The sequence below is a fragment of the Sus scrofa genome, chromosome 18 (genome assembly GCF_000003025.6).
Source record: "Sus scrofa isolate TJ Tabasco breed Duroc chromosome 18, Sscrofa11.1, whole genome shotgun sequence".
NCBI lineage: Eukaryota > Metazoa > Chordata > Mammalia > Artiodactyla > Suidae > Sus > Sus scrofa.
In genome coordinates this window covers 25,044,186-25,279,866 of record NC_010460.4, presented here as the reverse complement: position 1 = coordinate 25,279,866, position 235,681 = coordinate 25,044,186, and the positions used below count along the sequence as shown (strand labels likewise).

Sequence of the window (235,681 nt, the reverse complement as noted above, 5' to 3'; positions counted from 1 at the left end):
TTTCCTGTTTATTTCTCTTGGGGAAGTGCCTGTATGGGAGTATGTGATCCACACCCTAACTCCGACTCACAGACACATATGCAAGACTATTTCTGCTTCAGCTCTGGAATCCCACACCATCTAACTTCATCCTGCCTCCTCAGCCCCTCTCCACTTCTCTTTCCTCTGTGGATCTGGATGGTGAGAAATTGGTGCACGCTTTTTTTTGTTTTTGTTTTTTTGTTTTTGGTCCTTTTAGGGCCATACCCACGGCATATGGAGGTTCCAAGGCTAGGGGTCAAATCCGAGCTGTAGCCGCTGGCCTACGCCACAGCCACAGGGATGAGAGGAAGAAAGGATGAGGTGGGTGCAAGACAATATATCCCATGTAAAAGAGTAAGAAACTCAGTGGCTTTATCTCCTGACTGAGCGCCAGTCCTAGTGACAGCCTTCAACTATGAACAGATCCTTAAACACTCTCCAGAGAAAGGACTTGAGGAGTGTTAGTGCCAAAGAGGCAAATAGTCTCCGGAGATGGAGGCTACTTGCCATCCCACACCCCTCTTCTTTCCTTCCTTCCATCATTATGGAGTGTGTTCTCTTTGACAAGTACTGTGCTAGGTTCAAGGACAAGTGTAGCATACTTTGGAGAATTTAAACTCTAAACAGAGGCAAAAACATATACTGGCATGAAAGGCGGTAAACATTTAATGATACAATAATTGAATATATTATATAAAATAATTACACTAAAAAGAAAGAGGCCAGACCCCCCCAAAAAAGAGTTCATATTGAACAGATTCTCTCTCTCTCTCTTTCTCTCTCTCTCTCTCTCTCTCTCTCTCTCTATATATATATATATATATACACACAATTTTTTTAATGTAAATTAAATTTTAATAGAAAGTAGATCAGGAGTTCCCGCTGTGGCTCAGCAGTAACAACTCAAATAGAATCCATGAGGACACAGGTTCAATCCCTGGCCTCACTCAGTGGGTTAAGGATCTGGCATTGCCATGAGCTGTGGTGTAGGTCGCAGACACGTCTGGGATCTGGCATTGCTGTGGCTGTGATGTAGACTGGCAGCTGCAGGTCCGATTCGACCCCTAGCCTAGGAACACCCATATGCCATACCTGTGGCCCTAAAAAGATAAAAAATAAAAGTTAAAAAAAAATCTTTCTTTAAAAAACAGAAGAAGAAAGTATACCTGTCATTGCTTGGGGATGGGGCCCAAGGGAGCGGGGAGGGCACTAGGGGGATATTACAAAAGGGCTCAAGGAAACTTTTAGGTGTGATGAGGATACTCATTACCTTGATTCTTGTGATGATTTCATGAGTACATACATAAATGAAAACATGTGCAGTTTATTGTATCTCAATTAAACTGCAATAAAGCTATTAAAATCTATTTCAGAGTACAGTGTGGACACGATGGAAGTAACAGGCTTTCTTTTTTTTTTCCTGCAGAGGTTGAGGCACTCTGCAGACGCCTCTTAAATAGTTACTGCTACACCCAAGCATGTTCTCAGTATCAGACAGGGTCCTCACAGGAAACAGAGTGGGAAGAGATGGATAAAAGGAGTGTATACAAAGGTGTCTGGAAGATGTGGAAGATCGGAGCACCCCGGGGCCAGGAGTACAGGGCACAAGAACTCCCCCTAGACTGGCAGTGGAGAGGAGGAGAGTGGTTCCTGGAACTTGGAGACAAGGTGTCCTGCAGAGAAAGACACTTGAAAAGGACCTTAGAGGCAACATCCAACCTGCACAGACCATTCAGGGAGGGAGCAGAGGAAGGAAGACCCTAACCAAACTCTCCTCTCCCACCTTTACCCTACAGGTGCTGCACGTGGCCAGCCACAACCAAAAGCCAAGGCGGCATCCAATCAGATCGGCTTCCTAGGACTCAGAGCAGCATGGATTACAAATCCAGAAAAACAGAGGAAAGGCAACACAGTCCCCACTATAGTCTGCTTTCTCCTTTTCTGGTCCAGGAGCAAAAGATGCAAAATGAGACAGAACTAACACGGAGTCATGTTTTTCCTTTGAAAAACAATGATGATTTCAGATGTTTACCTCACACTGTAAGCCTCAGTCTTTACTCTGATAGGATAATCTCCGATCCTACGTTTGGAAGGATGCTGCAGAGAGCGTGAATTTGACAGCCAGTGCCCTATGCCAGGAGCTGACAAGAAAAACTATGGCTCGTGGGCCAAATCTGGCCCACCATCTGCTTTTGTACAGCCCGCAAAGCTAGAATGGTTTCTACATTTTAAATGGCTGAAAAAATAGCAAAAGAAGAGAAATATTTTGTTACACATAGAAATTACAAGAAATTCAAATTTCAATGTCCACAAATAAAGCTTTTCTGCAACTGGGTATGCCCACTATTTACATATTATGTGTGGTTGCTTGTGCACTCAGTGGCGGAGTTGAGTAGTGGCCTGTAAAACTTAAAATCTTTACTCTCAGTCTTTCACAGAAAAACTTTGGTGACCCTAACTTTGTGCTAAAGAAGCTGGAGATTTGGAGTCAGATTCACCTGAGACCAGACCCTGGTTCTACTGGTACTTGGATGTGTCATCCTGACATGTTACTCAATTTCTACGAGCCTTAGGTTTTTCAAGGAAAAACAAGAAGGATAATAATGTCCACTATATGGAGGGACAGTTGACGATTACAGAACAGAAGTAAGTATCCAGCACAGAGACTGATACACAGAGAAAACTGTTTCTCTCATCAAATGAAAAACGGAAGTGAAAAAAAACCATGCAGCATTAAGTCAGACAGGTCTTCTTGCTTTTCTTTCTATATATCTTTTTTACCTCACCATATACTAAACATATTTCTCTCTTCTCATTATTCCAACATGTGTAAGTGGAGATTTACCTCTTATCTAAAACTAATCTCTTGCCAGTAAACATCATATTCCCTCCCTTTCCAATGTGCTTAGATAATAGCTTTTAATCTGTAGTATGCTTAGAAGTCACCAGGCGTTAAGATACAGATCTCTCTGCATTTTAAAAGTACTTTAAGAAACATTGATATAAGATTTCTCTCTCTCTCTCCTTCCCTCTCTCTCTTTCTCTCTCTCTCTATTACACACACACACACACACACACACACGCTCGCGTGCACGCTTCCTTTGTAACATTTCAATCTCTTTTATGAACTCTTTCCTCCTATCAATATCCTTTATCTTAAAAAAAAAAAAGACTAGAGCTTCTATTATCCTAATAGCCTTTCTAGCTGCCTTTTGATCTCTTTTTCTTTTTACCATAAAAACCCCCACATATACAGTCTACATATAAAACATCTGAAGGTATTTGGGGAACTTGTTTTCTATATCTCTACATTCCCATAACATCTCTCACTGTCCATCTACTTCTTCCTTTTCTGTTTCCTTTATTAGTTCCTTTTCCTCTTCTCTCCATTAAACAGAACCTTCCCCCATTTTACTGCTACATAGTTCCTCACTTTCAAGTGAGCTCTTCCGGCCCTAGTCAGAACCCTTGTTAAGGAACTTTGCAGTGGGAGGCTAACCTGCTTTTACCCCAGGCATGGGAGTTGTAATCAGTGTTGCCAGGCATGGTTCCCAGGTGTTGGGTCAGATGAAGCTCAAGAGGTAACATCTGTCTTCTCCTGCCTGAGCTAACAGAGAGAAGAGCTAGATAGAGAACACAAATAGGAAAGGAAAAAAATATATAGATATGCCATCTTGAGTACCAATAAAGCTGATTGTGGAAAATGTGGGTTATGTCAGCAGCCAAGTGGGCTTTGCAATACTAAACTGCTGACTTACACAGATTTATACCCCCTGCCAGAGACATTGAAATGGAAAAGAATCCTGCAGACAACTGTAGTCTGCTCAGAGGAAGAAATACTCTACTTAATCTTAATTACCACTCAAGAACAAATTGATGATGATAAGCAGAGGCTACAATGCACCACAAGACTTGGTAACAAGAATTAATTTTTTTTTTTTTTGAAAACTAAATATGCTCTATTTAGATTGTTTGAGCATTCAGTATAACTCTCATGACAACACAACGGTTCATTCATCATACCTTTGCTTCAAAATATCAGATACTGGAGTTACAAAGGTAAGACATGGTGCTTCCCCACCAAAGGCATAAAGCCTGGCAGGAGAGGGGCATGCCAATTCCATAACAGCAAAGAGGGGGCAGCAGTGGCAAGAAGCAGCCATGGGGGCAAGTGGAGATCCCCCAAGTGCATCCCAGTCCCCTAAGGAAAGGTTTCCCTGGCTGACACCGTGTCTTGACAAGAGGTGGGATTATTATAGCTTGTTCCTACTTCCCTGCTGCCAGAGGTGAGTAATCAAGTGTTTACTCCTGTTGCAGAGATAACAGTTCTCGGAGGGGCTAGCCCTGCCCTTGTCACTTCCCCATCTTGATTCAAGTCTCTTCGTTTTCTTGCTTCAGTATATTTGCCATTTTTTTTCTTCTCTGCAGGAAGTAACAGGAAAGTATGGCAGTGGAACGTTTTATGTGAGTTTCAGAAAAGATATTTTAAAGGTTTAGGGCAAAAACATGATCTTATAAAGGGATGGGTTTTGTGGGGAAAAAAAGGGGGGATAATCTGGAATAGGCTGAAGGAAAAGAATCTTAACTAAGAAATTATTTATTTTATTTTTTTAAACATATTTATTTATTTATTTATTTTTTGGTGGTGCCCACAGCATGTGGAAGCTCCCTGGCCAGGGATCAAACCCATGCCAGAGCAGCAGCCCAAGCCACTGCAGTGAAAACACCTGATCCTTAATCTGCTGTGTCGAAAGACAACTCCCAAAGTAATCATTTTTAAATGCTCTAAAATTGTAAGGAGGGAGGCCACTAAAGACATCTTCTAAAAGGGACTAGAGCAAGCCATGGAGTGTGGGCACATGACCAAGGCTAAGCTAAAAGATTAGTGTAAACTTGTATGAATAGCATCAGGAAGACGAAAGTCCTCAAGGAAAAAGATGAGGCTCAAAAATTCTAAACACCACATAAAGAACTTTAAATATGTGTTCCAAATAAAAAGAAACAGAAATAGTCTCAGGGCATATGATGACACAGATGACAAAGACAAGGCAACTGAGTCAACGTTACTCTTGGGAAAGTCACTTGATTTCTCCACAACAAGTTTCCCGATTCCTCCGCAAATGAAAAGGTGTTGGACTCCAAGGTCCCATTCAACCAACTTTGTTTCCAATGTTCCTAAAGGAGAACCATCTTCGAGCTAGGAAAGGAAGTATATAGACTCTCCTTCGCACAGTGAGAAATGTAGGTTAAAGTAATAAACAGGACAGCTACCAAAAGAACAGTAAAAAAATAAAGCATATCACATTGACTTCATTCCTGCTGATGCATTGAGAGGAAAATGTCATTGACATAAAGTTTCTTGATTTCAATCATGTGTGTAATGAATCCTCCAATGATGCAATTTTGGATAAAACAAACCAGAAGGTTATTTGGGTTTCAACTGGCATTAGTTAGAAATGACAAATGGAGTCATGCATTAGGCACTGAGGTTTCCTGTGTAAAGGCAACGAGTACAGCTAGTTTCCTTCGAGAACTTCTTCTCGGGGTTTGAGCATCACCATGTGACCCTGAAAGCCATGTGGGTAGCATGTGATGTAGAGAAGAAATCCACTGAAAGCTCTGGAGAAGAGTGACATAGTGCCAAACTCTGATGAAGACAGAGCGACTGCCATGGGGCCTTAGGAAAAAGGTGGCAGGCAGTTTCTTCAGTCTAGGGAAATGGCCCCAGTCCATGAGCCAACAGCTCGGGTGAGCTCTGAGCAGCAGGTCAGAGGCCACAGAGGCCGCAGCTTAGATCAAAGAGGATGGTCAGATTAGGACCTGGGGCAAGGTGAAAAAGAAAGGCATGAGGAGCAGCCAATAGACTAAGCCAGGCAGTAGAAGGAGCCACCCAGGAATCTCAGAAAGGAGTGGGAACCTCAGTCCTGTAGCTGGGGAGCTGCTGGATGTAGACACTAACAAATACCTGAGTTGCATGGTGAAGTGACTATCCTGGGTGGAAAAACTGGAGTTTGAGGGGTATGGAATTCTGTTTTATCCCTTCTTTCTTTTTTCCCCACTTATCTTTAATTCCTAATTTTTTATAACAAATATAAACTGCTTGTATAATAAAAAAAAGTTATATTATTTTCACAAAATGGCAAAAAAAAAAAAAAAAGTAATCTTTGCTTTGGCATCAATAGAAAGATAATACCCTGATCCTGGGAGTTCTACCGCTGGAAATAATGGCCACACTTTGCAGATCAGCTCACCTCTGCACACGGTTCTTCCGACAGCACACTCTCAGGGCAATGAAGATAAATTAAAGAGAGAACAGGAGGAGGGAAAAGAGTTGGCTAGCATGTTTATAAAGGAAGTAGTAGAAAGCACTGAAATATCTAGCCTGGACCAGAGACTTCTGAGTGGAGAGAAGAGCAGCCATACCTAGCACAACGTAGGGGCTCACTTCACACTTATGAATAATCAGTAATTAAATAAATGACATCTCCTTGGCTAGATTATAACTTCTTATAAGAGTAAGTTGTGATTTATGCTTCCTTCTATCCCTCAAGAGCCTACTACCATGCTTTGCACATAGTGAAGGCTCAGTAAACATTTCACGGTATTTTATTGCATTCTTCAACCCCATAACAGTTCTAGATAAATAGCTAGAAGCAGATCCTGGCAGCTGGGAAATAAGTAAAGAATTCTCTAGTATCTGTCTTCTCTTCTGGCTCACCCTTAGCCCCCAGACTACTCGGCACTAAAGAACTTCACCTTCTTATCTCCAAGGACCCAACGCCCTCCAATCCTCTTGATCCATCCACTGCTCCTCATGTTGGATTCCTCATTATCCTTCGGGCTCTACCCCTAAGATTTTAAACTCTGAAATTCCAATTGCATTGTCAAACTTACTACACATGGCCTCTCAGTGCCTCTAACCTAACATAATTAGGACTAAATTCATCATTTTGTCATTCAAACTTGTTTTTCATCTGTTTCTTCATATTTCTGGTTAACAGCACCATGGCTGGCTTGTTAACTGATGTTTAAGACCTGCAGGCCGTCACTGCCCCAAGTTTAAATGCTCCCCCCTCACCATACTTCAAACCCTTCTTCTCTCCTTTCTGGACAATAACAATAGTGCTCCAGGGCAACTCACTTCCTTCTTCACACTGCGACAAACCGTTCCCATTGCCCTCGGATTAACCTCCCGTGCCTCCCTCTGATCATGGTATTTACTTGCTGAAAAGTCTTGCTGATCCCTTTTCTGACTAACTAGAAATGAAATTCTCTGGTTTGTCACACAGTTTGTGACAAACTGATCCTAACCTGTCTTTTCCAGCATGAGTTCCAACAAGTCCCAGAAGACAGCCCTCTACTTCAAACCAGCCGTTCTGCCCAAATATTCTTGATGCTTCTCAGCCCCTCAACCTTTCTGCTGCCCATCCATTTTCAAGTCCTACTTCACACACTGTCCCTGCCTGGCAGCCTGCTCTCAACTCCTCCGCTGGGTCAAAAGAGTCAGTGCCTCCTCCTCCAGGCTTCTGTATCACTTCCTGCCTTGTAACTCTTACTCTCTTCTTCATAGTTTCATGGGAATGTACACATTTGGCTGATTTTTCATAACAAAGTACATAATATAGTGAGACCTTACATTATACATCCTTGTATTAGTCATTCATCCAGCGATTTAAAATGGTTTTTGAGCACTCCACGTGTGCTAGGTGATAAAGATAAGCAATGACCTGGATGGATTTGTCCCTACTCTCTTGGAGCTTAATTTAACATGTACAAGTGCCAATAAACAAATGACTAGTAAGTAGCTGATCAATTAGAATTATGATAAATACTAAAAATAAAAAAGTACACAATGCAGTACTGATATACAGAAAGTGAACATATAGGATGATACTGGTTTTCTGATTCAAAACACCTTTCAAAATGGACCATATTTAACCCAGCTTAAAAGTATTTGCTAGTTTAGTATTTGCTAGTTAAGAAATACATTCCTTAATTTCCAGCATAATCTGGTTATTATGAGTAAAGATAATAACATCTGAGGGACAGAAAAAGGAAATTAAATTCCCATTCTTGGGCAGTCGTAGCTGACTAGTTTAGCTGCAAACCTAGGGCAGAAGTATCGTGTGGCCTTTTCCTTCCTGTTGTTTTACTCTAGAGTAGCTATTTTCTGCTTTTACCAGTTGCATGGAGCCATCAATCATGGCCAGTAATCTCCAACAAAATAAGAAGAGCAAAAATATAAAGAGGCAAGTGATTCATCATGAAGCCTGATGCCAGCTGTAAGGGAAAAAGCCCTTTCTGGCTTGGAGCTAGCAGGCACAATAGCACATTATTCCCAAAGAAACTGTGACTTGAAATTTCTGAATGGGCTCACCACCAGTCTCAGCTGGCAGCCTACTATGCATGCACAGGCATGGAAACTCCTCAAATATACTTTTTTTTTTTTTTTTTTTTTTAGCATTGAGACTGTGCCTGGTATTTCTATAATCATCCCAAAACAATGTTAGAGTTTCATTTTTTGTTTTCTCCTACTGAATTCATGCTGTGAATATGAACTGTGAGACTATAAAATTCTCTCCGATCCTCTTAAGCAAGGGCTTTCAAACACAAGGTACCATATATATTCTGGCATCTCTGATGGTCAGTACATGAGTACTGAGAATAACAAATTACAGGCAATTGACAGTCATATAAATGGAAGCCAGAAGGCCACCCTCACAGCCATTTTTATAATGTGGCATGAGGGTGAAAGAAGGGACACTGGGACAGGAGGCAACATTCTAGGTAGAGACTGCACCATTGGGAATGAGACAGATTAAAAGAATTACCCTTACAAAAGGTTACTAGGGAGAACTAGCTATTCTAGGGGCCTGAATTGAAAGGAAAATGCAATGAACGAATAAAAACCATTGTTGTTGTGTCCTCTAATTAACTGTCCTTTATGTGTTCTTAAGGACTGTGGAAAACACACAGGGCATACGGGAAATTTTCTACAATGAACCATGAATGTTGCCTCTGCAACAAAGGGTAAACGGGAATGGAAAAATGAAGTACGCTTTTCCATGCATTTCCCCCTTTTACTTAGAGGAAAAAAAATTTTTTCGTGGCAAGCATCTTGGAGACATTGCCGAAGAACAGTTCATCTTCACATAAAGGTTACCTCTGTAAAGCTGCCAAGGTCAGGGCCCTGCGGTTCATCCGCCAAGTAAGTGCCAGTTGTGGAATCTATACCGTGGCAGGCATGGAGGCAGGCCTGGCTCTCCCACCCTCCTGATGAATCACCGTTCTTTGCTCCTTTGTACCAGAGTTGCCACTTTTTCCCACTCTCTGCCCTCCCTTCTCATTGGAAAGATCTTTTTCCTCACACAGGAGCTGAATGTTCCGTTGTTTGCCAGGAAGCCAGGCTTACTGAATGCTGATTTCATGGAAGTCACACAAGAGAGGCAAACAGTAATCTTTGAAGTAATCTGCTTGCAAAGTGACCTTACAAGACATGACGTGCTCAACTTGTTTGGTGATGCATCCTTTGTGCTACTTTAAAGGAAAAGAGGTATATAGATATACATTATGTAGAATGTACATTATATATGTGTGAATGATATATACACAGATGTTTCCTTTAATATATGCACATATACATATATGATTTTAGTTTCATTTTTGGTTGAGTATTTTAAATGGCTTTGTCTTTTTTACTCAAAAACATTTATTTCTCTTTTTTAAAGAACCACAAGGAAAGTGTAACTTCAGTTCCATTTTTTAAATCTCTAGTATATTCTAGAGTGTGCATATATATATATATTATATATATATGTATGTGTATATACATATATATATGCCATTTAATATCCCATTTCTGGAGTCTGACAGGGTGGAAAGGTATATTTCATTTCTTATATTTTGACACATAAAATGAAAGGAGTTATTCAAAAGAAGCATATAAGTGCTTTATAACAGATATTCTCCTAATAGAAAAGATATCTCATAGTCATCACTTTCTGCAGTCCTCAAAAGTAAAAATTTTTAGCATAAGTCATCTCAAACTATGCCCTTTTCGCATTTATTCAAGCTACTTTCATGCTACAACTTTACTGGAATTGAGGGGAGACTACATAATCGCTTATAAAAAACTGCATCTCTTTACTCTTAACAGCTTTCTAGGGTGAACTGTCACTCACCTTTAGGTCACCTCTCAGTAAATTGTTGTACGTGGCTTGACAAACTCACAAGGCATACACTACTTGATAGTAATGATTTGTTTTTAAAGAGCAGAGGGGAGGTTTCAGGGTTAGTTAAATTATATATGGTCATAGATACAATTCTTCAAAATCCTGGAAAACACAGAGATTGCTTATAATTAAAAAAATCCCCCAGTATATCTTAAAAGGAATTAATTTTCTATATTGTGCTGACACACAAACTGTTCAATTTTTTCTCTCCCTGATGTTACACATCTTCTTAATGATGAAGAAATAAAATGACCATATGTTAAATATTTTCATATTTTTGACAATTACAAAAAAAAAAGAAGCAGCAGCGGAGTAAGCTAATTGCACAAAAGAGGGAAATGTATTTATTGAAAAATTCAATACCCAACTGTCAATGAGTTGCAAATTGTGAACAGGACAACTATTAAAAATGAGATATCCATGTTAGCACTGTGATTCCACTATAGATATTGTTCATATGTTATTCATATTTTCCCACTGTTTTCACTAGTAAAGCCAATGGAAGTCATCAAAATTAAATCTGATAGGAAGTCAGATCAGGCAGAAAAAGTAATGGGAAATAAAGATGTAGTATAAGGCGATGGGCTCAGCTCAGCCCAGATCTGCAAGCAACTAAGAGCTGTTTGATGCTCTGTTAGCATTCTTGGCAGAGATTTAAAGATTGAGTGGAGATGAATTCTTAATAGCTTCCTAACATTCAGGTGGGAGGCTCCTTCCAGAAGGAGACTGAGACATAAGACTTATAATTGCAGGATGAGGGAACTGGATATATCGAGGCTTCTCCTCAGGATGGAAAGATAGCCCACCTCAGGAAACAAGAAAAAGCCCAAATAAACAAGCTAACTTTACATCTAAAGCAGCTTGAGAGAGAAGAACAGACAAGACCTAAAGTTAGTAGAAGGAAAGAAATCATAAAGAACAGAGCAGAAATCAGTGAAATAGAAACAAAGAAAACCATAGAAAAGATCAATGAAACAAAAAGCTGGTTCTTTGAAAAGATCAACAAAATTGATAAACCCCTAGCCAGACTTATCAAGAAAAAAAGAGAGAGGACTCAAATCAATAAAGTTAGAAATGAAAAAGGAGAAGTAACAACGGACATCACAGAAATACAAAGGATCCTAAGAGACTACTATATGCAACTATACACCAATAAAATGGAAAACCTAGAAGAAATGGACAAATTCTTAGAAAAGTACAATCTTCCAAGACTAAACCAAGATGAAATAGAAAAGATGAATGGACCCATCACAAGAACTGAAATTGAAACTGTGATTAAAAAACTTCCAACAAACAAAAGTCCAGGACCAGATGGCTTCACAGGTGAATTCTATCAAACATTTAGAGAAGAGCTAACACCTCTCCTTCTGAAACTATTTCAAAAAATTGAGAGGAAGGGATACTCCCAAACTCATTCTATGAGGCCACCATCACCCTGGTACCAAAACCAGACAAAGACTCCACAAAAAAAGAAAATAATACGCCAATTTCACTGATGAATATCGATGCAAAAATCCTCAACAAAATACTAGCAAAGCACATCCAACAATACATTAAAAGGATTGTACATCATGATCAAGGGGGATTTATCCCAGGGATGCAACGGTTCTTCAATATCCTCAAATCCATCAGTGTGATATACCACATTAACAAACTGAAGAATCAAAACCATATAATCCTCTCAATAGATGCGGAAAAAGCCTCTGATAAAATCCAACACCCATTTCTGATAAAAACCCTTCAGAAAGTGGGCATACGGGAACCTACCTCAACATGATAAAGGCCATATAAGACAAACCCACAGTGAATATCATTCCCAAAGGTGAAAAGCTGAAAGAATTCCCGCTGAGATCAGGAACAAGACAAGGATGTCTGCTCTTGCCACTACTCTTCAACATAGTTCTGGAAGTCCTAGCCACAGCAATCAGAGAAGTAAAAGAAATAAAAGGAATCCAAATTGGAAAGGAAGAAGTAAAACTATCCCTATTTGCAGATGACATGATACTATACCTAGAGAATCCTAAAGACTCTACCAGAAAACTGTTAGAGCTCAGCCATGAATTTGGCAAAGTCACAGGATACAAAATTAATACACAGAAATCGACAGCATTTCTACATACTAACAATGAAAAAGAAGAAAAGGAAATTAAGGAAGCAATCCCATTTACCATCACATCCAAAAGAATAAAATACCTAGGAGTAAACCTACCTAAAGAAACAAGAGACCTGTACTCTGAAAACTACAAGCCACTGATGAAAGAAATCAAAGATGACACAAATAGATGGAAAGACATACCATGCTCTTGGATTGGAAGAGTTAATATTATCAAAATCACTATACTGCCTAAGGCAATCTACAGATTCAATGCAATCCCTATCAAATTACCAAGGACATTTTTCACAGAACTTGAACAAAATATTTTAAAGTTTGTTGGGAAGCACCAAAGACCCAGAATAGCCAAAGACATCCTGACAAAGAAAAATGGGGCTGGAGGAATCAGGCTCCTGGACTTCAGACTATACTACAAAGCAACAAGCATCAAAACCGCATGGTACTGGCACAAAGACAGAAATATAGATCAGTGGAACAGGACAGAAAGCCCAGAATTCAACCCATGCACTTACAGCCAACTCATCTATGACAAAGGAGGCAAGAATATACATGGAGAAAGGACAGCTTGTTCAATAAGTGGTGCTGGGAAAACGGGACAGCCACATGGAAAAGAATGAAATTAGAACACTCCCTAACACCATACACAAAAGTAAACTCCAAATGGATTAAAGACCGAGACAGAAGACCAGACACTATCAAACTCCTAGAGGAAAACATAGGCCAAACACTCTCTGACATAAACCACAGCAACATCTTCTCAGATCCACCTCTCAGAGTATTGATAATAAAAACAAAAATAAACAAATGGGACCTAATCAAACTTCAAAGTTTCTGCACAGCAAAGGAAACCCTAAACAACACAAAAAGACAACCCACAGAATGGGAGAACATCTTTGCAAGTGAATCAACTGACAAGGGATTCATCCCCAAAATGTATAAACACCTTCTGCAGCTCCATACCAAAAAAACAAACAACCCCATCCAAAAATGGGCAGAAGATCTAAACAGACAGTTCTCCAAAGAAGACAGACAGATGGCCAAGAAACACATGAAAAGATGTTCCACATCACTCATTATTAGAGAGATGCAAATCAAAACTACTCTGAGGTACTGCCTTATACCAGCCAGAATGTCCATCATCCATAAGTCTACAAACAATAAGTGCTGGAGAGGGTGTGGAGAAAAAGGAACCCTAGGACACTGTTGGTGGGATTGTAAATTGGTACAACCACTGTGGAAAGCAGTATGGAGATTCCTCAGAAAACTAAACATAGAACTACCATTTGATCCAGCAAGCCCACTCCTGGGCATCTATCCAGAGAAAACCATGACTCGCAAAGACACATGTACTCTGATGTTCATTGCAGCACTATTTGCAATAGCCAAGACATGGAAACAACCTAAATGTCCATCAACAGAGGGGTGGATCCAGAAGATGTAGTACATATACACAATGGAATATTACTCAGCCATCAAAAAGAACAAAATACCGGCATTTTTTGCAACATGGATGGACCTAGAAACTATCATGCGAAGTGAAGTGAAGTTGATGAGACACCAACATCAAATGCTTTCACTGACATGTGGAATCTGAGAAAAGGACAGACTGAACTTCTTTGCAGAGCAGATGCTGACTCACAGACATTGAAAAACTTATGGTCTCCGGAGGAGACAGTTTGGGGGGGTGGGGGATGTGCTTGGTCTGTGGGATGGAAATCCTGTGAAATCAGATTGTTATGATCATTATACAACTACAGATGTGATAAATTCATTTGAGTAATAAAAAAATGGAAAAGAAATAAAATCAGCATCTGGATTTCGTTTAAAAAAAAAAAAAGAAGTTCTCAGAAGAAATGAGATTCCGCCATCAGATTTCCTTTGAACAAAGAGCATTTGTGTCAGTTATCTTCCAAGATTCCTTCAGATGTTGAAAGAAAACTATGCTGCTTTCTTGAGTCTTCTCTAGTCTAGGATATGAATTTCCCTTTTTGATCAGTTTCAATTGGCAATTACACCACTGATATTCAACATTTGGTCCTAATGTTTTGGATCTCCAGGTGCTCATATTTTGAACCTTAAAGAGGTGAAATATTATGTATTAAATGAGTCATTCCTTGCCCAGCTTCTCTATCGTAGAAAGTTGTTTTAAATAACTGAAGCACTTTGCTGTACACCTGAAACACTATGAATCAACTTTACTTCAATAAAAGTTGAAAAAAAACTAGGTCATCATCAATTAATTATGAATTCTAGAATATCTTTTCTTGTGTAACCACATTTTTCCCTAAGTCAGATTAATTATATGCCCCTCTACTGTCCAAAATGGAAGGCACAAGCCATCAGTGACCATTTAGCACTTGAATTGAGGCTGTTCTGAGTCAACTGCAATATGAATACAAAACATACATCAGATTTTGACGATGTCATATGAAAAAAGAATGAAAATATCTCAGTAAGATTTCTATATTGGTTACAAGTTGAAATGTTATTTTAGATAATGTTGCATTAAATAAAATATATTATTAAAATGAATTTTGCTTGTTAATTTTTACTTTTAAAATACTTGGCTACTAGAAAATTTGCAACTATGTATGTGGCTCACATTTGTATCTGTTCGTGCTGATCTATATAGCTACAGCTAATAGCTGCAATCACTTTAGTTTATTTTGCCCAACCCATTTTGCATGTTTTATGCAGCCTATAGAGACATTTCTTCTGGGAGAACACATGAGAATCATATCAGGCAGAGTCGCTGGACATCCAAAAGATGACGCTCAACATCAGCAGTACTGTTACAATTATCAGGAAAGAAGGGTCCTTAATAACTCTGATGAACATAATCACTGACTTTCCCAGAACCCCAAACTGGGGGCCTGGAATCACAAGCACATCTCAAAACAGAAACAGAATTCATTGTATGGAAACATTGAATACACAAACCTACAAAATTATCCAAACATTGAACTCATGCTTTCTTACTCTCATTAAGAGAACTTTGTCTCTTTCTGACTTCTACAGTGTAAAATGGAGCAAGAGCAGTAATGGTGGTGGATGGGGACTGGTAGGATTTCTATGAGTTCCCGAAGCTGACCTGGAGCCTCTGTGGCCAGACTGTAACATGAGCTTTGAGGCTGGGGCAGGGCCAAAATTTTTGGATAGACAGTTAGATAGATGAAATGGAGGAGTACAAGGCCTTTGTACTGATTTAGGTTTATATCATCAAATACTTGGTATATTAAGTAAATTTTTTTCAAATTATTTTTCCTTCTTCTTCTTCTTTTTTTTTTTTTTTTTTTGGCTGTGCCCAAAGCATGGGATTCCAGGCCAGGGATCAAACCTGTGCCGCAGCAACCCAAGTCACAGCAGTGATAATGCCAGATTTTTTGACCTGCTGAGCCACCAGGGAACTCCTATTTTTCTTTCTTAGTTAAAACATCTCTATATTTCCTCATGCCTTTTATTGTCTCCAGAATCAAAGGGACATGCCCCTCCTTGTATTCCACAACACTTGTTCCTCCAATCATCATTGTATGAACTGCCATCAATTCATAAAAGATATTAGACTAGGGGAAAAGGTCTTCTCTTTTATAAGGGTGGGTTTTGTTTGACTACATTTTCTTTAGACATAGATTAAAATGTAACCAATTACTAGTTAATGTTCAATTCTAAAAGATGTATGTAGTGTTTCTAAGCCAATAGCTTTCTATTCTTAGATCATTTCATCTATATCACAACTCTGTAGGTAAGTGTGATTATCTTCACTTTACAGATGAGGAAACTGAAGACCAGAGAGAATAAGGATTAAGTCAATATTCACATAGCATACAACAAAGGAAAGTCTATGTGGACCAAACTGGTTCCTTTTAGTCATGTAACGACACTTCCTTTTACTGTGTGAATTATGTACACCAAAGCCAGATGGTGCATATGTTCTAAATTTGCAAAACATTTCAACTGACTAGTGAAAAGTGTGAACAAGAGGAGAAGGGCATAATTAGTCATCCTTTAATACAAAAGTGTTGGGTTGCACCAGTGGGGGAGTTGGGGGGGTGCTTTTCGTCAAACATAGAACAAGAACCTTGAGAAAAATATGTAGCTAAAACATTTTTTAAACAGGATAACAAGCCTAAGAACAAAGAAAATACAATGCAGTTAAGAAGCACAGAACTGTAGGTAAGTTATATTTAAATTTTAAAAGTTGTCTTTTCTTACTAATATCAAATGGTTTGGAAAGTATTTATAGGTATACCCCACTTTTCAAAAATGCATTTTACACCACTTTGCTTTTATGAAAGATCTACATTAGTGCTTGTTTTTGCTAACAAAAAGAAATCCAAACAGGATTTTCATTTTTATGAGAAAAGGAGAAAAATGAAAATAGCATTCAGCATTTATGTCACAGCAAGCTGTTATAGAGGCAGCACAGCCCAAGCAGGGAGAATGGCCTCGCCAAGCTCCTAGAGGAACTACACCCAGCAGCATTTTAACATTAAGGTGCCATAAGCTTTGAATTGTGTCTATGAGAGTCTGTGCTTTTACCTCAATTTATTTTGTCCATCCATTAGCAAGGTGTGTCCTGAGGTAACTGCTTCTTCCCTTTACACCTGTTCAGCTTATGAAAGGTTTCTTAGCAACCCTCAATTTCCAGATAGTGAGGAAAACCTATATTTCTATCTGTACACCTTCAAAATAAATGTCTGGCCCACAAAAAATAATGTATAAATTTCATATCATTTTGCCTTCAAATACTCTTTTTTATGCCTTTTTTTTTTCCCTTTGAGAATTCCTACTAAAATTGCCTTTACAATGCATGAATTTTTCCCTTCAGCCATTGACTCCATCTGCTGTCAGGTACAAAGCCAGGGGCAACTAACAGAAAGCACTAGGATAGAATTCTGTTGAAAGGAGTAGGGAATATTTCTGATCATCTAAAAAATAATTTGCTCTTTTGAGCCATTTTTGACAAATCCATAGTCAATATAACACTCGACATAGAAAAGCTGAAAGCTTTCTTGCTGAAATCCGTAACAAGACAAGGATACCCACTCTTACCACTTTTATTCAGCATAGTATTGGAAGGCCTAGACAGCAATCAGACAAACAAAAGAAATAAAAGATAGCCAAATTGGAAGAGAAGAGGCAAAATTGTCACTCTATACAGATGACATGATACTATATATAGAAAACCCTAAGGACTTCACACAAAAACTACTCAAACTGATCAATGAATTCAGCAAAGTAGCAGATACAAGATTAACACTCAAAATAGGCTGCATTTCTGTATACCAAAAATGAAATATTAGAAAAGGAATATAGCCAGTTAGAATAATAGCCAGTCAGAATGACTATTATTAATACCTCTATAAATAACAAATAAAAAATGCTGGAGAGGGTATGGAGAAAAGGGAACCTTCCTACAATGTAAACTGATACAACCACAATGGAGAACAGCATGGAGGTGCCTCAGAAAACTGAATATAACACCACCACATGATCCACCAATCCCACTTCTGGGCATATATCCAGATAAAACTACAATTCGAAAAGATACATGCACCCCTACGTTCATAGCAGTGCTATTTATAACAGCCAAGACATGAAAACAACCTAAACGTCCATCAACAGATGAATGGATTAAGAAGATGAGGTACATATATCCAATGGAATACTACTCGATCATAAGAATGAACAAAATAATGCCATTTCCAGCAACATGGATGGACCTAGAGATTCTCCTACTAAGAAAAGTAAATCAGAAAGACAAATACCATATGATATCACTTATATGTGGAATCTAAAATATGGCACAAATGAACCTAGCTACAAAACAGAAACAGATTCACAGACATGGAGAACAGATGGCGAGGTAGGGGAAGGGGTTGGAATGGGCTGGGAATTTGGGGTTAGTAGATGCAAACTATTACATTTAGAATGGATAAGCAACGAGATCCTGCTATATAGCACAGAGTACTATAACCAGTCTCTCGGGATAGACCATCATGGAAGATAATATAAGAAAAGGAAAGTATATGTATGTATGACTGGGTCACTTTGCTGTACAGAAGAAACTGGCACAACAGTGTAAATCAAATATACCTTAATAAAGAAAATTCAGCTAAAAATAATTTGTTCTTTTTATACAATATACCTGGCTTAATATAAATTAACAGTTGGTCAGTACATGACACAATAAAATAATCAGTTCCACGCACAGATTACCAGATTGCACTTTAGGTACTAGAAAAAAAGGCAGTGGAATTCACCATTAATTTTTTTTTTTTTTGTCTTTTTGCTCTCTTTGGGCCGCTCCCGCGGCATATGGAGGTTCCCAGGCTAGGGGTTGAATTAGAGCTGTAGCCACTGGCCCACGCCACAGCCACAGCAACGTGGGATCCGAGCCTCGTCTGCAACCTACACCACAGCTCATGGCAACACGGGATCGTTAACCTACTGAGCAAGGGCAGGGACTGAACTCCTTAATTTTTTAATGTAAGAAAAAAATGTTAGCATCTTTTGAAAAGATTGTATTAAATGTTCTTTTAAAGTAAATATATTAAATATGACAAATTATAATGCGTGTGTATATTAAGCTATGTAGAAGAGTAAATTCCTTCTGGATTCTAAACTGTTTTCAATAGTTTCTTATTAGCTGTCTCCATACCCCTTCTAGCCCATTCTCTTCCATTAATTTATATGCTCCTTTAAAATACAAGATATACCCATTGGAAAATAGCATATTTCAATAAAAGCATTTTATCAATGTTAAAAAATAAATGGAGTTCCCGTCGTGGCACAGTGGTTAACGAATCCAACTAGGAACCATGAGGTGGTGGGTTAAATCCCTGGCCTTGCTCAGTGGGTTAACAATCTGGCGTTGCTGTAGCTGTGGTGTGGGTCGAAGACGGCTCGGATCCCACGTTGCTGTGGCTCTGGCATAGGCCAGTGGCTACAGCTCTGATTAGACCCCTAGCCTGGGAACCTCCATATGCCGCGGGAAGCAGCCCTAGAAAAGGCAAAAAGAGAAAAAAAAAATAAAATAAAATAAAATAAACAAGATATACCTTCCTTTATTTATTTTCCTAACTATCTATACACTAATAAGAAATATCTATTTGACCTCTGCCCCCTCCCTATTTCTGTCACAGAGCTCCTAAAACCCTTGAAATGTTCTGAGTGATAAAGGAGAAAGAAGCATCTTTTGTTATTTATATTAAGCCTCTCCTGATCTATGATAATGAGGTGACTTCTGAAGAAAGAAACTGGATGCCAGAGGAATCAACCACAGATTAGAGATTTGGAATTTTCAGTCCCAACTCCTTACCTCTAGGGAAAGGAAGGGGGCTGAAGACTGATTTAATCACCAGTAGCTAATGTTTAGATCAAATCATTCCTTTGCAGTGGAACTTCCATGAAAGTCCTACAGGAAAAGGTTCAAAAAGCTTCTGGGTTAGTGAACACAGAGGAAGGTGGCTCACCGAGAGGAGACAGAAGCCCCCACTCCTTCCCCATACCTTGCTCTGTGCACCCCTTCCATGTGGCTGCTCCTAAGTTGTATCCTTTTTTAAGTATTTTCTAGAGTTTGGTGAACTGTTCTGGCAAGTTATCGAACCCAAAGAGGGGTTGTGGGAACCCCTGATTTATGGCCTGAATAAAGTCAGAAATACTGGAGGCCTGAGCTTTCAACTGTCATCTGAAGTGGGGCCAATCGTGTGGGACTGAGCCCTTAACCTGCAGCATCTGTATTAACTCAAAGCAGTTAGTGTTGTTAAGTATTGTGAGGGGAGAAATAGTTGTTTTTTACTTTTACTATCCATATTCTATAAGAATTAAAATACTCCCTGCAAATGTTTGAGTAAATGTATACACAAATGATTAAGACAAATGACATAAACAATAAGAAAAACCAGTGTAAACCCAGTATATGAAAAACTATGCCAAAAATTTTCAAACTATTAAACTCAAAGAATACAATATATAAAATTAAACATTATAATCATTTCCTTTAATTTTTTCCTTTAAATCCTCTAACAGAGAAGTCTGTTGACTCCTAAGATCTCATACAAATATAATTTTTATAACCAGCATATAAAATGATATGTTAAGCTATTAATGTACTAAATATTTACCTACTTTTTAAAATCCTAATTATCTTTCTATTTTTACTTCTTTTTAGAAACCTAACCCAATCTTATTAAAAGAGTGGCACAGCCTGCCCTAGACTTCCTACTTTATGAGATGGAGGTAAATAATCAAACTTGTTATCCAATATTGCTCATTATTTAGTCTTCTATGCTTTACTTTTTTTTCAGGTAATATTGGCTTCATTAAATGACTGAATTTTAAAATATTGGATCTTCAACTATATTTTATCCTTGGGGTTTAAGGGTGGGGATAATTAGAATGTATATGTGACCAGTAGCTATGATGGGCAAAGCTGGAGGCTCCATTCATGAGGGAGCAAAGAACACTTGACATTTTTTATTGATATTTTATTATTTAAGTTATTTATTAAATAAGGGAGAATTAGCATCTTTATGAATTTCATATTTGTAGTCTAGAACATGGCAGTGCAGTTTCATTTGCTCAAATATTCTAGACTTTTTTGGATATGTGTCTCTGAAGAGTTTTTTAAATAATTCTTCAGATAAATCGTGTACATTTTACATTAAATATATTATTACATCCATTATCTTTTTGCTGTTATTGAAAATCCCTATTTTCATTTTGTAGCTGCCTAGATTTTTCTTACCCATTCTTTTAACTTTTATTTCTCAAATAACTTTATATATTTATATATACATATATATATAATAGAATCGAAGCTTGCTATGTAATTAAAAGAGCAATTATTTTCGTTTTAGTAGGTGACTTAAAACAATTTATATTAATCAATATGACAGATATGGATGGTCTTAGTCCAATTAAATTATTTGATATCTTCTGTTTAGATATCTTCAAAAATTATTCACTCTGCCGTTTTTCTTTGTTTTTGATATGTGCTTTTTCTGAAAATTGAGAAGTGTTACATTCTTTACTACTGGTTACCTTTATAACTATAACATACTAAACTTACCTTTTTTATTTTTGATCAATATATTCATAAATTTCCCTCTAAAATATTAATAAATTTTATCTGTCCCCCTCATTTCTTTACCTGATTTTACCTGATTTTAGTTAACCTGATTTTAGTTAACTCTAATATCCTAGTATCTTTCTTAGTTTTTCCATTAGTGCTGAAAAAATACAACTGCACCTATGTTAATTGATTTTATAGGCTTTTATTTTTTTATCATCAGCTAGTAAGAAATAAGGAAATTGGAGCAATCATAGCACCTCCCATTTTTCTCTCCTTTGCCTTCTAATGCTTTTGTTTTATCATCTCCCTCCCTGCCTTGTAATTTTCCCTTTGTATTGTGGTTATCTACACTGGCTGCCCATTAAAGTCATCGGTGGAAATTTTGAAATATAACTTTGAGAAGGCTTCTGCCCAAAACTATTAAAGAAAAATCTATGGGCACAGATTTGGGACATGGGTATGACTCCAGAATTCTACAGGCAGTTCTAAAATGCAGCCAGGCTTGAGAACCTCTGATTCACATGATGACTTTATTTTACTGTTTTCATGCATTCTGCCAATCCAGCTATCATGATTCTCTTCATTTCTTTCCATACTCTTCCACCAAGAGGCAAATATTTAGTAAGTTCTCTCTTTTTTATGGTTTTCTATTTTTCATGATGAAGGTCTGACAATTTCCCAGTGTTTCACAGCAACATTTTCTGGACGGTTTTGCTTTTGTGACTTGTTTTCTTCTTGCCTTCTTTCCATTTTCTTGTAGTATCTCAGATTAAACCCTCTTCTGGTCCTTCCTTATTTCATATTTGAAGAGGGCAAGTCTTTTTCTGGGAAAAAGAATTCCACCGAAACAAGGCTTCAAGACATACAACCTGTGCAACTGCACAAGGTCCTTTACACAGAGGGCTCTGTGCTTGGTTTCATGCCATGCTGTCACCATCTTAACATTTTTAATAACTTCTAAACAAAAGACTACATTTTCATTTAGCAGTGGACACTGCAAATTACATGGTTAGTCTTGCATTGACGGTAGGGAAGGGAAATGTTTCAGGCTAGCAGGAATTTTCTTTAAGACCCTAATGGAGAGGTGCAATAAAGGATTTTTGCATTACCCGCTTCCACACTGTAGCTGGAGAGGCCACCCTACTTCCTAGAGTAGAGGCTTCTTTGTTGTGTGGTTCATGGTTTAGCTTTGACTTCTCCAACTTAGAAGAAAATCAAATCAAAGAAAGATCATAAAATTATTCGTGTAGCACATCTCAGTTGCTGCAGACAAGGGATTTAGGACAGGATGCATTCTTTACCATTTTCTGAAGTTGGCAGATGTGAGGTCCTGCTTCCTACCCTTGTTCTGGCTTCCGATCTGCAAGCCCTCTCATCACTTTGGGGGTTTAAGGTTTTTGTTGCTGCCTAATTTTACCAAAAAACCTGACATTTGCATGTCTAGCTTTTATTCTCATTATTGCTTTTGAATGGTTTGTGGGAGAAAAAGATGGAACATATCTGAATTTACATGATCATCTTGAAAAGTATTTTTGACTTTCTTTGTCTTTATGCTTTGTATGTATCTTCTGTAGGCAACCTATAAGCCAAAAATCTCTATTTTTTAGCTCTGTGTGTATGAGTTAAGGGCAGTTTAATCAACTTACATGTATTTTTACTGATATATTTAACTTTCCTCTCTTCCCTAGATTCTTGTCTTCTAGTGGCATTTTTAAATTGCATTTTCTCCTACACTACTAATTTGGATGCTATTTAACTCTATTTTTATTATGAATTGGTATTAAAAAATAACATGCATATTTAATTTTATAAGGTCAGAGTAATTAGCACCTAACTTATTAACGTATGCTTAACATATAGGGCTTTAACACCTATGCACAATTCCTATCTAACGTAACATCTTTTCCAGAAATAAATTTTATCTAGTTGTTTACTAACCCACAAATTAGACATTATTGTGGTTGATAATTTGTGGCTAACCCATGTGTTTTTAAATTTCTAATCTTTTTAAAATTCCTATTTGTATCTCTGACTTAGAGTTAGATTTATTTTTTGTCTTCTTTCTATAGTATTTCCTCTTAAGTGTGTGTATTTGTTTCTGTTTGAAGATGTCTTTCTTAATCTTGAGAGAGAATTTGCCAAGTATATAATTCTCAGTGGACAGTTCTTTTCTTCAAGCCGTATTAAAACATTACTTTATCATCTTCTGGGTTTTCTTAACGCTTCTGAGAGACTATACCGAATCTGGCATTGCATTATAGGTATCTTTCCTCTCCAGTTTTTTTTTTTCTCTTTAGATATTTTCTCTTTTTCTTTGGAGTTTCAAAGTTCACTAAATATTTGTCTTGAACTGGAGTTTTTGTTGGGATTTATTTTTATTTACTGTTCTGGGATCTGGAATGCTTTCTCAACTCCAGAATTCATGTATCTCTTCAATTATGGGAATTTCTAGCCTCTATCTCTTCAAATATTACTTCTCCCCATTCTTGTATTTTTTACCCTTCAGGACTCTGATTAGATGTGTGCTACCCTTTCTCATTTTAGCCGTCATATTTCCTAACTTGTCTTTTCTTTTTTCATTCTATTTGTGTCTCTTTGCTGAATTCTTAATAATCTCTTTAGATCTATCTTGCAGGTTTAATGGGGTTTTTTTGAGTTTCTGGTTTGTTCTTCAGATTTCATTTATTATTTTACTTTATTTTTGTCTTTTTAGGGCCGCACCCAAGGCATATGGAAGTTCCCAGGCTAGGGGTCTAATCTGAGCTTCAACTGCTGGCCTACACTCCAGCTCACGGCAACATCGGATCCTTAGCCCAGTGAGCAGAGCCAGGGATCAAATTCATGTCCTCATGGATACGATGGTCCATTACTGTGGAGCCACAGTGGGAACTCCTACTTTGTTATTTTAAATCTTATATTTTTACTTTCTCAAAATTTCATTCATAAATTATTTTATAATCTACTTCTGATCATTACTATATCTGGGTTTTAGAGGGTCTAATTTTGCTATTTGTTTTTTCTACTGACTCTTGTTCATAGTAGCTTATTGCCTCTTCTGTTTTTTTTCCCCAGGTTTATCTAGATGTAATTGGCGTATGTCACCACATGAGGTTCAGTGTATAGCTTAAAGGTTTTACTCATATGTATTATAAAATAACTGCCTCAGGTTTAGTTAACTCTTTTTGTTTTAAAATGTTGATTTATTAGATCATTTTTTTCTCCTGGTCTACATCTAATAAATTGTGTTGGACTCTGGATGAGGCTGCATTATTTCCAAGAAAATATATAAGCTATCTTTCTCTTAACTTATCTTTCATATTTTTCCATCCTTTTATTTCTCTGTGTTAATCTCTCAAAAACTTCCTCAGATAATATTTTCCAATAAAAATTAATTGCTATATTTCAAATATTCCCGTTCTATTTTCATACCACCTAGGTCTTTCATTTTTTTTTCTATTATTGTTTTTACTTCTATTTCACTTTTAAAAAAATATTAGTATATATTTATTTTATATATAAATCCACACCCTAGAAGTTACTTTTGAAGTGCTGCTGTTTATGTCAGTGTTATGAAGTCTACCCTGTAACTATTTAAGAAATCATGATAAAGAAGTACATAATAACTGAGGAAATGTCTCTTCTGGGACCATACTGCTTCTATCATTTACAGTTTTGACAAGAGTTATAGAAGAAAACTGAATCATTTTATAATAATGCCTCTTTCTTTAATCAGCCGGATAATGCCCCAATTTTTTCACCTGAATTTCTTGGCCAATTTCTAATTGTAGTACAGTGGACTATTTAGTCTATTTTTGAACAGGCTGGCTATTGTGAAGTACAGCAATCATGCGTGAATACAGCTTTATTACTGCTCTAGTATCTTCAATGTCAGTTACTGTGGTAGTGTAAACTCCTGAAGATAACTGAGGCCACTTATAACCTTTGAAGATAGTCAGAAGGATGTCTTACTTCATGAAAATATAGAAAATGTTTCTTCATTAGACTGAGGAAGAGTTACTCCATTTTTTAACCTAAGGTTTTAAAAATTACATTTTTTTTCTCAGTCCAAGGAAGCGAAATTAATTTTTATAATGGAATCTAGGCAGTTTCTACAACAGGTCTATATTTTCTAGATGCTCAAGGCTTTGAGTTGCTTGTTCACTGCCTGTTGTATCTTCTCTACTATTGAGACTTGTTGAATGGCTTCCAATAAAATTTTATTGGTGTCCCTGGAAATTTAACATCAGGCTATTACAGATATTCCCTTATTGATATCAGCTACTTTAAAATTCCTATCACAATTTGTATCTTAAGTTCCCATTAATTCTATCAACAAATGATAACCTCCTATTTTGCCCTCCTCAGGATTGTTTCTTTCTTTTTTTTTTTTTTTTTTTTTTTGTCTTTTTGCCATTTCTAGGGCTGCTCCCGTGGCATATGGAGGTTCCCAGGCTAGGGGTTGAATCGGAGCTGTAGCCTCCAGCCTACGCCAGAGCCACAGCAACGCGGGATCCAAGCCGTGTCTGCAACCTACACCACAGCTCACGGCAACGCCAGATCCCTAACCCACTGAGCAAGGGCAGGGACCGAACCCGCAACCTCATGGTTCCTAGTCGGATTTGTTAACCACTGCGCCACGACGGGAACTCCAGGATTGTTTCTGGTAATTGATCATATTGCCACACCTGCAAGAGCAGGTGAAATTGGAACCTCTGCATTCACTAATTCTTTCTTTTTTACATTTTTAAAATATTATTTTGTGTGTTTTTCCATTGTTTTAGGTTTTATTGAAGTATAGTTGATTTACAATGTTATGCCATTTTCACTAATTCTTAACATCCAGTATAATCAATGCTATAGACTTGCACTGTCCACTGATGTAATTATTAGTCACGTGTGACCATTTAAGTTCAGATTCAATCAAAATTAAATTAAAATTCAGTTTCTCAGATATACCAGCCCCATTTCAAGAGCTCAGGAGCTACATATGGCTGGTAGCTGCCATAGTGGACAATGCAGAGGTAGAACATTTTAATCATCACAGAGAGTTCTACTGGAGAGGATGTCTACAGATAATAAACCCATTTGACTCAAGAAACTCAGCTGTGATTCTTGATTAAAAAACAAAATCCTTGTGAATAATTGTATACAAAGCTTTACCTGCCAGAGTACCATGTCCAAGTTCTCCTCTATTTATATGCATAACTTAGTCAATATCATTAGTTGTGTTAAGTAGGAACCTCATAGTGCAACATAAAACTTGTAGCTTTTATCACCATTTATAGCTATCACAATAAAATCAGACTTCACAGAGAGTTCTAATAAATCAAATGTGACTACACAAAAAGTGTCAGCAACTGCCTCTTTACAATAGTACTGATCCACGAAGAGTGTTGAACATATCAACCTGACAATTTATATACCTAAGTGCAGCCATTTCTCAACTATCATACCTTTAGCAGTCACTCAAAATACCACTCTGAAAACCTCCTATAAAATGGTATTAAAGGATTCCTTCATATGGAATGACCTCTACAAACTTTTCCTTTAGTTGTCCTCAGTCATATTCCCTTCCTGATAACCTTTATTTCTGGAAAATTTTAAATGCTCAAAATTAAAATGCAATCATCTTTCCAAGGTGACTGGATAACTGTATCTCACAATCAAAAAGCAATAAATAATGTCTGACATCAGACATTATTCCCTTTACTCATTGTCATATGGCCTGAATTATCTGTTGGGTGGACTCACTTGCCACTTGAATGTTATGGAAGGAATCATGATGTACTGCCTTGTTTGCAGATATATGTATACACTTCCAACTTAACAATCTGGCTTTCTGGTCCTTCAGCATCCCGCAAATTTAAAATATGAAAAGGCATTTTTGAGTGTATATATTAACACATTCTTCATCAGTTGTTCTTAATCCTATCACTCCAACAATACTCATTCCGAGCAATATCACATAACAAAAGGATGCCAAAAGCCCCACTGTTTGCTACAGCACCACGTTGCTGCAACATCACCTACTGCAAAACATTACAAAGGAACTGGGTTTCATAAAGCCAGTCAGCTAGAAAGAGGTGTTTAATTGACCCATCTATAATTCATTTGTAACCATTTCTTTTTTCCTATAGTACAATATTATTGTCCATATCATTACACTGATTTGTTAACTGTTACAAGTCTATGCCCTTAAACACTGTCACTCTTGTCCCCCTACTTTCTTCCTCTAGTAACCACCATTTTACTCTGATTTTTACATTCACTTTTTAAAATCCTACATATAAGTGGGATCATACAGTACATATCTTTCTCTACCTGACTTAGCATAATGTTTCAGGTCCATCCACATTGTTGCAAATGGAAGGATATCTTTTTCTCATGGCTGAATAATATTCCATTGTGTATATGTACATTTTTAATCGATTTATCCATTGATTTGGGTTGTTTCCTTATCTTGGCTATTGTGAGTAATGCTTCCGTAAACATGGGTGTGCATGTATCTATTCAAAATCCTGTTTTCGTATCCTTCACATATACAGCCAGATATGAAAATTCTAGACCTATGGTAGGTCTATTTTTATTGTTTTGAGGAACCTCCACATTGTCTTCTGTAGTGGTTGGGCTAATTTATATCCTCCCAACAGCATATAAATATTCCCATTTCACTACATCACACCAGCACCTGTTGTCCCTTGTCTTCTTGATGACAGCCATTCTAACAGATGGGAAGTGATAGCTCCTGGTTCGGATTTGAATTTCCTGATGATTATTGTGTAACCATTTCTTTATCAGAGAAACCAACATCTCTTCAAAAAGAGTATGTGAGAATTCCACCTGCTGCAGTAGCTTTTTGTCTATTGTCAACCACCAAAGGCATGAACAGACAGTGTGAAGATTCTGTTTCACTGATCACTGTGACCATCTGTGCCACCTGACTATACCACAATGGAACCATCCACAAATCTAGCCAGTTTCCGGAGAATACTCTTGGTTTTCCTCTGGCCTGTGTTCACAGCTACATACCTAGACCTTGCCTGCCTCCACTCTCCCCACCCCCCTACATCCTTTCTGCAGCACTTAAGCCTCCAAAAACCTACTCTGTGGGCAAGCAGAAGGCTGGTCTTTACTGAGTGGAGTCATGGAAACCTCCCTATAATCTGCAGCACTATAATCTATAGCACTTTGTTTTCTTCTGTTGCAGGTATTTTTTTTATTGTGAACATAATAATGTGTGTGTGTGTGTGTGTAAGAGGGAGGGAGAGAAGGAGAGAAGGAGACTGAGTCTCATAGAACTTGAGCTATGGAAATATCCACATACCAGGGTTTTCTTAAGTCCTATTCTCAGTATTAACTTCCTTCTGATTTCTAATTTTCTACTGGAGCCACTGCTGCTGTACCTTAAGTTGCTAAATATAAACCATCACTATCTCCACCTTAGATTTTAATCATTAATTATGTTCAAGCTTGTGCCACACAGGAATTAAGCTTGGATTAATATCCTCAACCAGAGATATGTACTACTCTGAAAAAGAACTAAAAGAATGAAAAAAATGGAAGGAAGGAGGGAAAGAAGGAAGGGAGGGAGGGAAGGAAGGAAGAAAGGACTTCATTTTTTCATGGGATACATATGGCCTTACACTGACATCTATTGTTGCTATGAAGACCATATAATTGAACTAGTTTCCTCTCTTCTGGAAAGAAAAGATTTATTTAATAATAATCACTGCTTATCTTATGTAATAATGAATAATCACTTGAATAGGTACTAGGTTCCTCCTGGACACAGGGTAGAGATACTAGGGGCTGTGTTTAGAGATTGTGGCCTTTAGATAATAATTTGTTCTCACTCTGCTGCTCACCTTGTTCCCAGTCTCATCTCCCCACCCCTCCACCCCCGCCCGGCATGTGAAAACAAAAATTCTAGCCACTTGCATTCCAAATCACATAAGCCAGGTTGCTATGAATACCAGTTTACTTTGCTTTGCTTTCATTTCTCTCCCCTTTTTTGGAGGGGGGGGATGGGAAGACACTTGAAATTTACCTGTCTTTTCCTGAGTTCAACTCTGTAGTTCTGCAGTTTTTAAAATTTTACACATACTGTTTCTAAAATGGTTCATTACTTACCATGTGATGATTTGTGTGTGTGTGAAAATCTTCTAGCATTGATTATGGATTTATTGACAGGTAAGGAAGTGTTTTTGAGTTTTGAAAGATTGATAGTAGGGATAAAGGTAAAATCAGTTAAAAGGTAAAATCAAGTAGGCAAAGCATTATTACTATTTATAATTCAATTAAATATTGTTTGTTTACAATAGGTCAGTTTTCTTTAATAGGTAATAAAAGCATGCAACATCTCAACCATTTTAGAACTTGCTCCCTCCAAGGTTTCATTAGAGAGGTTCTGGATTGCAGTTATTTTCAAATAATCCTCACCAATTATGCTGCCATTCTGTCTTATTTCAAGTGCATTTCTAGGCTTTTCACTTTTTTCCATTATTTCTCATGTCTCATGTTCCAACTATGGATCGTGTCAGCCTTTTATGACTATAATTCACTTTTAAGTGGACCTAATAGGTCTTACTGCTGTGTCTTTTTTCACTCTACATTTTAACATTGGTCAACTTTCCTATATCAGAAATTCAGAAAGTAAAAGGGTGGTGTGAGAAGTGTGGTCGAAAGCGGTAATCAGACCTGGCCCCTTGGTGCACACACACCCACACGTGCACACGTGTGTGCCTACTCACAAACTGCAGGACATGAAAGAGGCCTGCTCAGCTCAGCTGAGCTCCGATTCCCTGTACACTTCACTCCAAGACAATAAAAAATAATAATAAAAGCAATAAAAGCATTAAAACACATTTACCACCAGAGATAACCACAAGTCATCAAATATCCACCTGTCATGTGCCTCCTATGTCTACTTCCCCATCAGAAAAGTCAAATATACAACTGAAGAATAAAGGGGACCCCTAAGATTTCTTTAAACTGACTTCTGTGTTTAAACGACACACATGTGGAGGGTGACAGCAATTATCTTTATAAGGCTTCCACTGAAGAAGGAGAAGAACCCTCTTGCTGGGTTGGAGGGTGATGGTTTTAATAATTTGGAAAATATTTCCTGAGGAACCAAACATTTGAATACACTAACTTTCTGCAATTGAAGTCTTTACCTTTAGCAATTGTTAGTATACTGTTCAATTTGTTTCCTGGTTTCCTCACTTACTCTGTCTTATTTTATTGTTGGTTATGGAGAGGAGGAGTAATAGGGCTGTCCCAGAATTTTTCTTTAATCTTGCATAGCTTCTGTTTTCCCAAATGGCATCTTGTTTTGTTGACTCCTCACAGAGCCTTTAAAATTTTATATTATTTAGAAAACTGTTCTCCTAAGCCAGGCAAACGCCAAGGGCTTTAGCCATGTTGAAGATTCTCATCCATTTCTCAAACATTCAGGCACTCCTCTGTAGAGGGGATGCAGGGGGCTGGGGAGACAGGCTTGTAAACAGTCTCAGTGATAAAAGGGAAAGAAGAGAATGGATGGAGAGGGCGTGCTGTGGGCACACAGCAGGAGCCCTTATTTTGTTGTATCTCCTTAGGTTAAAGCATGTTTGCTCATCTCTAACTTAAAATGGGAGCTTTAAAGTTACACCATCTTAATCTTTATCTAAGATAAACTCAAACGTCTTCCTATTCCTCTCCTCCAGATTCTTGCTTCATTAATTATCCATTCTTTTTAGAAATTTCTCCAGTGACTCCTTCTATTCAATCTGCAAAAATGCTTAATTATTCTTGTCCTTAAAAAAAAAAAGCCCCAAATCTTCTAGTAACCATGCCTCCCTCTTTTCTCCTGCTCTCTCTTTCCTGATGTTTCTCAAATTCATGATAGTCATCAGCTTCCTGCCTCCATTTCTGTAACTGCTATACTCATCAGCACACTCAAATCCGGTCTCTATTCCCCAATACTCCATCTAAACTTTTTGGTCAAAGGGCAACAATAACATCCTAAATGAATGACGGTGGCCTCACCTCAACCCCCTCTATGCTTGCTTGACCTCAGGCAGAAATGTGATTCTTTTGCAATGACTTTTCCCTTGGCTTCTGGCTGGCAACTCCAGTCTACTGGGCCACCTGGGCTTTAGAGCTTGGACTAAACCTGTTTAAATCCTTTACTGAATACTATTTTGAGTCCTTAGGGTTTTTTTCTTATTGATTTGAATAAAGTCTGTATATATTTGTAAAATAACGCTTCGAGTCTTACAGGAGTGGCGACTATTTCTCCCATTTTGTTTTTCCTGATGCTTATAACAATTAACTACCAATATTAATATTAAACGTACTTAGCTTCGTTGGGTAGATTCTAGGATTTTGGATCTTGATTTACAAAATCAAAAACAATTACATTATCATTTCATCTATCACTTTAATGATTTAATTTTTTTTTTTTTTTTTTTTTTGCCTGTAAACCAAGAATGAAACGTCATTTGTATTTATCGGTTTGTTTTAAAGAAACTATTTTCTATTAATCTTACTTCCATTTTCTTTTCTTTTCTTAATTATTTTGGTCTTTTTGCCTTTTCTAAAGCCCCTCCCGCGGCATACGGAGATTCCCAGGCTAGGGGTCTAATCGGAGCTACCTACGGCTGCTGGACTACACCAGAGCCACAGCAACAGGGGATCCGAGCCACGTCTGCGACCTGCACCACAGCTCACGGCAACGCCGGATCCTTAACCCACTAAGCAAGGCCAGGGATCGAACCTGCAACCTCATGGTTCCCAGTCGGATTCGTTAACCACTGCCACGACGGGAACACCTCCATTTTCTGTTTTGAGTCTACCAGAGAACAGCTTAATACCCCTCAGTGGTTGTTCCTACCCATTTGACGGCCAGAGCGATGAGGGCTGCAGATCAGTCCTGGGGGCTGAGGCTCCGTCTCCACGAAGAAACTGCTGGGTAGACACCGAGGGCACCTGCACTTTCAGAAAGGACCTCAGCTTGGTGAGCTGGAGCAGTTCATTCCCCCGACATTTCTCCTTGGTCACAGCCTTTTCAGCAGCGGCGGCTCCTTCTTTTCTGTCTTCTAGGCATCCCTGCGGAAGTGGAGATGGGACTGACCTCTGAGGGCCCGTAGCCCGGGGAGACTGCAATGCGCACGCGCAAAACTTCCCCGGTCCCGCGTTCCCGGCAGACCCCAGTTCAGCTCCCTTGCTTTCCTCCCGCTTTGATGGCAAGGTCCACGTGGCACAGAAAGTGTGTGTCACACTGAGGGATGGTGTGTGGTTTCACATGACACACTTCTGTGAGAGACTAGTGGTCAGCCTCTCAGGGATCAGTAGATACTCTAGATCCGTAGATCAGCTTCCTGTGACTCCAGGAAGGCACCTGAATCTGGTCCAGGAAGTTTCCAGGAGTAAAGCGGCCAGCAAGAGGAGTGGCCCCAAGGACAGAGGCGCACTTCAGCACGGATCGATGGCCGTATTCCCCGAAGATTTGAGGCTGGCAGGATCCAGGGGACAGGCACAGCCAGAAGCTTCCACTCTCTCTTCAGATTTACATGGTAATCACTTTTCCTTTTGTGGTTGATTGTTTCATTTGGAAATTAAGATTGGTGCCACCTAACTGGGTGCCTGCTGCTAGAAATTAGAGGACCTCTTGCTCCTTTATTTGCAGGACATCGAGGGCTCAGACATTGGTAAGTTTCCCTTTAAGTTATTACAGGAATCCAGAACAATGCCTTCTGGACTAGTTTCTGGGTAGCATGGAAAGGCTTGGTGGCATTTGTCATGAGAGGCTTGGTTGTAGCAATTATTAATTTTGTTCATCAATATTCACTTCTCCGCTACTTCTGGAGCAGAAGAGGATTGCATTTATACAGCTTCTAATGTTCCATGTGACCTGTTGGTTTTGGATTGTCTCCCATAGGAGTAAGGGATGGCCACAGCTCACATTGGGGACCCAGACACTGGCAGCAGCCACCTCTGGGAGCTGCCACCACTGCTAAGACACTGCTGCTGGCAGGGGCCACTGTCAAGAATTAAGTTTCTTGTTTTGGGTAACTAATCGCTGCTTAGAAATGCCATCTTCATTTTGTGTTAAATTTCCATATGTATTTAGTCTTTCTGAATTTCTAATTCCATTCCATTGATTTATCTAATCTTATGTCAATACCAAAATTATGAAATTACTGTAGCTTTATAATAGATTTTGTAACAGGTCAGGGCAATTCCTTTTCATTATTCTTTTTTCTCAGACTTTTTTTAGTGATTCCAAAAAAACTTTTCTTCTATGTGAATGTTAGAATTTGGTTTGTCTAGTTTAAAAATAGGGTTTTTTGTTTGTTTGTGGCCTTATAACAATTTATGATAATCTGGGGACATAAAAGACATCTTTATAATATTGTTTTCAATCTATGCCAAAACAGTGTTTACCTTTTCACTTATTCACGTTCCCTTCAGGGGAGTTCCCGTTGTGATGCAGCGGAAACAAATCCAACTAGGAACCATGAGGTTGCAGGTTCGATTCCTGACCTCGCTTGGTGGGTTAAGGATCCAGCATTGCTTCTGTGGTGTAGGTCGCAGATGCGGCTTGGATCTGGCGTTGCTGTGGCTCTGGCGTAGGCCAGCAGCTACGGCTCCAATTCAACCCCCAGCCTGGGAACCTCCATATGCCACGGGTGTGGCCCTAAGAAGACAACAAGGACAACAACAAAAAGCAAGTCCCTTTCAGACATCTCCAACTCAGATCTCCAAAATGGATACAATATTTCTTTACCACCATCACCTACCATGTTCACACAATTCTACAGCCAGGGAAAATAAAATGTTAAGGAACATACCAGAAGGGTTGAACATAAAACTGGCTGTGTACATTGTAAAGTGTAAGTCCCAATTCAGTTTGTTCTGGGACAGTGACAAACCGTAGTATTTTCTGTTAAACATTTTAAAGAGACAAAACCTTCAGTCTCCTTGATTTTCACTTATGATGACCAACATGCAATTTCTACTTAAGGACTTTCTGTTAGTTTCATCTGAAATATTTAGTTCATGTGGACAAATCAGTAAAGATCACTCTTTGTGTGGAAATGTATTGTCCTTCATTTATTTGATATGCCAGTCATAATTAATTTTCCTTTAATTTTTGCTATTTTAAAAACATGGAACTTATTTTTTTTTTTTCCTTTTAACATTCCCTTCATGTCTAAGCTGCTCCTAAAGGCTTTGGGCCTTCTTCCCTCTTTCTTCCATATCGCCTTTGTCCTGTCTGTTTCTCTGTTTTTGTCTCATTCATGATTCCCCGGGTGAAATTGTCTGGAGTCACCAGCACCCAAAGAGTAAGGGAAGCCACCAGGACACAGAGTGAAATGGTAAACTCCTTAATACTGTTTTTGGGACCTTAAATTCTATAGCCATTGCCAGTCTCCCTACCATTGATACGGCTCACCTTCCCATCACTCCCCATGCCCTAGGCACAATGTCCTTTCAGTTCTTAAATTCACCTGAGACCTCTTTGCCCCCAAGTCTTTGCACATGCAGCAATACCCAGTTCTCCCACCTCCTCAATTTGCTAACTCTAACTCAGCATTTAAATCTCAGCCTAAATCATGTCCCCAGGAAAGACTTTTTGGTCCCCTCAGATGAGGTTAGGCAGCCTTGTGATACAGTAACCTTACATATGGCACTTTCCAGGCAGGTTTGTTTTATACCCTGCTAGAGTGGGTCTAGAGCAGCCTTTATTGGGGGGGATAGATTAACCTTACTTGTGAAATATGACTTTGGAGTCTCTACTGAATACAAGCATTCAAGTTATCTCAGCCCTGTATTGTTGAACTTAAATATCTTTCAGCCATGGAGAAGCTCTGGAAATTTTTCAGCGTATAGCTCTCTTGTTCTTCTTTGCCCTGGCTCATTGGTTTTTACCCACAGATTTAAGTAAACTCTTGTTCAGATTTCGAGAGTTTTTCCTCTTAAGAGCTCCCCTCTCCCCTCTAATTTTTCTCTAAGGTTTTAGCCATTCAGACTCCTAAAACTCTGCTGGATCTCCAGCTCACCAAGATCCGCGTGCTCTGCTTGGGCACGCCTCTCCTACACTCTGGTCCAGAATATATTTCTAGACAGAAAGCCAGGATTATTGTAGGACTTACCTAGTTTGTTGCCCTTACATCAGGGCTCATGGTCTTGTGCTATATATTGCTCAATATCTAAAAACAATTTTCCCTATATTTTGAAGATTGTATATTTATAGCAAGAGATCAAGTCTGTTTCCAGTTCCTCTGTCATAATTGAAAGCAGGAGGCTTTCAGAATCTTACTTAAATCTTAGTTTTCAGAGAATTACTTAGGGAGGAAAATAATGAATGTGTAAAGCAAGTAAAAAGACATAGCAACCAGTAAGAAATGACCCAGGGTGGTCATTCATAGAGACAGTAAGAATGTATCTGATATGTCCGGGGTAGATTAGGAGGAGTTAGTTCATGTGAGAAAACGTGTAAACAGATCTTCCAACTCCATTCAGGTCCTCAGAGAGCCAACAGCTTGGCTGCAGGCTTATGAGAGACCCTGTGCCAGAACCACCCAGTAAAGCTGCACCTGGATTCTTAATCCTCAGAAACTATGTGAAATAATTATGTTACACACCTTAAGCTATTAAGCTTCGGGGTTTTTTTTGTTTTGTTTTGTTTTTTTAGTGAAGACTTTTATATTTAGAATTAGCCAGCTGGACTCAGTTTAAATGATCCCAATGTCGTCAGCAACATCCAAAGCATCATAGTCAGGAGTTCCCGTTGTGGCGCAGTGGTTAAAGAATCCGACTAGGAACCATGAGGTTGCGGGTTCAGTCCCTGCCCTTGCTCAGTGGGTTAAGGATCCAGCGTTGCCGTGAGCTGTGGTGTAGGTTGCAGACGCGGCTCGGATCCCGCGTTGCTGTGGCTCTGGCATAGGCCGGTGGCTATGGCTCCGATTCGACCCCTAGCCTGGGAACCTCCATATGCCGCAGGGGCGGCCCAAGAAATAACAAAAAAAAAGACAAAAAAACAAAAAAAACAAAAACAAAAACAAAGCATCATAGTCAGGAGCCAGTAGAACATATGCCTTTTTCTCTCCATCAGGCCTAATCAGAGTGTCGACCTTAGCTGCAGCAATGTCATAGCGTTTCGTCACAGCCTGCTTAATCCGGTGCTTGTTGGTTTTGACATCCGCAATGAACGCAAGTGTTTTGTTGTCTTCTGTCTTCTTCAAGGCTGACTCGGTGATAAGGGAGACCTTGATGATAGCATAGTGGTCAAACTTGTTTCTCCTGGGGGGCTCTTCTGAGGATATTTGGGCTGCCGCCTGAGCGACAGTGTTTTTGGCCATTGGAAGGTGGGTGATGCCCAGATCTTTTGCATGTGTGCGTGTGTATGTGTGGCTGGTTGTGGACACCTTTCAGTTCTGCCTTTTTGGCCTTCAAAGCCTTTCTTTGGCTTTGGGAGGAGCAGGGGCTTCCTTCTTCACTTCGGGCACCATCTTCCTGAAAAGCACCTTGTGGTATTTGTTATGCAACAATAGAATGCTAATAGTGATGGTAAGCTATTTTTACAGAACATTTCAGAACTTTCCTCTCTCTCTCTAACAAAACATTTCAGAACTTTTTCTCTACTTTGACTCCATTTAGAAGGAGGATTCCCCAAACTTCAACCATCCTTCCCGCCTCTAATTTCAATTGGTATCATTCTACGAAGAGGAATTTCCAGCTTGCGGCTCTATGAGGAGATCAGGACAAAACAATTGCTCCCAAATCTCGGGGGATAATTTACATTTCCTTTGATCTGTGCATAAAGTCACAAATGATCTCTCCTCTCTTTATATTATAATAATTTTAAGGGTCTGGTATTTTTACTTTACTAATAAAAATATCACCTAAGTACAAATTTTGTGTTTAAAGGCATAAAAACCACTCAGTAAGCTATGGCATAATAATGACTTATTTTCTCACTTTGTGAGATATTGTGTAGGCTGATACAGAAGGTGTAAAGAGTTTTGAAATTGCAATGATTGCCCGATCCAAACTGATTTATTGCCATATTTGGCTTGTTCTTCAGTTTTTCTCAAATGCAAAAGCATGCCAGTATAATAAATCATAATTGACATAAGCCACAAGATGAACGTTAAGCATAGGATTATTCCACTAAAGCTTACTTTTGTTCATTTTGTTTCTAATTCTAAGTAATTAAAGCCTCAATAATAACATATATAAAAATAAATTAGAAACTTTACTTTAGGGATAATTAATTTTGGATGCAATACAATTTCTGTTTGTCAAGTATTGTTTTTAATTCATCTCATTGCTTAAAAAATGAATCATTACATGATAAACCTGTTATATTAAGGATGGTTTAAAACCTCTTTATATTTGTCAGAAAAAGCCATTCAGGGTTTCAGTGAATTAAAAAGAATACCGACTGACCATTAGCAGATGGGCATATCTCTCTTCAGTGGATATTTTAAATAACTCCAAAATTGAAAATTTTAACAAATAGCAAATTGACACAGATAATTGATAATCTACCATATAAATTTTGTTAAACAAAATAACAGTTATTTTATAAAAACACAATCTTACCACTTGAGGCTTCTCAACCACACCTCTATGAAATACACTGACATGCCGAACAACCAAATTTTAAACAATATGAGTTTCCTCTACATGTATAATGAAAGTGCTTATATCTTATTGAAAGATAAACTATATTAAGAACATGGATCTATCTTCACTTATGAGATTGAGTGAACACTATAAAATTATTACATATTTTGTCAAATTTCTCATATTTATGAAAGATGTGATAAAGATAATCATTTATGCTTTATAGAACATAGTTTAACATATCTTTTATATGTAACATAGTCTAACTTACCAAAAAATGTGTATACTAATTTTATGTTGTATTTTCCTGTCATAGTACTTTATTGTGATCTAATTTATAATTGTTTTATATGTAATAACTGGATGACATTCAATTTTTTAGTTAGATTTGACTCATAAGAGAGACTGCTTTGAAGTACAATAGCATTGTGAAATTTGCCCTACAATCATTTCAACACACATTTAAGCTTTGTCTTTTTTTCACCTACAATGAGTTGCCTCATTGTACTTTGCAACTCACCCATCCTGAATGACAGCCTGATAAATCAACACATCAGTCAGGATAGTAGAGAGCCCATAATTCCTCATCAAAAATCCATTTCCATAATAAAAAGAGTACATTCTTGGGCGTACCCAACAAGCTTTTCTAAAAAGTACATTGAACAAGAGCATTATGAGAATTATAGCTGAAAATGAGCCTCAGTTTTTTGTACGCATGTTTGTGCTAAAGACTTCATTTTTATGCTACATATACAGAGAACAAAATGTAATGTGTGCATACCATATATATGTCTCACTTAATGTCCAACTGTCTAGTATCAACGAGCATTCATTAAATTAAAGCTTCATAGTTCCTTAAGGACAGGGACAGACATTTCTCATGTTTCTTGGTACCCACCTACTCCCCCTATCCCCATGGTGTCTAGTATAATGTACAAAGCAGGTGGTTAATAAATAGTTTTAACTGGGTTGAGGATGCCTATGGAAACATTTCTTTTCAATCTGATAGGTTGTGTGTCTGTGGGTTTTTTTTGTTGTTTTGTTTTTTTTCTTTTCTTTTTTTTCTTTTTTTTTCTTTTTAGGCCTGCACCTGTGGCACATGGAAGTTCCCAGGCTAGGGGTCTAGTTGGAGCTACAGCTGCCAGCCTATAGCACAGCCACTGCAATGCAGGATCGGAGCCACATCTGCAACCTACACCACAGCTCACGGCAACATCAGATCCTTAACCTACTGAGCGAGGCCAGGGATCAAACCCACATCCTCATGGATACTAGTCAAGTTCATTACCACTGAGCCACAGTGGGAACTCCTGATAGGTTTTTATCCACTGCTAGGCCTTATGTGTTAATTAAGTTAAAGATATACATTATAATTTGTTTACTTATGTTCTCAATGCTAAATATTAGACATTTTTGTTCTGCCAAGAACAAAATGAAGATGGACATAAAATAACCATTAAGTTAAGACCACGAGTGTGATCAAAGAAAGAAAATACTGTTAATGGATTTGGGTATACCACTTGAACACCATTGTGGCCTTTGGCTGTTCATAAAAGAGAGCTTGCCGTCTCTAGACACATCTTGACTGAGGCATTAGGACCCACATTCACACAGGAGAAGGGACCAGCCAGCTCCTCTCACCAAGCAGCCCACAGTAAGTTGTGCTCCTGCAGGGGATTCTGAAGAGTGGCACAGGCCTCTGTTTCCTCCCTTTCTTGGTGCGCCTCATCATAAATGCATCCTTATTCATTTTAATTATTGTGCTGACAATTACTAAGGAAAACTGATAACTTTTAACAATTTAAAACGAAGGGAATTTCGGACTCTTCCTAGTTCTATACAGATTGTCCCTTCTATGAATAGTTGTAAAGTAACTGTCTCTAATCATATAAATGTGATCCAATAACTCTGTTGATTCTAACTTCCCTTCTTAGGGGCTGCATAGAAGCCAAACTGAAGTTCTATTCTTCACTTTTACTCCAGCCAAAGAGAGGTTTCCCCAAACTTCTGCCATCCTTCCTGCCCCTACTTTTGATTGGCATCATTCCATAGAGAGGAATCTTCTCAGTCTGTAGGTCTACTCAGGAAATCAGGAGAAATTAACTGCTCCCTAGGCTCAGCGGATAATTTAACAATCTCCCAGTTTGTACAGACATCCATTTCCTCTGCCCTCCATCCAGAGAATCCCCCTTTTCAGGCATATCTTCATAATAAAATCCTATAAAAGTACACATGCCTTTCGGCTCATAATCTCATTTCTATTAATTTATCCTCAGAGAAAATAACTTAAAAGCATAACTTTAGGCGTTCAGACATCCGCTGAAATATTATTTACAGTAGTAAAAATTGGAAGCCAAAAATCAGTTTAAAAATCCACCATAGGGAAACAATAAAGTTATGATTTGAGTCCAGATGTCCAGATGAATCCAGGGCCCAGACGAGTCCATGTGCCTCAAAACCCACACCTTGGCTTCTGCATGTGAAGAAAAACATTCTTTGATTGACACCACTCTGCTGGAGTTGATTCTTCCCTTTTGCTCTGGGCACCATGGCTCAATTCCAGGCAAAACCAGAACTCACTCCCATTTTGTTACTTTCCTGATTACCTTCCCGCTTGGCTGCCTACCAATTGTGGTCCTCGTCACTTCAAACCAAGACCAAAGCTTCACTTTGCTAGGTAAGCACCCGAATATGGACTGTCAGTTTATGACCATACAGCACACTTTCCCTGCGTTTTCTTCTACTATGATTGAGTTAGCTAGAGCTGTAATCTATTTAAGTTTTTGCAGAAAGTCGTATCATAAAATACTATTACCAGGCATTTGCAAGAGATATAGAATGAGGAAAATTCTCTTCTCCCAATGTCATGCCTACATTAAGCCCCTTAAGATCGAACCTGATGATGAAAATGAGCTCTAAACTCTAGGCACAGAATTCTATGTAATTGTCTTTTGGATAAGCGTGTCTTTGAGGAAAATCTAGCAGTGCCATACTGTCAAGAAAAAAAGTGAGAGAATTAAACAAATAAGAGAACTTTTTTCTTTTCTTTTTTTTTTTTTTTTTTTTTTTTTTTTTTTGTCTTTTTAGGGCTGCACCTGAGGCATATGGAGATTCCCAGGCTAAGAGTCAAATCAGAGCTGTGACTGCCAGCCTACACCACAGCCACAGGAATGCCAGATCCGAGCCACATCTACAACCTACACCAGAGCTCAGAGCAATGCCTGATCCTTAACCCATTGAGCAAGGCCAGGGATAGAACCTGCCTCCTCATGGATGCTAGTCAGATTCGTTTCTGTTGAGCCATGACGGGAACTCCAAAATAAGAGACTTTGGTGTGTGAAAATGTATAGAGCTACAATTCTGTTTTTTACCATATAGAAAAATAAACTCATATCTGAATTTATAGAAGGAGCTAGAATCCTAGATCTTCTCACTTCACACACTCAGAATATTATACGTCCTCATCCTGGTGGAGTCTGGAGGTTTTAATCTTCCGAGAGGGTAAAATAGATGGTAAAATGCAGCATGCACAGAACAAGAACAAATACTACTCTAAAAGCACATTTAGAGATCAAAAAGATCTCTTAAAATTAAAAGTATGGGAGTTCCCGTCGTGGCTCAGTGGTTAACGAATACGACTAGGAACCATGAGGTTGCAGGTTCGGTCCCTGCCCTTGCTCAGTGGGTTAAGGATCCAGCGTTGCCGTGAGCTGTGGTGTAGGTTGCAGACGCGGCTCGGATCCCGCGTTGCTGTGGCTCTGGTGTAGGCCGGTGGCTACAGCTCTGATTCGACCCCTAGCCTGGGAACCTCCATATGCCATGGGAGCGGCCCAAGAAATAGCAAAAAGACAAAAAAAAAAAAAAAAATTAAAAGTATGGTTATAGAAACAGTAAACGCAATCGTTGTGTTGGAAGAGAGTTGAGAAAACTCCTCCAGGAAGCAAAGAAATAAACAGGTAGGAGAGAAAATAAAAATGAAAAGGTGCGTTAAGTCTGTTCAAACTGCTATCACAGAAATACCTTAGACTGAGTGGTTTATAAACAACAGCAAATTATTTCCCACAATTCTGCAGGCTGAGTAGCAACTGTTAAGGCCCGTTAGTGAAAAAAAGAACTCAAACCCGGATTTTTATGAGTGCACGAGTCTGTATTCTTCAGTAACCTGTTCCAGGTATGTGAAGATCTGGAAAGCCCATTCAATTTGCATGTTACTTGGAGTACATTAGTGCTGGCAGTAGAGCAGAGAGGTGACCACCATGTCCTTCAGTGGAGCTGAAGGACCATGCTCTCTCCTCAGGCTCTTTACTTGCATCCATTGTGTCCAGCAATAGTTCTGTTTAAAACTATGTCCTCCCTGTAAAATGGAGGAAGTATAGCTCAAGTTAAAAATGGTAAAACCATTTATCATTTTCTAAGTGGGGATAGAATGACTTGTGCTACTATAAACACACGCAGCATTCATGCCCTCATGGTCTTAAAATATATAAATGTAATCAGCATTTTTCTTTTCAAAGGTTAAAAAAAATGGAAAGATTCAGAGATGCTATTTGCTTTCATGATAAAAGCTGTTTGCCTTGCTGTCATAGTCAACCCCTTCACTCTTATCCATCCACCCTCTTCTTCCTCCTGCAGAAGCTTTCAGGGATGGAGGCGCACCCCCAGATGGAAGGAGGGTATGGGTTAACATTTTGTTAGCTGTTTCAACTCTGGCAATGGAGATTTACATAGGTATTTTTCTCTGAAAGACTTTAGAACAGTTTTTAACATTCAGAACCTTAAAAAAAGATAGCAGCACACTTATCAGAACATTCTGCAAGCATAAAACAATGTGTTCTACTGATTTTGAGTTTCTTTATGCTTTATACTCTCATTCTCTCTCTCTAGCTCTCTTTCCTGTTTTTACTCTGCGTAGGAGACATCTATTACTTACCCATATTTATTTCTCCTTTCCTTCCAAGCACTTTGGAAATCTAGTGGGTTGGAAGGGAAATGATATATGTCCTATCTGTGTGGAAATATTGCATTTAACAGTACAAAATCCACCAGCACTCTCTTTTCCTGAGATTATGAAAACACATGATGAGAAGAAGATGCAGAAAGATCAAAGCAGCCTGGATTGCTGAGCCACCACATTCAAGGCAGCTACCCTACTGAGTCAGGTGAACCCTAAACTGGCTTCTAGTGAGCAAGAAATAAACTTTTTTGTCTGGTCAAGTCACAGATATTTTAATTTTCTTTGCTAACTGCTGTATACCTGAGCCCATCCTGATCTACTCATTTTTCATTATGTGTATCCTCATTTTGGTTTTCATTATTTTAATTTACCCTCATTCTTAGGTGCTTCTTCATGTTATGGAACATGCTTGATTGACCGTCAAGTTTTTTGTTTTGGGGGTTGTTTTTGTGTCTCTTTTTTTTTAAGGCCATACCCGCGGCATATGGAGGTTCCCAGGCTAGGGGTTGAATCAGAGCTATAGCTGCCGGCCTACACCAGAGCCATAGCAACAGGGGATCTGAGCAGCATCTTCAGTTTATACCACAGCTCACAGCAACACCAGATCCTTAACGCACTGAGCGAGGCCAGGGATTGAACCTGTGTCCTCATGGATGCTAGTCAGATTTGTTTCCACTGAGCCACGAAGGAAACTCCCGACCTTCAAGTTTTAATTTGCCACGCGTACATGCACAAACATGGACAGGCATAAACGCTTTGAAGAACCAGTTTCATTGGCCTATAAAGCTGGCAGGAATCTTGTCAATTCAGTTTGTACTGCAGTGCTCGCTAGGGGATATGGTAAGGACGGAGCTACCACCTTTCTGTGGCTGACTACATTCAAAGTGTGTTCCTGGGAAAAGCACACATACTGGAATCAGAGAAATTTGATTTTTAATTCCAATTATACTGTCATAAGTACTCTGACTCTGCATAATGCTAAACTCTTTTAGACTTGGGAAACATCTGCAAAATGGGGAAAGGATATAATATCTAATTTGGGGTTTGGGAGTGATTAAAGATAATGGATGCAAAAATATTTGGCAGGGCATTGATAGTCAAGTCGGTAAAGAATAAACATTACTATTATTATAGGCTGTTTTCTTGATAGGATTTTGGAAATTCACCAGATGCCGGGGGTTCAGGGGAGAAAACAGGGTCCTAATGGGGTCCCTCTGGTCTCCAGTCCTGATGTCACTTCTGCTCAACTATGCCGATGTCCCAAATCCTTTCAGAGTTTTTTCCCAAAATGTATTTACTTAGATAACTGAAGAGAAACACAAGCCAGGATTCTTCTCAGGCCACACTAATCTTATTTGGGCAGACAGTACATTTGAATTCCTGGGAGGGTGTTTATTTCCCACATCGCACACTGTTCATTTTGCTGACATTTGACATGGGACAAGCTTTGTAAAGCATATGGGAAAGCATGTACAGACACATTTCCAACCATGTAAATCACCTGGTCTGAGTTTAGTTAGGGATTAGTTGGCATAGAATCTCTTAAGCATCTTCAGGGAGAAGCAATAGAGATTAATTAGGTGTAGGGGTTCACACCCAAGGTCTGCTACGATCTATGTGGCTAGACAAATCATTTTGCCTCAGTTTTCCCGGGAGTTTGGGAAGATGGCAGATTTACCCACAAAGGTTTGCTGGAGGGTTAGGCAATTATACACAACACCTTTAGAACAATGCTTCGTACCTAATAATTGCCATGTACATATGGCTACAATCACTATTATTATAGGAGATAGAATAAAACAATTGGTCATTCATTAGTTTTCTGGAACTTTGGTTTATACCAGCTTCTCAATCATATTATCTGTTCGAGTCTCATTCCTTCTTATGAGAGTAGTGAGAGCATCCTCTAGGGGTATGGGCATCCTCAGCTTTTATTTCTATTTTAAGGAACCAGGACAAGGTGTCTAGAATCATGTATAAATAAAAGCAGGTACTTAGGGAGAATGGCCAATGGCAAATGTCAGAGTTTTGCAACAGCCCAGAAAAAAGAGGTGTTTCTTAACTCAAAATTCAAAATTAACTACAGGCCAGATACAGCTGCTGGAAACAATAGGGAAACCCAGGCCCAGACTGTTCTCTACTGAAATGGAATCAGTGGAGAAGAATTGTGCAGGGAAAGGAGAGAATAAGCTCCCATTAGGCTGAGAATGCATGGGAGGTGTTCTAGGCCTGCTAGCCATGCTGTTAGCTGAAGAACAAAAACCATCAAGTAAGTGCTAAGTCAAGGCAAATGTCTTCTGAGCTGTCTAAGTCTGTTTTCCAAAAGAGCCAGCCAAAAAAACAAGGGAGAGGGGATACCTCTTGAATCTGAGGGTCTAAATTAATGTCCAGGACCTGACAGGGACACATCAAAGAGCTCCCTGGAAATGTGTTATAAGCAGGCAAGGGAGGTAGCTGGGCATATTGGCCAGACAGTTGTCCTTCTTAGATAAATGAATTCACACATACATTTATGAAGTTCAGACGATTTCAGCCCCATGGATTATTTAAGAAATGACAGAGAAAAGATGGAACTTAAAAATAAACTGTAGGACTTAGTGACTGATTAGATGGGGCTGGTGAGGAAGAAGGGGTCCATGATTCTAAGGCTAGTTTAGGTAAAATAATGAGGTTTTCGTTTCAAGAGTGATGCACTTCTAAAACCATTAGAATGTAATTTTACACCATTTAAAGACCTCTACAAATAGACTGGGGAGAGCAGAACCCTGGTGTTAGTGGTTTGAGAGAAATGGGAGGTAAGGAAGTGGACATAATGATAATAGGCTCTTCTTACAAGAAAATTATGATGAAAGACACACCTGGTACTCTGACTGTAATGAGACTGTGCGGTCAAGAAGAGATTTTTGATGGAAAAATATTTAATAGCTTAGTGAGAAGAAGAAATCGGGTGAGAGAGATTCAGAGAAATGATGGACCATTGGCTCCAGAAGGGTCAGGGGGTTGGGAACAAGCTTGAAAGAACGAGCATGTAGCAAGAGAAGAGAAACCTCATTATCGGGGATTAGAGGAAAGCAGTTCTTTCTACAAGTAAAGGGAAGAGATTTGTTCTGGTCCTAAAATCAAATCTGGCAGTTATAGTGAGATAATATTTTTGGCTAAAAAAATAAAGGTTAACAAAGCGATTTTTAATGCTGTCGAGGGTAGAATGGTTGTATGTAATTTTTGACTGAAGATAGGCAAGAAACAACTAAGTGACTATTAATTGGGAATGTCGATGCATTTAAAATAGAGCAGCTCATTGCAATGACCCAGTCCAATGCTGATTCTCTGGTTTGTAAAACTTGATTTACACATTTGCTTTCTAGTCTAACACTGTCTTGGACATTTTTCAAGGGTCTAGAGAGCGGGCCAAAGATTGATTTTAAATTAAGCTTGTAGGAAGACTTCGAATCCCATGCTTATCTCTGGTAGAACAGGGGGAAGTGTGTTTTCACCTTTAAATGGCAAGAAGATCAAAGTAGCAATAAACCTGAATTTGGCCATGTGGATCCCATTAATCTGAGGACACATTCCTTTGGAACTTATTTGAATAATTGAGTACAGGTCATGGTTGTTAGGGGAAAAAAATATAATTATTCTATTATGTTTTATAATAGAGCTATCCATGGGGTGGGGAAAGGGAGTGCCATATACAGATGTTGAATATCAGTCATTAGCCCACGACCAGTTCAATGTAGAAGAGGAACTGCCTCTCCCATTCCGCTTAGTACAACTAAAAATTATCTTAATGTAACCAACAGCTAAGAAGTATTTTACTTCTACAAAAAATAACAATTGCTTCCTCAGAGTGTAAATATTTAATTGATCCAACCTAATGACTTCTCAAATATACTTGTCAATGACAATGGATAAAAACAAGCAGTAAGGCCAAACAGGAACAATTGACTACTGGCAAAGTATAAGAAGTACAGATATTTTACTTCCCCTTTAATTCCATGTTTTATTCAGTGATTCTATAACATTTTGCAGTTTCCTAGCACTTCCATTGAATTTATGAGTTAAACAGCTTCTGCAGATAAAACACCCCCCTTCCTCTATCTGCCTCTATCTTTATTCTTGTTAGGTACACTTTGGAAACAATTTGCAGAGTAAGGAAACTTAGGGGAAATCATAGACATTTCACAACCACAAATGACCAGCTCTGACATTAGACAATTCCTGGACATACAAAAGTGAAATGGTCAGATTTAGCAAATAAATATATAGAACACCCAGTTAAATTTGAGTTTCAGATAAACAATGAACGTTTAAAAATAAAAATATGTCCCAAATAAGAGTATGTTAAAAATTACCTTGTACTAAAAATTACTTACTAAAAATTATTCACTAAATTTGTTAATTTTAGTGTATTATAGTGCACTAAGACAAGTATTTTGTCTTAACAAATTACTCCTTGTTTAATCTGAAATTCAAATTTAACTTGGCATCCTATATTTTATCTGGCAATCCTCTGCAATGATATTTTGTAGTAGTTATATCTTTCTTTCCCATCTGACAGTTCCTTTATGGTAAGGATGGAGTAATTCATACTTGAATGGTCAGCCCCTACATGATACATAAGGGGTACACAATAGAAATGTTTTGAATGAATGAATGAATGTCAAGGATGACTTTTAAAGAACCAATAGAGATATTTACTCTGTAGTTTGTTTTGTTGGCATAGCTCAACAAAATAATTATTATTGGTACCAGCTAATGAAAGATATTTTCACATATTTAGGTATGGGGAAGTCATTCTGGCTTACACATGGTTTGGCTTGAACTTTATGCTACCTAAAAAAATCTGTCTTATGGCCTGTCAAACATGCATTGTACATCCGCTTTAAGCGTCAAATAAAGAATGCATTTAAAAATCAAAAAGAAAATCATGAACTTGGAGAACAGACTTGTGGTTGCCAAGGGGGAGGGGGAGGCAGTGGGGGTGATTTGGGAGCTTGGGGTTAATAAATACAACTGTTGCCTTTGGAATGGATTAGTACGGAGATTCTGCTCTGTAGCACAGGGAACTATGTCTAGTCACTTATGATGGAGCATGATAATGTGAGAAAATAGAATGTGTACACGTATGTGTAACTGGGTCACCATGCTGTATAGTAGAAAAAAAATTGTATTGGGGAAATAACTATTAAAAAAAAAAACAATGAAAGTACCAGCCTTTGGGACAAGAAAACAGTTACCTCTGTTGACTTCAAACAAACAAACAAAAAAAATGAAAATGTGGTTCAGGTATTCAAAATGGAGCCATGTGGCCATTGTGGATGTGGTTCCAGACATGTTCCTGAATCACCAAGAACTTGCATTTTCTACACTGCATCAAATTCAAGGATACCACCAGCCATTTTCAAAACAATATCTGCTAGCAGCTGCCAGCTGCAACTTTGTGCTCTCAAGGTCTCCCCTTGTAACTATGCAACCATTTCCAACCCCAACCAATTGTTGCTTAATAAGCAGCTTACTTCTTGCCAGCTCCAATCCCAGTTCTGGATAAACAATTTATGTAATTTTGCCAGTTTTGCCTATAAAAGCCTCCCCCATTGTGTAGGCTAGTGGAGCACAATTCAAGTGCTTCTTGAATCTGTGTCTTCTGAGGTATAGTCTTCAGTTTGGCACAAATCAAACTCTCTTCTAATCCTTAATATGCACTGTTTATTGATTATTTGCATTTGCATTAGAAAGAATGAAGCCAGAATTCCAGCCTCACCAGGCTTACCCCTTTGGCAACTGGTACAAGCTACAGCACAGCTGTTCTTTTTCTGGCTATAACATGCAGTGGATGGAAATGGACATAACCTTCTTTCTCCACAAGAGAACTCTGGATGCCTGCCTGAAACTCGGTTATATTTGAAGAAATCACAGATCTGGCTGAAAAGTAAAATGAAGACACACTAGAAGATCCTTCATTTAAATGTTGAGGAATTGAACAGAGTTTATGGTGAAAAGAACTCCATGACTTTCATGAATTGCCACTGGTGGCATCTGGATAGAGTTCACCCTAAAATCCCAGATGAGATCCCCAAGAAGCAAGATAGCCATTAAGCTACCCAACTATGATATTAATTGTATCCTGTTTTGTTATTATTTTTGAAAAAAAAAGTATTCTTCTAGGAATGTACTGTACTCTATGTAAATACAAACTTCTAGGACTTAAGTATGATTTATATGAAACAATAAACTGTAAATAAAAGTTATCAGCACACATACAAACACAAAATATATCTTGAATATATAAAAAATAAAGAATAGAAATATGAAATATGTAAATATATTTATAAATATATAGAAAATACATCTGGCTCTATTTATCTAAACATGGATAAATAAATAGATGAAAGGTTCAGCCAGTGAATGGAGGAATGTGGTTTTAGAGGCTTTTAACTTTAATAATGGCTAATGTCTATTGATCAGGTAACACATCTCAAAAATGGTCATGACCCCCATAAAATTGTGAAAATTGAGTTATAATATTTTTGATATTTCCACCCTTTTGATGCCTTCTCTTCCACACCTATTTTCCAAGGACTAAACCTCCTAAGCCTCCCACTCCACTGATCTCCCTGGGACTCTCAGATCCACTCTAGCAGGTCCTCCAAATCCCTTTTCTACTGCTATGACTCAGTCTTGTAGAATGGGTGCCATCCTGCTCCTAGTACAAACCTCAGTAGCAACTTGACTACTCTCTCAAGGTGTTTTTTTACCTTTTCAGGTGAATGACATTATTTGAAACTGTGAGAACAGAATTAGCAGAGACCACAGGATACACCTGCCCTTTTTATCAGAGTAACTTTACAGTGCCATTGTTTTGTGATCTAACTCAAAGAAGTAAGAGGGAAGTAACAGTAAGTTTTTACTGCTGGATTATTCTGGCGGTCTAGCCTTAATAATGGAGACCTCTCAGAAGACCATGTGTGCCCTTCAGCAAACCAAGCTTCTAAACAGATGAAGTTCTTGGAAATTTCTTTTATGGTTACCTCTTGCTTAGTATGTCAGGTATAAGCTTCTCTGCTAGGAAATCAACGTCCTCACAGTTCAACCCCACTCAATCTTCTAAAATTTAATTCAAGTTGTTTTTATAGCATATAGCATCTGCTGCTTTCATTCTTGTCTCCACCCATTTTGACATCAGTTTTTTTCCAGCCAGTCCTTCTGGAGTAACTACACATTTCTAGGAAATCTTTTCTGCCTACTCCGATCAATAGTTAACACTTTCTCTGACCTCTCAGAGCATTTCTAGCTTGTATACACACTTTCCGCCATGCAAGCAAAAATTTTCTTCCTAAGTGGAAACTCTCATGAACAGTTATTAATCTCCATATAATTCTTGAAAAAGTTGCAACATTTCTATTTCTATTGACAGGAAGAATAAGATCAAGGACAATTTCTTAGTATTTATATGTATTCTTGAATAAATATTCTACATGGATTTGAAATTTATTACACGACTGTAATCAATTCCTGAAGCGATAGCAAATTGCACCATTAGCTCTGCATATTTAACTTGGTGCCCAGAGGCTGGGGATGTTAATGAGGACCAATTGTAACACCGCAAAATACAGAGCCCAATTTTGAATGTGATAATGTTTCCTTAAAATTTAAAACCAAAATACTATTTTTGAGACAAGAAGAGGACACACGAAAACACACTGCACAGATAATCTACATCCAATGCTTGGTAAGAACACAGGGATCATTCCAGAACTCGAATTTCTATGTCTTAGAATGGACTCCTGAAAGGCTACCAATAGGGCCTTATATAAGGAGAAACATATAAACCACAACAGAAACAAGCACGGACGGTGTGACATTTCCAGCTCTGAGGCAGCACAAAGCACGTGCTATATATTTTTTGGGTACCTCTTTCCACCCAGCAATTAGAAAATTCCCCTTGCGACTGTGTGCAGGAAGGTACTTGGGTAGTTAGTTCCGTGCATCCCCGAAGGACCACTGCAGTTGAAAGTTCCTCCAGGCAGCTGTGCACAGCGGGACAATTGATTGGAGTCTGGGGCATGGGTAGGGTCTGAATGGTCACAATCAAGGCCAGAGATTACTTACAGTCAACTGCCCTGAAGGAAGGGGTCTGAAACCATTTGGGTGATTTGGGAAACGGAATTTTATAGAAAAGGGAAAGGGGAACCCAGGTTACCTAGGCACCCCCACCACTTGCTGGCTGTACCCACTCAGCATATGCAGACAACAACAATCAAATGAAAAACCTTTCCAGGGGTGCACCCCAAAGGTCAGACTCTGGCTGTGCCGGACATGGAGGGTCTGGCCTCATCTCTTTCAAAGGCATGAAGGAGTTTTAAGGAAGAGACATTTTCTCCGCAAAGATTCTAAACGCCAACGGGTTCCGCAAACTCCAGGGCAGCGAAGCTGCGGGCAGGGGCCGGGAGGAGGGGTACCGCTCTGGGATCTACTCTGGGACCCGGCCCCCAGCCGCAGCCGCGCCCCTCCGCCCCCAGCGCGCGACCCCGGCCCGCCGCACGCTCCCAGCGGCGCAACGCCCCCGCCCCCGCCGAGCCGCCGCCGCGCGCACAGCCGGGCCCGAGCGCGCACCCGGCACACAGCGCTCAGACCGCGGCCGCCGCCGGCGAGGGAGACCGAGTCCCGCACGCCCGACATGCGCCTGGGCTAGCGGCTCCCGGGCCTGAGAGCAGCACACGTCCTCCTCTCGTTATTCTCTCTCTTCTCTCTTCTCTCTCCGACCCCTCCCTCCCCAACACACAGTCTGTGCACTGGAGGAGGAAACCTTTCCTTGGTGCCCCCTCCCTCCTCACTCCAGGCAGCCGAGAAGCCGCGCCGTGGGGGCCCCCGGACCGTCTGGAAATGCGAATCCTAAAGCGCTTCCTCGCTTGTATTCAGCTGCTCTGTGTTTGCCGCCTGGGTGAGTGATAAGACCTCCGTGGGGTTTCCCTTCTGGGATCGTTTGGGACGCGGGTGGGGAGATTTCAGAGCTTTGGGTACTTGCTGCCGCGCCGCCATCTAGCAAGGATGCGAGAGGGACGGCGGATTGGGGGTCCCACGGTGTCGCGGCGGCGCGACGGGTGTCCGCGGCGTGGGAGAATGCGGCCCCTCCCCGCCTCGCACCTCCGCCGCCGTCTTTCTGCCCGCGGGGATGCTGCTCCGGCCGCTGAGAGAGGGAGGTTTGCCCATCACAGTCCCGGTCCTCGCAGCTCTTTTCTCCCACCTTGGCAAAGTGTGGAAAGAGCCTTTTAGATACACATAAAACGATAAATACAACCATAGTGCGGGGCAACCTACTATATCCCATTCTTGCTGTTAAGTTCATGCTGCGGATATTAGGGACTTTATTAAATGCACGTGTTAGATGCGAATTACCCACACACACCTGAAAGGCAGTAACAGGAACAGGCACCAACTTGACTTTTCAGTGTTTTTCAGTACTTTTAATTTAGTCACATTCAAGTCTGGGCAGTTAAGTTTAAAAAAAAAAAAAAGTTTGGATCAAAATTTCTTTCAACGTTCTGCCAAAGCTGCTACAGTCAGAGAGCTGCAGGTCGATATCGTTATTCAGGGATTCATATCTCACCCACCACCTTCTAGTTACACATTTAACACTGAAACTGCCTCCTGAAATAGCCGGTTAGAATATTTACCTGGGATGCAGATTCACGTGTTCCAGGCATTTTCCAGACAGAATTTTTGAATTTTCTTAAGAAGTATCTTTTTCCCTCATGACATTTTCTGTCACAATGGAATATAATGGGTTTGGAGGCATTAACCTGAAAGTTAGAAAATGTACCTCAGTTTGGGAGTACATATTTTACTCTTTTCAGTTAGAGGATCCTAATTTTTATTTTAAGATTGTTCATGATAAAATAGTTATTAACCTACATTTTCATCCAATAGATGGTGCTGCTGTTGGCACAGTATCCTTTACAAAAAAGAAATCATTTTCATGTCCTAACTAATGAGAATTGCATTGTAGATATGATAACTGCCCACAGCTCACCAGATATATGGATGTAATTTAAATTCTGAAAGCTTTATGAAAGTACTCAGGGATAATGTGATGCACACGGTTGATGTTTAAGACTTGCAGGGAATCTGGTCCTGGTTTTCTCTAAAACCGTACAGTTGATTCTGGAGAGGGGAAGATGTTTGTTTTTTTTAAGTGCTGTGGTCATCAAATACACACCTGTTGAATTTACGTTTCTCTTACAGATCTGTCTTAACAACAAAGCCAGATCCTCTTGGTACTTAGATTATTATTTAAAGTAAATCTCACTGTAGTATAAAAATAAACCAGAGAATATTGATTCCTATGCCATCTAAACCGCATACCCCCAAGTATATTGTGGATTTTAAAAATTGAGATATAATTAGCGTGGCATGCAATTCATCTTTTAAAATTGTTCAGTTTAGTGAGTGTTAGTATATTCACAGAGTTGTGCAACTATCACCACCACTATCTAGTTAAACATTTTAATCACCCTAAAAAGAAATTCCATTCTCTCTGACCCTACCTACCCTATTAACCACTAATCTACTTTCCTTTTTCTATAGACCTGAGCATTTCACATAAATAGAATCATATGACATGTGGCCTGTGGTGTCTGGCTTCACCCAGTTAACATAATTAGCAAGATTCACCCATGTTGTAGCATGCAGCAATAATACTTCATTCTTTTTTTGTGGCTGAATGATATTCCATTTCTGTATACCATGTTTGACAAAGTCTTTTCTCGATGAAGCATTATTATTAGCCTGTTTTTGTGTGGGTGTATGTGTCTTTTTAGGGCTGCACCCACAGCATAAGGAGCCTCCCAAGCTAGGGGTTGAATTTGAGCTAAAGCTGCTGGCCTACACCAAGCCGCAGCAACTCTGGATCCGAGCCATGTCTATAACCTACACCACAGCTCAAGGCAACGCTGGATCCTCAACCTACTGATCAAGGCCAGGAATCCAACCTATGTGCTCATGGATGCTAGTCAGATTCGTTTCCATTGAGCCACAATGGGAACTCCTAGCCTGTTTTTTGAGGTTTGTAGATTTCAGTTTGTTGGACATTTTCCTTAATGCTTTGATGATGTAAAATTTACCTGGAAAGAATGAAGTGAATTATTTAAGAGTATTAGAAATTTATGGGATGATATTGAATGTGAGCTTGTATTAGACCTCAAAATGCAGGGGTTTTGAGCCTGGCAGTGTGAATATATTGTATCCCTTCCCATTTGACAAAGTCGACCTTTTGCATTGTTGCCCACAGACTGACCTAGGGGCTTGGCTGCCAGAAATGGAATGAATATCTGAAATCAGGATGGCACATATTGAAAAACTGAGGCACACTGTCTAAAATGGAAAAAATTCAGTCTCTGCTTTCATTATTTTTCCCTCAGCATCTACTCTTGTTTCACGCATGTGCTTACTACTCATCCTCAGTGTCTTTGGAGCCAGTGAGGTGCCCTGGCACATGAAATAGATGCTCAGGAAAGCTCTGCCCATGAAGACTTGCTGTATAGGATGACAGCTCTGATACTATATGTAGTTAGCCTGCCATCCTTACCATTGCCTAGGAACAAGATGTAGAATCACGAAGGTGTTCCTTGTTAGCAGTTAAGAATGTTATAATGACCGTATCACTTTTCGTGTCCAAAGTGTCCTGATATTTTGAACTGGAAGTAGGGACCAATTGCTTCTTGGGAATAATTGTCCAAACCAAAAATTCCTCATTAGATTATTTAAAGTGAAACAAAAAGTCTTTCTTTCCAAATTATTACTAAGGATCACTAGCAACTTTTTGGGGGGTAGGGAGGTGGTGTTAAACATATCTGTGAGTCCATCTCTTTGGATAATGGGAATGATTATGATTTGGATTGGTCTGAGCCCTCCAATTTTTTTTTTTTCCAGAATGATCTAGATCACATTTCCTAAAACTTCAGGACACATTGAAATTATCAGGAGAATTTGTTAAAGCACAGATTGTGGAGCCCACAATGAAGGGTTTCTGATTCAGTAGGTCTGGGGTGGGGCCTGAGAACCTGTGTCTGACAAATTCCCAGGATAGGCACATGCTTCTGGTCCAGGTCCACACTGACAACTACTGAGCTAGCCCGTCATTTAAATGTCAGTAGTTTCTGGATTATTAACAGGTGTTCACTGTGGACTTGATTTCTGATACCTGACTTAACACTGCTTTTGAAAATCACATGAGGAACACATTTAATGTTACTCAGCTGAAGGAGATTCTTAATCAGAGAGGCATAAATTAAAGATGACTCCAAGATAATTCCCTAAGTAAATCTGGACCTGCTCTAAAATAATTGAGAGGCTTTCTTCGAGGTGGAGAACTAATGTAATGACTGTCTAACTCTAGTTATTATTTAATTGTGACCCACTGAACAGGTAATGGGAAAAATCTGCAGTAGCTTCCTGTAAGGAGGCTTAACTATGAGTCATAGAGGAGAGGGAGGTGTTTGAAGAGCTTTTAAGGAGGAATAGTTTCTTTCAACTAATGAGAATTCAAAAGCTTTGAATTGAGTTACAACCTCCCAAGTTACACTGAATTAAAATGTTAAGATATTATTATTAAATTTGTAATGAATCAAATTCTGAAGCAGTCATGTATTATTGCTTTAAGGGACACATTAACTACAAATTATACCCAGTTCCTCTGCAAGAACTAATTCTTTAATTTATCTTGAGTATGGAATCGGTAGAATCCAGTGGGTTGTGACTCTAGGCTTGCTTGGTCTATTTATCTTCCGAAAACAAATTGTAACAAGAGTTTGAAAATATGCATGCCTTCCCCCCCCCAATAATAACTACTCTCCATTCAAAAGATTAATTACTCTTGATTTGCCAAGTAGAACTTTTCTTTATCTCATCTCTCCCCTTCATATGTAGACGATAGCTGCTTCCACTCAGGGAAGTTTGCCAGGATAAATCATTTCATTGATGAATTCATTTATGCTTTCATGTCTGCACTAGACATTTGGGAACTTGCTTAAAATTTTATGTTGTGGGAATTTTGCTTCTGGCAAACATTCAGGTTTTTCTGGAAGCATGCACTGCATTTCCTCCTTCCCCTAACTCCAAAGAGATTTGAGTTTTCCCTAACCTGGTGGCTTTGCCTGACTACTCATTTGCCAACTTTTCAGACCGTAGTGTGGAAATGGAACCCCTCATTCAGGACCAGAGGAGCTCAGGGGAAGGGCTTGATTAAAAAGATGAGCCTGTGTTTTATTTCCATTTACCGTTTACCCAGTGCTTGCCAGGTGCAGACCCAGTGCTGAAAATTTTATGTACATTTATTTTCTCATTTCATGTTGCCCCAAACTGTCTCAGATAGGGGTTTTCAGGTTGTACATTTTTAAGCTGAGGAAACCGAGGCACAGAGAAGTAAATGACTTACCTAATATCACACAGCCTGTCTCAGCCTATATGTTCCTTCTGATTCTCAAGCCTGAGCCTTTTCCTCCTTTCATTACTGGGAAATGAGTTTCCTGTTTGGAATTTAGTAGCTTCCCATTCCCATCTGTTTTCCTTTTTTTGGCTGCACCTGGAAGTTCCCGGGCCAGGAATTGAACCTGTGACATAGCAGCGACCAGGGCCGCTGCAGTGATACTGGTAGATTCTTAACCCACTGCATTGCAAGGGTACTCCCTCATCTGCTTTCTTGCAGATCTCCATGATTTTTTGAATGTGCTTCCATATTACTTTTTTTCCATTAAAAAAAATTGATATAATTTTTTTTCTAGTGTACCATCTTGAAAGTCTTGACAAATGCATGTAGTCAAGTAACAACAACCTGATATAGAATGTTCCCATCCGTACTCGTTTAACTACTCGTTCATTTCAGTTTTCCTAAGTGCCCAGGCACTAATAATTAAGCAGTGCATCAGCATACAGAGTCCTGATACTTATGATGCAGAAAACTCAGCTGATCTAAATCAATCTGCACACTGAAAACCTCCTTTAAGTCTCCCTTTGAAGATACTTTTTTCTTTTAGAACTAATTGAGAATAATAGTTTTTGCCAAATATCTTTTAATATGCTAAATATCTTAACTTTCAAATGTTTTTCAATGTTTCCCAGTTCATCAAGAAGGCCATGGTAAAAGTTAGAACCCCTTTAAACAAGATATATGTATGTTTTGATTGTGCTTTAACATTTAATGTCTTACTGGAAGTAATTCCTAGAAGCAACCACAGGATACAGAAGGAAGTCAGTGTTTATCCATGTTTGTAATTCTTTGGAGGTGAGTAGACCATACGTATAGGCATTAAGGGAAAAATTATTTGATCATAGATCGCAATCCTAAAACACTTAAATTTTAGAACTCTGCTGTCCAGGACCATGGCCGCTAGGCATATGTGGCGATTTAATTTCAAAAGTATTGAAATACGTGATTCAGTTGCTCATTCACACCAGCCGCATTTCCGGTGTTCAGTAGGCACACGTGACCAGTGGCTGCCACATGGGGCAGAGCACAGATAGAATATTTACATCACTGCAGAAAGCCTATTAAACAGCGTTGTTTTAGAATCAAAAGCTGGTAAGGTATTGATTGTGGTACTGATGAGAAGTCAACTAAAAGGACTTTTGGAGTCCTTAAAATTATTTGACATATTGATGTATGTTGATTGTTTTTGGCCAATGTTGTGTCAGCCATGAAAAACTCACAGATATCCTGGTGCCTTGAGGTAGTGCTACAATTGATGAAGAAAGGTAAATAGTCACTTTGTGGACTTTATAGACTGGTGTTGAATGAGCAAGTAGCTACTGGTCAGGAGCAAGTGTTGCCACAACTCATTTTCTGTCATTTGTCCTAGCGTACACTTTGTTGCAGTGTCCCTGTCTGTCTCCCCCACTGGATAAGCTCCTTGAGGGCAAAGACTGTTTCATTCATCCTTGGACTTTGCATTCTTGGACTTAGCACCTATTTTAGGTGCTTGATAAATCTATCATGCGTAAGGGCACAGAGAGACAGTACTGTGTAGCTTCTTAGGTAGCAGTAGCTTTTTGCTGTTGAGATCAGCCCATTTCTTCTGGCCTTGCCTTCTTTTGATTCTGATCTCGATGCTGAGGGTGAAGTCAGCATTGACCTTCAGCCATCCATCTTTAATGCCACTTCTGGTGCTAGTCTTTCACTTTCTTTGATTCTCCTGGAAATGCACCTAAGCATCACCTAAATCCTGACACTATCTATGCATGAGAAATAGAGCCCCCCGTGTTAGGTGCTGCATGTGTAGTGGCTGGAGAAGTTTTGAGTGAGCATTTAATTCTAGATGAATGGACAGCAATGAAGCTTGGATATGTCCCAAAGGCAAGGCATCAAGCCACTCTGTGTGTGTGTGCGGCGTGCAAGCCACGTGCATATTTACCTGTTAGGGAGGGAGAGGGTGTAGAGGTAAGTGGTGGTCAGTAGTGAGAAACAAAGCACCTGAATCCCACAAGGACAGTATGTTTAGTCAGCCGAAAGCCATCATGTTGGATTAAGTCCTGTCTAGTCAAGCTAAGACTAGTCAAGACTAGTCAAGTCTTGTAGTAAGAGGTAGTGGCCCAAGGCCATTCTGGAAAGCAGACAAATGACAGGAAGTACAGTTACATTATGTGGATGTTCATGCATTTGGAATTTGTCTGAAGTTTTATGATTAATCCCAGAGATGATGTTCTGCCCCTGGCTCAGCCCTGCACATGGCAGATGTTCAGCAAATATTTGAATTTGGTTGACTTCAGATGGAACAGGGCATGGGATGAGTTAGAAATTTTCACAGAAGTTAAAAACAGAAAAGAATATTTGCTCTTCAGTTAGGGTCTTAGTTTTGTTTTCTTCTCACTTGTCTTCCTCCCTCCCTCTGCCTTTCCTTCCTTTCTTTGGTTTCTGTTTCCTTTTCACCTCATTTCCTTTAAGCACAAGCTCAAGATTTTAAAAATTCAGCATTGCTCAGCATGTGATGAAGAGTTTGATAGGAAGAAGATTGATGCTGATACCATTATTTTAGAATGGTTTTTTGTGTTCATGTAATTTGGGGAGCTCTATAGTTAACACAGTTTTTAAAGTATGTGTTAACATTTCTTTGCACCTAAAAATTCTAATGGTTTAAATGGGCAGGTTGTCTCTCTCTCTTGTTTCTTCGTTTTTGTTATTTTGTTTTTGCTTCTGATATGTGTGCACAGATGCTAAAGAAAATGTGATTATTCAGAGTCCTGGTTAATGTGACCTTTCTGGTTTCATTCAATAAGCATACATCGATTTATGTACACATTGACAAAAGGTAAATTTTTTTACAGGTTTCCTTGGAAATACAGTCTATATATTTGGAAAGAATAACTTATTGGTTAGGGGGAAAGAAGGATTTTCTTTTAAAATATTCATAACCATGTCCACAGGTACCTTTCCACTCTTAGAGAATCATTCTATCCTTTTCTCTCTCTGCCTTCCCCATTTACTCCATAATTTTTCTGTTCTCTCACTGTCACTGACTGGACTGCTTATTTCTTGATGTCTAGGGTTCTAACATACATACGTAAAGCTGGGTCTTGATATTAGGCCTTTTCTCTGAACGGATTAACTCAGTACCTTGGGTAGGAATAAAAGAAAATGTTGCTGTTGAAAATGACTTCTTTTTGCAGAGATCATGGTCACCACCAGAGTCGTGATTGTGTCCCTGGAACAGCAAGATGCTGGCCCAATGTAAGGAACTTTCTGGATCTTCTCATGGTTTTCAATCACATAATCATCAGATTAAAATTACTTCTGCAACGGCATTTTTACCTTCTCGCTTTCTGACCCATTTTCCAGAATAGGGCACATTAGAATGGCATCTCACTGGGCATACAGGCTTGGGCAGAATCTTGGTCTGCCCATCAGAGCATATTGCCTGTGTGAGATCCTTGTCACGTTTGTTTCAGTGTGAACAAACTTTGATAGTCATTGATCTAGGTCAGTGGTTCTCAATCCTGGCTGACTTTGGAATTACCTGGTGTTATGGATTGAATGTATCTCCTCCAACATTCCCTGTGTTGAAGTCCTAACCCCCCAATGTGATAATATTTGGAGGAAGGACCTTGGGGAGGTAATTAGGTTTAGATGAACTCATGAAAGTGGAGTCCTTATAGGAAGAGAGGGACCAGAGTGCTCTTTCTCTCTGCCACTTGAGGACACAGAGAGAAGGCAGTATATGTAAGCCAGGAAGAGCTTTCTCTAGGATCCAAACCTGCTAGCCCCCTGACCTTGGACTTCTCAACCTCCAGAATTATGAGAAATAAATGCTGTTTAAGCCATCCAGTCTATGGTATTTTTTAAATAGCAGCCTAAGCCGATGATATATATGTCAGGGAAACTTTTAAAACATTACCACTATCTGGGCCCTACCCTGGATCAAATACATGTGTGGGTGTGGGACACAGACATGAATATTTTCTTAAAACTCCCCAGGTGATTGCAGAGTACAGCCAGGGTTTAAAATGACAGATCTAGGTCACCCTCGTGATACTCCTAATCTTAGTTCATTTTTCTCAAGGTAGAGATATTGGCAAGTTTCATCTATCCTAAAACAAGGCTAGTGGCACAGGACAAAGGCCCTGGAAAACTTCCCATCCCTCTATCCTCTTCTTAAGGCAGTTTCAGTTTCAGAGTAACTCTAGAAGGAGGAGTATGGACTATCGTGGTTGACCTCATAGTCTTTGCAAGCCAGAGGAACTTCAGGAGGCCAGACAGGCTTGGCTTTGGTCCAGAGATTCAAGTCTATCAGCAGATGGGAGGATTCGTGAACCACTCCAAGATGGGAGACACAAGTGCATTTATCAGGCCATGGGCACATAGTATCTTTCGTTTTGTCAGTGATACGTATTCTTCCTCTTCCCTTGTCTTATTTATTTTCTTTCTCCATGCATAGTTTGTTAGCTATTTTTTTCATATCAGCAATTAATTTTGTGTGTGTTTGTTTAAAATCACTTTTTTCAAGCACAAATCGATTCACTGAATCTTTATTGAGTACCTTGTTGGTGACAAATATTCTCCTAGACAGAATATTCCTTTAGTGAACTAAGATCTAAGCCTTTGCAAGAAAGATCCATACATAAGTAGCTCTCCTATATGGCAGAGTTTGCAGAATATGGAAGTGTGAGTTGTGTGGGAATATAAGCTCATTCCACCTCTGGGACTGTTTCTAAGAAGAGATGGGGTTGATGGAGATTCTGCAGGGTGGGAGGGAAGGTCTTCAGGAGTCCCTCTTGAGGGGAAGGGCATTAGTGGCAAAAAGGGTGGCATAGTAGAAACATGGAATAAGAATGAGGATATGGTGTTTAGAGGGAGAGAAAGGTTGGACGGGGTGTGTATTGGTAGAAAAGTTTCAAATAGTAGGTGGAATTTCCAAGGGCTAATTGAAGGGTTTGGAATTTGGAATTTATCCAATATATAATGGGGAACAATTGAAGTGGAAGTAGGATAGATCATTTGGAGGCATAATAATACCAACCTCTTTATATAATGTTTAAGGTATTTTCAAATCCATTGCCTCATGTGATGTAAGTGTAATTGGTATAATTGCTGGGAATCAGTGCCATTCTCTGGAGAGTGGGTCATTGGTGGTCTTCAAGGGGATGTCCTCGCTGGAAAGGTGAAGATAAAACAAGGACCATATAGAGTCAGATTAATGTCCAGGAAGGAAAAGTGAGGGCAGAAAATGTAATTCCACAGAATTTGATCATTAGAAGGGAAGAAAAAAGAGAGAGAGAAATAGAGGAAGGTAGCATGAAGACTGCTTGTTTATTGAATGGTTACCTCAAGACATAGGAATTGATGGTAAACATTCCCTCTGAACTGATTAACCCAGTGCCTTGAGAAGTAATAAGAACAAATGGTGCTGCTTAAAATGATCTATTTTTATCACTTTTGGTAGAGATCATAGTCACAAGTTTTATAAAGCCCTGTTTTCTTAAAGATAGGAAGGCTTTGAGGATATTCACAGTGTTGGCTAATTTTATCAAGTCTTATCAAAACCATTTACTTCATTCACCTTTAAAATCCTTGTATTTGTCCTTTTTAAAATGAACATGGGTACATCATGACATTTCAGTCAAAGCTGTCTGCCAATAAATAGGCTTTCTTAATATCCATGATTTCAGATTGCTTGAAGGCTATCACATTCCTATCGGATAAGCCAGTATATGTAAATTGCTGGCAGCTTATATTTTACATAAAAACAGTGCAATGGAAAATTATCCATAGACTAGGCTTTGCAGAATTTGATTTTAAATTGCTTTTAGCATTTTTTCTTTTAATTTTTAAAAAGTACCATAGGATTTTTATCTACCATGTATCTCTTAAGATATATTAAGGATATATTAAGGATATATCTATATATATATAAAGGATATATCTTAAGAAAAGAAGTGGTAAATTAATGAAATGTTAAGTTTCGGAAGGGAGTAAAGTGGTAGCTGTCAAGGATAGAAACGTAAGCATGTTTTTCTTTGTGTAATGAAGCGGTAGAGCTATATTATGCTATATGAGTTGGATGCAAGACTTTTGTATTTAAGAAGTATGGCTGAGTAGTATTCCTGAGTAATATTTGCTTATGGTCAGGTTTCCTTTGATGGCTTTGTGTGGGGAAATGACATGTAATATGCACATATATAAACTATATTCATGTAAGTATTCTTTTAAGTTTTATTGAAGTGTAGTTAATTTACAAGGTTGTGATAATTTCTGCTGTACAAAAAAGTGACCTAGTCATACCTATACACTAATCATTCTCTTTTAGATTATTTTATATATACATATATTTAATATATGTATATATGCATATAATAGTAGATATGCATACATACACACATAATAAGGATATATGTGCAGATGTGTATATGCATGTTTTTCTGCTGCACAAAACCGACATTGCCGTACTTTGAGCATGAAAAGATAACATCCTTTGGGAAAATTACAAGTTAAATGATAGGAATTATCCTGGATATTTTCAGCCTGACGTTTTCCTGCCTCCAACATAAAGCAAGGAGAGGAAGAAGGTCTGCTGCTTCCTGTGACCTGAATACAGTGCAGTCCTTCCAAAGGGTTTGAGTCCGGTTGAGATCAAGGGTCCTCAGTGAACAGCCGCTGTGTGCTTATCACTGTGCTTGACTTTAATAGTCTTTCTCTTTGAGAAGTTAATCTGGTTACAGATGTAAAACGAACCCTGGGGGGAGCTTACCAGAAGAGAGAATAATGACCTAATGTTAGATTATGTGAATCAGATTTTAAGTCTGTGGAAAGTAACAAAAAAAGAGACACAATAAAGATGTGAATTTATTTTAAAAATATCTCTGTGAGCCTATGAACAGCACTTTCTCCTTTGGAACATGGAGAATTTACTGCTTCATTCAATTATGTAAGCGTCTTTGGTGTCTCCTTCCATATTCTACCCTACCACATTCAAAATAATTGTTTTAAGTAGCAAAATATATAGGCAAGACATGCAGGTTAAAACACTCTTCTTGTGTGTTCTGTTCAACACCTTCTTGCTGCTATGAAAATGTCACATAATTTCCATATTTAAGTCTGTCCCAATTTGAGGCTAAATTTTTGGTGGTGGCAGCTGTTATTTTGTGACAAAGGTAAACTCTCCGTGTTCAACTTTCAAAGAATGGAATGAAATGCATATGATTCTTGGCTAAAAGGCTACCAAAATGGGGCAAGAATTTTGGACAAAGATAGCAATATTTTCTGCAAAATGGATTCCTGGAAAGAAGCTCAAAGAATGAAATCCTTTTTAATTAGCCAAGGATGGCTAGTGCATGCTTCCCTTAAATCCTTTAAGATGCAGCATAGTCATCTTGTGGCATCATCCATCCCACAAGAGAGTATCCCATCATGCTTCTCTCTTGCCTGTGATACAGACATTTTCTTCCTAACTTTTCATTACATTTTAGCAGTTTAGTATTCTTGGCAGAAGAAATCGAGAACCCATGATTCTTCTTTGTTCTTCAGTACTTTATTCAGAATTTTATACCAATCCCTTCACCACACCCCACCCCAAAAAACCTCAAATGATTAAACACCCATATGAAAGTATTTTTTTTCTCTCCTTGGTGAGAGCTTTTCAAGGTGGCTGGCTTCTCCCCTTCTCCCCTACTTTTCCCTCCTCCTCTTCCTTCTCCTTCACATTTTAAAATTAGAATCTTACTGTGTCTATGTATTTGAAAAAATACAACAACTCTTACTTTTTACAAACATGATGAGAGATTAAGCTATATTAGGCACAATGGCATTCAGGCAAGTGAAGATAAGAAAATATTTAGCCACATAATCTCTCTGATGGTGATAATGGGATATAAACCCTTCTACTGTGAGATGAGTTGGGTCGTCTTCTCTGAATACTGGCAGAGAATGCGTACTTCAGTGTAGTGAGTTTTCCCATTTAAATAAATGGGAAGTGCTGACTTTTTTAATGTGAGGCTTTGAGGCAGTAGTCCACAGTCTGGTGGATTTGTTTGGGTGATTGCATTGCTGGAGAAAACTCGCTGAAAGTAGGTCATCAAGAAAAGATTGATATAGACTTTTTTTGTGTGGAAGTAATTACGCTTGTTTATTGCATTCTGCTACATTCTAATATGCCAGACTATACAGTGCCAGTAAGAAAATATGTTCACTTAATCCCACTTAGGATTTGTAGCCTGCAGTTTGTTGCCACTGATTAAACCTCTCAAGATTCTTAATACTATACTCAATAATAAAGAATGAAAATTTTTTTTGCATTTTGCATATTTTCTTACTCAGTCACTTACAAATCCCAAACACACATATTATTGGTCAAAACACAGCTGGAAAGTTTCACTCTATTAAATATCCACCCCCCACCACACACACACGCCATGAAAGTAGCAGCAAACCTGTCTCCTATTAATTTAGGAAATCCTCACCAACCTGTCCTCTTGCCAAAAATGTATACAGTTCAGTAAACACACTATAGTCATTACTTAACTTGATGAAAGTTATTGGTTGTCTAAAGCCAATGCTAAAGAGCCTTTTACAAGTTTGTAGAATAGATATTGGCATGCTTTTAGGAACTTGCGTCATAGGAGAAGGATTTTCCTTTTATGTATCATGTCTCTGTAATTCTCAAAAAGAACTCCTTCAGCTGGCTTCAGTAGCGAAACACAATACAGGAATGAGGATCTCCACCCATGAAAGTCCTTGAGAAAATAATAGAGCAAATTTTGTGTTGTTCCTACTCCGTTTTGATAAGGACCCATAGCTTCATGTCATTCTGGATGTCATATGCTGTCCTGCCAGGGCAAGGAAGGTGCTTCAAACCCTGAACTCATGCTACTTGCCCAGCTTGGTCGGATTCTCCACACCTGTGCTCCCTCATTCGGGCTCAGGTTTTTCCTTTTTCTGTGGTGGCTTGTGCCTCTGCATGTCTAGGTAGCTTTCCCTCCACTCCAGAGTCTTCTCTGAGACATCACTGTTCGTAGCCAGAGGGGGGGGGGACACATCACTCACACTGTATTTCAGGTGTTTCCATAGCCTTCTTCCCTGAAGGAGTCTGGTTTCAAGAGATACAGGCACTAGGCTCTAAAGACCCCTGGCCCGTGTAGTAGCTGCTCAGGAAGTACTTGTGGGTGTATGTCGATGAATGAAATGCTTTCTGAAGCAGTCACTTTAACAACAGAAAATACAATAGAATCTATCTAGTCACATGTAAATATGCATTTGGAGTGGACAGGCAATGAGACCCTGCTGCATAGCACAGGGAACTATATCTAGTCACTTGGGATGGAACATGATGGATAATGTGAGAAAAAGAATGTATATATGCATATGACTGGATCACTTTGCTGCACAGCAGAAATTGACAGAACATAGTAAATCAATCATAATAAAAAATTTTTTTGAAATGTAAATACTGCCACCCTCTCAGCTTATTCAGCACACGCCTCAGCTGAGGAAGAAACTCAAGATCACATTTCCGACATTCAGAATTAGAATTCAGTTCACCGTCAGATGCACTCAGTCCCTCTTCTTTAAAAACAAAAACAGAAACAAAAACAAAAACTAACTAAAAGTAGGTCAATCAAATCACATTCTCATTTTAGCAGGTCCAAGAGTCTATATAGATTTTGAAGTGAATTGGCAAACGATCACGGACAACTTCCTAAGGGCTTTTTACTTTGGCATTCAGACTTGTACGAAAGAAAATTAAGCGATTGGACTAGAGGACAACAGTGAATGCAGACGACGGGAAGAAAGATGACTGTGGCCAGAAACATGAGAGAAAGAGAACTATAAGTTTCTTTATTCTAAGTAGCGGTGGGAGAATCTACTTGTTGGCCTGCACAGCGGATGCACCATTTCTGTGGCTAAGTTTTCCCTGTGTTTCCTGTCAAGCCAGGGTTTTAATGAAACAAAAAGATACCGGATCCCTCTTGCTAACACCTCCTCATGCCACCAGTACCAGCCAAAAAGCATTTCTCTCAGTTCCTCTTATCCTTTAAAAAAAAAAAAAAAAACCCAAAAAGCAAAAAGCAAGAACAAGATCTTAGATATGTGAGATCCTGTTTAATTCGAGCGCGGAGAAAACACTGCATATTTTACAGCCACTGGTTACCTGTTGCTGTCTATAGCTGTATTGTCGGCATTTTATCATGGATCCAGTGCTTTAAAATTTTTGAACAGCCTGTAATTTAGACTTGTAGAGTCAAAGCTATTTTTCTTGGAAAAGAAAAAGCCAGCATTCTTGATATCTGAACTTTTTTTTTTTTAATGTGAAAATAGAATGATGCCTTGCCCTACTCGAGGGCAAAACTGTGTGACAGGAATCAGATATCTTCTCTTTGGGCTGCTGACCTTGTTTATGACATAACTGGAGAGTCCACAATAAGACATGCAATACACAAGGAGATTTAAATATACATGTATATGTTGCTAAAAACAAAAGACTATCAGGATGGGGAAAATGTATAGTGAAATACTTTAGATGTTAATGTGCTAGTCAATAAAAATATTTATGAGGCTGACAGGCAAATAGAAATCACTTGCACAGAGTTCTGTAACTTTGCAACGCTGCAAATAACAATGGTAAGAAAATCTAATTCAGGAAAAAGTATCCTGCTTAGAATAGGACAAAAGATCCCCTAAAATACATAATCCCTTATATTGAAAAATAGTCATTAGTTTTAACTTAGAGTGAATTGTACTAATATTGAATAATAGATGATTTAAGAAATTATCTCAAAATGTATGTTTTACTAAGTCCAGGACAAAATGTAATCATTAAAATTTAAGAAATACATAATTAAGAGAAAACAGGGGGTCTAATAATTATACTATTCAGATGTTTAATTAAAAGACACTCAAAAAATAAAGTTTCTGTTTTAATAGTGGTAGTTGATAGAATATTAACTAGGTTATTAAAACTTTAAAAAGCTATTATTATATAATAACTGAAAGGAACAGTATAGATCTGATGAAGAACTGAAAAATAGCTGTAAGCAATGGTTAAGGCTCTTGTGAGACTCACGTTGGGGAAATCAGGTTTGAAAACACAATCATAGAGGAAGAGAATTAATTATTGATGTTTTAAAATTCTGAGCACAGAGAACCGGGTGGATTTAACATTAATTTTTAAGGCATACAATATTTTCATCCTGTTGTTTAAAGAGACTTTAATTATTTTAGTTGTTTAAAATGAGGCCTTGGTTAAACAGTCAGTATGAGAGTCCCTGCACAAAATTCAGCCATTATGGTTAGTTATGCTTCTTTGAAGGCAATAATAGTCATAAAGTTATGTGTAGTCTGTGCTTTTGGAAAAGCTTACTATGAGTTCAGAAGCTTTTTTAAAAAAAATTTTATCACATCTTTTTATTTTATTTTAAAGTATAGTTGATTTACATCACGACTATAGAATAATTTCATGTCTACACCACAGCTAGTTGGGTGTGTGTGTGTATTCTTCAGATTCTCTTCCCTTATAGGTTATTACAAAATAGTAGAGTTCCCTGTGCTATACAGTAGATCCTCTGTTTTATGTCTAATAGTGTGTGTATGTTAATCCCAACTTCCTAATTTATCCCTCCGCCTACCCTGGAAGCTTTTGGTAAGAAATCATCTAATGTGCAGAAGCAGAAGGGGCAATATGATATTAGAAAATGCAAGTAAGAGTTCTCTTCCTTAGAAGAACTTCCATCCTGAAACAAGGCTCTGTGCGAATGCTTACAGCCAAAGCTCACATCTTTAGCAGTAGCATTTTTTTTTTTTTTTTGGCATTATATCCATTCATAATTAAATCATTGGTGTTTTCTTTCAAATTATTAGCTTCGGATTAAAAAATGTTTACACCAGCACTCTCAGCATTGCTCCCTCCCATAGTCAATGTCTTTGGTCCCATTTTGTTGACCTACAAGCAGTTTTTGACAGTTATCACTTTGTCATTCTGGCAGTACTTTGGTCACTGGTCATTCTAGAACATCACACTTGGAGAGCTCATGGACCACCTGCTTCACTTCTACTATTATTTTTCATAGTTCCTTTTCATCACCCAACCTCTAAAAATTGGAGTCTTCAAGACTCATTCCTCCGTATGCTTCTTTTTTCTGTCTACACTGCTTAGATATCTCATCCCCATCTTCTCTACCAGGATGACTCCCAAATTTATATCTCTCAGCCAGACTCTTACCTGAACTCCAGAGTTATATACCCAATTACCCACTTAGATGTTAATACACATCTCAAACTTGATGTGTGCAAAGTTGTTCTCCTGCTCTTGCTCATCCCCCGATTCCTAACTCGCACTGTTCTTTACCTCCGTAAGTTATGACTTCACTCTTTAAGTTGCTCAGGCCAAAAACCTTGAAGTCATCTTTGACTCTTCGTACTCTCTCACAACCTGCATTCAATCTATTGGCAGACTTCTTCTGGATTATCTTTTCTTATCATCTCCAACCACTGCTACCATCTGTTCAAGGCTCCATCATCTCTTAACGTGGATTATGGCACTAGCTCTCCAACTCATTTATGCAAATGTAGGTCAGATCAGGGTGTTCCCCCAGTTTCCTGTTTCACTCAGAATAGAAGCCCAAATCACTAGTTTTCATCAAGCCCTGAATGACTTGGCCTCTGATGACTTCTGATTGCCGCCTCTGCTCCTCACTCCCCCTGACTCCTTCTGTTCTAGCCTCACTGGCCGCCTTGCTGTTTTTCGCACATTCTCCTCCAGGCTGTATTTTTTCTGTTCCCTCTGCTTGAAGTGCCCTTCTGGTTGTTTTTTTTTTCCTTTTGCTTGTAGCATGTGGAAGTTACCAGGCCAGGGATCAAACCTGTATTACAGCAGCCACCTGAGCCACAGCAGTGACTCCCTTAACCTGCTAAGCCACCAGGGAACTCCTGAAATGCCCTTTTATAGCTCTTTATGACCTCACCTCCTCACTCTCTGTTTTTTGCACAGTGTTACCTTTTTACTGATACCTTTCCTAGATACACCATTGTAAGCTTGTACCACCCTCCCCCAAATGCCCTTCATCTTCCAATTTTCCTCCTTATGTTTATCACTTACATGTGTTTTAAATTATGTTCTACCTCTTCCCATTTGAAATAAGCCCATGAGGGTTTGTGTGCTTGTTCACTCCCTAGCCCAGTCCCCAGCCCACTGGTTGACACATCATTGGTGCTCAGTAAATACTTCTTGAATGAATGAATAAATAAAATAACCACCTTTGTGGTTTTTTTTAGTTTGGTCTTTGAATTCTATTTTGTCTTTCCTTGGTATACATTGCTGTGAATATCGTAAGCTGTCCTTTTAATTTTGACTTTTCCATGTAACTCTTCATTAAATGACCCTTGAAACTTCATAGAGTCATTTTTGGCTTCATCTGAAATCTTCGTGTTTTTTTCAACATCTTTCCTTCATCTTGTTTTATGATTTCATAGTTATGCATCCTACTTGTTTTACATATTAAGTGGTTTTTACATTAAGCACTATCTAGTCTTTTGTTTTTTTTCTTGGCCATATTTCTAATTCTTCTTGTCATTAACTAATAAAATTCTTTAAAGCTTCTTTTTTCTCTTATTGTTGAGAAGGAAACTATTTCTTTGAGTCCTTTACTATGGCAGATATGCCTAACCCTCTACCAACCAACTTCCTCCGGCTCCTCTGTTACTCTTACTTGGTATTGTAATACAGATTGGTGATTTTATTTTCTCCCAAGAAATAGTGAGAGGTAATTGACATACAGCGCTGTGTACGTTTAAGGTGTACAGCGTAATGATTTTACTTATATACATCGTGAAATGATTATCACAATAAGTTTCGTGAACATCCGTCATCTCATATAAGATACAAAATTAAAGAAATGGATACAAAATATCTGTTCCTTGTGATGAGAACTTTATGGTTTACTCTCTTAACAATTTTCGTATAAAACATACAGCAGTGTTCATTATATTTATCATGTTGTACATGAAATTCCTAGTACTTATTTGTCTCATAACTGGGAGTTTGTACTTTTTGACTGTCTTCCTCTGACTCCCCTTCCCCAACCAGCCCCTTCAGGTAACCACAAATCTCATCCTTTTACTCTGAGTTGGTTTGGTTGGTTGTTTTTGAAGTATAATTGACCTACAACACAATGTTAGTTTTTGGTACCCAATATAGTGACTTGATACTTCTCTACATTTCAAAGTGGTTGTCATGATACATCTAGTTACCATCTATCACCATACAAAGATTTTGGGTAATTATTGACTGTATTCTCCACACTGTGTATTTCATACCCATGACTCATTAATTTCATAACTGGAAGTTTGAACCTCTTAATCTCCCTCACCTGTTTCCCTCTTCCTTTCCCCCTACCCACAGATGTGTTATTTTAAATAGAGAGCATTGCTTTTTTTTTTTTTTTTTGCATTTTCTTTGGACATTAGTTCATAATTAGTTCATCTGTTTAAGATCTTGCTGGATAACTTCTTAGGCTTTAGAGCCTACAACATGTTTTATACCCGGATTTTATCCTTCTTGGTTGGATTACCAAGTAACTGAAGTAATTGTTTAAAGGATACTTAGGTGACCTGATTTCTGTATTGAGACAAAGGAAAAGTCTTTTCTTCTTCACATGTGAAAGCCTCAAATGACAAAGATTTATTTGGTCAAAATCTTTTTTCTTACAAACTATAGGGGCTCTGCTTTTTATATTACGCCATTGAGTGTTACTGAGAAAAGAGTGCAACATTTCACTCAAGGCAACTTTTTTTGTTTTTTTTCCTGCCAAAAGTGGCTTATTTAATGGATGCAAAAAAAAAAAAAAAAAAGCAGGGATTGGAGTGGCGCGATACCATGGTTTCTTCAAAATGCAATGCTTGCCGGGTAGAGGCAGGGGACACAGACTTCTCAATGTTGAGGACTTAGACCTACAAAATGTGTCAGTTTTCTCTCCATAGTCAAAATATTCAAATGCATTAAAATTGTGTATTTGCAACTGTAATATTTAACGCGATTCTTTCTCAGATATTAAATTTGACTTTTCTGTTTCACCATTTAAAGGACAAACTCATTCTGCCTGATGCATCTTAGAGTTCTACAAGCATTTCCCGTGTGTGTGTGTATGTGTGTATGTATAAATTTCATCCAGTGACTTTTAAGAAAATAACCCTGGGAGTTCCTGTCGTGGCATAGTGGAAACGAATCTGACTAGGAATCATGAGGTTGTGGATTCAATCCCTGGCCTCGCTCAGTGGGTTAAGGATCCGGCATTGCCATGAGCTGTGGTGTAGGTCACAGACTCGGCTCCAATCTGGTGTGGCTGTGGCTCTGGCGTAGACCAGTGGCTGCAGCTCTGATTGGACCCCTAGCCTGGGAACCTCCGTATGCCGTGGGTGTGGCCCTAAAAAGGACGAAAAGACCAAAAGAAAAAAGAAAATAATCCAGTCTTTCTGATAAGACATTTGAGATATGGCCCAAAATAAAGGTAAGAATAGTTCAAGACTTTTTAAAATGTGCTAATCTTTCAGCCATATATAACATTTTCTGCATGATGTTGGGTTTCTTTGTTCTTTAGATAAATCTTCTCCACGATTATAATGTTATGCCTAGTCATTGCAAGTATTCAGAAATTTTTACATAAAATATATAAAAGTAAATTCCACCCATAATTCCATCCCAGATACATATTTTTAACATTTTAATTTATCTCTTTCCTCACATTTTTTAAAAAAACATACACACACACCCCACACAAGGGAAAAGAGAGAGGGAGGCCGGGAGAAAGAGAGAGAATGAGACAGAGAGGTGCCTATGTTTTTAACAAAGATCTCCTTGCACAAATGGTTTGGTGATCTGCCTTTTGAACTTAACATATAGTAAATAGGTTGACATATCCTTAAACATCATTATTTTCAATTACTGTATTAGGTAGAATATGGTTGGTTGAATATGGAAGAACCCCTAAAGGACTGTGAGGCTCAAACGAGAACTGAGTTTATTTTTCTTTTCCTTGTCGGTCCAGGCTGATGGTACTTTCTCCCCCAAAGTCAGTGAGATGGTTTTGCATGCCACAATACACTGTTTGTGTTCATTGTTTTTGTCATATACAGCTTGTAAAATAATTCTGGGGTTTACCACTCTGAAAGTGAGTAGACTTTAAAAATGGAAGATGGCCTACATGTCATGATCATTAACTCTTTCGTGAAACGATTACTCTAATTTTTCAAATAGTTATCCCAGCTGAAAGTAAATAAATATATAAATAAATAAAGTAAAAATAACAGTCCCTGTCCTAGAGTATGGAAGACCAATGTGAAATATGTTCTCTGAAAGTTTTTATTTGCATAAATTGTTTGATTATCTCTTTTATTTAGATAGCTAGCTATTTTGAGATCCAAATCCTTAAAATAGATATGTTGTTTCTTTTCTAATACAGAGGATGCACCCTTGGTTTTAGGGTCCATAGTAATAGAAACTGGCTTAAAAGAAGTCTGGCTCTGACTCTAGTGAGAAAAATAGATCAGACCTGTCTCTTCTTTCTGTTCTCTTCTAGTCCTGATTTTGCCCTCCATCAGGTCCTGCAGGTGTGGAATAGTCATAGTATGTGTTTATTCATATGTCTCTGGAGACAGACATTGGAATTCTAGTATAAGAAAATGGGGACACCTAGCAGGTTGACAAGTGTTGGGTGGGATTGATCGTATAAGCTGATTAAAATTCTTGCAGAACTCTTGCACCAAAAATAGCAATTCTTTTTTTAGACATTTATTGAGAAATATATAAAATGATAGTATTTTAAAGGAAATGTGAAATACAGTCAAGAGTAGACATTTTATATCCATCACATGTTGTGGTGAAGCCTCAGTGTATAACATTGTTTTATTTTAAGCATTGCTACAGTTTTATGAATCTTCTAGTGTTAGTGTTGATCTCAGAAATAAAGATCTCTTCATCTAAAAATAGAATTTGAAAGTCTTCCAGATGGCTCAAATTGGCCTTAAGAAGAAAAGATATAAAAGGCATTGGCAACCTACAGTCTGTTCCCCAAACAGTTTAAGAAAATGATTGTCAATGAAATACAAAAGACCAGGCCTTTCAAACACCCAGGAAAATCTCAAAGAAAAGATTTGCTTAGCATCTTTCCCCATTGTTGATGTGTTGTCCTACCCTCCCTAGATACATAATATGTTAGACTGCACTTAGAAGGCCAGGCCACTCTTTCTGCTCCTTCTCTGGGTCCTGCTTCTTCCTCTGCGCTCCGTAATTAGTCAGCTGGTCTACCTCATTTCCCAATCAAATCTCCATTTCTTTATCTTCACTACTCACATATTTCTTCACTAATTATCTGGTCATGTAATTCATGTGGACTCTAGAGGAGCAAAGTTGATAAGGACATATGTACACCTTAAAAGAGAAGCATGTTAGGGACTTCCCATCATGGCTCAGTAGTTAACGAACCTGACTGGCATCCATGAGGATGCAGGTTCAATCCCTGGCCTCACTCAGTGGGTTAAGGATCCGGCTTTGCCACGAGCTGTGGTGTAGGTCGCAAACTTGGCTCTGATCCAGCATTGCTGTGGCTCTGGTGTAGGCTGGCGGCCACAGCTCCAATTGGACCCCTATTCTGGGAACCTCCATATGCCGTACATGTGGCCCTGAAAAGACAAAAAGACCAAAAAAAAATAGTAATAATAATAAAATAAAAATAAAAGAGAAGAACATTAACATCAATAATTCTGTAACTGGTATAAGTATAGAATGGATATTTTTGAGGGATTGAGGCAGCAGCTCTCTGGGATGGGATGTTTTTCGTTACTCTGAAAATTTTCATTGCTCTATTTTTCTATGACTGCAATTTGTTTTTCCCTCCATCGCAATTTGCCTTCATTTCTAGTTTAGCAGGGGGTTTATGTAATAATCAGCATTGTCTGTGTGAAGAGAGATACTTGATTAATATTTTCATTAATAATGATAACCACTTGTTGAGACATTTGTGGTACCACTTTGTATTTGTGTCCCCCTATAATCATTATAGTGCTATGATAGGCATTATTTTTGTTCATCTTCTTATTCATCTTTTTGCTTCCTTAAAGTCACAACTGGAAGATGGCGGAGCTAATATTTGAACCCAAGTGTGCTGTTTCCAAAGCCTCTGCTTTTTTTGGCTGTGCCAATGGCATGCAGAGTTCTTGGGCCAGGGATCCAACCCATGCCACAGCAGTGACCTGAGCCACTGTAGTGACAATGCCTGATCCTTCACTCACTTTGCCATAAGAAAACTACCCCTAAAGCCTCTGCATTTAACCCCTGTACATTTCAGTGAAAATGGTTTTATTCATAGTAGTGCAGGAGTTAAGGTTTAACCTAAGTTCATCTTAGCATACACATTTCAAAGAACTAATCTTTTTTGCGAAAAAAATGTAACACGATTTTTTTTTTTTTCCAGAAACCAGAATCTTGAGTTTTTTGCATTGGTACTTTGGGTGTCAGGCTTACTGCTGCCATGATGCTTCCAGAAGTTTGGACCTTTGTCCTGTTCCTCCTCCCTCTGTGCATGCCTCTCTCCCCAGAGCCTGGAGCACAGTGCTGTCTGGTTGGTTAGTTAGTCTGCCCTCTCTGTCACCAGTCTTAATGTCTATATTTCATCAGGATCCCTCCCTTTCACCAGTTAGAAAGGCATCTTCACTTTCCCACTAAGACGGAAACTGAGCCATGGCCTTCCCATTATCTGTGTTTCTCTACCTGGAGCTGTGCACAGCAACTTTCTCTGCCTCCTTTCTCTGCCTCCAAAGCAGCATATAATGAATATATTTACTGCCCGTGTGCAAAGAGAGCACATGATCAAGAAACACCAAGTGACTGTAGTAGCCTGAAGATACCAAGGTGTGCGATGGTATGTAATTCTGTTGTCCATTTCATGTATTCATCCTCATTCAGTCCTTTAACTAGGGGTTTTTGTGCACGTGTTATTTCCCCTAAACATTTATGATAGCATGATGGTCCCTTGTTTGACCTAGTTTAAGTAAGAAGTACAGGAGGAGGAAGAAGAGGCGGAAGAGGAAGAGAGGAGGATTTTTTCACTTTTCCCAGGAAAGTAGTGGTATAGTTCTATCTGTCGTAGCGGAAAGTGATGCCTGAAGATGTATAGAGAGAAATGACCCTTTCTGCCGCTAAAACAATAAACCATATAAGCCTTTGGCGACATCCAAGAATATGTGCAGCTTTCATAAATCTCTCCACACTCACTGAACTCTCTTCGGCGAAAGAATTAGGTGGTCTCATCTTGTCCTATGTATGCTGTCCATGTAAAAGGATCCAGAATAAGCAGGGCCTAAGGTGTTTCCCCAATCCGAAAGGGGTGTTGCTGCATGCAATTCAGAAGATGTCTCTGCTATTAAAGGAATTTCTGGGAAGTCTTTCGGCTGCTGTTTTGGGTAACTACAGTATAACTATAGTAAGTATCATCTCTGTTATGTTCGAACAGTGTTTTCTAGAGCATGAGAAGCTGAAGTTTGCCGTCAACCCCTGGTGATTTAAAAACAAAAACAAAAGCAAACAAACAACAACAGCAAAAAACAGTGTTGTTTTTCCTGCAATGAGAGTGGAAATTCGTTTCTGTGCTCTATTTCCTCTGAGTAGATGAAGGAGCAATCATCTTGAAAGGGTTTGAGTACACTGAGCATTCTGCCCAAGAAGTGCTGCAGGACTCTTTGCTGATTTAGATGTCAGAACTGGGTGGATGCCATGCTAACCATAAGTACATCTTGCTACAGAGAGAAGTATTTCATAGATTTATAATCTACTGAAGAATGCAGGGGAGCTCTTAGTAAGTAATTCAGGTTGATTAGCTTCAGAGGGAAAGTTCATGTAGAGTGTATATATGAGAAGTAAAAGAAGGCATAGAATAGAATAGAATAGTTCATGATAAGATTGTGTGAGGCATTGATATGAGGTTCCCAACACAGAGAACCCAGCAACTCCTGTTTCTGCTTATTTATTATCCTAAAGCCTCAAGTTATTGCTGTATTTAAAATTTTCATAAATTTAAAACCTACATAAATGTTTCCTTTTCCAGCTTTGAGTCTGTGTATCTCTCTGTGTCTGTGTCTCTCTCTATCTCTCTCTCAGCTTGTCTGGGCTTTCATATGCCAGGATATTATAAAGTTTTCTTAGCTCCAAAAGTACTAACAGCTTTCACTGGACATAAGCAAAAGTTATAGGATCAGATCTCTATTTTCTTCCTCTTTTTCACCAATCCTCCTAGGCGTTGCAGTTCACATCCCAGTTCAAATCAATTCATTTATTTTCAGCCGTGACTCAGAATGTCTCTAACTTCTAATCCGTGGAGATACTTTCATATATGATTTCCAGACCTCTCAGATACATTTTCTGCACCTTTCTTGCTTGATGATATTCTTAATATTTTTCTGTGTAATACTCTGAATATATGAAAGATCTGTCTTGCCATCTGTACATGTTTATGTCTTGTTTTTTATGTCATCAAAGGTTTTTTTTTAATCTTTAAAAATACTGAAAGCTCAGATTTCATTTGAACAAAATGATCATTTAGGAACTTTATTTAGTTTTTTTTTCACTTTAAGAGTTTTGTTTTTTCTATTATAGTTGATTTACCATGTTCTGTCAATTACAGCTGTACAGCAGAGTGACCCAGTCATATATATATATATGTATATATATATATATATATATATAGAGAGAGAGAGAGAGAGAGAGAGAGACAGTGACAGTGCGTGTGTGTTTATTTCAGATGGTCTCTCCCTCCTGAGAAAGCTTGGATCCTGGAGCTCCTGGGAGTTGAGCTGAGGCTTGGGCAGGGTGGGTAGCTATGGATCGGGGCCAAAGGGAGACCCAGGGCTCAGGCCCCTGCTAGGACCAGGTCTGACTGGAAGGCCCTACAGCAGGTTCAGGCCAGGCTGGAGCTTTGGAGCAGCTTTCAACTGGAGTTTGACTGATCCCCGGAGGCAGTGTCACATGGAGTGTCTGGTTTAAGGGTGCCTTCCGTGGATTGTTAAAGAAGCTTGGGGCCTGGGACAAGAGCGTTTAAAGTACAGGTGAATTCGGGAAATACCGTTTATGACTCAGGACCTTGTTGTGTCATAACAGTGATAACTATGTTCTCAGTGGGTAAATGTCGAGGCCTGCCTTTCTCTTGGAAGAGACCCAGATCCATTTCCTGAAGAAAATGCTGGCCTCGTCAGTAGGTACTCTCACGGCCAAAGCTTGAGCAGAGTTGACTCAGGCAGGACCGGACACAAAGAGCAGATGCTGAAACCTGAGATACAGGTGTCAAGAATCATATTTGGTTTTCAGGGTGGAGAGGTCAAGTTTGGGAGCTGGAAAGAAGTAAGAAACATGACCAGGGAGAGGCTAAATGGAAAGGGTGAACTGAAACTAAATGCCAAGCACACAGTCATAACTATGAGCCGGGGTCAAAGTCCTGGCAGTGCAGGAAAGGAGTCGACCCAGGATAGGCCTCTCACCCTTAAAGACAGAATACCAGCGTCACCTAGTCTCTGACACCTTTTCACTGCCCGAGAGGACCACTCTCTCTTCTGTGACATCAGGTTGTTCTGATGTTTCTCTCATTGCTTACATCCATGGTATGCTAGTTGTTTATACATTTATCATCCCATTCTAGTCTGTGAATTCTTCAATGCCGAAGGCTGGGCTCATCACAAAACGATGTGTATTGTTTTTTTTTTGTTGTTGTTGTTTTTTTTTTTTTGGTCTTTTTGTTGTTGTTGTTGCTGCTATTTCTTGGGCCGCTCCTGCGGCATATGGAGGTTCCCAGGCTAGGGGTTGAATCGGAGCTGTAGCCACCGGCCTACACCAGTGCCACAGCAACACGGGATCCGAGCCGCGTCTGCAACCTACACCACAGCTCACGGCAACGCCGGATCGTTAACCCACTGAGCAAGGGCAGGGACCGAACCCGCAACCTCATGGTTCCTAGTCGGATTCGTTAACCACTGCGCCACGACGGGAACTCCCGATGTGTATTGTTAAGTTGGCAAAAAGATCTTGAGGGTCTGGTCGTGGCTCAGTGGTTAACGAATCCGACTAGGAACCATGAGGTTGTGGGTTCGATCTCTGGCCTTGCTCAGTGGGTTAAGGATCTGGCGTTGCTGTGAGCTGTCGTGTGGGTCACAGACGCGGCTCGGATCCCACGTTGCTGTGGCTGTGGTGTAGGCCGGCGGCTACAGCTCTGATTCGACCCCTAGCCTGGGAACCTCCATATGCCGCGGGAGTGGCCCAAGAAATGGCAAAAAGACAAAAAAAAAAAAAAATCTTGAGGGTCTGTATCTGTTTGTAGGGGAAAAAAAAAAAATCAACAAATAGCCTTGATACATTGGTTCATTCTGGGATATAAATGAGGATAAGTCATGTTATCCCAATTCACTCAGATGCCTCCCTGCCTGCTTTAAATCTTTACATTTGTCAAAAGGCATAGGAATATGTGGATGTCCCTGGAACCAGACACTGTGTTCACTTATTTTTTGATAGCTGCTGTGATGATCAGTATTTGGTCTTTTTGTTTTGTTTTTTTAGGGCCGTACCTGTGGCATCTGGAGGTTCCCAGGCTAAGGGTCCAGTCGGAGCTGTAGCTGCTGGCCTACACCACAGCCACAGCAACGCAAGATCTGAGCCACGTATGTGACCTACCCCACGGTTCACGTCAACGCCAGATCCTTAACCCACTGAACGAGACCAGGGATTGAACCCGCACCCTCATGGATGCTAGATGGTTTCACTAACCGCTGAGCCATGACAGGAGCTCCAATGGTCAGTATTTGGGATTCAGAATGAAGATGATGAAATACACCTAACAGGAAAGTCTGTTTGTAGTATGATGACCACTGTTTCTTGTACATGACCTGAGTACCAAGCTCTGATAAGTGTTTTCTAGTTTTCATGTGATTTAGCTGTAACAGCAACTCTATAAGGTTTTTTATATCTGCTTAAATTAAATGAAGTATGGAGAGGTAAAAAAAATTTTGCCCAGTGTCATGGAATTGGCAGGTAAGAGAGCTCGCATTAAAGTGTCTAAGCCCAAAGAAGAGGAAGGATCTCAGTAGTATTTGTCCCTTTGACCCTATGTGTATATCCCATTGTGTTTCTGATATTTACTATCATAAATGCCCTTGGAGTCTGAGTAACACTGTCTCTTTCTTGAGAATGAAAGAAGTAACAGAGAGCAATAATTTAAGAAGTCCCTTCCATAATTCAGGCAAAGACATGTGCCAGTAATTTCATTTGCATGTTCACAACCTATTCAACGTAAGAAAACACAGCTAAAAATGGGACTAAGGCAATGCAGTATAAAGTTCCTGAGCCATATAATAAAAGCCAAATTTCGGTAAATATTATTGCCAAGTAAAAGATGTACTTTGCTTAAATGGTTAGTTGGGTAAACAGAACAATGAAAGCTTAGAATTTTTTCTATGTATTCTAGGCTATCATATAAAACAGAGATCACTTTAAAAAAAATTCTATGAATATTATGGAATGATATAGTTACCGAAGAAGTTTTTATTAGTTAGTATGTTCTAAAATTTGATGAGGGAAATATTTTACAAGTCAAACCAGAATTTAATTATTATTAGCCTTTATTACATTTTATTGCTGGAGAATGTTTTTAGAAAATATTGATTACTTAGCCTTTGACTATTTATTGCAGTCATTTTAGGAGTTAGTCCATAAATGCATGTCAGAGCATAAAAGCTTCTTTCATTTCAGTAATTTGTGATCTAGTATTTTCTTTCACCTGTTATAATACAGGGTCATGAAAAGGTTATTATTAATTTCTTTATCTTGTTCATTTTGAAGGTTGATTTGTCATAGCCTTCTTTGATTCCTAAAGTGAAGCAAAAACCTTAGAATATTGCTGTCTGTATTTCTTCAGGATGCTATAGCCATGTAGGATAATGTAGAAAATCAACAGATTTACTTACTAATGTAGGAGAAAGAAAGATGAGAGGTGGCACAAACTCCCAGTTTTGAACACTCTAACATTCGTTCAATACAGAGCACTTCTTATGTGTCAGGCACGGGCTGAGTGCTGGGAAAACAGAAGAGAACAAGCCTGTCCAGTCCCTTGCCCCTGTAGGATATGGCTGTTGTATGGACTTGGTGCTAATGCAATGCTAATTACTGTAGCCTCACTTAGTTGGGTTGGGCTGCTGCTTTTTGTGGCTGAGTATTGTATAACATGTCATATGGTGATTTCAAAAATTAATTTATTTAACTTGATTAAAATCCATATTTTTCCTGTTAGGTATGAATTTGCTAGGAATTATCTAGTTTCAGCTTATCAATTGCAATATAATTTATTTACTTAAAAAGCTGTTGTCATGTTCAATTTTTAACAATGAAACCTGGGGGAGTTTAATTTTATTATAGACTTTTGTTATTAAAAGCACTTCATCGCGTTGCAGAGTTAAAGATTACTAGATTTTTAAGGCAAGTGAATGGAAAACAAAGGTTCTTTGTTCATTTTTGAGTAAAGTTGTAACTATTGAGGAGCATTAACTCAGAGAAATATAAGGATAAGCACTTTTTATTTTTGACCCAGGATTGTGTCCAACCAGGTGAAGTCGCAGTCCATGTTCCCACCATGTAATGGCATCCTTGGCAGGTTCCACAACTTTCTGGTTGCTCTTGGTTTCTGAAAGCCCAGTTCTGTTTAAAAAAAAAATCAATCTCAAACTTAATTCGAACCTCATCTTTTACCCATCCCCTAGCTCGGGCCAGAGGAGCATGGAGTATAGAAACCGAATCTGCTCTTTGGTTCCTTCTCTTCTCCCTCTTCAGCACTCCTTTCATTTGACAGTTACAGAGGAAAGAAAAAGAAAAGATTACTCTCTGGTCATGGCTCATTCTCAGCTTCATACCCTCCATGGGTGGGGTCCAGAAGAGGAATCGCTTTGGGGGCCTGTGTTTGCTTTCTTTGCACGAGCCCCGGAGGCATCCCCGGGGCACAGATCCCTGGCACCAGAGACCTCATCCTCCTCCAAAGGCAGACCTCACCCGCCGCGAGCCACCTCGCCTTCCTTCTGGGTTGCCCTCAGCCACGGCCACCCTCCCGAGTGGGAGCCCTGAAAAGCGGCTCTCTCCCCTCTATCTCCAGTTCTCTTGTCTCCTGTTCCAGAAGGAAACGGAAGGTCAGCACACACTCTTCCCAGCAACGATGGGAAGCAATTTGGAGATCCATCAGTGAAAGCTCCAAGGCATAGCGGAATAATAGAGAAAAAATAATTGCTTTCAAAAGAGGTCTTTCACTTGCATTTCCTTTTTCTCCCCCCTTCAAACTCCTAAGGTCTGAACCTACTATCCTTTGGGATTTAGAGAAGAGCACAGTTCTGTATATATTCAGATTAACTTTTAGTAAATCCTTAAATTTAATTTCTGCTTATCTCATTTATTCATTCATTTTTTTTCAACTGACTTATCAAGAACAGCTGCCCTCTACAAAGCTTATCATGAGGGTGCTTCTCCCCACTTCCTGACTTCAGCCTATACAAAGCCATGGAAATATGGGATTAGGGCATGAGAATTATTAATGAGTATCTGGGATTTCTACAGGAAGTGGAAATCGACAGCCATAAGATCTAGGTTTTTGCTAAGAGTTGCAAATATATGCAATGCACGCAGTGATTTCTTTGTTCCAGTCTTTGCGTGTGCACGCGCGCGCACACACACACACACACACACACACAAAGTGCAAGGGACAACAAGGGTCTGTGATATGAATTCACATTAAGACCTGCTCTGAAAATACATTACCTTTTCTATGTGGTCCTACCACAAGTAGATTTGCAATGTTTTTCTGGTACTTCTGTTAATCATTTTATCACTACCTTTCCCTTTCATTCTTTTTCCATCACTCTCTTTTACCCCTCTCCTAGATTTTTAGCCACATTTACCAGATGTGATGGTTTCCTGCCTCTTTCAGTTGCCTGTACTACACAAAGGACACAAGGATCTTGACAACAGAAGACTACATGCTTCTCAACTAAAAGTTGTGGTTCTCTGTCCATGTGGTAATATTCTTATCCTCACTGTAATGTATCAGTGGTACTTTTTTTTCTAGGAAACTTCTATTGATGAATCTGTGGTCTTAGAAGTTGGCCTGGTAATAACCGTTTGAAAAGGGCTCTTCCTCTATTTAAAGGAAGCAATTATTCCGAAGGCGCAGGGTCTGTGATTGACTAAATGCTAAATCAGAGCTTGAAAGATTATGTCTGGAATGTTTTCTGTCTGGTGAACCTTTGGATTCAAAACATAAAATTCAGATTTAAGGAAGCATATGGATAAGTATTAGTCACCCCCTGTTATACAACATGGTTATTTATTTTTATATTTAATGGCAGTTTGTTTATGGAAATCACGTGGGTTGTCTTCTCACAAATGGACTGGAGGGTAAATAGAAGGAATTTAATTTTCTATTAAACTCTTGTCCGTTTTGTTTAACCCAGTCTCTGTGCCATAGTCTGAAATATTTTAGTTCAGTGTTTTAGGTACAGTGTCATGAGGTGGGTTTCTATAGTTCAAATTAAGCTTCATGGCTTATAAAGAATTATAAATGAGGAAAAAAAAAAAAAAAAGGAGTTCTGGTTGTGGCTCAGCAGGTTAAGACCCTGACTAGTCTCCGTGAGGATGCAGGTCCAATCCCTGGCCTTACACAGTGGATTAAGGCTCTGGCATTGCTGTGAGCTGCAGCATAGGTCCTAGATGGGACTCAGATTGGTCTGGGAGTTCCATATTGCACAGGTGCAGCCCTAAAAAGGAAAAAAAATACAATTGAGTTGAACGTTATAACTGTGTATTGGACGCCTGACTTAGTATTGAGTTTTCAAAAAATGAGTTTGGTTTGAAGTTGTTTTAGGTGGTTAGTTTTTTTTCCTTCCGTTTCAAGGGGAGGTCTTGTGTGAGGCCTGGGCAGTGGCAGAAGGTTTTGGCTACACTTGTCAAAGCCTATCAAAGACGTTCACTGGCTGGACGTCATCTAGAGAGCAGTTTGCTTGTTCTTCATTTCCTGAGATCAATAAAAGTAGTGAATTGCAGTTTTCACTCACTGTTTAAACATGAAGTATGCAATCCATATTTTTGGAAGTTAAACTTAGGTTGTAATCAGTATGCATATAGAATTAGCATATTAAGTTTCCACATTTTTAAGATGGCAAGTTGATGTAACGACATGCTTATATATTATGTTTGCTAAGAGATTTTCCCCCAAAATGATTTCCCAATTTTAACTTTGTAGGGCAGATATTAGTATTTAAAACTTAAATAAGTCTCTTATTTGTGAAGATTTTATCAAATATCTCATTACCTAAATAAACACTAGGCACAGGGATTCAATTTCACCAGTAATTAATAATGTGACTACAATAAATGAGGCAAGAATAAAATATGTCATATACTTTTATTTATAAATACTGCTAATAAAAAGTAGAATAATATTATTTTTCCATTACTAAATGTGGCAAGTCTAAAAATAATTTTTAAACAGAGCAACATGTTTGTTAAAAATCTTGTTAGTTGTACCAAAGAACTGCACATCACAACAAACATGTGTCCAAAATGAGTTAAGTGTGGGAAATAACTCCAAGGCATTTATTTTCTAGACATTGTATGAAAGAAACTCTAAAGTCTCCCATTATCTTATTGAGGCATGTAGATGCTGAATGTTTTTGTATTTTGTTGGTGATGGACCAGGATCATACATTAAAGAGTGATCTCAGTATCTAACTTTTCATGTTTAAGAAGGTATTGTAAATTATTAGAAATAGCCTCGGTTCTCTCATGATTTGAGTGTTTATACATTAAAATCAGAATGTGGGAAGGCCTGAGGACAAGGTGTTTTAAAAATATATCAATTAGGGAGTTCCCATTGTGGCTCAGTGGTTAATGAATCCGACTAGGAACCATGAGGTTGTGGGTTTGATCCCTGGCCTCACTCAGTGGGTTAAGGATTCCGCATTGCTGTGAGCTGTGGTGTAGGCGGCAGACTCGGCTCGGATCCCATGTTGCTGTGGCTCTGGTGTAGGCCAGATGCTACAGCTCCAATTGGACCCCTAGCCTGGGAACCTCCATATGCCATGGGTGAGGGCCTAGAAAAGACAAAAAAAAAGAAGAAAAAAATATATATATCATTTAACATATTGAAGCAATCTAATTTATCTCACATGTTAACTTTTCAACCTATAACCTTCACAAGATTAAAGGTAATTAAATGTCATATACTTTTCTTTTTTAAATGTTAATGAAACAAAACTGAGTCATCATTTGTAGGTTCCATACTCTTGGTGTAAATGGATTCATCTACTCATGCGTCTCCCCAATCATAAGATGATAACCAGAGTTCCTGTCGTGGCTCAGCGGTAATGAACCCGACTACTACCCATGAGGATGTGGGTTTGATCCTTGGCCTTGCTCAGTGGGTTAAGGATCAGGCGTTGCCATGAGCTGTGGTGTAGGTTACAGATGTGTCTCGATCCTGCGTTGCTATGGTTGTGGCTGCAACTGGCAGCTGCAGCTCCGATTTGCCCCCTAGGCTGGGAACTTCCATATGCCATGGGTGCGGCCCTAAAAAAAATCAAAATAAAAACAAGATGATAGCCAAATTTAGATATTCAGTCTTCAGGTATAGAAAACAAAGACGTTAATGGCTGATGTGAGAGTTGAACTAATTACTTTAGTCTAGGTCATGTCAAGTTCTAATCAAATGTGTCAGATAAGGGTAGAGGAAGAGGGTAGACACTACCTTTTCACTAGGAATGTTTATCATTTGCCTGTAGAACAATTATAGGTATTTCTACCTCATGATTGAATGAGTTTTCTCTTTAGTGCTTTGGTGCAGTGTATTGGTGATGCTTAGTTGTGATGACCTGACCACATAATCACAGTCTTCTATGTTTAGCCACCGGGTATTCAACTACATGTCTGTCTAGTTCAGCTACTTCATTAGAGGCTGAAATTGGTCATCAGAAATAGCAGGTTTTATCAAATGTGTGGTTCAGTTGTGTTAGAAAAAAAAAAACAAGTACACAGCATCTGTATTTCTGAGTTTGTATTCTCCTTTTCTCTTCCTTTTAAGAATGCTGATGCATCCAACATTTATGTTCCTTTTTGTCTGTGTTATATTTTAGTTTCTGCATCAGACTTATTTTTCACCCAGGCTTCCTAGTGGAGCTTCAGATGTTAGTCCTCTCTAGTCTTAACTCCGTGCTCTGGAATGGATCTTATTCTTCTGTGATGATTTTCTCGTATTTTACTACCCTTAAATGACAAATGACCACATTTTAGGTAAGCTCCTCCTAAAAATTATAAACTTGAATGAATTGAGATTCTAAAATAAATTTCTAAATAACCATTGGGAACCTAAAAATGTCCCCAGTAAGCAGTAGAATGACATCAGGTATGACACTATAGTGACGTTAAGTGACAAAAAGTGAAAAGAGTCATCATTTTCAAATAAATGTCAGATATCTTGGCTAAGGATTGACAGACTGCAAATACAGAGCGAATTATTTTTGGACATGGAAAAAATCTATAGTGTTGAATTTTTCACATAGTATTCACTAGTGTCTGATGATTTCATGGAAATCTATTTAGGATTTGCTGAATATCTGCAGATATGTTTACGCTTTGGTATTGTGACATATCTGATTGTCCTAGATATGTATTATGTATGCATGCTAAGGTTATTTTCAAATTAGTTTGCTTGCTCTTCTATCTTCAAATTAAACTTTCATCTTACCCTTTACATCTTGCCTTGGAGACATGCATAACAGAGATAAGGATGAATCATGGGGGTGAAAATAAGGGAATTATTGAAAGTCTGAGTGTCAGCTGTGAAGTTTTGGGTGCATTCCTGAGTCCTGGTCCCAGAATGCCAAAAGCGTGTGGAAAACAGATCTGAGTGTTTGGAGCTCCACAATGAAAAATCTGTCTTGTCTTGTGATCACCCTACAGTGAAGCACATCATTTGACAAACTCCCCTTCCCAGATACACCTGCTCGGTACTTCTGTGTATTACTCATAAATAAGAAGGGTCAGTTGAGGATGACCAGATATTGAAGCAGAGCCTCCAGCATGAAAATGGTCAAAACAAATAAGCAGAGAAAATAAACTCAGAAGAACTAAGACAAAGCAGAAAGTCAAGAGAAATTTTATAATGAATATATTTGGAGAGCTAATAGACTTTGCATTCCTAACATGAAAATAAAGATTTTTTTAAAAAAGGCTTAATAAGAGAACATGAAAGAGCCTTTGGAAATTTTTTTTAATAATGAAGAAATAATGGTTGAAATAAGCTATCAAATATTAGGTAAAATTTTTTTCTTTAAAGTAGAACAAAAATCCAGAGATGTGAACAATAAGATAATTAAAAGTAGATTATCAATCCAGAAGATACATATCTAATAGGAATTAGATATCCAACTAATAAGAGTTTCAGAAAATTGAAAAAGAGAAACAAAGAGGAAAAATGTATAAGGAAAATATCAAGAAAATATCCTATTACTGAGAAACATAGATCTCTAAATTGGAAGGAACCAAAATAGATCCAGTGTAGTCAGTGATAAAGACCCAAAGGCGTATCATTATGAAAGTTCAAAACACTGGAGATTAGAAAAAAAGTGTCTGAAGTTTTAAAGACGAAACAAAAAACAGACTCAATCTACAAAAAAACTGAGAATAAAAAAGGCATCAAATTCTTCAACATCAGTACTGGAAATTTGATGATTAGAAGAGCAATGCATACTTTGAAAAATTAGGGGGCAAGGTTATTTCAACCTGGAATTGTGATGGTAAAACAAGATCCTCTCAGATATAGACAATCTCAAGACTTTCATCTCATGCACTTTTTCTCAGAAGAGGCTGAAGGATGTGTTTCAATCCTCTACCAGAAGCAAGGGAATAAACCCATAAGAGGGGGTTCATCGAATTCAGGAAACCAGAGGTTCAAACAGTGAAAGAGCAAAATAAGGGGGAACCTGTGGATACCAGGAGGCTGTGATGCCACTGATTAGAACAGAGGCATTTCAGGGATAAAATTGAAATGTTATGTATCTTAACCCATTGACCACAACAGACAATTTCAAAATCCATACGTGTTTTAGAGATCTAGAGAGATTTCAGATTTGGCGATATTAGCATTTGTTACTGAGAAAATGAATCAAATTAAAAAATAAAGGCATTAATTAACTGCAAGAAAAAGAAAATGTTGATTAGAAAGGAAGCAGTCATAGTGTACTACTTTGCTTGCAGTCATCAATACTGACATCATTATAATGTTGAATATTGCTGAAATATCTTCATATTGGATATTTGAAAAGGAGAGACAGGGGCTATTTAAGTTGGAGAGTAACACATCCATTAAAGTAAAAAGGCAGTATATAATGTCTAAAATTCGTTAAGTCAGGAAATCTCTATAAAACTATGCTATGTAAAGTTATAAGGTTACAATGCAGGAGAGATAATTAAGCGTTGAAAATCGTGGCCTCTGGGAAACCAGACTAGAAAAGGAGTGAGATAAGTAAGGTACAGCTGTTCCCCATTCTTAATCTTGAAGACTTAGACTTGAAGTCTTAAACTACATATATGCATTAGCTGATAAAAATAAATATCTTTTAAAGGAAAAATACTCTGGTAACAGTTGGAAGTCTGCAGAGAATGGAAGAGGCCATCTTTATCTGTCCCACTTCTTTCTTACTGGTCTTCCCTGCCCCTCTCTGCCTCAGCCATGCCAGCCTCCTTGCTATTCCTGAAATGCAAAAGGTGTGATCCTGTCCTGGGGGCTTTGTCCAGGTGTCAGGACTGCTGTCTCCTCAGATATTGGCGGGCTTACTCACTCATCTTCCTCAAGTCTTTGTTTCAGTGGTACCTTCTCAGCCAAGTTATCCTTGACCATCCCGTGTGAAGTTTCCCCTGCTCATTCATCTGCCCTATTCTGCCCTAATGCTTGCCCCCAGCGCACGTATCACCTTCTCACACACTGTCTGATTTACTTGTTATCTTCCTTATTTACTTTCTGTTTCCCTTCCTAAAACCAGAGCTCTTCAAAGACAGAATGTTGGTTGCGTTTTCATCAGTATACTTGAATGTCTCTCATGGTGCTTGGCACAAAATACGCGATCATTTAGTTAATGAGTCAGTTAACTAAATGAAGGGAGGAGGATTACAGAAAGGAAGGGCAGAAAGGATGGAGGGTGGGTGAAACAAGAACAGCAGCTAGGAGGCAGCTGCTATATTTCACAGACAAGATGGTGATGGTTTAGGCTGCCTGGAGGCAAGATAAGTAGAGAGAAGTGATTTGAGATAGGTTTTGAACATAAGATTGATAAAATGGGGGGCAAGTAGGATGATTTCTAAAGCCAACATTTCATCAATTTCAAGAGCAGAAAACACCTGAAAATAAAGAATGCTGGGATTCTAATATATGTTATTAGAACTTAACAGCATTCATAGCCATGCAAAAAATGAAATTTAAAAATAATTGTTTCATTGAATCCCATAGAAGTTCTGGATTTGGAATGAAAAAATGTATGGTACAATAACGTACTGACAACAGCAAAAAAAAAAGCTTTTGTAGAAAGTTTTCCAGCAAGTTTTATAATCTATTCAGCTTGGGTGGAGGTTACAAAGATGAAGCTTTTTGTGCTTTGGGATATAAAAACTCATATCTATGATTAATGAAAGGTTCAATATTGTACTTATGAATAGTCTTTCCTCTATTCAAAAAACATTACATTCAGTTCTTAATGGTAACAATTTAGTGAAACTAATTTCACTAACATCTAAAAAGCTTGCTTGGAAAAGAAAGCCTATACATTTCTTAATAATTACAAACACAGTTATAACCTGCATAGACTTAAGCTGTGGGATAATTGGGAAAAGATTCTGTATTCTCATTTTGACTGTATATTTGAAAACATCAATTATGGATTAATCTGATTACATTATAGGCGGCCAATGACATAAAATAAATTTCCTTTTTTCTTGTCCCAGGAATAGTAATAACTGGTCAGTATACATTATGGTTTTTGTTCCTAAAGAACAATTGTTTCTATCTTAAATACATTTGAAGTTACCATTCATGCCTAAAATTTGATGCACACCTGGATGGTATGAACGGTGGCCCTCCTGCCATCTCCAGTTCTTAACTTCTTCCTTTTCTTGTCCTTCCTCAGAAACAACCCTAGGTGGGTGGCAGGGGGTGTCATAAAATGTGATTATAAAAGACCACAAACTTTTCAAGGCCTTTCCCTTGCTAGGCATTGCTGAAGTTTTCAAAAACTAAGAGAAAAAAGTTATAGAGAAAGCAATCCCATTCTCAGGTAGGTTGCAATTAAACACAATTACAGGCATACCTTGTTTTATTGTGATTTGCTGTGTTGTGCTTTGCAGATACTGTGCTTTTTATAAGTTGAAAGTTTGGGGAAAACCTGTTGTCAAACGATAGTTAGCATTTTTTAGTAAGAAAGTATTCTTCAGTTAAGGTATGTGCATTTTTTTTTTAGACATAGTGCCATTGTACACTTACTAGACTATAATATAGTGTATGCACAACTTGTCTATGCACTGAGAAACCAAAATACTCAAGTGACTCTATTGCAATATTATTTTCCTTATAGTGATGGTCTGGAACCAAACCCGCTGTATCACTGAGGTGTGCCTGTATTTCCCCAACCAGCTGACCTATCATACCCTATCACATGCAATATATAGGAAACAGCGCTGTATTTTAGAAGCCTTTTAATTTTATAACACACATGCATGAATTACTTTTCATTTTAATAAGCTATTCAGTATTTCAATAAACTATTCAATATTTTAGGTACCAGACAACTAGAAGGTCAGTCTTATGCTCATCTCAACAGCAAATTCACGTAGGAAGACTGTGCTAGGCAGACATTCATTAAAGTTCTATTAAAGAGTTGTTGGTAAAAGTTGGGCTGTTATGACAAGGGAAGTATAGCTTCCATGTTCTATCTGAAATAGAAACTTTTGTTGAAATATTTTTCAGTAGTATGAAAACCCAGAAAATTCATTTGCCTATAAAGGGCTAATGTGTAATTGAAAATTCCAATAATTGGTTGAAGTATAGGGTTTTTTGGCAATACCCATGACATATGTAAGTTTCCAGGTCAGGGATCAAATCTGAGCCACAGCTGCAACCTATGCCACAACTGCAGCAATGCCAAATCTTTAAGCCACTGTGCTGGGCTGAGGGCTGAAGCCGAGCTGCTGCAGAGATGCCAGATTCTTAACCGGCTGTGCCACAGCAGGGACTTCAGGGTTTTTTTGTTTGTTTGTTTGTTTGTTTTGTCTTCTTGCCATTTCTTGGGCTGCTCCCACAGCATGTGGAAGTTCCCAGGCTAGGGGTTGAATCAGAGCTGTAGCCACCAACCTATGTCACAGCCGCAGCAACGCGGGATCCGAGCAGCATCTGCAACCCACACCACAGCTCACGGCAACACAGGATCGTTAACCCACTGAGCAAGGCCAGGGATTGAACCCACAACCTCATGGTTCTTAGGCAGATTTGTTAACCACTGTGCCACGACAGGAACTCCGGGACTCCAGTTTTTAAAAAATCAATTTAGGAGGGAGTTTGAAGTAAATTTCATATATTTATTGTTAGCTGCAATCATCTTATATGAGAATAAAGACAAGGCAAAGTATGCATTTCATTATCAATATTGTTTCTTTATCCACTGTTCTTTGAAAGCAGTCAAGTATGGGAAAGCAAAATAAGTGATTTGTACAAAATTGATAATATGTGTAAGCTCTGTTTTGCATTATCCTGTATTCATTGACTCTTTTTATTCTTTTTTGGGTTAAATATGTCCTGAACACTTATTCTGTGCTGGGTACTAGAGTGGATCCAAGGATTCCCTGGTTTCTGCTCTTAAAATGATTCCCCTGAGGAGAGTCAGAAAAGTCTGCATTCATTGAAGGAGAATGACAGCTGCCCTTGGAAGAATGTATGGATGCACAGATGCTTAGTGCATTTGGTAAAGAGGGGTGAGGGGAAGGGGAGTGTTTAGGGTAGCAGACTTGATTGAGTTCCAAGAGCCCCAAAATATAATCTAGTGAAGAGAGAGAGAGAGATTGAAGCCCAAGAAATCCCTGAGGAGGTTGGAGGAGGGGAAAATGTGAGACTCTTTCTCTATGAGATATAAAGGGAAAGAGGTCTATGCATGAAGCTAGATTAAAATTAAATGGTGGAGAAGAGGGAACTTACAAATCTTCCTGTGCAATGGCTTTTCTCTTCTTGGCAGTAACAGAATGTTGGGTCAGCTCCTAGTAGTAGGTGAAGAGATTTTAGCACAATCAGTGGTCTGGAAAATGTTGATGATCAGAGAAGAATAAGTGAATTAAACGTGGCAGGGATTTAAAATCCTAAATTTATAGTGTATTCATTCGGAGACTATTTATTGAGAACCTGCTGTGTGCCTAGGTTAGGTGGTCATTATACAGTAGAACAAGATAGACACATTTCCAGTTCTCAAGGAGTTCATAGCTTGACCTGATAAACAAGTATCAAGAAATTATTATGCAATACTCAGTCATAACTGTGAGAAGGACTATGTAAGAGTCATAAGAGAAAGGACTTCTTTGAAGAAGTGGTGTTAAGATACTACATGAGGGATGAGGAGGATGGGGTATGGGTAAGGATCAGGAAAGGGGCTGAGTAGAGATACCCAGGCAGAGAAGTGGCTGAGCAAAGGCTTTGAAGGAAGGAGTTCCGTGAAGGTGGCAGGACAGACCTTCCCACCCGTTGTGCTGGGGTGCCTTCAGTGGGTGACAGGTATGTCTGCTCTTCATCTCTTCAGCTCTCAGGTAGTACCCAGTGTACTGCAGAAATGATCATTTTCTGAGTTATGATATGAAACAGTTTGAGAAGCCCTTCGTTAGGGAAATTTTCATCTGTATCACCAGCAAGATGCCTGGAGTAGATGAGATATCTGGATATTTAACTGAATTTGGCACTTCTCATGTGCCAAATTTGGCACATCACTAGATGTTTTTACATTTCATGGGTTTACAGTCATTGAATTACTTCATTTACCTAGCAAATATCTATTTGATAAAATGATACTACATTTAACCTGTGCTAATTTTATAAATATTGTAAACCAACAGATAGTGTGTAAAATGATGCTTTATCTTGGGGTTGCTTACAAAGGGGTTATGACAATTCTTTCTCCTATCTTAGGCAGCAGGTATGGGGGAACGTTTTCTCCTATTTCTCTTTCATTGAGTCTTGTCAGTACAACAGAATAAGATTGAGTGGAATTTCAAATTATTTAATTTTCAAGCAAGAGAATTCCCAGTGTATTTACACAGGCAGATTAAATAATTGAGGAGATTGTAAAGTTCAGGGAAAAGTAATCCAACTTTGTTTCTGGGGAAAACTGGAACTGGTGCTTGGAATTATCCAGTTACATTGACTACGTTTATTTTCTAAATCACTCACTTATCATGTTTACCTCTATATAAGGCACGTATTTAAAGAGAAGCAAAAACCAGGCATTGCTTTTCTTAGCTGTGAGTGTGACACCTGTGTGCAAGGGATATGTTTTTACTGCTGTCTTCCATCATTGGTTGGTGGTTACTTGATATTATCTGAATTTTTAAAGCATTACTTTTTTTAATTTGTATAGAAAAAAAATTTTAGCATGCTATAAATTTCTGGAAGTGATTTGTATTATCACTTAAAATCGGGCATGTTGTTTAAGGTCCTAAGTAAGCGTCATGCATAGAAAAGATCCTAGTGCTCTTTCTTCTTGGACTCAAATGTAAACTTCTGGAGACAAGAGAGTGAAAGGCATCGGAGTGTGTGTCCATGGCAATCTGCTCTCTGTGTGCAGGAAGTTACAGCGGCATTAAGCCATGAAAAGGATCAATTGTTTTTGTGAAAAATCCTCAAGATGTGCCTTGAATTCAAAGAATCAAGTTCATTAAAATCGTAAATCATCTGTTAATCTTTTTTTTTTCCCTGAAACGTCCTTAGTGGTCAGTGGTATTTGAAAGACTGAAATGAAAAATATGATTAAAACCAGGACAAAATAAGATTGTTGAAAACCGTGGAATAAAATCCTCAATGCCTGTTCTTGACGAGCTTGCAGGGAGTACTCGCTCTACCTCTCCGGAGTATAGAATGAAACACAGTGTGAGGTTTATATCTTTTATTCATTTATTCACTTCTGTGCTCAGGCTGGTTTTATAGAAGAAAACATCCCAGGGTTTTCTTGCTATAACCAAAGGCACTGCTAGGTTTCCCATAAATAATTTGGTGGACTGGAAATGAAGGGCAACATTGTACAAGGAGCTGATAAAATTACATGGATCCTTGTTGGACATGCTAGAGAAATGGGGTGGGCTTTCTCCCTTGGAGGAGACATAGATAAGCAAAGCCCTGTAGGGCATCTCAGTATACTGCTCCCAGGCTCCTGCAGGCTGCCAGGGGCCCTGTGTGAGATGGGGAATGTGTGCCAGGACACGGTGTTACCACCGGGTCTTGTAGCTTGGAACACTGCCCCAAACCATCAGGTGCCCCCTGCTCGAGGGGGTGGGGGGAACAGTGAATCCAGCCTTTGTACTGCCTGGGGCTGTTCAGGTAGAAAGCGAGTGCAGAACCTCAGGGAACTAGCTGGGATCTTCTGGGGAGAAGCCAAATCCCTTGGCCCAGCAGTACTCCTTGCTCTGATACCAGAGAGGCTTCTGGGAATCCTGTCCTCCCAAGAAGCATTCTCTTTCATGTAAATATTGTATGAAGCATTTCAGTTAGTGGGAGTTAAAATTAAAAGTGTTGACCCTTTCTGGAAGCTATTTTTCTGGAGTTCCCATTGCAGTTCAGAGGGTTATGAACCCGCCTAATATCTGTGAGGAATGTGGGTTCAATCTCTTGCCTCACTCAGTGGGTTAAGGATCTGGCGTCACTGGGAGCTGCAGTGTAGGTCGCAGATGCAGCTTGGATCTCTCATTGTAGTGGTTGTGGTGTAGGCCGGCAGCTGTAGCTCCAATTCAGCCACTAGCCTGGGAACTTTCATGTGCCACAGATGTGATCTTGAAAAAAAAAAGGAAAGAAAAGTTTAAATAATGTGAATTTCAGTGGTTACTATTTTCTTAGCTTGACACTGACCTTGAAAGACATGTTAAAGCACGTGCAGCATTGTGCTGCTGGTCTGTGACTTCCTTGAAGACGCCCTGTTTGAGGTTGTGCATCCCTAGCGCATGGAGTTTAATGTGAAGCCAATGACTGTTAAAGGAATTCTATATGAACGTTCCATTTGGCACCACTGTGATGCAGTGGGGCATTCCACAGAACTGAATTTTTTAAGTAATGAACATACAACCTTTGAAGTACAAATTATTTATTTTGAAATCTCCCCAGAATTTTTATGAAAATCTTCTAACAATAGAAATGTTTTTCTCTATTATTAGAAGTATTTTTCATATAATTTCACTTTTTAAATATATATCAGTATTCTTATCTGTAATAATATCTCTCTTTTTTTTTATTTTATGGCATATGGAAGTTTTTGGGCCAGGGATTGAATCTGAACCACAGATGTGACCTACAGTGCAGCTGCAGCAATACTGGACCCTTTAGCCCACTGGTTGGGCTGGGGTTCGAACCCCTACCTCCTCAGCCTCCCAAGCCACTGCAGTCAGATTCTTAACCCACTGAGCCACAGCAGGAACTCCTGTAATAATTTCTTAAAATGCTATTGAAGAATGAGAGTCATTCTTTACATCATTAAGTAGTTCATTACTTTTATTTTTCCAGGTATGTAAATTTTTTTTTAATTACTCAAATGAATTTATCACATCTGTAGTTGTATAATGATCATAACAATCTGATTTCACAGGATTTCCATCCCACAGACCAAGCACATCCCCCACCCCCCCAAACTGTCTCCTCCGGAGACCATAAGTTTTTCAATGTCTGTGAGTCAGCATCTGTTCTGCAAAGAAGTTCCGTCTGTCCTTTTCTCAGATTCCACATGTCAGTGAAAGCATTTGATGTTGGTGTCTCATTGTATGGCTGACTTCACTTCGCATGATAGTTTCTAGGTCCATCCATGTTGCAAAAAATGCCGGTATTTTGTTCTTTTTCATGGCTGAGTAATATTCCATTGTGTATATGTACCTCATCTTCTGGATCCACTCCTCTGTCGATGGACATTTAGGTTGTTTCCATGTCTTGGCTGTTGTAAATAGTGCTGCAATGAACATTGGAGTACATGTGTCTTTATGAGTCGTGGTTTTCTCTGGATAGATGCCCAGGAGTGGGCTTGCTGGATCAAATGGTAGTTCTATGTTTAGTTTTCTGAGGAATCTCCATACTGCTTTCCACAGTGGTTGTACCAATTTACAATCCCACCTGCAGTGTCCTAGGGTTCCTTGTTCTCCACACCCTCTCCAGCACTTCTTGTTTGTAGATTTTTGGATGATGGCCATTCTAGCTGGTGTAAGGTGGTATCTCAGAGTGGTTTTGATTTGCATCTCTCTAATAATGAGTGATGTGGAACATCTTTTCATGTGCTTCTCGACCATCTGCATGTCTTCTTTGGAGAACTGTCTATTTAGATCTTCTGTCCATTTTTGGATGAGATTGTTTGTTTTTTTGGTATGGAGCTGCAGAAGTTGTTTATACATTTTGGAGATGAATCCCTTGTCAGTTGATTCACTTGCAAAGATGTTCTCCCATTCTGTGGGTTGTCTTTTTGTGTTGTTTAGGGTTTCCTTTGCTGTGCAGAAACTTTGAAGTTTGATTAGGTCCCATTTGTTTATTTTTGTTTTTATTATCAATACTCTGAGAGGTGGATCTGAGAAGATGTTGCTGTGGTTTATGTCAGAGAGTGTTTGGCCTATGTTTTCCTCTAGGAGTTTGATAGTGTCTGGTCTTCTGTCTCGGTCTTTAATCCATTTGGAGTTTACTTTTGTGTATGGTGTTAGGGAGTGTTCTAATTTCATTCTTTTCCATGTGGCTGTCCCGTTTTCCCAGCACCACTTATTGAACAAGCTGTCCTTTCTCCATGTATATTCTTGCCGCCTTTGTCATAGATGAGTTGGCTGTAAGTGCATGGGTTGAATTCTGGGTTTTCTGTCCTGTTCCACTGATCTATATGTCTGTCTTTGTGCCAGTACCATGCGGTTTTGATGCTTGTTGCTTTGTAGTATAGTCTGAAGTCCGGGAGCCTGATTCCTCCAGCCCCATTTTTCTTTGTCAGGATGTCTTTGGCTATTCTGGGTCTTTTGTGCTTCCCAACAAACTTTAAAATATTTTGTTCAAGTTCTGTGAAAAATGTCCTTGGTAATTTGATAGGGATTGCATTGAATCTGTAGATTGCCTTAGGCAGTATAGTGATTTTGATAATATTAACTCTTCCAATCCACGAGTATGGTATATCTTTCCATCTATTTGTGTCATCTTTGATTTCTTTCATCAGTGGCTTGTAGTTTTCAGAGTACAGGTCTCTTGTTTCTTTAGGTAGGTTTACTCCTAGGTATTTTATTCTTTTGGATGTGATGGTAAATGGGATTGTTTCCCTAATTTCTTTTTCTGCTCTTTCATTGTTAGTGTATAGAAATGCTGTCAATTTCTGTGTATTAATTTTGTATCCTGTGACTTTGCCAAATTCATGGCTGAGCTCTAGCAGTTTTCTGGTAGAGTCTTTAGGATTCTCTAGGTATAGTATCATGTCATCTACAAATAGGGATAGTTTTACTTCTTCCTTTCCAATTTGGATTCCTTTTATTTCTTTTATTTCTCTGATTGCCATGGCTGGGACTTCCAGAACTATGTTGAAGAGTAGTGGCAACAACGGACATCCTTGCCTGCTGAGATCAGGAACAAGACAAGGATGTTCATTACTTTATTTGAGCTTGCCTTTCTGATTTTTAGTGGTACTTTAGTCAACTTCCTCTCTGTCTGTCACTTTCTGATGGTATTTGAATTCTTGCCACAAATTTTCTTTACATTAGACACAGTTGTCTATATTAGGTCCATTACTGTGGGATAGTTTTTGTGACTTACTTTCATTTGGATTCATGATAGTTGCATGTATGTTAAAGATGCCAAAATCTAAACTTGGGTACTGTTGTGGTATAAGAGAATTCCATATACCCAATTGCTTTGAAACTACTTCTATGGCTATTTGGCTTTGATTTCAGTTAAATTAAAATTTGTATATCATTGATAGCTTAGTTCTCTTTTGGATCTTCTCAATTAGATTAAGTATGTTATTGAGTAAAACTGACCGTAAAACATACGTGCACTTCTCCTTATACTGAAATTCAGTGAACATATTTCTGAAAGATGTATATATGTCAAATAACTTGCCACTTACTATTTGTTGGCAAATTAAGTTTGTCGTTTTGCAAAGAAGTTAAAGAATCAGTGAGATTGCTGAAGTTGTTCGAAAACAATAGTCAAATGAACTCTAAAAGTAATGTATATATAATTACAGACTTGCTGTGTGTGCTTTATCCTAAGCATATGTTGTAACGATTATTATATCCACTCTGTAGATATGAGAATTGAGACTTAGAAAGAGACATTGACTTATCCACAGAGCTGATAAGCAATCCAGCAGCATTTTAAGCAATACTATTTGGGTAATGTCTTACATGGAGCATAAAAGAAAATATAGAGAAAATTTCTGCCTTACACAACACATGAAATTAACCTTTGTTTATTCTATAAAATAACATGTAGATCGGCTTCAATGTGCTTCCCAGGTGAAGGCGTATTTGCTTATGTTTATAAACACATTGAAATGAATTAATTCATTGGACCCCAAACCACCTCACCACTGTAGGAGAGACTTATTTTTCAGATAGAGAAACTAGGGCTCTCAGGAGGTAAAGAAGTCTTCCAAGGGTTCACAGGTGGGAAACCAGGATTGCCATCTGCACCCGCGGAAGTTCCTAAGCCAGTGATGGAATTCATGCCACAAAAGTGACCAGAGCCACTGCAGAGGCAATACTGGATCCTTAACTTGCTTCCATATGACAACTCCCAATCCCTAGCTCTTTGGTCTCCATCTCTGGTTCTGGTCTCGTTCCATTATGTTACACAGCCTTTCTGAGTATCACAAAGACTAGCCCTTCATTTTTGTGAGTAGTACCCTTGACTGGAGAAGTTGAGCCATTGTAGGATGCATGTAGCTATAAACTAGATAACATGCATATAAAATCTTTAATGAGATACTAGTGCTAAATGTAAAGACACAAGATCATTAAGCATTTAGACTTTTCCTTTCCTTCTTATAATCTATATTCAGTCAGTTTGACTATTTAAAGAATAAATATGGAATAGGAGAAGAATATTATTTTTAATCAAAAGTTAACTATTTTTATATTTAAGAGTAACCTGGTGTGGTGATTGTAGCATTTCTTTTAATCATAGATCTGTTCAGTCACTTCATTGTTCTTTTATTGTAGAATTCAGGACATCAATAAAATAGCATTTATTTGAGGACCAAATGGGTAGTAAGACATTTTATTTCCAAGGTTAAATCAGTGTGTTTTGGGCCAGATATATGATAGATTATCAATTAAACATTTTCCACTGAAAATGATTTGCCTTTAATGAAATCAATGGCAAAAGCATAAACTTCAGAAAGGTTTGAAATCACTCAGATGTTTAAAAATATATTAAAGAAAATATGTTCTATCTCAATATCTTATGTCTTCGTGACAGATCATATATAAATTGCAAGGTCTAAATCCTTTAATAAAAAAAAAATCATTTGTTTTCCCTTGAGTTGCAACGATGCTACCCTTGGCCTGTTGTATAAGATGTCCTTCTTCATTTAACCATCACCGTTACCACATTAGACACTGCAGGAATGTGTTAGTTATCTTGAGGTGTCCTAGTGGCCCAGTAACTTGAGGGCAAAATGCCAGCAGAGTCCTGGTGACAATCCAAGTTGAAAATACTGCCTTAACTTGTTCAGTCTCTTGACATCCTCACAAACAGAATGATAAACCTGGAGAGAAAACATATTTGTTCCAATTGAGTTAACTATTCTAAAATAAATATTTCTAACCCCTGGCCAACCATTTAGGATTGTGCATAAAAAGTAACTAACGAGCGCTGTTCTCCAAGGCTGTTCATCATGTACTGAACAGGAATGCTTTTTAGATGTTGCTCCTCTGAGTGCAATAAACCTGGATTATCCAGGCAACCTAATGAGCATCTTTGAGCATCTGCTACTGCAGAGAGCTCTCAAGTTTCATGCAGAAGTTGGGAAAAGCTGTTGCAACAGTGAGCCAGTAAGACCCAGTGCTGTTGTTAGTCAGGAGCTGTCACCCATGCAAGATTTGAAGGTAGGTGTGTTGTGATTGATGATTGGACTCCTCTCTCCTTAAAGTGAGACACCAAATTCCATGGAGAATGCATACATCCAGGAGGAAAATAAGAGAGCACAGGTGGGAGGCTTTGCAAAGCATAGAGGCATTGTTGGGGGGGGCTGGGGCTAGGGCTGGGTAGGGGCAGGGTGCATGTAAGTATCAAGCAGAGCGAAAATAAATAAAATGACTCTGCTAGCCAGATAGAGCTTGTACTGTACCAATCAACTGAGCCAGTAGGATTTGAGCAGTCTCACTTCAAATACATTTTACAACAGAGAAAAATAAGATGATGAGTAATAATTACTCCTGGTAGTCTGGTGGCAGTGAAACATCTATACCAAGAAAGCAATAGATGTAATCATTTTTATACAGTTAGGAGCAAACCCAGTGACTAATATAGGTAAGTGCTTATTAACAATTGAATACCAACTAATTAAGGATGTCATCAAAGCATTTAATTCCTTAAAATTGCTAGTGGGGAAAGTGGTTTTAAAATGAAGCATTTCTTTAAAATGTAAACAGTATGACCTTTTAAATAGATAAAGATCTTAAATTAAGTCTTCTGAAACATGGAAGCATAAATATTCCAAAAATCCTCCTTTTCAAAGTATATTCATTTTGGAATGCAGCCAGGAAATTTGATAAGGATAGCCCCTTTAAGTTTAATTAAAATGAAGTATTATGTATTTCAGAATTCACGTTGTTTTTGTGGGACTCAGTTCAACATTTGAGTATATAGATTTGTATTTTCTGTCTGCATTGAGTGTCCTTATCTATCTTTAAGACTAAAGAATACTTTAGGCTAAAAATCAAACAGCAGCAGGAAACAATTTTGTGACTAAGCAATCATATCTTATCATGCTATGAACATGATATATCTCGTTGTTGTGGTGTTTTGTTTGTTTTTTTCCACTATTGAAAGGAAAAACTAACTACTTGAAAAATAAACTTAAGAAATGAAATGTTTGAAAAGCATGTATTTTATAAAGAACTCAAAATGATTTAACATATACCCTAACCTTTGTTATGGCATCTATGTTAGTAGACAGGAGATACCTTTTCCTAGTTTACAATTTCAGAAATACAAGCAAAGGCATGTGATTTGTCCAAGGTCAGGATTCAAAGGAGGGGTCTGGACTTCTGACTCTTAAGAATTCGTGAAAAGAGGCACAAAATATTTGCATATGTTTAAATTAGATAGGTCTACAGTGCTCACTCTGATTTCTTTCTGAAACACTGACTAAGCCTAAGCAGGCTTAATGTTGCTGATTATGTTTTTAAAATATATTGACAAATCAAAAATATTTTGTATCATTAGAAATCCATTGAAGAATTGTCAGTCCGTTTTATTATGATGAATACATGTCCTGTAAATAAAAGTTTTCCATTTTTTTAGACCAGTGCCGTGGGCGGGGGGAGTCAAAATGAAGCACATGACAAAAATGAATTTTTAGCCAATATTCTGGAAGGAAGTCAAGAAAATCTTTGTCTCTACATAGTGAATCATTCAACACTGTGGGAGCAGTTTTAACATATGATCCACACCCATTTCAGAATAGGTTGCCAACTCCAAGTTGACTTTCCTACTTAATGGATAGATACTTACGCTTGAGCTTAATTTTATCTAAGCAAAAGGTATTATCAGAAATAAGATACAAATTAAAATAAGGTTGTTTCAAAGTCTACCCCAAAATAACTGATCCATTCTATCTGATCATTATCACCAGTAAGATGACCTGTGAGTTATTGCATTGCGTATTTTGCTAGGGATCTTGTTTTTTGTTTTCTTGGTAGAAGTGCTCAGATTGCCTACCATGTGTAGACTTGGCTATGATTTCCTAAGTTTAACTTAAAAAATGCTGTTAATGCTAGCTAATTTATGCAGGCTCTTGGGAACAAGAAGATTTTATTGTAAAATCCAAAATAAGAAATGAAAAATGGGTTCAAGTTTTTCTTTACCCATTCTTGAAAACGTAGTTATATATTTGTCTCTAACCTATTTGGCTATAGAATCAGAGATATTATTTCAGAATACATAATCACTTTCAATTATTTTTAATATATTAACTCATACAAACTCATAAAATACATGGAAAGCGTAAGAGGATATAAAAAAAGTAAAAATAACTCCCAATGGCACCACATGAGGAAATTTACGTTTCTTGGAAACATGTAATATTTTTTAAATTGTATCATAACTTATAATGTTTTATATCACATGCATTTCTTCACATCAGTAAATATTCATGAAGCATAATTTTAATGGATTCACATTATTTCATTATGATGAACATTACATAATTTATACAACTTTCTCTGCTTTTTGTACATTAACATATTTTCCAGTTTTTCACTGTTACTTTCGGTGCTGTAAACATCTTGGTACATGCCACTCTGTTCTTATCTCTGTTAATCTTTTAAAATATATTGCTTGAAATGGAATTACTGTCACAAAGGATATGAAGCATTTTAAGAATCTTGTTGACTCTTGCCAGCTTACTTCCCATAAAATATATACTAGTGCATACTTCCAACAACTCAAGATATTTTGGGCATCATTAAATATTTAAAAAATTAAAATAATAAACCTTTGACATTTGATGGCTGGAAAAATGCTCAGTGTTTTGTTTCTTTGATACCTACTGAAGTTTAACTGTTCTTTATATGTTTATTATATTTGCATTTCTAGAACTCTGCTCATATATTTACATTTATTGATTTGTCAGAATCCTATATGTTTAGAAATTATCATTATATTCAATGTATTATAGCAGTTGCCATTAGCTTAATATTTGTAATCTTCATTTCACTAAACATTTTTCTGTACAAGTTTTGAATGTTACGTAATCAAAGCTATGGATATTTCTCTATGATTTATTTTTTTCCTGCTTAGAAAGGCCTTCTCCATGGTTTGTTTGTTTTTTTGTTTTTGTTTTCGTCTTTTGTCTTTTTAGGGCCACACCAGCTGCATATGGGGGTTCCCAGGCTAGGAGTCTAAACGGAGCTGTTGCTGCTGGCCTACACCACAGCAACACGGGATCTGAGCCGCATCTGCAACCTACGCCACAGTTCATGGCAACACCGGATCCTTAGCTCACTGAGTGAGGCCAGGGATCGAACCCCCAACCTCATGGTTCCTAGTTCGATTGGTTTCCACTGCGCCATGATGGGAACTCCCTGGCCTTCCCCATCTTACAAGTTAAATATTTACTTGCATTTTTTCTTATAGTTTTTGTGTATCCTTTTAAAATCATTAATTCATTTGGAATGTATTTTGGTGTATGTGTGAAGTGTGATTTAACTTCTTTTTCCAAAAAAGCCAACATTCCTAATATGGGTTGAATTTTTAGACTTTCCTTATCTGACAGTGATGTTGCTTTATCAAGGATTCAACTTGTATGGATATAAACTTAAAGGTCCAATTTTAGTGGCATATGGCATATGCTTTGTTCTATTGATCTGCCAGAGGATTTATCTTTTAATAGTCTGTTAACCAAGCCCCTGTTGTTTCACTCTTTTTCTTAGCTTATCAATTATTATTTTCCATTTGTATTTCTTTGTGAACTTTAGAATAATTTTGCCAATTAAAAACACCTTTTGAGGAGTTCCTGTCATGGCTCAGTGGTTAATGAACCCGACTAGCATCCATGAGGTTACAGGTTCGATCCCTGGCCTCGCTCAGTGGGTTAAGGATCTGGCACTGCTGTGAGCTGTGGTATAGGTCGCAGATGCGTCTCGGATCCTTCATTGCTGTGGCTGTGGTGTAGGCCGGCGGCTACAGCTCCGATTGGACCCCTAACCTGGGAACCTCCATATGCCTTGGGTGCGGCCCTAAAAAGACACAAAACAAAACAAAAAAAACCACCCTTTTGAGACCTGATCTACTCATTAATATGGAAAGGACTAGTATCTTCCCAAAATTCAATGTTCTCTTTTAAAAATATGGTAGGTCTCTTTATATATTCACTTTTTTAATGTTAATAATAGTTTATCTCTTGGGAGTTCCCATCGTGGCGCAGTGGAAATGGATCCGACTAGGAACCATTAGGTTACAGGTTTGATCCCTGGCCTCGCTCAGTGGGTTAAGGACCTGGCGTTGCCCTGAGCTGTGGTGTAGGTCACAGACACAGCTCAGATCTGGCAGTGCTGTGGCTCTGGCGTAGGCTGGCAGCTGCAGCTCCGATTAGACCCCTAGCCTGGGAACCTCCATATGCCACAGGTGTGGCCCTAAAAAGCAATAATAATAATAATAATAATAGTTCATCTCTTTATTTATGCAGTTTTTGGTGTTTTATGTTTTTCATGGTAGATGTGAATGGAATCCCATTGTATCCTCTATTTGGTTATTTTAGGGTGTCAGTCGTCTAGAACTTCAGGAGCAATCCTGATCGTAGAGCAACACAGCAGACGTTCCTGCTCTATACCTGATTTCAGTGAAAGTGCATGGGCAAAAGACCTCACAGAAGAACCATTATATAGGTTATTGAGTGATAATACACTATTATTGTACAGATAATCACATAAAAGTATATAATGGCATAATAATATAAAACAACACAAATATAACATTATTTTTTATATTTCAATGAATTCCGTGTTTTCTGCCCACTTTCATGCTATTCTTATACAGATTTGGTTCTTTTAATATTATTTTTATGTCCTAATAGTTTTTTTGCCACGTTATTACTAGATGTGCTCTTGTTATCACTGTTTGATCAACAATTGAGCTTTTCTCTTAGGGTGCAGTAAATTCACGGTTAGTTATGGACATAAAGTAAGGGAGCTATAATGGTTGTAGCACTATACAATAACAGTGTGAGTTTCTTCCATTTTAGTGTTTTCTTGGTGTTATAGAATAATATTGACAGAAAAAGTGGCACATAATTTCCTATCGACTATATTTTGTGCATAAAGTTCAAACTAGCTCAATGGAAAATTTCATCACTCTTATCACTTAAAGCCCAAGGAGTAAATTTTCCAAAGTTAAATCAACTTTTTATGTTTATATCCAAAAAGTTAGAGAAAGCTTTCAGTAAACTATTATGGTGCTATAAAACTGTATTTACTAACTTGAGAAGAGATTTATTATTAGGTAGAGAAAGCGAGTCACCAAATAATGAAATAGTGTTATATAATTAACGTTAAATAAAAACTTATCATGTATGCATAGTATAAATCTAGAATAACATATAGACATACACAAAATTGTAAATACCAGCTTCTGTAGGAGATGGGATTAGGTGATTTTTAGATTATTTTTACTTATGTATTTTTTAAAGTTATCTGAAACAAGTATTATTATTTATGTCATAAAAATAAAATTGTTAACATGTTTTCAACAGCAAATACCTCAACTCTATGAGTGTACATAAATCTCATGAGGTTAAAATCATTTATGTAAGCAGAGGAAAATATCCTGTTGACTTTCCAAGACAAGCCTGCAAGTATATTTTGAGCTTTCATTGCATATTTGGTAGACGTATTACCAACATACAAATCCTCCCTGGGAAAGCACCCACAGTCCTCAGTGTCTAAGGAACAGTAAGGTCAATTGCTTACCTCCAAACCCTTCCTCAGTCCTATGAGAAATATATATTTAATTGGATGTCTGACTACCAAAGCAAGCATATGGAAGAAGTGGTTCCCGCTCTTCTTTACATTATCTGTTACGTTCAATTTTTCCATCTCCTTTGATAATTTTACCATTTTATTTATTTTATTTTTTTTTTTAGTATGGTGCCTCAAGGGTCCACTTTTTCATTTCTTTTCTTCTTTTTTCTTTTTTTCATTTGCTTTTTTGGTCCACACCTGTGGCATATGGAGGTTCCCAGGCTAGGGGTCAAAAAATGAAGATGCACCTGCCAGCCTACTCCACAGCAACGTGGAACCCAAGCTGTGTCTGGCAACGCCGGATTCTTAATCCACTGAGCGAGGCCAGAGATTGAACCCACATCCTCATGGATACTAGTCTGATTCATTACTGCTGAGCCACAGTGGGAACGCCTCACTTTTTCATTTCTTTAAACTTGTCCTTAAATAAAGAGGTCACCTGGACTCTAGTAACTCATATCTTTCCAGAATTTCTATATTTAACAATATGAATTAATGCACCCTCTTATTTCGTGACAGGTTGCTGTTTAAGTTTTGAGACTGTAAAAATACTTTTATTTTTAAAACCTTGCAGAGAGGAGAAAAACAATGGTATTCTATCTAACCATGGAAAGAGGCTGAAGTTGGAAAACAAATGGTTTGGGGGGAAATGATATATATGTGTGTTTTTAAAAGTTACATCTGAAGTGATTAACAGCAAGTACAATGTTTGAACTGTAAATATATCCTAAACAAGCCTATTATGTGAATTACCATAATTGTGTTTCGTGAGGGTTTTTGCATATATACTGGGTACAAGTTTATATACGGTTCAGTGAAGATGAAGTATATACTAACACAGTTTGACAACAAGCTAATACTTAATGTTGAATGACAGGAAAATCCACAGATAAAATCCACCATGTATACTATAAACTCTGCTGTACTCATGGGCAGATGGAATTTTCCTTGGAAAGTTTGCCTTGGTTAGTTAATCAAGGTTTTGGTTTAGACCATTTGGGTCATAAACTCAGCTTTCTCATCAAACAAAGACAGACATTTATAGTAGAATATCTGAAGAAATAAGGGACTTTTGTCGCCAGGCAGTGAGTTCACAGGTGTTCTTTAATCAAAGGCTGATTCTTTCCTTAAAGGAGCTCATTTCTGGTTTTTTTTTTTTTTTTTTTTTTTTTTTTTACTTCTCTGAGGGGGGACTGCTGTAACTTTGTTTTCTGTAATTGATCGTTCTGACTGCTGTAACCACCCACCTTTTTTATTGCCGCCACTTCAGCGTGCCTGGCAGTCAGATGACTTAGGGGGTGATGAGTGCTCTGATAATACTCATTTGTCTTGGGGGTTTTCCAGATTTTCTCCAAATGGTCACCAGCCACTTTCTCCTCCCAACCCCACCCCACTTCTTTCACTTCCATTAGAAATATTTATTTTTATTTATTTACTCACTATTTTTCTTTAAAATATACTCAATCTACACGCTGTAGTCAACACTTTTCAGTCAGCTCAGCAGACTGTCTCTTGGGGTCAAAAGAAATCTAGATAAGAGGAGAGAGTAAGATGAAAACAAAAAAGTGAAACTTGAGGTGACCCTTGTAGCATGGTGACCTATGCAGACGCCCACAGAAGAGCTCAGCTGGCTTCCCAGACCTTTGGTTCCATGATTTGCCAACTTTTGATTCTCATGCCCTTTCACTACCCGGAACATTTCAGTCCACTCCCTGAGTCTTTCCTCATCCAAGTCTCTACCCAAGGGCGTTAATGACTCATCTCTAATTCTGTTTCTTCTTCTCCACCTTTCCAGATTTCTCCCATCAGCTGGCTTCATTTGTCCCTCCTCTGAACTTCCTTAGTGATATTTTTAAAGGATGTAAAATAAGCAAGTATCATTTACCTTGGAAGAGTCTACTTTGAGAAATCTAGTTTTAGTATCCCAGCCTTCACACTCATATCTATGGCCGTTTTTAACCTGAAGTTTCCTGGTGCGTGTGTGTTTTGTCAGAGCACTGCTGGTAGGCTATGTATAGTAGAATGCAGGTGATAAACTGTTGATCAGCATGAAGCAGAGACTTTCTTTAAGCATTTAAGGCAAAATCTAGAGGCATTTATGTAATTCGAAATATGTATAATGATTTTTAGTAGGAAATGAGCACTTTTTTTTTGGTTTAAAAAAACATGAGCAAAAAAAAAAAAAAGGGCTGTTTCTGTCTTCCATGTGGTGATTATCAAAACTTTGATTTCCACATTTGCATGTAAAGAAAAATAAAGGAGTGTGTGGCATATACATATTGGCAACTATGTAGGTGCTCAAGGCAAGTATAAATGAGAAATATTGAAAGAGAGACATTTAAGGTTACCTAAAATAATATAAACCAAATTTCTTTCAATTTTGGTAACAGGTCAAAAAGCCACTTCATGAAGAATAATTTTTCAGGACAAACTTTTTAAATTGTTACCTTTTTAAAAGGTTCACTAGTGTCTGAGTTCTTACTGTGTCTCCTGTGTATAATTCATTCCTTAAATTTATTTCTTAGTTTTATCCCTACAAAACACACCAAAGCAGACCTGGCAGATGCTTTTAAACAGAAAGAAACAAAATATAAAAACTAAAGAAACTAAAATCCACAGAAACAAAAAAATTCTATATTTCATTATTTTAACTGATTTAAAAATGTGTAAGCATTTTGATAGATTCTGTTTTATATAGGATTCACTGGTTTTCAGACTATATAATGCAACCAAAAAAGTGAACCTAGATTCTTTTTTTCTTGCTCATTGAAGCTATCACATCTCATCTATCAGACCTCCAAGTAGAATTTTAAAAGTGGGGTACTCTCTCACGCCCAAGGACCATGTAATTAGCATATGAATGTGTAACGGATTGTTTGAAGTAACAATTAAGGGGACAATACATAAAGGGACTGAAGAGAGCTACCAACACCTGGGAATCTTGTATTGAAAAAAAAGCTTACTTAACGTAAGTAATTAAAAACCAAGGACAAATGCTCATTGTGAAGCAGTGAAGCCCTACAAGGAAAGCTAAAATCTGCTGATATTTTGCTGTCATCTTTTAGCCTGAATCACTAAAACAAGAGCTTACTGTTTGTTTATTTCAATGGAATACTTGTTAAATGTAGGTTTTGTATGGTATTTGATTCTCTGAAATCATCAGAATGCATTTATATGACAGAAAATATTTAAAATATTTAAATATTTTAAAATATTTAAAAATATGTATATTCAAAACATAAAAGATAGTAATAAATCTTTGACCTGTGGTCAGAGACGTTTCAGAGGGAACTTCCAACTGATGGAAGATCAGGTATAATCAATTCTTTATATGGTATTTGTCCAGATGATTCCTGTTGGTGAAATTCAACCACAGTGTATTGTTTTGTCTTATTTTGTTTCTCTCTTGTTTTTCTCTGAGTAGGAAGAGTTTCCTACCCAGGCAAAGACTTGAGAATAACCAGTAGCTCTGGATTCCTAGTAATCCTTGGTATTGGGGAAGTCTTAGTGAAGTAAGAGGCAGGAAGCATGCATTATTGTTTCCATTTCTGTCACTCTCTACCTCTATAAACCATTTAACACTTCTTTGGGAAAAAAATACCACATCTGCAAAATAGGAATTATTTTGTGTAGACTGTCTGAATCAAAGGACTTTTGAGGCCCTAACATCTATATATTCCTTGATCATGAAAAAAACACTTGTCCTCAGAATTTAACTTTAAATGACTGACATTTCATGGGACAATTCTATTTAAAAAATAAATTATGAACCTGCTATTTAATTTTAAGTAGAAGAGTAAATATGTGCATGATTATTCATAGCAGCATTATTCATAATAGCCCCAAAGAGGATACAACCCAAATACCCATCAACTCATAAATAAAATGTGGCATATTCATCATCAAAACAAAAATTAAACAGGCAAGCAAAACTTTATTCAAGGCTATTGCAATAGGAGAGAGAAGGCAGAACCAACTCTGACCTTAACTCTGATGAAGCAGAGGAGGGAAGATTTTTTAAGAGCTCCTTTGAGCTTCAGTGTAAAAGTGGTATAGCATGTTAGGAGAAAGTCAGAGGCCAGCTGTGTTTGCTCATTGGCTCCTTCCAAAGGAAAAGTAAACTCACATCATTATGATAGGAGGTAGTTTTCACAATTTGGAATGAGACGTCTCACTGGAAGTTAGGCTCCTACCCTCCACAGAAACTGGGAGACCAGTTATTTGGTGTTATTTCCATTGATGGTTACATTTCAGAGAGATGGTTCCCATATACTTGAGAAGTATATTCCTAGTTATAAAACTAGCATGTGATGTTTTAAAAGATTTACGTCTCAAAGGAACAGAGAAAGGATTTACAAGTTTTCTAAACTAAAAGGGAGCCTATAGCCAGGAAGTAGCCTGTCCAAAGTTTAGTCAAGTTGAGAGGAACTTTAAGGCCATCTTTGTCACCATACAATGGAGTACTATTAGGCAATAAAAAGGAGTGAAGTACTGACACATGCTACAAGGTGAATAAATCTTGGAAACATTAATTATGCCAAGTTAAAGAAGCCAGTCACAAAAGACCATGTATTGTGTGATTCTGTCTGTAGAAATAACTAGAATACCCAAATCTATAGAGATAACATAGATTAGTGGCTACCTAGGGCTATGGGAGCTGGAGATGGGGTTGGTGGTGGCAGCTAAAAAGGTGTAGGGTTTCTTTTTGAGATAATGAAGATATCCTAATATGTTTGTAGTGATAATTGCACAACTCTGTGAATATACTAAATGCCTTTAAATTGTACACTTTCATGGATGGATTATAATCTATGTAAGTCAAATTTCAAAAAGCCATTATAAAAACAAATATTTGTTGAAATGTGCCACATGACCAATAGAATATTTACTATATTTGTGGGTGATGAAATTTTTTAAACAGTTTTTCTGTTTGTTTTTCTTCAAGGTAGGTTTTGGTTTTGAATAATCTATGGATTCAGAATGTGTATTTCTGGTAACTGGCCTGCTTTTAAGTTTTTATAAAATATTCTAGAATTTATTACCATATCCTACTAATGAGATTGTATATTACATGGAAGAGAGAAACGTAATTTCTGAAATGTCCTTGAGATATTTGCCTCCCTGAAACTGGGAGTTGTCAATTAAAAAAAAAAGAAAAAAAACCTGTCTAGAGAGAATAAGAGGAAATAGTTTCTCTTCCTAACTGATGAGAAAGGTATACTATATATAAATATTATTTTTTTAAATTTGCACATATGTATTTTATATATAGTATTATTTATATATTAGTATGCATATACATATCTATGGTATAGTATAAATAAATCCTTGCATTCAAATGAAAGCTATACTGACAGAACCCTCATTTATGAATAAATAATATTCTACAATTTCATTTGTAAACTAGCTATTTGTAGCCTTTTCTACAGAAACAGTTTTGCCAACACTGATCAGGTTCCAAATTGAGCTCACAAAGATTTATTTTACCCATAGTGTAGCTGAAATGGAGTACTAGTGTTACCACTGTCTGGGATGAAGGGACAATGACACAATGGCACAGAGAAGAAAAGGAATCATAACATCTCCATTTCTTGGGTGCAGTCATGACTCCAGGAAAAATTTTGAACTGTGCAGAGTGAGACTTTGGCTTCCATCCATTTTCTTTTCTCTACCCATTGTCCCATGTTCAAGATCGAGAGCCTCTATCTCTAGGTCTTGAGGAAGGCGTCACTGCTTTCATGACTCCCGGAGCTTCCCACCGTATCACCTCACTCCGGCATCTCTGTTCCTCCGTGACAAATACATCTCTATTGTCTAACACAACCTCTCTCCCTACCAACATACACACATTGAAATTTCCATTTTTGCAAGGCAGCTAATTTTGTTTTGCATTGTGAGGGAAGTAAATTTTGAAAACACGATGACCTCTGAATCCCCTAGAAGTATTTACATATAAAACTTGGGTTGTAACCTTAAAAGTATGTCTAATCAGTAGGATTTCAAGTATTCAATTTAGAGAATGGTCAAAAAAATGAAGATGGGACACGCTGTCCTTTCTGACCCCAGTCTTTCTTTGGGGTGAGACCCTCTAGGTTGTTCCTTCTTTACATGGAGTATTTTCTTTGTCTCTGCCTGAACTTAAGTAGTCTTTAAAATTGCCTCCCTAAAAGTTACACTACCTACCAGGACAGAACAGGGACAGTGGGATCTGTAATGGTGGCACTTGGAGTTGGGAGGAGACATTGGGAAGGTGACAGAAAAGAGCAGTTGAGTACCATTTATGGTATGAATGATGCTTGCGCATCTTATTTTTTTTAATTTGCGTATATATATTGTTCTATATATTGATCCATTGATTTTTCTTGGTTGTAGACTGGACTAATGGATACTACAGACAACAGAGAAAACTTGTTGAAGAGATTGGCTGGTCCTATACAGGTAAATATGTTATTATATGATGAGATTCTGTGGAAAAATTTATTGGTTTTGTATCTGATTTTATATGTAAGAGAAAAATTTATAGCTCAGCACATCATTTTAACTTAGCTACATGCATAGGCAGTTAGATTCATCACTAAAAATATACGCAAAATGATTTCTAGTGACTTTGCATTAGCACATTGGTAGTGTAGAGTATATGACATCAGACAGACCTAGATTTGAATCTCAAGTCCACTTCTCCATGGGAAAAATGCATAACCTAATTGAGGCTCGGTTTTTTCATCAGTGAAATGGAAGGTTTTTCTGAGCATTAAATGATATAAATGGAGTTGACATGATGCCGCCTTATAAATAGAAATTTATCAGTAAACGTTAGCTGCTGTTGTTATGATCACAGTTGTGGTTTTTTTATTCATTTAACAAATATGAATGGGGGAGCTCCCATCGCAGCGCAGTGGAAATGAAGCCGACTACGAACCATGAGGTTGCAGGTGCGATCCCTGGCCTCACTCAGTGGGTTAAGGATCCGGCGTTGCAGTGAACTGTGGTGTAGGTCACAGACACGGCTCGGATCTGGCGTTGCTGTGTTTGCGGCGTAGGCTGGCAGCTGTAGCTCTGATTAGACCCCTAGCCTGGGAACCTCCTCCATATGCCATGGGTGCAGCCATAAAAAGACAAAAAGACGAAAAAAACAAAAAACAATATTAATGGGAATCTTGCTCTCAGAAGGAGTTTCCTTCTGAATTACTGTGCTGAGTTAACTGGAATCAGGGTCTGATGTGATTTTGTACAATTGCCAGACTTGGCTTAGAACATCGTGAACAGCAGAAGTTGGCTTGAAATAGTTACATCCAGATATCATGATCCAAAACCTTAGGAAAGAAGAGAAGCTCTAGGCCTCTTGAGACGAGTCTGGATAGAATCTATATAGAGCATGACATGACTGATGACCACCTGAAATACAGTTGAGTGGTAGAGTTGGGTGCTTATTAGAAGTAAGACTGGATTTTGTGACTCAGGGATAACAAACCCGACTAGTATCCATAAGGACGTGGGTTCAATCCCTGGCCTCTCTCAGTGGGTTAAGGATCTGTTGTTACCACAGGCTAAGATGTAGGTCACAGACGTGGCTCAGATCTGTCTTGCTGTGGCTGTGATGTAGGCCAGCAGCTACAGCTTCGATTTGACCCCTAGCCTGGGAACTTCCATATGCTGTGGATGCAGCCCTAGAAAGACAAAAAGAAAATGAAAAAGAAAAGAAATAAGACCGGATTGATAAGATGGAATTGAATTAGAAGGGCTTTAACATATGCCTGGCCACTTTGGACTTTATTTTATAAATGAATGGCAACAACACGAGGAATTTTGTAGAGAAGCATGCATTTTCTTTCTATTTTCATTCTTACTTTAAAAGTAGAAAATTTTTTAAAAAATATATTCAAGCACAGAAAAGAATATAAAAATCGCTCTTTACCCCCTCCAAGTATATCCACTAGAAAATTTGGTATATTCTTTTCAGGCTAGTTTATTATATTATGTTTATATATTTTTTACGTAGAGTTCTGCATATAGTTTATGCTGCTTTTGAGCATTTCCTCATTTCGGTGATGATTCCTGTTGATCATGATACTTAATGCGTACCTAATAGTCCATGGGATAAATGTCTGATTTTTAATCATCCATTATATTGGATAGTCCAGCTACTATAAACAGTGACAATAGATGAATAAATATGTCTTTATATTTTAATCATTTTTATTAGAGAATCTTTGATATGTGATTACTGACTGGAAAAAAATTAATGCTTTCAAAATTCTTGATACACATGGCCTAATTGCTTTCCAGAGAGCATGTATGTGCTTAACATATGGTATAAGTAAGTGCCTACCCCACTCAATAAACCAGGATTTAATGATTGCCGTTTTTAAAATCATCACTAATTTGGTATGTTTTAAAAAATGACATTTTGTTTTAATTTGTTCTGTTTGATTACTGCTGAAGTCGAGATTTTAATTTTTATTAGCCTTTCGTATCACCTTTTCTACAAAATAAGTTAAATTAGAACATGGAAAATGATGAAGACATTCATCAAAGCAGGAAAAATTGAACAAATTAAGGCATATCTAGCTTGTGGATTACTGTGCAGATGGGTATGTGGTAGTTATGCATGATATTCTACAGAAAGACTTGCTCTCAATTTACCCATTTATAATGATGACCTGTATATCTAAGGAGTTCTGCCTTATTATTTTTAATTTTTTAATCTTGACAAATATGTAGAATAGATTCTCTATAACTCTAAACCATTTTTAACTGTTTAAATTATTTCTTCAAAAAATGTTTCCCTATTAGATACCCAATGCAATGAACATTACATTACACTATATCAGATTTTATTTACTTGAGCAATTTTTTCAGAAAAAAATGAACTTTAAAAGAGAGTTGTTGGACTAGTGCCTAGTGTTTTTAATATTAATATAAATAGTCAAATAAATATGGTGAAATTTTAAAAATTGTGTTAATTTATCCATTTCCTCACCTTTTTAATCACATTAATTTTAAAAATCTGGTCAGCTTAAGTGACAAAAAGTAAAAGCCCAGTTTTAATTTTCTTTTTTCTAATTAGTTAATTTCTTAAATTATCCTAAAATAATTTAAGAATTTAGGTTATGGTTTTGGGAGGATATATGGTAAATAATTGCTACCTGAAGTAATGGTTAAGTGATTAAGAATGGTAGATATGAGTAACTAGTATAAAAAATGGCAAATTAATTTATTTGCCATAAAACAAGTTATTTTTCTTTTCAATAAAAGTGTGTGCTATATTCTATTTGAATAAATTTGTGTTGTAGTTTCTCTGGATTTGATTCTAGGTCCTAGACCAATTTTTGTCTGTTATACACACAACTCATATAACCTCAAGATTTTAAACTAGGTTATTCTGCATAAAAAGTAAAGATACCTTTCAAGTATCTTTAAAGCATATTTAAGATTTTTAATATTTAAGGATTTAAACATAAGAGGAAAGTATTTTCCCTCCAGTCTGACTTTATTAAAGTAATAATGAGCTAAAATAATATCAACAATAATAATCATCAAATAAAAACAAAAAGTAATATGTAACAGTTGTAGAAAACTTGTTACATAAAGATAGTCATAGAATAAAAATCAACCTGGTTTAGTTATGTTAACAACTACCTTCCTAGTTTTAAAGGTAGAACTAACAGCAGATTATTTTCCTTTAACCAGAGAACTCAGTTATTTACCAGGTATGGATAAAATGAAAAACAAGCTTTAATGCATCCTCCATTCTCTCTGAACAAGAAGCAGAAAGTGGAGGACCTATAGCCCAGGGGGAGAGAGGGTTACAGTTCTCACCATCCCAAGCAAGGGCTGGTATGCAGAGTAGTAATGCTTTCTGTTTCCAGCAGCCTAAGGTCCCTAAGAACCTTGAGGTGGTGCTTCCTTAGGTCAGGAGAAGACAGCAGTTTTACCAATAGCTTTTGGCACATACCACTGTGTATCTCTTGCTATCTTAGGAGGAAGCCACAGAACTCTTCCTTTTAATGGGCTAACTGCATATAGACATGGCACCTGTAGAGTGGCCAGGCTTTCATGGATGGATCTATGCATAAACAATGCACAGTTCCTTACTTTATAATCAAGTTGCATCGTTCTGTTTATAGTTTAAGGGCTATTGGCTTTACCTCCTTTAAGAGACAGTCTGGTGATCAAAAGGACAGATGCGTTAAAATAGTGTCATTTGCTGCGGGAGAAGGAAGGTGTGGTAGGTCTCAAAAGGGAATGTTCCAGAGCTGAGGTAAGGGTGGGAGCTTACCAAAATTTTAAAGAATGGATTGCTCTACTTACTCTGGTACTTCTCATTGGTTTGGAAAATTATCTGTTCTAGAATAATTGAAGATCCTAAGAAGAGGCTACAAAGAGTTTCAGATAAGGACATTTTACAACTACATAGCTCAAACGACAGATTGATTATTTGGTCGGAATACCTAGAGTGTCAAAAAGAAAACAAATAAAAGTCTTTATCCAGGAGTTCCCGTCGTGGCGCAGTGGTTAACGAATCCGACTAGGAACCATAAGGTTGCGGGTTCAGTCCCTGCCCTTGCTCAGTGGGTTAAGGATCCGGCGTTGCCGTGAGCTGTGGTGTAGGTTGCAGACGCGGCTGGGATCCCGTGTTGCTGTGGCTCTGGTGTAGGCCGGTGGCTATGGCTCCAATTAGACCCCTAGCCTGGGAACCTCCATATGCTGCGAGAGCGGCAGAAGAAATAGCAAAAAGACAAAAAAAAAAAAAAAAAAAAAAAAAAGTCTTTATCCAAATGAACGTATCTCTCCCAAGCAAATCATACCAAAACCAAGCATTTTAAATGTGGACTATTCACTATTATGTATATTTTTTTCGTTTTAATGCAAGTAGTTAGAGGTTGGTAGCATTTTCAATTTCTATGCTTGTTATTCCACCTAGAAAATGAAAAACCATATGTGCTAGCTGCATAAAATTTCAAGTTAAGTTAGCTTTAAGATTCTTAAATTTAAGGATTTCCTGCTGTGGCACAGTGGATTAAGGATCCAGTGTGATTGCAGCTGTGCTTAGGTCGCAGCTGCAGCTCTGGCCTGGGACCTTCCTTATGCTGTGGGTGCAGCCAAATTTAAGTAATTGATAAATGGCTGAAATAAATTTGTTTTGATTACTTTTAGACCTAGTTTCAATCATAACAGCTTATCTTGTTGAGCTGTATATTTCTGTTCCTTCTTATGTTATTTAAATTTTTCAGGTTAGCTACAATCTTGGAAGGAAAGACTTATCCTTGAATGTTTGTGTATATAGAATTCTATTAATAAAAATTACTAAGGACATCATAACTTCTGTCTGTTAGAGAGCTCATTGCTTTACCCAAGCTACTTAAAAATGGGAGTTTCCATTGTGGCAGAGTGGAAACGAATCTAACTAGGAACCATGAGGTTTCGGGTTCAATCCCTGGCCTCACTCAGTGGGTTAAGGATCTGGTGTTGCCGTGAGCTGTGGTGTAGGTCAAAGACACCGCTCAGATCCCGTGTTGCTGTGGGTGTGACGTAGGCTGGTAGCTGCAGCTCCTATTTGACCCCTAGTCTGGGAACCTCCATATGCCACAGGTGCAGCCCTAAAAAGCAAAAAAAAAAAAAAAAAAAAAAAAAAAAGCAGAGCTCTACCTGGTATTCTTTGAGAATCTATGTGGGAAAAGAATCTGAGAGAGAATTAGATTTGTGTATATGTATGACTGGGTCACTTTTTTGTACATCAGAAATTACCACAGCCTTGTAAATTAACTATACTTCAATAAAACTTAATTTAAAAAAGGAAAAAGTATATGGCACATTAAACATGATTTAAATGGAATCACTTAAACTAAGATTATTTAAGAAAGATTATGCAATTGTTATATGTGAAGAAACAATAAAAATCCCTGCTGGCTACCAGATGGATAGAGGAACAGAGGGTGGAAGGGGAGGAGAAGGTATTACTCTTTCAGTGGAGCTTTTTTTAACCTAAACAACTTTTCTATTCAGGGTGTATCCTATAATCATGCTGAGAAATGTCACGGTTGGGAAATACAGTCAACAGTCCCATTTTTAAAGTTATTACAGGAAGATGAGCAAAGCTTGTTTGTCATGCTGCAATGAAAGAGTGAATTGTAAATCTGGGAATGTCAGCACTAAAATCCAGTTCTTTCCTTATTAACTTCATTTCATTTAAGGGTTTCAAAAAATGAATTTCCTTCTTTCTATTAATCCTAAGTTTTCTGTAACAAGGTCTGAACAAAGATGGTGAAGAAATAAAAACTAAATTATGTGGTCTCTATTTCTATGTATATATACCATCTCATGAACACATAGCCCACAATGATCACATGAGATCACACCTTCCTTCTATTTGAATTGTTAGACCTTATCACCTTCAAGCAATGGTATCATCAGAAATGAATGGACTTCCACTGCTCTGTCCGTAGAAGTCATCACAATTGAAATGCAGTCTTTATTTCTTGGATTCAAAATATATATATACATGTATATATATATATATATATATATATATATATATTTTGCTTTTTCTTTTTTGACATAATTAAGGCAACTTGAAGTTAACTGGGTTACTTTGCTGCATAGCACAAAACTGACAAAATGGTGTCATTTTAAAAACACTGTATCAGCAAAAATATGAAAATTTTGTACTAATATAGTCACAAGTGTTCTTAAACCTAGACACCTTGAAAGTTTTAGTTAAAGGGTTGTACTCTACACAGTAAGGAAGGCCACACAGGAGTCACTAATAGACACTTGACTGATACCTCGGAAGGAGGGAGGCTCTAAATGTCCAATGATTCTGTTTCCTTAAATGGAACATCCTGTCTAAATAGTATGTCCAACAAATACAAAGGCTAGAAGATACTACTGGAAAACAAAAGAGTCATGATGTAAGGTTGTATACTGTGTGGTTTGATGTTTGGCATTTATTTTTGGATGTAGTTGGGTTTAGTAGTTTTACTTCTCTTAACCTAGGATAAAGTAGGCCAAATGCTGCTCAGAAAGAAAATTTGAATCTATGTAGAGTAATGACTAATTTCTGGGTCATCCATGCCTCCCTTTACATCTAGAATCTGAGATTTTTTTTTTCCTCTATGAGTCATCACTTCTTATCTTAGACTGTTCATTTCTCAATCCAAATCAGGTTCTAAAACTCCATGCATAGACTTTCCTCATTTTTGTGAATTATGATGTATTTATATGGGCATAGAAGAGAAGCCTGGAAAGATACACGCCATTCTGTTGGCTGTGGTTACCCCTGAAGAAGGGACTACGGAAGGCCATGGGGCAGGACACTGCCACCTCTTACTGTGTGCTCTTCATATTGTACTAATTTTTAAAACAAGTACATGGAAACAAAAAGTTTTAGCTTACTTATTTTGGTTTTGCTAAGAAGGGCAAAGGAGTTGGATAAGGACCAGAGCTTTGCGTTTTCACCCATCAGGATGTAGGGTCTCTGCTTGGCCGACCTGCGGGAAGAGGAAGTCACAAGGACAGCAGAGTCAGGCTTTCTCGTCACCACTAACCTGCAGACTGACCAGGCTGTTTAACTGCTCTGCATTTCAGATTTCTTTCAGTAAATAGTTTTTACTAATGCCCAACCTAATGATGCATGAATCAGATCAAAGTTTCACATGTTGTAGGAAATCTCTGAGCAATTTGATTACAAATCCAAGTGATTATTATTTGGCAGTGTCTTAACTTGAGCCTAAACAGATTGAACAAGTCTGGGTGTATCTTATAATCTCACAAGAGGATTAGAAGGAGTTGGCTTGCTTAACTGCATATTATAGACAGACATTTCCTCTCATCTTTACATTTTTAACGTTTAGCTACAACTATGACTGAGTAAGCTTTTCCTATGCTAAGTGTGATGAATAGAGCATACCTCAGCATAGAGGCTGAATAGGGTTCTGTTAAGTAATCGAAAGTTCAAACTATGTCTGCAGCTCTCACTTTAATATAGAATTGGAAGAAATGAAGGTGTGGCTGCAGAGTAGCACTGCAATTAAACACTCATTGCCACATTTACAGAAGAGTAAAATGATATGCTGGTGAGTATTCCCCCACAAGTAAGTTAAAATTGCATAGATTCGCCAGTCTCATAACCAGCCTCATAACCACCCCTGTTGCTCGTATTTAGTGGCATCTTGAATGGATTGGACAAGTCCCTTGGCAGCTCAAGGTGAAAGCCTCTGGCTCTTTCTCCTTCTCTCTCTGCTCAAACGTCTGGCTTCGTGTCTGGGTATAGCATTCCCCTTCTCTTTTCGGAACCTCCTTTATCTCACTGGCTGTGTTCTTCACTCTGAAGTGGTCCTGCCTCATAAAATACATCTTTCAGAATAAAAAAAAAAGAGAGAGAGAGAGACAGACAGAGAATTAATAGAAAATATCTAACATCAGGACACAGTTTGTGTTATCACACAAAATTCATTTCAGTGTTTTCAGCTTTTAAGCAAAATACCACTGCAATTATTTTAACGTTATGAAGGAGTAAAGGCTGACAACAAGGCTTATTTTGTTAGTTTCCTGTTTTCTGTATGGTAAATCTGACTCTGTAAACCAAGGATTTTCAAAGAGCAAAAAAGATTAAAAATATATAAATGACTCATTTCTAAGATTTGGAAAGATTTCTTACTGAATGAAGCACAGAATTACAAAAATTATTTTGAAATATATTCAGGGAGTTCCCGTCGTGGCGCAGTGGTTAACGAATCTGACTAGGAACCATGAGGTTGCGGGTTCGGTCCCCGCCCTTGCTCAGTGGGTTAACGATCCGGCGTTGCCGTGAGCTGTGGTGTAGGTTGCAGACGCGGCTCGGATCCCACGTTGCTGTGGCTCTGGCGTAGGCCGGTGGCCACAGCTCCGATTGGACCCCTAGCCTGGGAACCTCCATGTGCCGTGGGAGTGGCCCAAGAAATGGCAAAAAGACAAAAAAAAAAAAAAAAAATTCAGATATGTTTAAGACTGATCTTTTTCCCCTTTTTCCATTGAATATACAAATATATGGGTCTGTATGGCTGTCTCTCTATCCTACTACATATGAATACCATGTCTCTTTGTATCCACTTAGTATGTCTTGTTCAGGTAAGACTCCCTTTGACTGGGCCAGAGCTGGGACTCTTCCCAGCCAGACTGCAGAGGATCCCAGGGATTCTTTGTGGCCTGTGGCAAGCCAGCCCCCAAACTGCCATAGTCTGGGTAGGAGGCTTCTTAACTATCATAGAATATTCTGGAACACTTATAACAGCTGCCCAGATTGTTCCTCAGATTGTATAAGCCTAGGGTTCCATGGGAAGGGAAGAGAACTTGAACCTTATCTTAGAGGTAGGTTCAGAGTAATATCTGATAACCGAAGGAGGTGGGCCTGATGGAAGCCAGAACTGAGAGAAGCCCCAGGGAGCCGCTGAAAGATAGTTCGTGTGACTGAGGAAGGAGTCTGGCAGCAGAGGCTGAGGGAAGAGTAGACCTCACATCAGTGGGACCTGTTTCCAGGTTCCCTGTGATGCTCCACGCTTGTTTGCAGACCTACACCCAACCCAGAGCCTCTCTTTCTTTCAAATGCCTACATGCACTGTCCTGGGAGCAGAGAGCCCAAGCACCTCCACTGTGGGCTTCTTCTCAAAAAGCCCCAAATGAAAATACAAGACCCTGGGGGTCTCCAGGCAGACTCACAGGCTGGCCCAAGTGTGAGCATCCAGACCTGTCAAGCCGCTGTCCATAGTCAGAGAGGTGATTCATGGTCTCTAGGAAGGAGCAGCAATCTTGGACTTAAAAGTCAGATTCTGGTCCACCCAGGCTGAACTTTATTCCCTTAGAAGATGCTATCCATCTCTCTAATATAACAGAGCAATTTTTGATGACAAATTTTTGAGAAAGAGGAGCCCATACCCAGGCTGAGGAGGCTGAGTGTGATAAGACTATACATGTCTTTCTGATCATTTCTCTGACCCTGTCATTTCTTCCAATGACAAAATCAATGGAGTGTAGAAATTGGAGCCATTATCTTAATGAGTATCAAGAGTAATGATCTGGTGTATGTTTCCCCAAAATGAATATCATTTATTTCTCATTCTAAAAACAATACACGTTCATCTAAGAAAACCATACATGTGACTTAAATAAATGGATATATAAATATATAAAATAGCTGGAATTGATAGAAAATAGCTATAAATCTTAATGAATAAGAAAAACAGTAGTTTGTAGTAGCCCTTTGCCACCTGGAAATTAAAACATTAGCAGAGCCACTCAGAATCCACATCAAAGCACATTCGGAACATGGCACAGGCCAAACTAGATTATCTCTAAACCACAAATGGCTTAAGCTAGCTTTTTAACATGTGTGGTTCTGTTCATATTTCATGAGCATTTCTAGGCAGTAAGAGCTACTCGTAGCACTTTGTTGTTGTTATTGTTCGATAACATAGAGATTTTCTTTTCCAAACTCCCAAAAGTCTGTACTTGGTAATCAGTTGCATCTATGCCTATAGAACCCCATATATCCTTGAGAAGATTCTGAGGTTCACTGTATGTTAGAAGATGAAGGAGGTGACTTCTTAACCCTTCCCTGACTTGCCTCCTACCTGGATGTCACTGTATACTCCTTGCCAAAGGGAAATTTAAAGTTTCGAGATCATTAGTTTAAGTAGCATACTTACCAGGGGGTAACATGAGCTAGACAGTGTGTGGGGGTCCTGGGACGCCGTGCAGAGTAGATGCAATCACAGACCTTCCAAGGACAGTGATTACAAAGTGTGACAAATGCCCCAGCGGTAGATTGTGGCGACTCTGGACTCTGGCCTCTACATGGATTAAGGGATTCAAGGAGCGTTCCCAGGAGAAAGAGACTTTAGGTTGAGATAAAGCATGAGTCGGAGCTAACTAAGCCAGCATGGGTGAGGATTGTTTCAGGTGAAGGGAGCGGCTGTGCTCACCTGTGGGTAACAGAGAAATCAACACGTGCCAGCCTCTCTAGGACTCTTCCTCCCTGGACAGACTAGGAATGTGACGAGAACATTCTTAGGGCCCCATGAATTAATTCTGACTTAACTGCTCCCCGTATCCGAGCCACAATTCCAGATGGATACAGTTTACACATGTTTTGACAGACAGCGACTTGGGTTTTTACTGACTTCTGTATATTAAGGGAATTGTGGGCGCCTTTGATTTTCCTCTCTGCTAGCCTTATCTTTTTCTAGTTTGTCTACACAAACCATATATCTGTCTTATAACTGAGTTGGGGAAAAGGGAGCTTAAATGTCTATTTAATATGATATAAATTTATTTAAATTAATTTTTGTTCTGCAGGGATTAACAAGTCGTTTTGCCTCCCACAAAGGCTTTTTCTCTTTCATATTTCCTCACTTCATATCATGGTCTAATGGTTTATGTATCTGAGCAGACCGTGTCTGGGTCTTTTCCTGCTTGGCCATAGCAGGTGAACTTCTTTGCTGCTCAGTAAAGTCGGAAATACCATATTAATCATCTGTATCCCTAAAGCATAGGTAGTAAATTGTCGCTAGTGGGGAAATGGACAGTATTTTCGTAGCAAGATGGCCATGTCGTTATACGTTTGCATCTCACCGGGTCTCGATCCAGCCAGGACTGCACTGAGGGCACTCAGAGGATCACACAACTTCATTTTCCTCTCTGCTCTGGTGCAGTGCACTCACTCTGCATTCCTTTCACTCTCAGGATCATTATCCCGGCTGCGAAACAATCAATTTCTCATAGTTGATTGTCTGAGTCACTGCCAGCCCTGTCACATTTTCTGTATCATTTACCAGAAAGCGTAGTTTTCGAAAAAGTCAGAACAATTATGCAGGGGACCTGTGGCCTTGATAGGCCCTCAGAATGTGCTTCGGAGAAGTCACCCGCTCCTGGAGCGCACATTCTTCTGCAAATTGAGGACAGGGATGCTGACCCGCAGATCAAAGGATTCTCCCTTCCAGTCGCCATTTTCTGAGGGAGCCATTCTTTCTGTTGACGTGAAAGAGTTCATTCTCTTTAGAAAGGAGAACGGTTCATCTTTAAAGAGCAGCGCCTATTGTTTCCTTTTAGCAACATCTTTAATTTTGGGGGAGAAGAGTACAGAAAGCCAGTTTGGGATGCTACTGTGACTTCAGAGCAGATTTGGGGTGAAGGTTCTGTGACTATTAATTATGATCCTTTACCCGTCACCTGTACATGTTTTGGTAAATGATAATAACCATTCTGCTCCTTTCATGTGGGGCGATTAAGATTTTTTTTTTTTATGTTTGAGCCCAAGAAAGAAGGCTCGATTCAAAGTCCAACTCCTATCGATGTGTGTCTATTTTTATGCCATCAACAATTTTAAAAGTAAGTTGAGTAGAAAATTAAGTTTGAGCATATGATCCGAATTCTTCTAATGTATCTGACCTTTGTTTAATCATTTGTGAGTGATCACTGCAAGACATTTATATAGATTAGATACCACGGAGATCTAAGGAACATATTTATTTGATCCTAATTAATACTTGGCATTAAATAATCTCATCACCTTCCAGTTTCCTAATGTTAAGCAATTAAACAGCAAGCAGCTGTTGGTCAGATAAGTATTAAACTTTGCCAAGGAGATATATCCAAGTTTTTCACCGTATTTGGACTGTATTAGATTACAAGACGTTGAAATTCACTCATTTTAGGATTATAGATAGATTATTGCTGAAAAATTATTTACTACCTGTTTAGTAGTGTTAAGATTAGTGCTAAATTGTCACAGTTGTTTATGTATGAGTACCTAAAAACATTTTTTATGACTATATGAAAGTCTTTCATATGTAAATAACATTAAAAAATAATAAAATACTGATTAGAATGGAATTCCATTTTCTTAATTTGATTGCTCCTAAACTTGTGCATTTTGCTCATTTTTTGAAAATGAAATTGCCGAAGGGGCAATTATAATGGTAAAGCTTAGGGAGTTCCCCTTGTGGCTCAGCAGTAACAAACTCATCTAGTATCCTTGAGGACTTGGGTTCTATCCCTGACCTTGCTCAGCGGGCTGAGGATCTAGCATTGCTGGGAGCTGTGGTGTAGCTTGCAGACATGGCTTGGATCTGGCGTTGCTGTTGCTGCGGCTGTGGCAGAGGCCAGCAGCTGCATCTCTGATTCGACTTCTAGCCTGGGAACTTCCATATGCCGCAGGTATGGCCCTAAACAAAATAATGATAATAATGATAATAATGATAAAGCTTAACATGAGCATTAAATAGAGAGCTTATAATCTGAACCAATGGTTTCTAAACTTTAGTGTGCATCAGAATTACCTAGATATTTAGGCATTACTAAATAAATCTTAACAAAATAGAATCACTGAGTCTGACTTCCAGAATTTTCTGACTCAGTAAATCTGAGGTGGAGGCTATAAATTTAATACCTAACACTTCTCAGGGGATCCTGTTGCTGTTGGTCGGGGGAACCTCATCTTGTAGTATCCAGAATCTCGATCATTCTCTCCTCATATTGCCTTAATTTGGGGAATGAATGAAAGATAGAGTAAAAAAGAGAAAGCTTGTGTGTCAGTACATTGATACACATGAAAGTGCTTTAGCTCTTTGGATGTGGTGTAGTGACAGGAAAGAATATTCTTATGGCTTCTATTTACTGTATAATCACATTGTCATTGTTCTTTTCTTTTCTTTTTTTTTTTTTCTTTTTTTTCTTTTTAGGGCTGCACCGGCAGCATATGGAGTTCCCAGGCTAGAGGTCGAATCGGAGCTGTAGCTGCCGGCCTACGCCACAGACACAGCAACACGGGATCCACGATGCGTTTGCGATGAATACCACAGCTCACAGCAACGCCAGATCCCTAACCCACTGAGTGAGGCCAAGGATCGAACCTGCGTCCTCATGGATACTAGTCAGATTCGTTTCCACTGAGCCATGATGGGAACTCCATGTCATTGTTATTTTCAAAAGCTGCTCTCTGCATCAGTAAAGAGGTAAACTTGAGCAGTCCTTCACGCATCTTCCATTACCGTGTTCAGACAAGGGCATCTTCACCCACATCGGAAAGTTTCTGACCTGAGTGGGTCCAGGAGGACCCTCACTAGTGAGGCTGGCTGCAAGCTGTCTTTACCTTGAATGACTCTAGACACATTTACCTCCAGCAATTGCCAAGGAAAGCGCTTTTTCATAACCTTTTAAAAATCCGTTCTATTGACCTGGTTCCAAAAGAGCCCGAGTTCAAATGATATCAAAATGTTGTTATTAATTCCTGGATGCTTTTTTCTTTTCTTTTTAGTTTCCAAATTCCAGTCCTGTAGTTCTCCTATACTACACTGTTAATAACGATTTCCTCCTAAGTTTTTTGGCTGTTGGTAATATAATTTAGTGCTACCTTTACTAATTTAAAAATAGGATCGAAATTTTTCTAGATTTTTTTTTTTAGTTAAAGTTATTATTTATTCCTTTCTTCAGGAGCTGTTTGGAGTTGAGTAACTCATTGCCATTTTCCAAGTCACTAATGTCAGCTCCAAAGAATAAATTATTTTACCGCTACACATACAAGTTCTATTTTCCATTGTTAGGCTGCATTTTTCTTGGAATTGAGTCTCTCATCCTGGGGGATATTTTTGAAAATTTTACGACGTTCCCATCATGGCTCAGTGGAAGCGAATCTAACTAGCATCCATGAGGACACAGCTTCCACCCCTGGCTCTCTCAGTGGGTTAAGGGTTCGGCATTGCCATGAGCTGTGGTGTAGGTTGCAGATGCAGCTTGGATCTGACATTGCTATGGCTGTGGTGTAGGCCAGTGGCTACGGCTTCAATTCGACCCCTAGCCTGGGAACCTCCATATGCCATGGGGCAGCCCTAAAAAGAAAAAAGAAAAAAAAAAAGAAAATTTTAGTAGTTGTCCATAGAAACTGAGAAAAAAAAAAAATCATCTTTCAGATCCCATTATTCTACTATAAAATGTGTTTGAAACTATTACAGTGGATGATAGATCCTGAGCTGTTGGATAATCACCTCATTCACTTATTTATTCATTCTTATTGATCACTTCTTATCTGGCAGCAGCAGACCAACATCTATAGGTAAAGGAAGTGACTGACAGTGACTTGTTAAACTTGGTTGCATAAGGCTGCCATCTCATCCATGAATATTGAGTACAGTCCCTTTAGCCTATTATCCTCTGGAGAGTTTCCAAAATTACAGGAATTCAATTTACTCAAGTAAATAAACAACTACAAAATGTGTAAGGCCAAGCCCTTGTCTTATTTTAAGTAAATATTATTTTTGATATATTTTAAAGTTGAAAGTCTTGGAAAATCTTTATTTCCTTTGACTCAGTTCTGGCTTAATAGAATTCACAGTATACCTCCAGGTTATATGAAAAGTCCCAATTAAGCCATGCCTGGTAATGACTTGGTCAAAGTTGGAAACTCCAGAAAAACTACTTATATCTGCACTGATATCTGCAGCCAGTCGTATCTACTCCTTCTTTGCTTTCTGGATGTCCCTTTACCCACATCCGGGAGGCAGTGTGTCAGGCATAACATCCAATCCATATCCAGTACAGGGAGAAGAAAGCTCTCGCCGTGTTAGCCATGGGATATCCCTCAGAGGCTAAAGACAGCCTCTTCTCCAGAACGTGAGGAGAATGCTGGACTTAGTGACAGGGTCACTTCTCCAAAGTTTAGAAGAAGTGGCTTGTCATTTTGGTCAAATTTTTGTCAGGAAGCATAGTCTAGTGTCTTCAGAATAGAATTCAGTAGAGACCATACCCCAGTTATGTCATTTCCTTCCCTCATTAAGAGTTCCACACCCCACCCATCACGCGTGTGCCATTAGATGGCATTCAAGACCCTAGGTTGTTAGTGACAGAGAAGCCCAAGAAACACTGGGACTCCGGTCTGATTATGAGTGGGCAGTACGGGTAGAGGGTCCTGAATTTGAAACAAGAATTTTCATCCTAATCAAAGAAGTGGAGAAAAGACCTAGTAATGGCCTACAAATACCTACGGGACTGTCCAGTAATATAGAGCCACCACTGAGCAATGTGGCTTTACAGTCCCCCCATCCTGTATTCCTGTATGTCATGGTAGTTTTTATGGGAACCTCTTCTGGACCATGTTCCAAAGGAGAATATGAGTGAGAAGAAATTCAAAATTTTCCCTCACGGGAGCCAGTGAAATATAGGAGCTCTTTCTGCCCTACACGAATCCCAAGATCAGTTGCCATGGCTCTTATTACCTCTGGGAAAAGACACTGAACATAACAAGATTGAGAAAAGTTCTACAGAGCATCCTGTAGAAATGGTGCTGTCCCTAAGACGTAAGGGTGTTCTCTTGGTAGAGTAGGGATGTGGTAAGATGGACACACTCTGAAAAACCACCTGGACTTGCTAAGTCCTAATTCCGAGTATAAAATGGAGACTAACCCTAAGTAGTGATCCATAGGACTCAGGTTCTTCAAGGCAAGAGTCCCAAATCCTAATAGATAACTCAGCATTTCCCATGTAGAACCCCTAGGACCTCTGAGAAATGGAAGAAGCAGGTTTATCTTTATAAGCCAAATCAACTTTGGGAGGTACAGGAACACAGAAAGGCGAAGGGGGCTTAATGGGACAGACAGCATTATTCTTAAAGGGTTCCCACACCTTCAGCCTGCAGTCTCAGCCCTTAGCATGACCATGGCCCAGTCCATCTTGCATACTTCAGTTTCCATTTACCAGCTCCCTGGATACGAACACTGGGACAGGAGGATGGGGAATGGGGGAGTAGTTAGTGAACGGGGGTGGTATGAATGCTATTCCCTTGAAGTCTCTTGCCAACCTGCCAAGAAAACATGCTCGCCTCATTTCGATTGGCTCCTTTGCTTAAACCTCATTTGGTTTTTTAGATGCTCATCATTGCTGACGTAGCCTCCTTGTGTATTTGCCTCGGTCTCTACCATCTGACATACGGGTCAGTTTCTTCCTACTCACTTACCTGCCTATGTCTTGTGAACTTTGTTACTTACTGATTCCCACCCTCCACCCCTCCTCAGCTGATAGAGTTCAGAAAAAAACAATCCTTTTATTTTTTCCCTAAAAATGTGACAGTCTGGTTGCCTTGGTTAACTTATTCTTAAAGGGTGTGAGATTTTATAACAGCACATAATCAATATTTTTCTATACAATTTTTCTTATAAAACTAAGAGATAAAATATAAATTAAATTATTTTTAAAGAATGGAGGTCTCGGGGAGTTCATGTCGTGGCGCAGTGGTTAACGAATCCGACTAGGAACCATGAGGTTGCGGGTTCGATCCCTGCCCTTGCTCAGTGGGTTAAGGATCCAGCGTTGCCGTGAGCTGTGGTGTAGGTTGCAGACGAGGCTCGGATCCCGCTTTGCTGTGGCTGTGGTGTAGACCGGCAGCTACAGCTCCGATTCGACCCCTAGCCTGGGAATGGCCGTGGGAATGGCCCAAGCCTGGGAATGCCGTGGGAATGGCCCAAGAAAATGACAAAAAAAAACAAAACAAAAAAAGGAGGTCTCTTATTTTTAAACATATTTAGAGTTACTTAATAAAATTGCCTTGTCAAGAGCATAAATTCATCTAATTAAAAATCCTACATTTCAAATCTGAAGATACTGATGTAACAACACTCATTAAATATGACTTAATACAATTAATTGCTTATATATCATATAAGGTATTATATATTCTTATATATGATATTGAAATTGACATCCTAATATTTCTAAGATGACTTATGACTGCACTAACAAAACTAATAATGTAAAGTTTCATTCAAGTAAATTGCTGAAGAATACTGGGTTATAATATTTTATTCATGGTTAATGAAGCGTATTCTCTTTGATTTCATAATTTCTTATTTTTATGTAATAAAACTGAAAATAGAAGAAAGATCATTTTAAAAAGTAAACCAGTTATGGTTAACCAGTGAGAGCAAAGTGCAACTTTTGTGGCCATCTGAATCTTCAAATGTGTCATCTTTCTCCACTCCCTGAGACGCTGTGAAGCACGTGTGCTTTGACTCAAAATGAGTCCCTAGAACTGCTCTTGGGGCACCATTTTTCCCAAGCAACCACCCCTGGTTCTCAACCATCCCTCACACAACTCCTGCCACTACCCTGAGTGCCATCTTTTTTGTCTCTACAGAATCTGCCCTTCAGGCAGCACCCCATTCTCAGGAATTTTCCACTTGTCTGCTTTTCCCATTTATCAACCTTTCGTCTGAAGTCTAATGTGTCTTTCTATCCTTGACAACATCAGTCTGTCCTTGACAGCCTCATCTCAGTGTACTTGTTCTCAAATATTGTTTTCCTGATCTGATGAACTCTACTCGGAGTAATAGGAACTAATGAGTTTATGGGAGGCCTCTCAGGAAAGATGTTTGCCTTGTAGACTGCCTTTATAGGTTGAATCCTTGCAAGAATAATTTCATGAGAATTTCAAGCACTGTCCATTTGTAAGGGAGATAATTTTGGTCAGCAAGCCTTTTTATGCCCTTGAAATCATACCAGACAAAAGAATAGCTTCATTTTCATCGGAAAAGATTGAATGTTCTGCTTGTTATTTCATGCTTTAGCAGCTTTCTAGAAGCCATAAACCAAGGAAGTTATTGCTGCATTATAGTTTCTTTAAAGTTTGTCACTATTTTAATGTGATGAGATTTCTTTAGTGAGATTAGAAATAGAGTTGTACAAAGATGTTAATTGAAGCTTTGGTTGTAATAAAGAAAATTGGAGTCAACCTTGTTGTCCAAGACTAGAAGAGTGAATAAATGTATTCCTGCATGTGTGTGTATGTGCGTGTATAAAATAAATTATAGTATATTCATGCTATGGAATATCATATATGGCCACTTCTTAAAATGTGGCAGAATTAAGTATGCTGACACTGAGTGATCTCTAAAACACTTATTGTTTAGAGACACCAAGCAAATCATATTGACATATGTAACATGATTCTGACTTACAAAGAAAAGTAAGAAGAGAATGATTACAGGTAGACGCATGTGTTACAAGTGCCAATGCATAGACAAAAACTGGAGCTCTTTATTGCTCTCTACTTCCTCTTCCCTTCATTTCCCTTTCATTTCATCCTGAATATTTCAGTCCTAAAACCATGAGGAGAGACCCAGCAAAATAAATGTTTGTGCCAGTGGAGGGGTCAACCCAAGCAGGATTGACCAGGGTAGAGTGTCAGATGTTAAAAGAGAGGAGGAGGGCATCCACTCAAAATGATGGCCTGGCACAGGGAATCAGAGTCCTAATAATACAAAGAAAATTCCACATAGGAATATTGGATTCAGCCAACTGTAGATTGAAAATATTCTGAAAAATGGAATCCCTGCTGTGGTGCAGCGGGTTAAGGATCCAGTGTTGCCACAGCTGTGGCATAGGTCTCAGCTGTAGCTTGGATTCATCCCTGGCCTGGGAACTTCCATATGCCATGATGCAGCTGTTAAAATAAATGTATGTATTTAGAAAAAAAAATTCCAGAAAGTTCCAAAAAGTAAAACTGTATTTGCCTGGGTCCTGGCAACAATTTTAACACAGCATTTACATTGTATTTACAACTATTTACATGCCATTTACATTGTATTAGGTAAGTAATCTAGCTATGATTTAAAATATGTAGGAAGATCTGCATAGGTTATATGCAAATATTACACCATTTTATATAGAAGACTTGAGCACCCATCAGTTTCGGTATCTGAGGGGGTCCTGGAATCAATTCCCTATTGACACTGGGAAATAAGTATACCAACTAGTTAGCAAGACTTACCTTTTAAAAGAGGAATAGAAGGTGAAGAAGGTTAAAACACAGTCTTTTACTGTTTTAATCTGTAGTCATTTGTGTTGCTGTTTACATGGAGATACATGTAAATTTTAATTGTTTAATAGAAAAAAGGGAAATGTAATATCATAGAGCCCACAAATAATGCCTATTAGAGTAGAAATTTGATTAAACTAATTTCAATTATTGGGATTACCTCTAGTTTTAATTGAAAAACAAAGATAATTCATTGGTAATTTTACATTGTTTAATGATTTTTCTATGGAAATAATTTGGATTAGAAAATAATACAGAGGCCTCAGAAATACATCATTTCATGTGAGATTCCCTTTATTCAAGTCTGCCAGAAATTCTAACTGAAATAAATGAAAGTAGGATGTCACAGTGAAAATTTGTTTTGTAACTCTTTCAGATTCTGTTACTTAGGTTCCATTAGAATTTTGTTTGTGACGCCAAATCCAGACTAAACTAAATTATCTGTCATGATAACATTATCATTCTTGGTTCTAAATAACTGTTTCCTTTTAATACACATTGAAATTTCCTAATATGATGAACTAGGGCACATGAAATAGAGTTTCATGCTCCATTGAACCAAATTCTCTGCAGCTGCTAGGAAATGTTTAGAGAGTTTTGGTGGGTTTATTCATTTTTAGTGGCCATGTTTCCCCTTACATTTGTGAAATACATTTCACTATATATTTTAGTTATTCTAAAAATGTGAATTCATTCATCTGCCTGCTTCACACATCACTCGTGAGAACTAAGAGACATGATAAATACTAATAAACACAATAATAAGAATAATTGTAGGTGATACTTATCCATTTATTTTCTCAGTACTAGTCTTTATAAATATAACAGTTGACAAGACAAGGAAGGTACTTCCTCTGATTAAGCTTCCATTCCATTAGGGAAAGAAAAACAAATAACCAAACAAAATAATGGCAGAGTGTTAAGAAGTATTGTCAAAAAAAATAGGCATCGTGATGTGATAGGCAATAGCCTTAGCAGAAGAAAGAAAGGTCATTCTAAGAGGAGGCATTTCAGCCATAATCTGGAGGAAGAGAAGGAGACTGCCAGTGAAGAGGAAGGGCGTCTGTGTTTCAAGCAAGAGCATGGTTCCTGCAGAGGTGCTGACACACAAAAAAGATTGGTGTGATTAAGAAAGAGTGAAGTCTGGTAAAAAGGAGAGTATATAACCTGTTATTTTGTCTCAAACACTGTGCTCATGGTTTTCTCTGTACTAGCTCATGTAAGCCTCAATTCTCTGAGGCTCATCCTAATGTGGTCCATGTTTTCAAGTGGTGATACCAAGGCATAGAGAGGTAAAGAGACCTACCTATGAACTTAGTCATCTGAGAAGTAGTTGGGGACACGATTTTCACCCAGGAAGTCTGACTTCAGAACCCATACTTCCAACATTATGCCATGCTATTTCCCAAAGAAAGCACTATACGCATGTAAGTTGCTGCTATTATTATTATGATAAAGTTTCAGTTATCTTTTGTAGCTTAGAAAATGCATCTCTATTTCCATATTTCATTGTTTAAAGAACGCTGTGCCCTGCTCTAGATGCCAAGCTTTACAAAGAATACAGACAACGTGGAGAGTATTTGGAAGAAGCTCCCCTGGTCGATAAAGAGTCTTTGATGTATGTGAAGCAAGCGTGACTCTATCATGAAAAGGATAAGGCTCAGGCGACCACAGTGTCCATGTTCATATACAGGGTCATCCTGTGGGAAAATAACTAAATGTTTTATGTGGCCCCAAGTATATATAATTTGGAGAGGAATTACTTTTGGAGAGTAACTTATTTTGATAGAGGAAATGACTTTCTGACCTTGAAAAAAATCCAGAATTGAAGTTAGGCCGAGTGAGTTGAAGAGACCCTAACATCGGCAATATTTATGCCTAGGCAGAAAAGCTTACTCTTAAGAGTATTGTATCGAGGATTCAAGCAATGATTGAATAATTGAACTAGGGTGGGTTTTCCCATTCCTGGGATTCTGTAATGGACCAGCTATAATCAGAAGCCAGGAGAGTCAGACTTGGCAGATCACGCATACAACCCCAATGCCGGATATAGGTGAAGGAGCAAAGTAAGATCCAGGTAGGAGAGCTGCAGGTAAATATCAAAACCCCACTGTCTTCTCTAGTTTCAAGGGAACTGGTGATATTGGCTCAGGCAAGAAAGCAGAAGTAATCCTGTTTTAGCGAATGTGTATACTCAGCTTTCTACACTCCACCTCATCTCCTTTTCAAAACCAATCATGTCACCCCCGGGAATTGATCACATAAACAAAGCTTTATTAAAGTACCTTTCATTCTTATTGCATTGATGGTTTATGCATGTCTCCTCCGTCTAGATCCTACACTCACTGAAGAAAAATTTATTTATTTATTTATTATTTTTTTGCTTTTCAGGGCCTCACTCTCGGCATATGGAGGTTCCCAGGCCAGGGATCCAACTGGGGCCACAGCTGTCGGCCTACACCACAGCCACAGCAACTCGGGATCCCGGAATCCTAACCGCATCTTTGACCTACACACCTGCACCACAGCTCACGGCAACGCCACATCCTTAACCCATTGAGCAAGGCCAAGGATCGAACCTGCAACCTCATGGTTCCTAGTTGGATTCGTTTCTGCTGCACCACAATGGGAACTCCTGAAGAAAAATCTATATTTGTGTTTTCAGATCTAGACATATTAACAAAATATATATTATATTGAGACTGAGACAATCAGTAGCAGACCCCTACAAGTTCAAAGAATAGGATCAGAAAGAGTGGATTTAGAAACATACCATGTTTGTGGCCAATATTCACCTTCCAGTTACTCATCAAGGTCACAGACACGTGTTCTTTGAACATGAAATCAGAAGACTAATTCATAAAACATATTTTTTATTTAGGAGAGTACAAAGTCCAAGTGATTCAACGAGGGCATGCTGAGTTATGATGGAATTAGATCTTAGATCTGAAAGATTTTCTCCATTTTGTCACCCCAGAGAACTTCCAAATGGAATCACAGTGAATTTGCTGAAAATAAATATTTTGTGCTAACCAAATTTGTCTATCTCTGTAGAGATATAGTCTTGGGTCAGCTTCTTTGAAACTTCCAACATTTTAGATAGATTTCTTAAGCAAATGTTAAAGTGGCTTCTTTGAGTTGAGGTGATTATAACCTCAACTCTCTACCACGGAGGAAAAAACACGTTGTTTATAAGACTTTTTGGTATTATTAATGTAACTTTTTAAAGTTTTGTTTTGGGCAGTGAGAAGAGTGGCTTATTTGAAGGGTTTTCCTAATTTGACTGTCTTGAACACCTTTTAGAAATGTGTTTTTGTTTGTTTGTTTGTTTGTTAATGGTGTTTATGGAGGCACTTTAAGTAAATCAAAGCAAGAGAGGAATTTGCTTTTCTGCCTGTGCATTGTTGTTCTTAATTTTGGCCATTCTTCAGCATTAACTAGTTGAAAATGTCCAGCAGATGTCAGCTGGGGCCTCCAAGTTTTTCAAAGATCTAGCTCATGCTGGCTCAAAAGCCAGCCTTGCCTCTTCATCATCTTCTGCTGCCTGTAGCAGCCCTCCTTGGGATTTCTGTAACTTCTCACCAGGCTTCCCTTCTCTGCTTGCTTCACTTCCTTTGCCCCAGCTTCTTAGCGTATCATCTTTGGTTAGTCATGCAGGAACAGGGAATTTACTCATCCAAAGAGAGAATCTGCTTATATCTGTAGTTACTGAAAAGACTGTTGCAGAATCTTCCACTGAGCTGGATACAAGGTGGACACAGTTAAGAGAATACATTTGAGTCCATGTAAATGTAGCCTGATTTTGCGTACAAGATATTTATTCAATTTATTAAAAATCAAATATATTTGACTTGCATAACAATTATAACATTTTTTTCTTTATCTGGGATTGATAGTCCCTTAGCAGTGACCCATAACATTTTAATTTAAAGCCTCTAGTCATTTTAGTTTAAAGTCTTTAGTCTTTTTATGTATATATGTAAAAAGTGGGGCTACTGGCTCGTTTATCGGACTGTTGCAGTAAATCTCTTTGCAATATAAGTCGATTTACCTGCTTATTATATCTGATGTATAAATTGTCATTAGTGGGATTATTTAATTCAAAAACTCTTACATTTAAATATCACTAAAAAATAAATTAGAAAAAAAAATGAAAAGGCCACTGTTCAGACTTGTCTATGTTCAGGGTTTCCTGATTTGAGATTAATTTTTTAAAAAATGGAGATTCAGTAAACAGAAAGGCTAGAGACACAGCAATAGACTAGGTGGTTCTCACATGCTATTTATTGCCACACTAAAACAATTTAGTACAATTCATGAGTAACTTTAAGATTTTTTAAACCAAGCATTAAATTTGCTGTCTTTAAATAGAAGTTTGGCTTAATTATCACTTAAACACTTTTTATTTTCTCGTTTCAGGCTTTTAATTTGGTAATAATTTTTATCATGTATTCCTTTTATATTTCAGAGGTTCTCCTAGCTCTCATTAAACAGTTTATTTCAAATTGCTCATGAAAAATTCAATTTTAGTTGTCATTTCCCTCAAGCAATAGACATTTGAGTGTCTGTCTAGAGAACATTCACCTTGTTTGGAAGGACCATGATGTAAAGCAAGACTGAGAAAAGGTAGATTTATGCAAAAGAAAAACAGGGCTTCAGTTCTTCATAGGATTTTTTTTTTCAATTCTAGCCTATTCTGTTATTATTTTAGGAAACATTTCTAGTTTTATTCTGTAATAAAGAACAATCAAAATGATCACTAATGTCGCATAATGTTTATTATTATCCAGCAATATACATGTTTAAGGAATCCGCTGCCATTAAACTACTCTATTTAAAAACATTTTTGCTATAGATGATTTGCAGTGTTCTGCTATACAGCAGTGACCCAGTTATACATTTATATACATTCTTTTTCTAACATTATCCTCCATCATGGTCTATCACAAGTGATTAGATATAGTTCCCTGTGCTATACAGCAGGATCTCATTGCTTATCTGCTCCAAATGCAATAGTTTGCATCTACTAACCTCAAACTCCCAGTCCGTCCCCCTTCCTCCCCCTCCCCCTTGGCAACCACAAGTCTGTTCTCCATGTCCATGATTTTGTTTCTTCTCTATAGATAGGTTCATTTGTGCCATATTTTAGATTCATTTAAGTGATATCATATGGTATTTGTCTTCTACTTCTGACTTACTTCACTTAGTATGAGAACCTCTACTTCCATCCATGTTGCTGCAAGTGGCATTGTATTGTTCTTTTTTATGGCTGAGTAGTGTTCCATTGCATATATATATACCATATCTTCTTAATCCATCTGTTGATGGACATTCAGGTTGTTTCCATGTCTTGGCTATTGTGAGTAGTGCTGCAGTGAACATACGGGTACATGTATTTTTTCAGTGAAAGTTTTGTCTGGATAGATGCCCAGGAGTAGGATTGCTGGGTCATATGGTAATTCTATATTTAGTTTTCTGAGGTACCTCCATGCTGTTTTTCATAGTGGTTGTACCAATTTACATTCCTACTAACACTGTAGGAGGGTTCCCTTTTCTCCACACCCTCTCCAGCATTTGTTATTTGTAGACATACTAATGATGGCCATTCTGACTGGTGTGAGGTGATACCTCAACATAGTTTTGATTTACATTTCTCTAATGATTAATAATGTTGAGTGGAGTTCCCATCCTGGCATAGCAGAAACGAATCCGACTAGGAACCATGAGGTTGGGGGTTCCATCCCTGGCCTTGCTCAATGGGTTAAAGATCCGACATTGCCCTGAGCTGTGGTGTAGGTCACAGATTCGGCTCAGATCCCACTTTGCTGTGGGTGTGGCTTAGTCCAGCAGCAACAGCTCAGATTAGACCCCTAGCCTGGGAACCTCCATATGCTGCGGATGTGGCCCTAAAAAATGACAAAAAACATATATATATTGAGAAATTTCTCATGTGTCTATTGGCCATCCATATGTCTTCTTTGGAGAAATGTCTATTTAGGTCTTCTGCCCACTTTTCAAATGGGTTGTTTGGTTTTTTTTGCTGTTGAGTTTGTATGAGTTGTTTGTATATTTTGGAGATTAAGCCCTTGTTGGTTGCATAGTTTGAAGCTATTTTCTCCCATTCCATAGGTTGTCTTTTTTTTTTTTTTTTTATAGTTTCCTTTGCTGTACAAAAAGCTTTTAAGTTGTATTAGGACCCATTGATTTATTTTTGTTTTTATTTCTATTGCTTTGGGAGACTGACCTAAGAAAACATTTGTGTGGTTGATGTCAGAGAATGTTTTGCCCATGTTCTCTTCTAGGAGTTTTATGGTATCTTGTCTTATGTTTAAGTCTTTAAACCAATTTGAGTTTATTTTTGTGCATGGTATGAGGGTGTGTTCTAATTTCATTGAAATTATTCTTTATGTTGCTCTTGGTGAAAGCAAATTTTTTTTTTTTTTTGGTCTTTTTGCTATTTCTTTGGGCTGCTTCCGCAGCATATGGAGGTTCCCAGGCTAGGGGTCTAATCGGAGCTGTAGCCGCCGGCCTACGTCAGAGCCACAGCAGTGCAGGATCCGAGCCGCGTCTGTGACCTACACCACAGCTCACGTCAACGCTGGATCCTTAACCCACTGAGCAAGGGCAGGAACCGAACCCGCAACGTTATGGTTCCTAGTCGGATTCGTTAACCACTGCGCCACGACGGGAACTCTGAAAGCAAATTTTTATTGACACTTTACAAGCGTAAAAGTAAGGTGAAGACAGTTTTCTCAGGTACACAGTCATCAGGCTAAACTTTTTATATCATTGGTTGTGGCTCAGTAGAAATGAATCCGACTAGGAACCATCATGTTCTCCTAAGTTTGCAATTCTCTTTCAGGCTACTTATTCTTCATTTCTTTGGGTGCTTCCTCCTCCTTTTATGTTCCCTAAATGTTAATTCAGTGTCTTATCATCACCCTTCTTGCTTATTACCTTTAATTAAAAGATTTCATCCATGTTCATGGTTTTAAATTAGTCCCTATGCTGATATTCCCCAGTCTCTATCTCTGGTCCAGACTTCTTAATGACTCTCAGACCCATATTTTTGATCGTGTAGTGAACTTCCATGGGAATCTGTCTGTAGGTGGATTCCCAGATGCACAGTCTTTCTTTCCATCCATTCTGTCTATAAACATGGTGGCTACCACGATACACCCAGGTGTGCTCCGGCAGGGTCTTGGGAGTCATCCTGTGTGTATATGTCCTTTTCTCACTTTCCAATAAAGATCATTTAAACATTTCTAAGCCCTTTGACATGACATTCTACTTTTAGTCTTTGATTCTTTTGCATTAGTTTGTACCCCTGTAATTTTCTGCCTTAATTCAATTCTTCTCTACTTTTCTATAGACTTCATTACATTTTCTGATTAAACCATGGTTAGTTGTGTCCCACTGTGAGTACCATTCTACTGGTTCTATTCATTAACCTCATTTATATCCACATGTTATCTGGTTGTGATTACTTATCTTCAGAGTAATAGTATTTTACTATGAGTGTCCTTAGATCTTCATCTTGTGTTTCTCCCCCCTTTGATCTGAAAAAACTTAAGTTGTTTATTGCATTATAGAGCAGTAATTTTTATTGTTACTGTTTTTTTAAGGTTTTATGTTTGTTTAACTTTGGATTTTTCCAACCTGAAAAAGCCCTAAAAATTTAAACAGAAACTTTGAAATAAGTTTCTGATCTCTCTCTCTCTCCTTATACTGAACTTCAATTAATAATTTTTCTTCACTATCGTAGTACTTAAGGAACTTTTGAGCTCGTAGTTTCCTGAATAAATTGATAACTACTTTTCCTGACATGCGTGACCCTTTGTCATTTGGATACATCTGCCAGGCTTGCAAAGATTTTCTGCTGCCCTGATGTGAGTGTCCTACTGGGATAGATGCTAAAGGAAAATGCATTCTTAACTAAACAGCTTCTCATTCTGAAGTTGGTCGAATTTATCCACTGAGTGCAGTTTTAACAGCAGCCAGTATCTCTCTTCACCCAGCTGCTTTGCTCTTTCTAGCTCCAAAAACCTCTGTTTAACCACAGCCATAAACAGGCATGCTGATTTGTGTGTGTAAAAATACATCCTCATTCTTTTTCTCAACGTGGTAAGTTCTCTCAGACATCCTTCTTCCTTTGCTTTCAAGTTATGTGATGACATTTACTGGTGTGACATAAAATTACTCAGTTACTATTATTCAGTGTTGTGTGGGGGGGGGGCATTTTCTTATCTCTGAGGAAGCCCCCTTTCTCAAGAACCCTATTGCCTCATCTGAAAAGTGTCTACTTAGATATATTATCTTTCCATTTTGCCAGAGTGCTAAGTTAAATACTATACTTCTATTGAAAATAACACTGATCTATTTCATTTTTATATTTGAATAAATCGAAATCTATTTCTTTCTTTCTTTAAGTTTTTGTGTAGTTAATTTACAAGGTTGTGGTAATTTCTGTTGTACAACAAAGTGACCCAGTCGTACAGATACACATATTCTTTCTCTCTGATTCTTTTCCCACATAGATGATCACAGAATACTGGGTCGCGTTCTCTGTGCTCTACAGCAGGGAATAAATAAACGGAAATTTGAATCCAAGACATTCACTGCTGATAGCTTTATGCAGTTTCAGTGACATAAATTTTGGCTTCTGGTGTATTTGTTAGAACATGCATAGCAAACCCAGAGTAATTTATAAAGCTTTGATTTATAGTATGTGGAATCTTGAGTGGCATTTATTCAAAGCAATTGCTTACAATTAATGCCACCATCATTACTGCAGTCTACATTCCAATATTACATCTATGTTTTCCTCTAAATAATATTTTATGTGTAAATATATAGAGACACAAACATTTTCTTACATCAAAACCTAGAATAGAAAAGAAATTCATTAAGATTGAAAGCAGTATATGTTTTTCTTAATAATATCTTATCTTTAAAGAATCCGTTCCAAATCTGCTGTTATTCAAATCTTGTTAATTATCAGCAAATTATGGTAACCTTGAAAAGGAGTAAATATTGGGATTTTTTAAATCATATTTCTATGAATTTTCAGTGGATCTCTGCTGAATACCTTATGCTGTGTTATAGTCATTGTTGTCTGTTTTTCTGACATTGGAAGATAAGGCTTAACAGGAATCATGCCAAAAAAGAGAGCAGAATAATTTTTTTCTTTGATTTTCATTTTCATCATTTTCTCACTTTTTTCTTTGAATATTAAAAAACCTGCATAGGTATTTTTTTACTCTATCCTTCTTTATTTTAAATCGTAGTTCGCCTCAGTTGATATTTTTATGACAGAAAATGGTAGAATAATACTTCCCCACACAGAATGTTTTTTAGAATGTGCTCGTATTTTGAAGGTGTGTAGTGCAAAGCTGTTGAAATGTAAGTAACCGTAGTTATTTTATTGAAGTATTTATTCATTCAGGAAATGTTTATTTAATCCTTAAGTGTCAGCTTCTAAGAACGGTGCTGAAATTACCATATGAATAAAAGACAGACATGTTGTAGTTCAAATAATTACAAGGTATGTTAGCCATTCAGGCTGCTGTAACGAAATACCATAGACGGGTAGCTTATCAACGACGGAAACTTATTTCTCACAGCTCTGGAGACTGAAAGTCCAGGATCAAGGCACCAGCTGATTTCATCTCTACTAAGGGCTGCTTCCTAGACTGCTGTTTTTTCATTGTGCCCTCACATTTCAGAAGGGGCAAGGGATCTCTCTCTAGAGTCCTTTTCGTAAGGGCACTAATCCCTTCTGTTAGTCAGAGCCTTTATGACCTAATCACCTCCCAAAAGCCCCACTCTGAACACCATCACCTCCCAAAAGCCCCACTCCGAACAGGGATTGGAATTCTAACCTATGAATTCGGAGGGACATAAACATTCAGTCCATTGCACAGGGGTTAGGTACCAATCGAATGAAGACAAATAAAAGATACCAATGGTAATGGCTACTAATTATGCAGCTCCCCCTTCCTGCTCATCTGCATTCCTGCCAGCTCAGGGTCTCTGATCAAGCAGCAGTGAGCTTCCAAAGCCTCGGTGCCACCCACTGGCCTTCCCAGGTACGTCTGATCACTGCCTGCCTTTTCATCTCCCTCTGTAGAATTCCTCAGCATTTCCTCTTTGCTCACGGACCGAACTGGCGTGCTCGCTTGTCTCTGAACATTGCCCGCACTTCTCTGCCATCGGAAGTTTGCTGAGGCTCATCACTCAACCAGACAGTGCCCTCTCTGCCTATCAAGATTCTCCCCATCCCTCAAGGCATGAACTGTGTGCTTTGCTATCCACGTTTACCTTCTTTCATCCCATCCATGCCTTTAGGCATTTGTCTCCTTTTTACTGAACATGCCCCCAACCTTCTGGAATGCAGGAATAAACAAGCAAGCAAAGAAACTCGTGCACCCGTGCATGTCTCCTACAAAGCCTACAGTTGCTTTCCGTTCTGCTTGGAATAAAGAGTGCACAGGATGTAAATATTGAATGCCTTCATTTGGTGTTCAAAGACTCTTTCCCAAGCACTTAATTTGTTTCTACCATGTGCCAGACTCAGGGTTTGATAATAAGATATAGAGGCAACAGATAAGTTGACACACAGTGTACAGTCTGTTAAGTCCTCCAGTAGAGGTAAGCACAGGAAATTTATAGGAGTGGTACTAATTCAAGTGAGTCAATAAATGGATGAATATGTGGATGAATAATTTATTTTAATTCTCTAGGGCTGACATTTAGTTCTCTGCAGTCCTCCTGATGTAAATCACCCTGATAATCTTCTGCTGCAGCTATGGTGCATGTCCTAATTTCTTCCTTCACAACATTTGCTAATAACACTCAAGTGATAAAATATAGTTCTAATGAATTCTGTACACCTGCTTTCTCAGGTACCTTATCCTGACTTTAATTACTACATGACTGAGATCTCCCCATGAAAAATTAAAAACCATTAATTTGGGAATTTTAAAAATAATGTTTAAGCATAAGGTTAACCTAAATGGTTCGTTACTTAAAACAGCTAAAGTATATTTAATGATTCTTTGATTTATGTTTCATCCTTCGGCACAATTTTAACGCTTAATAATTTACTTTCCCTGGTTTCCTACTTATGGTGATTTGAAACATTCTCTTTTCAGAGTCCTTTGTAAGTAGAACCTCCAAGTCTTATTTTTATGGACTTTTTCTGTTTTACAGTTTTTTCACTAAGGAAAAAAAACTCCTTTTTCCTCTTCTGACTCTTTTATTTTGTCTTTAATCACAAAAATTAAGGAGGCTTCCTGAGCCTATACGGTACTAGGAGTCATGATCTAGTAGATGTTTTAGACATTCGCTATAATCATTTGGTGCACTTCAGACATCATCTGGTGACTCCAGATCATCCAGCTGTACACCGTCGAACAACATACATTTAAGACCTGAGGTCTTGGAGTTCCCATCATGACGCCGTGGAAATGAATCTGACTAGCATCCATGAGGACGCAGGTTTGATCGATCCCTGGCCTCACTCAGTGGACTAAGGATCTGGTGTTGCTGTGAGCCATGGTATAGGTTGCAGATGTGGCTCGGATCTGGTGTTGCTGTGGCTGTGGTGTAGACCAGCGGCTGCAGCTCCGATTAGACCCCTAGCCTGGGAACCTCCATTATGCTGTGGGTGCCACCCTAAAAAAGATTTTAAAAAAAAGGCATGAGGTCTTTTTTTTATATCCTTCTGCAGAAGTTTAGTGGGAACTACTCAACAAAATTGCCATATGACAGTCAGATGTGACCTGCAGTTGAGTTTAGAAATGTTTCTTTAGGAGTTCCCACTCTTGGTGCAGTGGATTAAGAATCTGATAGCAGCGGCTCAAGTTGCAATGAAGGATGTGGGTTCAATCCCTAGCCCAGCCCAGTGGGTTAAAGGATCCGGCATTGCTGCACCTGCAGCATAGGTTGCAACAATCATTCAGATTCAATCCCTGACCTTGGAACTTCTGTATGCAGAGGGTATGGCCATTAAAAAAAAAAAGAAAAGAAAAGAAATGCTTCTTTAATTGGTCAGTTTTCTTTTTTTCCTTCTTGTTGCCATCCTATGTTAGACCTCTGAGTGCTTAGACTCACAAACAAAAGACATCCTCATTTTTTTATTAAAATATAGTTGATTTACAGTGTTGTGCCAATTTCTGTTGTAGAGCAAAGTGACCCAATCATAACATATATATAAAAATATGTATACATTCTTTTTCTTGTGTCATCCCCCATTATATTCTCTCCCAATAGACTGGATATAGTTCCCTGCACTATACAGTAGGACCTCATTGCCCATCCATTCTAAATGTAATAGTTTGCGTGTACTAACCTCACATTCCGCATTCGTCCTGCTCTCCCCAACCCCCGGCAACCGTAAGTCTGTTCTCTATGTCAGTGCATCTGTTTTTGTTTTGCAGATAGGTTCATTTGTGTCATATTTTAGATTCTACATGTAAGTAATGTCATATGATATTTATCTTTCTCTTTATGACTTATTTCACTTAGTACAAGAATCTCTGGAGTTCCCGTCATGGCACAGTGGTTAATGAATCTGACTAGGAACCATGAGGTTGCAGGTTCGATCCCTGGCCTTTGCTCAGTGGGTTAAGGATCTGGCATTGCCATGAGGCTCAGATCCCGCGTTGCTGTGGCTCTGGCATAGGCCGGGGGCTACAGCTCCGCTTAGACCCCTAGCCTGGGAATCTCCATATGCCATGGGAGCGGCCCTAGAAAAGGCAAAAAGACAAAAAAAAGAATCTCTAGTTGCATCCATGTTTTTGCAAATAGCATTATTTTTCTTTTTTATGGATGGGTAATATTCCATTGTGTATATGTACCACATCTTCTTAATCCATTCATCTGTCAATGGTCATTTAGGTTGTTTCTATGTCTTGGCTATTGTGAATAGTGCTGTTACGAACATAGGGAGTGCGTGGCTCTTTTTGAATTATAGTTTTGTCCAGATATTTGCCCAGGAGTAGGATTGCTGGATCATATGGTAGTTTTATATTTAGTTTTCTGAGGAATCGCCATACTATTTTCCATAGTGGTTATACCAATTTACGTTCCATTAAGGACATGTTCTAAAGTTAGACCCAAAAGTCTTGCTGAAGAGGGAAAAGAGGCTCCAGGATGGCTTCTGTGTTTAGGGGAAGGTGAAATTGTTGCAGGGCAGAAATCAAGTGTTCGGTTGCGGACATGCTAAGTTAGAATCCACGTAGAGATAGGCACTAAATGATATGGAAAAAAACAGGTTATAAATCGTTTGTGGTGTTACTAGAGACTTAAAATATTGTATTTCTCTGTGACACAATTATGAGACTCTTCCTAAGGAATTTATTGTACTGTTTTAAAGAATTTAAGCAAGAAAAAGGGTCTAATTGATTTGTGTTGCAATTTCTGTTTCTGCTTCTTTTTTGTTGACATTAGTAAAATAAGTGTTTTCTTGTCTCCATGCCAATGATCTTTACATTGAAATTAACATATTATTACTTGAATCTTGAAAGCTGCTCCTAGAAGCCAAAATATGCATCCCTCTGCATTTTTAAAGTATATTGTATTCAAGTACTCTCTAAGAAGAGAGCTAGACCTTAAAATAAGTTTTCAGCGCCTTTTATTGATTCTGGTGGATGCCTCACTAGGAGATGAATTACCTAATTTTTCCAGTCTGTAGAAGCAGTTTCATGGTGTGACTAATTATTATTTCTTTCCTGGGTTAAATTATGCAAAATTAGCTTTGTCACATTATGAGAGCTTGCATGGAAATCAATCCTCACTGATTCCCTTATCACAAAAAGAAGATAAGACTCGAGTTAGATGGAGAGTATGTTTTCTTATCATTTGTCTGAACATCAGTCATGTAAAATCATGGCCTTATGCATTTGAAAGAATATAAGCTGCTGCCTGTTTTTTCTTTCATTGGATATCTACAGAAATGCTGGAGTTAAGCCTAAGAGCAAAGTTAAGGCTTGGACTCACAACATTTCATATATTTTAATAGATCTTTAAATGAAACATACCTGTTCTTAACACTGCTTGGGTGCTAGCTAAGTTAATGTCCAATGAAATAAGGTTATGAGAGATGGTTTGTGGTTTCAGGGTAGTGGTGAAATAGAGGCAACATAAGATAGTTTTGGTTTAGTAGATTATTCATTCTGTGGAACAGATGAAAATTCACTTCACTCTAAGAAAAAATCTTTATAGAAAGCCCTGTTTTAGTTATCTTATTGTTAAATGAAGTCTGGTAGGTTTTATTAATAGGAAAAAAGGGAGGAGAAGGGAAGGAAGGACCTATTTCAAGGATAGCCTGGTGATTACAGTTTTATAAATTCGATCCTGAGCAGATGGAAATTAAGCCATATTCCTTAATGGCAAGAATGAGAGAAAGTCTAAAGGGGCCTCCTCCCATGGAGAGTGCTGAAGAAGTCAGAATTCAGCTTCTATCACCTGGATACCCACCAGCTTGGAACCTTGAGCTGAGACTTACTACCTGATATGACAATTAGGTTTTCCATTGATTTGGAAGAGCGTGATGACTATACAAGGCTGCTGTTGAACCATGCACTTGTTCTATAAGCATCTTTTTATAGTGTATCGTATTAAAACCCAGAATCTAAATCTCGGCATACAGTTGTTTCTCAGTATGGGAGCAGGGGATTGGTTCCAGGATTCCCTTGAATACCAAAACCTTCAGATGCTCAAGTCCGTTATATAAAATGCCATAGTATTTGCATATAATCAACATACCTCCTCCTCTATTCTTTAAATCATTTCTAGATTACTTATAATACCTAATGCAATGTAAATGCTATGTAAATAGCTGTAAATACAATGCAAATGATATGTAAATAGTTGCCAGCACTTGGCAATTTCAAGTTGACTTTATGGAACATTCTGGATTTTTTTTTCCAAATATTTTTTTGCTTTAAATTTGAATGAACCTGCAGGCACGAAATCTGTAGATATAGAGGGCCAACAATAATTGTTTTAAGAATTGGTTTAAAGGTGTCTCAGTTTTTCCTACTATTGTATCTATTTTAATGCTATGTATTAACTACTTTATAATATAAAATTTAGCTGTTGCATGGTACTTTAAGAATCTAACTTCTTACCTTCCCCCCACCCCAGGAGCACTGAATCAAAAAAACTGGGGAAAGAAATATCCAACATGCAATAGCCCCAAACAGTCTCCTATCAATATTGATGAAGATCTTACACAAGTAAATGTGAATCTCAAGAAACTTAAATTTCAGGGTTGGGATAAGACCTCTTTGGAAAACACATTCATTCATAACACTGGAAAAACAGGTAAGATGTTTGCATTTTATTTGTGACTTTAATATGTTTATCAGACCTAGAGTATGTTTAGGTTATTTTCATCTTATTTTCCTTTGAATAATGTACTATAAATTGAATAGAAACTATGGCTAGAAAAAAATCAAATATAGCATAGAAAATTGGAAGTTTAGGTATTTTAAAAATGTGTACAAAAAATTAAATGACCAAAGTTATCATGTCATATTCTCCAGCAGTATAACAGTGAAGCTGCCTCCACTGAAAGAGATGATAAAGATAATGTAATTTAATAACTTCATCACTAGTTAATCACTTAGTGAATGGGGATTTCTTTTTCTTAGGCATTTTGTTTGATCTTCTCTGCTCAGCCTTGTGCTATATTAAACATTTGGACGTGAAAATAGCAATCTACTATACTTGAATTTTAAGAAATCACTAGCCCTTCTGTATAGAAAGTTTAATATTATATACCAAACTTAGGAAGCAGTCGCTAAGTTTTTTTCTTGGTATGCAACATATAATACCATAGAAAATAGCCAAAAAAGTTTTCAAAAGTGAAACAACATTCTTTTTTCTGATATTGTATTTGAAATGAAATTAGATGTGTATCAGGAAGTTATGTAAAAACAAATATACTTATAGGAAAAGATTTAAAAAATACTCACTGTAATAATAGCTATATTGGGGTGGTTTTGGCATTAGTACATTTTTTCTCTATTTTTCATACTTTGGTAATATAATTATTTGAGTGTGGCAATTTAATTTCAAGTCCCATGAAGGTAGGAATTTTTTTGTATTAGTGCCTGGTACATATTAACCATTCTGTGAATATTTGTTGAATGAATAAGAGAATTATTACATGTTATAATATATTATTAATTAAATACATTGAATATCTTGTCCCAAATCTTGACGTTTTAATTATCAGTTTTAAAGGATGTTATAAAGCATGTAATCTCTGTTTATTTTTCTTAGTGGAGTGTAGTCAAGCATTTGCTCTTTAGAGCCACGATTTTTAGGTTTACTACTGGCTATTTAAAGCACAGTTTGAGATTCCTATTGTGGCTCAGCAGTAACGAACCCAACTAGTATCCATGAAGATGTAGGTTCTATCCCTGGCCTCACTCAGTGGGTTAAGGATCTGGCATTGCCGATCACAGAAAAGGTTGGATCCCGCATTGCCATGCCTGTGGTGTAGGTGAGCAGCTGCAGCTCCCATTTGACTCCTAGCCTGGGAACTTCCATATGCCGCAGATGTGGCCCTAAAAAGACCAATAAATAAATAAATAAGTAAATAAAGCACAATTTGGAAGCTTGAGCAAGTTACTTAACCTCAACGTGACTCAACTTCCTTATCTGTAAAATAGAGATTGTAATGGTATCTTCTTCCTAGTGTTGTGTGAGGATCAAATATTTAATGCCTGTGAAGTAGGATAATGGATGGCATGTTGTCAGTGATAAATAAGGGTTGACCATTATTATTGTGCCTGTTATTATTCATGAAAGTTTATGTCTCTGGTTGGCTGGTATCAACTGAAAAAAAAAAGCACAACCTAAAAGTTAAGCATTATGTTTTATTCAGCAGACTTTACACTGGCCATTGCATTCAGTTCCAAGTGCCAAAGGTGGTTTCTGCCTGTTGGAACAAAGGCTGTTTAAATCTGATTGAGAGGCATTGAAATCTTGCATTAGGCTCTCAAGAGAATCATTCATCTCCAGATGTCTCTTAAAATACAGTCAGATAGTATCTGCTATGGAACTCAAACAGGAGAGTTTAAGATTCTGAGAGTTGCCACCGAGGGTTCAAACATGAGATGGCTAAAACCCCTTCAGTAGAAAGAGGTCTCTCTCTTTCCTTGCCACGGTCCAGGACAGAAGTTCTGAAGCCTGATGAAGCCTGGGGTGATGCCTGGAGGCACAAGGAGTTGGGACAAAAACAGCAGCCTGGGAGTTCCTGTCCTGGCTCAGTGGTTAACAAATATGACTAGGAACCATGGGATTGAGAGTTCGATCCCTGGCCTTGCTCAGTGGGTTAAGGATCCAGTGTTGCCATGGGCTGTGGTGTGGGTTGCAGACTCGGCTCAGATCCCTGTAGCTCTGGCATAGGCCGGCGGCTACAGTTCCAATTAGACCCAGGACACCAAACAAGCAAGGCAGGTGGACTGACCATCTCCTGCTTTTAGTATTATATGGCATTTCAGGCCTTAACGTTTATTTTACATTTGTGGCAATAGGATACATTAAGTATACTATGCAGAGTTACGACGTTCAGCTTCCAACATGGTGACTTTTTTTAATTTATCAAATAAATTATTTTCTTAATGTACTTGAATTGAAGAAAATTTAAATTTGTCATTTTGAATTTCAGAAGCTTAGATGCAATTTTGTTCTTTTTTTAAGTGGAAATTAATCTCACTAATGACTACCGTCTCAGTGGAGGAGTTTCAGAAATAGTATTCAAAGCAAGCAAGATAACGTTTCACTGGGGAAAATGCAATATGTCGTCTGATGGATCAGAGCACAGTTTAGAAGGACAAAAATTTCCACTTGAGGTAAGTCAGTAGTTCCACTTGTTACTATTTTTATTTTCTGAATCATTGGGATTTTATTTAGCATATAGTATGATTCATTTATAATCACACTTTAGAATTTATACAGTAATATTTTGTTTACTTGGTTAATATCTGCCTTCCCCCCCAGACTAAATTTAATAAGACCCATATTTAGTTTTCCACTTCCTGGTAATTCAAGTGTCACGTTTTAAATGACCAATAAATGTTGAGTGAATGAATGAAATTCTTTCCATAACCCAGTAGGAAAAAAAGAGGAAAATATCATCAGTATACTGGAGAATCAAAAAACCTTAAGTTAAAATGAAAAAAATTTTCAAATTTAAAATCAGCAAAATAGGAGTTCCCATTGTGGCTCAGTGGTTAATGAATCCGACTAGGAACCATGAGGTTGCTGGTTCAATCCCTGCCTCGCTCAGTGGGTTAAGGATCTGGCGTTGCTGTGAGCTGTGGTGTAGGTCGCAGACGAGGCTCGGATCCCTCGTTTCTGTGGCTCTGGTGTAGGCTTGTGGCTACAGCTCTGATTAGACCCCTAGCCTGGGAACTTCCGTATGCCACGGGTGCGGCCCTAGAAAAGGCAAAAAGACAAGTAAAATAAAATAAAATAAAATCAGCAAAATAAATATATTTGTAATAAATAGAAAGTGCACAGTGAAATGTGTAAACAAGCCTGAAGAAAGTATAAATTGGTAGACTTTCAGGGAAGCAGCTTGCTTGTTTTTATCAAAAACTTTAAATGTTTTATTCTCAATACTGACATTTCAATTTGTAACCATTTAGTCTAAAGAGTAGTTAAAGACAGCTCAAAAATTTGTGCAAAGATTTATTTTTACTAATAAGAATTGAAACAAAAGGAAATGATTAAATACATTATGATGGATTAGTATAGATCTTGTAAAATCGTGTTTTTGAATGATTTATTTACACAAAAAAAACGGTTCAAAATAGGATACTAATGCTTTTAAAAAGCAGAATGTGGGAGTTCCCTTGTGGCACAGTGGGCTAAGGATCCAGCTTTGTCACTGCAGCAGCTTGGGTTGCTGCTTTGGTGAGGGTTTGATCACTGGTCTGGGAACTTCCACATGCTGTGGGGTGGCCAAAAAAAAAAAAAAAAAAACAAGTGGAATGTAAAATAGGATACATAATAATAGCATTCCAAATTTTGTAAAATGTGAAACTAATTAGTGGCTGAGAGTACAGAGTCTGGGTCAAATGGACGAAACTTGAATACTGGCTTCATCATTTAAATAGTGGTTATATGGCATTGTGTGACTTGATTTCCCTAAGCTTCTGTTTATCTTCTGATAAATTGACATAATAGTAGTAGCACTAGTCTATAAAGCTATTATGAGGATTAAATGAGAGATTGAATTGTTACCATTGTAAAAATAATTGGGAGTTCCCGTCGTGGCGCAGTGGTTAACGAATGCGACTAGGAACCATGAGGTTGCGGGTTCGATCCCTGCCCTTGCTCAGTGGGTTAACGATCCGGTGTTGCCGTGAGCTGTGGTGTAGGTTGCAGACACGGCTCGGATCCCGAGTTGCTGTGGCTCTGGCATAGGCTGGCAGCTACAGCTCCGATTCGACCCCTAGCCTGGGAAACTCCATATGCCGCAGGAGCGGCCCAAGAAATGGCAAAAAGACAAAAATAAATAAATAAATAAATAAATAAAAATAATTGAAGGAAACCAAGAAAACATTAACAGTGATTTTCCCTGGGTGATGGCATTATAGGTGCCTTTTCTTTTCTCCTTTAAAATTCCTATATTTTTTATATTACCTACAATAAAGCTGTTTTATAATCCAAAATAGTTATTGATAATAAAGGTGAGTTAGTTATTTCATGACAGATTTAACAATGTTAATGTGGATAAGCACATTCAAATTTATGGGTATAATTTTTTTTAATATATTAAGTATCCTTAAAGAAAAGTGTATTTGTCAAATTTGGTTTGCAAAAATACAAAAGTTAACTCATAAAACACACAAGAGTCTTATTTTGGAGCGTTTCACTTTCTCTCTAGACTACGTAGAACAAAGATGAAATATCAAGAAAAACCCTAACAATAACAAAAGCCATGATTCAGTGAAATAAATTTTACCAAATCCATGTACTTAACCTCATATATTTTTCTTATTTAAAAACCTCTCAAGTCGTCTCGCAGAAATGTCTTTGTTGTTTGGTTTTTAAAACACTCTCCACATAATTTTGCAAGCAGGGAAATTGGGGGGCATCCTTGATTTGCTCGTTCTTTGGGGCCTCCCACATCCTCTAATCAAGTCCCCTTAGTTCTGCCTCTAAAGCATGTGGGAGACCAGAAAAGGCTTCAGACCATCTCAGCTTCTGACTTGGATTTGCAAGTCCCTGCAGCTAGTTTCTCTCCCGTCTCCATCCCTTTGCTGTACCCTTTTCCTCTAGCCCTGCCCCCTTCCCATCAAGGACTTGGCATTGCCCTGGCCTCACAGCCAGTCCCCTTGCCGCCCCTCCCTGCTGCCTACCCCTGCAGCCCCCTCTCTCCTCCTCTCACACATGCTCAGCTGAAATCCTAACAAACTACCTTGTTTCCTATACTTCTCATACTTGCTTGCCTGTAGGTTATTTCCTAGCCAGTCCCTCTGACTTGAACCCACATTCACCTCTTTCGCCTTTTCATCTCTCTGCTTTAAAGCCACTCGTGCTTCAGGGGTCAGCTTAGAAATCTTTTCTCTGGAAAGGTTTTGGTGACTACCCAAGGCGGGAGCAAATGTCTTCTGCTTCACACTCATTATTTTTCTGATCGTAGCCCTAACCGCACATTAATCTTCTCAGAGGCTTTCTGCTCTTCCCTTCATTCTACCTCTAAACCCAAGTTATCTAATTTCCAAGCCCACAAGGCGAGGAGCACCAACTTGTCAGTGAGAGTAGAGGCTGTTGTGGACGGAAGTAGAGAGGAGCAAGGGATAGCCGTGCAGCAGGAAGAGACTTACACAAAGAACTCGAAAGCTCCTTTGGCATCTTCTAGGTAGAAGCAGGGAGTCCTTGAAAGTTCCACTGTTCATCGAGCACAGGACAGTAATGTCCGAAACTGGTAACTCAGATCATCAAGGGCAGCATGTCCATTCAAGAAAGAATGGAACCATCCTTGAAAGAATTCCATCAATATAGTTAAAATAATGTTTGATGATTTCCTGCATTTGATGATTGCTCTAGTGTGTTTATGATTCAGCATCCCCTGGTAATCTCAAAGTGGTCATTTCAGTTCGGGATCTAACTTTGAATTTCCTTCTTCACTGAAGGATGGTAAGTGATCCTAACTGTGGTTGTATACACACGTAATTGATCAAATATTTTGAAATGTTGCAAATTGTAGAATAGTGTATAGAATTTTTCAAATATGTATTGAACAGGTCAATTATTTTACTGTCTTTTTGGCTAACATTCACGAAGTCTTTGTGTGTAATAAAGCCATCATTGTTACATTTATAGATGCAGATCTACTGCTTTGATGCCGACCGATTTCCAAGTTTTGAAGAAGCGGTTAAAGGAAAAGGGAAGTTAAGAGCTTTATCCATTTTATTCGAGGTAATCATTAGAGATGTAGCACTAACTTTTTAATCATGGGAAATGCGAAAAACCGCTGTTTAACAAATAGGAGGGCTCACAAGTAGAATGATAAGTGGTGGTTGTTTTCAAAGAGAGCAACTCCTTGGCTGGGATCTTTCAAAGGGGACTCTTGTATTCATTGGCGCATCACTTCCAGCTGGAGCGAATCTGTGCACTGACACACTGCAAGATTTGCTTTTTGCTTATTTGTACACTCAAAGCGTCATTGTGATACAGCAGAAGTGGGAATTATAACATTTTAAGATGTCTTTTTCTCAGTGGAAATTTTAAAAGTTACCTGATTTTTCTTTATTTGTGCTCACCTTGCTGTGAAGAAAAGAATGTGCCTTTTGAGAACATTGCTTTTGAATACTTAAAACGTTATCACTAATCTTGACATTTTTATTGAACAATCAGTCAAACGTTTTATCCCATTTTTAGAATATCATTCTTCTTTAACAGGTTGGAATGGAAGAAAATTTGGATTACAAAGCAATTATTGATGGAGTTGAGAGTGTTAGTCGTTTTGGTAAGCTATTTGGAGAAATCTCTCCAGATTCCACTTTGGATGGATATGAATTTTTACAATATTGTAAAAATCACTTGTCCCAAGGAAGAGGGGAAGGCAGTTGTAAAGAGGAGTAATCTTTCACGTCTCACAGTGGATGGTTTATACATTTCTCACTAAAAAACAATTTATCAGAAATTTTTGTCACATAGAAATCATCAGATGTTAATATGAATAAGAAGTTGAGGTTTTCTAATTTTATTATTGAAAACAAGCTGATCACATCATTCATTAAATGAATTTTTATTCAGTCTCTCTATGTACATCTGTTAAAAACTCTAATTTGTAAACTGGAACCAGTAAATTTTATAAAAAATATACTTAAAATGAAGAGGGAATTATCCCTCAAGTTTGAATGTATTCCCTGGTGGTTTCCTTGGTAAGTCCTTTGCTTTATCAATATGATGAGATGAGATTTTTGGAAGGTGAATGCTTACATAGAGCAAGATGCACTATGCTTTTAGGTTCTGCCTGCTATCTCGTGGATCTTGTAATTTGCCACAGAATATGCCTTTGGCAACGCTGGCAAGAGACAGCACACCTGTTGTTATTTTACTTTTATTAAGCACCCACAAACAGCGTATTAATGTCCTGAGTTATCAGTAAAGCAAGGATTATTCCTCTCAGAGAACCTGCAGGATTTGAAACAAAACTCACATAGATCCTTTCCTTGAAAGCAGAAGTCTGGCCTGGGATTGATTCGTCTTTGTCAATTACACGTGAGAACCTGAACTGACCACACAGCTCAGAATTTGTGAGCTCTAGCAATGCAGCTTTGTTTACTTTTGAAAGATGCAGTCAAACACAGGATAGAGCTGTTATCCACCTGGATTGCAAAATTCAACATAAGCTACACTTAATTTTTCCCTCATTTAGTCAGCAAGTGAGATCTATGCAGACTGCAGGAAGGCAGCTAGTTTGAATTCCCACAGTGAAAATTACGTTAACTACGAATCTGAATTTTCCCAGGCCTTTCACCAGCCTGTAAAGACCACAAAAGTGATGCTCTTACTGGTGGTTAGTACAGACTTGGACAATCGTGGCACGTTGGCCACATTCTCGAAGCTTCTTCAGTTGTTTCTTGGGGGGTCTCTAGAAGGCTGTCGTATGAGCTTAAGAACCACTTTACTCATGTTCTTTGACTAAAGTTTCCTTTCCAATATCTACTGTCTGTTACCCCTTGTGGGGGGTGATGCTTCGTCAGAGCCTGCTGTCAAATACCACCGCAACCCCCCTGGGAATTTGGGTTCCCTAACAGCATTCTGCCTGTGTCCTGGCTCGTAATTCGGAAGCAGCGCAAGTGGTCTCTTGGGCTGGCTGGGAACACATGCTCGTCTGCTTTCTGTTACCAAGTCAACTTCTTCCCTCCTCTTTTACCAAAAAATAAAGTATCCTATGCCTTTCAACTCATTCGCCAGATACTTAATATTTCCATGTACTCAGCAAAGATACCTAAGCCCATGCGGTTCATAAGTGATAGAGCCAGGATTTAGATCCTGACTGTCTTAATATTTGTTCCAATATAGAGTAGAGATTGATATTAGTTACAGGTTTCAGAACACTTAGGAAACACGTGCCAATTTGGTTTGAATGGTTGTGAGATATGATCTGTCCAAACTAAACCCGTTAAATCTTCCCACAGTTAAATGTTTCCATTTTGAGAATTCTTGGATTAAATTTAGTCCTGTTTCAGAGTCTAGAAAATCCCCCAGCGCCCAATAAACAGAAGACGTCCCAGTACTGGCTGCCAGCCACTGTTGCTGGGGACTTAAAAGCAGTGCTTGTCTTTTTAGAGAGTGACTCAGGAACTGCAGCTAAACTCCCTAGTCCTGCTGCGTATTCTCTGTATGATGTGAATTATTTTAACAAACAACACTTTTCAACCATCATTCAGGTTATAAAATATTATAAGGTGAGCTGGTTGTTCGTGTTCTGTATTTCTCACTAAGAGATAAGCCCATTTCTCTTTCCTTCCCTCTTGACACCTTTGTTTCTTTCTGTTCCTTCCATCATACCTATTCTATGGTAGGCATCGCTCTAACATGGGGTGGTGAGAAAGAGGATGATGTTGCAGCAACACAAAGATGATGTATTAATATTCCCCAAGCAGGGCCTACAAAAGGGAAAACTGTTAGTTGAAATCTTTCAAGTTGCAAGGAAGAGATGCACACACCCCAGGTAACATTATCAGTGGTCCTGAAATGGGATTCTCATTAGAATCATTTGCGGTGCTTTCTTAATCACAAATGCAGCCCAGGAATTTGTATAGTGAAAAATCCTCACAGGCAGTGTTGATGTGGCCCCATAGTAAGTCTCACTGTCCTAAGCAGTAAGAATTCTTTCTAAGTGTTTAGTGACTCTCCCTTTGCACCAGGCCCAACTGTGGTCTTTGTCTTAACGCCCTGTCTCTTTTACCTTCCTCATCTTTCCCCTTCCTTCTGTCAACTTCCCGCGGAAGGAGGATCTGATTGGTTGGTTAATCACTAATTTATGTTCAAAAGAAAAGGATTGGTTGAGTGAGTGACTGATCACACATAGAGCAGCGTTGGCTCAGGTGTGACACTCTCTTGTGTTAGTGGTAGTGAGGTTATTCAGATGAAGTGTGTGTTTTTGCAAGCCACAAAAACCCCCATTATGAACTCTTTTTTTCATGCTACTTCAGAAATCTCAACCTATGCTAAAGTTATGAAGATAATTCTCAGTGTTTTCCTCTAAAGCCTTATTATTCTGTTCACATTTAGATCCACACTCTACTTAGAACTGATTTATGCTTATGGTGTGAAGTAGGGAATAAAGATTTATATTTTTCCTTAAGGATATCCAGTTGATATAGCACTGTTTGTTGAAAAGGCCATTCATTCATTACATAGTAATTATTTTCTGTCATAAACCAAGTAACCATATATGTGTGGGTCTGGCCTCTTTCTTTTCTTGCATTGTTCTCTTTGTCTATCTTTGCATAAAATCTCACTATCATGATTTCTATAGCCGAATATAGTAGGTCTTCTCACTAGAGATCGCCCACTTTGTTTTGGTTGAAGATTGTTTTAACTTTTCTTTGCATTTCCATTTAAATTTAAAAATCAGAATGTCAGTTAATACACACACACCAGCCCATCTGAGATTTTGATTAAGAAGTCATTGGAATTCCCTCTGTGGCACAGTGGGTTGAGACTCTGACTGCAGTGGTGTAGGTCACTGTGGAGGTGCAGGTTCGATCCCAGCCTGGTGCAGTGGATTAAAGGATCTGGTATTGCTGAAGCTGCATCTTGGGTTCATCCAGTCCCTGACCTGGGAATATCCATATGCCGTGGGTGAGGTCATAACAACAACAAAAAAACATTGTTGACCTCGTGAAACAACTTGGGGGAAATCAACATCCTTTTTTTATTAGAGCCACACCTGTGGCTTATGGAAGTTCCCGGGCTAGCGGTCGAATCAGAGCTACAGCTGCTGGCCTACACCACAGCCACAGTAATGTGGGATCCGAGCTGCATCTGCCACCTACACCACAATTCATGGCAACGCCGGATCCTTAACCTACTGAGCAAATCCAGGGATCAAACCCGCATCCTCACGGATACTAGTCAAATTCGTTTCCACTGTGCCACAACAGGAACTCCCAAAATTCAACATCTTTACAACACTCAGTCTTTCCATTAACATATTCCCACCCTTTTAAGGTTTTATCTAATTCTCTCAAGGAAGTTTTTTAAATTTTCGAAATAGATGTTTTACGTATCACTTGTTAGACTTGTATTGATATTTGTTGCTATCATGTTATATTGTTTGAAACTTCATTTTCTATTGTTTGTTACCAGTACGTAGAAATAAAATCATCTAGTCACTTATGATGGAGCCTGAAAATGTGAGAAAAAAGAATGTATACATATATATGTAACTGGGTCCCCAGGCTGTACAGTAGCAAATTGACGGAACACTGTAAACCAGCTATAATGGAAAAAAATAAAAATCATTATATATAAAAAATAAAATTAAAATAAAAAGCTAGAAAGAAAAATAAATAAAATCAAGTTTTGTATATTTGGTTTTATATGCAATGAGTTTGCTAAATGCTCTTATTATTCCAGTAGTTGGTAAATTATTTTCAGTATTCCACATACTCAGTTGTGTTATTTGCAGATTATGATTATATCATTTTTCCTGCCCAATATTCATGACTTTTTTTTCTTCTTCTTACTTTATTATAAGTAAAATAAATAAACAATTCCAGTCCTTAAATTCAGTGTTCGATGGAAATGGAGGTAGTAGGATGTCCTTGTCTTTATCACTAAGGGAAAACCTTTCAGTAAGTCATCCTTAAATGTGATCTTTATCATAGACTTTTGTAGATAATCCTCATCAGAATAAGGTCTTGCTTTTGTTTTCCACAAGCTGGTATTACATCTTAGCAAATGCCTTTATAGTATCCATTGAGATGGCCATACAATATCTGAATATCTTTCCTATGTAAAAATAATCTCTCCAGCATCTTGCCCGTGTAAAGATAAAGCATCTAACACTATGTGGTGATATATGCAAGAAAATTTGGAGTACGCCAGTTTTATCATTTTGTGATATATCTGAAATGTTCTTAAAATTTTTCTGCTTAAATAATACATATCAAAGCATATGTCTCTGTGTCACAGGACCTTTGGACAGCTAAGCTCCAGTGGTGGAATTTCAGCTGAGATGTATGTTCTTCCTTTGTAGGGAAACAGGCTGCATTGGATCCGTTCACATTGCTGAACCTTCTGCCAAACTCAACTGACAAGTATTACACGTACAATGGCTCGCTGACTTCCCCTCCCTGCACAGACACCGTGGACTGGATTGTTTTTAAGGATACAGTTAGCATCTCTGAAAGCCAGGTAATCTTGGAAATTCAGACAGATGAAGTAATTTGAAGCAACTCAAAAAGAATTATTCTCTAAACTTTGCTGTAGAAAATCTGTTATAAAGCATTCTCTGATTCTTTCGAAGCTGTTGTGTTGAATTATGTGTTAAATATCTTCTTTCCAGTTGGCTGTTTTCTGTGAAGTTCTTACAATGCAACAATCTGGTTATGTCATGCTGATGGACTACTTGCAAAATAATTTTCGAGAACAGCAATACAAGTTCTCCAGGCAGGTGTTTTCCTCATATACCGGAAAGGAAGAGATTCATGAAGCAGGTAGGTATTGGATAACTTTTCTACCACTCCTGTAGATTCAGTTTTTTGGGAGGTAACTGTGGTGTGATGGAAAACACACAAGACTTAGCTTTTTGGAAATATTTTGATTATAGCTTTGTAGCTTTAGGTGAGCTACTTAATGTCTCTGAATCTTGCTTGCCATATTTATAAAATGGTAATTAAAAATACCTGTTCAGGTGTTCCTGTTGTGGCTCAGTGGGTTAAGAACCCACCATAGTTTCTAAGAAGGTCCGGATTCAGTCCCTGGTCTCTCTTGGTGGGTTAAGGATCTGGCATTGCCGTGAGCTGTGGCATAGCCTGTAGATGTGGCTCGGAGCCAGTGTGGCTGTGGCTGTGGTGTAGGCCAGCTGTAGCTGCAACTCCAATTCAACTCCCAGGCCTTTCACCAGCCTTAAAAAGGGGGGAGTATATATATAAATATATACTTCCCATGTGAATAACCCCATTTTGCAGATAAGAAGCAGTGAGCTTAAGCAAGGGAAGTAATTTTTCTAAAACGCACAATAATAGGTGGCCAAGCCGCACCCCCACCCCCACGTGCCCTTTAGGGCAGATGCCTGTGCTAACAGCTGAAAGAGAGGAATGAAAGAGGGGTGAGGTGTTCAGAGCTTGGGGAGGTCACTGCTGGTTGGGATGACCAGGGAATCTCCGTGGGAGAACCACATTTGACCTGAGTCTGGACGCGTGATTTGGGTTTTAAATAAATGCCCATCTTTGTGTGGGCAGCTCCCAGAGAAGCCTAGAGCCCAGTAAGGATTGAAACCAAAGGCACTGAATTTTTACTGAATAAAAAGTGAGTCTTTTCCCCAGTTTCCTTCTTTGAAAGAAAAGAAGTTTGTCCTTGTCAGGCGCAGGCGATGGAGAGGAGGCAGAAGGAAGGCTGCTGGAGTGCCTGCTGTGTCTTTTGAAGCTGGCACGGCCATCAGAAGCCTTTGAAAGTGTCCAGAGGACACAGTCAGTTGCATCTCCGGACTTGTTCCTTTCAGTCTACACTGAGGGTGTACCAGTTCATGAGAGAAAGGGTTGAAGTGGCCTTTGCTTTGGGGACCAAAAACCTTTCCAAGTACATGGTCTTCTTTGATCCCAGCCCTGCAGTAAATTTTTGGCCGTGGATAAGATTAATTCAGTAGTCGTCTGAGTTTGACAGGCATTGAAATAGCATGTTTTTACCATTTCAATGTAATTTTTGTGACAATCACTCATCCTTTAACAACAACAAAAAAACAGAGCGCCGGTGTTCCTGTCTTGGCTCAGTGGTAAACGAACCCAACTAGTACCCAGAAGGACACAGGTTCAGTCCCTGGCCTCACTCAGTGGGTAAAGGATCTGGCGTTGCTGTGAGCTGCAGTGTAGGTCACAGATGCAACTTGGATCCTGCAATGCTGTGGCTGTGATGTAGGCCAGCAACTGCAGCTGTGATTCAACCCCTAGCCTAGGAACTTCCATATGCCATGGGTGTGGCCATAAAAAGGATTAAAAAAAAAAAACCAAAAAACAGAGCCCAAGACAGCAGTGATGTATAGCTGCATTTAGTGTGACATTGTTTCAAATTAAATTTCCCCAGAGTAAGGAAATTCCATTATATTTCTACCAGCAATACTGAATACTAGAACTTCCTGTCTGGTAATTAACACACAATTGATTAGAAAAAAAGAAAGATTTAACCATCCTTTCTAAAATACAGATGATCAAATAACGAAATAAATCAATAAGATTCTGGGATCATGTACTTTTATCAGTTTTATTTTATTTTATTAAAACCCTTCAATGGATCCCATTACTTTTATTTATTTTTTAAAACTTTTTAAAATTAAAATACAGTTGATGGGGAGTTCCCGTCGTGGCGCAGCGGAAATGAATCTGACTAGCATCCATGAGGACACAGGTTCAATCCCTGGCCTGACTCAGTGAGCTGTGGTATAGGTCGTGCAGAGGCGGCTTGGATCCTGCATTGCCATGGCTGTGGCATAGACTAGCAGCTACAGCTCCAATTCAACCGCTAGCCTGGGAACCTCCATATGCCACCAGTGTGGCCCTAAAAAAGACAAAAGACAAAAAATTAATTAATTAATTAATTAATAAGTTAATAAATAAAATAGTTGATTTACAAAGTTTTGCCAATTTCTGTTGTATAGCAAAGTGATCCAGTCATACATACACACACACACACACACACACACACACACACACACACACACACACTCCCTTTCTTATATTATGGTCTATCCCAGGAGACAGGTCCCATTGTTTTTAGACTAAAATCCAAACTGTTTGTCATTCCATGGTAGGTTCTGTTTAGTACTTACTTGCTCAAGCACTTACTTCTGCGCAGCCAGCTCCCTTCCCATGTCCTGAACTCTGAGGTCCCCTGAAGAGGGCATACCACACTCTTGCAGGTGGCACTTAGACATGCTGTTTCCGATCCAGGGCATGTTCTTCCCTGCTGGCTTTGCTTGCTTGTCTCCTCTCCTTCTTCAAGACTCCAGGAGGCATCTCTAACTCTCCCTCCATCCCTACCCAGCCTGGCTCTGGCCCGAGCATAGGACTGTGCACTCCTGCAGTGGCCATGCCCTGGGGGTGCCATTGAATGATGCTTGTCTGAATGTGTACAAAGTGCCCAGGAGCTCCTATACTCAGCTCATCCTAACTTCCTAGCAGTGGCCGCCATATAATAGTGTCTCTTTACTTATCTGTCCCCTCACCACACTCTGAGCTCCAGGAAGGAAGGAGCTAAGTCTTTTATCACTTTACCTTCATTGCTGGGCCAAAATAAAGCTCTTATTCATCAAATATTCACCAAATGACGGTTAGAATCCACTTCCCTATAATAAAAATATGGCAGGCTATGCTCAACAGATGCCTCTTGCACAGCTCAATGTATAAACCCATATGAATTTTTGCACTTTCCATCATGAGTATTTACATTGAACCAGCATTTATTTTCTGTATGCATATTCCTGTGATTTTTTTTCCCTTAGTGGATACATTTTATCCCTTCTACTTTCTCGAGCTGACTTTGAAAATAATTTTTGAGGATTGCATTTATGTTCAGGATTTAATCTTTATTAAATTGAATCTGAAAATAAGTTTTTATTGCATTAACATTGTAAAAAAAATAGAAAATATATAGGTACACACACAAAAGGAAATAAAAATTCCCTATGATGTCATCACCCAGTGATAACTGCTATGAGGATTTTGAGGAATAGCCTTCTAGGCCTTTCTCTTAAATTAAACATATATATAATAAAAATGAGGCTGTGCTACATTTATCTGTTAATTGATTTTACTTTACTTAGTGATTAAATATATCATTAATAGACCATCCCTAATTTTATGTACTATGCCATTGTATAGTCATAGTAACTGATTAAATTAGTTACTCAATTTTGGACATTCGGGTTATATTTATAGATTTTGCTATTATAAATATCTAACATCCTCATTTTGACCAAGAGAGAAGAAAGAGGTGGCATGAAAATTGTCAGAATCCTGCTCTCAGTAAATGCATTGTAGAAAAATATGTTTTGCCAAGTCTGCTGCAAGTAATGGCAAAAACCTTGTGAGGTATATATATCCATGTGAAGTTCTTGATGGCAGAGATCAAGCCTTATTCGTCTTTGCATTTAGAGCAGAATTCAGTCTGCATGTTTTAGCAGAACTTCAGTCCTCTGTTTTTGCCTTTTTAGGTAATGGTGCCATGTATTAAAAGGCATTTATTTGGGGCATTGTGGAGCAGACACTGACTCCTCTAAGAATCACAGAATTGACTAGAACCATCTGATCTTGAAGGAGTTAGTGGAAGCCACCTCTTAGTTAATGAGCAGTCTGTGTGAATAAGCTCACAAACAGTACGAGCATGTAGGGGAGGTGAAGGCCAGCTCTGTTCCCACTGCCCTCTTGTCCCCCTAGAAGCAGAGGCCTCCTAAAGCCCAGTGGGAAAGAGCTTGGGCTTTCAAGTCCAGGTGACTTGTGGTTTCAAACCCCAGTGCAAATACTTCTTTGTTACATAAAATTTGTCAAGTTATTTAATTTCTCGACGCCTCAGTTTCTTCACCTATTAAACGAGAGTTAAAAATGGCCACTTGGTAGGGTTGTCTTGAGGTTTAAATGAGTTAACATTTACACAGCAGTCCAGTCCCTTGAACCTAATATGGTGCATGTTTGTAGCTACTGTTACTGCAGGGTGCATTGTATACATGTGTGTATACACTCGTGTGTGTGTGTGTGTGTGTGTATGTGCGTATGTGCATCTATAAATATGTTTATATAGAGGGGGCAAGCTATCACCGTAAGTATGGGGTGCTATTCAAGTTTTCCATGTTGTAACGCTTGTGTTTGTTGAACAGAATTATAAATGTGCTTTAAATCTCATTTACTAGCATTGTAACATAATCAATGCAAATTTAAAAAAAAAAAACCCATAATGTACTTTTCAAGAGTGTCTTTATAGCTTAATGTTGGATCTGAGCTGTGAGAAATTGTCTATAATTTCCTGAAAAATGTCGTGATGAATTATGCATCACCTTCTTGAAGGTCAGTCGTTGTAAATAGCATTCATTAAGGTCACATGTACATTAACACTGGGCTTTAACCATGTGCAGATAGTGACATGGAGATTACTTCTTATATGTTATAAATTGAACTGTCGACAAAGTTACTGGGTGTTCCGAGGGAAGATTGACTGAATTAGGTAGAATTGGAAAGATTTCTTTTGGCTATTTATCTAAAAGGAATGGCATATAATCATTGAGAAGTACAAGACACTGACAGATCCTTTCTAGTTATTATTTTTAACCATTCTGGCAGTCTTTACATTAGTTTTATTAAGACCTGCTGCTCCCTGAGCGTAAATCACACCCTTAGTATTGACTGACTTCTGACTGTAAATCTCCAAGTGCCTCTCGTAATAGTCATTGAATTACCTGTCTCAGTACTTCTTTCGGGGAGGCTCATAAACCTCAAGCAAGGATGCGGTGGGTTTATCAGTGTGCATTCACGGAAGTCCTTCTGCCATGGGCTGTGCTGAACCGTCTGCAACCACAAGACAGTGGGAAATACTAGATGAAAACCTAGTGACGTCTTAGGTAATGAGGACATTTTTCTGCCACTCCCCAAGAATCGCAGCCCTGTCTGCACCTCCACCTACATTTTTACTCATAATCCATGGAGCTGAGACCACACCTTCTCCCTCGGGGTTGTGTTCCATCTCCCAAGGTGGCCCATGGAACAGCAAAGGCAGAAGGAAACGCCCATCTCCCCTTGACCATCTTCACCAGCTTTCAGGATTAGCTAATCCCGAGACTTGTCCCAGCAAGAGTTATCATGTTCTTCTCCGGGGTGTCTTTCCTTCGTTTATTTCCTTTTCTTCTCCCACGTGTTTTCCTTTTTCCTCGTGACACTCGGTGTTGGGCCTGTTAATCTTCTGGGACTTGCTCTGCAAGGCAGGCACATTCCTACATCCGAGGTTTTCACCCTTCGAGTTGTTCACATAAGTGACGAGAAGGTAAAGGACTGTGCTTGCTAAGTTTTGTGAAGCTTTTACAACTTGTAGTGGGGAAAATGTGTGATTTTGCAAAGCAGAACCTAATTTGGTCTAAAATGGTAGAATTTTTAAAAGCTAATTTTGCATTCCTTTGTAAATGGAGTCTAGGGTTTGGAAAATAAAAGTACCCATTACATTTAATAACTTACTCAATGTAAGGGTTAGAGGTTCTCATAGGAATGAGTTTTCTGAAGGCAGGGACAGCACCATCTTTATTTGTACATCAAGAGTGCCTGGGGAGTTCCCGTCGTGGCACAGTGGAAACGAATCCGACTAGGAACCATGAGGTTGCGGGTTCAATCCCTGGCCTTGCCTAGTGGGTTAAGGATCCAGTATTGCCGTGAGCTTTGGTGTAGGTCACAGACACGGCTCGGATCTGGCGTTGCTGTGGCTCTGGCGTAGGCCAGCGGCAACAGCTCCGTAATAGTAGTCTCCTAGCCTGGGAACCTCCATTTGCTGCAGATGTGGCTCTAAAAAAGACAAAAGACAAAAACAAAGAAAAAAAACTGGAACCAAGTAAATGAGAATTGAATGTTGAAGATCAGTTTTTAAGTAAGAACACTTAGCACTCCTTTAAAACAGGTACCACAGCCTTAGGCTTTAGATGTCAGGATCCTTTGCGTTTTTTTCTAAAGCATTGTATTTGTGTAACTTTTTTTGTCTTTTTTTTTTTAGGGCCACACCAGTGGCAAATGGAAGTTCCCAGGCTAGGGGTCAAATGGGAGCTGCAGCTGTCAACCATAGCCACAGCATCGCCAGGTTCAAGCCTTGTCTGCAACCTACACCACAGCTCACCACAGCAACACTGGATCCTTAACCCACTGAGCAGGGCCAGGGATCAAACCCACATCCTCATGAATACTGGTCAGTTAACTAATTCGTTTCCGCTGAGCCACAACAGGAGCTCCACTTCTGTGTGACTTTGACATGGACCCCAGATTTGTCACAGCCTGACTCATAGCACAGAGCTTGCAGGAACTAAATTCTCCTTCTTGGCCAGTGTTCCTTAAAGAATCAATAACTGTGATCCAGCTCACATGAACTTTTAGAAAGGAATCAGGATGAGTCCTGAAGAAGAAGATGGAACCTCAGCATAATTCCAAACTCCCCATAATCAAGAAAATTATAATTTTGTTACTATTTTATTGTATCTATTGGTAGCTTGTATTGAGTGTCTGAATATATGTTGATCCAGAAAACCCTTCTTCATTTTCTTTCTTTTTTTTTGTCTTTTTGTCTTTTCTAGGGCCACACCTGCGGCACATGGAGGTTCCCAGGCTAGGAGCTAATTGGAGCTGTAGCCACCGGCCTATGCCACAGCCATAGCAACGCAGGTTCCAAGCTGCCTTTGCAACCGACACCACAGCTCACGGCAACGCCAGATCCTTAACCCACTGAGCGAGGCCAGGGATCCAACCCACAACCTCATGGTTCCTAGTCAGATTCGTTAACCACTGCGCCATGATGGGAACACCCCCTTCTTGATTTTAAATCCAGGTGTCCTCATGTCTTTTTAGTTTAATTAAAATTAAAGTAATTTTAATACAAAATATCAGGAAAGCTTAGGGTGCAAAAGAATAACTTATTCCATATTTGTTACCCAGCTTTATGTTTGAACACAAGGTATCGTGTATAGAATTAACTAGATTGTTATTGAAAAGATCCCATCCTACCGTATAGAAGAGCCATCCTTTGGCAAGATCATGGACTGTGTTCTGAAGTCCTGGTCTTTTTCTTGATTATGTTCTAAAGTGTTTGTCTTTTTTCCATAAAGTTCTCTATTTCAGCATGTAAAAGATAAGATTCAACTGCAGATTTAAAACATGTTACTAAACTATGGTTATATATAAACAAATGGAATGTTTTAAAAATAAATTCCTAATCACAGTGTAAGTTTAAAGTCTTAAACAGGAGTTCCCATTGTGGTGCAGCAGAAATGAATACAATTAGGAACCATGAGGCCGTGGCTTTGATCCCTCTCCCACGGGTGAGGCTCTAAAAAGCAATAAAATAAATAAATAAAAACAGCAACAACAATGACACAATTATCAATAAACTTTTACAAATACATAATGAAGAAAGAAAAATGAAAACCTGGTAACAAGGAAATATGAATTTCTTTTTAAAGTCCTACTTTATATTAATTGCTGATTCTTAAAATTTGAAATACCTGCTGATTTCTGCTATTAAGGGAAGGTGAACATAGACATCTGAAAAAAATTGTACTCTTCAGGAAATAGTCCTTTGGGTATTTTGCAATGACTAATTTTATATTTTTCTCAGTTTTTCAGATTTTTACGTTCTGTGTGCATGCATAAAACTTTCATCTTTGAGGAAGAGATACTTCACTTTAAATCATTCTCACTCTTTAAAAAGAGATTGAGTTTTGAACAAAATGTACAAATGATATGGTCCAGAATCACTTTTAATCTTCCAAAAATAGACTTAGGATTCATCTTAAGCAAGTCTGAGGCAATCCTGTTCCTCTAATGATGTAATTGATGTGAGCAGCTCACTTTTGAGACGATTTAATGGTATTCTGCCATCTGGTGGACACTAATAGAAGTGTCCCTAGATAGAGTAAGGATGATGTGGTCTAGACCTAAATTAGAATACATTTTCTTTTTCTGAATGCATGGTTTTTGATAATGAAGAATTGTCCTCTCATTCCCAAAGGAGCACCCTACATCCTTGATAAACAAAAATAACGTTATAGTTTTAACAGTGAAAAGTTCTGTCTCTAACTCATATGAAGTTATTCATACATTCATTTAAAAAAATATATATATATATATCTTTACTTTTCTCTCATTCATTCATATACCATAGCTAGCATATGCCACAATTTCTATTACTAAATACTGTATGTAAAATTTGTTTCAATTCGTAAGATCAGTTGTTAGTTTTGGGTGCCCTCCTGTGTTCAGGAGAAAAACTACATACTGGTAGAGACAAAAGGCTTTCTGGTCACATTCTGATGCTGCTGCTTGCATGTTTTCCTTAGGTCTTGGAAATAGTTTTGGTAGCAGTGACGATTCATTGGCTTAAGTCAACTGCATGGTCTCATGTAGTGGCTTTGTAAGGTTAGGTAGTCCCTGAAAGGAAAGCTTAGATTCTGTGAGCATAATAATTAGTCTTTGGCCTTAGAGCCGCTCTTCTGCAAATCTCTCTGGCCTAAGATAGATTATATTTATTGCTTTGCTTCATTAGCACAATATCATGACTTTTGTAATTTTTATCCTCACAATTAGCCCAATTATCACATTATGAATGTATTTCAGAATGTATCAGAGTAGGCTTTCTGATGGGACTGGATTTTTGGCATGATTCCCAGTATGGGCTTCAATTCATTTTAAGGAATCCTTGAACAAGTTTCAGAACATTTTTTTTTCGGATGAGACAGACAAACCTTCTAATTCCCTGAAATTAATTGCTTAATCTATTTATAATGCCAAAGTGGGATTTTTGTCATCAGGTCAGAAAAATATTGAAATAATAGTTTTAGTTATTCACCTATGGCTTTCTCTGATAGAGAATTTGTAATTATTTTAAGGATTTCCAAACAGCAAACTATCTGATAATAGACTGTCTTTCATCATTGAAATTCTCCTCATCCTGAGCTAACTGCGTTTATCAGGTACCAAACAAAAGTAATGAAAATCCATCAACTTGAAGATATCCTCTGTTCCATTATTTCTGAACATGAGCTTATGTGCTAGACAGATTCAAGACAATATAGAGATTAAAAAAGCTCAGTTTCTTTTGCTTACAATCTACAAGAGGAATTAAGACCCATGCAGAAAAGAAAAATATAAGAGACTGTGCAATTAATGCCAAACAGACCATTGAAAATGACAGATATCACTTCAGTAGCAATCAGACCATGCCTAACAGAGGAGGCTGCACTTGATCAGTACCTGTCCTGAGTGGTACTGGGCAGACTTGAACAGATAGAGATGGGAGAGAAGGAAGATGTTTTCAGAAACAGAAAATGGCCTGAACAAAAGTACCAGAGTGGGAAAGTACAGCTTTTCACTTTGTGTGAAAATACAACCAAAGTTCTCGCAGGATGTGTTTTACTGGTTAAAATCCTAGAGGCTGACAATTGTAGCAATAATTATCTTTTTTTTTTTTTTCTTCTGAAGTTTGTAGTTCAGAACCAGAAAATGTTCAAGCTGATCCAGAGAATTATACCAGCCTCCTTGTCACATGGGAGAGACCTCGGGTAGTTTATGACACCATGATTGAGAAGTTTGCCGTTCTGTACCAGCAGCTAGAGGGAGAAGACCAGACCAAGCATGAGTTTTTGACAGACGGCTACCAAGACTTGGTAACTATAAGATGGATTGTTTCATGTACTGATAATATTGTAGTGATCAAACTTAGGATAAGAACTTAGCAATGCTTGTGTATTGTTGCCTTCATTGATGTTAGACTCTGCGTGAAGCTCTGTAGTGGGGAGAAGGGGAAGCAGAAGCTCGATTCAGTTATGTCAAAACCTACAGTGTGCGACTCTAGGTTCTTTCTTAGGTTTTTCAATTACACAGGGGCCCTAAGTGTAGAGTAGACCCTTACAGACAACTTAGAAACTGGAGACCACCTGGTGTAGCCTCTCTTTACAAAGGAAAGGAGGCAAATGGTTAAATACTTTGACTGTGATTTCACTGATGGAGAAAGAATTGGGCCTGCAATGTCAGAGCTCAGTTTCCCCCATCAAGTTGTCCCAGCGTAAGGAAGAGAGAGTAGGAGACTTGGAGTCCATTTTTTGCATTAAATATTCAAGTAACAGATGTGAAGTCAATGGAGGTAGAACCTTCGGGGCGTGAGGCAGATAATCCTTAGGAAAAGACTTAGTCTTCTTTCTTCCTCTCCTCCCTTGCACGAAAATTAACGAAAAGAAAGCACAGATTCCTTCTGTGACCTGAGCATCTCAACATTAAACTTGACCTTTGTAAGGAGGTGTTGGGGTGCAGTTGAGAAAACCCATCCGGGATGGCTCCACTGCACAGCCAAGACCCTCAACTCTGTACAGACAGCTCATGTCCCTCAAGCCTTCGGAACCTGCGTTTAAATAAAAATTGTCTTTGTTATCATGGTGTTGAATAACATATAAACAAAATAGATGAGCTTTATAATAACTTTTTAATTCAGATGTCTAGAACAGAGACTCTGTGAATTGGAAAGTTATGGAATTTATGAGAATGTACTACTTTTCATTTCATGATCATGTAAAGAAGATAAAAATTCTGTTATTGTCTGGCTTACGTGTTGTTAAGATAAAGAAATAAATTGAAAGTTTTTCACATTCTCCTCCTGGCAAATGCTGTTTGTTTGTTTGTCTAAAGTATTAAACTACAGTTTTGGCTACTCACTTAGGAATTTGAAGAGTTCAAGTTAAAAAATGAAACTTTCTAAAGCTAAATCTGATTTAAATTTCTAAAAAGAAAAAAAAGCCTACTTTTCCAGTATCTTCCTAATTCACAGATATCACAAGTTCAACTTAACAGTATCAATTGTTAAGTAAACATACATGCTTTTTCCTCAGGTTAATAAAATATAAATATTTTCCTTTGACAAATGAGAAAAACTTTTCTAAAGACAGATGTCTAGTATGGTAGTACTCCTGTGAGAATAATTCATTTGTATAGTGACTGCCATCTTTCTTTTAGGGTGCCATTCTTAATAATTTACTACCCAACATGAGTTACGTTCTTCAGGTAGTAGCCATATGCACCAATGGCTTATATGGAAAATACAGTGACCAGCTGATTGTCGACATGCCTTCTGATGACCCTGGTGAGTACGCCCCTGATTTGCCTAATCTTAGTTTAATTTCTGAATGTATTGGTGCTTTCTCTCTGACTTTATATTCTTTTGGCCAAAAGGCAAAGTGATTGCCTTTTAGTCTGGATCATCAGGGAATTTTGTAAAGCATGAAACTCATTTTTCACTCAGCAGATGTGGTGCAGAACAGTAGGTAAATTTATTCTTAATACTTAAGTTTTCTATTTGTAAAAGAACAGCAAAACCTATTGTAAAGTTTGTACTGATCATCAAATGAAAATAGCAAAGTAAATATAACGACTTTTGTTTAGGGTAATGAAGAGTTGGTTACATTTGTGTTTATTTCCTCTTTCAGCCCCCAGAGCATTTTGTAGTAAGTATATACATGATCCAAGGATCATGTGAGGTTCTTTGAAATATCTACACAAAGCGTCTCAAAGGTTTATCTTGGATATTTTTGTCCACTTTTTGTAGTCTGGTTGGGGAGGGGAGAAGTGCTTTCCTCTTAGCTTTGTCAATATTATTTCACAAAAGCAAACAAAAAAGTTTTTTCTATTCGTATCTTATCTGCATGCATCTTCTTGAAGTATTACGGGGAAATCTTTGATCTCAAAGCATATGCAATAATTGAAAGAATGGCTGACCATCATAATTTGATGATTTACAAATTTATGTAACTAAGTGACAGTTTTCCTCTTGCTATTATAAACAGTTTTAAAGAATGGAATTATATGTGTACGTATATATATGTATGTGCATATAAATATACATACACAGAATATATATATACATATTGATAAATATATGCAAACTTCACACATATATAAATATAAGTATTTGGTCATCCCTCTCATGAGGCTCCTCACTGAAAAGTTTTTCCTGGCAGTGGTTACAAGTGACATTCATTGTAGCATGTTCCACGTTTACCTCTAGAAGGAAGACTGATGCATATTGATTTGCCTTTGTGGTCTACATGCCGTAACAGGGCTTCAGTCTATTTTGAGCTTGTTCACTGATGACCTCATCATAGTTCTTCTTACCTGTTGAATTTTTAGGTGAAAGAATATAAGTCAGAACATTGGACGTTAGATTATGGATCCTTCCAAATCACAGGGTACAGAACTTGCCAGATATTTCAGAAGTTAGAACACTGCTGGCTAATGAATATTACTACTATCATTATGGCAGTGTAATTATTTAATAATATTTCTTATGACCTGCCTCGTGGCCTGGGTGTAACCATCTTTCCTATTGATTTTATTTAGCATTGTTTTTCAAAATTAGGTTATTTAAATGGAAGTCTCATTGGAAGGTATCAAAATAACTGGCTGTGGTTTCATCCCTTCATTGGTTCTTGTCCTCACCAAGGTGCTCATAGTGATTCGCCTTTAAATGACATCCTTAGCAGTGCACCATTGCCCATATTGGCCAGTATTGTATGTGAATCGTATGTGGTATATAAAAACCTCTTCCAATCTCATTGTGTATTTTAGAATATGAATTGTATTGAATATGTTCACTCAGTTTTACTCTCTTGGTTTCATTAGCCCACTCTACTTGCTAAACATCAAACAAAAATGTCCCCAAAAAAACAAATCCCCAGGAGCTTACAAAAAATAACTTCGGTCATTTATTGTTATGAACTTTCCTACTCTATCCACTGAACTAAAACTTTAGAGCTTCTGAAATTTTTTCTTTTTTCTTTTTGAGAGAGAAGCTTATTGCATATGGAAAAATAGATCAAATGTCTGTTTTCCACTGAAGTGATTTCTGTGTGATCCTTTTAGACCAAGTCTGTATTGGTAGAAAGTACAACATTCTCGTATCTCTTGTAGCACTTTCACTTTTGCACAAAATAATAAATATTACAACCTAATTTCTGTTTGTTCAAAGGGCAAGGACACCATTGAACCAAGGAGATGCTAGCTTGGACACTTCATTAATCTCCATGGATGTCTCAGTCCCTGAGAGCATTTTGTATAGTAATGAGAGTTCAGTAAAATATGGCATTTGATTTGATATTGTGCTATGATATTACTTTTAAAAGGCAAGGGTTAAAATCTTAGTTAATCCCTTAATCATTCCTACCAAAAATTCCTTCATCAAAAACTAATTTACCCAAATTTGGGGCTTTTCCTGTTTTTAAAGAGAAAAAATGAGTTCTCTTAGAACTCATTCTTTCTGACCTTAAAGACTGCAATGGCATTTCAATCCATATATTTCCAATTCATTATTGAAATTACATTATCCTAAATATTGTTTCCATGGTAAACATATCACAATGGAAGTCCTCGCAGCAGTACCATCTTGTGCTTTAGTGGGATGGTACCTGCAGAATTTTTAAATTTTATGATTTATGTGGTGAATATAGATGTAAGTGGCTTTTGAGTTTACTGCTTATTTCATGGTTTTTGTTGGTACCATTTCATTCTATTAATCATGTTGTTTCATTATCTTAGAAACATTGTAATATACCCTATTGAATTATGCTATTATTATTTTGGTTAGCTATTTTCTAAATACTGTGTTTGTTGCTTTTGTTAAAAACAAATGAAGTGGGCCATTTATAATTGCCCTCATTCTTTCAGTCACAGATTTTTAATATTCTAATCAATATTTGTGAAGGAAAACTACTCTTCCAAGTTGTGCATTTAACTCTGGCTAATTTGATTAATTCTTTGCTTATGCATTTTAATGACGTTTATTGTTGTGTACAACCATATCGCCGTAGTTAGTGTTCGTTAAATATTATTATAAATTGCTATTTTAAAATAAATGCATAAACTCATGTTCAGAATTAATTTTTTTCAAGGAAATCTTTTTTTTTTTTGCCTTTTCTAGGGCCGCTCCTGCGGCATATGGAGATTCCCAGGCTAGGGGTCTAATTGGAGCTGTAGCCACCGGTCTGCACTAGAGCCACAGCGACACAGGATCCGAGCTGTGTCTGCAACCCACACCACAGCTCACGGTAACATCGGATCCTTAACCCACTAAGCAAGGCCAGGGATCGAACCCGTAACCTCATGGTTCCTAGTCGGATTCGTTAACCACTGCGCTACGACGGGAATGCCAGGAAATCTTTTTTAAGATTAAACAAAAAACTATATTCTTTTTAAAAAACTTTTTAGAAAAGTATACTTATGAGTAATTCATAAATATATTTATTTGGTTGTAACTAAAATAATTATGCTCATTTCTATAATGTAGGTCTAATTATAATGATATGGCAATAGAGGACATTAAGTACATATTTTAAGGGCTTGGTGATTATATGTGTTAAATTTAAATGTGAGGTGGATTGGATCAACACATTTTCTTGTTTTGTGTGCTTTTCATTTGTATAACAATTGTCTTTGCTAAATTACTACAGGTCTGTCTTTATTCTGCCTGTACCATGCTATGGGTGTTATATCATGATATTTAAAATCACAGTTTGAAGAGATTGCAGTCTACAATGCTTTTTAACCTTTGCACTGTGAAACTTGGGTTACCTTTGAACAATTAAATAAGCCTTGCTTGCCAACCTACATCAGTGTTGCCTTTTTGTGTCATGGAATAGTAATGTGTGACAACATGCTCCTTTAGAAAAATCTAACATTGAAGTTCCCAATGTGGCTCAGTGGTAACGAACTTGGCTGGTATCCTTGAGGATGCGGGTTCGATTCCCTGGCCACATTCAGTGGGTTAACGATCCGGTGTTGCCATGAGCTATGGTGTAGGCTACAGATGGGGCTTGAATCCCGCTTTGCTGTGGCTGTGGTGTAGGCTGTCAGCTGCAGCTCTGATTTGACCCCTAGCCTGGGAACTTCCATATGCTATGGGTACAGGTTTAAAAAGAAAAGAAAAGAAAAATCTAACATTGTGTGTGCCCCCAAACGAAACCAGAAGGAGGTAATAGCTTTTGTTCAGTTATCACATAAATGTGAATTTTATGTGTTTACTAAAAAAAAAAAAAAAATGACAGTCTTCACCATTGGACTTTTTATAGCCATCATGGAGTCTATTTTGATGATGTGAGAAGATTCTGTAACCCAGTATAATTTTTGAACTGTTTAATATGGCAGCAGTGCCTGAGTCAGACTAGGGACCACTAAAACACCAGTTACTATTTGTCATGACAAGCAGGCCAAAGGTCACTCATTCTGAGACCTTGTGCCAGTCACTAGAGCCGGACCTTGAGTGCTATGAACTCTCAGACACAGGAGTATGCCTCAGATGCTCCAGGGAGATAGATTCAATCTTTCAAAATTATTTTATTTCAAAATTGTTCTGAAAAGGCTTAGCAAAAGACTTCTGGATTATTTGGAGCAATGTTCCTGGGCAAACGCAGAATTTCAGTCAGTTCAAATAATATGACTCTAATAGGAAACCAGAATGAAGAGCTTTCAAAGTGGGTTCTTCTAACATGAAGGCACCCACAGTTGAGGTCTTTACTTAAGAGAAGGTCGTGAAATAAAGAGGGACCCAAGGGCTGCTTGGATCTGTATGTTCTGCCCCTAAGAGCCTAAAGGGGGCCCAAGCAAACATCTTACTTCTTAGTTGCAGTAAATAGCAAAGCCAGTTATAGCAGAACTCTCCAATCCTAATGCTCAGTAGAGGTTATAAGTGAGTAAAATTATGTATTGTAACTTAATAAGAACCATAATCTGTATAGTTAAGTTATGCTCTGATGAAAGATAAAAATTAGTCAAATGCAATATATGCATGGAGAATATTGAAAAAAAAGAAAATCTATCTTCCATGTCGTAATTATGTATATCCCACCCCAGCCCTGACAATTAATAATAGAATTACCTTTGCTCATTAAAAGTATGAAGTTAGGTGAAATTAGGTCATTAAAAAAAAAAAGAAACAAAACTAAAAAATTCCCTAAGCATGTTGAAGAGAATGGACTATCATGGAGACATTTTTCTGTAGTCTCTTAACAGAGAAATATATAATATGAGATACAGATGATATATGTATCACCAGCAAGTATTTGATTATGATTTGTGTTAAGTTAAAGTATTTTAAAAGCACCTGAAAAGGAGTGTCACCATTTAACATCATTCTCAATGAAATTATGTATTGTCTCACTCACTGAATTTGAAGAGTTTTGCATGCATAAATTTCTCTAATTAGAGTTTTTACAAAATCATATTAAAGATTCTTTTATTTCTCTCTCACAGTTTAGTTGCATCCTGTTTTTAAATCCACATGCATTGTTTCCTTGCAGGGTAGAGAAAGTTGTTTCAAACTACTGAAATCACTTTAATTTGAAAATATAAAGAATAAAGAGCATGATGGAGTTCCCGTCGTGGCACAGCAGTGGTTAATGAATCCAACTAGGAACCATGAGGTTGCGGGTTCGATCCCTGGCCTTACTCAGAGGGTTAAAAGGATCAGGTGTTGCTGTGGCTGTGGTGTAGGTCGAAGACGAGGCTCAGATCTGATGTTGCTGTGGCTGTGGTGTAGTCCAGCAGCCGTAGCTCTGATTCAACCCCTAGCCTGGGATCCTCCATATGCCGTGGATGCAGCCCTAAAAAGCAAAAAAAAAAAAATGGAATAAAGAGCATAAAAAATAGGGTAGGGGAAAGGGTTCACAGAGACAGAAAATAGAAAAAGAACACTAATGATCCAAATAGAAATTTTTAAACTCCTTCATGGTCAGTTTTAACAAGAAAAAAATAGTAATAACTAAGAGTTAGAATTTGAGACTATGATTGTTTCTAGTGAATATGTCTATTTTTATAGCACCAAAAATTGTTCAGGGTAAGTAAGTTTAAAATAGCTAAATAGTCAAGAGTATTAATTTTGTCTAAATCCTCTTGGAGGCTGGCCTTACTTCAACATTTTACTTGAACTCTTTTAAATAGAATTCAGGCTTTAAAGTATTTTATAGTTTTACGCTTCTTAATACCTAGAAATTTTATGACAAAAACAAACTCAAGAAAATGCATATTGTAAAACAGACCTGGGTTTGGTAAGTATTTAAGGTTAGTTCATGTCTGCCTTTGAAAATTCTATAGAATATGCATTTCCTTTGAGAATCTGTAGAGGCGTAAAAATAGAGCAGAAGCAGCACTAGGATAGTGAAGAGCATGAACTTTGGGGATGGAAGCAGATTCCCTAAAATAAGAGGAATAAGGGCATCTTTGAACTAATGCCCAAGCCCTCAGTTACCCTGTCTCCTGTCTTCCTGATGACCCAGGCGACTTGGTTGGAGAATGAGGAAAAGCGGTCCTCAAGCCCCTCAGACATTTGGAAGTGGGGCTAGGGTCCTTGTTGGGGAGAGAGAGCCAGCTCCGTCTTCCCTAACATTTACTAACAGGTCGTGTTTGAAGAGTGAGATTTCATGGGCTGGTCAGTTGGGAAAAACAGACTTGAGTGGTCCTGGTCGCTACATTCTTGGCGTAGACTGCATTCGTTGCATGACCCTGGGAAGAAAGTGTGGTGAGGCTTCTGGTGCTGTTCCTGCTGCCGATCTAGGCTGCACCTGCTGGAAAACACTTTCCATTTTACCTGGTGTGGCACCCTGTGTGCAAATAGGTATAAACCCAAATCTGAAAAATAAAAGGAATTATTTGACCTTCAGTCAAAAGAGGGACTTAAGGAGTAAGTGATTGAATAAGAAAATAAGTCTGTCAATTCTCTTCCAAATCCCTGGCTTTTCCCCACCTATGCTTTCATCAGTCAAGCTAAGAATGAAAGGAAGTCTACACTGATGAAAAATTACTTGGGTTTCTTTATACCCAGTAATACCAACCTTACTGTGTCCCATCCTTTCTTGGCTCCAGTCACACCTAGGGTAGGACTAGAGAAGAGAGATGGAGTAGAGGACAGAGATGAAGGTTTTAAATGTGGTCTCACGTATGTTTATGTAGTGCTGGATTTTGTAATGTTCAGTAGTCTTGAAACCTGAAATTTGAAATTTTTATTTTGAGTGATTCTTTATTTTCCAAGCTAACAGTCTTTTTTTCTTTTCCCTCTTTCCATTCAAAGGTTGACCCATGAGGCTGAATTAGTTGAATAAAAATTTTAGTAATCTTTGTTTTTAATTTTGCAGAACTTGACCTCTTTCCTGAATTAATTGGAACTGAAGAAATAATTAAGGTACCATAGCTATGTTTTATTCAAGTAATTTAAAATTAAGTCTACTTTGAAGAATTGGTTAGGTTTCAGATGTTCCATCAATAAAAATATAGTGTTGCATTATTCATTGTTTGTGGGATTAGTTGCCGAGTTTTGTAGATAAACATGTACTATATATGATTTTTTATGAAGAAGCTAGATGACACACTAATTGGTATAATTGAAAAAAGAGAGAAAAAGTTTGTTGATAATGAAAAAACAATGAACTATAAAAATGATAGCTGGAGTTCTTGTTGTAGTGCAGCGGAAACAAATCTGACTGGTGTCCATGAGCATGAGGGTTCGATCCCTGGCCTCACTCAGTGGGTCAGTGATCCAGTGGCATTGCAGTGAGCTGTGGTGTAGGTCACAGACGTGGCTCGGATCCCATGTTGCTGTGGCTGTGGTGTAGGCCAGCAGTTGTAGCTCTGATTTGACTCCTAGCCTGGGAACTTCTGTATGCCACAGGTGTGGCCATAAAAAGCAAAAAAAAAGCAAAAAAAAAAAAAAAAAAGATAGCTATAAACTATAGCCACAAATTGGAATTTTTTCATATTCAGATGTTTCTAAAAGAGTAAAATCATATTTTAGCAGTTCTTAATATTGCTACAGCTTATTTTTAACTAACTTAATGAATGATTGATAGGTTGACTATAAATATAAGCCAAAGTATAAATTGTATATATTCTTTTGCCCATTTAATTTGATTGTTTCTGTTTGGACTATTTCTATTATATATTAAATATATATAAATATCTTAACACAATGTCATTTAGGTAAATGGGCATTTAAGAATATTTATAAATTTTAACGTTGTCTTAATTTTTAAAATATAAAATGTATCTTCTTTTTTATCCTAAACCCAAGTGTGCTATTCATTATAACCAAGATTATATATTAAATCCAGGTTCTATTTTTAGTGATAGTATAAATGTGTCTAAGAACATATGTGTGTATGAGCTGACAACATGTGAAAACCAATGTCATTATCTAGCAATAAATAGCAATTAGATTGTGTTTTTACATGTGTAATTACCTCAGGAGTTTGTTTATTTTATGGTAATTCTCTCTTACAAGAGATTATTTTCCCAAAATGACCAATCCACATTTCAACAAAAGTTCACAGAATTCAGCTGTAAGGATGTCTGCATGTGTGTTTGCATTCAAGCCCCTGTGCACATGCACGTGGCTGTGAATATACCTAGAAATGGTTACCAGAATCAAGTCAAAGGCAGGAGAAAGCAATTATCTTTACAAATCATTGGTTCGTATCTTAGTCAGTTCGACTACTGTGACAAAATACTACGAACTGGGTGGCTTGTAAACAGCAAAAATGTATTTCTCATCATTCTGGAACCTGGGAGTCTGAGATCAGGGTGCCAGCACTGCTGGGTTCTGATGAGAGCCCTCTTCCAGGTTGTAGGCTACGTGTCTTCACATGGTAGAGAGAAGAGCAGGAGCAGTCCTTCCATGACTCTTAATACAGGGCACTAATGCCATTCAGGAGGGCTCGACCTTATGACCTCATCCAATACTAATGACCTCCCCAAAGCCCTACCTCCGAAGAACATTACTTTGGGGTGTAGGGTTTCAACATATGAATTTGGGGGGGGCACAAACACTCAGTCACCTTCATTGATTCATGCCGGACTAAATGATAGAGTTGGCAAGCATCTGGAATGTATCTGAAATGGTATTAAGCCTAAATAGGGAGCTGAATATCCATATTGGAGGTGTTTCCCCTCAAATCCTCTTCCAATCCAGATCATGAAAGCTGACTCACTCCTCAGAGTTGTCACATATGCCTTAAAACTAAAAATACCTAAAACTAGCTAAATAATTAAGCTCTGGATAATGAGGCAGTCATTTTGCTTGAAAGTTCGTGTTTCATACAGTGCAGCTTTCCAGGTATGAGACAAAAGTTGATGAGCACACTTGGCTAAAGACTCAGGTTCTTTCTACTGATACTGGTCAGGTTTTCACTGACTAATTAGTATTCAGTCACTTTTTTCTTTTTAAGAAACATGGCCTTAAAATCTCTAATAGATGACAGTGCTAACAAACTGACAGAATCATGTTCCGTGTGGACAAAAGCTATCATGTCTTGATACATTTGGCAGTTTAGTTTTCTAAACGTACAGTTAGACATACTATAAAGTGCACAGTTCAAAAAAAAAAAAAAATCCCCAAAACGATGGGTTTTGGCCAGATCTCTCCTGGGCCGTTATAGTGACTAAGTGTTCATGAAAGACTGGGTCACCTGCATGGTATTTCTGAAGAAAACACAAAATTAAATGACTAATACCAGAAGCATCTTTTGACAAGTTATCTTTAAATGTCTGCCTAAGTCTAAGAGTAAATCCTAAGGCGAGGTATTTAAAACAAAAACAAAATAAAAAGCTCTTTCAGTCCTAAACCTTCTTCTTATGACAGCTTAAAAATTGTGATTTACTCTTAATATATACAATGACATACTCTGAATATACAGCTACTTTGGTCCTTGAAATAAGTTGTTTCATTGCCACCTCACATTACAAGAAGCTAATTGCTATTTAGCTTGTTGCCAGATGAACTGAACAGAGAAATATAAACACAAGAAAAAAAATACCATGTTAAATAAATAACACTCTCAATAAGTAAATACCACTACACTGTATCTTCTTTTCAAAGCTGTGCTATTAATTTAATTACTTCCTCCCATAAAATAAAGTAAAAGAAGCTGTAAATAAGATGTTTTTATTAAGTTTAATTGCTATCCCTAGAGGATAGATAGTAGTAGTTATAAGGGGAGTTTCCTGGTGGCTTAGCAGTTAAGGATCTGGCATTGTCACTACATGGCACTGGTTAGATCTGTGGTCTGGGAATTTCTGCATGCTGAGGATGAAGCCAAAATAATAATAATAATAATAATAATAATAATAATAATAATGGTTTATAAGGTAGAGACATGGTTTCTGTGGTGCTTTATGAGAAGGTACCAAGAGCTCACAAGTGTAGACTCACAGGATAATGCAATAGAAGACACTAAGATTTTCTTTTTCTCTTATTTCCTTATGTTACATTCCGTATGTTACATTTGCTTATGTTACATTCAATCTTTGCTTATTTGCTTTTCCAAGGAGGAAGAAGAGGGAAAGGGCATTGAAGAAGACACTGTGGTCAATCCCAGTAGAGACGGTGTCACAAACCAAATAAGGAGAAAGGAGCCCCAGGTTCCTACCACAACAAACTACAACCGTGTAGGAACTAAATACAATGAGGCCAAGACTAACCGGTCCCCAGCGAGGGGAAGTGAATTCTCTGCAGAGGGTGAGAGTCCCACCTCATCTGTCGATTCCACTTCCCATCCAGTCACTGAATCGGCTCGAGAAAAAGAAGTGCATCTGACTTCACAGACTGTGACCCAGCTGCCACCTCTCACTCTGGGAGGCACCTCAGCCTCTCTGAGTCACGGCTCCAAAACTGTTCTCAGATTTCCACAGATGAACTTGTCTGGGACTGTGGAGTCTTTACCTACAGTTTCTATGTCCGAATCTCAGGAAGTGTCTACCGATACCATTGAGGAAGAGAATTTATTGACCAATTTCAAGCTCGACACGGGAGCCGATGATTCTTCGGGCTCCAGTCCTGTGACGTCTGCTGTGCCATTCATTTCTGAGAACGCATCCCCTGGCTATGCACTTCCTTCAGAGAACCCAGAGGCTGTCCCATATGATGATTTTCTGCCAGAAACTACGAGAAATGCTTCGGAAGACTCAGCCTCATCAGGTTCAGAAGAATCTCTAAAGGATCCTTCCCTTGATGGAAACGTGTGGTTTCCTCATGCTACAGATGTGACAGTACAGCCCGATGTTGGATCAGGTAGAGAGAGCTTTCTCCAGACTAACTACACTGAGATAGATAGTGACGAATCTGAGAAAACAACGGAGTCCTCTTCTCCAGGCCCAGTGGTGTCACAGGGTCCCTCGGTCACAGATTTGGCAATGCCACAATACTCTACCTTGGCGTACTTCCCGACCGAGGTAACCCCCCATGCTTTTACTGCCTCCTCCGGACAACATGATTCGGTGCCCACCGCCCACGTGGTGCCCTCGCAGACAACTCAGCCAGTATACAATGGTGAGACACCTCTCGAACCTTCCTCCAGTAGTGGAGTCTTTCCTCTAGTCTCCCCTTTGTTGCTTGACAGTCAGATCCTCAACACTACCCCTGCTGCTTCAAGTAGTGATTCGGCCTTGCATGCTACGCCTGTATTTCCCAGTGTCGATGTGTCATTTGAATCCATCCTGTCTTCCTATGATGGCGCACCTTTGCTTCCATTTTCCTCTGCTTCCTTCAGTAGTGAATCGTTTCACCATGTGCATACGGTGTCTCAGATCCTTCCACAAGTTACTTCAGCTCTTGAGAGCGATAAGGTGCCCCTGCATGCTTCTCTGCCGGTGGCTGGGGGTGATTTGCTAGTAGAGCCCAGCCCTGCTCGATATTCTGATGTGGCGGCACATCAGACCGCTCCTCGCGCTGCTTCGGAGACCTTGGAGCTTGGTGGTAGCGAACCTGGTGTCCTTTATAAAATGCTTATGTTTTCTCACGTCGAACCGTCCAGCAGTGATGTCATGATGCATGCACGTTCTTCAGGGCCTGAACCTTCTTATGCCTTAACTAATAATGAGGGCTCCCAACGCCTCCTCACTGTTTCTTACAGCTCAGCAGTACCTGTGCATGATTCTGTTCAGGGGTCCTTGTTTAGCAGCCCTAGCCACATACCGGTGCCCGCGTCTTCCTTAGTAACCCCGACCGCATCGTTGCTGCAGCCTACTCATGGCCTCTCTGGTGACGGGGAGTGGTCTGGAGCCTCCTCTGATAGTGAATTTCTCTTACCTGACCCAGATGGCCTGCCAGCCCTTAACATGTCTTCACCTGTTTCTGTAGCTGAATTTATGTCTCCAGCATCTATACTTGGTGACAATAACAAGCAGCCTCCTAAAAGTGATGTAGTAAATGGAAACGAGACTGAACTGCAGATTTCTTCTTTCAGTCACCTGGTTTACCCTTCCGAACGCACAGTCACACCCAACCTGTATGATCATGTATATAAGTTGAACGCGTCTTTACAAGAATCCCCTGTTTCTGTTTCTAGCACAAAGGGCATCCTTCCAGGGCATCTTGCTTATGCTGCTACTAAGGTTTTTGATCACGAGATTAGTCAAGTTCCAGAAAATAACTTTTCAGTTCAGTCTTCACACACTGTATCTCAAGCATTTGGTGATACTTCTCTTAAACCTGTGCTTAGTGCAAACTCAAAGCCAGCACCCTCTGACCCTGCTTCTAGTGAAATATTATCTCCTTCAACTCAGCTCTTATATTATGAGCCCTCAGCTTCTTTTAGCACTGAAGTGTTGCTGCAACCTTCCTTTCAGGCTGATGTTGACACATTGCTTAAAACTGCTCTTCCAGCTGTGCCTAGTGATCCAATATTGGTTGAAACCCCCAAGGCTGATCAAATTAGTTCTACAGTATTGCATCTCATGGCATCAAATTCTGCTTCAAGTGAAAACCCGCTGCCCTCTACATCTGTACCAGTCTCTGATATATCGCCTACTTCTAATATGCACGCTGCTTCACTTCAAGGTTTAACCATTTCTTATGCAAGTGAAAAATATTTTGAACCAGTTTTGCATAAAAGCGAAAGTTTCCAGCAAGTGGTTCCTTCATTGTACAGTCATGATGAGTTGTTCCAAACGGCCAATTTGGAGCTTAACCAGGCTTTTCCCCCAAAAGGAAGGCATGCATTTGCTACTCCTGTTTTATCAATTGATGCACCACCAGACACACTTATAAATAAGCTTGTTTTTTCTGACGAAGTCCTCACCTCCACCAAGGGTTCTATTACTGATGAGGTACTGGCTGGTATTCCCACAGTTGTTGCTGATGCATTTGTAACTGCTGATCATTCGGTTCCTTTAGGAAATGTGTATGTTTCCATTACAGCTCTTTCTCCCAACAAAGACAGCCCGGTAACCACAACCAAGTTGCTTTTTCCTTCTAGAACTACTTCTGAGCTGATGCAAAGTGCCAGATCTGACGCCGATTTAGCGGGTGGTGGTGACAATGGCGATATTGATGATTATGGTGATGACGATTATGATGAAAGCGATAGAGAAGACTTGTCCAAAAATAAGTGTATGTCATGCTTCTCCTATAGAGAGTCGCAGGAAAAGGTCATGAATGATTCAGACACCCAGGAAAACAGTCTTGTGGATCAGAATAACCCAATCTCATATTCCCCCTCTGAGTATTCGGAAGAAGGAAATAAAGTCACAGGTGTAACAAAGGACAGTCAGACTGACGTAGACCTAAGTCTTGGTAAATCATCGCCAACAAATGTGCCGTCTCAAAAGCACGATGATGGAGAACAGGAAAATGACATTGAGACTGGTAATGCCCTCCTCCCTTTCACCCCAGACTCTAAAGCCTGGGCAGTTCTTACAAGCGATGAAGAGAGTGGATCAGGGCAAGGTACCTCAGATAGCCTTAATGATAACGAGACTTCCACAGATTTCAGTTTTCCAGATGTTCATGAAAGAGATGGTGATGGGGTCCTAGAAGCAGGTGACTCAGAAATAACTCCTGGATCCCCACAGTCCTCAACACCGACAGTTACTAGCAGGCACTCAGAAGTATTCAACATTTCAGAGGCAGGTTAGTTATGGAGCCAAGGGATAGACTGAGGTGTGGTGGCTTTCTTCCTCAAAAAATAGAGAAATCGTGGAAAGAGAAATTTGGTAAAATGGCCATCATCTTTTTAAAAAATCAAAAGATATTCACAAATCAATTTACAGGTTTTAAAGTATGATTTCATTATTTCAAATGAATATTCAACATGCTTTGGTCCTTAATTTAATCCTCTCCAAAATAGGTAAAGTGATTTTTATTTATTGTTAATTTTTTCGTATTCTGCAAGATGCCTATTACATGAGGAAGCAATTGTGTGTGCATAATACATTTTTAGTACACTGCCTTTAAAGTGATAGATTGGAGTGTGTTTTAAATAATTCTCATTTTAATGTTTACTCATCTTCTAAAATAAGTTGTAAAATAATTCTATCAAATTATAAAATGAATTATAAACGTTGGTAGTAATATGATAGATGCACTCTCTCTGACCCACCCAGTGGAAAGGAATTAGGTAATTTTCACATCCACACCAGCCTGGGAGCTTTAAAAACAAGTTCTATTGCTAAGTTTCCAGAGTTAATGGTAAGATTTTTTTTTTTTTTTAAGATTTCAGTTTTTAAAAATTGTCTTTGATTACCTTAATGTTGCCTAAAGAGGGCAGTGTGAACTAACAAAATACATCCTACTTCATACTTGCTGTTATACACCTTTCTAAGAAATTAAATAACAGGCATTAATATGCATAGTATGTATAGATATTGCATGACAAGGTGTACAACACTAGAACATTTTCTGTAGAAATGCATTTCATTTGTTAATGTATTTTATGCAAATTAACTTATCAGCCAGATGTTTCTTTGAGCAGATTACTTGCAGCATATATAATACAGATGTTTGCTTTAGATGCCAATGGGGGGAAAAAAGGGAAATTCAGTACCATTAAGCCTGTGAAATACTAGATAAATTCACTGCATTCATCAGAAGAGTTTTATGATTTGCTTTTATTAAATTTTAAGCCTTTTTTTAATTAGCAAGGGCAAGATTTAAATCTCAAGAGTAAGTCAAAAGATAGGCTGAAGTAACATCTTGCACTTCTGTTGCATAAACGTGGGTATTTAAATCCAGAGCATAGACATCAATCTCATTAAGATATTTTTCTTCTTATCTCCATCCCTTGAATTAGCTATATACTTTTCTTTCAGTGCAGCAGCAATTAAAAGTTTGTACATAGAGTTTTTCTGCATACTGACTTGATACCTATATAACACTGCATTCCAGTTTAAACACTTATGCTCTGGTATGTGAGCATAAGGAAAGAATTCATGGGTCACTATATTCATTAGTGTTACCATATAAATGAATTGTTATCTGTCTTCAATTATAGTACTTGTGGTTTTTTAATTTTTATTAGATTTATTTTAAAAGAAGACATCAGAAATCCATTTTTCCCTCTTAATGGGTAGTGACATCATCTATATGTTCTTGCTAGATTATGCTGCTCTAAAAGACTATACATAGTACAATCCCAAACCTGAAATTATTGACTAAAACTTAGCAATTTCTCTTCAATGAACTAATAAGATTTAATTGAAGAGTATATTCTCCCACTAATGAGGAAAAAATAATATGAATATATATCCAACATCATCAAGTAACATAATTAATGAAGTAAATAAAATCATACAAGATTAGAAAATTCTTGCCTGTTTTAAAAACATGTCTATAAAAAATCATACGTAATCTGTTTTATCCAGTAATTGAATATGCCTCTTTATAGAATGCATATAGACTAATTCTGAAACTTGCCTGTAAATTACTTCTAGAATGTAGAGTAATTTACAGGACATACTCCTCAAAATAATATAGATAAAGCAAATATTAGTATCTGTAGTTTATGAATGTATAAACTGAGACCCAAAGAGACTAAATTGCTTGATCAAAGTCATATAGGGAGTTAATACAAAAATGAGACTGGAAACATGTTATGGGTATCTGTCTCTTAGATACTATGCTTTCATGACTAAGACCAATAAAATATATATAATGTTTAATTTGTAATACCAAAATTATTCTGTTTTATTCTCAAAATGCATTTTAGAATATTAATCCTAGTTCTTTATTTCCTAATTATCTATTAGTAGATTCTTGTCTTATCACTTAGGTAACTCACATACACCACAGAACCATATCAAAAAGGGTATTTTAATCTCAACTAATGAATATAAAAATCAATACAACTAGTTATTCCTAGTTCGTATAGTAGTATACAAAGCAGTTGATTGTCTGTACTTTCATGTGGCATCTCATCTTGTATAAAATACCTAGGCCTCATAATATGTAATTACCATAAATTTATCATTCTCACTCCTCAATTAAAACTTTTGTTTTAAAATCAGACCTCTCACAACTTTTGAGAAAAATCTGTACACAAGACTCTGTGTGTGTGCATGTGTGTGTATACTGCATGTATATAGTGCGTATGGGATGTATATATGTATGGTAATTTGTAACATAGGTTATGTGTTATATATCTTACATATCTGTCACATATTTGATCAGATATATCTCATATATATGCGCATACATTTATATAAGAGATATGTATGTGTCTAGATACATATGTATATAATGTATATGCACATCTATATACATATGGCAATGAATATTTGTGGCCATTGAAGACAGGCGTAATTGTATCCGCTCTCTTTGTATATAAGTTAATGGATATCATTGGTTTTCAAACTTTAATGTGGATCAGAATCACCAGGAGGACTTGTTAAAACACAGATTACTGGATCTTACCCCACAGAGCTTCTGATTCTGTAGATTTGGGATGGTTGGGACTTTGCCCATGCCACCGTTCTGGGGAACACACTTCAAGAATGACTGAAATAGATAATAATACTAACCTCCATTTGTAATTTCTAGGTACCAAGGACTTTGCTAAGTGGATTATTTCATTTATTAATTACAGACTTTCTGTTTAGGTAACAAAAGTTACAGTGGAAAAATGTGAAGACAATTGTGTGCAAAACAAGATGCTTTCCTAAATTTCATAAGCAAGTATCAGTATGTGCACCATCAGATTATTTAGGCTTCTGGATGAGCCTCCCCACCGTATGTAATGACCAGAGCATATGATTAACATGATAGAAGGTGAAGCTCAGCCTTCTCTCACAGGAATATTAACTACAGCTAAGGGATCGGTTGACTGACAGTATTCTCACTATTTTTACAGTTTAATGATTTTTTAGTCACAACTTTGAATTCCACTTTTTTTCTAGCAAATTCTTCTGTAATTATAAAAATGAACGTCTTGGGAAATTTGGTTGTCACTTATAATCTTTTGATGCATTTTCTAAATGAGTGGATTAAATTCTTGATCCTTTCTGCATCATCTCTCCTTACAAAAGGAAGCTATCATTTAAATCTTAAGCTCTCTCCAATATATTTCAATGCTGTAGTTATGAATTTTTGACTCAAATTTATTCTTAAATATATGTTCAATTACATTGATTCCTGTTGTCTCATACCACTGATAGTAAGATACCTGGTATAAAAGCACCAAATGTACCAAATGTGTAGGAAGCAACGTAGATTCTTTTTTTGGGGGGGCCGCACCCACAGTATATGGAGGTTCCCAGGCTAGGGGTCAAATCGGAGCTACATTTGCCGGCCTACACCATAGCCACAGCAATGCAGGATCCGAGCCAAGACTTTGACCTACCCCAAGCTCATGGCAACGCCAGATCCTTAACCCACTGAGTGAAGCCAGGGGTCGAACCTGCAACCTCATGGTTCCTAGTCGGATTCATTTCCCTTGTGCCATGGCAAGAACTCTAGCAATGTAGATTCTGAAGAGGAACTTTAATTTTTCCAGAACTTCTCCAGGTAAACGGGATAGGGGCTGTTACTTTGTAGCAGGGTGCGCATATCATGGGTATGCTCGTAGACTGGTTCTAATGTTCAGTCATTCTGGGTTACCCACTGCACACACCTCAGAGTCGAAGGGAAGAATCGTGACTGGCCACTGACACCCTGCAGTTCTGAAGTTTGTGGGGTTGGTTTGTTTGTTTTTAACAATGATAGCTCTAGTTGTTTAAAATGCTCGAACAATAATGCACCTGATTTGTCACAAAAATAATTATTTGCCGTCTTTCAAAACTGACCCAAGGACAGAAGTTGGACTGTTTCATAATTTACACTTGCATATTTAAAAAGAGTTTCTTAGATCTGTGCATGTTTTCAATTCACAGCCAGTAGTGTTTTTATTTTTGCTAGAGAGAAAGAGTTGGTAAGAAGAGCACTCAAAATAACATCTTAAAAGCAACCTACATTTAAATATTAAATTGTTTGCTGGACTAGAGGGTTATCCTTACATAGAAGGTTTATCCTAAGATTCTCTCTTCCTGAAATTATTAATTGCTCATAAGTATTTACCTAATTTGTGAGATAAAAAATATTTCCATTACAATTAATTTTGGAAAATAGAGATTGTATATAGTGATTCAGGAAGAGCACTGTTTTTCTTGATCATTTTATTTAAAACTGAATAGTTTTCCTGTTTTTACACTGTTATTTCCCTTTTTAACAAGATTTTTAAAGCAATATTCTGCTCACTTCTTGCCAGAGCACCTCTTCCTGTGTGTCAGTCTTTGTTGGAATATTACAGTTCTTCAGCTCTGATAACCTGCCTTACTTTTTTTTTCTCTTTTTCTATGAAGAGTTTGTTTTTGAAATGTAATTGGTCTGTAACACTGTGTTAGTCACTGTTACACAACAGAGTGATTTGATATTTCTCTACATTTCAAAATGTCACCATAAAAGACATTGTATACTTATTGACTGTACTCCCTACTCTGTACATTTCATACTTGTGACTCATTTTGCAACTCGAAAACCTGCCTTACTTTTTAAGCTTTGTGTTTTCACTTATAATCCTAGACATTTGTTGCTTCATAGAGTCGCAATTTTAAAGGTAAGAAACAGCAATGAAGGTTGCAGCTATTCAGTTAAAAAATGCTGTGCTTTTCCTCAAGCTTAAATATCAACTTTCTCAATTTTCTCCGACTACAGAGGCCAGTAATAGTAGCCATGAGTCTCGTATTGGTCTAGCTGAGGGGTTGGAATCGGAGAAGAAGGCAGTTATACCCCTTGTGATCGTGTCAGCCCTGACTTTTATCTGTCTAGTGGTTCTTGTGGGTATTCTCATCTACTGGAGGTAAGTTGAGTGCTTGTTTTGAAAATGTATTTCATAAAGCTCAGATTTTGCCTGTTTTTTGTTTTTTGGTGTTTTTACCTGAACGTTCTTCAAAACATGTTCAAAGTTCCTTTTACTTGAGAGCTGCCATTCACTTAGCCAGGTAACTGTGAGTAAGGTGAATCTGTGAATCCAAAGACATAATAGTAAAAGTCTCCATTGTTCTTCATACTTGCAACAAACAATTTCAGGTGAAATGGAGGACCTTTGGCCTCACTTAATATTTTATATGGTGTTTTGACAGTTGCATTTCCATGTTAATCTAATTAGCATGCATTTCAGAGCATTTAACATAAGTCTAAGCGTCTCAGTTTAAATGCTTCTTCACCTGTTCGAACTTTAAAAGTTATTCTTTTGGAAAACATAGTTTTTGATATAGTAAAAAATATTTTTATAGTGGTGGATTTTGTACAAGATACATATCAACTGCCTACTAATACAAAAAAAAATGATAACCCATACATGAAAGTAAACATCAAGCATTAAAATATAAATATAGTTAGAAAATAAATAGCTATATTAAGATGCATGGAATTTTTTAACTCATTGTTATCTGCCTTGAGGATGAGCTATAGCCTCATTCTTAGCAGTAACCTATTGAAACATTTAAATGACAATGAAAATTGGACCCATCGCAAGCTTCCCATTTTATGGCAAGCAGAACACACAGCCAATTAATGTTTACCAGGGGCATCATGTAAATCGGTATAAGTGTTATAACTGTGTCTGTTGGAAAACAAAGACTTTATGATATTTAAGGAATCTTACCTGTAAACTAAGAAAGGGCATAGCTTATATTTTTATTTCAAAAGAGAAGTTTGTTCAGATTTATAATTCCTCTGTGTTTAGCAACATCTTTTTATAAGTTCATATCACCACTCTTTAGGTACAGTTTCAAAATATATTCTCTCTTATTCAAAAACATTGACTGTGTTTATTAACTGTTTCCCATGTGCTGAATCTTATGTTAACTACTGTGGGGAAAGTATTTTAAAAAATGAATGAATGGATGAATGAATGAACAAACAAATGAGAGTCACTGCTGTCAAGAAATTTATGCTTATTGGGGAGAAAGCACTTTATATGTAGAATGTATAAAATATTACACAAAGTATATGCAAGGCAGCTTAAATCTCTAATGCTAAGAGTCATCAGAGAAAAGCTTTTTTTCTTTTTTCTTTTTTTTTTTTTTACCTTTGGCGGCCTCCCGGCCCTGCCCCGCCCCGTCCAGCCTGTGGAAGTTCCCTGGCCAGGGAGTGAACCTGCACCACGGCAGTCATAGCAGTGACAATGCCAGATCCTTAACGCACTACACCACAGGGGACTACAGAGAACAAGGGATCTTCATAGGTCAGATTGGACAGGGTAAAGGTAAAATGTTGGCTTTGGGTTGGGTAGGATTCAAAAAGAGTTAAGAGAGAAGGGGTCCCACGTAGGGTCCCAGCAGACAGGAAGACCGGGGAGCAGGAAAGCGCTGGTTGTGTCTGAGACTGAAGCATGCCTCAGGGAGCTGCTGCCAGGTTTACATTGGTTGGCTAAGGTAGAATGTTTCCAAGAGCAACTGTATTTCATATCTGACATCTTTTAGGGAAGAGTAAATAGACTGCAGACTATGGAGAATAGGTCATGCTTTTGTTATCCTACAGGAGTTGGGAGTCTGTTTTGTCCATAAGATGCAAACAAAACTGCTTTCTTAGGTATTCCTATAATTGCCAGTGCCTCATTTTACAGAATATTCCTTGCTGACCAGAGTACCATGAACACAGCACCGAGTCCATAAATGTTCACTTAAAAATACTTCATATTGCTTTTCTTCCTACTCCCCACAAGGCTTGTTAGCCAGACTTCTTACCCACGTTGATATCATGTTTGTTCAGATTACTGCTTTCTGTCTAATCTGATTTTCCTTTCCAAGCCAATTTTTGAAATTAATGGAAATTGAGGTTAAACAAGTATAAAATAGGATGAAAAATAGGACCAAATTCTGCTTATTGTAGATAACGTTAGAATACATTTCAGTCAAGATGTCAGATTGTTTATAGTTATAACGTTGAAATAATTAGGATGAGTCTTTTAATCTCTCTACTTAATCTTCCCACTTTAATTTATACAGATTTGAAAATCAGTGTCTTTTTTAATATGATTTGAGATTTCGTGGAAAATTAAAATCTAGAGTGGTTTTTATCTTGTATTATTAATAGGTCATTCCATCTGTACTTAGATGAAAGTACATCTTCATCTAAGAGAAAAAAGGTAAAATTACAAATTGGAATATATTAATTGGACCTTCCTCAATAAAGTTTCTCCTTTCTCACCAAATATTTCTCTTTCCTTCACAATAGCACTTATGTCACTTGAGTTCAGAGTGTTGAAGTAAGAATACTTAGGGTTTTATGAATATACTTTACACGATCAAATATCCTGATAGGATTCATTCCTCTTACTTACCCATTTTCAAACTTAATGTATCTGTCCAACTCACAACCATTTGAAGTTAATTCACTTCAAAATACACCTTCTGAGACCAGTGATACAAATACATTAGGAGGGTTAATTGCTGAATTACAAAATGACAATTTTGGTGCATTCTTCAAGGTTTGTGTGAATTATTCAAATGCCAGTGTAGCTGCATTTGTCAGCAGTGTGATTTCCTTAGCCAGTCTGGAAACGTTTTAGATCTTTGTGGAAACTGTAGCCTGTAGGACGCCTTAAAAATCTCATGGCTAATTTACCTAACTCAGGATGGTCCTAGAGTTTTGTGTAAACCTTGAGAGAAAGCATGTTAGAGCAGGAAGGCAGGACACATCAGAGGTGATAAAATCTGGATCCCTTTTTTGTTCTGCCTGATATTTGCTCTAGGGCCTTGGGAAGGTCATATCTCGGAATTACCCACCTAGGACTCAGTTTCCTCTTTTTACCGTTTGGGGGGAGGGTTCACGAGACCATACTTAAGATTGTGGTCGAACTTTCTTTGGGGTTCTCTGATGAGTACGGCATGATGAATATTGTTTCATATTTGTATAAGGATCAAAAAATGGAATAATAATTACACGTTTCTGGCTTTGAATGCTAAATACGGTGATGAAAAGGTGTAAATTAAATAATCAGATTAACATTGATTGATAGGACCTATGTCTACAAGTTTAAAACATCATCACTTTTTTTCCTCATGGCTGAGTGATAATTAGCAGGAGACATAGTTATCAACACTTAGCACATAGACGTGAAGACACTCACTGCTGATACAGAACAGATGGACCACGGTTATTGAATCGTGTCATACATTAAATAATATGCCTTGAAATTATTTTCCAGATGCTTTAATGTATAATTTATATGAGCCAAATCATAAGTTTCTAAAATGCAAAATCTCTTCCATAAGAGATAGTTTCCAAAAGTTCTTTTTAAAGATGACAAAGGGTAAATTTGGGAGAGCTTTTTAAAGAGTTAGAGTCTAAAAAATACCAGAGGTATGTTCAACAAAACAGCACTCCATCAAAAGTGCTGTAGGGGGAGTTCCCGTCTGGGTGCAGCCGAAACAGGTCCGGCTAGTATCCGTGGGTATATGGGTTCGATCCCTGGCCTCGCTCAGTGGGTTGGGGATCCGGTGTTGCCATGAGCTGTGGTGTGGGTGGTGGCTCGGGTCCCACGTTGCTGTGGCTGTGGCATGGGCTGGCAGCTGCAGCTCCGATTCGACCCCTGGCCTGGAAGAGCTTCCACGTGCCCTAAAAAGAAAAAAAAAAAAAAAAAAGAAAGAAAGAAAGAAAGAAAGAAGGCTCTGTGGAATAGAACTTTCCATAGACACAGTTGTTCTGGCTGGGGAGAGTGGGAAGAGAAGCAATACAAATTCTCTCTTGATTTTAAAATCAAATTTGTGGGCCCTTGAATGGAGCTACCAACCCATAATGGAGGCCTTTCAGTGCCAGGCTGCCTTTTGGTGCCATGATGTCTTTTAAGCAGAACATCACTTCCTAGGTCAGACTACACTATGGAATATACCTAAGCAATATACAGATGCTCTTCATCCAGAATTTATGTGCTATTTTAATTTTTCTCACTTACAGGCTTATTGGTATGATGCATAAGATTGTCTTGTTATTTATTAAGGCAAGTAACATTACTGGACCACTTTTTTTCTAAAACCAACAAATGTTTGATTACAACCCTGAAAAACGTGAAGCTGATATTTACCCAGATACCGCAGTGAATATTAGCAACATGTTAAACCTCAACACCAATAAGTCCTAACTTACCTTTTCCAATTCTAAAAGATGCTGCCTTCTTCCCCTTCTCTCAGACACATCCTCTATCCATCCAGCCAGCCAGCCATTCTTCTCTAGCTATATATTCCAACTCTTCTTCCCAAATGTTTTGCAGTTTTAAGTTAATCTCCTTTGAGGCTCAGGTAGGTGATGGAGTCTAGGATACAGGATAAGAATACCTTATGGTTGGTGGAATTTACTTGCTACTGGGAATCCATCTAATCATTCAACATATAATACCTACTGTACTCCTGCCACTGTATTAAAAATTGGGTTGACATAAATCAAAAGACATAGCCCCATGTTTAAAAACAAATGTAATGAGGATAAAGGCATAAAATAAATATATGGAAAATTGATTACCCCAACCATCAATTAATGTATATATATATATATATCTTTCTGCCTTTTCTAGGGCTGCACCCGAGGCATATGGAGGTTCCCAGGCTAGGGGTCTAATCGGAGCTATAGCCACCGGCCTACACCAGAGCCACAGCAACGTGGGATCCGAGCCACGTCTGCAACATACACCACAGCTCACGACAACACTGAATCCTCAACCCACTGAGCAAGGCCAGGGACCGAACCTGCAACCTCATGTTTCCTAGTCGGATTCATTAACCACTGCTCCTCGACAGAAACTCCATTAAAATATTTAAAATAAGAGAGAAAAATGTCCAGGAAGTGAAGGTCATCCTTGGATTAATTAAGCATATTTTTTGAAGCTATCTTTTGGAAAGTGAGTGGATGGAAGTTTGTGTTGGTACAACAGAAACAGAAATGGGAGTGCAAACGCCTCCTTAGGAAATGAGAGGGAGGCTGTTTCTCAGAGATACCACTGAGCTGTCTTTAAAAAGGAAGTTTTGCTTGGCTTATTAGTGAGTGAAGCATTTGGGTCAGAAGGAGAACCATGTTTACAGCAGAGAGGAGAAATACTGAGAGCAAGACAAGGCATGTTCGGTGGTCCATAATCTGTTTTATTATTGGAGTATAAACTTCAAGGAGAAAAGCCCGAAAAGGTTTGGACCACAAATAGCTAGGGTTTAGGTATTAAAATATTTGGAAGTGCCCTGGTGGCTCAGCAGATTAAAGATCGGGCATTGTCACTGTAGCGGCTCGGGTTGCTACTGTGGAGTAGGTTCAATTCCTGACCCAGGAACTTCTACATGACGTGGGCACAGCCAAAAAAAAAAAAAAAAAAAAAAAAGAAAAGAAAAAGGATTTGGGGTATTATAGTCTTTAAAAATCTGTAAACTACAGAAGTGGAGCCAATATGTCGAAGTATTAGGGGATTTAGGGCTCAATGCAAGAAAAATGTCAACAGTAAGAGGCACATAACATTGGAACAGGAGGTAGGTACCATTTGGAGATGCTTACAAGGGAATGAGTTTTGAATTAGTTTAAGAAAATGTCTAGTAACTAAAGCTGTTTCATAAAGAAGTAAACTCCTTGTCACTGAAAGTATTCAAACGGGATCTTTTTTTAGTATGTTGGAGCTGCTGGGGAAGGGACTCTTGTATCAGCGGTGATGTTGCACTAGGTCCCTTAAGGTATTTTACAACTTTAAGATTCATCAAAAAGTAAATAGAAATCCTTTCAACCAGCTTGAGTAACCATATTTTAGGGACGTCAAAAGAATTTTAATTCTGCAATCTGAAAAGCAGGTGTGAAACCCAGTGTCCCTCTATCGATATGTCAGAATATGCTGCATCCCTGATTGCACAGATAAGCCACTCTTGCCCTGGAGTTTCCGCTCCAGGCTGGTGTCAGGACTGCTCAAATGTGGACTTTCGATGGGATAGTTCTTGATCCTGTGGCCATCATCCCTCTCTCTTCTCCTGAGTCTGCCCTGAGCTTTCCACTTTCTGGGATCTGAACCTTGTTCAGGACCCCTTGGGCCCTACATTGCAGTTGATTCTGCATCCACTCCTTTTTCTCCTACCTCTCTTCTCTTGAAGACATTCTTGCATTCTCTCAATTACCTACAGCCTCATAAGTTTTATCATCAAAGGTTATGCCATCAGACCAGAGGGCTATTTTTTTTTTTTTTTTTGCTATGCGCGTCATTGCTTTTGAAATGGGGGGGGGTTGTAACAATTTATAAATAAACTATATAATTTTGTACTGCTCATACTTAGAGCAGTGAATTCACTGAATAAATACATTGGGGAACCTACAACATGCCCAACACTGCTCTTGATCCTGGGGACTCGCACTGCATTGAGACAAAGTACCTTGCCTTTGGGGGGCTTACATCCTGGTGAGAGAGGACCAACTAAAATCATGAAAGACAAATAAACACATCAGTAACATATTTCAGGTAGTGAGAAGTGCCACAGAGCAAGCAAAGAGGGAAGAATAGTAACTTGGCCAGAAGAGCTGGTACTTTTAGCTCAGGTGGTCAGAGAAGGACTCACAAGAAGTGGCCTTTGAGCCGATGCATAAATGCTGGGAAAGAGACAAGAGCGAAGGCCCTGAAATGATAACAGACAGGGCTTCTTCAAGGGAGAAAGAAAGGACCAGTGTGGGCTAGAGCAGGAGTCAGAGATGAGGTGCTGGAGTAGGCGGGGAACCAGGTCAAAGAAGATCTGACAGCCCTTGCTGAAATAATTAAATATCATTCTAATTTTAGTGGGCAGCCACTGAAGAATTTTATGCAGAGAACTGATTATATAAAAAAATACCACAATTGAAGTGTGTCACATAAGAACAAATGTTATGTTAAAGCTCATTAGGGTAAATATCTTGTCGCTTGGATGTTTTAAATGGAAAATGAGATTGGCATTTTCACTCAAACAGATCTTTCTATTTAAACTTAACCACTCATGAGTAATATTTCAAATAAATTAAATGACCCACATCAAAGTGTCATTAGCAGTTTTAATTATGTACATTTTTAAATTAAGGATGGTTTACATTCTTTTATAGCAGCAGTTGGTTCTTTGCTCTTCTCAGTATTTTGCAGTGAGCTCATACCATATGTTACTCTCTTTATCTGAATGAAAATAGATTCAGGTACATTGTGGGTCATAGTTGTCATTGATTCCCAATATATTCAGTCTCAAAACCCTCCTCAAGACTAGCATCTGTCTGAGAGGAAATCACCCCTGTTTTTGGTTTAATGTGCTCATTATTCCTGACTTCCTTTCGTCATTACTGCATTCTCTTACTTAGAAAGCTGCCTTCTTTTTTGCATCAAAATGTTACCACTGTGGAATTTTGTTTCTACATGGCTGTTATTTGCTACCTTTTGCTAGCAGCTGAATATCCTCAGAATGGCATGGTCATTTAGGTATTGAGTGAAAATAGCTTTGGCAGCCTTTCTTTCCCATTCTGGTCCTGTGCGAGATGGCAGGACATACTGGTATACAGCGGTGGTAGAAGAGTAGCTAGGGCACTGGGGTGTCTTCCTCCTTGGCACCAACTGCAAGCTCAAGTGTCATGTCTCCTTATTATAGCATGTCCGATAGTTGCTCGCTCTTCTGGATTTGGTGCAGGTAAAACGGAGATAAATTTGGAGGCCATGAAATTCTTTAATACCTGAGTCTTGCAAAAATAGCTTATAGATTTCCACTTATGTTTGAATTCTGGACATTTCTGTCATAATGTTTAAGCATCTCAGAAGTTGTCTTATTGTCCATGCCAGCTAGTAGTATAAATTGCTTTCTCTTCTTCCCAGGAAATGTTTCCAGACCGCACACTTTTATTTAGAGGACAGTACGTCTCCTCGAGTAATATCCACACCTCCAACACCTGTCTTTCCAATTTCAGGTAATAGCTTAACATGTGACTGTGAGTAGCTGGTAGATGTTCAATGAAGAGCACTGTGCTGGAGGGTTTGTGCTCATTGGAATACTTTACAAATGGTTACAATGTAGGTCAGTGAATATTTGTGTTGCCCAAAATATTGTGTATCAGGCATTCAGGTGTACCACTTATCAAATTTGAACATTCTCTCTCTCTCTTTTTTTTTTTTTTTTTGGTCTTTTTTTGCCTTTTCTAGGGCTGCTCCCGCGGCGTATGGAAGTTCCCAGGCTAGGGGCCTAATCAGAACTGTAGCCACCGGCCTACACCAGAGCCACAGCAACACAGGATCCAAGCCAAGTCTGCAACCTACACCACAGCTCATGGCAACTCCGGATCCTAACCCACTGAGCGAGGCCAAGGGTCGAACCCGCAACCTCATGATTCCTGGTCGGATTCATTAACCGCTGAGCCACGACAGGAACTCCAAATTTGAACATTCTTAACTGTACAGGTGATATGGCAAAATAATTTATAATTGTTCAAATGTTATATGTTAACATAAATGTTTACAGCAATAAAATTAGTAAGGGATAACACTTACTTCAGTCGTTTCAGTGACTTGAAACCTAAACAACAAAAGTCAGACTAAACCAATGCAGTAAAGAGTCAGGACAAAACCACAAAAATAAGGAGGAAGTTTAGTTCTTTTCTGATTATGTGAGTATATGTGAAAATAGGTTTCTTCGCTGCATTTGGGGGGGAAAAAACTATGAGATGGTGAAGGTAGAAGAAAATCATAAGCACAAAGAATATTTGGTTGCCTGAAATACTTGAAGTAAAAATGTCACACAGTTGAATGCCTGGGAAAACATCAGCTATTTCATCAGAACTTCCCTAGTTTACAAATTCAAGACTCAACCAGAGTCATTTTGGTTCAGCCCTTCATTGACCCTAGAGTTCACACTGTTGCTAAAGCCACAGACACTTATTGAATTAACCGTTTATAAAATTTCACAATGAAAAGCGGTAACAACAACAACAAAAAGACTTGCCTAGAGGGGTTCCCATCGTGGCTCAGTGGTTAACGAATCCAACTAGGAACCATGATGTTGCGGGTTTGATCCCTGGCCTTGCTCAGTGGGTTAAGGATCTGGTGTTGCCATGAGCTGTGGTGTAGGTCGCAGACATGGCTTGTATCTGGTGTTGCTGTGGCTGTGGTGTAGGCCGGCAGCTACAGCTCTGATTAGACCCCTAGCCTGGGAACCTCCATGTGCCGTGGTTGCGGCCCTAAAAAGACAAAAAAATGAGTTGCCTGGAAATATGTGAACTATGGGAGCAGTACTAGAGGAGAAAGGATGAGATGAGGACATGGAGAGTCAGCTAGCCAGGGAAAGCAAGAGGAAACACTCCTCTCCAGAGCCTCTTTTTATTTATTTATTTCTTTGTCTTTTCTAGGGTCGCACCTGTGGCATATGGAGGTTCCCAGGCTAGGAGTCAAATCGGAGTTATAGCCACCGGTTTGTGCCATCGCCACAGCAACACAGGATCCGAGCCACATCTTCGACCTACACCACAGCTGACAGCAACGCCAGATCCTTGACCTACTGAGTGAGGCCAGGGATCGAACCCGCAACCTCATGGTTCCCAGTCGGATTCGTTAACCACTGAGCCACGAGAGGAACTCCAGAGCCTCTTTTTAAATTGTCTGAGATTCAGTCTGTTATTGCTTGAGCCCCAAGGTCTACATGATGTTATCTTCTGAAGTCTCATGACTTAAAAAAAAAATTAAAAGGAGAAGTATTTTCTTTGTAATTCTCAACAGACATAGGAATCCAAAGTGTTTTGCTCTTTTACTTCTTTTATCAACCCTATGTCTTTCACCACCACTGTTTCGTTTCTGTTTTTCTAGTTTATATGAAAATCCTGTCCATTTCTTTTAGTACAGCATCATTTCTCATTAACAGATTGAGAATTTTGAGACCAGTGGCTCTCAGTTATCTCTTAGGTTTAGTTCCTTTCACTTTCAAACATACATCTTCCACATACCCTTCTGTCAGCGAGGGTATGCACATTCATCTTAACATTATCCAAAGTTCAAACAATAAATAAAATAATCCAAAAATCAGGACCTTGCCCTGGAAATCCAAAATCCTTTGTTTTACCTCTCAGAAAGATGATGATCAAAGGCACCTCTTCATTTCACCTGCTCGGCTCTCAAAGATGCACTCCCCGTCATGTAAAAACGGAACGTAAAGAGAAATGCCAGTCTCACTTACTTGCAGACCAATTCATGAAAGAAATTACCAAAAGACATGATTGCAAATGAGAAGTCATCAGTTTGCTTGTGGAAAAAGTTAGCTGTGCAGGATCATTTTCATGGGTTTGATGGACCTTGACTAGGAGAACTAATGATTTAGATGGGATAAGTTTATTTGTTTTCTTATCTAATTATAAAAGCTACTCCCTGCAAGATCCTTCTGTAGGTGTGAAGGTGGAATTACACCTTTGCTTTAGTGTTTCTTAAGCTTCACTCGCTAATTTAATTTTAGTATTCAGGTACACTCATCTAAAAGAGAACAGATGGATTCTAATTTTTTTTTAAATCAACAAATTCCTGGTAACTGAAGCTTAAAAATATTAAATGGCCTAGATGCTGAACATCTGTTGATGTAAATAACTGTTTCTAGTGCAATGTGTTTGATGTTTCCTTGTCAGAGATATCACTTGTGAAATTGCACACTGTGAACTAGGAATACGTTTAATCTAAGAAAGTCTTTCCAGGAAAAAAAAACACACACATACACACCCAGGTAAAATCATTTGGCCCCTTCACAATTAATTAACAGATCCAGTGACTTTGTTTACATAGCATATTTTCAAGTTAGAATTCTTGAAATTTTACAGATTAAAAGTCCCAAAGGTTTTTGACATTATCCTTAATGAATAGTCTGCATATAAATGTTTTCTATTATTTGTAAAGAGAAGGGAAAGAATGTCTTCAAATGTAAACATCTCACTGTTGAATGGAGAGACATTAAACTGTACGATTTGGTAAAATTGAAATTGCACTACATTATGTTGAGTCCATGGTAAAATTCAAAATGTATTATTTCTGAATGTTTTCCCTAATGTTTACAGGCAACTCCCACTCATATTAAAGAAAGTTATCCATAAAGAGATGCAGTCTATGGATAAGAAGTGAGGCTTTGGTGTTGTTTATAACTTAAAATTGAGAATTAAGTCTTTTCTCTTGAGAGAATGAAAGGAAAAGAGATTCCTGATCAAATCAGAATTCTAAAGTTCAGATTATGACTGATAGTAGATGATGGCAAATGTAGAGGAAATTGTAATTGTTGCTTAATGTTTCATTGAACGCACGTTCAGTCGGGATTATAGGAATAATTAAATTTCAAAGTTGTTTTAGAAGGCTCTTTATAAATCTCTATAAATGAGAGGCATATTTATTTCTGTTGAAATTATCCTTTCCAATCTAGTTTTTTTATTCACTTAGATGATGTTGGAGCAATTCCCATAAAGCACTTTCCAAAGCATGTTGCAGACTTACATGCAAGTAGTGGGTTTACTGAAGAATTTGAGGTATGATTTTAATATGTCTATTTTACATAAGATGGAAAATAGTAAGGAGATTTTAAAAATTCAGCAATAGGCTATTTCATGATATTGTAACCCTTTTCACTTCTAGTAAGAATATTGCTTCTGCAGTTAATTATGTGTTGAATTATGGTTATCATATAATTTAGAAAATTGGTTATCATATAATTTAGAAAATTGGTTACCATATAATTTAGAAAATTGGTTATCATATAATTTAGAAAATTTTTCATTTTAAAATTCAAGTTGCCCTAGCAGAAAAAACAAAAACATTGTTAATTCTCTCCCTTAAAATCAGAACTCCCGTATTCTTTCTTATTTTTTAATCTGAATTAGTAAGGCTTATTCCTTTTAATTTTCTAAATTATATGAGTTAAACTACTGAATTTCTTAATTTTCAGTCAAAGGACATACAGACTTTTCATTGTAAGTATTACAACAGTGTAAATTCATAAGCACTTATTATACAAGTCATAATAAATATTATACAGGGTAAAACCCCATCTTCTCAAGAAAATACGCATTTCTAAAAAAAGTTTGAACCTCACAGTCAGTGAAAATTTTTCTAGGAATATTCTGTATATAAAATACTCTTAGTAGAGGCAGAGAAATGTACTGCAAATTTATCATGGCCCACTGAAGTATCAGTTAGGGAGATTTTTCAAAATAGGGTACTGTAAGTCCACAGTTAACAGTAATACCCAGAAAACTCAAGTTACTTTTATTGAGCATCCATAATATGCCAGTCATTGTACTAGATGCTTCTACATGCAACCTTCACCTAACTCTGGAAGTTACTAGTTTTTATTTGTATTCATATTGTTGGTGAAATCAACTTCCACAGAAGTTAAGTAACAACTAATAAATAACAGGACTCGGATTCAAACCTAGGTCTGTGATTTTTAACCTCATATCCTTTCCATTCCAGAAATTGAAGGCATCCCTGCCCTCTCCCCTATAGGAAGCAGCACATTGGCTTTTGCCCCTGACTTCAGTCCCAAGGGCTCAGAGGACCTCCCTTTGAGCTCTGATCCTGGCAACAGGGTGTATTACCGTCCCCATTACACCATCCATAAGAACGCATGTAGGGAAGGAAAATGCCAGACATTGGAAAGCTTTAAGAAACCAAAGGAAAGAGTAATGAAATATGATGTATTTTCACTAAATTAAAAATAGTAGATGAGTTCCCACTGTGGCTCGGTGCATTAAGGACCCAATGTTGTCCGTGAGGATGCGGGCTCCGTCCCTGGACTCCACTCAGTGGGTTAAGAATCCAGCATTGCCGAAAGCTGTGGCTTAGGTCACAGATGTGACTTGCATCTGAGGTTGCCATGGCTGTGGCATAGGCAGCTCTGATTCAACTCCTGGCCCAGAAACTCTATATGCCACAGGTGAGGCTATAAAAAGAAAAAACAAAACAGAACAATCGAAGCCAGATAATATAATCTTAAAAGAAATCTAAGTCATAGCTACGTTGAATAAGAAAGCAGTGTAAGAATAAAGTGGGATATTCTGAAGAATTATTTATTTAAAACATCACATTATTTTTTCCTACCATGATAGAGGTTACTGAGTGGTGCAGTATTAACTTATAGAAACTACCATGCATACATCAAACAAAATCATAGCTGCAAAAGGAAGAATATGTTAAGTATGGGTTTAATCTTGCAAATATTAAAAATTATAAGGAAAAATAGACAATTTATTACAAAAGTTGCTGATAGTTTATGTGTAAAGGCAGACAGTTTTCACAACTATGAAATCATTTTGAATATTTTAAGTAGTTCAAAATGATTAAATTAATAAAATAACCTCATATTTTTACTCAAGAGTATTTTCTTAATTCCATTGCTTTTAACTCACAGTCTAATTGAAAAAGAAAACTTTTTATTAACTTAATAATTAGCTTAATGACTAACAATGCTACACCTTTTAAGTGGTTTATACATTAAATTGTTTTTAAATCTAGAGTCAGAATGAGGCCTTAAAAGCTTATTCTGAGAAAGGCTGGGCCATTTTGCTGATGAAATATGTTTGCGTTTGGGTTATATACTTTCTTAAAAATTACCGGCTGGGTTCCCACTGTGGTGCAACAAAATTGGCAGTGTCTTGGGAGCACTAGGACGCAGGTTCGATCTCCAGCCCAGCACAGTGGGTTAAGGATACCTCTCGGATCTGATCCCTAGCCTCGGAATTCCATATGCTGTTGGGCAGCCAAAAAGAAAAAAAAAAAATTATCAAGCTTTCAAATTATCTTAATATGTACTAGATAATGTAAAATTCCAAACCCATATATTTAGATAAAAGACATACCGGAGAAGGATTTTAGTTGATTTTAAAAGAGAAGTGGCAGAAATAGTTTTTCTCTACTCAGTGAAGTTTTAATTAAAAAGAGGTCCACTAATTAAATATGTAGAAAATAATGCTACCTAAATTTTGTTTCAAAGGACATAGTATATATGATTTAAAACTTTTAGGAGATTTCTAATGTTTAGACACCATCTAATAGGAAGCTGCACACTCTTTAAAATTACTCAAACCAAAAAAAGATACCCCTAGTTCAGTTTCAAATAGCGCTATCATGATCAAATATAACTATATTTTGAATATTAGCAAATCTGACTCATATGTCAAAATGTGTCATCAATATGTGGTTTTTCTCATCGACATTTTAAAAATCCATCATATTAGTATACCCCTGTCCCCTTTTAAAGTGTTATTTGTTTTTCCTTTTACATAATTTTAAGGTTCCAAACTGTTAGAAGTTTTGATTTGCATGCAAGTGTTTGAAACATTCTGTTTTGTTAGTATTAGACAAATGTATTTATTGCATGATCATGGTTTTCCATTGTAAACCTAATATGAACGCTTTTTTTTCTCATTTGTCGTGTGCTGTGGAATTTGATTTCTTTACTTTTTTGGCATTCATTCCCTCATTAGACACTGAAAGAGTTTTACCAGGTAAGGCATTATTTCACTGCATTTTCTTTTAGCCAAGAAATAGTTGTTATATTAAAAAAAAATTTTTTTTTGGATAGATTGTTTTGTTTGTTTCATCTTCCTTAGTATATTTTAAGGCACTTTGTTTGAAAGGATTTGTGTTAAAATGTTGTACATACAATTTCTTTACAGGAGGTACAGAGCTGTACTGTTGATTTAGGTATCACAGCAGACAGCTCCAATCACCCTGACAATAAGCACAAGAACCGATACATAAATATTGTTGCCTGTAAGTATATCTTTCACTCAGCACTGACTCGTTATCGCTGTTGTGGTGCTTTTAATTCAGTGTCCTCAAGTCCTCTGACAGTAGACCTCAGAGTTTCAGGACTTTTGTGTCAGGGAGTAAGACCTGGATAAGATAGGACATAGCGTCACCCACCCCAGTGTAAATGCACTTCACATTTACTGATATCTGTTTCTTTCAAACAAATTGAACTCAGCATTTTAATTCAGGCCTTTCTTCAGACCCCAAGGGCTATAAATCTGTTCTCATGCTTTCTGTCAGTATTTATATTCCATAGTTCTTTTTTTTGTTTTTTGGGGGGTTTTTTTGGTCTTTTTGTGTTTTCTTGAACTGCTCCGAGGCATATGGAGGTTCTCAGGCGAGGGGTCGAATCAGAGCTGTAGCCACCGGCCTACAGCAGAACCACAGCAATGTGGGATCCGAGCCGTGTCTGCAGCCTACCACAGCTCACGGCAACGCCAGATCCTTAGCCCACTGACGAAGGCCAGGGATGGAACCCGCAACCTCATGGTTCCTAGTCGGATTTGTTAACCAATGAGCCACGACGGAAACTCCTTCCATAGTTCTACTTTCACTTAGTTCCTCCTACTCTATGTTAATTTAGTAACCAAATGGGATTTTCTGTAGCCTTTATTTTTTCCTTCTACCCTTTTTCCTTCAGTCTTGCCATTCTCCCTCGGATCTTAATAAAGGTTAGTTGGAATCACTCTTTTTATTTCTTCTCTCCCCTTATCATCTTAGATGATCTCCCTCTTCTTCTCCTTAACGAACAGCTCTCCAGCTTTTTTCTTTAGTACAAGTTTACCTAATTTTTTCCTATGAAATCATCATCTGTCTTCCAACTTCTGACAGCACTTCTTATTTATATCTGTTCCCTTTCCTTTTCCTTCATAGCCCCCTCCATCTCCTGAGGTCCATTTCATTCCTCCTCAAAACCTCAGCTGAGGTCCTTCCTTATGTATTCAGTGGGCCTTCCTAGATTCACATGAACACAATCTTACCATCTTGGTTATTTAAATTCTGGTTCCATTCTAGATTCTGGAGTGGGAACTTTTGTGATCACGGTTCCAAGTAGTTTGCATGGGTGCTATCTTTCTTTCCCAACAAGATTTCTCTGTGCATGTCCTGCACCTTTGTGGGCTGCTAATGTCACCAAAGTATTATTATCCCAGAATATCTCTTTAACTTGTGATGGTTTGGTCTATATTCATTTATTCATTCTAGAGAAAAAAAAAAAAAAACAGAAACAAAAACAAAAACCAGTCTTTGCAGGCGTTCCTATCGTGGCTCAGCAGTAACAAACCTGACCAGGATCCATGAGGACTTGGATTTGATCCCTGGCCTTGCTCAGTGGATTAAGGATCCAGAGTTGCTGTGAGCTGTGGTGTGGGTTGCAGATGTGGCTTGGATCCCACGTTTTTGTGGCTGTGGTATAGGCCGGCAGCTACAGCTCCAATTCTTGCCTTAGCCTGGGAACTTCTGTATGCCGCAGGTGCGACCCTTAAAAAAAAATTCTGCCCCCGTTAAACCAAGTGTCCTTCTCGTGACATTTTCCTTTTTTATTCTGCAGTTCCTCCAAACATAGTGTCTCTGTGGGACTAAAGTTAATCCCAAACTCCTCATTTCAGCATAAGTAATTAGGACCAAGGACCATGCACCATGCATGCCTTACCGAGCTTTCCATCCCCTCTTCACTGCCGTGTAGGCTCCGTGTCCTCCATCCTTGGGTGGTCATTCTCCTGCCCTCCTCTCTGAGGTCTTCCCTTGAAAGAGCTGTTTGCTTGTAACCATTCACAGACGCGTCCTCGATCCCTTCTGCTCCCTTCTCAACTTCCTTTTCCAGCCTCCTGTTTGGAGCATGGGTGCTGCCATCTTCCTTAGCTTTCTGACGCCCACGTCACTGTTCGCTCCCCTTCACGGGCTCTGCTGTGTTCACAGCCCCAGTATCCACCTTTTGAAACCCATTTAAGATGCTAACTTCAGGATTCAACCTCTATGAACTGGAGTATTTTCATCTCAAACCAATCCAATTTCTGCCTTTATGCCCCTCTAGTAGTGTGCACCTCCCTGTTGACACCCGAACATTCTTCTCTATAAATACGGCCATTCTCACTTTCCACATTGGAAAACTTCTTAAAAGAACAGGCTTTTGTTATATTTAACTTTATTTTTGTCAACTCTGTATCCTCCAAAAGCCTACTAGAGTAAATGATGTCTGCATTGATTTTAACTGTATTTGATAAATTGAATTTATATCTTATATAAGTATAAATGACATTTATGCCAAAAAGCAGTTCATGCTATAGTGAAATGTTTTCTTTTTTATTACAGATGATCATAGTAGGGTTAAGCTTGCACAACTTGCTGAAAAAGATGGCAAACTGACCGATTACATCAATGCCAATTATGTTGATGTAAGCATGTTTCAACTGAACTTTTATGAAAATTATATTAGACTATGAATTTATTATACCATGGTATTGTACATGTAATAGCGCTTAGTACATATTATAGGAAAGATAACAAAAATACAAATCAGCAGTAAGAGATCCCATGGCAAAGCTTTTCAGATTGCGTGGCACTCAAGCTATTGTACTTGGTTTATGTCTTGGGTAAGAGTGGCACAGTGGAAACAAATCTGAGTAGTAACCATGAGGTTGCAGGTTTGATCCCAGGCCTCGCTCAGTGGTTAAGGATCTGGGTTGCTGTGAGCTGTGGTGTAGGTCACAGACACAGCTCGGATCCTGCGTTACTGTGGTGTAGGTGTAGGCATTGCTATGGCTGTAGCTCCGTTTCGACCCCTATCTCGGGAACCTTCATATGCTGTGGGTGCAGCCCTAAAAAGCAAAAACAAAAAACAAAAAACTGGTTTTGAATCCCAGCTCTGCCACTGGCCAGCAAAGAAAGGCTAAAAAGCCACTTAACTCCTCTGAGCTTCAGTTTCCTTATCTCCAAATCAGGAATGAGGCTTCCATTTTGCATATAGATGGAGGATTAGGGTTAATGTTTGTCAAGCTTCTTGGCCACCAATGGGTAATAAGTGAAGGGTAGCTGTAAATGATTAGCATTGCTCAGTGCCACTGGGGAGAGGGTGAGGAGTCAACACCAAAGTTTTCATGACTGTTGTAGCTGACTGAGCCCTAATGCCTCAAACACATTTCAAAGCAGCATGGTTAAGGAACACGTATTATACATAGTAAACAGACTAGAAATAAGTGTACTTGGGCTAGAGATACAGAGAATAGTCATTGTGTCAATGCAAGAAGAACTCTTTTTTTTTTTTTTGTCTTTTTGCTATTTTTTGGGCCGCTCCTGCGGCATGTGGAGGTTCCCAGGCTAGGGGTCAAATTGGAGCTGTAGCCACCAGCCTACGCCAGAGCCACAGCAACTCGGGATCCAAGCCTCGTCTGCAACCTACACCACAGCTCACAGCAACGCCAGCTTGTTAACCCACTGAGCAAAGGCAGGGACTGAACCCGCAACCTCGTGGTTCCTTGTCGGATTTGTTAACCACTGCGCCACGACGGGAACTCCAAGAAGAACTCTTTTTAATGATTTACAGTTTTGTGTTAGTTTCAGGTATACAGCACAGTGATTCAGTTATACATATTCTTTTTTAGATTCTTTTCCTTTATAGGTTATTACAAAATATTGAGTGTAATTCCATGTGCTATACAGTAGGTCCCTTTTTATCTATTTTATATACAGTAGCGTGTATCCCAAACTCTTTTTTTTTTTTAACAAAAATTATAGTTAAAGAAGAGTTGCTGTCTTTGCCAGTACTAGTAAGTTCCTCCAGCTTTGCAAGTTTTTTAAATGGTTTTCTTTTATAGCCAAAAAAAAAAAGTGCTGATCTTAAAAATGAAACGGTTAAAAATGGCATACCAGTTCATCAGTAAGAAGCATTCGTCATTTGTTTCTCCAGGGCTACAACAGACCAAAAGCTTACATTGCTGCCCAAGGCCCACTGAAATCCACAGCCGAAGATTTCTGGAGAATGATATGGGAGCATAATGTGGAAGTTATTGTCATGATAACAAACCTTGTGGAGAAAGGAAGGGTATGTAGGCAGTCTATTATGCTGTCCTTGAGACAGTGATTGGAAGTGCTTTATGTTGCTTTTGAGAGAGTCAGCATTAGGAAGCAGCAAAAGTTAGGAAGGCTAAGCAAGATTCCTTTCTAGTAAGTAATGACAGCTAAAAGGAAATCGTTACCATTACAGGTCAAAAACTTTCACTATAAATCAAGCTACCTGCTATATAAATGCCTGCTTCATTTCATGAGAAAAAGCAAATGAGGGTCCTGGGAAAACATTGCAGAGTGAAGTAGATTTTAATTCACAGGAGCTGGATTCTAGTCCTGGCTTTATAGTGACTCAGTACATCTGGTCTCACTTTTCTCATCTGAAAGGGGAAAGTTTGGACCCGAGCATCTCCAGTTTCTTCCAGCTTTGTGGTTCTATCCCTGGTCTCCTCTGCAACTACTCTGCAATCACTTAGAAAGGAAAGAAAATGTTTAGAAGAATGAGGGAGTTGTGGTGTCAGATCCTAACTGATTTCAGGGATAAAGTATATCGAACACTTAAAGTATGGAAATAGCATCCTAGCTTTCTCTTTCACAGAGAAAATGTGACCAGTATTGGCCTGCTGATGGGAGTGAAGAGTATGGGAACTTTCTGGTCACTCAGAAGAGTGTTCAAATGCTTGCTTATTATACTGTGAGGAGTTTTACTCTAAGAAACACCAAGATCAAAAAGGTAAGTCCACAAATGATGGACAGTGTCAATTAGGTAATACATCTGGTTTTTCTTTAAGTGAATGGGTGGTGTCACCAGAACAGGGTAAAAAGTACATATGTGCATAGATATGTGTGTGTATATATATATATTAAAGGCATTAAGTGTTCTTATCACAGCTACACCTCAATTCCCAAAGTTTCTTCCAAGTCTCTAAATACCAGGCATGGCTTCGGCACCATATTGGTCATGGCGCCAGTGGTTGCAGTGATACTCAAACTAAAGTCCCTGCCCCATGTGAAACTGCACAGCCAACTGAAAACAGTGGCGATGGAGGAAGGGGAGGAAAAGAAAAAGAGCAAGTTGTAAGTCAGAGTTCCTTAGAAAAACAAACACATATTTGAAGATAGAGTTTTTTAAAGAGTGGACTCCAGGATGGAAAGTCAGGCAGGATTTCTCTGTTGCAGTCTTGAGGGGAATACCTCTTCTTCAAGGAACTTCAGTCTTTGCTTTTAAGGCCTTCGACTCTTTGGATGAGACCTACTCACATTCTGGAGCATAATCCACTTTACTTGAAGTCTTACTGATTTAAATGTCCATCACATCTTTAAAAATGCCTTGACAGTAACATCCTGTGTGACTGGTGTTTGATCAAGTCACTGGCCATCATAGCCTGGCCGAGATGACACACAAGATTAACTATCGCAAATGACTTTTTTTGCTTCATCACGGACCACCATCATCCAGCTCTGAATCCTGAGTTGATGTTAAGGACCCCGTGTATGCAGGTCAGTTAGCTGATTTGCTGTCTGGTCTCTTCCAGGGTTCCCAGAAAGGAAGACCCAGTGGGCGCGTGGTTACGCAGTACCACTACACTCAGTGGCCTGACATGGGAGTGCCCGAGTACTCGCTGCCTGTGCTGACCTTTGTGAGAAAGGCATCCCATGCCAAGCGCCATGCCGTAGGGCCTGTTGTTGTTCATTGCAGGTGAGTCTCAGAGCCAGGCTCTTATCCCCCAGAACTGCTCATGCTAACAAAAAGGAAATCAGAGGAACAAAGATTTTGCCAAAATAGGAATGATTTCATGACGTCAGGGCTCATGAAATCAAGCCTCCTTTCATAAATAGGCCACTAAGAAGTGAGTACGCCAGACTCAGAATGTGATTGCTGAATATATCAAAGCTCCAGGTGTTTTTTTTTTTCCTGATGTATATTATCCTAATACGAATAAATTAATAAAATTAATAATTAGGTGAGGCAGGCAGAACAATGTTTTGTCATTAAATGAACATTTACTACAACGCAATGTCTTGAGATAAAAATGCCTGAGACCCAACCCCTGTTCCTCGGAGTTAACAGTCTTTGTAGACTTATTATGCCAGGTCATCATTAGAGAAAACAAAGCACACAAAGTGTTGGGATTTAGCAAAATACTTTTAAGTTTTTTCAAACAGTTTGGGATCAAAACCCCTTTCTCATTTTCCTGAATTTTTTCTAGTATATCCTATTGAACGTGTTATCAATTCATAGTTGCCCAGGTACTTTAATTTCCAAAATCAGGTTGATGAATAGAAATAATGATATTTCAAAGAAAGAAGAAAATGCAGTAAAGGTTTCAATCAAATATGTTTTTAGTTAAAATAGCAGGAGTTCTCTAGCAGGTTAAGGATCCAGTGTTGTCACTGCAGCATCTTGGGTCACTACTGTGGCACTGGTTCGATCCCTGGCTTGGGAACTTCTGCATGCCTCAGGCATGGCCAAAAAAATTTTTTTTAATTTTAAAAAATTTAAAATATCAGGGAGTTCCCATTGTGGTTCAGCAAGTTGAGAATCTGACTAGTATCCATAAGGATGCAGGTTCCATCCCTGGCCTTGCTCAGTGGGTTAAAGGATCCATCATTGCCTCAAGCTGAAGTGTAGGTTGCAGATGTGGCTCAGATCTGGCATTACTGTGGCTGTGGTATAGGCCAGCAGCTGCAGCTCCGATTCAACCAATAGCCTGGAAACTTCCATATGCTGTGGTGCAGCCCTAAAAAGACCAAAAAAAAAAAAATTTTAAATAAATAAAAATAACAGTTAATGTTTACTGAGTGCTGACTCTGTGCCAAGCTTTATGACCACAAAAATCAAATTCATTTCTGTGTGCAGTATTTTTGTCCAAGCAGTGTCTGTATTTTTACAGAAACAAGTGTTTTCCTTTGATAAGCAGCATAGCTCCCACATTCTAATTACTCATCTCAGGAGTTATCATCAGACAAAATTTGAGAGACCTAGCTTGAGTTTTTTTATCTCTTAACCTGATGATAAGCTCCGGGGAACAGGAAGATGCAAGGAAAATAGCTCTGAAGGTCAGAGATTGTTTCTGAGCGAATGGAGAAGGACCAGAGCATTGTGCAGAGCAGGTGCTAATTTTCCTCTCTAGGACTTCCTACTCATCGGCACATTTGAAAAGAATCCCTGTTTCTGAATTCCGTCCCTCCAGTAGAGGCTTTGAAGAAGTCCATAGATAATAGCCCTTTAGAAATGACTGAAGTTATGCTTTATTCCTCACCATCTCACCAAAATGATATTTTCAGCTGAAAGCTTTTGCAAACTCCTTTTTTCCATTAACACGGAAGCCTTTACAAACATGTTTACCTGGCGATACAGACCCAGAGACCTTTTCTTTTCAGAGTTTGGGGAAGCTGATGCTTTCATTTTTCTCAAATTAAATGTCTATTTGCTGTGCTCCGCTACACAAGATTTTTTATTGCATAAGATGAATAATAACTATAATTATTGAAAATAGAAAATCTCCAACAGAAATAGTCTGATTGTTTTGTAGTTTGACCTGAAAGCAAAAAAGAAAACTTTCTGTTGTTTGAAGTGTTGTACTTAACTAGTGAGCTGCTTACTGTTTGGGACTGCTAGATTACTTATTAAGCAGCTCATTTTCTTGGAGAAGGAAATTGTTTTAATTTATAAGGCAACCATGGTCAAATGTATTTTATGCTTAACATTGAAATAGCTCTTTTCTTTGTGTGCTCTTCAGTGCTGGGGTTGGAAGAACAGGCACATATATTGTGCTGGACAGTATGTTGCAGCAAATTCAACACGAAGGAACTGTCAACATATTTGGCTTTTTAAAACACATTCGGTCACAGAGAAATTACTTGGTGCAAACTGAGGTATGATCAAAAGGAAATTTCATTTATCAAAGGGTTGGAATTGTCCCTAAAATGCTGGATAGACCAGAGTTTGTATTGCTGGGTCCCTGTAATAAAGTGCTACAAACTGGGCAGCTTCAAACACAAGAAATGTATTGTCTTATAGTTGTGGAGGACAGAAGTCCAAAATCAAGGTGTTGGCAGGGCCAGGCTCCCTCCAGCTCTTCTAGGGAAAGATCCTTCTGTGTCTCCTCAAGTTTCTGAGAGTCCCCTATTTCCATGGATGGAGCAACCCAACTCCAGTCCCTGCCTCCATCTTCACAGCGCTGTCTTCCCTCGGTGTCCATGCCTGTGTCCACACTTCCCACTTCTCGTAAAGATGCTAGTCACTACCTCATCTTAACTAGTCACACCTAGGACTTCCTGTGTGGCTCACAACTAGTCCTGTCTACAATGACTCTGTTTACAAATAAGGTCACATTCTGCAGGATGCCGGGGAGAGGGGGAGGTAGGGTCTCAGCATATCTGTTGAGAGGACACAGTTCAGCCTGTAACACGAGGTGGTTGCCTGTAAAGTCATGGACTGCCAACTAAATTTTGCCCATTTTGTGATCCCATGGGAAATATCTTTAAAATGGCATGAATCACAGAGAAGATTTAGAAAAAGAGTAAGTGAATCAGTCAACACTCTTCCCCTCAAGAAAAATCCTCAAGCTTTTCCTGCATATTGTGAATGAATGGATTCATATTTAAGAAGTATGAATTATCCCCAAATTATGTCCCTCTTTAGGCCTATATCATTTACCCATATGTGACACAAGATAAAATCTGCATATCTGTATTTTATTTTCACTGTCTTAAAAAATGGATTTAAATTGAAAACTGTGGATGACAGCTTGAAAGCAATAAGAAACATAGGACTGGAGTTCCCGTCATGGCGCAGTGGTTAATGAATCCAACGAGGAACCATGAGGTTGAGGGTTCGATCCCTTGCCTCGCTCAGTGTGTTAAAGGATCCAGCATTGCTGTGAACCATGGTGTAGGTCGCAGACGCAGCTCAGATCCAGAGTTGCTGTGGCGCTGGCATAGGCCGGCAGCTATAGCTCCAATTCGACCCCTAGCCTGAGTACCTCCATCTGCCACGGTGTGGCCCTAAAAAGACAAAAAAAAAAAAAAGAAATTTATGACTGAGGGGGCTTCTAAACCAAACCACCCAAACGTCATTCCATCAAGGGAATGACATTGTAGTCAGATAAGACCAGGGAAGAGGCCCATCCGTGAAGTAGAAGATAACTCTTAAAAACTGTATAGATAATTGTGCTAAATTAAATAATGACCAGCTCAAAGGAGGATTGGAATGGGCAGAAGGGGAAGACCCATCAGAAGTAGAGAAGTCATCACTTCACATGTGGAATCTGAAAAAAGGACACAATGAACTTCTTTGCAGAACAGATACTGATTCACAGACTTTGAAAAACTTACGGTTTCCAAAGGAGACAGGTTGGGGGGTAGGGGGATGCCCTGGGGGTTTAGGATGGAAATGCTTATAAAATTGGGTTGTGATGATCATTGTACAACTATAAATGTAATAAATTCGTTGAGTAATAAAAAATATTAATAAAAAAGAAAAAAAAAAGGAGTAGAGAAGTCAGTGCAAAATGTGGAAGAGGGTCTAGGTTTGAAGGATGGGCAGAGAAGGTGTTGCTTTGCCTCCAAAAATCTTCAGAAGGCCTCTTTTCCTAAACATCAGTGCATGAGAACTGAAGAGGCGAGAGACGGAAACTTTCGTGTTCTTGCTTTTGTTTTAACTTTTTATTACAGTTGATTTACAATGTTCCTTCAATTTCTGTTGTACAGCAAAGTGACCCAGTCATACATATACATATATGTATTTTTTTTTTTTTGTTCCATACTGTCTTCCATCATGTTCTAACCCGAGAGATCGGACACAGTTCCCTGTGCTGTACAGCAGGACCCCATTGCTTATCCTTTCCAAATGTAACAGTTTGCATCATCTACTAACCCTAAACTCCCCGTCCATCCCACTCCCTCCCCTCTCCCCCCTCTCCCTTCGCAACCACAAGTCTATTCTCCGTGGCCGTGATCTGTTTTGCAGATAGGATCATTTGTGCCATATTTTTAATCCCACAAATAAGTGATACCATACAGTATTTGTCTTCCTCTTTCTGACTTACTTCCCTTAGTATGAGAATCTTTAGTTGCATTCATGTTGCTACAAATGGCATTGTTTTGTCCTTTTTATGCCTGTGTAATATTTGTTTGTATATATGTACCACATCTTCTTAATCTGTTCACCTGCCGATGGACATTTGGGTTGTTTCCATGTCTTGGCTATTATGAACAGTGCTGATATTTTGTATTCTTTCTTGATGGCCTCTTTTTCCTCCATCTGACTCCCAGCCAGATCTGAAAGGCGATCTTTGCGAGTCCCCCACCCTCCACGTTGTAAGACTCTTTTTGTCCATCAGTGAAAGATACTACTCTTATACCCAGGTACATATAAGGAAAACCCGAAATAATATTCTTGTTTGCCACTCTTTTCCCAGGAACAGTATGTTTTCATTCATGATGCACTGGTCGAGGCCATCCTTAGCAAAGAAACCGAGGTCCCGGAGAGCCACATCCACGCCTATGTTAATGGGCTCCTCATTCCTGGACCAACAGGCAAAACCAAGCTAGAGAAACAGTTCAAGGTGAGTTCTCTCATAAGCCCCTTTCCTGGGGGGTCACCACAAGTTGGGACATTCCTGCATCTCCTCATGTGAGTGGACAAGGCCAGGTGGACGGGCTGAGGGCTCTGTTGGCCCAGTGGCTTCATTGGATTGGTTACAACGGACGGCAGAGTCACTAGGTAAATTTTAAGGAGAACTTTGATTTTGACCAGCAAGAGGAAAAGTTCTCAGACAAACTATGCTACCTTTTAGAAATGTGGACGTGGTCCAGGAAAGGAGGGCACAGAGCAGAACAGGATGAACGGGCAGAACTTCTAACACAGACGGTTTAAGTGCTCTTTTTGCTTTGAGAAAACCAGACCACTTAACCATGAGTGCTGTGGCTCTGGCTGTTCGTGCGGCTCTGCGGAAGAGTCTGTCTCACTTGAAGCCCCAGGACGAGAATAGGGCATCTCACAAGAAAAGCGTCTTAAGCTCCGTTTCTCCCACGCACCATGACACGAGGCAGTCGGCTCGAGAGGGAAGACTGCTTTGTTCAACATTCTGCCTCCCACCCTGTAGCCTCTGACGTCCTGACACCAGTCAGCAAAGGATTCAGAAAGCAGCTGTTGCCAGCTGGGAGAGGGGACTTGACAGACTGTGACCTTGCAGGTGAATGGAGGGCACGTTGTTTTGTGCCCCACTCTTCCTATGCTAACTTCTGACGTCCCAGCATTGCTGGAGAAACCGGGCCCATTTTGGGAGAAGGAGGGTCTGGGACGAATTCAGAAGGCCCTGGAAGAACCCAGGAGAGTTAACAAACCTTGGGGTGGCAGCGTTTTCCTCTCTCTTTTTCGCAGTTTACCACACAGGAGATTTAATCATGATGAATTCCCTCTGCCTTTTTGCCTCCTCGGTCAGCACCTTTTGTGCTTTGGGAGGAATAAGCAACAGAGGAGGGGTGGAGGCTGAACTTAGAACCCGGGGACAGGCAGACATGTATGTTTTATTCAGCCAAGCATATCTGAGCCTTCAAAGGATGCTTTAAGGAAAGAGAAAGTCCATCATGGTATTGCTGCCAGAAACAGATAATAAAGAAATGTGAAGCATTAACATTAGGTTGCTAAGACAACTTTTTGATAAGGTAAATAATATATATGTGTTACCTACGTTCAGCAGAATTCTCATTTAAATATGATTTACCCCCTACACAAATGTGTAAAAGAATTGCTCTTACTTATACTGGCTGATTCAGGATCAAATCAGAAATGTCAATTATGAAATCAGAATCCAGTTAAAAAGAGAAACACTTGACTGTTTGCTGTTATCATTACAACTAGGGAAATTTAGGGGTTTATTGGGTGTGTGTGATTCTGATTTTGAAATTAATATTGAAAAGTAAAGAACCAGGAGTTTCTGTTGTGGTGCAGCAGAAACGAATCTGACTAGGAACCATGAGGTTGTGGGTTCGATCCCTGGCCGTGATTAGTGGGTTAAGGATCCGGCGTTGATGTGAGCTGTGGTGTAGGTCGAAGACGTGGCTTGGATCCTGTGTTGCTGTGGCTCTGGCATAGGCCAGCAGCTACACCTCTGATTAGATCCCTAGCCTGGGAACCTCCATATGCCACAGGTGCGGCCCTAAAAAAGACCAAAAAAAAAAAAAAAAAAAAGAAAATTACAAATTGGTAAGGAAAAGACAGACTGATCAATAAATGATATTTGGACAACTTCCATGTAGAAACAAGTACAATTCATCCCCTGCAATTAGTTCCCTCAAACACTAAAATTATTTAAGATGAATTAAATATCTAAGGATGAAAACAAAGTTTTATAAGAAAATATTGGAAAAAATCTTTTGAGGACTTCAGGGTAAAGAAGGACTTTTTTTTTTTTTTTTTTTTTTTTTTGTCTTTTTGCCTTTTCTAGGACCGTACCTGTGGCATATGGAGGTTCCCAGGCTAGGGGTCGAATCTGAGCTGTAGCTGCCAGCCTACACCAGAGCCACAGCAATGGAGGATCCGAGCCGCGTCTGCAGCCTACACCACAGCTCACATCAATGCCGGATCCTTAACCCACTGAGCAAGGCCAGGGATCGAACCCGCAACCTCATGGTTCCTAGTCGGATTCATTAGCCACTGAGCCACAAGAGGAACTCCTAAAGAAGGACTTTTTAAATAAAAATGCAATTTACAGAAATCTTAAGGAAAAAGTGAATTTTGGCTGTAAATGTGGGTATGATTGAAAAGAACAGAGACATTTGCAACTTTCTTAGCAGGCTGTAGATTTACATTTAAGACTTCAGAAAACCCCTATAAATTAGTAAGTCACAATGAAGTAGAAATATGAAAAGGCAACATAAAGAAAATAACTAAAATTCACAATCTCAAAATGATTAGGGAAATGCCAATCAAAACCACGATATACTATTTTTCTTCTGTTAGCCTATCAAAAATTAAACAGCGGTGACTCCTAATTCTTTATAGAAACCCGCACAAGTGTACACATTAAGAAGTATACAAGGGGTATTCATTACTACAAAGTTCGAAATGGCAAAACATTGGAAATAACCTGAACATTCACTAATTGGGAAATAACATAAATAGCCAGTAGATTATTCATGTAAAGAAGGACTAAATTAATGTAGAAAATCAAACTATATGCATAGATATATATATTATATATACACAGACACATCATGCAGTTTATCTTCCAGCTGCGGTGTGAGATTTAAGTGGAGAATGTGGAGGATGCCTACCTATAGAGGAAGTCGTGAGGAAGAGCCTTCCGATGCGAAAGTCAGACTAGACATCAAATGTTCTCTGCTGCTTCCAGCCCCCCGTTGTAGCATAGAGAACCTCGATGTCTACGGTTTAATTCAAGGGATTTTAGAAAGCAGATCAGATATATTTGTATTCAGTATCTTATTCATGTTGGGCACGTGTATATCATTGTGTGTGTGTGTTGCATATTCGAGTGGCATAAATAAAATAATCTGTGTTTTTCCTTGACACCCTTTCTCAGCTCCTGAGTCAATCAAATATACAGCAGAGTGACTATTCAACAGCCCTAAAGCAGTGCAACAGGGAGAAGAACAGAACATCTTCCATCATCCCTGGTAAGCTATGTTAAATCGAGGCGGGGAAGAAAACTTTACGTAATAGAAGTCTTGTAGGTTACTTTGACCATATTTATACATCGTGGAACAAAAATGAAAACACGCATATTTTTCTAGTCATGGCAGATCAATAACATACCTGAAGTTAACCAGGACCCTTAAACCCTGAGGTCTTATTTGAAAATGCAAAATACATAGCAAACTAGCTGAAAAAGTCAGACACACTCAGCTTGCAAAATGCAGCTCTGTTTTGCCATTTGAAGGGATTGGGAAGGGAGGCGATACAGCACTAAGAGCTTGGTTGTTTATGATGCATGTTCTGTGTTCCAGTTGAAAGATCCAGGGTGGGCCTTTCATCCCTGAGTGGGGAAAGCACAGACTACATCAATGCCTCCTACATCATGGTGAGTCAGGGAGGCAGCACGACCTCTTCATTCCCATCTGAGTATCCAAACGAAGTTTTCTGCTTATCCCATAAGGCTGTAACCAAAATAAATGAAGTAGAATTCTACAAGATGAATCTGTGAAGATACAGCTGAAAAAACTAAAGAATAAAAGCATGCCACACTTCAAATAAGCTGACAGGGAATAGGAATGGGGCCTGAGAGATACCGTTGCAGAAGAGGCTAAGCAGCAACACAGAAATCATTAATTCAATGGCAGCAGCTTCCAGGTTTCTGCAACAGTATCTGCAAGGTGCACCCCTGGTTCCTCTCCCGTAGGGGGCAGCAGGGGGTCAGGGTATCCTGTTTGCCGGTAGGTGTGAAATTTGGCACTCTATCATTGGGTCTCATGAAAAGTAAGAAAAATAAAATCTCCAGATTTCCATTCTGTCCAGCATAGGAGATATAGTTCACTAGCCATTTTGGTAAGTCCCTTCCTAGAGGTAATGGCTGTGTAAGCTTAGGCACAACGCTTAACTTCTTAAGTCTCAGGTTAATTATCTATAGCACATATGGGAATGGCGTTCCTTTCTCATAGTACTGCTGTGAGGAGTACACGACTTCAGGGGAAGAAAATGCTTAGTGCTACACCTAGCATAGGAGCTGCCCCTAACATTGGCTGTGATAATCATTATTTTTTGTAGATACAATCTAAAAATAAGGCTAACTTAAGGTCCATTAACTTACGAATGTTTTTTGAATGTTTAATGTCATATGCCAGGGCTCTTGCTATCTTCTCTTTGGTTTTATAGGGTTATTATCAGAGCAATGAATTCATCATCACCCAGCATCCTCTTCTCCATACCATCAAGGATTTCTGGAGGATGATATGGGACCATAATGCCCAGCTGGTTGTTATGCTTCCAGATGGTCAAAACATGGTAAGTCACTTTTGGCACTTTCCGTACAGGGAAATTATCAAGACACAAGAGCCAGAAGTCCTGCATACAAAGTCCTATTTTTCAACTAATAAGCTAAAGTTTGTGAAAGTCATTAAACAAAATAAAGTCATTAAAGCTGCACCTTGTCTACTCTTGGACCTGGTTTGGATGCAATCTACCGCCTCTGAAATTGTTGAACAACAGTTTTCAATGAAAGTAGGTTAAAATTAACTTAAGTATTTTATGATGCTGCTTAAGGAAATCAGAATTGCAACCACAAAGGAAGTCATTTCATTTATATTTTTAATAAAACTTGTTAGTATAATTTGGAAAGTTCCTAAGCTTAAGGAGATCTATAGAAATACCAAAAAAAAAAAGACCTACTTCATTTAGGCTTTACTATAGACTTAACTTTAAGACTCGTTTCTTGTCTATAAAGTTATACTGATGATTCCAAATGACACTGCAAATTGCTGAGCTCTTAAAATTTTTTGAATCAATTACAGAAGCAACAACTAACTGTTGTTAATGATGAGCTAAGAAAGCAAAATAAAGCAATTGTTTGGTTTCTTAAGCAGTAGTATTTTATTCTACACATCAATCCAGTTTATGACTCAAGATTTTAAGAGTAGGAGTTCCCGTCGTGGCTCAGTGGTTAACGAATCCGACTAGGAACCATGAGGTCGCGGGTTCGATCCCTGCCCTTGCTCAGTGGGTTAACGATCCAGCGTTGCCGTGAGCTGTGGTGTAGGTTGCAGACACGGCTCGGATCCCGCGTTGCTGTGGCTCTGGTGTAGGCCGGGGGCTGCAGCTCCGATTCAACCCCTGGCCTGGGAACCTCCATATGCCGCGGGAGCGGCCCAAAGAAATAGCAAAAAAGACAAAAAAAAAAAAAAAGATTTTAAGAGTAAACTTTGAGATTCAAAGAAAATTTTGAATTGAATTTTCTGTGGCAGTCAGTTGACTTCCATTTCATAGTCTGACTTAGACATGTATTGCTATCCACAATCTTCTTTGTTTTTAATCCTCCAGGCAGAAGATGAATTTGTTTACTGGCCAAATAAAGATGAGCCCATAAATTGTGAGAGTTTTAAGGTCACTCTTATGTCTGAAGAACACAAATGTCTGTCTAATGAAGAAAAACTTATAATGCAAGATTTTATCTTAGAAGCTACACAGGTATGGTCATACTTTATTTTTATTTTTTAATTTTTGTCTTTTTAGGGCCTCACCCACAGCATACAGAGGTTCCTGGGCTGGGGGTCGAATCAGAGCAATAGCCTCCAGCCTACACCACAGCCATAGCCACACCAAATCTGAGCCACATCTGTGACCTACACCACAGCTCCTGGCAACACCAGATCTCTAACCCACTGAGCAAGGCCAGGGATCGAACCTGCAACCTCATGGATGCTAGTCGGGTTTGTTAACGGCTAAGCCACAACAGGAACTCCAGGATGGCCATAGTTTAAATGACAAACTTTTCATCATAAGCCCATGTTAAAAATATGCTAATTTAAGGATTTTTCCTGGGAATAGAAAGAAGGAATCTTATTTCTTACAAATTAAAACAGATTACCTAAATAATACATCTTTATCTTACATGTCATTTTTATTTTCTGAATCTTATAGAATCATTAAACAATTAGTCTCACTAAATTCCACCATTCCTGACTTCTTCACACACAGGAAATAGATTGCTGATAGAACTTAAGTTGAAAATAAACAGAGTAGGAGTTCCCATCATGGCTCAGTGGTTAACGAATCCGACTAAGAACCATGAGGTTGCAGGTTCGATCCCTGGCCTTGCTCAGTGGGTTAAGGATCTGGCATTGCTGTGAGCTGTGGTGTGGGTCGTAGACTTGGTTCGGATCCCACGTTGCTGTGGCTGTGAAGAAGGCCAGCAGCTACAGCTCCGTTTAGACCCCTAGCCTGGGAACCTCCATATGCCAAGGGAGCAGCCCTAGAAAAGGCAAAAAGACAAAAATTAAATAAATAAGTAAGTAAAAAATTAAATAATTTTTTTATTCCTAATTGTCATGTTTTAAGGCAGGTCCTTTCCTTGTGTTCTCCTAAGTAAAAATGGGAAGAATACTACCTACCAAAACAAGTGTATTGCGCTCTGTCTACAGTAAGACGTCAAGGACAGAGGGCTTTGAAAACGTGCAGTGAAATGAACTCGGGTTGTTTTGCTAAACTTGTGGTTAGCTACAAGGCATTAATTTGAATTCTTTGGCAATAATTATTTCTATCATGACAGCACAGTTCATTAATTATTGGACAGCTCTGAAAATACTAAAAGAGGCATGTGAGAGTCAGAGGATCTTTTCAATCAGGGAAAATAATTACATCATGTTTTAGATGGTTTAAATGTCTCTCTCTACCCTAGTTCTGAAACTAGTAAAATGTATATGGTGTAGAGTAAGATTCACTATTCTCTAGAATATTTGATTGACCAAAACTTATAAAATAGATAGTGCGTATAAAATAATGTAAACATTGTAACAGTGGAATAGTACTCTGCTTGAGTCAAACAAAAAAGGAACACATTGATTCCAGCCCCACTGGTGAGCAGTGTGGCCTTGGGAGAATGAGTTTATTCCTTATTTGTAAAATGAAGTGCAAAAATTAGAACACCATGGTCCCTGAGAGCACATGATGACCCATGCTAGTTTCTACCTGTGGTCCTAAACACACATTCAGAACTGTATTTTTCATGCCCTCCTCTCATCACTCTTCCCAGTTAGCCAAACACTTACTGTAAGAGTAACAATCCGTAAGTACCATTCTCTTGCTATGCCTATTATTACTGATGATGTCTAATATCTAGGTTGGCCTTGTATAATCAGCACAGTTTTTTTCCCTAGTATTATGCAGAAAAAAAAAAAAAAACAGAGAATAAGCATTCATGATTCATGAATGCTTGAGTTCATGACTGAGCCCAATTCCATAAGTCTCCTCCGTGTAAATCACCTTGATCACCCGGGTGTCTAACACAGGGATGGGCAGCAAGAAGAAAAGACTGATGTGGGCAGAGCCATAACTTCAGACATTTATAGGTGCTCCCTCCCCCCCTCAAAAAAAATTCATACCATTTGAGGTTGGTGGGGGAAGCGATGGTCTTTACTTTATAGACCTGGATTCATTAGTGTCTAGGAGGTTTAGAGTAAACTACTGAAGTCAAAAGCTGGGGCCTTTGATTTATTTATTTATTATGAGTTATTTTTTATTTTATTTTATTTTATTTTAGTCTTTTTGCCTTTTCTAGGACCGCACCTGCGGCATATGGAGGTTCCCAGGCTAGGGGTCTAATCGGAGCCATAGCCGCCAGCCTACACCAGAGCCACAGCAACACAGGATCCGAGCCACGTCTGCAACCTACACCACAGCTCACGGCAATGCCAGATCCTTAACCCACTGAGCAAGGCCAGGGATCGAACCCACAACCTCATGGTTCCTAGTTGTATTCGTTTAACCACTGCGCCACGACAGGAACTCCTGTTATGAGTTATTTTAAAAGTGTAGGAGTTCCTGTCGTGGCTCAGCAGTTAACAAACCCAACTAGTATCCATGAGGACATAGATTCAATCCCTGGCCTCGCTCAGTGGGTTAAGAATCAGGTATTGCCGCGAGCTGTGATATAGGTTGCAGACATGGCTTGGATCCCACATTGCTGTGGCTGTGGTGTAGGCCGGCAGCTGCAGCTCTGATTGGGCCCCTAGCCTAGGAACCTCTATATGCCACGGGTACGGCCCTAAAAAGACAAAAAAAAAATGTAATAAATATTAAATAGATTAAATAGAATGTTCATAAAACATGTACAAGATTATAAAACTGATACAATAAATGAATTCAAGAAAAAGAACACAGCTTTTATGTGGCTGTGGCTGGCAGCTGTAGCTCTGATTCGACCCCTAGCCTGGGAACCTCCATATGCTGCCAGTGAGGCCCTAAAGATTGAAAAGAAAAAAAAAGAACACAGTTTTTATCTTAGAAGTCCCCCATGTGCCCTCCTCTTGTGTCATCCCTTTCTCCCTTTAGAAAAAGCTGCTTCCTGAATCAGTGTTTATTACTTTCTTTACCTTATAATTTTCCCTTTTCTCTGTATTCCTTAACATCGTGCCGTTTAGGAGTTCCCAATGTGGCTCAGTGGTAGCGAACCCAACTAGTATCCATGAGGATGAGGGTTTGATCCCTGACCTCGCTCAATGGATTAAGGATCTGTTGTTGCCAGGAGCTGTGGTGCAGGTCACAGATGCGGCCCCGATTCGACCCCTAGCCTGGGAACTTCGATATGCTGTGGGCGAAGCCCTAAAAGAGACAAAGTTACCGCCTTTGTGTGATTCTTGATTTTCCTCAATTAATCTATTCACCAACCTGTATGACTCTTTTAAAAACACTCATTTTTTTTTCTTCTTATAGGATGATTATGTACTTGAAGTGAGGCATTTTCAATGTCCCAAATGGCCAAATCCAGATAGCCCCATAAGTAAAACTTTTGAACTTATAAGTATTATCAAAGAAGAAGCTGCCACCAGGGATGGGCCCATGATTGTTCATGATGAGTAAGTTCCACACTTTAAATTGTTTCATGCCTGAGCATTTGGGTGTATGTATATTTCCACTGTCTTTGCGCTAACCTAATACCTTGGACCAATTGTGAATTATTCAACCAGGATGCATTATCAGCTTCTAATGAACAAAATTAATACAGAAGAGTTTGGGAGTTTTTCCTGCATCTCTTAGAGCTCCTTTTGAGGGCAGGAGATGGGTGAATGATCATGAGAATCTGCTCGTGCATCATATGCTGAGAACACATTGCATGATCAGTCAGTACTTTAGAACCTGAATTTTCACAAGCGCTAACCAATTCTCAGCCATTGCCTTACTGGGATAGGAGTAACACTGATATATTTTTTATTTATCAGAAACAAATTTTTATCCAATTCTTTCTAGGTTTCTGTTGTGAACAAGTAAAAAATGCATGTGCTGGAATTATGTTGCATACATATTATATAGACTGCATGTGATACATGTTATACAATGTATCTTAGAACCTCAGTCAGATCACTGCCGACCTCTTCCATAGTATAAAAATAAGAAATGTGTAACCAAATATTAAACTTCTATAAAGTATCCCATTACTGATATCATGAACACTCCCCAGTGTTTCAAATTAAGCCACAGTTCCTTGAATAATGAGACAATTTATTAAAAATTTCAGTGTTCTTACTGCAAAGTTGTCGTGGCTCTGTGCTCTGGGAACATTTGATGCATCTGAATGGAGTCTTTGTCCCTTCCTTTTGCTTCCAGGCATGGAGGAGTGACAGCAGGAACTTTCTGTGCTCTGACAACCCTTATGCACCAACTAGAAAAAGAAAATTCCATGGATGTTTATCAGGTAGCCAAGATGATCAATTTGATGAGGCCAGGAGTCTTTGCTGACATTGTAAGTAATAAAGCAGCAAACCAAATCTTTCCAATTAGAGCTTCTAGAGGCTGCCAAAACTGTTTTGTCATATATCAAAAAAAAAAAAAAGATCACGTTGATAACATTAGCATGTAGTTTTCAAGCTAAATTATATTCAGTTTGCAATCCATAGAACTGGAACAATAAATATTTAAAGTTTATCTTCCAGAAAATTGATGGATCAAAAATTTAAATCTTATGTGTACCTTTTTGCAGGACTTACTGTAATTCTGAAAAATATCCTCAGTAGAAGCACCATCTAATTTGATTTATCCAACAAAATAAATGGTTATTTCCCTGGGGTTCAAATTCTGAAGAGCCTTAAAGAATAGTCAGAAGATAGACTTCAACTGTTCGCTTTTTTCTCAAGCCAAATTCATTTTCTAAACTTAAGAAATAACTAATTCTGGGTACTTTTAAAAAGAGAGAGACTCAAACAATCAAGATAGAGATAGCACATCTGGAAAGATAAGTCTCAACTCTGAAAATAATTTGAAGATTTTATTATAGAAATAAGGGCTGGAGGAGTTCCCGTCGTGGCTCAGTGGTTAACAAATCCGACCAGGGAGCATGAGGTTGTGGGTTCAATCCCTGGCCTTGCTCGGTGGGTTAAGGATCTGGCATTGCCAGGAGCTGTGGTGTAGGTTGCAGACACAGCTCGGATCCCGCGTTGCTGTGGCTCTGGTGTAGGCTGGAGGCTACAGCTCCGATTAGACCCCTAGCCTGGGAACCTGCATATGCCACAGGAGCAGCCCAAAAAATGTCAAAAAAGACAAAAAAAAGAAAGAAAAGAAATAAGGGCTGGAAAGACAATAGGGAACTTTGTGTGAATGCCCAATGGGAGAAGCTTAGGTAGATGCAGAAGTCATGGGCTCACTTCTAGCTTCCTGGTCTGGGTATGTGTAAGGGCCTTATAAAGGGCCCATCTTCAAAGCCAGAGAGCAAGGAAGCCCTTGTACACGTGCACTGCAGAGGGGCCCTATTCAAAGTCTTATTCAGGCCAGTTGTATCAAGCTTGTTCTGTATTATATTGCTTTCCAGAGACTAAACTTACATCCACCTTTCACAAATGCATTCACTGAGACAGGTGGTCCTCATGATTTTCTTCTATGGTGCCAGCCACTGGCTCACATTCTTTACAGCTGCCTTCCCCCCATCTCACCGCCCCCAGTTGGCATTTGTAAGAGAACACCTACTTTATTCTTCTGTGTGACTCTACCCTGAGACCATAGGAGGGCACATACTCACCTTTGCACAAAGCAGGGCATAGGACCAGTCAGGCTGTTAGAGTTTGAAGAATTCTTGTAAACAGCATATCTTGTAAAAGACCTGTATTCTGCATGAGTCCATGGGGGACAGTGCCGTCCTTTCTGAGATAGCAACATAAATAGACAAACCCAACAGATTTCATAACTGGAGAAAGGAGAATGAGTAACTGGTGAGTGGGTTACAGATGCCTAATGCCAAAGCGTTTACACACAAGTTGATAAATCAGTAACAGAACCCTATCACAAGGGGATTAAGATGGCGGAATAGAAGGACTGGAGCTCAACTTCTCTCCTAAAAACAACAAAATTCACAACTAAAGGCTGAGCACTCTTCACCCAAATGGACTGGGAACCTTAAAAAAGATATCCTACTCCAGAAGAAAAAGAGGGGAGACACATCAAGAGGTAGGAGGAGCAATTTCACGGTATAAACAACCCCATACCTCCCAGGTGGGAAGCCCCACAGACTGGAAAGTAACTGGTTCACAGCAACTCACCTACAGGAGTGAGAGTTCTGAGCCCCACATCAAACTCTCACATGTGGGGGTCTGGCACTGGGATAAAGACCCCCTGGAGCATTTGGCATTGAAGGCCAGTGGGGCTTGTGCACAGGAGTTCCACAGGACTGGGGGAAACGGAGACCCCACTACTAAAAGGTATACACAGACTTTCACGTGCACTAGGTCCCAGGGCAAAGCAAAGCCTCCATAGGAATCTGAGTCAAACCTGACTGCAGTTCTTGGAGGACATCCTAGGAAAACGAGTGAACGTGGGTTGTTGTGAGGGAAGGACATTGAAAGCAAAGCTCTCAAGAATATTCAGCAGCTCCCTTTCTCTAGAGGGGGCCATTTTGGGAAAATCTGGCCCCACCCATCAGTCAGTAGCTGAGAAGCCCCAGGGCAAACAACAATCCAGGTGGGATCACAGCCCTGCCCCCTCAGTAAACAGGCTACCTAAAGACCCCTCAGGCACACAGCTGCCTCTAATCCCATCCAGAGACTAAGCCCCACCCACCAGAGGGATTAGAATTGGCTCCTCCTACCAGGGGGCAGGCATCAGTCCCTCCCATCAGGAAGCCTACAGCAAGCCCCCATACTGACTTCAGCCACAAGGGGGGCAGATACCAGAAGTAAGAGAGGCTACAACTCTATTATCTGTAAAAAGGGCAACACACCAAAAACCTATAAAAGTGAAAAGACAGAGAACTATAACTCAGATGAGGGAGAAAGGAAAAACCCCAGAAAAACAGCTAAGCAAAGAGGAGATTCTCAGCCTCCAGGAAAAAGACTTTAGACTGTTGATGCTGAAGATGGTGCAAGACATTGGAAATAAACTGGAGGCAAAGATGGATAACTTACAGGAAACACTGACCAAAGAGATACAGGATATAAAACTGAAACAAGAGATGCAAAATACAATAACTGAAAGAAAAAAATCACTAGAAGCAGTTAACAGCAGAATACGGGAGGAAAAAGAACAAATAAGCGAGGTGGGGGACAGATTAGTGGAAATTACGGATGCAGAACAGAAAAGAGAAAAAAGATTGAAAAGAAATGAAAGTCTTAGAGAACTCTGGGACAACGTTAAATGCACCAACATCTGTATTATAGGGGTGCCAGGAGAAGAGAAAGAGAAGGGGAGAGAAAAAATATTCCAAGAGATAATAGCCAAAAACTTCCCTAACATGGGAAAAGAACCACTCACTCAAATCCAGGAACCCCAATGAATGCCATATAAAATAAACCCAAGGAGGAATACACCAAGACACATATTAATCAAACTAACCAAAATTAAAGACAAAGAGAAAATCTTGAAAGCAGCTAGGGAAAAGAAACAAATTACATACAAGGGAACCCCAATAAGGTTATCGGCAGATTTTTCAGCAGAAACTCTGCAGGCCAGAAGGGAGTGGCATGATATACTTAACGTGATGAAAGGAAAAAACCTCCAACCAAGATTACTTTACCCAGCAAGGCTCTCATTCAGATTTGAAGGAGAAATCAAAACCTTCTCAGATAAGCACAAGCTGAGAGAATTCAGCAACACTAAACCAGCCTTACAACAAATACTAAAGGAACTTCTCTAGGCAGAAAAGAAAAGATATCAACAGGAAACAAAAATTCCACAAATGACAAGGCTCACCAGTAAAGGTATATATATAGTAAAGATACAAAATCATCATGCACAATTATACCACCAAAATCAGAAATCATGAGAAGAGGTGGGTACAAATTCAGGACACTGGAGATGAACTTGCAATTAAGAGAACAACAACTTAAAACAATCTCATATACATATAGACTCTTATATCAAAACTTCAGAGTAATTGCAAACCAAAAATCTACAATTGATACACAAACAAAAATCAACTCAAATACAACACTAAAGATAGTCATCAAACCAGAAGAGAGAAGAGAAGAAGGGAAGAAAAAAGAGCAACAAAAACAAATCCAAAGCAATTAATACAATGGCAATAAGAACATACATATCAATAATTACCTTAAATGTGAATGGACTAAACGCTCCAACCAAAAGACATAGACTGGCTGAATGGATACAAAAATAAGGCCCATATATATGCTGTCTTCAAGAGACACACTTCACTTCTAGGGACACATACAAACTGAAAGTGAGAGGATGGAAGAAAATATTTCATGCAAATGGGGATCAAAAGAAAGCTGGAGTAGCAATACTCATATCAGACAAAATAGACTTTAAAATGAAGAATATTTTAAGGGACAAGAATGACATAAAGATCAAAGATCAATCTAAGAAGATATAACAATTTTAAATATCTACGCACCCAACATATATAAGGCAACTGATAACCTTAAAAGGACAAATCAACAATAACACAATGATAGTGGGGACTTTAACACCCCACTTACAGCAATGGACAGATCAACCAGACAGAAAATAAATAAGGAAACACAGGCCCTGCATAATGCATTAAACCAGATGGATTGGAGTGCCTGTCGTGGTGCAGTGGTTAACGAATCCGACTAGGAACCATGAGGTTGCGGGTTCGTTCCCTGGCCTTGCTCAGTGGGTTAAGGATCTGGCGTTGCCGGGAGCTATGGTGTAGGTTGCAGGCATGGCTTGGATCCTGTGTTGCTGTGGCTCTGGCGTAGGCCGGTGGCTGCAGCTCCGATTAGACCGCTAGCCTGGGAACCTCCATATGCTGTGGGAAGTGGTCCAAGACAAGGCAAAAAGACAAAATAAATACATAAATACATAAATAAATAAATAATAAACCAGATGGACTTAATAGATATTTACAGGACATTCCATCCAAAAGCAACAGAATACACACTCTTCTCAAGTGCACATGGAACATTCTCTAAGCTCAGTCACATCCTGGGCTACAAATCCAACCTTGGTAACTTTAAGAAAATTGAAATCATATCAAGCATCTTTTCCGACCGCAATGCTGTACAACTGGAAATCAACAACAAGAAAAAAACTGCAAAAAAAACACAAACACATGGAGACTAAACAACATGCTGCTAACCAACCATTGGATCACTGAAGAAATCAAACAGGAAATTAAAAAATACCTAGAAGCAAATGACAATGAAGATACAACATTCCAAAACCTATGGGATGCAGCAAAAGCCATTCCAAGAGGAAAGTTTATAGCAATACAAGCCCACCTCAGGAAACAAGAAAAAGCTCAAATAAACAACCTAACTTTACATCTAAAGCAGCTTGAGAGACAACAGGCAAGACCTAAAGTTAGTAGAAGGAAAGAAATCATAAAGAACAGAGCAATCAATGAAATAGAAACAAAGAAAACCATAGAAAAGATCAATGAAACGAAAAGCTGGTTCTTTGAAAAGATCAACAAAATTGATAAACCCCTAGCCAGACTTATCAAGAAAAAAAGAGAGAGGACTCAAATCAATAAAATTAGAAATGAAAAAGGAGAAGTAACAACGGACATCACAGAAATACAAAGGATCCTAAGAGACTACTATATGCAACTATACACCAATAAAATGGAAAACCTAGAAGAAATGGACAAATTCTTAGAAAAATACAATCTTCCAAGACTAAACCAAGATGAAATAGAAAAGATGAATGGACCCATCACAAGAACTGAAATTGAAACTGTGATTAAAAAACTTCCAACAAACAGAAGTCCAGGACCAGATGGCTTCACAGGTGAATTCTATCAAACATTTAGAGAAGAGCTAACACCTCTCCTTCTGAAACTATTTCAAAAAATTGCAGAGGAAGGGATACTCCCAAACTCATTCTATGAGGCCACCATGACTCTGATACCAAAACCAAAGATACCACAAAAAAAGAAAACTACAGGCCAATTTCACTGATGAACATCGATGCAAAAATCCTCAACAAAATACTAGCAAACCGCATCCAACAATACATTAAAAGGATTGTACATCATGATCAAGGGGGATTGATCCCAGGGATGCAAGGGCTCTTCAATATCTGCAAATCCATCAGTGTGATACACCACATTAACAAACTGAAGAATAAAAACCATATGATCCTCTCAATAGACACAGAAAAAGCCTTTGACAAAATCCAACACCCATTTCTGATAAAAACCCTTCAGAAAGTGGGCATAGAGGGAACCTACCTCAACATAATAAAGGCCATATATGACGAACCCACAGTTAACATCATTCTCAATGGTGAAAAGCTGAAAGAATTCCCGCTGAGATCAGGAACAAGACAAGGATCCCCGCTCTTCCCACTACTCTTCAACATAGTTTTGGAAGTCCTAGCCACAGCAATCAGAGAAGTAAAAGAAATAAAAGGAATCCAAATTGTAAAGGAAGAAGTAAAACTATCCCTATTTGTAGATGACATGATACTATACCTAGAGAATCCTAAAGACTCTACCAGAAAACTGTTAGAGCTCAGCCACAAATTTGGCAAAGTTGCAGGATTCAAAATTAATACACAGAAATTGACAGCATTTTTATACACTAACAATGAAAGAGCAGAAAGAGAAATTAGGCAAGCAATCCCGTTTACCAATGCATCCAAAAGAATAAAATACCTAGGAGTAAACCTACCTAACGAGACCAAAGACCTGTACTCTGAAAACTATAAGACGCTGATGAAAGAAATCAAAGATGACACAAATAGATGGAAAGACATACCATGCTCGTGGATTGGAAGAGTTAATATTATCAAAATCACTATACTACCTAAGGCAGTCTACAAATTCAATGCAATCCCTATCAAATTACCAAGGACATTTTTCACAGAACTTGAACAAAATATTTTGAAGTGTGTTTGGAAGCACAAAAGACCCAGAATAGCCAAAGACATCCTGAAAAAGAAAAATGGAGCTGGAGGAATCAGGCTCCCAGACTTCAGACTATACTACAAAGCAACAAGCATCAAAACCGCATGGCACTGGCACAAAGAAATATAGATCAGTGGAACAGGACAGAAAGCCCAGAATTCAACCCACGCACCTACAGCCAACTCAACTATGACAAAGGAGGCAAGGATATACAATGGAAAAAGGACAGCTTGTTCAATAAGTGGTGCTGGGAAAATGGGACAGCCACATGGAAAAGAATGAAATTAGAACACTCCCTGACACCATACACAAAAATAAACTCCAAATGGATTAAAGACCTTGATATAAGACCGGACAGTATAAAACTCTTAGAGGAAAACATAGGCCAAACACTCTCTGACATAAACCACAGCAACATCTTCCCAGATCCACCTCTCAGAGTATTGACGATAAAAACAAAAGTAACAAATGGGACCTAATCAAACTTCAAAGTTTCTGCACAGCAAAGGAAACCCTAAACAACACAAAAAGACAACCCACAGAATGGGAGAAAATCTTTGAGAGTGAATCAACTGACAAGGGATTCATCTCCAAAATGTATAAACACCTTCTGCAGCTCCATACCAAAAAAACCAACAACCCTATCAAAAAATGGGCAGAAGATCTAAACAGACAGTTCTCCAAAGACATGCAGATGGTCGAGAAACACATGAAAAGATGTTCAACATCACTCATTATTAGAGAAATGCAAATCAAAACCATGATGAGGTACCACCTTACACCAGCCAGAATGGCCATCATCCAAAAGTCTACAAACAATAAGTGCTGGAGAGGCTGTGGAGAAAAGGGAACCCTAGCACACCGTGGGTGGGATTGTAAATTGGTACAACCACTGTGGAAAGCAGTATGGAGATTCCTCAGAAAACTAAACATAGAACTACCATTTGATCCAGCAAGCCCACTCCCGGGCATCTATCCAGAGAAAACCACGACTCGCAAAGACACATGTATTCCAATGTTCATTGCAGCACTATTTGCAATAGCCAAGACATGGAAACAACCTAAATGTCCATCGACAGAGGAGTGGATCCAGAAGATGTGGTACATATACACAATGGACTATTACTCAGCCATTAAAAGGAACAAAATACTGGCATTTTTAGCAACATGGATGGACCTAGAAACTATCTTGCTGAGTGAAGTCAGTCAGACAATGAGACACCAACATCAGATGCTTTCACTGACATGTGGATCTGAAAAAAGGACTGACTGAACTTCTTTGCAGAGCAGATGCTGACTCACAGACATTGAAAAACTTATGGTCTCCAGAGGAGACAGTTTGGGGGTGAGGGATGTGCCTGGGCTGTGGGATGGAAATCCTGTGAAATCAGATTGTTATGATCATTATACAACTACAGATGTGATAAATTCATTTGAGTAATAAAAAATAATAATAATAATGGTGAAGAACCCTATCATATCACCTTCTGACTCTGGGAAGTAAATGATAAGGATGGAGTGCTTACCGTTGGCCAGTGTATGCAGGCCAGTGTTCTGATCAGTGAATGTTGGCTAATTGTTAAGCTCCTTTACATTTGATCAGAAAGAAACACTCATGTAGATGTTGTGCCTCTGCTGATTATAACAGAGCCCTTAACACGATACCCTCCCTTAGTGTTGAAGGGGACTGTAAACATTCCTTTTTTTTTTTCTGTCTTTTTGCCATTTCTTGGGCCGCTCCCATGGCATATGGAGGTTCCCAGCCTAGGGGTCGAATTGGAGCTGTAGCTACTGGCCCACACCAGAGCCACAGCAATGTGGGATCCGAGCTGCATCTGCAACCTACACCACAGCTCATGGCAACACCAGATCCTTAACCCACTGAGCAAGGGCAGGGATTGAACCTGCAACCTCATGATTCCTAGTCAGATTTGTTAACCACTGAGCCACGACAGGAACTCCTAAACATTCCTTCTTTTGACAAATGTTGTCTTTGCAGAGCTTCCTGTTTCTAACCTTCCATTCTCTGTTCCCCAGGAGCAGTATCAGTTTCTCTACAAAGCCATCCTCAGCCTTGTGAGCACGAGGCAGGAAGAGAACCCGTCCACCTCTCTGGACAGCAATGGCGCAGCTTTGCCTGATGGAAACATAGCTGAGAGCTTGGAGTCTTTAGTTTAACATGGAAGGGGGTGAGGGGAGTCACATCTGAGTGTTGTTTTCCTCTTTCTAATATTAGACAGGAAAATCAGTTCCTCTGTTATCTGTTTACCTCCCATCACCTGACAGTAACTTTCATGACATAGGATTCTGCTGCCAAATTTACATCATTAACAATGTGTGCCTTTTTGCAAAACTTCTTATAATTCACTTATTGTGTTGAAACTAAAATGATTGAAATTTACAGTATTTCTAAGAATGAAATTGTGGTATCTTTTTTTCATATTGATTTTAACAGAAAATTTCAATTTCTAGACATTAGAAATTCCCAACTACAGAAAACATGTTTGTTTTTAGTGTCAAATTTTTAGCTGCGTTTGTAGCAATCATCAGGTTTGCTAGAAAGGTAACTTTTAATATAGTATCCTGTAAATAAAATACTGTGTTCCCTCTGATATTCAAATTTTACAACTGCAGTATTCATCTAAAGTAGAAATAATCTGATACTTACTGTAAATACTGCTCTAGCATCTCCATGGACCAAATTTATATTTATAATTGTAGATTTTTATATTTTACTACTGAGTCAGTTTTCTAGTTCTGTGTAATTGTTTAGTTTAATGATGCAGTTTGTTATCTGGTCTTACTCTGCAAGTCTTCTGATATTGTTTTGTGTTAAGTCATTAACTGTTTCAGCATGTAATTAATTTTAACTTTTATGGAAAATAAAAATACATTTGTTTTGAAAGAAGATGATGTTTTTTATGAGAATAACACCTTACCCAACATTGTTTAAATGGTTTCTATCCAAGGCATTTCAAAAATAAACATTGCCATCAATTTTTGTTGCTTGTGGACTGCTGAGACGTGAATAGTACAAAATTGTAGATAGGAGTTCCTATTGTGGCTCAGTGATAACGAACACGGCTAAGATCCATGAGGTTGTGGGTTTGATCCCTGGCCCCACTTGGTGGATTAAGGATCTGGTGTTGCTGTGAGCTTTGGTGTAGGTTGCAGACGAGGCTCTGATCCTGCATTGCTGTGGCTGTGGTGTAGACCAGCAGCTGCAGCTCCCATTCCACCTCTAGCTTGGGAACTTCCATATGCTGTGGGTGCAGCCCTAATTAAAAAGAAAAAAAAGAAAGAAAGGGAAGAAAATTGTGGGCATGTTCCCTCTGAGGTGATGGAAGTGAAAATGGGTTGATGGGCTAGGACAATGTATAGAGCTGATTACTGAACTGTGCATTAAGGCGTACAGGGAACTCACATAAATGTACAGTCTGGGGGACAAATCAGCAAAATGTACTGACAGCACAACTATCACTATTAAATTACTTGTACCTAACTACTTAATAAACAGAAACATTATGGTGTTTTGTTTTTTTTTTTTGGTTTAGGGGAGCTATGAAAATGTTACCCAGACGCTAAGGGCACCAAGTACCAAGAAATGTTGGGAAACTTTGGTTTAGAACCAAACTGGGAGTTAGAAACAGGTAGATTTGCCCGTTCGGGACAAACTAAGCTGGTCTGGATGCCAGGTGGGAGAAAAGAGCAGCATCAGGAGGTCATATCTCCCAGAGTGGAAAAAGAAGTCCTAGGTTAAAGCAGTTTGTCAGGATTCAAGAGCTGTGTGGGGCTGAAGGGCATGAAAATATGGAATCGCGGGTAAATAGCCTGCTTTGAGAGTGGAAGCTGCCCCCTGCCTCAGCCAGGAGTGTTTTACAACACTGCCTGAAGAGGGGGGGCATCAATGCCAAAGAATGCCCAGCTCAGTATCTCAAACAGAAGGCCAGAAACCAGCAGCAGGGGGAAAATCCAGGAACTTGGCAGAAATGCAAATCTGGATTCCCATCCCAAATCTACCATATCAGAAACTCTGAGGTTGGGGCTCAGAAATGTAAGTTACAACTTGGGAACCACTGATCCTTAGTAACAATTCAGGGAGCCTCTAGTTTCCTCCAGCAGTATCACAACATTTCCACCAAATCCTTAAAACAGAATCAAAATTAATGTTTCTAACATGATGGAGGATAATGTGAGAAAAAGAATGTATGTATCTGTATAAGTGGGTCACTTTACTGTCCAGCAGAAATTGACAGAACATTGTAAATCAGCTATAATAAATTTAAAAAATTTCTAAAACGAAATAATAAAGTGTTAAAAAAAATGTTTCTATTTTTTTAGCTTTCCTTTTAAAGCAATAGTTACGAAGAGAAATGAAATAGAAAAAAGCCCAATAAATAGCAGAGTGTCACACATCACAAAATGTTGGTAAGCACTGCTCTCCAGGTATAAAGAAATTAACGTGCTTCTTTCTTACCCTCCCAGGGAAGAAGTCCACAAGGCTAATTTTGATTCCTTGGTTGTGCTTCTAGCCTTATCCCCTAGTCCTCTTGTTTTAGAATTTTGTTTCCTCATAACCCACAAAGTCTAATCATAAGCTAATGTGAACAAGCAGTATATGTCACCTTAATTATTTTTTCTGTTACCTCAGCCTTTGTCTCAGGAACAAATGGCCTTTGAAGGGATATAGTTTTTTTTTTTTTCCCCTTCATGGTTTTTTTTATTAGTGACGTGCCTTGTACAACCTCTTTCAAGAGAAAGTAATTTTGCAAGTACCATGTATGATAATTAAGTATTTTATCAGCAAATTGTAATAAAAAATGCCCTGAAACCAACAA

At 38.5% G+C, this 235,681-nt stretch overlaps 1 protein-coding gene and 1 pseudogene across 4 annotated transcripts; one reads left to right on the top strand and one right to left on the bottom strand.

Moving 5' to 3' along the window:
• Positions 32,315–36,942, bottom strand: LOC100514140 (annotated as a pseudogene).
• On the top strand, positions 51,591–233,840 carry PTPRZ1 (protein tyrosine phosphatase, receptor type Z1). Of its 4 annotated transcripts, none has more exons than XM_013985675.2 (30): positions 51,591–51,957; positions 111,890–111,955; positions 146,505–146,684; positions 149,073–149,224; positions 152,709–152,804; positions 153,288–153,354; positions 158,107–158,264; positions 158,416–158,566; positions 168,278–168,462; positions 169,802–169,928; positions 176,962–177,008; positions 180,146–181,145; positions 188,778–188,922; positions 196,903–196,994; positions 200,482–200,567; positions 203,523–203,543; positions 203,715–203,811; positions 206,161–206,243; positions 207,755–207,889; positions 208,451–208,585; positions 209,388–209,551; positions 211,596–211,731; positions 214,278–214,424; positions 217,404–217,497; positions 217,828–217,901; positions 218,693–218,821; positions 219,854–220,000; positions 223,244–223,386; positions 224,135–224,270; positions 232,881–233,840. In XM_013985675.2, exons 1-30 carry the CDS (start codon positions 51,900–51,902, stop codon positions 233,019–233,021), a joined length of 4,392 nt encoding a protein of 1,463 aa, XP_013841129.1. In that variant the 5' UTR covers positions 51,591–51,899; the 3' UTR covers positions 233,022–233,840. The 4 variants fall into 4 exon arrangements, with proteins under 4 accessions (XP_013841129.1, XP_003134783.1, XP_013841131.1 ...); XM_003134735.4 differs by having other exon boundaries at positions 51,593–51,957; positions 180,146–183,725; XM_013985677.2 differs by lacking the exon at positions 203,523–203,543 and having other exon boundaries at positions 51,593–51,957.

Bases quoted from the DNA above. Each gene is read 5' to 3' on its own strand.
- PTPRZ1 (XM_003134735.4), top strand. From the start codon at position 51,900: ATGCGAATCCTAAAGCGCTTCCTCGCTTGTATTCAGCTGCTCTGTGTT. The intron at 214,425-217,403 runs GTGAGTTCTCTC...ACCCTTTCTCAG, and splicing joins AGCTAGAGAAACAGTTCAAG to CTCCTGAGTCAATCAAATAT. The intron at 220,001-223,243 runs GTATGGTCATAC...TTCTTCTTATAG, and splicing joins TTATCTTAGAAGCTACACAG to GATGATTATGTACTTGAAGT.